The following is a 288,358-nucleotide window of genomic DNA, read 5'->3' as shown; positions in this document are numbered from 1 at the left end:
ACAAAAGGAAACCTGTCATCCTGTTAAAACTATCAAGCGCTGAAGAATGAAGCTGGGACCAGAACGTGGGGAATGTGCTTTTAATACACTTCTGGCTTCCCCCAAACAAGCAGAGGTTGATTCACAGGAGCTCTTCCCAGCTTACAAACACAACCTTCTGCTGTATTATTTCAGAAATTGCCCTGAAATTGTTTCCTATACTTTTTTTTTTTTTTGAAAGCAAAGCATTATCTAAAGCTATCCCAAGCATTTCATTCTACAGCATGGGAAATGTTTTTAATCTTAAGGAGAGCAATTGCGTCCATAGCCAGGTAGTAATTTAAGTATTAAAATGGGTTTATTTGGCTGATCTTTTTTTTTTTTTTCCCAGAAGATAATCTACATGTTATTAAGGGCATGTAATCCTAATGTCCATTGGCTTTGCAGCTCCCACAAAAACAATCATAAGACGTTGTGACCACTTTTTACCAACTGGGATTGTCTCCATTTATTTCTTCATAAGCCTGGGCACCTTCTTACCATGTCCCCATAACCTAGTCAGGCAGCCTCATCTTCCCTACTGTCCTCTCTTCCTTCTACCTTACTCGTCCTGGTCTGCATAAAGCCACTTGAAAAAGCCCTGTCAAAGCACATCAGACATATGCCACTGTTCATGCCGCCAAGGCAGTCTCTGACTGTCTCCTAAACATACAAGGCTTACTAGGCAAGAGTACCCAAGGTCATGTGCAAAGCTATGGGAAGTCATCTCTTCCCAATCTGATGGCACTGCCAGTAAGTCTCACAAGGTGTCTTTTGAACACTTCCCTGTGAACTCCTAGCCTTTACTTCATGCACAGAAGAATATCATGTTTCTCATGAAAATTAGTTTCCAAACAAAATCTGCCAGAATTGAAGGGGAGTAGCTGTTACAATATGTCCTCCATATTCTACCTTTCTCAGCTAAAACCCCTCCATCCTTCACCAATTACAGAACTTCCCATGGATGTCTCAACAGATTCAAATAGACACTGGTTTGGGGAAGGAGAAGATGAGGGATGGGAGGAGGAGGGGGATGTTTATATAGATAGTATCTTGGTCTCAGCTCAGTCAGACTAAAAGCCCTGGAAGTAAGATTAACACGTATTATTTTTTACCTACACTCAAGGGTGAAAGATTCCATTGTTGGGCTCATTCATCACACAAGACACTCGCCCTGTAGCTGCAACAACATAGAGTGGAATTTGGAGCTGTTGACCAGAAATTAGGACATTTTCATTCCAGTCCTTTCTAGCCTTGAGTCCATGGACACACATGAAGGAACACACTCTGTCTTGTCCAAAACTCTGTTCTCACAGCCTAACAACTGTTCCACCAACGTGTTTGCCTCAAATTCCTTTGAGGTACCCCCACTCCCATTGTCCATTTAGGTGAAATGATAGCAGCTATCTTATCGGCCAAATGGGGATGTAAAATGAAGATATACCACATGTGAACATGTGCATTCGGTGTCTGCCTTCTCCTTGTGAGTCAAAACACGATCTTAACGAAGTCTGATAAGTCACAGATCAGGCTACCGTAAGGCTGCATCCAGGAAAAGAAACAGGGCGCAGCTTTTGCAGTCCTTCCTTGAAAGTACTCAGACAACCTCCTTCAGGGGCTCCTTCCCGGTCAGCATGTGTGAGCACCTCCTCCTCACAAACTCCTTTTACTCAAGCACTACCATTCGAGAGGATTTTTTTTTTTAAAAATGTGTTTATTGTTTTGTGTTAGCTCAAGTAGCTTCTATCATTTTTCACTAGAAAATGCTAGTGCCGCATTGACCAAAAAGGCCACGCATGCCCAGTGATGCAACTACAAGTCCGAGGACTGTCTACTCACTTGGATTCTCAAAAGGCTGCAGAGAGCCGTGTACCTGCCACCCTTCACTGGCCACGTATCAAGAGCAAGACCCAAACTTTCCTTGTGTCAGCCACAAGAATCTCACGGTTAACCTGGAGTCTCCGTGTAACTTCTAGTCCGTCCTGACAAATTCTGGCTCGTAATAAAATCCCATTTTTTAAAAGATTTTGTGGATTTATTTTTTGAGAGAGAGCAAGAGTGAGAAACAGCATGAGCAGGAGGCAGCTGCACAGAGAGAGGGAGAAACAGATTCCTGGCCGAGCAGGGAGCTTGACATGGGGCTCGATCCCAGGACCCTGGGATCATGACCTGAGTCGAAGCCCAACAAACTGAGCCACCTGGGCCCCCATAAAAACACATGTTTGGGGGTGCCGGGATGGCTCAGTGGGTTAAAACCTCTGCCTTCAGCTCAGGTCATGGGATCAAGCCCCACATCGGGCTTTCTGCTCAGCAGGGAGACTGCTTCCCTCTCTCTCTGCCTGCCTCTCTGCCTACTTGTGATTGCTGCCTATCAAATAAATAAATAAAATCTTAAAAACAAACAAACAAAAACCCATGTTTGTTGGGATTTTAAGACAGTTTTTAACTATTGCCTGAGTTAAGAACATGCTGCCAAACAGCAACCACAGTAAAGACCTCACACACAAGATGTCGGAAGCCCAGACTCCAGCCCCACCTGGACGGCCACCTTGTTGTGTGGCTTGGTCATCTCTTTATATTGTACAGGCTTTGCTCTTTTTTTTTCTTTTTTAAATAAATGAAGAGACAGGACTCAATTAGCCTTAAAGGTCTAGCAGTCTATAAGTGAATCTCTGGTTGCTTGTCTAGGAACCTACTCACTATAATTTTCTATAACTATGCATTCTTCAAAAAGTAAAAAAATATATCTCACTGGCAGTTATTTGGAATGTAACCTATTTGTAAGTGTAGGAGTATGTTAAAGTCTGCCTCTTATTTGCTGTCAGGTTACTTATAAATCCTATATAGAAGCAATTCTACCTTAAAAAAAAAAGAAGCAGATCTACCTTATGAAGCAAGTTGCATGTATGCATGTGTATGTGAGTGTGTGTGTCAGTCATGCAATAAACACTTCTACAATTTATACAATTCAAGTGCACAAAAAATTTAACTCAACAGAATCCAAGCTAAGATGCCTTATCAGTGAGGGAGCAAAGTAAGTGATCATCGCATTCAGAGTGATAAAAGAGAAGGTGATCTAGAAAGAAATGTAAATGAAAAATAATAAAACTACGCTCTTGTTGAGGAAAACTGAACCAAAACTTTAGGGAATGTCCCAGATGATGAGAAACTTATCCTTTTCAATCCGTAACGTTCCAGTTCTGGCTTTGGATTCCTTTGCCATATAGCTTTCAGAGGGCTTTAGCAAAATTGTATTACAATGAGGGACCATGCACGGATGTTTCTGGAAGGGGTGTGGGAGAGCTGAGGCTCTTCATTTTGATATGAACTATGTTTTCATCTATGGTTCTGGAGTTGAACCAGAGTTTCTGCTCTGGTTCTTCCCCCATATCTGCCCTGGCTCTGGCACTAAGTTTCAATGGCAACAACTAACATCTCGAGATTTTCCAATCTGTGTCTTGCTTGTCACCTAACATTTCACTTGAGTCGCTTTCAAATCCTCTCTTCAGAACAAACCTATACTTATCCCATGATTGGGCACCAACATAATCAAGTCATGTTTGTGCATTCATTCTTACTGCCTAGACCCACATTTAGAAAAATTAATACATTTTACTTTTGATTAGTGGATAAAGAATCCACATTTGTGCAGGTTAATTTTGTCTTCAATGCTGATCACTTTTCCTTGGTTGAGTTACCTGCATTATAACTCAAATATATATACATTATATGTATTGTGTGTGTATATAATGTATATATTATTACATACAGAAAGTAGAGTCAAACGTGTGTCAGAGTTAAAATGAATAATAAAAATATATTAGCTCTTTTGAGTTTACACTATCTACAAATACACATGTATATTTCCTTTCTGATACTAATTTGTATTTTGGAAGAATGTGTGTAAAACAAGGAAAATCAGTATAAATGGAATAATAGTTTGAAAATCATTTATGAGTTATCCTTTCTACCTTCCATGACCTTGTGCATTGGCCAGCACAAAGCATCCATATTGCAAAGCGATATTAGAATTTATGACAACAGTCAAGGAGAAAGAATGAGCTGATAGTCCCATCTGACATTCACAAGATTTTACAACCGGACAAGAGACCTGAGGGAGGCATTGTTGAGGGGAAAGGCTTTTTCAATCCCCTTTTTTCCTCCCTTATCCTATCTGCCACAAAGAAGGGAAACCGGTGCTCTGTGTGTTTTTCTTTACTCATAAGAGTTTTTCTTTCTATGTGAGAGGTAAAGGTCATAACTTGACCCTTTAAGGTAAGAGGAGGATATGAGTTAGGGGACATGCAAGAAAAGCCTGCTGCTTCTGGTCCCAGGAAGTGTAGAAAGAGCAAAGCAGGAAGACGAATGAGTCAGGGAGAGGCCCAGAGTGGATAAGGTAAGAGTTAGGCACAGACTCACCAGTGAGGCAGACTCCTCTGCCTCTGTTTCCCCTTTGGGTGTCTGGGAAGAGCCTTCTTGACAACCATCTGCAATCGATGTGCAGCTGAGTCCAGGCTTTCCTCTGCCAAGACGTCCTTGATTCCATTATGGGAGAGACAGAAAGTTGTGGCAACTGAGGGTATAGCTGGTGAGCTTTGCAGCCAGGGCAGGGGTCACCACAGTGAGACAATGTCCTATGGCCACCACTGCAAGGTCACCTGGCCTGTGGCCAAATCTGTGATGCTAAGGAGAGGAAAGCTGGGGGCACCACTGGGGAAAGCTCACCAGACACAGACTTCAACACCAGGAACCAACAGGACTCCAGCACCCAGACTCACCCCTCACAGAAGTCAGAGGCCAGCAGCACCCAGGGGCCCCCAGTGTCTCCTCTCTGCTTTATGGCCAATTGTGCTTTAGACACCATCTTGAAAAGAAGGAGCTGGGAGAGGGATGGAAGACTGAAAAATCAAAGATACCGCACATTAACAGAGGTGACTATTAAATTACTATTTGGTTATTCATATTTGTGGACTGAAATGTCCCTTTTTTCCATTGACCACTGTGGGAACTCCTAAAGGAAACAAGATCACTGTAAATAAAGCAAGTTATGTTTTCTTTACCGATCCAAGCTGTCATGTGAGTTAAAATTTTCCATGCACTACGCAAATTAAAAGGAAGGAACCCTAAAGTATATTTAAAGAAAAGTGTCTATTTGACTCAAAGTTGAAGAATAACTATGCTATAAAAGCAATATTAAAAAAATCATTAAGTTTGTTTTTGTAATCACTCTGTTGCTCCCACCCAGTTAGGGGTATTAAATGCAATTGTCTGCATTTTTTTTTTAAGATTTTATTTATTTATTTGAGAGAGAGAGAGGGAGGCTCCATGCTGAGCAGAGAGCCTGACACAGGGCTCAATCCCAGGACCATGAGATCACAACCTGAGCCAAAGGCAGACACTTAACTGACTGGGCCATCCAGTTCCCCAGCAATTGTCGGCATTCAAAAAATATTTGTATGTGGCATGGGTTGTATTAATAGCAATAAGTATTAGGTGCCTTTTCTGCAAGGGGTTTACTTACCTCACCACACTGCACTGAGGTGTGGCCTCATAATTTGCTTTGCCAATAAGAGGTGAGAAGTGACTCCTCTCACTTTCATGCAGGTCCTTAAGAGTCAGATTACAGGTCACCATGATTTCTTTTCCCTTACCATTGGGTTGCACAAAATTCAGCCAAGATGGAGCCTCCATCAGCCTGAGCTCTTAAGCAGCTACAATGAGCAAAGCCCCCAGCCGACCCAAAGGAAAGTATAGCATGTGCAAAACATATACCTTTTTTAAGTCACCGAATTGTTCAAGCTGCATGTAATTACAATAAAAGCTAGCCTAGCCTCACTAATACATATAAGAAGCATGGGATTTTAGCATGCCTAATGTTTATGCTTCTGCTTTTGGAGAGTTTAAAAAGATATTACAGGACAGTAATTTAAAAGCTGTCTGTTTTATTCAAATAATTTTAAGATCTTGCCAAGATGTGCTCATATTAAGAAGATAAAAGAAACCCTACTATGAAACCTACTATGAATGACAAAAGTGTTCCTGAATAATATCAGTATTCTATGCAAAGTGGCTTTCAAAGATATTCTGTGTTAAGGGAATAAATACCATTAAGGCAATTGCACAGAAAATCTCTCTCATGAAAAAATTAATCAAGGTCATGAACTTGTTCAGATTTAGTGAAATGAGGATGGGAGGAAAAGCGCACACCGCCTTGAGAATCAAAAAGCATTGTAATGGATATCATCTTTCTTTTTAATCATTTTTATCAAGATTCTTGACTTTTTATCATGGAAATCTGTGAACATATATAGAAATAGGCAGTGTGAGCTCCAGTGTACCTGCCACCCAGTCTCAACATGGTTAACTCATGCCCAGCTTTATTTCTTTACATAAATTCACTTCAATCCACTTCAAATTATTTTAAGAAAATCCCAGACATCATGCCACATGGAGTGTAATTGTTTTTATATATGCCTCTAAATGAGAGAAATTCTTCATTTAAAAATAGGCAAAAATTGACAACTGTTGTTCCCTAATATTATCAAAAATCCAATCAGCATTCTAATTTCCATCTTATAGTTTCCATCTAAGAGTTTCCATCTTATTTTTATTTGTTCTTTGTTTGTGTTGATATTCAAACAAGATCTATACACTGATTACCATTGATCTGTATGGATCATGTCCCTTTTGCTTATAGATACTTCCTCAAATTTTTTTTCTCTTCCTGTAATTATATTATTATTGTGTAAAAGACAGAACCATGAGTCCTAGAGATTTCTCATTATCTAGGTTTTCCTGATTCTAACATGTGGTGTCATTGACCAAGGTCCTCTGACTCCTTACCTAGCATATATTGATAGATCAATGTTTAGATTAGGCTTGGTTACTTGATGCACTTCAACCCATAAATCATTGTGCTTCTGGATTCTCAAATTGTCCCATCTTTGGTCTGTGGCAATCTTTCTAAGTTGGGTCCTGAATCTCTGTGCACTGACCCTAGTAATTTTGGATGCCTCCCTTGTTCTGTTATGATAAGATATTCAAGGTTCATTATTAATTTCCTACCTTGGACCTGGGCCCTGTCATTTTCCAAGAAGCCTTAGTTTCTTTAGGACAAATTGCTTCCTGGGGGTTCTCATTGTAGCAGAGTTGGACATTTTTTCCTAAACTTTTTTTTAATGGAAGAAGTGAGAAAAACATATATTTTAAGACAGAAAATGTCATAAATTTATACTAAAATTTTAAATTCAAAATCAGCTCTACAAGATTGTCTACAGAATCTGATCCATCTTACATGTCTTCACACTCTGAAAATTCCAGTTCTTAATGTCAAAAAGCAAATTATCTCATCTGCTCCATTACACACTACACACACGTGGTCTCAGAAGAACAAGCTGACATAACCATCAAACATTTCAGATCTGGGGAGGGAGCAATATTTTTGTCCTTAGTGTATATTCCACTAAGGATGTACAGCTAAATTACTGTGTTGTAAAGGGCTTGGAATAATTACTTTCAGAATGGTTATGCCATCAACCTAATATACAGTTAAGTTCATTTGTCTCACTTTACTTCTGACTTCTAAGGGCTGCTTTTTAAAATTAATTTTCTTTTCTAATTATATAAAATATCTACATTGTTTTATAATTATAAAATCAAATCATCTACAAAGTAAGACATATTAAAAATAATTAGCTTCCATTCATGTCTCTTCCACTCCATTTTCTCCCTCCTACTTTGGGTAGTTTTTAGAATTTCAATATATGATTTATTCCTATATTAAAAATATAGGAATAAATAAATATAAATATATAAATTATAAAATATAAATGTAAATTACTATATTTTTAATATAAGAATTTAATATAAAGATAAGTATGTGGATATATGTGTGAATATATATTCCCTTCTTAGATTGTAATACACATGAATTTATTCATCTTGCTTTTTCTCATAAAAAATATATTTCAGAACTAGATCTGAAGTAGTACACAGAGATATTCCTCATTCTGTTTAAAAAAAAATACATAGTATTCCATGAGGTAAATATGCCATAGTTTATTCAATCGGACCACCATTAGGTCCAAACAAAAAAGAAAAATGCTTATATAATTTTGCCAGACAATACCAAATTCTCTCCCATAGATAATTGTACAGTTTTACAGTCCTATTGAGATTCCCTTTTTCTACATGATCTACCAACAGATTATTTTAATCTTTTGGAGTTTTGCAATCTAATAAGTGAGAAACTGTATTCCATAGCTGTTTTAATTTGCATTTTTCCCGTTGTAAACAATGCTTTCCATATGACTGAGAAACGTTCAAACCTTGTTTTCTCTATATGGAGTGTCCATCTCTGTAGCACAGTTTATTCAATATAGTTATTTGTCTCCTTTTCTCTATTTTGAGAAGTGTTTCTCTGTTAGGAATTCTAATATTTCGTGAAGGGCGCCTGGGTGGCTCAGTCTGTTAAGTGTCTCCCTTTGGCTCAGGTCATGATCTCAGGGTCCTGGGAGCTGCTGCTCCCTCTGCCCTCCCTCTGCCCCTCCTCATGCTCTGGCTCACACTCTCACTCACTTTCTCTCTCTCAAATAAATAAATAAAATCTTTAAAAAAATTAACTAATATTTTGTGAATGTGTTGCAAATATTTTTGCAGTGTCTTCATTTTCCTTGGCTCATGTTTTCCTTGCTGTTTGGTTTTGTTTTGACAAGGCGGTGATGATCACACAACAGTGATCTTTTAATGTAGTAAAATTTATCCATCTTTTCTCTTATGGTTTCTGAGTTTTGAGTCATACTTGAGATTAACTTTTCCTCACTACCAAGTTACAGAGAAATTCACCTGTATTTTTGCCTAGTACTTGCTTGATGTCATATTTTTATATGTAAGTCTCTGATATGTTTAAAATTACTCTGGAGTTCAACATAGCAAATAGATCTATTTTATAGCATAGTTTTTTTGGTAATCCTAGTGCTAGTTATTAAAAGTCCTTCTATTATATTTTTATTTAAAATACTGTATTTGTGCTGTTGCTAAATACCATTATGGAATTCAATCTGTTAATAGATTTTCCATTTTGTTCCATCATTCGGTCTGCAAAAACTAAAATCAAACTTTAATCACAGAAGCTTTATATTATCTCTCAATATTTTGCAGGGAACAGCCCAATATGTTGCTCTTCTCCCTCTGCAGGATTTTCCAACTATTCTTGCTTATTTTCTTACAAATGAAAACCACTCCCCTCCAAAATTTCTTTTCTTTTTTTTTTAAGATTTTTTTATTTATTTATTTTGACAGACAGAGATCACAAGCAGGCAGAGAGGCAGGCAGAGAGAGAGGGGGAGGCAGGCTCCCCGTTGAGCAGAGAGCCCGATGCGGGACTCGATCCCAAGACCCTGAGATCATGACCTGAGCCAAAGGCAGAGGCTCAACCTACTGAGCCATCCAGGCACCCCTCCCAAAATTTCTGATAGCATATTTATACAGAGGATATTAAACATATAAATTGTTTTTAGGAATAACCAGCATCCTCATGATACTAAATCATGTTACACAGAAACACGGTACTCCCTTCCATCTATTCAACTCCCTTGCTGTGTTTAGGGTTTTCCTCATCAAGAATTATGAATTTGTTTATTTGTTTATGACAACAAAACATAATCTTTCATTCTAGTATATTTTATGACTGGTTTGTATTTGAACATATGAATATATGAAGCTTTTGGTAACCTGTTACTTTCTACGGTTTTTTTTTTTAACTAAATAATCTTATTATGTAAAGTAGCTTCCTTTTACTCTTTGAGATTTTTTAAATATAGATAATCACATCATCTACAAGTACAGACAGTTTTATCTTTTTCTTCCCAATTCTTAGGCCTCTAATTGCTCTATTTTCATCTAATTGCATTGAGTAGTTCTAACATAATGTTAACAGAAGCCTTTTCCCCTCTCATGCTAACAAGAAAGCTTCTGGTGTTTCTCAATTAAGTAAAATGAAGGTTTGGGGGATAAAGTACACACAAACAAACATATGTGCACACACATACAGACACACACACACACACACACACACACACACCATGCATAGTATAAGTTCAGGAAGTATCCATTAGTTTTTACTTCATTTATTCTTTTTCACATGAATGGGTATTGAATCTTATCAAATACATTTTCTGTGACTACAAAGGCAATCATAGTTTTCTCCTAAACTCTATTAATATGATGGATTATAAAAATGGATTATCTAATATTGATCTATCTTTGCATTTCTGGAATAAAACCTAGATAGTCATAGTTTCTTAATTTTAATATCCTATTAGATTATATTTGCTGATAATTTATGATCTTTACATCAAAAGTAATAAGTGATATTGGTCTGTAATGTAAAAATTGCAATCTTCATCAAGTTTGGGGAACAACATAATACTTGCTGTATATAAAGAATTTGAGGGGCGCCTGGGTGGCTCAGTGGGTTAAGCCTCTGCCTTTGGCTCAGGTCATGATCCCAGGGTCCTGGGATCAAGCCCTGCATCGGGCTCTCTGCTCCACGGAGAGCCTGCTTCCTCCTCTCTCTCTGCCTGCCTCTCTGCCTACTTGTGATCTGTCAAATAAATAAATAAAATCTTTAAAAAAAAAAAAAGAATTTGAAAATATCTCATCTTCTATATACTGTTTTCAGTAAAATTGGAATTATTTTCTCTTTAACAGTTTGATAGAAATACCCTGAAAAGCTGTATGGGCCATTTTGGTTGGAGGGGCTCTTTAATTTCTTTGTTCCACTGTAATTTGTCTGTTTAGACTCTCCCTACTGAGGTCAATTTGGGGAAGTTGTGTTTTTCTTTAAAAATAGTGATCAATTTCGGGGTTCCTGGGTGGCTCAGTTGTTAAGCATCTGCCTTTGGCTCAAGTCATGATCCCAGGATCCTGGGATGGAGCCCCACATCTGGCTCCTTGTTCTATGGGAGGCCTGTTTCTCCCTCTCCCACTTCCCCTGCTTGTGTTCCCTCTCGTTCTGTCTTTCTGTCAAGTAAATAAATAAAATATTTTTAAAATATTTTTAAAATAATAATCAATTTCATTTATTTCTCATTGACTTATTTCGTTTACTGTGAAATCTGTTTTGGGCAGCGGAACTATGCATGCATGACACAGCCTGGGACCTGAAGCTCACTCTCTTGCTACAGTTGATGTGTTAGGACCATCATGAAAATGACTCTGAGCTTGCCTAGGTGAGGAAGAAGGGTCACATGGAAAGGAACCAACATGCCTCACCCAGCAGCCTATCAGTAGTCCAACATGTGAGTGACACCATCCTAGATTTTCCAAACTCCAGCTGCTACAGAACTTACTAGAGATTAGCCAGTTCAACTGAGAAAGACCATTTGTCCAATCACGGGGAGAGAAAAAACAGTGATTATTTTAAGCTGCTTACTCTGAGCTTGTTTGGTATCATTCATGATGCAACGTCAGCTTATTGATACAGAAATCAACCTCAAAAGGAATTATAAAATTCTTCTGATGGACTATTCAGATAGACTGTTCCTAAAGAGGTGATTTATGTGGAGACTTTGAAGGATAGGAGGTTAACAGGGTGGTTAAGGGTGTTAAGGATGGTTAAGGAAGGTTAAGGATGGGGTTAAGGGGGTGGGGATGAGGAGGAAGATGGAGAAGGAAGAGAACAACCAGTAGCATAGAGGTGGAATGCTAGGCACAGGATTATAAAACAGCAGGCTGAGTGGTATTTCAGGGGCAATTAGAAGCCATTAAAAAGTCTCTATGGAGGGGGAGGAGTCAAGATGGCAGAGGAGTAGCAGACTGAGATGACATCAGGTCACAAGACTTCAGTTAGATAGTTATCAAACCATTCTGAACACCTACAAATCCAATAGGAGATTGAAGAGAAGAAGAGCAGCAGTTCTAGGAACAGAAAATCGACCACTTTCTGAAAGGTAGGACCAGCAGAGAAGTGAATCCAAAGCAACGGGAAGATAGACCATGGGGGGAGGGGCCAGCTCCTGGCAAGCAGCGAAGCAACAGAACACAAAATCAGAACTTTTAGAAGTCTGCGCCACTGAGGGACATCACTTCAGAAGATAAGCAGGGTGGAGCTCTCTTGGGGACAGCGTGGTGTCAGGTCCCATGGGGTCACAGAAGGATTGGGGTTGTCTGAGTGTCACAGGGCTCACAGGTATCAGAGTGGAGAAACTGGCTACAGAGGAAGGAGCCTTCAGCTTGGGGTTACCTTAAACTGTGATCCATGGCACAGTCAGACCACTTCTTTTTGAGCAGAGACCCCACATGTGGCAGATCCGGGGAGACACCCCTCCCCACCATGAGAAGAGTGGCAGGGATCTGCTGGGTTTGGAGACTCCAAATGAGGCTGTGTGCCAGAGACAGAAACGTTCAGTCACAGGTTGGGTGAGCCCAGAGCACAGAGGGAGACCAGGGAGATGGGAGTGTTTGAGCACGTTTCTCTGATGGAGCACTGAGGAGTGGGGCCCGAGCTCTCAGCTCCTACATGGCTGGAGCCTGGGAGGCCACCATTTTTATTCCCATCCTCCAGAACTCTACGGGAAGCATTCAGGGAACAAAAGCTCCCGAGAGCGAACCAGAGCAGAATATTTAGCCCAGCCCGTGGCAAGGGCAGTGCAATTCCACCTCAGGCAAAGACACTTGAGAATCATCACAACAGGCCCCTCCCCCAGAAGATCAGTAAGAAATCCAGTCAAGACCAAGCTCACTTATCAAGGAGAATAGCAGAATTCCAGAGGAGGAGAAAGCAAAGCATGGAATTCATAGCTTTCTCCCCATGATTCTTTAGTCTTGTAAAGTTAACTAAATTTTTTTAATTTAATTTTTTTAATATAATTTTTTTTAACTTTTACTCTTTCCTCTTTTAACGTTTCTTAAGTAGTTTATCTTAACAATACTGTTCTTTAAAAAAAAACTTTTTGAACATTTATTATTATATCATAATTTATCCTTCATTGTATCTAACTTTATCTTTTGTATACATGTAGGGTTTTTTCTTCTAAAAAATTTTGGGATACAACTTCTTCTAACAGATCAAAATATACTCTAAATCTAGCACAGGGTTTGTTCTAGTCTCCAGCCTGAACAAATTCTCTCCACTTTCTTTTCCTTTCTTTTCCCAACCAACTTATCATATCAATTCCTTTTACAGAATTTTTTAAAATTTTCATCTTTACAGTCATATTGCATCCCTTCATTGTGTTTACCCTTATTTTTTTGTGTGTATACAGATATATATAGATAGAGAGAGATATATATATAGTCTTTTTCTTTCTTTAAAATTTTGGGAGGTAGTTTCTTCTAAGAGACCAAAGTACTCACAAAATCAAGTGGGTGGCTTTGTTCTATTCACCAGTCTAATATATATTTTTTTCTTTTTTCTTTTTCTGTTTTTTTTTTAATTTTCTTTTTTGAACTTCTTTTTACCCCATTTTTCCCCCCACGATTTGGGGTCTCTTCGGATTTGGTTAACACACATGTTTCCAGGGTCTTTGCCACCCTTTCAGTATTTTATTCTCTTGTTCATATATTCTTATCTGGATAAAATGACAGGGCAGAAAAACACACCATAAAAAAAAGAACAAGAGGCAGTACCAAAGGCTAGGGACCTAATCAATACAGGTCCCTATGTTACAGGTAATATGTTAGATACAATACAGGTAATATGTTAGATCTAGAGTTCAGAATGACAATTCTCAAGGTGCTAGCCAGGTTCAAAAAAGGCATGGACGATATTAGAGAAAACCTGTCTGGAGAAATAAAAGCCCTTTCTGGAGAAATAAAAGAACTAAATCTAACCAAGTTGGAATAAAAAAGGTTATTAATGAGGTGCAATCAAAAATGGAGGCTCTTACTGCTAGGATAAATGAGGCAGAAGAAAGAATTAGTGATATAGAAAAACAAATGACAGAGAACAAAGAAGCTGAGCAAAAGAGAGACAAACAACTACTGGACCACGAAGGGAGAATTCAAGAGATAAGTGATACCATAAGACAAAACAATATTAGAATATTGAGGATTCCAGAAGAAGAAGGAAGAGAGAGAGGGGCAGAAGGTATATTGGAGTGAATTATTGTAAAGAATTTCCCTAATATGGCAAATGGAACAAACATCAAAATCCAGGAGGTGCATAGAACCCCCCTCAAAATCAATAAGAATAGGTCCACACCCCATCATCTAATAGTAAAACTTATAAGTCTTAGTGACAAAGAGAAAATCCTGAAAGCAGGGGACAAAAAGTCTATAACATACAATGGTAAAGATATTAGATTGGCAGCAGACTCATCCACAGTGACCTGGCAGGCCAGAAAGAATGGGCATCATATATTCAGAGCACTAAATGAGAAAAACATGAGCCAAGAACACTATATCCAGCTAGGGTATCACTGAAAGGAGAGAAAAAAAGCTTCCAGGACAAACAAAAACTAAAAGAATTTGTAAGCACCAAACCAGTTCTACAGGAAATATTGAAAGGGGTCCTCTAAGCAAAGAGAGAGCCTAAAAGTAGTAGACAGCAAAGGAACAGAGACAATATACAATAACAGTCACGTTACAGCAATACAATGACACTAAATTTGTACCTCTCAATAGTTACCCTGAATGTAAATGGGCTAAATGCACCAATCAAAAGACACAGGGTATCAGAATGGATTAAAAAAAAAATCAATGTGCTGTCTACAAGAAACTCATTTTAGACACAAAGACACCTTTGGGTGTCTACTAAAAGCATACTAAAAAGGTATGCTGTCTACAAAACTCATTTTAGACCCAAAATAGAGATGTAAAGTGAGAGGGTGGAAAACAATTTACCATGCTAATGCACATCAGAAGAAAGCTGGGGTGGCAATCCTTATATCAGATCAATTAGATTTTAAGTCAAAGACTATAATAAGAGATGAGGAAGGACACAATATCATACTCAAAGGGTCTGTCCAACAAGAAGATCTAATAATTTTAAATATCTATGCCCATAACATGGGAGCAGCCAACTATATAAACCAATTAATAACAGAATCAAAGAAACACATTGACAATAATACTATAATAGTAGGGGACTTTAACACTGCCCTCACTGAAATGGACAGATCATCCAAGCAAAAGATCAACAAGGAAATAAAGGCCTTAAATGACACACTGGGCAAGATGTACATCAAAGATATATTCAGAACATTGCATCTCAAAGCAACAGAATACACATTCTTCTCTAGTGCACATGGAATATTCTCCAGAGTAGATCACATCCTGGGTCACAAATCAGGTCTCAACTTGTACCAAAAGACTGGGATCATTCCCTGCAGATTTTCAGACCACAACACTCTGAACTCAATCACAAAAGGAAATTTGGAAATAACCCAAATACATGGAGGCTAAAGATCATCCTACTAAGGAATGAATGAGTTAACCAGGAAATTAAAGAAGAATTGAAAAAATTCATGGATACAAATGATAATGAAAACACAACGGTTCAAAATCTGTGGGACACAATAAAGGCAGTCCTGAGAGGAAAATATATAGTGATATAAGCCTTTCTCAAGAAACAAGAAAGGTCTCAAATACACAACCTAACCCTACACCTAAAGGGGCTGGAGAAAGAACAACAAAGAAAGCCTAAACCCAACAGGAGAAGAGAAATAATATATATCAGAGCAGAAATCAATGAAATAAAACAAAAACAAACAAACAAAAAAAAACAACAAAAAAAAAGTAGAACAAATCAACAAAAGTAGGAGCTGGTTCTTTGAAAGAATTAATGAGATTGATAAACCCCTGGCCAGACATATCAAAAACAAAAGAGAAAGGACACAAATAAATATAATCATGAATGAAAGAGGAGAGATCACAACCAACACCAAAGAAATACAAGCAATTATAAGAACATATGAGCAACTATACACCAGTAAATTTGACAATCTGGAAGAAATGGATGCATTCCTAGAGATGTATACTTGATCTTAGCCAAAAGGCCGAGAAGCGATCCTAGAGATGAATAAAGTACTAAAACTGAACCAGGGGGAAATAGAAAACCTGAACAGACCCATAACCAATAAGGAGATTGAAGCAGTCATCAAAAATCTCCCAACAAACAGAGCCCAGGGCCAGACAGCTTCCCAGGGGAATTCTACCAAACATTTAAAGAAGAATTAATTCCTATTCTCCTGAAACTGGTCCAAAAAAGAAAAAAAAAAAAAATGGAAGGAAAACTTCCAAACTCATTTTATGAGGCTAACATTACCTTGATCCCAAAACCAGACAAAGACCCCATCAAAAAGGAGAATTACGGACCAACATCTTTGATGAACACAGATGTAAAACTTCTCACCAAAATACTAGCCAATAGGATCCAACAGTATATTAAAAGGATTATTTACCACGACCAAGTGGGATTTATTCCAGGGCTGCAAGGTTGCTTCAACATCCACAAATCAATCAATGTGATACAATACATTAATAAAAGAAAGAACAAGAACCATATGATACTCTCAATAGATGCTGAAAAAGCATTTGACAAAGTACATATCCTTTCTTGATCAAAACTCTTCAAAGTGTAGGGATAGAGGGTACATACCTCAATATCATCAAAGCCATCTATGAAAAACCCACAGTGAATATGGGGAAAAACTGAGAGCTTTTCCGTTAAAGTCAGGAACATGGCAGGGATGTCCATTATCACCACTGCTATTCAACACAGTATTAGAAGTCCTAGCCCCAGCAATCAGACAACAAAAAGAAATTAGAGACATCCAAATTGGCAAAGAAGAAGTCAAATTATCACTCTGCAGCTGATATGATACTTTATGTGGAAAACCCAAAAGATTCCACTCCAAATCTGCTAGAACTTGTACAGGAATTCAGTAAAGTGTCAGGATATAAAATCAATGCACAGAAATCAGTTGCATTTCTATACACCAACAACAAGACAGAAGAAAGAGAAATTAAGGAGTCAATCCCATTTACAATTGCACCCAAAACCATAAGATACCTAGGAATAAATCTAACCAAAGAGGCAAAGAATCAGTACTCAGAAAACTATAAAGTATTCATGAAAGAAATTAAGGAAGACACAAAGAAATGGAAAAATGTTCCATGCTCATGGACTGGAAGAAAAAATATTGTGAAAATGTCAATGCTATCTGAAGCAATCTACACATTTAATAAAATCCCTATCAAAATAACATCCATTTTTTTCAAAGAAATGTAACAAATAATCCTAAAATTTATATGGAACCAGAAAAGACCTCAAATAGCCAGAGGAATGTTGAAAAAGAAAGCCAAAGTTGGTGGCATCACAATTCCAGACTTCAAGCTCCATTACAAAGCTGTCATCATCAAGACAGTATGGGACTGGCACAAAAACAAACACATAGATCAATGGAACAGAATAGAGAGCCTAGAAATAGATCCTCAACTCTTTGGTCAACTAATCTTCGACAAAGCAGGAAAGAATGTCCAATGGAAAAAAGTCAGTCTCTTCAACAAATGGTGTTGGGAAAATTGGACAGCCACATGCAGAAAAATGAAATTGGACTATTTCCTTACACCACACATGAAAATAGACTCAAAATGGATGAAGGGCCTCAATGTGAGAAAGGAATCTATCAAAAACCTTGAGAACACAGGCAGCCCCCTCTTCCACCTCAGCTGCAGCAACTTCATCCTAGGAACATCGCCAAAGGCAAGGGAAGCAAGGGCAAAAATGAACTTTTGGGACTTCATGAAGATCAAAAGCTTTTGCACAGCAAAGGAAACAGTCAACAAAACCAAAAGACAACTGACAGAATGGGAGAAGATATTTGCAAATGACATATCAGATAAAAGGCTATTATCCAAAATCTATAAAGAACTTATCAAATTCAACACCCAAAGAACAAATAATCCAATCAAGAAATGGGCAGAGGACATGAACAAACATTTTTGCAAAGAAGACATCCAGATGGCCAACAGACACATGAAAAAGTGCTCTGCATCACTGGGCATCAGGGAAATACAAATCAGAACCATGATGAGATAACACCTCACACCAGTCAGAATGGCTAAAATTAACCAGTCAGGAAAGGACAGGTGTTGGCGAGGATGAGGAGAAAAGAGACCCCTCCTATTCTGTTGGTGGGAATGCAAGCTGGTGCAGACACTCTGGAAAACAGCATGGAGTTTCCTCAAAAAGTTGAAAATAGAGCTACCTTATGACCCAGCAAGTGCACTACTGGGTATTTTCCCTAAAGATACAAACGTAGTGACCGAAGGGGCACGTGTACCTGAATGTTTATAGCAGCAATGTCCACAATAGCCAAACTATGGACAGAAGCTAGATGTCCATCAACAGATGAATGAATAAAGAAAAGGTGGTATACACACACACACACACACACACACACACACACACACACACACACTGGAATATTATGCAGCCATCAAAAGAAATGAAATCTTGCCATTTGCAACAACATGGATGGAACTAGAGGATATTATGCTGAGCGAAATAAGTTGATCAGAGAAAGACAATTATCATATGATCTCCCTGATATGAAGAATTTGAGATATATAATGGGGAGTTTGGGGAGTTGGGAAGGAAAAAATGAAACAAGATGGGATCGGGAGGGATACAAACCATAAGAGACTCTTAATCTCACAAAACAAACTGAGGGTTGCTGGGGGTAGGGGCAAAGGCAGAAGGTGGTTGGGTTATGGACATTGGGGAGGGTATGTGCTATGGTGAATGATGTGAAGTATGTAAACCTGGTGATTCACAGACCTATACCCCTGGTGCTAATAATACATTATATGTTAATAAAAAATTTTAAAAAAAGTAAAAAAAGGCTCTAAGGTGGAATGTGAGGTGACCAGATTTTCAACGTTTTTGTTTTGTTTTTGTTTTTTAACCTTACAGATGATTGTAACACATAGGCTGAAGTGGAGATTAACTACATTATGAAATTATAGGAAAGATCTATAAGGAGATCTCTGAAATACACCCCTAGTTGCTTTCACCTCCTCTCTTAATCACTTCCTCAGTCATATGTGTAGCTTCTAACGTGCACCACACTGGTGGCTGGTGAGGCAAACAGAAAGGATGAATGAGTTCAGCCCAGAGGCGTGACAAATTAAAAATACATGATATTGATACTCATTAAAATTACACCATACCTTTGACTGAAAGTCAATACCGTGGTTTAAATATTGAAATTATCTCACACTTTTATAATTTTGGTTAATCACTTGACCTGTGAATACTGAATGAGAGTAGAAAAAGGGGGAGAAAAAGGTGTCACAGAAAGATAGAAAAGAATGGAGGTTCTGGCTTAGGCATTACTGTATCATGTGTAGGCTCAAGATGGCAGAATGGAGGGAAGAAAGAAAAAAAAGGTGACACCAGCATCTAGGGATGACCCAAAGGCCAACATGTGAGTGTCTAGTAGGACAGGAAGGGGTAAGTCTAGCTTGGTTCAAGCAGGCCAGGCTTCAACATCCAAGAAAGAGAGATTTTATTAGCAGCAGCTCAAGCTTACTAAGGCCAGGACATCCCTGCTGCTGTTAGGAGAGCAGCGCTCTGGGATTTGGGTATGATGGATTTCATAGCAATATCAACTCCAGTGCAACTTCCACTGGGCTTGGCATATCCATTTCCAACTTAGAATCTGACCTGAGCAGGGTTGACTCAGGAATTCAATGGGACTCTAAACCAGGTTGTAATCTGAAGGTTTAGACTATGCAGGGTGGACAAACCAAATGCCAAGAGTGCAGGAGTCAAGCAAGAAAAGTAAGTGAATAAAGCAGGAGAGATTTTTTTTTTTAAGATTTTATTTATTCATTTGACAGACAGAGATCACAAGTAGGCAGAGAGGCAGGCGGAGAGAGAGGAGGAAGCAGGCTCCCTGTTGAGCAGAGAGCCCGATGTGGGACTCGATCCCAGGACCCTGGGATCATGACCTGAGCCGAAAGCAGAGGCTTTAACCCACTGAGCCACCCAGGTTCCCAGCAGGAGAGATTTTTTAAAGGTGGAGCATTCTACAGTTGACCTGCTGGTTTTGATTTTCTGTATTTCATCTAGGTCTTGGGAGGGCATTAGAGAGTGGTGGGGACTGTGCCAAAGTTACCAAACGTGGCATCCAAGTCTCCAATAACTTTTTAAGTAAAGAATGCCAGCCCAATGTTCCTATACCTTTTAATTTTTTTCAAGATCATCCAGGAGATAACTAAATCTTTGGATTTTTATAAAAAATACTGTGACTTTTTAAAATCTTGATTGCTGTCCACACTCCAACAACAACAATAACAAGAGGAAAATTGCAGCTAATACATGTTTACACTGAATGAGGTCCTCCAGTTCCCAGTTTAGGACTTGAGATCTGTGAACATTTCATTGAATTGGCAAGAAAGGTGAAAGATCTGACAAGTGAGGTTTTCAGCTAGGAAATGAGTTCTGCTACTCCATGATGCAGACAGCAATGGTGCAGAGCTTAAAAGAAAGTTAGTGAACAGGGGGCAACTGTGTATTTATTACAACAGGGACCGACATTAGCCAGTGTTTGGAGGTCATTAGAGGTTAAAAGCAGGCCTTCCTTATAGAATGTTAAAGAAAAAAAAAAAGGTCAGATGTCTTTGACTTCAAGACTCTCTTTCACTCTGTCCTCTTTTTCTGGCTTTCTTTAGCAAATTATTCCTTTCTGGCTTTCTCTCATTCCTTCCAGTCCTCTAGTCAAATGAGTCTACTGTATTGTGTCCGCATTCCAGAATCTACTGCTTCAAGGTTCTTCAAACGAACTATTTTCCCGACCTCAAAAGTTCATCTTATGGCAAATAAGCACATAAAAAAGATGTGCAACCATTAGCATTTGGGGAAATGCAAATTAGAACCACAGCACTCATCAGTATGGCTGGGGTAAGGAATGGAGTGAGGAATGGAGTAAGGAATGGCGGCAACAGCAAACGTTGGCCTGGATGTAGAGAAACTGAATCACTTGCGTGGTTTCAGTGGGAATGTAAAGTGGCACCACCGCTCTGGAAAACAATTTGACAGTTTCTTCTAAAACTGAACACGTAATTACGATGAGACCTAGTAATTTCACTTGTGGGCATTTATCCCAGAGAAATAAAAATTTATGTTCACACAAAAACCTGCACACAAATGTTCGTAACAGCCTGATTCATGATATCCAAAAACTAGAAACAACTCAGACGTCCTACCTGACGTGAATAGTTCGACAAAGTGTGCACAAATTTTTGATAGGAATGAACTACTGACCCTATAATTCCCTCTTTTTTATTAAGATCTTTAAACCATCCAGAGTTCCCCTTTGAAAGAGCATAATAAAGAGTTTTAACTTTATTTTCCCTGAGGAGTCAGTGTTCCTAATACCACCTAATGAAAAAGCCACCACTTCCCCAATGTTTTGAGGTGTCAATTTTATCATAGATCGGATTCCAGGGGACAAATTCCTGGGTCCATTTGCATGATGCCTCTGAGGTTTTTTATAATCAGTTTTGTAGCCTATGTATACTTGTGTATATATTGATGGTTGGTCTGGTGAGTTTCCCCTTCGTTCTTTTTCACAACTATCTTGCCATTTACAGATATTTAATATCTCATGTATATTTTAGAATAAGTCTGTCAAGCTCTGCAACAAATCCTGCCAGAAGTCTTCCTGAAATGGCATTGAATTTGTGCATTACTATATTTACATCTGTATATTTACACAAACACTGCTGAGTTGTCCCACCCAAGAACAGACTATATATTTTAATCTAATCAAAGTTTGCATCTTTTAATAATGTTTTAAATTTTTCCTGTAAAGCTCTTGTTCATCACTTATAGCTAAAGTCCTAATACTTTATTATTCTTGGTTGGTTTTGTAAATAATATCTTATTTTCAATTATATTTTCTATTTTTTTTTGTAGTACACTAGGATACTGATGATTTGATACATTTCTCTTAAATACGCAAACTTGAACTTTGGTTAGCTTTTTATTATTTTGTGTTAATTCCATTGTGTTTTAATGTACATAAACATATCATCTGTCAGTTATGGTATTTTATTAAATTTGTTGTATTAGGACAGTTCCAAATCTTTCTTCTTACACAGTTTTCTTGTCCTATAGCATTACTATCACTTCCAACCATATTAATCAGTAACAGTAATACTGAGCCTCATTGCCACATCCTATTCTCTTTTTTAAAAAACATTGTATTTATTTCTTTGACAGAGAGATAGAGAAAGAGAGAGCACAAGAAGGGGGAGCAGGAGAGGGATAAGCAGACTCCCTGCTGAACAAGGAACTAGATGTGGGACTCGATCTCAGGACCCTGGGATCATGACCTGAGCTGAAGGCAGACATTTAACCAACTGAGCCACCCAAGTGCCAGCCACACCCTAATCTTAATGGAACTGCCTCTCTATAGTCTCTCCACAAAGTATGGTGCTGCTTTGGCTTTGGGCTTTGGCTTTGAACTCATTTGCCCTCTAATCCACACCTGTCTCTCCTTGTTCAGTAAGCCCTTTATTACAGACAAAAGAACCCCTACGGTTGCACATCCCCATATCCATGTCAGATCATTCCCAACTGGGTCTAGCGAAAAGCACTGACAAAGAGCTTGGATCATGGGGAAAGAGAACCAGGGTAGCTCTTCATTATTCTTGCTTCTCTCCTCACCTCCCATCCGATAGTCTTCCTGTGATTCCCATTCTTCAGGGTGACCTTAGCCTTCAGGCTGTGGTGACATCATTCCCGGGGGTCCCCCAGCCTTGGGGTACCAGTGCCATGTCCTCTTTGTGACACCCCCCAGTGTTGAGGTACTGGAGGCTTCCTGCTTGCTAGTTTCCTCACTCTCCCTGTTGAGCATCCCACCCATTATCTGTGAAACAAATTCCGTGCGTTGAATTTCCTCTGATGTGAACATAAAGTCATTTCTGTTTTTCTGGTTAGACCATCAGAGAGTTGGATAAAAGTTGGAGTCTTATTACAGTGATAAATCTCCTTCTATGGCTAGTTTCTGAAGGTGTTATTAAAATAATTAAGGGGTACTTTATTGTATGAAATATTTCTTCTGTACCATTTGAGATAATTATATATTTTTCCACTTTTTGTGTATTAATATGAAGCTTATGCTTATTTTTCTGCTATTGAATCATCAAACCATTTGGTCAGCTACTATTTCATTTAAAATGATTGGAATTCTCCTGCTACCCCTGATGATCTGAGTTATGTCTAAGCTGGCTATGATCCTTGCGCGAACTATCCTGGACTGTGTTAGCAACCCTATGTTGTTAGCCTCACAGCCAAATCCAGTCCGCTGAAAGCTTCCCCCAACACCCTCAGCCTTCCCTGCTTCCTACCACCAACCCCACCAATTAACAGAAATCCACCCAGAAACAAACTTCCCTTTTTGTTGGTCCAAATCTTATTGGGCCACCATCATGGACTCTTGTAGGGTTCATATTGTATTCAGTCCTCATAAATCATTGTGGAGTGATTTGTGTCCCCTCAAAATTCTTACCTTGAAGTCCTAACCTCCAGTACATCAGAGTGTGACTATTCAAGGTAGGGTCTTTAAAGACGTAATTAAGTCAAAACGAGGCCATTAGAATGGGTCCTAATCCAGTATAACCTGTGACCTTACAAGAGAAGGGAATTAGGATAGAGAAATGCACTGAGGGAAGACCACGTGAGGACACGGGGAGAAGACAGCCAGCTATAAGCCAAGGAGAGAGGCTTCTGAAGAAACTAACCCTACTGACAACTTGGTCTTGACTTCTGGCCTCCAGAAATGTGAGAAATCAGGATCTCACACCCAGTTTAAGCCACCCAGTTGGAGACACCCTGTTACTGTAGCCCTTGCAGACTAATACAGAAGTATGGGAAGTGTGTGTGAATGATGGGTGAACCTGGACATCGGCAGGACCCTTGCAAAACAATTTATGTGTTCACTTTCCCTTATCCACACATGTACATGAGAAGTGTCTATTGAAGAAAAGCCATGCCACATAAAAATCATTTTCAATAAGTAAATGATCACTAGCATATGCTTTTCCGGGGAACTGATAGGAAAGAAATAGGAGTAATAATAAGAAATAATAGTAACTATACTTAAAAATATTAATAATAATAGAAATTGGTTATTAAGCATATTATTACTCGACCACTGTGCTGTAAGATTTTCAAATGTTTTATTTTTAATCCCCAGAACCCAATGAAGTGATTCTCATGAGCCCCATTTAACAGATGGGGATGTAGAGGCTCACAGAGCCAATGACATATGTAGGGTAACTCAGTAAATGGCTAAAGCAAATTTTGACTGAAGGCCTAATGCCAAACTGTATTGTCTTTCCTTTTTTTTAACATTTTATTTATCTGACAGAGAGAGAGAGCATAAGCAGGGGGAGCAGCAGACACAGGGAGAGGGAGAAGCAGGCTCCCTACTGAGCAGGGAGCCCAAGGCAGGGCTCAATCCCAGCGCACTGAGATCACCACCTGTGCCAAAGGCAGACATTTAACTGACTGAGCTACCCAGGCTCCCCTGTATGCTCTTTCCAATGCAGCGTATATATGTTTTTAAAAATTATTCTATCTTTAGTCAATTTTCATCGAGAAGAATAAATGCAAACATTATTTCATTTAATACTACTGATAAAGTTGGAAATGATTTTAAAGCTTACTCTGAAAGGAAAGTAACCTATAATCAGCATGAGATAAATTATCCTTATCTTTCACAGAAATAACTATAATCAAAGCTGTTCTCATATCTCATTGACGCTGACCTCCTTTTAAATGGCTTGTGTTTCAAACTTGAGCTCAGATACAAATAGAAGGCAAAATGGAATATGAACACATCCACATTAGCCAGAGGAATTTTCAGATTACCTAGCTTAAAAATTTTATACTCCAAAAAATATAAGCTGATTTACCCACATTGAAAAGTATAAGGAAAAAAAGTATTAATTCAAAAATTTGAAAATATTAGACTGCTTTAAGTGGATGGAAGAGCTTTAAATCTCTACAGAACTTAATATAAAAAATGGTTACAAATATATTCTAGTTGGAAAAAAATGAAGTGTAGTTTAGATACACTATTGACATGTTTGGAGGACACTGTGTTTTTTCCTTGAATTCAATTCCTTGAATTATTTTCATGTGTTTTTTATTTTATCTAAGGAGATTTACTCAATTTAACAGGATACTGGGAACTGTCTTATATTAATTTTATCAAGCAGTATCTTGTTTTTAACCTTTTATATTTGCCTAATGTGAGAGATCTGTATCTCACTTTGCTGTCATGAGGAATTGTGACTGAAATCTTTATTAAAGTATTCTCCCATTTATTGTTTGCTGTGTGAGGAAAGCATTCAACTGTAGGGAAAGTAGCAGAAAGAAAGGCTGCCATAACTTCAAGCATGTGCTTCAGAAGATAGATGAAATTAAACATTCAGGAGAATGATGTTGGTATCTTATAACTACATCCGTAAAGTTCTTAACTTTGAACAAAGAAGAATTAATATTTTATTGGTTGGGTCTAGTCTGAATAAGATGTCTAATCTCTCCCCCACCCCTGTCTGCCCCTCCAAGATCACCATTGCCTAAGATTTTATTGTTTTTTTGTTTGTTTGTTTTCCAGATAAATGTCAAGACTTTAGAATCTGAAGAAGGAATTAAATCATAGCAGTTTTTAAGGAACTGTGGAGGGATTTTAAATTGAGCAAATGATCTTTTGTTTCCTTCCAGATGCAACTTATTCGAAGGAATTTCTACTGCACGGCTCTTTTGGATAATGCTGTATTTCTCCAGTAGGGTCCTATTTATGTACGTGGTGTGAATGAGATAAATTCTATTCTTACCCCCAACTGTGCAAGAGAGGAAGCTGAAGCAAATTTTCTGCCTAAAGTTTCCAATTCATGAATAGAGGAGTGTATTCTTTATCTACTGTTATATAACAAATTATCCTAAGATTTAGTATGAAGCAACAAAAATGTATTATCTAACAATTTCTGAGGGTTGGGAGTTCTAGAATGTCATAGCTCAGTGAAAGTGGCTGGAGGTCTATCATGAGCTTTCAGTCACAATATCAACTAGGACGAGAGTCACCGACATACAGGCTTGACTCGGACTGAGGGAATAACTTCCAAGATGGCTTCCCCACACTTTGTGGGCAGGGAGCCTCAGTTTCTCTCTGGTCCAATATTTTGCCATATGGGCCTCTCTAGAGGGCTGACTCTGGGTCCTCACAACATGGGAGCTAGCTCCCCCGGAATGAGTAATCCAATAGATTGACCAAGGATAGAGCCCCAGGGCTCTTTATAGCTTGGTCTCAGAAGGGACACAACTTCCCTTCTGTTGCATTCTCTTCACTAGAAGTAAGTCTCTAAGTACTCAAGGAGCAGAGTGTTGAGATGTAGCTTCCGAAGGGAGGGGACACTTTAAAGAATTTGTGGACATATTTGAAACCACTATCCAGGAAATCTTTCTTAACCTATTATTGCTGTTTTGAGGTATCCATTGCTTTGGGAAAGTGCACATAGTTTAGATACACATATGAATGGGTAAAGGGTATCAAAAGATATAAACTTCCGGTTATAAAATAAGTAAGACTTGGAGATGACATGTACAGCATGGTGACTATACTTAGCAATACATATTGTATATTTGAAAGTTGCTAAGATCTTAAAGATCTTCAAAGTTCTCATCACAAGAAGAACATTTGTAACTGTGTGTGTGGTGACAGATGTTAGCTACACTTCTTGTGGCGATCATTTCACAGTATATACAACTAGTGAATTGTTAGGCTGAAATTAGTATGATATACGTCAATTATAGCCCAATGTAGAAATCAAACAAAATAAAACCAGTCTTGTAGACAAATGATGGCCTCCCAAGTTTCTGTGTTCTAATCCTTATAACTTTAAGTATGCTCTTGTACCTGATAAAAGGGATTTTATTGATGTGATGAAGTTAGGATCCGAAATGGAAAGATTATCCTATATTAGCCACATGAGCCCAAGGTCATCGTAAGAATCTTTGTAAGAGTAGGCAAGAAGATCAAAGGCAGAAACTGAAGATATGACAATAGCAAGAGGATGTTGGAGGGACACGAGAGAAGAGTCACAAGACAGGGATGCAGGTGGCATCTACACACTGAAAAAAGCAAGGAGCCAATTCTCCTCTCAGAGACTTTAGAAGGAACCAGATCTGCCAATATTCTGACTTTAGCCCAGTGAGACTGATGTTGGAACCTGTCCAGAACTGCAAGATAATAAATGTGTGATGCTTTGTTACAAAAGTTTGTGATCGTTTGTCATAACAGCAAAAGGAAGCTGATACAATCATAGTGGGATATTATCACATACAAACCAAATTGGCAGAAATTAGTGTGATAGGACTTGTGTGGTCAAGAGTATACAGCAGTAGGAATTCTCATACACGGTGATAATACACAATGATCAGAGTGCAAAATGGTACAACTTCGGGAAACAATTTGCTATTAGCCAGTAAAGTGAAAGTATCTGTATTCTCTTCAACTGAATAACTTTCTTTTATAGGCATATGTTCTAAAGAATTTCTTGCATAAGTATGCCAGGAACACATGTGGAATGAGCTTTGCTAAAATGCCCCAAATATCTTTGCTTTGCTAAAAATGCCCCAAATATCCACTGGAAGTTGATTGGAGAGAAGTAATGGGATGGATTCATAGAGTGGGAGAGCACACAGCGAGAAAGCGGATGCTCTAGGATTATATGCATCATTCTAGAAGTATGTGCGAACAGCTGGCTATGGAAGGACACATGGGATAAGATTCCAATAGATGAAGTTCCAATAGTATCCAATAGTGAAGGATACAAAACTATGTGTTAAAGAGCAAAGGAGAGCAAGCTCTGGGGACTCTGGGTCTGGACCAAGCAGGGCAAGGAGGGACTTCAAAGACACAGACAACTAGTGTTATACTTGCCAAGCTGGGTGGTAGGTATTCCATTCTTTCTATTGTTGTTTATATTTACATTTCAGTTTTCTACACTCTGTTGCATATATGACATACTTCAAAATATAAAATGGCTGTTCTCTGATACCTTTCAATTATTCTTTATAATGTTCTCAACTTCTTACATATTTTTTTAAAGTTTTTTTTTATTTATTTAATAGAGAAAGAGAGAGAATGAGAGCATGAGCAGGCGGGAGGGAAAGAGGGAGAGGGACAAGCAGACTCCCTGCTGAGCAAGGAGCCTGACGTGGGGCTTGATCCCAGACCTGAGCCGAAGGCAGACAATTAACTGACTGAACCACCTAGGCACCCCTTACGCATTTTTATTGGGTTTGTTCCTATGTACCTTTGTTCTCTCTCTCTCTCTCTCTTTTTTTCTTTCTCTTTTTCTTTTTTTTTTTTTTGGTTGCTGTTATAAATGGTAGCTTTTTAGACTCTTTGCTTTAATTTTTTTAAATTTTTTTCTGAGTATAGTTGACATACATTACATTAGTTTCAGATGTACAGCATAGTGATTCAACATCTCTATGCTTATGCTATGCTCACCACAAGTGTATAAATAGTAGCTTTTTGACGGGTTTGTTAAAATGCAACTGACATGTATATTGTTCTTCCATCTGGGGACATTATTAAGCTCTCATACTAAACATTATTTGGGTTTTCAGGTAGATAACCATGTCACCTGCAAACAATAGCAATTTGAACCTTTCCTTTCATCTCTATAGCTGAATTATTTTTGTGTGTGTTATTATTGTTACAATGAATAAAAGTTTCAGAGCAGTGTTTAATAGACGCAGTGAGGGTGGCTGTCCTTGGCTTGTTCCTGACTTAAAAATCTCATTACCAAAAATAAAAATAAAAATAAAAATAAGTCTCATTACCAAGTAAGACACTACTCTAGGTTTTTGTGGACATTCTTCATCGTGTCTTAAAAGTTCTCTTCTCCAACTACTTTGAGAAAAGTCTGTTAACTGAATGATTTCTGAATGAGAACAGGGCTTTTTCTGAATCTGCTGAGTTGATCATATAATTTTTTTTCTTTTTTAATCACTTAGAGTAAATATATTCATACATTAGTCTGATTCGGTAATAATCTCTATAGCGTCCATAGTTATATCCCATTTTCACTCCAAATAACGCTAAGTTTTATAGACAGAGACACACAGAGATTTACATCTTGCGTCTGTGTAGATCACTGTGTGTCTCTCTCCATAGAACATAGCTACATTAGGTCTGTAAGAGAAGAATTTAAAAATGATGGGATTTATCTTCACAGACTTGTGTCCTTCACAAAGATACAGAATCAAAGATTCTATAAAACTCCATCACCTTCATTGCCTAGAAAACTACTGCTGTGGTTATAGCAATAGCACATTACATTTGAAAAATATCTGGCATATCATTAGAGACACCAACAACGTATTCAGTCCTCATCCCTCACTGGTAAGCAAGGTCTTTCCAGGACTGCATTAAGGACCTCTCAAGGTGAGGGATTAAAATTGTGCATGACATATTTTGACAAGCTAGGAGAAAGAAATTTGTCCTTTTTTTCTCTTGCTTTTACCCACTGTATAACAGCAATGAGATTCGCACTCACCCATCTGTTGGCTGCGCACTCCCCCTGCACCCTTATCAGCTATACGCTCCATTTTCTCCCAAATGCATCACAGGGAAGAACGGCTTAGGATTCCTTCCCCTGGATTTGTACTATGAGGACATTCAAAACTGAAAAAGAAGAAAACTAATAAATGTGGGGGAGGGGAACCTCTCACATTTTCATGTGAGAAAGCATAGTTCCCAAAGCTATTGGAGGATTTACTCAAACGTGTTGACAGCAGATAGGAACAGACCCAGAGCCCGAGTCTGAGCTGGGGCTCCCAGTCCAGGGCTCTGTCAAGCCTTAAATGTGACTTGAGGATTTAGCCAGACCTTAGGAGGGCCACAGATAGGCTGCTCCTGCAAAATAACCTTCATCCTTCCTGGTCGGTCAGATGTCAAACATCATTAACTATTCGGTTGAAAGCAAAATTAAGTATACTGAAAGAGACCGTTATTTACCAAGCTTTGCACTAGCAAAGTGTCACCAGTCTTGGATTGACTAAAAGGCTTTTATTAAAGTGTAAATAAAAAGTGGACAGATGGCATTGAAATTTTCCTGAGAGGTTTCAAAAGACCATATTCTTTAAAGAACTAGGACTTCCCTTGGAGCAAAGCAATAGGTTAGTAGGCTCTAGAGAGAATACATAAAATGGTCTGATGTTCATTTTTCATTCTCAGTAAAATATTGATGGAGCACCACTGTCAAAACCTATTTGGCAAACTGCATACTGTGTCTGAAATTACAGCCCTTTATGTTTCCAGACACAAAGAACATCAACTTTCAAAGTGTTCTGAAATAATAGGTATAGAAAAAAAATTATTGAATTCTGGTTTATGTGCTTAATAATAAAACCGTCAATATTGTATTTAAGGAAATTTGTGTATGTTACAAATCCAGCAAAAGTCAATGTACCTTCTGACTGTCCTTACATATATGTACCGAAAACTTATTTTTTCTTTCTATTTAATTTCAAAAAGATCATCTGTGTTACCAGTTTTACAAACCATTATTAAGTATTTAAACATTTTATTTTTAGCATCCATAAACACATGTTGTGCCAGTTTAAATCCCACAGCAATAGGAGAATAACTCAAACCTAATGTGCATTTATTTACCAAATATATAAAGAATATTCTTCTGGGCTTATAGTAGATAAAATGATTTTATATGCAGGGACAACGTTTTTTACAGCAGTAGTATAAAAACACGGGAGGGGCTCCTGGGTGGCTCAGTGGTTGGGCATCTGCCTTCAGCTCAGGTCATGGTCCCAGGGTCCTGGGATCCAGCCCCACATCGATCTCTCTGCTCGGTGGGAGGCCTGCTTCTCCCTTTCCCACTCCCCCTGCTTCTGTTCCCTCTCTAGCTGCATCTCCATCAAATGAATAAATAAAATCTTAAAAAAAAAAAAAGCAGGAGAAAGCATTTTGCCCATTTTTTAAAAATGTACACTGTTCTCTTTCTTTAGCTTAGTTTCCGCCAAACTTTAGTTTAGTTCTTAATACTTGCAGAGGAAAAAGGCAGCCAGACATAGCTTTCAGTAGGTAATTAAGGGTTCTGTTCTCTTTCAATTCCTTGTACTTTACCAATTACAGTAGAACAAAGCGTACAAAAACAGGAAGAAGAATATCCATCTAAGTTTAATAAAACACTTGAATTACTTTTACAAAATTTAATTGGATTTATTTTTTAATCAAATTTTTATTTTAGAACAGTTTTAGATTTACAGAAACATGGCAACGATACTATAGAGTTCCCGTATGCCCCACACCCAGCTTTCCCTATTAGTCACATCTTACATTAGTCTGGTACATTTGTTACAATGAACAAACCAATACGGATAAACTATTAATAACCAAAATTCTTACTTGATTCAGGTTTCCTGAGTTTTTTGCTTAATGCCCTTTTCCTAATCCAGCATCCGCTCCAGGACACCCCATTATATTTAGTGGTTTGTGTTTCCCTGGGCTCCTTTGGGCTGTGACAGTTTCTCAGACTCTGTTTTTGATGACCCTGGCAGTTCTAAGGTATACTGGTCAGGTATTTTGTAGAATGCCCCTCAGTCTGGATTGGTTGGATGTCTGTCTCATGATTTGACAGGGGTTATATATTTCGGAGTGGAAGATCACAGATTAAGTGCCATTAAAAAAAAAAAAAAACCACATTGTACCAATGATACATACCATCAACATGATTTACCACGTGATATTGAACTTGGTCATGTGGCTAAGGTAATGTTTGTCCAGTTTATCTCTGTGAAGTTACCCAAGTTGTTCCCTTTCCCATACTGTACTTTTTAGAAAAAAGTCACCAGTCATAGCCCACATTTCAGGAGTAGGGGGTTATGTTCTCCTTCCTTGAGGACAAATCGCTTGCATAAATTATTTTGAATTCTGCATCGGAGATTTGTTTATTCTCCCCCATCTCTTTATTTATTCTTTTCTTTATTTTGATATAGACTCATGGATATTTATTTTCTACTTTGGGTTATAATCCAATGTTACTTCATTTATTTTGTTGTTCAGATTGTTCCAGTTTTGACCAACTAGAAGGCTCAGGTCCCTTTGACATACCTATAGCATTATGTGCGTATGGGATCTTTTTGTTTTATCTTGCTTTTTGGCACTGTCTCACTTTCTGGCACTGTAAGATGCTCCAGAATCATCTTGTTTATTTCCTGGCTCAGTCCCCAAATAAGCCATTTCTCCCCAGAGCACCAATTCCTTTTATTCTCTAATAAAAGAGAGTTTTAGGAAACAAGATCTAGGTACTAGGTCTACTTGTTGCTACTGGGGTATCATTTTTTTAAGGCATTTTCAGTTAACAGATGAAGGAAATATATGTATGTTTACTAACCTGTATATATACAGGTCTCTAAGTAGTTCTTATATGTAGCATGTATATGTGTGTTACCATCTTTGTCTTTATTAAGCTAAACATGTGTTTATACAGATGTCTCCAATTTCTCTTACACCATGGACCATCCTTGCCTCCCCTTCTATTTACAGAAGAATCCCACTCCAACAGCGAATGAATCGTCTATCATCCACTTATTCAATCGATCAATTCAAGTATGCACGTGTAAAGCTATCAGAATTGCTACCCATATCTTCTTGGGAAACCTTTATCAACTAGAGTAGAGTGCTTATATACAGGTTCCTTTGCCTGAACCTTACAGACTATACTCACTTCTGAATTTACTTAGGTCAGCACCTGCCTCCTTTCCACACCCGACTGGCTGGGGAAGGGAAGCAGGAAATCATCATCTGGTAAACTTTGACACTTCGGTGTTTCCATTTACAAATTAGACTATGCAGCCAGAATGAAGAACTCATCATGCCAATCACAGTTCTAATATTTTATATAAAATAAAAAATCCTTTAGAACAAGAATTAGACAAAGCAGGCTCTGGAGGAAACTTTCGTTGTTGTTGTTTATTTTTCAAAGAAAAATTGAGAACGCAGCAGTTCAGAATATTGATTTTGCTTAAGCTTAACTACCCAGCTGTCACTTTGTATTGATAGGCCAGCTACATAAACAAAAGCAAAACATAGGAAAAGAGAAAAGTATCTTTGTGATGGAAGCATATCGCAAGACTCAGACTCCCCAGGACAGAGAGCCCAGCTGTGTAATTTACCTTTAAAATTGAATATAGTCTTCTATTCGAGTTACTCTTTTAACATGCTTTTGGTTTCTCGTCTTTGGATTGTGAGATAACAGCTTAAAGAGGTTTTAAGAATCAAATTTTAAGGAATCAAACTTTAAGGAAATACTGTCTTTCTAAGTTCAACTCTCGAACTCATCTAAATATTTGAGCACATCACTGATTGGAAATGAAGTTTCTTCATACTGAAAAATAAGGACAGATAGTGGTGGACTAATTCTTAATATCTCTTTAATTACTGAGTACCTGCTTCGGGCTCTGTAGCACTTATTCTAAATAGTGCTTTCTCCAAATTAATTTTCCTTTCTTCTTAGTTGTAAGACATCTAATGACCTAACAACCTCTTTTAAACAAAGATGAATAAATTAGTCATTTATGGAGCTGAATGTATTTATCATGATTTTGAAGGAGTGAATATTTTAAATATACTCACTTATATAATGTATGTATTATCTTAGTTCGAGGTAGAATACTGACCAAGGGCAACAATAAAATCTAATTTCTAAAATAAGCTATGTTTCCCCCCCCAAACATTACAAAATCAAGATAAAATTTTATAACCATATTGGACTACTTAGTAAAAGTTTAAAGCTCTTTCCTTTATTTGGAATTAAGTTTGAGGATGCTAAAATTGATGCTAAGAAAAAAAATCCTGTCTGCCTTCTTATCTCACTCATCTTCAAATTCCATCCACTTTTCTTTGTACATACAGAAGGAGCAAAAGACAATGAACCATTTTTCTACGTTTGACACCTAACAACGGGGCTGAACTTTTTCACCAAATTGATCTCTGTTGAAAGAACAAAGGCATAACAACTGCTTAAAAAGTGATCAATTTAGCCCTTGCCTACGGTGACTTTGTCAGAGAATAAGTCTCTAAATATCTCATATTCAACAACTAGTGGATGCTAGGTGCTGCTTAGGTCCTGGATTGAAAGGGATTTGAAAATGCAACATGGAGGTGTCTGGATGGCTCAGTGCATTAAGCCTCTGCCTTCAGCTCTGGTCATGATCTCAGGGTCCTGGGATCAGGTCCTCATTGGGCTCCGCACTCAGCAGGGAGTCTGCTTGCCCTTCTCCCTCTGCCCCTCCCCTACACACACACTCTCTCTCTCTCAAATCAATAAATAAAATCTTTTAAAAGAACGCAAGCATCATCAGAGAAGCATGCTGTGGGTCACAAGGAGTGCCTGTCCTCAGTGACGAAATGAGAAAGAGTGGCAGAAGTACAGAAGTATGTATATTGACCTTTCCTCATTGACTGTTCATGATGGCACTAACTCCTGTTTTAGCATCTAACTAATAAAATCAGTGTTGGTTTATCTGATAAACATTTATGATTTTTTTTTTTACTTTACATTAAACTGAACCCATTTTAGGGTTCTGACTATATCAATTTTTCCTGTTCCTGTGAACCAAAGAGCATAAAACCTATTACATAAAGCCTCAAAAGATGTCAGTCTCTTCAGTAATTCTTTCTCAAGCCACATTACCATATGATCATCTACAAAGGGAGAAACAATGTTTGTTCCGCTCTCAACTATCTGCAACGTCCGAATTCAGAATTTAAAGTCATAACTCCATTGCATCCACTCGGCTTCCCACCCCACTTGTAAACAACTTCAAAGTTATTACCATGCGTGTGTTTCATCTGCTTGAACACCATTGCATCACCAAGGAATATCCTGGCACAGCGCCCCATGGCCTCTGTCTCCTTCTGCTTTCTTTTCCTCCAGCACTCATCACTATTTCATATTCTATTGAGTACTTACGTGCCATTTTCTCTTTCTGCCACTGGAAAGTAAACTCCAAAAGGCAGGAAATTTATCTTTTTTATTCACTGCCAGAGCGCCAACACCTTGAACACTAACTAACGCTGGTAAATGCTCAATGAATGGATTCATTGATAAATAAAACACTGTCAGCAAGAACTTTTTTTAGAGCCCAAAGCCCAAGTCACAATCCCTGCACAGACCCCAGAGACCTTAATATCAAGGGAAAGAGCTAAATCCCCATCCTTGTGGACCCAGGTTGAGTGGTTTCCATTTAAATTTCATGTGCAACGAACACCCTTTTTACACACACATGCACACTATGGAATTCTAAATATATAAAACAGCATAAGAAGAAGTTACATTGGCCTGTTCCAGAGTGGAGGAAACTACAGCAAGCCTCTTCCTCCCGTAAGGTCACTGTTAAAGCACTTCTGCAAGACCGGGGCTCCACTGGCTTCACCGGCTATTGCCTGCTGAGTCTGGGCATCTGTCTGCACATTGGACACAACCTGCTGTTCACAGCAGCAACTTAGGTCATTTACACTCTCTTATTCTTGAGCCTTGACTTACAGAGCAGACAACTTGATGCAGAGGGTTAGTTTTTGCAAGGACATTGTAGACGATGCTTCACAGTATCAAGCGTCTCAGGGGCAGAACGTTGCATATCCTTCCTTTCTCAAGCTGGCCTGCTGGAGTGTTCATGCCTTGTAATAAGAATGTAATTACTTTCACTAGCAATTATATATGTTCCAAATTGATTTGTACTTGAGATAGGTATTCTTTATATTTAATAAGGCTTCAGGATGCGATTGATACAGAGCACTTGTAACAGTGATATTTAAATATTCATGAAAATATTATTGTAGTGTCTGCTCCTTTTTCAGCTAAAAATAAACCATTAATAATCCCTTTCCACCTTTTGAGAACGCATCAAAGAAGGAGTCTGCAAAGTCAGAATGTGTAGGTTTAATTGGAAGCTCAAGAAAATGACTTTGACTCTGAATGTCCAGCAATAGAAAACCTACAGGTCTAAAATGGATTAAAATTCTCATGGTTTCAGAAGTCAAAACCTGAGTAAGTAAGAGAGATAAAAGCAGTGTGTGGGATGGAGGGAATGTAAGCAAGCCCAAGAGGGAAGTAACATCTTTCCTTACCTTAATATTTTTAATTGATGTAACTTCACATGCCTTTCATGCGGGCCTGCCAGCTAATTTAAAAATAACACTTCATTTTAATCTCCAATTTTCAGTTGAAAATAATGAAGGGAGGGAAGTTAAGTGCTCGATCCAAACTGCTCGAGCCTCCAAATTCTTCCCAGCTCTCCTCTCCCACTCACGATATAGAAATAGGCAAATCTTTAAATTATATTTAAATTATATTGCTTATTCTCTATCCTTTGCTAAGGGCTTTAAAGTCTTCCACATGGACAATTACCTAAGAAGGGAGCTATGGAAAATCTACTACAGGCCCAGCTCATTGGATTCTGTCATATTCACTCTACTCCTTTGTCATGTGTGAAGCTCTCACTCAAGAGATTTCCTGTGCCTATAACTTTGCCAGCATCGTGGAACTGGCATTTTCCACACATGTATTAGTACATTCTCACCACATGGACAGAATCCAATTTAGGAACAGATTATATAGTCAATAAGCTAATGTGTTAAGGCAGTAATTTGAATCTAGAATATATTCCTTCATAGAAACAGTGTAACATATGGTAGCTGGGTTTTAAGGCAAGACTACAAAGGCTACCTAATCTGTAATAAATCAAAATTAGCATACTAATGCATGGTTTGGATGATGCCGAAGCCCATGTTCGACTTTATGTCTATAGAAAAATGCACTCTGAAACCCAAATGGGACCCACAGGAATATGTGTTTTCTGAGCAGGTGACACTGGGGGACAGGAACTACATATGGAATGTGGTGCAAATGGTACAGGCAACCGTATTTCAAATACAGTAACTTACAAATCTCTTTGCCACTTCATTAATGAAGGTGATGAGTCAATCAGACTCCAAAGGTTTAACTTAAAAAGCCAGGCTGGTTACTCCTGATAAGTAGACAAACCAGTGCAGGGATGCACCTGCCAGACTTCTGTGTTTGGGGTGCTTTGTAGGTCAAGCGATTATGTATTTTATACAGACGAAAATCCATTGTTAATGAGGCAGTCACTGCCAGTAGGCTCTGCAGGTGTTTATCAAACTAAGAACTGTGCCATGAAGGGCGCTGAATGATTCAGCTTCCAAAAAAGGACCTTTGCCTTTGCTTGCTTCTTTCTCTGGCATAACACACCCACCTTAGCGTAACTCAGGGGTTTGTGACTCACATATCAACAGGTCTGCAACTGCAACTTCCACATTGAAAATTAAAGGATAAAACTCTTCCGCCCTCTTCTCTCTTAAAATACCAGAAAGCAATCAAGATGAGGAGAGACAAAATAACGAATGTCGTCATTGATGAAATAAGTAAACAGCTGTAGAAATCTCCCTTAGCCTCATTTGACACCCTGGGAACAGCAGAAGACCCAGACCTTCCATCTCAGTGCCCAGCCTTGCACCTGCCTCTCCGGGTCACATGGGGAGAAAGAAATGCAGAAGTCCATTGCATAGAAGACCCAAGCTATATCATCCTTGGCTTCACGGAAAGTCGGAAGGATTTGCTAACTGGTCTAGTTGGCACACATCTCTTTCAGAAACGATAACAAAACAGGAGGTTGACCTCAGGCTTCTCCGTAGGAGCTAGAAGATCTAGAAGACAGTAGCATCATCTTTGACCAGGGAGGGAAACCAGGACCCAGAAAGTGCATACCGAGTTGAAGACCACCTCAGACAAATGCACGTGGACAGAATTTTATGAAACAATAGATCACTGCTCTTCCAAAATAGTAAGATGATGAGAAACTCATAGACTGGAGGACACCATAGAAGGACAAGAAGTAAACACAATGTGAGATCCTGGATCTCGGAGCAGGGGGGGAAAAAAAGTATTCATTTAAAAACAGGTGAAATTCACACAGAGTCCAAGTTCACAGTCTCATACCAAATCCAATTTTCAGGTTTTGGTGATTATGCTATAGTCATGCAAAGTGTTTACACAGAGAAATCTAATGTTACTTTTGCGATTTTCCTGTAAGTCTAAAGTGAGTTCAAAACAAAAAGTTTAAAAAGTAAGGCAGCAGATAATTGTATTTAAACATGTGAGACCTTAAAGAGTAGATAGTTCCCCTGAGTTCTTCTTAATAAACATTAGAAGTTGGATTTGAGCCAATGAGTAAATGAGGGGAAATCATGACAAAAACTCCTTAAATATAGGATTGAATTTAAGCCAGTCTGTGGCTATAAGGCAAAGTGTGAACATTTTTTAAATTACAGATTGCAAGGATGTATTAATATAAATATTACTATTAAAAGGTGGGACTAGTGTCAGAGATGAGAAGAAAGGGAAATACAATGAAGTATTTATGTGCTAAAGTAAGATTTCAAAGGATACAGAAAGCCGATCAATTAATTAGAAGTATAAGTACTTAAAAATACAGAAGTAAATGCTTGAAAAAACAAAGATAATGACTCAATCAGTCAAAATTGGGGAGCAGAAGAGGCAAAGTGGTAAGAGGTGAAAAGACATCAATCTTGTTTTTGTTTCCAGTGGACAAGGAGTAGATGCTGTCCAATAGAGAATGAAGGATCATATAAAAGCCATTAAAAACGCTATCACTAAAGGATTTGAAACCAGACTTTCTAATTTGTAATAATGAATAGAACTACAATAAGGGACATTTTTTAAATCATAACCTAATAAGGTTAGCATTGTTTTATAATAAACAGTAAAAAACTGGAAGCCATCTCAATGTCTCGCAGTAAGTGGCTAGTTAAATCAATTATGATAAATAAGAATACAATATATTTATTAACAAGAAAAAGGCAGTAGCTCTATATATTGATATGGAAAGATCTCTAAGATGTATTAAGAAAAAAAAAGAAAATTCAGTACAATTTGTGCAACAAAGGAAAAAAATGAAAGATAAAAAAATCCCTGCATGAGTGTTTGTGCTTATATCTTAGAAGGATATATAAGAAACCAATGGTAATGGTAATGGTTTTCCTCCAGGGGAAGGAGTTAATTGTAGGACCTGGATGAAAAGAGAATTCTATTCTATCTATTCACTCTAGATAACTTTCCGTGCCTTATATACATTTTGGATTATGTAAATCTATCACCTATTAAAAAGATAGAAAAGAAAAAAAGAAAGATGATAGATGGATGGATAGATAGATAGATGATGGAAAGAACTATTCACCAGAAACAGTGTTTAGAATAAAGATAAAGCACAAAGAAATGTTGATTCCCAGTGTCTCCACACTACCTACAAAATTGTGCCAGCAGTGGAAGCTTCCATAGTTGGAAAACCTTGGCTCTTAGAGAGAGAGGCATGGTTCACATGGTGGGTGAGAATGACTGCAGAAGGGCTTTTGGCCACATCCACGCTCCTATTAAGCAACTAGGAAACCGTCCCAGTAGACAGAAGGGCTGTCTTTGGTCTTCTTACATCCATTCCTAGGGCTAATGATTTCACAACCAAGAACGGGTGTAAAGAGTAACAAGGAATCAAAGACGCCATTCAGAGTTTCAACTTAAGAAAGAAGGTTGAATCCCCATGGCTCCCTTCCCAAAATAAAAGACAGGAGAGAAGTGATGGTTTTTCTAGTAGCTTTGGAGAGGTGGGGGAATGGAAGTGGAGGAGGGGTTATTACTTTTTGCAGTAGTAGGTAAAGTGCATGTGGAATAAGTTAGGTTTGTGCCTGGAGCACAGACATCCACATGTAGATGCTCATTAAATAGTTGGACTTAGTCTTTATCTCAGAAGACAGATCTGTCTGGGAGATAGTAATGCAGATATCAATGTGTGGCTTTAAATTTCAGCCTTGAGAAAGGACAAAATTGATAGCAAGATATGCAGACCGAGGAGGGAAAAGCAGATGGAAAAGGAAAAAAAATTCAATGAGAATCCCAGACGTAAGGATGGGCAGAAGAGGAAGAGCTACGAAGGAAACTAAGAAGAAGAAGCCAGAGAACTCACAGATTTCCCAGCATCCAAGGAAAAAGAACATTTCAGCTCTTTCAAGATGGAGAACTGCGTCCAGGAGATATGCAGGGCAGAAACAGGAGGATGAAGCAGAGTCCAAAGAACTTTTTCAAGACAAGAAGTTTCGTGTATTCAAATGCTAATGGGAGGGTCCAGTGGACAGGGGGAGGTTGAAGATGAGGAAGTGAGAAGACTGGTGGTGTTCCTGATGAGGGGGAGATGAGGGATTCGGAGACTAGGAGGAGGGTGAAATCTGGACAGACGAGGACCACCTCTTCTATCATAACCAAGACAAGGAAGGAAAGGTAGGGTACAGGTGCAAATGCACTGCACATTGGCAGTTGGCGGGGGGGGGGGGGGGGCGGTTCCGACCACAAATCTGATGACAGCTCTTTTCTCATTAAAGGAGAAGGTGAGTCATCTCCTCAAATTGAGGGGTGAAGTGGTGAGGCTAGGAGGTATTTTAAGAAGGCGTAGACGTGTTATTATGACAGCTTCTTGGCAGGAAAAGAGAAACTGCCAACTAGAAAAGATGGGTGGAAGAGTTAGGAATCCATAAACTTGTAGAGAAAAGAGTTGGCAGGGTCATGTGGGCTTTGTTTTGGTTGGTTTGTTTGTTTTCAGCATCGCTTAGCAGATGAGGTGTGGACGCAAGCGAAGGGAAATCAGCCGTATTGATCCTGAGTGAGTTCAGGGAGACAGAGACACAGGGGAAGGAGTTGGATGATAGGAGGAGGTGGTTGAACTAACAGACCATGAGTTAGAAACCAGACAGAAGAGACACAGAGACAGAAGGGAGAGGATGAATAGAAGTAGAAGGGCTGAAGGTCTGGAAGTCTCAGTCAAGTAGAGAAACAAGTATACAATGTACACATTATGTATTCATCTATAGATATGTTTTCAAACAGCTAATAAAACCCTCAAAGATGCTTCTGCATAATTTTAAATGCAAATCAAAACATGTTTGCTTGTCATATTGAGAAAAATGTAATAATAAGTTTGATATTGAAGAATGAAGTGTGAGGAAGATATGAGGAAATGAACATCCTCCTACACTGCCAGTAGGACTATAATCTGGCAATATCTATGAAAATTACAAGTGGTCACACTGCCTGAGCAAGCAGTTCCATGGCTAGGAAGTGAGACTAAGGGCATACTTGGACAAGTTTTTCAAAAATGTGTGTAAGGGACATTCTCTGCATTGCGTGCTTACTCATTCAGTGATTATTTACAGGGCACCTACATTGTTCAGGGGTACAATTGTCGAAATATAATTTTCAAAAATGAAAAACATAACACTCAGACAAATACTGAATGAACACATGTCACCACCTTTATTCAACTCATTAATTATTGTGGCAAACAGTAATGTAGTAAAGCTGGCTCCAAGGAAACTTTGAGAAAAGGAGAAATTATATGGTCCTTTAAAAAGAGAACATTTGGGGCACCTGGGTGGCTCAGTGAGTTAAAGCCTCTGCCTTCGCTCAGGTCATGATCCCAGGGTCCTGGGATCGAGCCCCACATCGGGGTCTCTGCTCAGCAGGGAAGCATGCTTCCCCCTCCTCTCTCTCTCTGCCTGCCTCTCTGCCTACTTGTGATCTCTGTCTCTCAGTCAAATAAACAAAAAAATCTTAAAAAAAAGAAATAAAAAATAAAAAGAGAACATTAGTGTAAGATGGTTTGGGTGTATACAAACAGGTTAAGTCCTGCAGGAAATAAACTGCGACCTTGGAAGTTATCTTTTCTACTTGACAGAAATTATTTGCTTCTTGGTGAGACACAAATCAACAAGTTAACATGTGTCTTTCTGGAGTCTAAGCCCTTAGTTAATAGTAAATAGCAATCAAGCAATATGTTCTCTTGGAAAAATAAGTAATTTGGAGGTGGGCTTGTTGGATGATACCCTAGAATGACATTAAAAGAATATGCTGAACTCTTTTGCACATATTTCCAAATGCAGATTTTTCTGAGTATGACCTTATGCTTGGGGTACAACAATGAACAAGGCAAACAAGTTCCTTGCTTTCCTGGAGGGAACCTCCCAATGCCAGGGTGGTTATGTATGATATAGTGTGTAAGTTATGATGAATTCCATGTAGACTCTAAAAATCTTTAACTGTTGTTAGCCAGAGGCCAGAGGAAAGGTGTTTGTTAGTTTGTTTGTTTCCATTAGAATGAATGACTTGGAATATTGGGCTAGAAGGAGCACTCAGAATCTAGAAGCAGCACAGCCCTTCATTTCATCCCAAGAAAAATAGGATGTCCAGAGGCTGGAGGGGAGCAGTGGAGGAACAATCCCATATAAGGGTCACCAGGAAAGCTGGATTGATAGATAGAATGAAGCAAAGTCCATCTAGATGGAAACAGAAATTTGAAAGAACACACTGAAAACACTTGGAAGGAAGGGAAAGGGAGAAGGGGAGAAATAAGATTTTCAGCCTCAGAGCAAAAAGCATAGAGCATGTGGAAATTAGGGGGCAGGGAGAGCCTGCTGGGGCCACCCAGGCTTGACACTGGTGGGAGTGACCACGGATAATGGTGCAAGATGAGGTGATCTGATTCCATTTCTCAAAAGAGTTAATCAAAGTTCAATTTCAGCTTCACAATATAAAAAGCCTGGACATTGTCAGTAACTGTCTAACAACTTCTCAAGGCAAGAAAAATGTGGAAAAACTAAAAATCAGTGACTTTTCTTAGACCTATCAGGGAACTGAAGTCATTGGGCAAACAGTCACCCTGAAATCCTGAGTCAGGTGCCTCCATGGAGATACAAAAACCAAGATCCACTTCCACGGAGCAAAAGCCACAAGAACCAGCCACTTGTAAGAACAGTGAAATGGTAATGTTGACCAACTGCTGGGGCCTGAATGTGGAGAATCACAAAGGTGAGAAAGACCTAGACGTCACAGTCTTAGAGTCACTCCCTTACTTTCACTGGGTTTTCTCTCCAGAAACCCCAGTAGGTGCTCCCAGTGAGAGTCCATAAAAGATTCCTATGACTCTGGGAGTGGGAGGGGAAGAGCCTTCTCTGTAACACCTGGCTACTCTCCAGATAAAAGGAATTTGCAAGATCTCAATCCTAAAATTTCATCCGCTGGAAGAAGAGAATTCCTTCCAACTCCAGTTCCCTTCAACCTGCCTGCCTCCCTTAAGGTGAAACATACACACACACACACACACACACACACACATACACACTCACTCAGCAAGAGTCAGGACTTCAAGAAAATAGATTGGAAATCCTGCAGTCAGGGAAGGGAATAGGGTGCAAAGGGTAAATAAAGAACCACTTGAGAAGGTCACAGGCTGGATATACAGGCCCTCAAAAAGACTGAAGTTTTATTAAGAGTTTAAAAGATGCTCTCTTTCCCCACACTTGACCACCACACCAACAGGGCCCAGTATAGTAACAGAGCAGCTACCTGGAAGAGCAACCAGACACAGGTTTTCCAAGGATGAGTACTTACGTAAGCCTGATGTGAGGAGAGGAGGCGAAAACAAGGATCCTAGAGGAATCTAATGCCTCTGGTAACTATAAGTACAGTAAATATTAACACAACCTAACATCGAATCAGATGAATATAAGTCCTCACACTAAACATCTATTTATTTCAGTTTTTCTTACCCAATAAAACATACTTGAATTTCAGCAAAAGATTACACAACATGCTAAGAGGAAGAACAAAGAGAAACACACACACACACACACATACACACACAGTCTGAAGAAACACAGCAATCATCAGAACCCAATGCAGATATGGCACAGCTGTTGGAATTCTCAGGCCAGGAATTTAAAATAACAATGACGAATATGCTAAAGTCATTAATGGAAAAAGTAGATAATACGCAAGAACAAGTGGTTAATGTAATGTACACAGAGAGATAAAAAAGCTAAGAAAATATCACACCATCGTAGAAATGAAGAATGACTTAGATAAGCTCATCAGTAGACTGGAAATGGCTGAGGAAAGAATCTGAGCACATTCAGAGAAGTTTGTTAAAAACTTCTCGAACCAACAGGTGAAGAGAAGAAAAAGGAATGAGGAGCAAAAACCAGGACAGAACATCTAAGTACTGATGGATATCAGTAAGGATAAGATAAACATAATTGGAATACCTAAGAGAGAAGACAGAGAGAATGGAATGGAAGAAATATTTGAAGTCATAATGGTTGAGAATATCTCAAAATTAATGACAGAAAACAAACCAAGATACAGATCTAAAAGCTCGGAGAACACCAGGCAGGAGAAGTACCACGAAAGACTCCACCTAACCATATCATGGTCAGAAGAATCCACCCCAGCACTCACCTGTTAAGTGGGAAGGTGGTGGGAATCAAACAATGTGGCAGCATTTCTTGTAGGCAATTCAAACTTACTGGACACCTCGATTCCTCCCTCTTTTCCCACTTCTACATCAAATTGCTCACAAAATGCTGCCAATTCTCTGAGAAATATGTCTCAGATCCAGCATCTCCTTTATCTTCCTGTTGCCACTGCCTGAGCCCAGGGCTTCATCATCTGTTGCTTGGAATTATTACAACATTTTTTTTTTTACTCTGTCACCAGTTTATTCCCTACACACAGAAGGCAGCATTATTATCCAAAAAAATCAGCTGGCTCTTTGGTACCTGCAAACGGAAACCCCAAATCCTGCTGAAAATCTGGCTACAAATCCATTTCCACTCCCCACCTGCGTGCACCCAAACTGAGTTCAGTCCCTTACCTTCCCGGACTTGACATACGCTATCGGCTCTTCTGGGATCACATTCACACCACTCTTCATCTGTCAACTCACTCATCTTCTCATATATCACTCAAATATTACCTTCTCCGTGAAGCTTTCCCATATCCCCATTGTTAAATTAGTTGCTGTATAATACTGTGCCTTACCGAATTTTTTTTTTTTTTAATTAGAGGGGTGGGGGCAGAGGGAGAGGAAGAGGAGAATCTTGGAGCCCCACATGGGGTTCAATCTCAGGACCCTGAAATCATGACCTGAGCTGAAACCAAGAGTCAGACGCTTAACTGCCTGAGCCACCCAGGCACCCTGCCTTAGTGGAACTTTATTAAACTTGTTGAAGCAGTTATATTACAATGTATTTGTTGACATGCTAATCTCTAATCCTACAATGAGGGCTCGCCAAGCCCAGAGGCATTCACACATAGTAGTCACTTAATACAGGTGTTGGCATAAAATGAAATGAAATGATGAGGTAATTTTTGGAAAGGTGTCAATGAAGGTTATTCATGATAAAGGCCGAGGGAAATTTTTCTGAATGAAAAGGAAACTGTATCTTGGCATTTGAAACTCAGCTTGGCATTTGATTTAACAATATGGAAACAAGAAGCTGTTTTTGCATTTGTCCACAAAGTGAGGTGGCCATGGCCTTCTACATTTCACAAAAGACAGGTACCTAACACACAGGCTCACATCAGGGATTTCTTCACTAAAGCGAAGTCTAGGCACTCTCTTGGTGGTGATGTTCCTTCTTCCCCATTGTCTTTGTCTGCACTACTATAACAAAATGCCACAGACAGGGTGGCTTATAAACATGAGCAATTTATTTCTCACAGTTCTGGAGACTGGGAAGTCCAAGATCAAGGCGTGAGCACACTCTTGAGGACCCTCTTCCTGGTTCATAGCTCTGACCACACCTGGTAAAAGGGGAAAGGTATCTCTGTGGGACCTATTTTATAAGAAGCTCCATCCTCATGACCTCAGCACCTTCTAAAGGCCCTACCTCCTCATACCATCACCTTTGTGGGTTAGGATTTCAACACATGAGTTTGGGGAGGATATAAACATTCAGACCATGGCCCCTATGATCTGTCTTCACTACCCAGCCTTATCATTACTGGAAAAGTTTCAGGCACCATGCCCCATATTCAAACTTTGAATAACCATGAATTATGAGAAAACTCTGTTAAAAATTATTAAAATAATATGTTTAAGAGCATTTCCATTAAAAACTTTAACTTTTTTTTTTAATGTTAGCAACTGAGATTATTCCATTTGCTAATGTTATTATCTATTTCACTTTGTTGTGGCTCAAATTCAGGACATAAACTCAATTATAGTTATTTAATATTTAGTATTTAGTATCATTATAGTCATATAGTATTTTCTGGACAGGTTCCAAGAAGATCTGAATGCTTCTAGCTGGACTTTTCTAGGTTTCTCTAAAACGCGTCCACAGTACAGCCTCTACCAGTGGGGCAGCCCAGAGCAGAGGTTGTCGGGTCAGCGTAGTAAGGAGCAGGGGTCACCTCACAGGCTGGGCCCAGGCCTTAGTCAAAGGAAGACCAAGGCCCTGGGCTCTCAACCACTCCCTTTCCTCATTCAGGAGTTCTGGACTTGGTGTTACAGATACTCCTGTGTTCCGTGGGTAGAACTATCCTTCAACATCATTGATTTTCTTTGTAATTCTATGAATTTTATTTTATGGCTTAAAAACTTCACCTTGGGAAGAGTTCCATGGCATGAAAAGCCTACAAATGCCTGTGAGGTGTTTTAACCAAAGGATCATATTTCAGGGAGATATGAATCCCCTGAAATAGAAAGGAAACATTTGTGATATATGCCTGTTTCTGAGAAAGCCCAGAGCCTTCACCAGTAACACAGGATCTAGAGAGCCAAAAGTCTGAGATGAGAGTTCTTTATTTTAGCAGGTTTTTGGGTGGCTTTTATCAGCATACCAAAATCTTGCCCCACCCTATTTTCTAAAAGCAAGCATATTTCTTTTAATTGCTTCTAGGTTTAGTGAAGAGTGACTAACAAATGATGTTCATGCTAACGGATCTTGCCTTTTATTTAAATCCATTAGTCCAGACTAGGGCTTCCATTCTCAGTGTCTCAGGTAGCCCTACCTACGTGACATCACTGGGGTCAGAAGGAGTCATTTTGGCCCAGGCATTTTACTCTTTAGCAATCTTTCCACAAATGCTAGATCATTTTGTTTTTCGGAAGTAGACCAATATAATATAGTACAGTGTAGCTTATTTTATTTTTTTTAAAGATTTTATTTAGTTATTTGACAGACAGAGATCACAAGTAGGCAGAGAGGCAGGCAGAGAGAGAGGGTGAAGCAGGCTCCCCGCTGAGCAGAGAGCCCGATGTGGGGCTTGATCCCAGGACCCTGGGATCATGACCTGAGCTGAAGGCAGAGGCTTTAACCCACTGAGCCACCCAGGTGCCCCTATAGTGTAGTTTATTACAGTGTAGTACAGTAAGCATAAGTAAGTATAAGTAAAGCTGGTCAGCCTGTAGTCTAAGAATTAGTACCCCAGTTTAGAAGGGGCAGAATCCAGGATTGGTGTGATTTCCAGCAAAGTCTCAACCTTAGCCTGATTCAACAGGGGAGCTCTGCAAGGGAGCAGGCTTTTATATTCCTCCCACCTATACCCTATGTCTTCATCATTGGTCATTGGTGGGGAGCCGCCCCTAGGCAATGAAGAAATGGGAAATGAAGACTCCCAGGCTCTTTGAACTCTCTAGCATGGGGCAAACTGGGTCCAGGAGCCCAAGAACAGTTCCATAAAGAGAGCCACAGGTGCCAACCATTAGAGGCAGAATCACACTGAAGCCAGAGATGGGTGCAAAGATAAAATCAAAGGGATTCCGGGGGACTTGGATGGAGCATTGATGGGATCTGCTACAATGATGCTGAGGGCTTTTTCCAGGCAAATCTAAAATGAAATATAGGTCTTCAAACTTAAAACATCACTATTACATTGAGTCTCCCATTGCCTAGAAACCATACATTTTCAGAACATTTTTTATATCCCTACTATGGGATATAGCTAAGACCTAATTGCCACTCACTCTGTGCAGACCCTATTACAGAGCTACTGAAGCTGCTTAATAAATCCCAAATGATAAAATAACATGTCCTGCTAACTTGATTGCTAAAAAAAATCAGTAACATACTTCGTCGGGTCACTGGTGATGACTGTGGCTTCCCTCAACAAAACGCAGGCTGGAACAGAAGCAGAGAGTCCAATGACGGCTGAAAGAATGGCCTGAATTGAATATCTCAAGTAAGATGAATTCACAGGAAATGAAGCTTCATTAGCTCAGATGCCTCCATATGGAACTACTTGTTGGGTCAAGAGCTTTCCAGAAAACCATATGAAACCCTGGGAAATGTCTGTTTTGGATGCAAGAAATCTCAAGAGATTTTATGGATTCAGATCTTTGTTATGGAAAAGGAACTTTGAGTTTAGCCTGGGAAGTTTGCTTTCTGGGAGACGTGCCAAACTCAAAGCTGACATGATTTGCAATACCCTAGTTAATCAACCTTAAAAATCAAGGCTTTATCATTTTTTAGAGATAATCACACACTGCAATTTCAAATAGTAAGACTTATTGTGAGAAAATCATGCGCTTTAGCTAGGGTATATGTTTGTTTAAAACATGACTAAATGTAAAAATCTCAGCCAAGAACTTGCCTGATACATAAATATCCAATATACTGATGTTTTCAGATACCATTTGTCCATATTTTTAAAAGATAAAGTGACTTCAGAGGCCTTTCATGACTTCAACTTGGCTTTAGTAATTATAGAATCATTTTTTAAGTAAAAGGAATTGGCTTTCACTGACAAAGTCAGAAATTCATTCATCACTTATGAGTAGTGTGAAGCTGAATTTTTATGTAAACAAATCAGAATTTTGAATCCAGGACACAGGCAGACTTATTCTAACTAGCATGATTCTGACACAGTTATTTTTTTTTTAAATAATTAGAACACGTATCTGCTTTAAAAAAACAACAACAACAACGTACAGACTATCCGAGATTGTTGCCTGAAATTGTATAGAGGGTCTCAAAAAGCAGTTTGAGAGTCTGACAGGAAGAGGATGAAATTGAACAGAGAAGCAGATCAGAAATGTCAATCCCAAAAAAGATAGTGAAGAAAGCAAAATTAAGCTTTCTCTCTCCCTCTTCAGGCCCCTTCCCTTTTGAAAGTGCTTTGAAGCTGCTCAGGATTCCACGATGGATCTCAGCCCGATACGTCCAGTAGGAGATAGGGCTTTTTTTTTTTTTTTTTTTAGTTAAGCGTAAGTTTCTGAAATGGCAGGTTCCCAAGGTGTGTTTTAGTTTCTCCTGGGGATCCTTGCAACAGTATCAGAGGGCAACCAAGTCAAAACTATTTTCATAATAATACAAAGATGTTATTTACCTTTTCACTTTTATTTTCCTTTCAGTAAGCAGTGGAGTTTTCCAGAAACTATGTAATATGTGATGTCATAACAGATAGAATGGTCGTTAAAAATAGCTAGAATAACAGCTAAATAGAGATAAAGCATATACTTTCCCAACAGGTGTTGATTATTTTAAAAAAAATAAAAAAAAACAGTTAACTTGGTTTTGGCTCAGGTCCTGATGTCAGGGTTGTGAGGCTGAGCCCCACATTGGGCTCCATGCTCAACACAGCATCTGCTTGGGACTCTCCCTCTCCCTCTGCCCTTCCCACCTAAAATAAATAAATAAATAAATAAATAAATAAATAAATAAATCTTTTTAAAAAACATCTAAAAAAAGGCTCAATCCAAAAACAAAAAAAAGGGGGGGGGCAAATAAAGCGGTAGCAGGAGGGGCAGCAGCAGGGAAGAAACAAACAAAAAAAAAATGTGGAATAATAGAAAATAAACTTGAGAAATCACCATAAAAGTAAATGGATTTAACCACTGAGGTAAAGGACAAAAATTCATTTTTTAAAAAAAATAACTACATGTTATTTATATTTAAGACAGAAACAGAGTTGGCAAACTGCACCCCATAGGCCCTGCCTAGCCCCCTACATATTTATATATGGTCTTAGGTGAAGAATGGTTTTTACAATTTGAAGTGAATTGGGGAAAAAGGAGAATATGTGACAGAAACTTCTTGTGACCTGCAAAGGCTAAGGTATTTAGTATCTGGATCTTTACAGTAAAACTTTAAGAACCTCTCCTTTAAAATATAAAATGATAAGACCCAGAGTGGAGACAGAATGGAACAGAGTCTGGTTTCCCTGCACTATTCATATATTAGCTGGATACAAGAATGCCTTGTCACATTTATTAGCCTCCCTTGTAGTTAGGTATGGCTGATAGGAAATGAACTGCAGTAACTTATACAACTTCCAGGTCAAGTCTTCACAAAGAATACATCTGTCTCTGCTCTACTTTCCCTCCTTCCTATAGAAGAAAGAAAAAGGAGTCAGGGATGAAGTAAGACATCTTTGACTATGTGGATAAAGCCATCACTTGGAGCCCAGCAGAACGATGAGATAGGAGCCTGAGTCCCTAGATAATTTATGAAAACAGAAGTATCCAATAAACCCTGTTCTGTGCACCCCCAAATCATTATAGATTAGGGAAAAAAAATGGACTTCTCTTTTACTTAAGCTGTTGTTAGGTAGAGATTTTGTTGCTATAACTTAGCCTGTAACAGAACTAATACATCAAGTAAATGTCAACCAAAAGAAACCTATGTTGCTATAATATCACACAAAATAGACCTTTGAGAAAAAAGGGAACAGAAATGTCATAACGGACAGGGCTCCTAAGTGGCTTAGTCAGTTAACCGTCTGCCTTCGAGGGACCTGGGATTGAGTCCCACATGGGGCTCCCTCTGAGTGGGGACCTGGCTTCTCTTTCTCCCTCTCCCCCTCCCACACTCCTGCTCCCGCTATCTCTCTCTCAAATAAATAAATAAAATCTTTTAAAAAAAAGTTTCATAACGGAAAGTCTCATTTTACAGGAAGATTCAATCATTCCAGAGTTTAATTCTACAATTTTATGTATCTTCACAGACCTATAAAAAATTAATAAATGTACCATTCTAGTGGAATATTTAACACCTCTCAAATCAATGGACAAAGCAGAAAATTAGCAATAAAAGATTCAGACAGAAAAGTTAATATGCTTTATCTAGTGGGTATATAGAGAACATTACATCCAGCAATTGAGTAAGTTGCATTCTTTTAAAGCACAGACAGAGCAATTCTGAAAACTCACCACATTCTAAGTCATAAGGCTAGTTTGAACAAATTTCAAAGGATGATAAGGTACAGAATGCAGTCTCTGACCACAAGGTAAATAAGTTAGAACTCAATAATAAAATCAAGCAAGAGAAAAACATATTTACAAGTTTTCTAAAATTCTGAATGACTCAGAGATCAAAGAAGAGAGGATGATGCAAATTATAAAAGATCATAAATAAGCAATAGCTAAAATACGATGCAACAAAACTTGTGGAATGTAGCAGAAGCATTTCTTAGTGACGAGTGCATAACCGTGTTAAGTTCCATTGAAAGGTAAAATCATGACTTGCATAAAGATAGAAAAGGGAGCACAGGATAAAAATTTTATCCTATTTGTTAATCGACAAGTCAATCAAGCTTATGTTACAACTGTTCAAAAGAGAATCCAAGGAATAGACACATTTATATATCAGGAATATTGAAAAGAATACACAAACAGAAGTAAAACTGTGTGTCTGTAGGCACGAATTAATCTGTGTTGCTATCAATTACTTGCAGTGTTATAAAATAGCTCAAAGACAATGACAACAGTAGAATCAAGTGACCCAGAAGGTAGACTGTTCATAATTTTCCAGGGAAGCACTTTTTTCCTCATGGTCACCCTCCTTATGACCAGAAATATTATCACAGAAGGATTATTCATGATCACAAAGTAAGGCTGGTCTCATTAGCGTTGGAGGCCCGGCAAGAGTGGTAATTTATCATATAGACCACTTTGAGATTGTTTTTCTTGTAATGAACTAAGCAGATAGCTTTTGAAATATGAGAGAGAGAGAGAGAAATAACACAGCAAAATAAACCCAAAGAATAAAAGATAACAGTGCATCAAGATAAGTGGCACAATCATGAAAAAAGCAGAGTTCCTGCCTCTGCCCCAAGATGCAGAGAGCAGAAAGGGCCTCATTCCCCCCCTTACAACATAATCAGCCATACTCACTTCAAATGCGTGTCTGTGTTTGAGCCCACTGGGGAACTGAGATGGCAAAGCAAGACCTGGTGTAAAATACAAGGAGACATGGCTTAAGCAGGGAGAGGGGCGATGGGACAGCCAGTGGGGTGTGGCGGATGTAACCAGACCCCTGTCAAATCATTAGACTACAATAGTTGAAAAATTAGTGAAAGCCAAGCACAGACAAGCTAGAAAGTGTGAACCCCCCAGGGGTTGCAGAACTCAGTCTGCCCCAGACTCTTTCTGTACAAACTCCATTGGCTGCTCATAGAAAAAGACCATTAAGAGCCCTATGAAGCACACCGACCGTGAGTGAGTGAAGGAGGAGAGGAGCAGAATTACAGAAGAGGCAAAGGACTACTGCCCTAAGGCACTTTCAAAAACTCGAGGCAGCGGGGGAGGGAAACAGAAAAAACTTAAGCCTGGAGAAGGAGCAGGATTACACAGACCTCACAACTACAACCAGCAGAGGGGAAGAAGTTCACATACCCCAAACCCAGATAAATAACACAGGCCTAAATCCGAGGAGTAATCAAAACAACAGAGACCTGTACCGCCAGCCCCAAGCGAGCAAGCTTGCTATAATCAAGTACCAACAGCAGAATAATAAAGGGCAGGTGGGAACAAGAGAAGGAGAGCATTCAAGTGATCTTCTTTGAGGCACTGTTGCAAAGGGAAGACCTAAAACCCACAATTCAGCTGACACCCACCCCCCACCCCACGCTAAACAAAAAAGTATCTCTTCGAGCATTTTGAAGCCTGTGGTATACTGACAGTTACCATAGCAACAACAAAGCTCCAACCCAGGCAATCTCAGACTCGGCCACGAAGCACACTCAAATTTTAAAAAATAGAAACTGCACAAAATATGTTCTCAGGCCATAATGGAAAGAACTCTCCAAACTTAATGATAAGAAAACAAATGACCCAAAAAAGGGGGAGAGGAGGAAAGATCTGAGCAGATACTTTGTCAGCAAAGATGTAGACAGAGAAAATAAGCAGATACAAAGGTGCTAACCATCACAAATTATTCAGAAAATGCTAATCAGAACAAAAATAAGGCACTGCTACATGACCCACGAAGATCTTAAAAAACAAAGCAAAGCCCAACTGGAAATACCAAGGGTCCCCAAGGACGTGGAGCAACTGGAACTCAGTGTAAACACTTTAGAATCAATAAGGTAAAATTAGTCTTTAGCATACCGAAAAAAACATACTCCCCTTCCGTCGAGGCAAACAGAAAAAACCCTAAAAAAATACAGGTACCTATCCTGAATACCTTCCCCTAATTCTAGTTCCAGTTTAGTAGGTTTGGGATGTACCCCTGATCCAGACACCAGTAGACTTTCAAAGATCCACCAGTGTCTCCAGAAACCACTAAGACACTCTTATTTTGAGCCCTGCCGTTGTACTTCATCTCAGTATCTCCAAATACTGTTTTAGGGGAACTCTTTCCTTACTTCTCTTTGGCCCCTCCTGTCAAAGTCCCATTAGATGAAAAGCCAGGTGGAACTCAGGCCACCTATGCTTTTAGGCTATTCTTTTCCAAACAGTGCCCTTAACTGTATGGGGTAATGTGAGAAGAAGCCATTAAGGTCTTTGGGAGGAAACCAAAACGTTTGGCCAATCCCTAACTTCATAAGATTGGCCCAAAGGTCAGCGATGGCAACATTTTGCTGGTTCTAGGAAAATACATGAACTCAGAAAGGAAAAAGGTGACTGAACTTTAGGAAGACGTTGCTGAAGCACAGATTCTAGATCCTGCGGTAATGGACCTAACATGGTCCAAACACCCTGCCATTCTTGTTTCATGTTCTCCTCACAATGATCCCCCAAAGAAAGTAGATTTACCCTTCTTTTACTTAAGAGAATGCTTTCACTCAGCAAGCTTAAGTAAACTGCTCACAGTCACGCAGCTATTAATTGGCAAACATAGGGTTTGAAGCCAGACTTTTTTCTAACACTTAAGCCCTTTGTTAATTCTGCTCTAACCACAATCAGCTAATATGATACTTCATTTAAGTTCGCAGTCGGGTGGCTGAAGTAATTTTTACTTGGTTTATTAGCTCTGAAACTGGCTTCACGTTCTTTATTTCTCCATGATGAGCCTTTATCTTTAAACCTAAAGAATGATTCCCAGCCTCACATAAAACTCTCATCCCACAAAAGAAATTTTCATAAATCCCATCTTGATTGACTCATCCTAGGGTGTTGAGGAAGACAAGAGGCTTTTCATATCTGTATAAAACTAGGCCTGTTCAGTGTTATTATGCATGAGCCTTGCCAACAATTCTTTCTCGTCAAAGTGGTGGTGTACCTTGAATTCATTTGGAATAGCGAGGCATTCTAGTCTGAGCCTCGCTGATGAATTATGTCCCCAAAGGGATTTTTTTTTTCTAAATAATGTTGAATTAGATTTAATCTGAGAACTTCTCCAGCCGGCTTATTTTCTTATAGCAAGTATTGAACTGAATCTCTCTTCTGACTCCCCTGGTTCTTTTCAGATGAGAATAGCCCATTTAATCAGTTCTACATCATTCCTGGATTTGAATAAAACCTTCAAAGCCTATGGGACTTGGCATAGTAATAAATACCTCAAGCGGAGGCAAACGAGGCAAAGGTAGGAAGAACTGTTAGCATTAAAGGAGAAGAGGGAAAGAATAGGCAGATATTCTTTGGGTTAATTGCAAATTAAGTCTGTCTGACAAGAAAGGAACTCTTCCTGGTGCATAGTTTCCCTCTCAGGATCTTCACACGAGATTACGAAACATCTCTTGATAGTAACTGCCAAAGGATGTTGCCATTGTTTTGATATATGTTGTGTGAAAATTGATGTATGGAAGTCACATTCCAGAGTAACTTTTTATTTGGATGTTTACTCATCACCCCAAACTCATCATATTCTAAACGAAGCCAACTCCCTTCCTCCTATCTTGCCTGATATACATACTATTATATAATAGGTATATGTATACAATATATTATATATACTATATTAATGGCTCAAGTCATTTTTCCTTCTTGGCTTACATATCCCTGGCAATGGCCTCACCATTCCCATACTGAACATGGAATCATCTCTAATTTTATATCTTCTTTGAGAGGAAGTATAGGGTGCAGAGGGAATGGCTTTGGATTCAGATGGGTCCAAATCTTGACTCCACCCCTTATTGGTTATGTGCCAGTGACCAAGTCATTTCAACCACTTTGAGCCTTGGTTTACTCATCTGTAATATAGGGATCATAAAGTTGGCCTTACAACATTATTGTGAAGATTAAATGAGATAAAGTACACAGAACATCCAGCATAGGACCTGATGTATGTTAAGAGTTCAAAGTACTTAAATTCTTATTGTTAAAAATGGAGAGGGGAGCCTGGGTGGCTCAGTGGGTTAAAGCCTCTCCCGTCGGCTCAGGTCATGATCCCAGGGTCCTGGGATCGAGCCCCGGGTCAGGCTCTCTGCTCAGCAGGGAGCCTGCTTCCCTTCCTCTCTCTCTGGCTGCCTCTCTGCCTACCTGTGATCTCTGTCTGTCAAATAAATAAATAACATCTTTAAAAAAAAAAATGGAGATGAAGCAGTCTTGAAAAAAATTGCCTGATTTTTTTACCCAGGCCATGGAGTTAATAAGACCGTTTGAAATTGCACCATAAGCTGCCACAAAACAATGCCACCTATTTCAAAGAAAAGATTCAGTAGAAACATTCACTAAGAAAAAACATCTTGATTTATATAGCCACCATTTTAAGACTAACCAGGCTGAGAGGAGAATTGACAACATTACCCAAAGCAGAATTCTCGCAGTAGGACGTGTGGTGGCAGCTAGCCAGTTGTGAATGGCCAACTGGTGAGCAGTGGAAGATTCCAGAAGTACAGTCCTTTCCTTGTTTCTCAAGGGAGTGCATCGTCCACTTCCATAGTATTTCCAACTTCACAAAGGTTAAGTATTGGTAACCTACTTCATGAATGATGAAAGGTTAATATTAATTGATATTCATAAATAAGTGCATTTACTTGTTTAGTAATAACACTAATTCAGGATTTTACTAAAAAGTACCATCCAAACTTAGCAAACTGTAAACTACATATTTTGCATGTTCAGAGAGTTAACATGCCTACAATTTATAAGAAAGCTTCTTTGAATTGGGCGTACAACCTCCATTTTTTTGCCGGATACTTATGTCAAAGATATTGCTTTTATATACTACCTCCCACATAGCAAGTGATAATAAGTAGTAATTATCCATGTGATTTAATTCCCCACAGCCATTCACTCACTGAGTCCTAGATATTCTTCCTCTGAAGTTTCCCCTTTCCATTTCCACCCCTACCACCTTTACCCAGGATGGGATCATCACACAACCAGAGAATTTAATACTTTCCTCTAATACTTTCCAGTCTCCCTGAACTTTCTTTTCAACCATCCTACAGCTAAATCAAACTTCTTTCAATACCACTTCAGAGTAGAATTCATCACCTCCCCCTCTCTTAAGATATGTAAATCGAAATGCATGTATGTGCTTGATTTTTAAAACCACCATCCATAATCTGCCCTTCCTGTCTAGTCATCCATAATTCCCACAGTCTGCCAATAAAAATTCTCCATTCCTTGCAAAGGAAGATCTTCACAGGTCCACAGGGGCCTTTGGGAACTCAAGAGTGATATTCTGAGTAGGGGATAGGTGGAGCTTTAATAGAAGATGGGTGGAAATTTGTGCTACACCTATCCCAATCTTGCCAGTCATCAAGATCCACACTGATGCCTCTTTCGAACTTTCTTTCCAAACCGCTCTAACCACATTAATTTCCCACTATCAAACCTGAGCACTTAAATATCATGCCACCCAATCGGACAATTATGCATTGTCTCACAAAGTTCTTCAACCACTCCATATATGCTTCCTATATATTATCCTTTCCTGTCCAGTAGAAATTTCCCCAAGGATAGAAACTATGTCTTATTCATCTCCTACATTTTAAAATAGTAATGGGTGTGTAATATACATGGTCACAAAGGGTACAATTATTACTATCAGACATATTGCTAGGCATTTTAGCCAAGTTATTTAATTTAATGCACACAACAATCCTATCTGGTGGATATTTATTATTCTCCATTATAAAGGCAAGTATTCTGAGATTTGAAAGCAAAATTGCTTGCCCTAGTTCAGAGAGCTAATAGGAAAAACACAGGTTCCAGGAATGTCTGATCCCTGAGTCTTAACTGTAGAAAGTATTCAACACAAGGTTGATTGCTGATAGCTGTCTAATACCAACTTATTCCAATGCAGCTTCAGTAACTCCTATACCACTAAATAGTGGAGTTTTCAAGTCTCAATAAATACTTGTTGGTTGATTGACTGTAGGCAAATGTCATGCAATTAACCAAATAAGCTTTCAGTATTTTAGTAGATAGTATGGCAAATAACTACATTTGCAAGACGACTGAGAATTTTTTCAGTTTATTTTCAAAAACTTAAAACTCTACTTCATACTTTCCATTTGGGGAAATAAACAAGGACTACCTAAATGAGAACAGAAGCTGTTCATTCAGATCTTGTTACAGCAAGGGAGTCAACCACTATCACTTGCATTTGGCAGAGGCTCAAGGAAGGCAGGGGAGTGGCAAAGCTTAATGATGGACAAAAGAGAAGTCTTCAGGAATGCCCTGATTAGAGATTGTTGGACTGGGGTGGCTGGAGGTGAGTTAAATATGGCAGGCTATATTATGTGATTGGCTTGGGCAGCTTGTATTTCTCTGGTTGGCTCTGAGTTGAAATGGGGATGGGAGCGGCAAAAAAAATAGAGAAGCTGGCAGGCATTGACCAAGTCTTGGCCTTTCTAGGCCAGTTGCTACAGAGGCTGTGGGTCAGAGTTCTATTGTCCTATGTGGTTTGGCCTTTTTCATTGGTATATTCATCCTCTCACACCTAACCAGAGGCCACCTTCTACCCTAATGCACATTGTACAGGTATTTGGAATGTTGTTTCTATTTTTTTTTTAAGATTATTTATTTATTTATTTGACAGACAGAGATCACAAGTAGGCAGAGAGACAGGCAGAGACAGAGAGAAGAGAATTCAGGCTCCCCGCCGAGCAGAGAGCCCGATGCGGGGCTCAATCCCAAGACCCTGAGATCACGACCCGAGCAGAAGGCAGAGGCTTTAAACCACTGAGCCACCCAGGTGCCCCTGTTGTTCCTATTTTTTGTTTGTTTGTTTGTTTTTGTTATAAAGAAATCAAGCAGTTTATTTGCAAAGACTTAAGTTTAGTGGGTTAATAAGCTGATTTTCTTGGGAAATGCAATTTTCTATAGAGGTTGCCCAATTCTTAAAAAAATAAGCTCTTCCCCCCAAAAAAGGATGAAGAAACAATTAAAAGATGACAACAGATGTCATTGCTCTACCTAAAACAGTGAAATTCTAGTAGTGAGGAAGAAGATATTTCAGGGACTGTAGATTATAAATAAGGATATTGGCCTGGTTTCCACATATACTACAATGAACCCTCTCCCATAACCATACTCAATACTGTCTTCAATCTCCGAAGGTTTTGACATGCGTAGTTACTGGATGTCTTTCCCCATTTTTACAAAGTTCTGTGTAGCTCGTTTCTGGCAATACCCAAAATAGAAAAAGCAGAAATCCTGTAAGGTAACGCTAGGCAGGGAGCAGGGGATATTTGGGAAATCTCTATACCTTCCTCTCAATTTTGCTATGAACCTAAAACTGCTCTAAAAATCATATCTTTAAAAAAAAACCCAAAAACTTATAAAGTATGATTTTTTTTTCCTGATAGGAACTCTATAAACAGCCCACTTAAATTTTTACCTACCAGTTTTGTCAAATCTGGGGCTTTAGGGACTTTAATCTCTGAAATACTTAACATTCAGAGATGCTCATTTTCCTAAATCACTTAGCCAAACTCTCCTCCTTGCTGTAAAGTAAATGTATTACAATTCTCTTTATGCTGCTGCTCACATCACATTGGAAGTCATAGCTGGGTTTATTCAAAGCTTTAGTCTGGGTCCAAGAGAACGCAATTCTCCATTATTTAGAAGTGGCATTGTCTCTTACAAGGAAATAAGGGAAAAGTCAACTCACTCCTATCAAAACCATAAACAGTTTTCTCAGGAAAAAAGCAAAATAAGACTCTCCTTAAAAATTAGGATTCTTAGAGAATTAGCATACAATGCTTCGTGCTAGTGAGTACATCAAAGGAAATAGGAGCTGACCTGGTTTTCGAGAAATTTCCATACAGTCAAGCATTACACTCCTAAGTAAGCACCAAAAACACAAGCCCAGGCCCTGACTAGAAAGAGGGAAAGACAAAAATATTGGAATGAGGCATGAAACGCATGCCTAATGGGGTTAGGGAGGGGGAGTACTAGTGATTAAGGCTCCCTGGAGGAGGCTAATCTTTGGCCAATTCTTGAAATATTTATAATAATAATATGCATTGTAGAATACTTAAAATATGTTCTATACATCATAGGTGGGCATGGTAACCCACCTGATCACTTCTACTTAGCTTGACTTCAACTTCCAAGCTATAATTTCTGCCGCTATCAAACTATGAGCCTAATTCAGTCCCTAAATGGAGTAACATAAGGAAAATTTGTTCAGAATTACGTCAGCCCAGCTGCCAGTTAGAATATCATGCCTAAGGAAATAATTTGCTATATTCTCTCCCAAATGTGCCTCCAGAACATAATTTTCCCTTCTTCCTTTCTTCTGCTGCCATAAAAAATAAAAATAAGAAAGTCCTATACTCATGGTTTCAGAAAAGCAATATTAATTGGAGCAACATTAAAGCACCCATGCTCACATACACATCTTGACTTCCACAAGAGTGTTCCCTTTTTAATCCAATCGAATGGGTAAGTGGTATGGTCCAGGTAGAATTTGAAATTCTACCTCAGTCTGTTTCTTCTGGTTATTACTATCCACAGAGTCACATGCATTTACAGTCAGTCCTTCCTAGGGAAGGAGAAATGCTTTCCCATTACAACCTCATGGCTGCCATGTCTTCCCTTGTCTTCTCCACAGTACCCTGAATTTCTTCAGGGTAGGGGCTGAATTCTTCACAGGGAAATAAGAAGGTGACAATATAAGGGGGCCAAGATTCCTGCCTTGCATATCTGCCCACCTGCCTCTTTTTCTTCTTCTTGGCAAAGTCACCCTTTAGCTTCAAAAATTTTGAACTCGGTCATCATGGAAGCCATGATGAAATCAATTCTGCATTGGCAACTGCTTCCTCTGCTTCACCTCTGAAACCAGCAATGCAGCTCTAACAAACTCCCATGTGTTTGACTGTGTCATTACTGAGCACAGTGCAGTTAGTTTGTGATCTTTAAATAGCTCTAAGTCTGACATTTCCAGTTGACAAGCATTTGGGGGGATAAGGCAAGCACCCTTGACAGCTGCATTTGAGCTGGGTTTTGATGAACTAGACTGGAATGAGTGTGCCTCCAGGGTAGGGCGTGTGGGCCCATCTGTTTAAGGCTGATTATGAATGACTGATAATGAGTGACCAGACAGCAGTCATGCCCTGATAACAAGACTGTGTGGAACAGCAAACACCACTTTTTTAAAAAATATTAGAGATAAATGCTATCTCTTTGAATGCCTGGTCTGGTAGTTAGAAGCCAGTTTACATTTTTTTTCAATTAAAGTGATTCATTTGGGGTTGCACTGGTGGCAAGAAAAGAAGGAACACTTTGGAAAGAAGAGCAAATCACCAGGGCAAAGATATTTTAAAAATAAACAAATGATTTTAGGAGCAGTAATAACTATATAACCACTTTCTGTTTAACTTCAATACCAACATACTGATGATCATGAAGTGCAGTTCAAGAATGGAGGAAGGAAAGAAGGAAGGAGGAAGGGAAGAAGGGAGGGAGAAAGGGAGGGAGGAAGGAGGGCAGGAGTTTTGGGACTTTTTCAGGTTTACCTGCCAGTTTTGTTCTTCCTAACACTATAGCTGTACTATTAAAAGTATACAAAGAAAACCTACATGAATTAACACACACTCATTATGCCCACAGCAACCCAGATTAGGAGAGAAATAGAATGAAAATTAGAAATCCAGGTTCTTTGATGACAAATTATGTTTTTGTCAGCCTTAGACACTGACAGGGAAAAATCCAAAATCAACCAGTCATTTATGGAAATGTCTTAAAACAGAGTAATGAATTTAAGCTTCCTGCACACAATTTTACTGGTTCTGTTTTTTTCCAGTGTTTCTAAAATCTGTGGCTTTGAGCCTGGCCCCATGCTGTCAGTCCACTTTAGCACATTTTGATGAAGGGAAAATGGAAAACATTGTTCTCTAAACTGCATCATAGTATTTTCTAACAGGGCCTGAATGCGTGCCGAGTATCTTGGTATTCACACTTGATTTAGAAACCACTTTGAAGCTTGGAATCAGAGTCATCAATATAATAATTTGACAGTGTTAATTCCACTTGGTAATAAAAAGTGCTTCTTTTTGGAATCTCTTAGCATTACAAAGAAACAAGGGCATTCCAATCTCTCCAACACAGGAATTCTAGCTCAAGGGCACTTGTGTTCTCATATATATTCCTGATATATATATTTGTTTAAAAATATGAATATCCATTAGCCTCTTCCCAGTCTCATCATTATAATTTCATTTATCTTTAACATTAATCTCCCATGAACACTGAAGATTAAGGAATTGTATAATTCACTTTGAGACATTCTGTGTCAACAGATTCTCAGCTCAAACCAGTTAAATATGATTTTAGTTTTCTAGAGAGGGCAGGGAGTGTGAGAAATAAATTAGTCATTAAGATATCTAAGATGCCAGGGTGAGGGCAAACGCTCCAACTGAAAAACCCCCAATAAATAAGGAATTAAATAATGACACCATCTGTGACACAATGGGGAGCAGGAAAAGTGGATGACAGCAGTGACCTACCACCCAATCCGTGATGCTGAGCTGGAAGAAGTGGGAGAATAAATGATACATTCAGGGCATAAACAACAATATTCCCACACACATTTCCAAGATGGCTCCTATAGTCCAGAAGACACCACATTTTTCTGTGGGCTTCTTAACATATAGGCATTGAGAAAATTTTTCTCACAATTGAGTTAATTAAGTAATGCAAAACATGACTCTGACTGTTGAAACAGGTGGAGGCAAATTCCCTAGAAAAATAAAATTAGTCAGCTGTAAAAACTACTGAAAGTGTTCAACAATTTCCTAAATCACTAAATATTGTCAATGAATAATAATAATAATAATAACACCATGTGAGTCAAAATTAGGACTGGTGACCCCATGTAGGTTATTGAGAAAGCCTGCTTTATTGTAAAATGCTTGCTCAAAATAAACGAAATCGGAATTTGCGGGCTCTCACCCATATCCAAGGAGGCCAAGAGGTCTGTCTGATTATTATGCTGACTAACTGCCCTTCTTAGCCAACTTTCCAGTTTCTCTTAGAGAATCCTGCCTATGTGAAAGTCCAGCTAAAATGCCACTTCCTCCAGGAAGACTTCCCTTAGCTTTCCCTATTCTGAAAGTTCCCTACTCTCTCTTTTTCCTATACATTGTCGCCCACATCAGGGCCGCCTTGTCCACACAGAACGAAGACTGACTCTTTATATTAGAATTCCCATACCATTGAGAAGTTAAAAAGAACAGGAGCTACCTGGTACATCATGCTCAAATGATGTGCCTGGCACCACATAGCTATTAACGTACATCTTTCTGAGAACATCCCTCAGGTTAGGTAGTGCTTTGATCCCCATTTTTCAAGTGTGGAATCTGAAACACAAGGGTTCAGTAAGTTACCCCAGATCACAGAATTGGCAGACAGCTAAGCTGTCTCATGTTTGTCACACACACCGGATAATTGAATGCTGTGAACATGCCTAGATTTTGTATTTGACCAACCAACCAAAATTAGCCGTGAAGAGTTAACTAAAGTCTGTGTGTCCTTAACAATTTATTATCATAGGATGTATGTGTGAGTGTGTGGGGGGGGTGCAGGAAAGCTAAACCCACTTAGCTTCATAAATTGCAAATTTGCTTCCAAAGTGCTAAGATTGAGCACTATACTAATTAAGCTCTGCTACAGTCTCCTACAGCCTGGAATAGAAATTTGGGACAGCCTCGGTGACCCCTTAGTGTACAGGGCTGACTAATCCAAAGTCCTGCTTGACTCCAGTCCTAACAGAAAAGCTCCCATTCCATGTGCCTGTGGGTATGTGCTATCAGGAAAAAAAAAAATAACATTCTTAGTTCCTTGTCTTTCCCCCCATTTTTTTTTTCTTTTTAACACATTATTTCTTTCTATTTACATACCAAAAGAGTTACATTTTTTTTTCATTCTGTATTTGCCTTCTCTCGCTGTAGGAACAAATCACCACAAACTTAAAAACCAAATTTATTATCTCGCAGTTGGTAGGTCAGAAATCCACGTGTGCTCAGCCGGTTACTCTGTTTGAGGTTTCAGAGAGATGAACTCAAGGTGTCAGGGGGCTGTATTACAGTGTGCAGGCTCTAGGGATGAATCTGAACTCAGTTCCTTGCAGCCGCAGCTCCTTGTTTTCTTGCCGGCGGTCGGGCTGTCCGCAGGGCCCTCTCTCAGTTTCCAGAGCCTCCACTGGCTACTTAGCTCACCCCTCGCTGCTCCCTTCCTCCAGCTGATGGCCCACAACCCACAAGGCGGGGAGGGGAATCTCTCTCCTGCTTGGAATCTCTCTGTCCTCCCTTTGACCTCATCACCCATCACCCTCTCCTGCCTTCCTTCTGGTCATTTAAGGCCTCATAGGATCATACTGGACCCATCACGATAATCCAGCAGGATAATCTCCCTGTTTTAAGGTTAGCTGATTCGTAACTTAATTCCATCTGCAAAGGCCCTTCACAGCAGTATCTAGATTAGCCTTGGATCAAATAACCAGAGGACAGGAATCCTGGGGGTGTCTTTAGAATCCTGCCAATCACGCATGTTGACCCTCAAAGTGTAAACATGACAGTGTTTTCTTAATCAGAAGTTAAGGATTTGGGTGCATTTTAATTTTGTTACTCCATGTTTTGTTTTCCAACTTAATAGCTTTTCTACCTATTATAAACAAATAGAATGAAACTAGAATTTAGATAGATATAATGCTAATAAGAAGACCTTTTACCAATGAGTGTATCACTTATATAACATCCCCTTATGATTTGTAAGTATACTGATGGAATTGAATGATATGAAACATATGAATGCATTAACTGCTGACTTTTTTTTTAAAAAGTATCAATAAAATCATCTATAAAATAATTTCAACACCATGATTAAATTTTGCTTTGGATTTTGTATGCAACATAATGATGCAAGTTTGCACAAATAGTAAGCTAGACAAGATAAAAATATATTTCCTAGAGATAAACAAAATAGAGTAAAATGGACAGTTGGTCAGGGTTGTATCAGATGAATGGATAGTTCAAGGATTTATGAGAATTTTATGTATTCTGATGATGAAATCAATTGTCCTCAAAATCATTTTTGACACTATGCAGCATGTAGAAGTGCTCAGTTTATGCTGTTGAAGAATGAATGAATGAGATTTGGTGGTGGTAGAAAGTTTACTAGTTTTCTCTATAAAAGGCTCAATGAAAGGATCCAAGAATTAACCTTGGCCTTCTCATCCATGGAAGAAGGTTACAATCACATGTTATCTAATATTCCTCTAGCTTCATATCCTATAATCATGGTTTATAATAATTGTTATTCCAAGTTCTGACGGTTTATTCCACTGAAGATATTTGCAAATGTTCAAACATAGAAAAAAATGTAGATAGAGTTTTTCCTCAGGAAAATTTAGAAAACAATTAAAATAGGATTTTATCAAGTGCTTAGAGATGCAATTTGTTTTCAGTAACAGTTATCTGTCCAAAATCTATGAATTCTCAAGGTATTAGTCAATGGACCTAATTGGAGAGACAGAAGCAATATGATGAGGAAGAAAGGATATGGCATTTTCTCCTCCTTCCTTCCTTCCTTTCTTTCTTGGCAGTAGATTGAAGGCAGGACTTTACACAAAGCACTTCATTTTTCTTGACTCCACTTTCTTAATCTGTAAGAGAAACAAGGCTTGCCAAATGAGGGGATATTTCATCTAAATAATCAATCTCACTCTACTGGAGCCCGAGGCTGTTCCTAGTGACCCGAGTCTGATGGGACGTGGAGCCACAGCCCACAGCAAGTTGTTAGGAATGGCAGTAGGCATTGGCTCTTAACTTCGGAAGTGGATGGGTACATAGCCTCTACACACTGAATGGCGTTATGTGCCTCCATCATTGAAGAAAGACGCATGTCCATCTTTTACAAATCTCCAGCGATGATTCTCTTGTGGCAGACTCTCACTGTTCATGTTTCCTCTCCTCTGACATTTCCACTATTGCAACCAAAGGCCATTTCCTTTTGGTCTGTCAACAGTGGAAATTGCAAACAGCTGCTCACCAATCCCTTGGATAATAGGCTTTCTGTACACATCATGTTATCAGATCTTCAGAGTCACCTCCAGTATCTGAAGTAGTCACAAAGAAGAAGAATTTTGAAGTTGAAAGGGGCTTTAGTAAACATCCAGCCCTACTTCCACCCAAGGCAGGAGTCCCATCTGTATGTTCTGTGTTTGAGCCATATTTGGCCTCTGCACAAAAACTTCCAACAACAGGGGACTCATGACCCCCAAAGTAGCAGATTTCTTATTCAGGTGACTTGAATTGTTAGCAACATTATTCTTATACTTAAGTGGAATCAGATTGTCGTTTCCACAGAAGCTTTTATTCTGTTATCTAGAATCAAACAGAAAGAGTTCATGTATTGTATTTATGAGGTAGTTCACCTATAAAAAGAAAGCCTTCCTGTTTCCCCAAATGGTTTATTCCAGTTTAAACCTGACTGTTTCCTCATGTGAAATGGTTTACATTCATCTTACTATCCTTTTTATTAGTTTCTGCACATTCTTTATTTTGTGAATGCTCCTCTTTTAAAAAGTTATTCGAATAACAAAATTGGCTACAGGTCAGTAAAAATAAATGATCTACAGTCATAGGCAAAAATGTGGCAGAAACTCACAAGCAGAATATTCCAGAAAATAGGGAGACAAAAGAATACAGTATATTTCCATTCATATAAATTCAAAGTCTGACAAGTTTGCATATATAGATAATATAACTATAAAGAAAAGCCAGCTAATTATATTTATGAAAGTCATGATAATCCTTCTCTCTAGAGAAAGAATGAAGGTGAGATCAGAGACATGTGGCTAAGTTCGGGGGATGTTTTGGAGAGTCATTAGTGTTTCATCCCTTGACCTGAGTGGTGATTTCGTGATATTCACTGTATAATTTCATCAGTTTGAATAGGTATCTATTTTTATGAATGTATATTTTCCAATTGTACCCATTTAGCATTGTACTCTTAAAAATTTGCATACATACACTTTGACTCCATAATTCAGTTTCCAGAAAATTATTGTAAGCAAATAACTAAGGATATACACAAACTTTTTAGCTCAAGGCATGTTTAATGCAACAAAGTTTGCAATAAAAGGGAAAAAAAAAAGCCCAGAATAAGTTAAACATTCTAAGTTAGATTGAGTTATTTGTGATGTAGGTATGTCTGGATACAAAAGTATACCCACGATTTTTTCCTGAATAAAAACATACAAGAAACTGAAAATCTGTATAATCACCTTTTTGAAAAAGTCTGAAAAGGATTTCAATGAAATATTAAAAAGCACTTCTCAGAGGCTTACTAAGGTTCATTTTTATTTTCCTTCCTCTTTTTCATTTCTGCTTTCAGATTAGTCTATAATGATACGTGCCTTGTATGCTTTTGAAATAGAAGTATTATTAAAAATAAAATATAATGGACCTGGTGGGCTTGATAACTCTAAATGACACATGGATCATGCCCACTTGCATCCTACAAAATCTGTTTTTCAGTGCAGTGAAATTTTGCACATACTTTGTAGGAGTGACAATAGGATACTGTGAAAAAAGAAATGGGGAATAGTCAAGTTTAATACAAAATCAATGGAATTCAACCCATATCTTTTTAAATTTGGGTTTTTTTTTTTTTAAATCAAAGTTATTCAATGGCAGAAAGTCACAAAGCCTGTCAATGCCTTGTTCGGGGGGGAAAAAAAGCAACATATCATGCCCCACCCTTTCTCTAATTCTTGCCTCCCCATTTCAATTGTTTTCCCTTATCCTTTCAGTATATCTGTCTCTATTTTTTTTTAATATTTTATTTACTTATTTAACAGCGAGATCACAAGGAGGCAGAGAGGCAGGCAGAGAGAGGGGGAAGTAGGCTCCCCGCTGAGCAGAGAGTCCAATGTGGGGCTTGATCCCAGGACCCTGAGATTATGATCTGAGCTGAATGCAGAGTTAGTTTAACCCATTGAGCCACCCAGGTGTGCCCCTATGTGTCTCTATTTTAAACAACATAGTTACATTGCTTCATTCTGTAGCTTTAAGCATAATCTACTTCCCACAACAGAAGGTAAAGATTTATCTCTTTTTCAATATACCATGCATGTGCGTATTCCTGTCTTCACAACCTCCCAGTATCACAATTGTGATTATACATATTTAGCGTTTACATCATCATGACAGGAATGCAATATTCATAGCTAAGTCATGTGCCATCCATTGCTGAAAACCTTTCCACTTTCCCTGGAGGTAATAATTATTCTTCTTTGTTTATTTGCTTGGGTTGCAATGTGCTTATCTTCCCCAGTTGTATAAACCCCAAACCCATCCCCCCTTGTAACCTCCTTTCAGTTCAGCCAACATATCATCTATTTTTCAGGTTAACAAATTTTTTAAAGAAAAACTCCCCAGAGTTTCTGACTCTCTAATCAGACCTGGGTACCCGCTCAGGACCCCTTTTATCTTCCTGGTTAACCCTTTCCCTCTCTCTTTTGTTGACCTTCTGTTTCCTGGATCCCATGACTTCCTGCTTGGTGTGCTGGTGTACTCCTATATGTATGTGTGTGTGTCTGTGTGTCTGTGTGTATATATATATACACACACACACACACACACACACATATATATACACATTTTATATATATATAATATATACTTATATAATATATATGTGTATATATATTATATTATATATATTATATAATATATATATATGCATGGAAAGTAATTTCTTTATTTCTAATTTCTAATATATATATATATGCATGGAAAGTAATTTCTTTATTTCTAATTTCATATATATATATATATATATATATGCATGGAAAGTAATTTCTTTGAGACTTTGAATGCCCCAAAATGTCTTTATTCTACCTTCTCACTTAATTGATGATTTCTGTAAATTCTAAGCTGGAATCATTTTCCCCCAGAATTTTACAAGCATTGCTCTACTGTCTTCTACTTTCCAATGTTGCTATTGATAAGTCTGAACTCAATTAGACTTTTGGCTTTCAAATATAGGCTTATAATATTTTCTCTGAAAAATCTTGGGATCATCTCTCTGTGAAAGTTCATCTATTTCATTCTGTCTGGATACTTTGTGAAAAACAGAGTCAGTCAGTTCTGAACCTTGTCTTGAATTCCTTCTTAATTCACCTCTGTTTTCATGTTTTTTTCTGAGTCTTCTATGATTCAGATGTTGAAATTTCTGACGTCTTGATTTTCTTACCTTTTCTTTCCATTTTCCACACTTTGTCTTTTGTTCTGCTTTCTAAGAGTATTTCATAAAATAATTCGTCTCTACTGGGGGGCTGAGGCTGTTTCCACTGACTGGACTCACAGAAAATTATAGCTCCCAATCACTCCATTGGGGTTTCCCTTTCTACTATTACACTTTTAATTTTAAGAGCACTTATTTTAATCTGTGAATGGTCTTTTCTTTTGTGGCATTCTATTCTTATCTCATCAATGGAATAGCTTCCCTTATCTCTCTAATAATAGTTTTCATTTTTCATGTTTTAAGTAATCTTCTTTCTGTGTTGTCTCTGTTTCTTCCAAATTGCTTTTTTTCCTCTCTCTCTCTCTCTCTCTCTCTCTCTCATCTTGTACTGGTCTCTTTCATATTCTGCAATTCTTGGTTGGGCACCAGAAAGCTGCTTGGGAGCTCTACAAAAGAGAATAGCGCTTGTCAATTATGGGTGTCACCGAAGGGTCATCTGGCTAAGCCCATTAGTTGGAGAACCTCCAATGTTCATATCTTTAGGTCTTTTCCCCAGGGTTATTTGGCTGACAGAATAGTTTTCTAATGTCTGCTTGGAGTGAAGAAGCCAGCGTACTAGGTCAAGCTGGGAGAAGAGGACTAGAAGTGGTCATAAGGAAGTCTCAGTATTGAATACAAATACACTTTCCTATAATCCCCCACTTTCAGTGAAGAACACCAGCTTTCAGCTCCACCAAAAGTCCTCCAGTTCAGCCAGAGATCCACTACTTCACCCACCCCCTACAGAGATGTACCTCCAGTCTTCTACCAGAGTGAGAAGGGAATCTGGGAGCTTCCAGCTTCTTAAACATGATTTCATGAAGTCTTCCAGGCTCCAAGCCCACTTAGTGGCCATCTTCCAAGGGGACTTGGTGCTGCCAGTCCTTCTCTTTGAGTAGTTTGGTGTAAATCAGATGCTTCTCAGCTTTACTGGAGCCAGCTGAGATTCAACTTTCTTAAATGTGCTAAATCAGTAATCATCCATTCATCTGCTTTCTAGCTTTCTAGTTATCTTCTCTTACAGTCTCTTTGCTCTTGCGGATATATATACACACGCATACATACATACACACATATATGCACATATATACATATACATATATATAAATTTATTATATTAATTATTTATATACATTATATAAAATTTATTTTATAAATAGAAATATTTTTAGTAATCCAATTTGTTAGGGATTTGCCAGGATGCACAGATAAACATGTGCATCTTAATGGGAAACTACCCATATATTTTGTCCCATGAACTTCTCTTATGACAAGTTTTTCCAAATTTTATATGTTTCAAGATATTTCTTGATGGAAAAAAAAGGAAGCATATATACTTTTACATTTTAATCTTGTGCTTTTTTGCCCATATTTCACCCTTTTCAGGTAATTTGGAAACTCAACCATGTGATAGGAATGACAGTAATAATAAAGAGAGCTACTATTTTATGTATGCCTGACTTTATACTAGATCAAAGTAATAGGTAGCCCTCATAGCTTTGTGTTATCTGCACATCTGATAACCACATTCTTCATCTTCCTTTAAGTCATGGGTTGGCAAGCTATGACCCATGATCCAAACCTGGCCTGCTGCCTGATTTTGTAAATAGTTTTATTGGAACATAGCCAAGCTCATTTGTCCACAACGTGCTACAGTGACAGAGGTGAATAGTTGCAGCAGAGACCATATGACTTGCAAAGCCTAAAATACTTACTTTTTGGTCCTTTATAGATGAAGCTGGCCAACCCATGCTTTACGTTATTGATAGAACCTATTAAATATGACAAGGCTAAATCTAATCCCACCGGTGAGTCACCAAACCTTTCCCATGACTGACATTGATTTATTAACCAGTACAATTAGACAACCAGCAATAAACGTGCTTAACTCGTCTTTTGGATTGTACAGATCAAGTACATAAAAGATAAAAACTTAAAAAATTAATGCTGACTTTACATTGAATGAATTGTCTTATAAGAAGTCCTCCGTCAGTGTGGGTTTGAGCAGTGATAACATTCAAACTCAAAAGAATCACCATAGATGATATTCATGTACAGGATTCCTAAATCCTGTGCTTGAGATTCTGGGGAAGCATGGAATTCTAAAGGATTCTAAGAATTCACAAAATCGGTTCCAAAAAATATTAGACCTGTCGAAGGGAGAAAAGGGTTAAGGCTACTTCGAGCTAGTGAAATGTCGTTTACTACATTCTCCCTGTTGGAGATTTACAATATATTAGCACACGAAAGATCCAGAAGCTTCCTGCAAAAGTAAAATATGAACATATTTTTTATGCAAATATGACCCATTGGAAATGATCTCTTCCAATCCTAAAACTGTGATTTCATCCTATATGCATTCATATCATTGGAAACATCGTAAAATGCTTTACTGACATCATTGGTACTAACCAAAATGAGTAACAGTATTTTTTGTGGTTTTCAGAAACTCTAACAAATTTGTGGTTCTCTGTCTGCTATAATAGACATGGAAGCTAGTTTAAAAGAAGCTGACAGTTAATCAAGACAGAATCCGAGTACTGGGATAAATGGTGTTTATCACCCATTGCTTCCCTCTCCTTTATTCTGAAGCCACCAGAAAGCAATGGGGGGAAGGTAAACGCAATAACTGTTGAGCTAAAGACAAATAGGGTCATTTGCCACTGCTGGAAGTAACTGGAATGCTCAGCATTCCCCAACCAACTAGCAAGACGGCCCCTCAGCAGATATATTCTGGAGTTTGTCCAATCTTGGGTAGTATTGGCCACTGCTTTTATGCTCTGTTGGTAGAGATCTGTTGAGGACCACTGAGATAATGTGCTTCTGTCTGTCATTGCTCTGTCCATTGAAATCCCCTCTATCATGCCAGCATTTCAATACTCTTTATCCTCCCTATCAGAGATGATTCTAGTCATTAATAAAAGTAATTTATTTGAGCACTATCTTAGGCCTCAACTTACACAGTAATGACAAAATAGAAACCTAGTATTTTTGCTCACTACACACCAGGTACACATTCAGCAAAACCCATCCTTATAAGTTATTTCTTTTCACACAAAGCATAAAATGGAAAGGGTCCCAAAGGAATGAGAGGTTTTTCTCTACTTCCATGAACCTACAATGATTGACTTCCTGATACATTATCTCATTCAAGAATCAAATTGCATTATCATTCCTGCTTTACAAATAAATAGAACAAAGCTCAGAATGATTAAATAACTTGCCAAAGGAAGGTCTCAGAAGAGAGCCCCAAGATTCACACTTAGATCTTCTATCTACAAATTCCAAGCTCTTTCTAACAAACCATGCTGCCTGTCTAAGCACTCTTTGTTGTTCTCATTCTTCAACTCCATTAGCCTAGTAATTCTATTTAAAAAACAAAAACTAAAACTAAAATGATATGTGGTTCACATCATATTTCTGTAGGACCAGCATGGATCTCAGATTCAATGTAATCCCAATAAAAATCCCAGCAGATCTTACTACAGAAATTGACAAGCTCATTTTAAAATATTTGTGGAAGTACAAAGAAGTTGGAAACAGCTAAACAAATCTGAAAAAGAACAAAGTTGTAGGACATACACGCTCTGATTTTAAGAGTTACTATAAAATTATAGTAATTAAGACAGGGTTCTTTTAGTGTATAGATAGGCATAGAGATTAATAGGGAAATGTTAAGAGTACAGGAGTAGATCTATACTTCTATGGGCAATCGATTTTGAACAAGTACCAAGGTAATTCGCTGGGGAAAAGATAGTGTTTTTAAGAAATGATGCTGGAATGATTGTGTATCTGTGCGGAAAAATAAAAATAAAATAAAAATGATTTTTTTTAAAGATTTTATTTATTTGACAGACAGAGATCACAAGCAGGCAGAGAAGCAGGCAGAGAGAGGAGGAAGCAGACTTCCCACTGAGCAAAGAGCCCAATGCAGGGCTGGATCCCAGGACCCTGGGATCATGATCTGAGCTGAAGGCAGAGGCTTTAACCCACTGAACCACCCAGGTGCCCCAAAAATAAAATAAAAATGAATTTGATCCTTACCTCACACCAAATAAACTTTAATTTGAAATGAATTATAGACTAAAACTTAGAGATGAACTTTTAAACTTCCAGAAGAAAAACATAGTAAGATATATTCATGAAGTTGGGGTAAAAAAAAAAAAATTCTTGGCTAGAACACACACAAAAAAGGGTAAGTCATTAAATTTAAAAATTGATTAAGTCGGGCTTTATCAAAATAAAAAACATCTGCTTTTTGAAAGATACTGTTAAGAAAATGAAAAAGCAAGCCACAAACTAGAACGGAGCCACAATATGTAACTCTCACCAGAGGACTTGTATCCAGAAGGTATAAGGAACTCTGATAATTCAATAATAAGAAAACAAAAAACTTAATAAATAATGATTTGAATAGTTTCATCACACACACAAATATATATAATATATAAATATATCTATATATAAGTATATATATTATACATATATATAAAATGGGGTGCCAATAAGCCCTTGAAAAAAAATGCTATCGTTCGTCATCAGGGCGATCCAAACTTAGAGTCACAAGGAAATGCCAGTATGCACCCACTACAATGGCTGAAATTAAAAAGATTGACTCTACTAAGTGTTGACAAAATGTGAAACCACTGGGACTGCTATACATACTTTTAGGATTACAAAAAACGGTACAGACCCTTTGGAGAAGAGTTTGGCAGCTCCTTAAAAAAAAAAAAATGTAACATACCCTCACCATGACGTAACAATTCCCAAGTACTTACCCAAAGAAATGAAAATGTGTGTGCTCACGAAGATTTGTCCTGGAATGTTCAGCACCTGATTCAGAAGAGCCAAAACTGTCCAGTAATAGCTGAGTGGATAAACAGATTATGGTATATTTATATAATGGAATGCTATCTGGCAATGACAGCAAATGAACTCGTGTAACAACATGGTTGAGGCTAAAATAAGATCTGAGCAAAAGCAATCGGACACCCAAAGGGTGAATGCTGTGTAATCTCATTTTATGAAATTCTTAGAACAGAGAAAACAGTGTCTGATAACAGAAAGCAGATCAGTGCATGCCCCAGATTGCAGTACAGGTGGAGGGACTGACTTTATACAGGCAAAAGGAAACCTTTGGGGGCAATGTTCTGTCTCTTAATACTGACGGCAATTACATGCTTATATATGTGTCAAAACTCATCCCACTGCATATTTAAAATGAGTGTGCTTTGTACACCTGAAATTAATAGAACTCTGTGTGTTAACTATACTGGAATTTTTTAACATTAATTAATTCATCAGATGGGTGTGCTTTATTGTTTGTAAATTATACTTCAATAAAGTTGATTTATTTGAGGCATATGTACTGAAACAGAAAAAAACAAAACAAAACAGGAGCACAGATGACAACATGGTAATGCCTAGATGGTAGAACTGTGGTTGATTTTTCACTTCCTTTATCTTGCTCCTCCGTGTCATCTAGCATTTCCATTATTACATATAATGTTAGTGATAAAAAAGGATAGAAGTAAAAATAATACCCCTTCATTAAAAAAGAAAAAAAGCCATGTCTGTGTTTTTCTCATCCCCTGCAGTAATTTTCTTATCTCATCATGAGATTGTAGACAAGCTTATTCATCCCTTAAGCAGCTCCTGAAACCCAGGCCCCCAGTTGTGTCTAGTGAATGGAACGGAAATGCTGGATTCACTTGGGTCATCACCAGTACCAAAACTCCCTGGTCTGCTGCCTCTTGAGAATCATCCAGAATGTCCTCCACCCAATCCTCTTTTTCTGGGCCTTACCTGCTGACCTCCATCTAGTTTTATAGTCCTACAGGGTGTGTCAAAGAAAATCCAGAGATGGACAGTGGTTAAAGAGGTAAAAGCAGATTCAGCCAAGAACTATTGTAATAGGGGAAAAGAAATCTCAGTATAGAACTACACTCAACTCCAGATACAGCAAGGAAAAGTGGGCCTTTATAGCCAAGAAGCCGTGTGAAAAGTACTAAGAAGAAACAGGAGAGTGGTGGAGGGGGAGGAGGGTTCTGGCTAAACTAACTTGGCAGGATTCTTGCAAAAGGCAGGCAGAGGAACCAGATAATCCTAGGGGATGGTGGGGGGGGGGGGCGGTGGTGTGTGGAGGTGAGGAATTTGATCAGATATGAAGGGTGATCAGGTACTAAGGGCAGGGGATTCTCACTAAACTGACCTAGCAGGATTCTTCTGTTCTTGAGGTCAAGGCCCAAGGACAGGAGCCCAGTCGAAATAGGGCTTAAAGGAGACTGATGAAAGTTGGGTCTTTGTCAGGTGCCTTTTCTCTTCCCATTTCAAATCGCCTGCCCTGTGTAGGCAGGTTCTCCGTCCCTGTAAGACCAGGCAGGTAACAATCCCTGGAAGGGGTCATGGGCTGCTAAGATAAGTCCTTCGCCCAGAGCTGGGCCGTTGCCCTTACCAGGACCCTATATGTGTCCCTTGCTAGTGAGAGAGCTTCTCCTTCTTCACAAGGTACTGTTCCTTGGAAGAGCCTCAGTTTGGGGGTGGGGGGCAGCTTTGTGCAATTTTGTGCTGTTTTCCCTCCTGTTCCATCCATTCATCCTTTGAAATCTTTCTTTTTCGGCTAGCTTCTGCCACTGTCTTTTGATCCGAGGAGGCATTCCTTCCCCTGCCTAGAAAGTCAAGAGGATATAGAAGCATTACTTAATCCTTGTCACTTCCTCATTCCTCTGGCATTGTGAGCCTTTGGTGTGTGCCTCCTCCGACAAAGATAAAGAAAATATCTAGTCTATCCTGTAGAGCACAGAAGGCTCCTCTGGGCAATGGTGACAGGCCTGATAAATTGAGTTGGGGACCACATGTGTATTCCCAGGCAGAGAAAGGAAACTTTTTATACCCGAGGAAGCCAGCCAGATAGCAGGCAGCAAGCTGGCGAAGGTTCCCTCTGTGTCTTACCATCTTGCTTTACCGTGCCTCCTCTAAAGCTATGTTTCATGAGAGGCTTTTACCCATCATGTCAACGGATCATAAGGAATCGCCAAGAAGGTGCACTTTCAGAGAATGTAGTCAAGAGACTTGCACCCCTGCCTGGCTGTGCTTCTGCTCTCGGGAGGGGGTAGGGGGCACCACTGAGGAGACTAAGTCCTGGTGGCACTGAGCTCCGGGTACAGGCAGGACTGGCATCGGTGACAACTTCCAGGCCGTGGAAAGTCTGTCCCAGATGCCTGAGAAGTCTCCCAGACAAGGAAGTATAGTAATCTCTGTAGGACTCATAGAGTTTCATATAGATCAGTTGCTAAATGATATTCAATCACTCTAGTTCTTATAGAAAAAGATAAACCTGAATTTAATTCTCATGGGAAAATGTGTGGTATCTAAAAGGTTTCAGGCCTCGCAAAGGTACCGTCATATTTGATATTTGAGAAAAACATCTGTAATTGACGAAGCAGGCTCTTTGAATGGTGAGGAAACACACCCTCTCGTCCTGGGCTCGGTTTTCTCCATGAATGAGTGTTCAAGGCCGAACAGATGGTTAATGGCAGGGATACAGCATAAGTGAAGTACTATGTCAAGTTCAAATCTGACGGTTTGAAAAATACAAGCTTCCCCTCTTTCCCTGAATCTTTCTTATTACATTTAAAGAGAGGATTTTGCAACCTGCCTGGTCTATTATCAGTAGAACATGCAAGACAATGAGCATTCAACTTTAATAGTTGCTCACTAGAACCCTGCAAGTCTATGTGAGCTCTTCCTTTTCCAGCTCTAAGCTCTTTTGTCTGCATGGAGAAAAGGCACAGGCACCTTCGTTAAGTGTGATCAATGAAATGACCCTGTACAAGTTCTTAATTGGGTATAAGATTGAAGAGTATATTAATCCATATGGAAGTTGCCATTTTTGCCTGTGATATATGGTGTTAGTAATCAAATACAATGTTTTGGAGTCATAATCTTTAGTTACATGAGAACTGGCAATTCATTTATTCTAAGAAGGAGAGAAATGGAGAAGCATACATTTTAAAATTCAAAAAAATTTTTTGAAATGCATGTCTGCTGACAAAAAGTTTTCTCCATATTCCAGTAAGGAAGACTCACGATAAAGTTGGTTCTCCAGATAGATGGGAATGTCATTACATGAAAGTAAAATCAAAATCAAGATATATGTATAATTTACCAACTTTCCTATTTTGGTCTGAATCTATTTATTTGGGAGAGAGGGTAAAATACAGTAAGGTGTTCTTCAGCAGTCTTCTCTAAGAAATAAAAACAAAATTGGGGTTTTGAAATATTATGGTTCATGTATTTCTGAAAATATCGAAGAATATTTGCATTTGTTCATTAAAATAATGAGATAAATAGGTTTGATATGTTGACAACTTAAACGTGTAATTTTCATTTTCATCAAATTTGTGTCTTCATTCTGAGTGTATAATAAGTTGCTATTTTGGGATTGATTGGCACTCATTATTAGGAAGGGGAAGGTAGAATAGGGTTAAGGACTCTTAGTACTATGACAGTCTGTTATCCTTACCCAGAAAAAAAGTTATCATCATTGGTCTAAGCCTTAAATAATACTACTTTGCCTTAAATAATACAACTATTTTTTTTCTGGAAGGATCTGTCCAGCTCCAGGATTCTTTAATTTTACAAACCAATTAAATTATACTACTGGTGGAACAGAACAGTTACTCTGAATGTTCTGTGTTATTCTCTGCAGCTCATACTCTTCTGCCTATTGGGATTTTAAAGATAGTGCTACAGTGAGCATGACTGTGATCTCTACCAAATGTCTGAACAACTGAGAAGTAAGATAATGGAATAAGGCAGTTGAAGAATAGGGCATGACTGAAGAATGTGACTCAGACAAAAGGATTCCATACTAGTGACCCTAAAAATTCATCCAGGGCAGCTTGAGACAAAGAACAATGTGGGACCAGGATAGGGTTGCTCCTCACCTCTCCCCTACATTTCTCTCTCCCACAGAGCCTTCCCTAGAGGGATAGTCAAGGAGAATGCTTATTGCTTATAGGCAACAAATCCCAAATGAAAGTGGCTAGGCTAACATGCTCAGATTCTTCTTCCCAAATCACCACATGGGTCATTCCATATCTCTAGGAGTGGAATGGTTAAGACACATAGAGATACACTAATGTTTTTCATCTGGAAGGGCACATCAGAATGGAATAATCTTTTAATCTTCTTGTTCTGTATAAAGGATTAGGGATCTGTGACTCTAGCAATTTTATTGTCCAATCCAAGAAAAACAGGTAGGTTTTATCCTACATGATACATGCAAAGCTGTATGACAGACAGTCTTCCTGGATCACTGGCTGGCCAGGACAGTGAAGACATATGTATCCTCTATGGTAAAGAATGTCACAACGAATTAGTATCATCTGCTGGAGACAGGCATGGGAAGGTGAGTGACTGAGTATGTGCAACCCATTTCCCAGTCCTAAACCCTGGGGCCTATGAATGGAGCTCTTTGAAATCAGTAATCATCCAAGGAAATGAGGAGAATCTGCATTATTTGGGTTAAAAAAAAAATCCTACTCTTGTGATTGTTCCCAAAATAGCATTTTATTATATTGTTCCACAACACTAAAACACTGGCAGGCATCCCTATCACCTCTGAGATAAAGGTGAAGTTCTCTACTTCTACACCAGTATTTTCTCCCATATTCCTCTCATGACTCTACTCAGTCAGTCAACAAGGACTCTGTCTCTACTACCATGAAAATAGATTAACCAACCTGGCAGAAACTTCCAGCTCTTACCTGTAATGCATGTTTAGGAATTAAGTAATTGTGTGCTACGGTCTGAACATTTATGTGCCCTCAAAATTTATATGCTGGTATTAGGAGGTGGGGCCTTTGAAATGTGATTAGATCATGAAGGCGAAGTCCTCATGAATGGGATTCTTGTTTTCGTAAAAGAGACCCCCCCCCCACACACACACACAGAGATCCCTTGTCACTTCCACTGTGTAAGGACACAGCAAGGAGGTCCACAATGAACCAGGAAAAGGGCTCTCACCAGAATGCAACCATGCCGGTGTTTTGATCTTGGACTTCCAGACTCCAGAACTGTGAGAAACAAACTTCTATTATTTATAAGCCACCCAGCCTATGGTGTTTTTGTTACAGCAGCAAGGAGGGGCTAAGACAATGTGAATCCTTTGAAATTGCTTGAATGCATGTGCAGTTTTCTTGGGAGAGGATTCACGGCTTTTATTAGACTTTTCAAAAGATCTGGGCCCCAAAAGATAAACACTCCACTCTTTACAGTCCCTGGCACAGATCATGGACAGAGAGCAGCAGCTTTTCTAAAATATCCTCTTTGTCACAAATCCTTTCACTGGACCACCTTCCCCTTTAGAAACATGTCAAAGGTGTCATGTCACAGGAAGAGCAGGGAGGTATTTTGCATCTTCCAATAGCTTGGCCGTGTCCCTTCACCTTGCTTGGCCACAGTCCTTGCTTCACTATCACCACCTATCATTGGTCGAATGATAGATCCAACTCTGCTCACGTTCCTACAAACACCACCAATTCCAGAGCCTGGCTGTTGGAAATATCCAGTGGACCTGTTCACTGAGAATGTCTTAATTCTGCTTTTTTCTCAATCAACCCAGTTGAGCACTTTTCCCAGTAGGGAACGGGTGAATTAAGATGTTACTGTATTTCCCCCAGAACTGTTCAAGTGTTGGGCATGGAGTAGATACAGAGGAGAATTCTGGTTCAAGTAGAGTTCACTCCAAGTTCATAGTACCTTCAGGTAGGTCTGAAATGCCTGCTCTGCAGGTATTCGCCACTGCTCCTAGATGCCATTTTTAACAAAGGGCAGAAAGGAAACCACTGTTTACGCAGGTTCTCCACTACTTTGGAACTGCAAAAAATTCCTAGACTGACCTTCTACTGGGCTCTTTTTCCAAATATTTTTTCAAAACTTGGTTTGTAAAAGCAATCACTAAGTTCTCAGAGAGAGCTTAAATCTGTCTTCTTCTCTTCCTAAGTTTCTAAGGTTTCTTATTTTCTACTGAGATAGGAGTGTTGCTGGAAGAACTCTTACTATAATTTTTTTTCACCTTTGTATACAATTCAAACTTGAAAATGGAAGAGGTTGTTTGTGGAAAGTTAAAAAAAAAGAGAGGAAGACAAAACAAAAACCCAATTTCTTAGGTCTCCAGTTTGTGAAGTCCAGACCTTGACAACTTTCTTTGATCTATCATTTTAAAAAGTACTTAATTGCGGAAAAAATAATGAAAAAATACTTCATTTCATTTGAATATAAGAGGAATGTTGGTAAAAGTGAGAGGGTATATAAACTTGAAAGTTGATTCAAACTATTCTCCCAGGTTCTCTCTTTCCTCTTACCTTCTTACTGACTTGAGAGGTTTATTTATTTTCTTTTTTTTAAGATTATTTATTTATTTGATATAGATCACAAGTAGGCAAAGAGGCAGGCAGAGAAAGGAAGGGAAACAGTCTCCCCGCTGAGCAGAGAGCCCCAATGCGGGGCTCGATTCCAGGACTCCAGGATCATGACCCGAGCCCGAGGCACAGGCCTTAACCCACTGAGCCACCCAGGAGCCCCTTATCTATTTTCATCAAGAACCAATATAAGGGGCATATGCCAAAATGTTCATTCATGGTTTTCCTCTCTTTTTGTCTTTCTTGTATCTTTTCCTCCTTTTTGCCCTTTGTTTCTATTTTGATCATCTCCACCCATGTCCAAATTATTTAGTTCCTAAATTATTTAGTCATTATGATTTTTCCTTAGTGCCTAGGAACCTTCCAAGTATTCTAGAGGTGCTCACTAAGCATTCTCCAGTGTCAGCCAAGAGAGAAGGACAATGGCTTCTTCTCTCTTCCACCTCATGGACAGGGAAAGAATTGCTCCCATCCACTCTTCAGAAGAACAAGGCTGCTTCTATGCTCATTCTAAAAAAGGTGCAAGGAACTTTCTCTAGTTAAAGGTGGGAGAGACAAACTCAGTATTGTCACTCAAAAGAATGTAGCTTCCATGGAGGTTTCTCTTCACTCAGAACCACCCTCCCACCACACACACACCCCCTGGACAAAACCCCATCGCCACCTGGACTGATGATTTAGGACTTGGAAGTTACTGAGGAGGAGTATCATCTACAATGCATCCTCAGGAATGCACCTCATAATAACTTCTTCACCCCAAGGAAGCTAGTCAGGCGCAGTTGAAGTTGGAATGTTTTCAAGTCAGAATTCCCTTACTCTAGGTGAAGTCTCCAAAATTACACTGAATTAACTTCATGAATTTTCACCTACAGATGTGGCAGATTCCCTTGTCTCAAACCATGCTATTTAAAAAGGTAATTCGGATTTCTTAATTAGGTAGAGTAGATAATAAATTAATTTGCTTAATTACAAACGTTATATCAGTTTGCTTAGTTATGCTAAAAAATGTTATTCACTAGAAATATCAGTAGGTTAGAGAAATGCCTCTCTTCTGTTTTCATTTCAGTGGTTTCGTAGAAAAGAAAAATCAATTGAGAGATCTTGAGTTACACTCAAGCAACAGAGAAAAAAACATTTTCAGGGGTTTTCTTAGTAGAAATGTTGAGGTACTGGTTCTTAGCTTAGAAGAATCCATTTGTGAAAATATTTTTAAGGGTCTATAAACATCATTAAATTTAGAAGAATAGTCTTGGGTGAAATCAAGGTAACAGATTGCAATATCCAGCTTCATTTATATGATTGTTACTGTGCTGATCTTCAAATCAATATTTCTACAAAATGAGAAAAGAAGTTTCCCTGAGTTATAATATGTTCTTGGGACTTACTCTCTATTTTCTTCTCCAGATGCCATTTCCAAACCCACGTAAAGTAGATAATGACAAAGTCAGTTAGTCATGAGACTTTCTATTACCATGCATGCTGTTTCAGTTTACAGTTTTAAATTCATCTTCCAAAGTTACTTTGTACTAGTCCTGAATCTGATACATTTAAAAATGATGCAACTTTTAAAATGGAACCCAACGATTCAGCCTGACTAATATCTCACCAAATAATTTTTTTTAAGATTTTATTTATCTTTTTGACAGAGATCACAAGCAGGCAGAGAGGCAGACAGAGAGAGAGAGAGAGAGAGAGGAGGAAGCAGGCTCCCTGCTGAGCAGAGAACCTGATGCAGGGCTCGATCCCAGGACCCTGAGATCATGACCTGAGCCGAAGGCAGAGGCTTAACCCACTGAGCCACCCAGGCGCCCCACCAAATAATATTTTTTAACCTAAAGAGAAATTTCCATAGTCTGGTGAAATTCTGGGATTGAAATATAAGGACATGTCCTGAGTCTGATTTTCTAATGAGAATACTACAAACACGCTCTGCAGATCTCCACTTGAAGCTTACAAACCTTTCCCAGGAAACTTTAGGTAGTTCAATGTAATTCTGGGGCTTCCATGGTTCCCTGACCTATAGCTCAAGTTCAGCTTAAGGAATGCTCTATTTTAGAACTGTTTCTAGGAAACAGGAAAATAATGAATAACCTCCAAGTGGGCTAATTGAGCACTAATATGGTCCTCACCATATTCAGAACTCAGACACAGTTGCAGAGAGTTTTCTAAATAGATAATTATGAATCCACCACCATGAAGATCTGATATGCTAGGATAAATCAAAGAAGAACAGTAGATAAAAGCCTGCATCTGTGCATATATAGTCTTCTCATTTACAAACTGAATCAGAAGGTAACTTGGTTTTGTGGGTCATTATTGTTCGACGTCCATTCTTTAAGCACACTCAACGGTTCCTTCGTACTTTGATAAAGTTACTGTACTCAGTGGCAAGATTGTGTAGGCACACTGGGATGCTTTGTAAATCCAAAGACGTTTCTCTGGTTAATAGGCAATAAGGGTAGCACACTCATAAAGCTTGTTCTGCTCAATATCAACATTGACGTCATGGTATTGAAAGACTTTATTCTTTACAACCATAGACCTGGAGAACTTAGTGTTTACAATCATATCAGGGACAAGAGCAGAATAAATAAACCATATACTGAGCTAAATCAGAATGTTGAGCATGGTAACACAGCCCCAATTGAGTCTGGGAGCAATGAAATTCTTTTTCTTCTGTGATAGAGCCAGCCATTCCCACTTCTATTACAACTAGTCAAAACCCTATTCTATGTACGTATCCACTGATCAACTGCTGAGGCTGTCTCCACATACAGGTCTTTCTTGCCCAGGAAGTGTAATAAATCAGCTTTGTCTTATAGTCACTTTCATATCCTTATTAACGCTTGTTCTGTGAAATGTATTTGTCTGGTCAGACTTGGATGTGTTTCTATTTGCCACGCAGACAAAACACTTGGAACACGAAAACATCTTAATAGTAGTTTGCTCTTAAGCCAGTCTCTTAGACCTGTCTGAACCATTTCTCAAATATAAATAAAGGTTCATATTCAAGGATTATTGTTAGGACTAAATAGATTTTTTAAAAAGCAAAAACATGTTGTAAATTAAATAATGTTCACTTACTTGTGGAGCATAAGGAGTAACATGGAGGACATGGGGAGATGGAGAGGAGAAGTCAGTTGGGGGAAATTGGAGGGAGAGACAAACCATGAGAGACTGTGGACTCTGAGAAACAAACTGAGGGTTAGGGAGGGGAGGGGGTGGGGGGTTGGGTGAGCCTGGTGGTGGGTATTATGGAGGGCACGTATTTCATGGAGCAGTGCATGTGGTGCATAAACAATGAATCCTGGAACACTGAAAAGAAATAAAATAAAATAAGATGAAAAAAGGAATGTTTACAAATGTTATTATTATAATTGTATATAGATGCATTTATTATATCCTTCCTTAGATCCCATCACAAAGAGAAAGAAAAAGTAATACAGAAGGAAAGGACTTTGTAAAAATACTTAGGGATTTAAAATCCTCCCATATCACTTTTGAAGTGGATACTGTTTTTTCAAGACCCTGAAATTCATTAACTTGGAAAAAGGATATACAAAAAAAAAAAAAAAAAGTAACCTTTGAAAACTACCAATTTAAAAGCATTATTCATGGGGCGCCTGGGTGGCTCAGTGGGTTAAAGCCTCTGCCTTTGGCTCAGGTCATGATCCCAGGGTCCTGGGATCCAGCCCCACATCGGGCTTTCTGCTCAGCAGGAAGCCTACTTCCTCCTCTCTTTCTCTGTCTGCCTCTCTGCCTACTTGTGATCTCTGTCAAATAAATAAATAAAATCTTTAAAAAAATTTTTAAAAAGCATTATTCACTATATTAAGTGTATATTAAAATATATAATAATTAAAATATATATATAATAATTAAATATATAATAATTAAAAACATTATTCACCTGCCCACATGATACTAGATGTTGGAGTGAATATATAAATATGCATACAAGACAGCTCCTAATATCAAATAATATACAAATGATTTAAGCAGATAAAACCAATGCATACAAAATAGAGGATAGTGTAATACTAAATGCCATGATCCATGATCCAGACTGTGATCCAGACATGTGAGTTTTAATAAACTATTATAAGTAAAAAAAAAAGAAAAAAAAATTAGCATTCCTTGGCCCTCTTTTAAAACAGGAGAATCTCAGTAAGAAAGAAAGGAAGAAATCCATCAGGCTAAAAGAAATAAGTCATGAATCAGGCTGAAGGTATTATCAGTTACATACCATAGGAAATTACACCGTGGTTTATTTTATAATTATTTTTGTCATTAAAAAATTATTGATGTACAGGTGCCTGGGTGGCTCAGTCAGTTAAGCATCTGCCTTCCACTCAGGTCTTGACTCCAGTCAGGCTCCCTGCTCAGTGAGGAGTATGCCTGTCCCTCTCCCTTTGCCCCTCCCCTGTGCTCTTGGTTTCTCTCATTCTCTCTCTCTCTAATAAACAAAATCGAAAAAAAATCATCGCTATAGTTCACGAAGTACTCTTTGAGAAATAAAATCTAAATGATTTGTTGAACAAAAGAAGGAATTAAACAGCAAAAAAATACTGAGAACTAACAGCATTACATCACTACCTCCCAGGGGGCAGCTTTCTGTAGTCACCTTAAAAATCGTGCTAAAAGTACATTCCTTGTCCTAGAACCTAGAACTATTGAATCAGAATCACTGGGGAGTGGGGGAATAGTTTGCATCTATCTGAAGATTTAGCAAGCACCCCAGAGATTCTGATGCAGTTAATCTAGGGAAAGCCCATAGAGAAACACACCTTAAGAAGTAAAATCATTTGTAGAGGACATGGCCTCTTATCACTTAAAATGTTCTTTGTTTACAAGTTAGAAAAAATGTTTTATTAATAGTTATAATTAGAAATATTTTCCAACTTTTGGAGTATATATATATATATGTATATCTTTCTTAAACACATGCATAACATTTACAAATGTTCACAACATTCAGTATAGTATAGACTACAGCATGGGTCTATAATAAAATGAAAAGTAAACTTTAAAAATTTTAAAATATGTTGGGAAAATTTAAATTATATTTTTAAATAGTTAATTTATTAAAGGCTATATCTTAAGGGAAAGTAGAATGTACCCAGAATGAATGAAAATACTATATATCAAAAATTGCAAGACATAACTTAAGCAGTACTTAAAGATAAATTTATAGCCATAGATTCTTACCTTAGAAGAAGAGGAAGTTGAAATTTAATGAACCAAATGTCAAAACTAAAACAGAGAAAAACATGAATTATTGGTCCCCCAAAAATGAAAGTCAGATAATAAAAATAAAACCAGAAAGTAAAGAACACAGCAACTGCATCATAATGAAGATCAAGAAAGCCAAAAATTGTTTTTTTGAAAAGACTACATAAAATAGACAAAAATCTCTGCTGAAACTGATCAAGACAAAAAGAGATAGTCTGTACACAGACACAAATATGGTTAACAGTGAAGGTGGGATACAATACAGATAAATCATAGATTAAAAAGGACACAATAATGTGGATGACTTTTTACCTATTATGTTTTAAAACTTGGCTAAAATACATTGTAGAAAGGATCATTAAACAAAATTAGTTAAAGAAGAAATACACAACCTAAACAGCTCTATAATATTTAACAAAATTGAATCAGTATTTAACAATCTTCACCCAAAGAAAATATAGAATTTGGTTGTTTTGTGAAGTATTTCCATTTTTTACAAAATCATCTAAATAAGAGGAAAAAAAGGGAACACTCTGAATCTCATTTCATAAGACTAAAATTATCTTGATGCCAAAAGTATATAAGAAAAGCAAATAAAAATTAAATTATAAACCAATTCACTCATGTGCATAGACTCAGGAATATCTTCTAGCTCAATCAATCCAGGCAATATATGTGAAAGTACAATCAATCGTATCAAAATGCTATCTTTCAGGAATTCAAGGTTAGTTTAACATTAGAACATTTATTTAAATAATTGAGCACACATGTTAGTAGATTAAGAAAGCAAAAACATAATATTTTCAATAGAATCAGAAAAAATTATTTGATAAAACTCAAAACTTATTTATAATAAAAATCTAAACTCAGCAAATTAGAAATAGGAGATAATATGCACTAGCAATTGACAACAAATACTATACTAACGATCAAACAGTAGCAAGCAGGAATGCAACAGTGGTGTCTTATACCATCATTTCCAATAAACATTTTTGGGAGACCCTAAAATTCAGGTCTTCATACATTGCACAAGAGACTTCCAAATGTCACCACTGCCATAGTTCCAAACATCAAGTGTCACCTGGTGCAGAGCTAACACTTCACACATACCTGTCTTCTGTTGGAGATGCTTTTTGTACCACAGCCGCCCAAATAGTAACTCAAGTTTATAAGCATTTAATGGCAAGCACCAGTTCAAAAAGATCTCTGTGCATCGAAGATGAACCAAGTCTTTACAGAATCAAGGACACCTGAGGCATGACATGATTCCTTTTTTTGTTTTTCCCAGAATTTTTATTTATTTATTTTTGCAAGACACACACACACACACACACACACACACAGAGAGAGAGAGAGAGAGAGAGTGCACACAAGTTGGGGAGTGATAGAGGGAGAATGGATCCCACATGACCTGAGCCAAAGGCAAATGTTTAACCGACTGAGCCACCCAGACACCCATGACATGATTCTTCAACAGAAGTTAAGGGCGACCCACAGTCACTGATCAAGGGAGAGGATCCTTAAATCCCCACAATTATAAAATCTGTGAGGTCCAAATGATCCCAACTGAGGAAATCCTTTATTCGTTGTGCTTATCTAAGAAACTTCATCAATAGCTTCTGGCATCTCTTCATTTCTGATTTCTGAATCCTGTTGTTCTGCAATAAATTATCAGAAATATGGTGGATTAAAAAAAACAGGAATGTATTCCTTCATAGTCCTAGAGTCGAGAAGTCCAAAATTGTTTTCACTGGGCCAAAATCAAGATGTCAGCAAAGACTTGCTCCCTGCAGAGGCTCTAGGGAAGTGCTCTTCCTTGCCTCCTCCTGCTTCTAGAGGCTGCTGTCATCCCTTGCTTGTGCCGCATCACTCCCATCTTTGCCTCATGGTCACATTGCTTTCCATCGTCTGGGAATGTCATCTGCCCCCACCTGTCTCTTAGAAAGACACTTGAGACTGAATTTCGGGCCCACCTGGATAGTCTAGGTTAATCTCCCCCATGTCGAGATCTCTAACTTAATCATATGTGCAAAATTCTTTTCTTATATAAGGTAATATTTGCACATTCCAGGAATTAGGACCTGATATCTCTGAGTGGCCATTATTTAGCTCATGACACAAAGTGACCCAACCTTATGGGGAACAGCTGGAGGCCCTGACCAGTAGCAGTCTTTATATACCCTGGCAGGGCTCCACTCAACTTTATTCCTACGATGGCTATCCTCAAACAGGTGGCAATATTGGGTTCTGCCTTTGCAGGCCAAGAAGTGATAATGCCTACAGCTGCCATCATAGTAACGGGTAGCCACAAGCTTGCAGTTGCTACTGGAATATATATAAGATACTTATTTTAATTTGACAGCACATCAGTATGCTCAAAATTAAGGGACACTTGCCCACTGGCTAACACAGACCTTGATATATAACAAAAAGCCACTAAGTAGGTGTTTAAGCTGAGCCAAAAATACCGTAAAGATATTTGTCAAGGAGATTAGATTTGGAGAAAATGTTCCTTTATTACAGTAAAAGCTGTAGAAAGCGTACCAGAATATTTGTGCTTTAGCAAGGGTTTTTTGGTTGCAAGGGACAGAAATCTACTCAAAAAAAAAAAAAAGGACTGGGGGTGGGGTTACTGTAAGAATGTGCACAGTGTACACAGTTGTACCCAAAGCCGTTCCTCTTTATCCCTTTCTCAGACCCCATTCATTTGCCTTTGTTTCTTTACATACACCATGCGTTTCTCCAGATAGACCCACTTACTCAGTTTGAGTGGAACCCATGATGGCCACCCCCCTCAGCTTGCCTCTCGATACCTTTTGGCAATTTCTTTCTGAGTGTCTTACTTCAAAAGGCAAAACACCTGATCTCTCCAGCTTTTGTGGAACTAGAGCTACACTCAGAGGTTATGGATTGGCTGACCTTGAAGTCCTTGTCAATTCCCACCCAAGGGCAGAGTGGGCAAAGGATTAAGGCGGGGTCATGTGCTCAAAAACATACCACCTGGGGTAGAAGGGGCTATATGAGGACACATCTCCCCACCCTAAACTTTGGGCAGGCACCCTAAACTATATCAGCCGCAATCTCCTGTTGAAAATCTAGATCATTAAAATTCAAATGACTCCTCATGAAACCAGCATAAATGTAAAGGTTAAAAATCTTTAAAAGCAAAATATACCATCTGGTTGTTATATTATAGGCATTTACTGGGGAATGGATTTTTTAAATATAAGTATGCTCAAAATCTAATGTCACATTCACAGTATTTCACTATTCCCTCTTCATCTCTACTGCTTCTAAATCTTCAGTAAATTTACTAAAAGTTCTCTTACCTATAGCCTTACCTTCCAATTTCTCTTTATTTCCCCTCTGTTGTCACTTAGACCTTTGGGACTAAAAGGATAGCTGAGCTCTGTGGGACTCAGATCCCAAAGAAGGGACACTCTTTATCCCTTACCTATCTGTTTCTAAGATGCCAAGCTTTCTGCTCTGTGGGAAAACTATTCTTAAATCCTGAAGACGTGAACAAAAAGAGAAACCAGCATAGAGTTAAAAATCCCAAATCAGACCAGCACCGAAGAGATTGTTTCGCTAGTTCCTGAAAAATGTGATGTCAGTTGTGGTGAAGATCTACTTAGAGATGCCCGGCTTCATATATTGAGTCCCACTATGAATTGAGAACGGTGCAAAGCACTGGGTTAGGACAGGACATCCCTGGGCTTGAAGAACTCCCCCTAGCAATTGAAAGCGACATGGACCAAGTGATCACAATCTAACATTCAGGCAGAAGAAGAGGTTTGTACGTAGTGACAGCTAGAAGGATCTGGAAACATAGTCTCGGGTATTCAGGAAAGGTTCCACCACGCTAGTATCATGTTTCATACATGAAGCAGATGGGAGAATTCCCCAGGCAGACAAAAGAGAAGGAGGAAACAGTGGTACGAAGATAAACATGTGCAGAAGGATCTGTCTGTATCAAAACACTGAAGCCTAGTGGTGTCGAACACAGTGGCTAGAATTTTCAGAATGTGTGACAAGAGAAGGGTAGGAAGTGAGACAGGAAGCATAAACTGAAGCCACGTGGTGAAGGATCTGGATCGACCACAAAAAAATATGGATGTATCCGTAGGTCACTGGAAGACACAGAAGGAGCTGAGATAGAAGAAAGAGATGATCAGATTTGGGAAAGGGCGAGAGAAGGTTAAAATGGGGAAGACTCTGCTGGTGGGAACTCATTTGGGACACCTTCATAACAATCCAAGTGGGGACTCAGGGGGGCCTGAAACAAGGTTCAGAAATGGTAGGAAGGGGGACATTTCAAAGGTAGGGTCCATTGCAGTGCTCACACTGAGTGTGAAGAGAACCCGGACGCCTTCCATCAGGCTTTAACCCAAGATTTCTGGCGTGATTCAAACGTGAGGACAATGCTATCAACTGAACTACTTATGAGAGAAAGAACAGAGTTGGAATAGGTTTGGAAAATTTGGGTTGAGAAAGGGGCTGGGTGGGGATGGGGACGGAAATGTACCAAAGGTGAACTTCGAAGGACTGGCTAACATTTAAATAAGGCAAAACAACTCCATGACTACACGAAACGCTACAGATTTGTACATTTGAAATGGGTGACTTTTATGGTATTTAAATTACCTCTCAGTAAAGCTGTTAAAAAACCAAAAGTCAGGCCAGGGAGAAAGGATTCACAAAAACGACTGAGAATTTCAAGGAGTAGAAGGTAAATATTCTTCAGACTTCTCCTTGCTTTTCTTATTCTGTTACTTTTTTGTTCTCACTTCACCATTCCTTATTCAGCTTCCAACCTCAAGCTGCCTGTTTCATAATCCCCACCAGAAAGGGCCTACCATTCCTTTTAATGGACCCAAATTCTGATGACTCCAAGTCAGTAGTAAATTCACACATGCTGGTAGTAAATTCACATATTCACATTTCTCATAAAGGGCACTTGTGACCGGAGAGAGACTGTAATTTTTATTTGATGGAGCACGTGCAGAATGTCAGAAGAATTTAACGCACAATAATAAAGCAAAATGTTTTATTTGCTACATTTTTGTAAATGATTTTGAACATCCCTATCAGGGGACCTTAAAAGTGAAACTTTTAGCCAGATAAACCATAACCGTACATAAATACTACAATATTGGTTGAGAAAAAATTCTTTATATTGGATAAATTCATAATCCTGAATGTTTTTATATCAATAATAAAGTATTTGTATGCTTACTAATATATGAAGGACTAATGTGTGATCCTGAAATCATGTGATTTATTTAAATATGCCAGAAGGTGACAACCACAGGTGTTCTACCAAGAAAGAATGAGATTACTACCAAAATAGAACTGCGAGTTAAAATAGGGGGTGAGGTGCGCAAGAAGAGCCCCATTCAGAGATCCTGTTAAAATGGACATCATGTTGTGGTTATGCCGCCTCTTCTGCTCCAAACTTTCCCAAACCTTCCCATCTCATCTGGAATAAAAGCCAATCGCCTCCCACCGAGCTTCCTGGACTTCCCCCACCCCTTCCTTTCCTGACCTGGTCTCCCATTCTCTGCCCCCATGTCACATGCTCCTCGGCCTCTGGCCTTCGGTGGATCTTGAACCTGCTGCTCCTTTGGCAAGGCTCTGACTCTTGCTCTGCCCTCTGGCCAGAAAGCTCTTGAGCTAGACAGCCACCTTGAGCTAGATAGCTCTCACCTCCTTCTGATCTTCCTGGCCTTGGTCCTGGACCTCCCTATCCTCCACCTTTGCTCTATATTTCCCCATAGCACCTGTCCCTAAAATGACCATGTTCCTTTTATTTGGTTTTCCTGTCCCCTTTTCCACACTTAACAATGGCTCCACGTAAACAGACAGAAACCTTTGTCTACTTTGTTTGCTCACGTGTCATCAGCACCCGTAAGAATACCAGGCACATAATAAGCTGTCTGTAAATATTTTTGAATGAATGAAAGAATCTATTCCTTGAATTTTGGGCAATACATATTTATCCTGTAAGTATTCTAGAAATCAATACACTCTCCACAACTAAAGAAGATTTTTCTCGTTAACATAATTAAGAAGTACCAGGTATTTCCAAAGAGGATTTCACCTCTTTGAAGTGCTGAGAATCCAGTATGAATCTTAAGGACTTAAAATGATACGCATCCTCTAAAGGAAATAAGCATATGCAAACATGTGTTTAGCCCATCCTGTGGTTCACTGCTGGTCACATCTGCTTATGTATCAAGTATCTATAAGAAGCCAACTCGTACAGTGAGTAAGGCTGAAATTCTATGTATATTTCTGTATCAAAATAATTTTTAGAAAAATAATCTTCATGAAGTTTCTTGAATTCTTTTGCGTGTGTGTGTGCTTTCTTTAAATATATTTTTAGGTTTATTCCTGTGTGTTGTACTTTTTGTATTGATTGATTGTTAACTCTGGGTGCAGAGAATATTTGTCTTTTTTTTTCTTGGTATCACTTTTCCAAGTTTTATCCAATAGATTAAAGAAAGCCCATGATACATGTTGCTGAATGGTTGAAAGCACATAAAGGCGAGACTAAGGAAGTACCATACGCGAACACTGTTGGCATGGTCCCCAGACTATCAATTTGATTTTCTTACATTCATTTTGTCCAGAGCTTCATAGAGCTCTGCCCTGATTAAGTAAATAAGGAAAAAATAATTGGAAATCTTTGGCATTGATACTGTTTGAAAAAATAACTCCCATGAGAGATCAGAAAACACACACACGTACATTTTAATGAGATCTTCTATTTCAGAGTCTAAGGAACATCTGGTTCATTTGGTGACATATATCATAATGTTAAGAACATAGAGTGGCTAAAGCCCAAGAGAATAAAGTGCGGTGGAAAATATATTCAGCGTTATTGGAAATGCGTTTTATTGCAAAACAGTAAAGATTTATGACTGAGTCAGGAGGGTTAGCAGTACAGTTTTCTCATTTCTCTTTAATAAATAAATTATGTTAATAATAGCTTTAAAAAACATCAGCAAGGTACACTATAATTTTTAAGTTACATAATAAACAGTGACGAGAAAAATGTTTCTCCAATTAAAATTTCTATTTAAAATTCCCTACTAAATTTATCTATAATTATTTTTAGAGGTCTGTGAGGATTTCCAGCTTGCTGACCTGAATTTAATTACTGCTTAATGTGTTTCATGCACACGTGTTCAAAATTTTAAAATGTTTTCTATAGATTATTAATCAATATTTTATATTCTGCCAGTCTGGTTGAAAAGCATATGAAAATAAGGAGAACCAACAAGGAATAAAAGTTTGCTGTGCATTATTTAGTGTCCTGAATTTAACAGAGTATAAATATTATTCATTTAAAAATTCATTCTTTGAGGACAATTTCCCTGAGCATAAATAAAAGAGATGCGTAACGTTATAAAGACAAAGCTCACCAGCCAACCTCAAGGTAATTAACTACATGTCCATTATGGAAAACAGATTTTTCTGACAGAAGGTAATGGAAGAAATATTTGAGGATTTATAACAACTATTCTGACGTCAAATTTTATAATATTATTTCCTTCTTCATGAGTTTGAAGAACACGGGTGGAATTCTCATGAAATTCTCAGAGCCCTGGTGTTAGTATGGTGTCAGCAAGCAGGTTTTCCAGAGCCAAGTCGCGCTGTGCCTTTCACCCAGGTGAGTTCCATAAACACCATCTGTAAGACCCTTTGCCATTAAATAAGTCCATTTGCTTGTTTAGGGGAGGTATATACCGCAAGACATTTACAGAAATATGGTATAAATCACATGCAATGCTCCTCCAACAATTCTACATTTAGATAAGAATATTCTCTTACAGCAGGTTTCAAATTACAAAGCCTAGAACTTCTAGAAAAAAAAAAAATGTTAAGCCCCCTAAGATAAACACCCCAGGAATAAATTACCGCTTCCATGACTTTTCTCCCAACTTTTCAGCCCCTGTCTGACTATAACTTGCTTCCCCAGCTAACTCCATCATGGTCGTTAACTAAGAAAAACCATCCGAGAAGTAAATATGGAGGGAACCCTCCGAGGCCAGTTTGAGGATGTTTCCATAGGCTCTCTGTTGCCTAAATGTGTGCTCTTACTTCCAGAGTCTCTTCAAATATTATTCTTGCTCTACATGCTGCTTTCTGAACTTTTGGAAGTAGGGCCAACTTTACAGAGTTAGTAGCCCAAGTACATAATGTCGTCCCTTGAGGGATATTGGGCTGGCTCTTTCTCCAGAAAACTTTCTCTTTTATTCCCTTAAGACAACTAACATTTCACCATCAAAGAAAACTTCACACCTTTGGGTTTCCATACCAGAGAAACACCAATGGAAAGCTAAATGTTTCCAGACTTAGAAGTCTGATGGAAACAAGGAATAACTTATATGTTAAAAGACCAACTTGCCAGACTCCCCTTTTAACAAGGAAAGGTCCAAATACCACTTGGTTCACTTTTTCTCGAATTTCTATTAATATCTTGAGACAATAGTAAAAATAAAAATTAAAATTAAAACTTGCATCTGCATTGTAAACTAAGAACGACAGAACATGATATACCAAGAGTCTAGGGCAAATTTTTACTATCTAATCTACTGCATTTATAGGGCTCAATGGAGAAAAAGAATCATGGGTCACCCTACACTCAAGCCAGTACAGTGTGGTTGGGAAGAAGGAATTAGGAAAACATTTTGATTTCTGCTACACGTTCATTTCAACTTCCATCCTTATCACCCACCAGAGACTGAAACTGCCAATAGAAAATGCAGCCTGCATCCCAAAGACAAAAACAAACAAACAAACAAACAAAAACACGTGCGCACACATACACACAAAAGAAAACAAAACCTTAAGGAAAAAAAAAATTACAGGCAAGAAGAGAGAAAAGTCTTCAAAGAAATGCATACTAAGAGATCTTTTCTTTTATGCACTTACCCTGGACCAAATGAGCTACTTTTTAAGCAATGAGAATGCAGGTAAAAGAGAATAATGCAAATCCCACCTCTTGCCTCAGTCTAAAAGAATGACACTGAATAAGTATAGTGTCATTCAAGAATCTTCTGTGGAAAATGACAGAAACCTAAATCACCTTGTGCTAAAGAGGGAAGTTTATTGGCTCGGATATCTTCAAGGGGTGGGAGGTGGGGAAGGGGCAGGGGTGAAGCTGGCCTTGGAGAAAGCCGGATACTGCACCCAAGTGGAGTATCTCCCTCCTTCCCCTCGTCCCTCTTATCTTCTCTTCCTTCATCTTTCACTCACCTTCCCTCCTTCTCTTCCTGTATCCTTGGCTCCAGACCTTCGTGTCTCTGTCTCTTCCTTCATCTTTCCTTTCTCCCTGTCAGCTGTATTCTAAGTGCTACACTCTCCACATAGTAAAGGGACAGGTTCCCAGCAGCCTTGTACTCATATCCTAATGGCTCTAACAGCAGAAAGAAAAGGAGTCTTCTCTGCCAGCTCCATTTTAATCTTGAAGGACTCTGAGAGACTTGGCTTGGGTTACATTCCCAACTCCGTGACAGGGGAGAGAGTAACATGACCAGCATGGCCTGAGTCATACGTCCGTGTCACCATGGTTGGAGTGAGAGAACAAGAAGAGCTCAAAGGAAGGGAGAAATGCTTTAGAAGAATAGGTGAAAAGATCATGTTTTACTTACTGCAATGCCTGCAAATCATCAGAGCTTTTGCTAGGTCAGTATTAACTTTCTCTCTAGGTGTGGGTATTTCTTTTTATACAACTTTATTCCGGTATCATTGAAGTACATTAAACTTCATGTATTAAAATGTAAATTTGATCAGCTTGGATATAATGTATATACTCTAGAAATCATCACCACAATCAAGATTACAAACATTTCTACCACCCATGAGTTTGGCTCATGTTTCATTGCAATTTATCCTCCTCTACTCCCTTTACCTAAGCAGCCGTAGACCTGCTTGCTGTTACTAAAGGTTAGTTAGCATGTTCTAGAATTTTGTACAAACAGAATCATGCCGTAAAGGTTCTTTTTTGCCCTGATTCTTCTTGCTCAGGATAATGTGTTTGAGAGTCACCAATATTGTGCACATGGATAGTTTGTTCCTTCTTAAGACTGAGTTGTATTCCATTGTGCAGATGTACTATAATTTGTTTATCCATTTCCCTGTTGACAAACATTAGGGTTGCTTTCAGTTTAGGTTATGACAAAGTTGGTATGGGTTTTTGTGTATAAGTCTTTGTGTAAACACATTTTTGTTTTTCTTGGGTAATTACTGAAAGTTGAATGATGACAAAGTTGTTATGGGTTTTTGTGTATAAGTCTCTGTGTAAACACATTTTTGTTTTTCTTGGGTAATTACTGAAAGTTGAATGACTGGGTCATATGATTGGTATATCTTTGACTCTTTTAAAAAACTTGCAAATTTTGTCCCCTGTAGGTTCACCATTTCACTTTCCCATCAGCAGTATGTGAGAGTTCCCATTGCCCCACATCCTCACCAACACTTAGTATGACCAGTCTTTTAAATGTTAGCCATTCTATTGACTGTGTGATAGTATTTAATTTTTTTTTTTTTGCATTCACCTCATGATTAATGATGGTGAGGCTCTTTTAATGTGTATATTGTCCAATTTTAGCCTGTACATCCAAGTGGTCTTTTTTTTTTTTTTTGAGTTGTTTCTCTTATCGTTAGTCATAAGAGATCTTGATATGCTCTTATTATAAGTTCCTTGTCATATACATATGTTATAAATATTTTCTCCCAGTCTATGAATTGCTGAGGTATAAAAAAAATAAATAAATACTTGGTGTTTGTAGGCTGTCCCCTGCACAGAGCTCCTAAAACCTTTGGAACTTCCTGAATGACTCAAGTGACTTTTTGTTTTTTTAAGTATAGTCCACAGACAATGCTACATTACTTTCAAGCGTACAGCATAGTGATTCAAGAACTCTATACATTATGCTAGGCTCACCACAAGTGTAGCTACTATCTGCCATCATATGTTATTGCAATACTATTGACTATATTCCAGGTGCTGTACCTTTCATCCGTGTGACTTATTCAGAACTATCTTTTGTTATTCATAACAAACTTCTTTCAACCACATTTGAGTATATGTTAATGCAATGACTTAAGGTAAGACCACTAGAAAGCCTCAGAATAGAACTGATCATCACCAGAAAGACCAAGTGATTAGACGATTGGAACTTTAAGCTCTACCCATCTACCTGAGGGGAAGGGGTCACCTGGAGATTGAGCTCTATATCCATGGGCTGGGAGGGTAGCCTTCCCCAACTTCACTAGGACAGAAGCTTCTGTGCTTTGGATCTTCCCAGACCTTGCTTTATGTAAGTTTTTATCTGGCTATTCATTTGTATCCTTCGTAAAAACTAGTAAACATAAGTGTCTGAGGTCTGTGAGCCGTTCTAGAAAATTGTCAAACCTTACGAAGGTATCCTACGAACCCCCAACCTATAGCTGGGTAGTGAGAAGTCTGGGAGGTCTGAGACCTGCAGCTGGCCCTTGAAGTGGGGCACGGTCCTGTAGGACTGAGTCTTTAAATTATGGAGTCTGTGCTAACTCTGAGTAGTTAATGTCAGAATTGAATTGAATTGTTGAACACCCAATTGGGTGTCTGGAAAATTGTAGAATTGGTTGTTTGTGTTGAAAAACACTCTAATTTTCAGTTTTCTTAACAGTGTCTTTCAAAAAGCATAGTTTTTGTTTTTGTTATAGTCCAATTTATCAATTCTTTCTTTTGTTTTTCATGCTTTGGGTGATCTAATAAATTTTTGTGTATTCTAAAATCTCAAAGATTTTTTCCCATATTTTCCTCTAAAGATTTTAGAATTTTAGATTCCCTATTTAGATCTACATCTGTTTTGAGTTAATTTTTGTTTATGATGTGAAGAGTTGAGGATTTCTTTTTTCTGTACAAATACATAGTTAGTTCACCACTATTTGTTTAAAAATCTTACCTTTTCTACATTTAATTTTCTTAGAACCTTTGCCTAGAATCAATTGGTTTATATGTGTGGATTTATTCACAGCACATAGGAGTAATAAGTGCCCCAGTATACCTCCTATATTCCAGACACACTGTTTACTCTGTTTCACTCATCTGTATGTTTATCTCTTTATTAACAACAAAATGTTTCAATTACTGTAAGATAAGCCTTAAAATCAAATAAGATAAGTCTTATTTGTGAGAGATCGATTACCTCTTTCAAAATTGTGTCATCTGTCACTGGGTCCATTGCATTTTAATACATATTTTTCAATTGCCTTTTGGAGTTTATGGAAAAAAGTCAACTGGAATATGGATTAGTATTGTATCAGATTGCTACATCACCTTGGGGATACTTGTATTTTCATAATATTAAGTCTTTGAATCCATGAACATTGTATATATCACTATATTTATTTAGGTAATTTTTAAATTCCTCTATGCAATGCTTTGTAGCTTACAGCTTGAGGGTCTTAAGCTTCTTTTGTTAGATTTATTCCCATGTATCTGTATCTGTCAGAGTTTTACATATATATGCATTTGTAATGGGAATTTGATAATGCAATTGTGAGAATCTTTAAGTTGTTGTTTTTGTGTTTAATGCTGGAACATAACAGATAATTCTGAATGGAAGGTAGATATAAAGTGAGGAACAGCAAAGACAAGCTAAAACCCATGAATATAAACTGAAACTTATGAGTTATCTGGAACCCATGGGGACATACTGGACCCTTATCAGTTCTTATTGCCTCCACCATGACGAATTTCACGTCCTGCAGGAGAAGCAGACACCTTGAATAATGGAGTTAAAGCACACTGGCTCATCAGTAAAAGCAGAAGGAGGATTTAAGGGTAAGTGGAAGAATTGCAGACCTAGGTGTTCCCGTACATCAAGGAGCTAAGCCAAGAGGTGAACACCAACATGAATGAGGTACAGAGGTTGTTTGCCCCAACCTCCCAAGCAGATATACAAAAGGGCCACTACTTTACTTCTGCATTCCAAATCTTGCATGAAAATATGACTACAGTTTACCTGAATAGGAAATATGCAGGAAAGAGAACACCAAGAACAGTTCATTAAAGATGAGTTTAACACTTCACAAAACCACAGCAGTTCACTCATTATCAATGTGCCACCCATACATATCTCTTCAAACCATACTCAGTGTTCAAGTAGAAATAATAGCAAAGTCACATTTCTACCAAACATGAGACAAACAATAAAAACAGTAAGACTTTCCCCCAGAATGGATGCAAAGACCTTTCTGGGTCTCGGGTTGATGTTCATTCTTCTTCCAGATGATTTACATTCTTCATTTGACATTTTGTAACATAAATAGAAATAAAATAAACTACTATTAACATATCTTATGTTAACTAGGAAACAGAAACATGAAGAAAAAATATGCTGGTTAATATAAGCATTCATATCAAGATAAAAAAAAATACTCAACTATTACCATACTTAGTTCTCTAAGTGTTTACATGGTAATAGCTGGTAATTATAACTAAATTATTCTGCTACCCATTCAAAATCCCCTTTGCCTTCAGAAAGTACATCAGCTGGTAATGGTTGTTCTCTCTTGAATGACCAAACCTTCATTCTTGAATGTTCTAGTTATTAGCAATGCTGCCTGAATTGGCTTTTTGTAGTTTCCAATGACTTTAATCTTAGGACATGAAAGTAAATACAAAGTGCCCCTAAGGGATATCCTACATTCCAAGCATGCTGTTTCCTACCCCCACTGTGGAGTAGCTACCCTATTGTTCCTTAATGGCCATGATCAATCATCCCAGCCAATATAGTAACAACTTTCTTTGCCTGGTGGTTCACTGATTAAAGCATCCCAAAGTGGCCAGGTAACAGTCTTAACTTCCAACTTAATGGAATTATTGTTGTTCCCACTGGTGGAAACATTAATCTTTTGGAATTAAGATCTCCAGATAAACAGTGTCCAAAGTTGCAGGAACAGAAAGCAAAAATTTTTCTTGTAGATCATCAGGAGTCAGTAAGATATTTCCAATCCCTCATTCCTAGATGCCTGAATCCTGGGTATGGGAGAAACAACTGACTTGTAGTGCATACTGCATCCTGGAGGAAGTTTTTCTACCTCTCCAAGGTGCTGTCACCTAACTGATGCTATAAGTGAGTCCTCAAAATGCCAGTCTACCTGCTCTTTCAGGATAGTGGGAAACATGGTAAGACCCGTTAATTTCATGAGCTGGGGCCCACTTCTGCTCTGCATCTGCTATAAAGTGAGTTCCAACAATCAGAAACAATGATATATGGAATCCTGTGATGTTGGATAAGGCATTAATAAATCCATGGATGATGGCGTTAAGAGAAGCATTGTAGTCAGGGAAGACAAATCCATATTCAGGGTAATTGTCTATTGAAGTGAGAACAAAGTGCTGCCCCTTCCATGATGCAGTTGTTTATAAAGTAATCAACATGCCACCAGGTAACTAGCTGATCACTCTGGGTAGCGGTACCATAGCTGGTACTCAGTGTTAATCTCTGTTGCAGGCTGGGCATTTAGTAGTGGCTGTAGTCAGGTCAGCTTTGGTGAGTGGAAGGCCATCTTGCTGAGCCCGTGCATAACTTCCATCTTTGCCACCATGGCCATTTCATTCATGAATCCACTGGGCAGTGACAGGGACAGTCAAGGATGAAGCTGACTGGTATCTACAGAATGGGTCATCTTCTCCACTTGATCAATAGAAATTCACTGCTGCTGACATCACTCCTTAGTAAGTATTCACATGGAACACAAATGAATTCACATTCTTCACCCATTCTGTCAGATCAACCTACTTTCCCCTTCCCCTGGTGACTGGAGCTTGCCTGACCCTGAGAGTGAGAACCTCCTTAAATTGTGTGTGCTATGCACCTCAATTGTCTCACTCACCCTAGTCCTGACCCAGATTCATATCTCCTCCAAATTACTTAAAATACCAAGAATATTCTATTTTAGAACTTCTAGTGCCTATCTATCTATTTTAGAAATTGAGGAAAACAGGAAAGATGCCAGAAGGCAAGAAGAATAACTATTGACCAGTTCTGCCCAGAAGTTTCAGAAACCATTGGTTCATGCATCCCTTTCCATGAAATCAATAGCAGACTAGACTGGGAAGTTTAGACTTTATGTTGAAGACAGTAGGGAGTCATTGAAGAGATGACATCACTAGATTTGTAGTATTCATAGAAGTATCACTGATTGCAGTGTGGACCATGGAACAACCAAAGGGGAAGGGACTGAAAACAGGGAGGACACATTCTCTTCCTGAATGAGCTTAGAGAAGTGATTGCCATTCTACCTCAATAAAACTTAAAAGAAAAAAAAAAAGAGTTGTCAGTTTTCCTGAAGCTAGTTTAGAGGAAGGTTGGGGAACGAGGATATTGGAATAGAAGTCAAAGAGAAGTTTGAAGGATGAGATAACACTTGCACAGTCTTAGAAAAATATGTAGATAACTAATAGATGAGAAAAAGGGGAAGGTTTATTCTAGGTAAAAGTGACCTGATGATAGAGGGTCTGGTTTAAGAATTAGCAGAGCAGAGAAAAAAAAAAAAAAAATTAGAAGAGTATGTGCAATGGCTGAAACCAAATCTTGGGGAACATCTACCCCTAGGGAAGAAACAAATATTTTCACCAAACCATGAGAACTCACTTCTATGTCAGAGTACTAACTGTTCTAATTCCTAGTTGTGGTCTTCAGGAAATTAATTCACCCAGCCTCTCGCAGGCCCATGTAATAATCAGGCACAATACAATGAAGTTTGTTTAGAGAATTATGCAAAATCCAATTCCAATCCCTCGCATATTAGGTGCTTAAAAATGGCAGTTATTATTATTACAATAATTAAAAATGGTAACTTGAAGAATCGTGCAGTTATGTAATTTTGTGAATCCCTCTCCAAAATGGATAATTACCAAATGTTACCCTCAAGTAGAATCTTGAATGACCCTCTCTTTGGGTTTCTCTCAATTGGGGCCTGCTCAAAATATTACCAATAATTTCAATGATTCCTAGAATATAAGTTTATTAAATTGACAAATAACGTCAAGCTTGAAGAAAAAGTTTATTTGATAGCAAATTAGAATTCAAAAAGGAAGCAAAAATGGTAGAAGCTTAAATCATTAGGGACAGTTAGCAGAGTTTAAAAATAATGATAATAAATCTACATGAACTTTCTTCCTGTTCTTCAAACACACTGGCTTAACTCTTGCACTGCGACCTTTGCACTAGTTTCTACCTTGTCAGGAACAATTCACTTGCTTGGCTGGTTCCACTGGGTCATCCAGATGGTCATCAAAGATCATCTTTGATTCAGATGGTCATTCAAAGATCATCTTTTCAGAGTGGCTTCCTTGAGCACCCCATCTTTTATAGCACTATCCTTCCATCTAGCAGCAGGTTATCGTATCACTTTCCATCATTGCCTTCATTACATTTATCAAAGCCTAACAGATTTTCATTTCATGAAGCTCACTTAGAGTATGGCAGGTGTTTCCTTTGCCCAATGACTATTTCTCTGATAAGATTCTTTTATGACATTCACAAACCCAAGGCCCCACTTGAGATTCTGCCTAGACTGGGTGTGCTCTGCTGGTCCCATACTCAGTTTCCTTCCTTCTTTTCAGGAAGTAGCCATCTCCAAGCAAGAAAAGCAGTTTTTGGTGAAAGTGGGGAGAACAAATAAGGAGGCCATTGTCTCCATTGTCCATTCTCTGAATGGGGCAAAATCTTGTTTTCTCTTCCGGCTGGCAGGAAGTGAGGGAGAAATAGCTGGAGTCCAACCTTTATTCTTCTCAGTTGCTTTGTTCCACTTCATCTGACCAAATAGCTTCAGGCTAACAACTGTAATTCTTAATTCAACTCCACCAATCCTCTTTGATACCTTCAGGAAAATTTTTTCAGAAAATAGTCTAATTGTTACAATAGGTTGAATGACAATTTCGGTCTTTTCATTCTATTTTCAGTATCTTTATTTCTCTTTTAGAAAAAAGTTAATGGGAGTCACATAGGAGCTGCTATTCAGACTACTTTTTAACTATTTCAGTGTCCTCACAAATACCCCTAGGATTTCTTTTAAATGTATTGTTGGCTACTTCAGAGTAGGTTGTTATTGTTTTAAACACACAAAAATGACTGTATACTTAGACCTCTCAAGCTTCACCCTGAAGATTTGGTTTATTGTCCCAAACTGGTGGGATTTCTTTGAAATCTGTTTCATATTTTTCCTTTAATTATATGCAACTTTGTACTGTTTGAGACGTAATAGGTTATGTTCATGTTTAGAAATTTTGTAGTGTTAATGTAACTCCTTTCTTTGTACATTTTAATACAAATTTAATTGAAATATAACTGGCATTCTAGCATATATTTACATATATTTAATTAAAATGTAACCCATAAAGATTTACATGCTTATATATATTTAATTAAAGTATAATTGAATATACAAATCTTGAGTGGAAGCTTGCTGGATTAGCACAAAGTGAACCTCTGTGTAGCTACCACTTATTAAGGAAACATCAAATAACTACACCTCTTAAGCCTTCCATGCTCCTTCCCAATTACTAATACCACCCTGTGTCCCACCCCCCAAATTCCTCCTATCCTGATTTCTAATAGTTGGCCCTTCTATTAAATGTAAGTGGAACCATATAGCACACATTCTTTTGTATCTGACTTCTGTTATTTAATAATGTGTTTGAGTTTCACCCTTGTGGTTGCACTGATCAGTAGCTTATATATTTTTGTGCTATAGAGTATTTCATTGTATATTATGATTATACCACAATTATCTATCTGTTGTACTACTGAGAGTATTGGGGTTTGCTCGTATTTGCTCTTATAAATACTGCTGCTGTGAGCATTCTTGTGCATATCTTCTGGTTCATGTATCTATGCATTTCTCTGGGGGCATATATCGAGAAGTAAAATTGCTGGGTCCAAGAGTATGAGTATGGTTAGCCTTGGGAGACACTGACAAAGTGCTTGCACAGACTTACGCTCCTACCACCATGAATCAGAGTTCCAGTTATTACATACCGTGTCAGGGATTTTGGATTTTAATTTTACTCATTCTTGTAGGTATGTAGTGGTAACTTATTGTGTTTTTAATTTGTATCCCTTGATTATTAATGAGGCTGAACACATCTTTTAAATACACTTATTGGCCATTTGGATAGCCTTGCTCGGGAATCCTTACCTAAGTCTTTTGTCCATTTTCCTTTGTTGTCTGTGAGTTCTTTGCATATTTTGTATATAAGCCTTTTGTCAGTCATATGCATTGCAAATGTCTTGTCCTACTTGGTTTACCTTTTGATGAACAGAACTTCTTAATTTTGATGCAGTTCATTTTATTAAACTTTTATGTTTTAATTACTGTAGCTTTATAACAGATCTTGGTACTTAGTATTAAGATTCCTCTAATTTTGTTCTTTCTCCAGATAGCTTTGAATAAAATTTGTTTAATGTTATTTGTTTTCTTTGTGCATGTTTTAATCCAATAGGTTATAAGTTATTAAATGGCAGGATCATCATTTTTTCACTGGGAAAATGATCTATGCATTGTGAAATTCTCACATCTATGTGATAAAATCTCTCTTCTTCTGTTCTTTTCTATTAACTAAATCAAAATCTCTGCTGACCCCAAAACAGAACCAACAATATTTCTATCATACTTTGGCCTATAATCAATCAATCAGGAAACTAAGAAAGTTTTAATTCACTTAGTAGTTTTAACAATAGAAAATCATCTGACTCTCTACTTTTAATACATGGTCTTGATTACCCAGAACTAATTGTTTTCTTTCTTTTTTTTTTTTTTAAAGATTTTATTTTATTTATTTGACAGGCAGAGATCACAAGTAGGCAGAGAGGTGGGCAGAGAGAGAGAGAGAGGAAGGGAAGCAGGCTCCCTGCTGAGCAGAGAGCCTGATGCGGGGCTCGATCTAAGGACCCCGGGATCATGACCTGAGCCAAAGGCAGAGGCTTTAACCCACTGAGCCACCCAGGCGCCCCAGAACTAATTGTTTTCTAATTTAATCTTCTAGGGCTATAAAACACAAAAAATTTTTCAAATAGTTTGCTTCTTAAATCTACAAAGTTCTTTCTGATTGCAAAATAAAATATTTTCCTTATCTAATTGATGTCACTTTTTTCATGCCTAGTCATTTATAAAAATTCAGAACAACTGACCAGTCTGCTGTCTGCCACACTCCTCAGACTCTCAGAAACTTTAAGAATTGTCTCTTTTCCCTGTCCTCCTATGACCTATTTCCAATTCCCCCCCAAAATTGTTTGCTATCTTTAAAACGTGATAATAAAAACTAGCCAAAATGGAGAGTGAAAAAAGGGTTATTTCTCAGAGTTTGAAATGAACCTTTTTCCAAATATACCATTCCAGTACAGTATTGAGTTTTGTGAAACAAAAGGTTCCAAATCTATCTCATTTTTGGCTTATGAACTGAGGATTGAGGTGGGCTTTCATTAATGAAATAACGGTTTGCCAAGGTGTTTTCATCACTAGTGTTTAAGCAGAGGCCATCTGCCCATGATGAAGTAGGCACTTTGGGTATGAGATTGAACTAGACATCCTCTCAGATCAAAGGCTAAGATTATTTGACCCTCGGGACTTTACCTTTTAGTAATTCCTTAGCTTGTATTATATTGCATTTTCTGTTGTCACTATTTATCACAAAGGGTTATCATTTTTCCTTATTCTAGATCATCCTACCTCTAATACACAATCCATTTTCAAGTCCCACTGGCTGTACTTCAGAAATACAACTCAAATTCATTAAACGTTCCTCCTTCTTAATTACTACCACCTTGGTGCAAGCTACCTCCTCCATCTGCTTCCCTAGACCACTGTGAAATTTCCAAGCTGGTCTTAACGATCCTTAACTATCCTGCCCCACCACCCTGCAAATTTGTGACATCTCAGTTAGATCGGTGTTGCAGGAACAGAAGGCAGATTACACAGCTTTCAGGAAGCACGCAGAATAAAATGTAAATTTCTTACCACAGCCTTACTTTTCCAAACTCACTCTAACTTTTCCTTGATCACTGAAGTCCAGTTGTACAGGTCTTCCTCTACTTAAGCGATAGAGTAAGTCCCAATTAACTCATTGTAAGTTGAAAATACAGTAAGTTAAAAATACATGTAATGTACCTAACTTATGAAATATCATAGCTCAGCCTCACCTACCTTAAATGTACTTTGAGCACTTATATTAGCCTACAGTTAGGCAAAATGATCTAACACTAAGTCTGTTTTGTAATAAAGTGTTGACTCACTCATGTAATGTATTGAATACTGTACTGAAAGTGGAAAACAGAATGGTTGTCTGGGGACAGAATGGTTGCCAGAGTGTTGGTTGCTGGCCCTCGTGCCTAGAAGCTGTGGCTCTCTGCCGCTGCCCCCCATCGTGACAGAGGAACCTACCACGTATCACTAGGCCAGGAAAAGATCCAAATTCAAAATGCAAAGTATGGTCTTTCCTGAAAATACATATTGCTTTCACAGTATTGTAATGTAGAAAAATCGTTTAAGTTGAGCCATTGAAGTCCAGACTTTCTGTACTTGTCTTCCTTTATCTCAAATACACCTAACTGATTTCTCCTTCAGGGCATTTGCCACAGCCATTCCCTCTGCTTGGAATACATTTTGCCCTCATCTTTGCATGGCTGGTTCCTCAAATGCCATCTTCCCAACTAAACCTTCTGCACCACATGATCTAACTCAACCCCACCCCTCCTCAGTCACTGGCTTTCTATAAACAAGCACCCTCATCATCACCTAGATCTTTTTTTTTTTTTTTTTTTTTTAAATTTTATTTATTTATTTGGTGCAGAGAGAGACAGAGACCACAAGTAGTCAGAGAGACAGGCAGAGAGAGGGGGGAAGCAGGCTCCCCGCCGAGCAGAGAGCCCGATGTGGGGCTCGATCCCAGGACCCCGAGATCATGACCTGAGCCGAAGGCAGAGGCTTTAACCCACTGAGCCACTCAGGCGCCCCCATCACCTAGATCTTATGCAATCTTTATTATGTGACTGATTTTACTCTCCCACTGTGAGAATATGGTACAAGAACCTGGTCTGCTTGTTTCTGCTGCATCATCTTAGAGAAACTTTGTCATGTATGTTGCTTAAATGAATAAGTGGATTAACAAACTACTGAATTAGTGAGTAAACGTTTTTGATGAAATGTCCATTCTTTCTGCATCTTCCTCTACTGTCATCATCCTAATTCTGACTTGTTATTGTAAAAACCTTCAACGTAATTTACACTTGTAGTTTGTTGAGTACATAACTGCAAAGGTCCCATCTTGCGCTGTGAATTCTAAGAATCTATTTAGACACACTCATACAAACATTATCTTCAGCATATAAATATTTTAGGTTCAAAAAAGTTTAGATTCCTTAATTTTGGATTAGTTAAATTGTTATAAATGATTTGCCTGTCATTTGGTGAACCATCAACAGTATACTTTTGCTGCCATCCAAGTAATCTTTTCAAATACCTGGGATTTCTCTTCTATAAAATATTATTCTTGGATTCTCGTTTATGAGTTTAGAAGCTTTTCTTATCACTGCAGAGGAAAGAAATCCAAGTAAAAGGACCAGAAGCCAGAACTCTGCAGGCATATTTGTGTCTGGAGTTATTCTACTTCTTGTACATTATGTGGTTTACCTCAACATGTGGAAAAATACAGTAAGTTCTTCATTGCCCAGGGTGCAGTTATAGTCTTGTGTAACTTAGATGCTTTATTCTTTTTACAAATATCTCATGATAAACACACACTATGCTAAAATCCTTTCTGAATAATTACTATATGCTTAAAGAAATGGAACTTTTATCTATAAGAACTCTTTTAAACAAGCATGTTTCTGCCTGCCCCCTTACCTCTATTAATAAATTTCAACCCCACAAATGTGGAAAAATGCCTTTGAGTTTATTAAGGTCATTTATTCCTGGGAGTATACAGAGTAAATCAGACCTGCCTATCAGGAAAGACAAAAAGGAAGAAATCTGAGTTATGGCTATACCAGATACACTTATAACAGGAAATGTACTTCTTCTCTATTCCAGATAGTATTTCTCACTATTATGGGGGAAGGATTAAATTAAGTGTACAGTGTATTCAGTCTATGCCTCACTTATTACTTTTTTTGTTATGAAACATTTTTTAAAAAGTTCTAAGAAGTCATCAAAAAATTTAGTTTAGTTTCTGACACTTTCAATGACCTCATCAATTTCACTAATAAGAAAAAGAATTCTTTTTGTATTTAGTCTTCATGATTAAGAATATCTTAAAGATCAATTGCTTTATTTTCTTTGGGATCTTGAGAATTCATGAGGGCTTACTACTATTTTGCTATATCTGTAATATTAGACATACTAATCTGAATGGAAAATTAAGATTATTTTAAAAACAACTAAAACCTTTCCTTACTCCAAAATCTCAAAATTGTTTTTTATGTACAATTTTAAAACATTTCTTTTATATACTAAATTGTTGAATATTACATCAAATAATTATGACTCATATTACTCTATATTTCTCTTTATACATTAAAAAATCTTATTTTAACATTTAACCATGCCCATCAACAGAGGTTAAAAGTACTCAACAAGAATATTTTATATTAAAGTTAGTGCTACAATAGCCAAACTATGGAAAGAACCTAGATGTCCATCAACAAATGAATGGATAGAGAAGATGTGGTATATATATATATATATATATATATACGATGGGATACTATGCAGCCATCAAATGATGTAGAAGGAACTAGAGGGTATTATGCTGAGCGAAATAAGTCACTCAGAGAAAGACAGCTATCATATGATCTCTGTGATATGAGGAATTTGAGAGGCAGGGTGGGGGTTTATGGGGGGTAGGAAAGGAAAAAATTAACAAGATGGGATCGGGAGGGAGACAAACCATAAGAGACTTAATCTCAGGAAACAAACTGAGGATTGCTGGAAGGAGAAGAGGATGGGAGGGATGGGGCGGCTGGGGTATGGACATTGAGGAGGGTATGTGCTATGGTGAGTGTTATGCAATGTGTAAGCCTGATGATTCACGGACCTGTACCCCTGGGACAAATAATACATTATATGTTAATAACAAATAAATAAATAAATAAAGTTAATGCTGAATGACCAGTGACTTTCTTATGACCACCTATAATCTTTGGAAACATTGTTTAGAAGCAATGATCTAACTGGCTGGTGTGTCATTTCCTGATGGTTCTTATTCTCGTCATTTCTGAAGTTAACTTCCTGTTTTAAATCTTTGTCCAGCATAGACTCCAAGAGCACTTATCAGTTATTTATTTTATTTACAATTGTAATTTCTCTAACAGAAAAACCCTATGCTCCTCTTTCTAACCCTCCCATTTTATAAAGTCATATTAAAATTTCATTTCCTCGAGAGAAATTTTATAATCACCCCTCCCATCTGACTTCTCCATACAGCATCTGTTTGGTACTTATTTGAAATTGATCTTGCATTATATTTATTTGACATTGTTTATCTGTTAAGTTTTTTTCATGGGTCTATTCTATTACTTAAGGAAATAAAAAATTACCCATGGATTGAAATGACATCTTATAATTTTTTTTAAAGATTTTTTTTTTTTTTAATTTGTCAGAGAGAGAGCACAAGCAGGCAGAGAGGCAGGCAGAGGCAGAGAGAGAAGCAGGCTCCCCACTGAGCAAGGAGCCCGATGCGGGACTCGATCCCAGGACTCTGGGATCATGGCCTGAGCTGAAGGCAGCGGCTCAACCCACTGAGCCACCCAGGCATCCCGACATCTTATAATTTTCTGATAACTTTGACTCCTTCCAGCCCTTCCACATCCATCATATGCACAATTTGAGTAGCTCATTGGAAAACCTCTCATTATGACCAAACTCAATTATAGATCGGTGCATCTCTATAAATTATGTAATCATTTTACTCTAGTGTTGCAGTTAGGGCAGAATATTGCAACCTACATGAACCAATCTATTCCTCATGCAATAGTTTTTTAAAACGCTCTCTTAAATATAATAAGCTACATTTAAATAGCTTTATCCATTAAAAGATTCACTCGTTAGGAACAGCAAAGCTTTCTCATTGCAATTATTAATATGTGTACATATATAGAGATAAGCAGATAACTAGAAGCTTATGAAAAGCACAATTATTTACTCATGTCACATAACAGTCTGCAAAATGATTTCTAGTACATTTAGAGTTACAGCGTTTGATCTATTGCACCAGAGAGAAAATCAGTGTCTGTGCAGGGAAAGACAGAAAAAATCTCAAAATAAAAATTTCTAGCACCAGAATTTATGTATGCCTTCCCCCAGGGATGGCCACACCTGTGGCGTGGCCTGTGGAGTTGGGCACTGGAGGTCACTGGCTTTTTTGACAGCCCTGCAGAAACCAGAGTGTAGAGAGGATATTAAATAATTTTAAACTTCAGGGCCAGTCCTTAGTTAAATAGTCTTGAAACTTCTACAGATGTCTAATGAATCTGTTATAACTCATCTTATCAAAATGTACAATGGTCCTTACCAATCATTCTATTTATTTGAGAATAAAAATAAGATATACCCATAAAAAGTAAATTATGTATTTAAGATACATGTGAGTAAAATAGAAGTGAAGGAGAAAGCACAAAATGTAATATGACTAGCATCAAAAATTAAGTACTTTCACAGTCTAAACTGTCTGCAAATATACCATAAGCATTAAAAATTTATACTGCTTATATGAGTCTTATGGCTCAAAATAAAAGAAGATTTTGTAATGACATTTCAGTCTCCAGAAGAAGTCATCCTTCAGGAAAGCTAAAATTATTTTATGCTAAATTAGTAGCATAAAAGATTTCATAATAGTATATGATCTTTCATGTGAATTATATATTCTGGGTTATTTCTCAGTATCTCTTAAACATTATTCAACCACATGAAACATTGAAAATTGAAATTTGTTACCTATCATATAAAAATATATATATACTTTTTAACTTAAATCTTTTTTAGAAGGTGAGGCACAGGAAAACAGACATAGTATCTATTTCATCCACAATTTAGCTAAATGCAAGTTAAGGAGTAGGTTGTTTATATTTATGTAAGATAACCTTCTGTGTTTATAAAGCTATACGGAAAATGCAACATGTCAGGGGGGCTATACACTGGTGGGAAATCTGTGTGTATAGGAACACATTCCCTTTAATTAGCCCATTTTAACTAACGAGGAATATAAATTACTAACTGTGTATATAGCCACCTAGATGGAGCTACAGATAGCCCACACCATGCGGGAAAACATCTCTCAGCAGGATTTTATGAGCAATAACTATTCAGTGCTTGTAAATACATATTTACAATATTGACAGTAAATAAATAAATCAGTATTTCCTCTGCCTATTCTTATTGTATTTGGGCTTGCCTCTTCATTCTGGAATAACTAAAATTATGATTTAAGAGAATATTATTGGAAAAAAAAGTTTTTCCTCCAGTGAGGATGGATCCTTTGCCAAATATTAGTTGACCAGATATGCGTGGGTTGATTTCTGGGCTGTTACTTCCGCTCCATGGGTCAATGAATCTTTTTTTAATGCTGGTACTATACTGTTTGGATTGCTATAGCTTTATAATATAGTTCCAAAATCAGAAAGGGTGATGTCTTCAGCTCCATTCTTCTTTCTCAGGATTTCTTTGATTGTTCGGGGTGTTTTGTAGTTCCAAATAAATTTTAGGTTACTCACAAGAGAAAAGACAGTTTCTTCAATAAGTTTTGCAGGGAAAATTGGATATTCACATGCAAAAAAAAAAAAAAAAGAAAAGAAAAGAAAAAGATAGAAAGAAAGAAACTAGACCCTATCTTAAACCACTTATAAAATTAACTCAGAAAAAGTTAAAGACTTAAATATAAGACCCGAAACTATAAAATTCCTAGAACAAAACATAAGGAAAACTCTTTGACATTAGACTTGACAATGTTATTTATTTATTTATTTATGTTTGGCTAGGACACCTGAAGCACAAGCAACAAAACCAAAAATAAATTAGTGGGACTACCTCAAACTAAAAAGCTTCTGTGCAACAAAAGAAAGGGTCAACAGAATAAAAAGGCAACCTGTGGAATGGGAGAAAATATTTGCAAACCATTTATCTGATAAGGGGTTACCATCCAGAATACATAAAGAATTCATACAGCTCAACAACAACAACAGAACATACACACAAATAATTCAATTTAAAAATGGGCAAAGGACCTGAATAGACATTTTTCCTAAGAAGATATTCAAATGGCCAAAAATACCTGAGAAGATGCTCAATGACATCACTAATTATCAGGGAAATACAAATCAAAACCTAAACAAGGTATCACCTCACATCTACTAGAATGGTTATCATCAAAAAGGAAGGAAATATGTGTTGGAGAGACTGTAGAGAAGAGGAAACCCTCGTGCACTGTTGGTAGGAATGTGAGTTGGTATCGCCACTGTGGAAAAGAGTATGGAGTTTCCTAAAGAAATTGCAAATAGGGGGCACCTGGGTGGCTCAGTGGGTTAAAGCCTCTACCTTTGGCTCAGGTCATGATCTCAGGGTCCTGGGATCGAGCCCCACATTGGGCTCTCTGCTCAGCGGGGAGCCTGCCTCCTCCCCTCTCTGCCTGTCTCTCTGCCTACTTGTGATCTCTGTCAGTCAAACAAATAAATAAAATCTTTAAAAAAAAAAAAAGAAATTGCAAATAGAACTACTCATCAAGCAATTCCACTTCTGGGTATTTATCCAAAGTAAATAAGGAGACTAACTCAAAATGGTATGTGCACCCCCACGTTCATTCCAGCATTATTTACAATAGCCAAGACATGGAAACAGCTGAAGTATCCATCAGCGAATGAATGGACAGAGGAAATGCGGCGTATATACACAATGGAATATTATTCAGCCAAAAAAAGGGAAGGAAACTCTGCCATTTACAACAACACAGATGAACTTTGAGTGCATTATATTAAGAGAAAGAAGAATACCGTGTGCTGTCACTTCTATGTGGAATCTAAAATCTCAGACTCCTATCAACAGAGAACAGACGGATGGTTGCCGGGGGTTGGGGAGGAGGTGTGGGTGGTCACAAGGCACAAACTTCTAGTTATAATATAAATCTGTTCTGGGATGTAATGTACAGCCTGGTGACTATAGTTAACAATATTGTACTGTATATTTGAGAATTACTAAGAGAGGATCTTAAAAGCTCTCATCCCAAGGAAAAACATTTGCACCTATGCAAGGTGATGGATGTTAACTGAACTTAGTGTGGGAATCATTTCAAAGTACACACAAACATCAAGTCATTGTGCTGTACATTTTAAATTTATACAATGTTAAGTTTCAGCTTTATCTGCATAAGATGGCGGGGGAGGGAGAACTCTTAGCGAGGCCTTGTGCTACTGGGGGAAGAAAGCAAAGTCAGCTGTCAGCCACGCCCAAAGAACCCCTCTGCTTCCAGCTTTCCAGGATTCCAAAACCCCATTCTACTGTGACTCCCCTACCACCTTCACCGCTCTGCCTGGGTGATTCACATCTTGTTTGGAACCAAAACAGTCATCACAACTCTATTTTCTCAAATATAATATTTTCCTTTAGAGAAAAAAATAACACCTTAGGTACAGGAAATTAACAAGAACATTCTGCTCTTCATTTCTTAAACATGCGGCTTTATGAAGCTTTTCAAGCCCAAGGATGAGGTGGATCCTCCCGTAATTCCCCTTCCGCACTGCCAGGTGGGACAGGTGCCCCGAGCAGCGTGCAGAACTGGGGCTTCTCCAGGCTGCCAGAGCTTCCTGTGTTCCGCTCGGTCTTGCAAGAAAGGCTGCAGTATAGAACTTTAGGCCAGTTCTGAGGGATGGCAAGTTGATGGATATGAAGTGACATAATAATTACGCCACTATCAGAGCACAGATTTACCTCAGTGAGTATCTGATGAAATTTTGTCAAGTGCTCTGGTTTTGCTAAGGAGTGTGAGAAATTTCACAAGGGCGGTTAGCTGCATCCCCCTTTCATATGGCTTACAGTTGTAATGAGGTTAATGAGGAGACACCCGAATACCATCAATTGAGCAGGACAATTTATTAATGCATAGTGAGGTCCGAGTTCTGAGAAATAAGCAATCTAATCAAATGAAACATAGGAAGACCTTCTAAGAACAGCACAATTAAGATATTTTCTAACAGTTTGGGAACCCAGCCAATCCAAAATTCAGAAGGTTATTCTGGTTGAAGATTAGAAGAATATTATGCTAGTATTTAAATTTTCTATTTACTGTTTTGCATAAAACTCCCAACTCACAGCTAAATAGAAAAGTAGGGGCTGTCACAGGAAGACGTGAATATTGATAAATGCCATAATTATGTATCAAGATTTTTGTAGCCTGTATTGATTGTGTATCCATACTTCTGTTCTATCAATAACACCAAAATGGAAGCATAGACTGATTTGTTTTTTCCCAAAATATTTCAATGTACTACGACTTAGTCTTCTTTATATTCTCTGGCAGAGTTTGGACAAAGAATTTGGATTGGCTGGAATAAAAAGGGGAGTAGAGACATTCTCTTTGTCACCCCATTCTGTCTTTTTCTAACCTTTCTCCTTCTGTTCCTCTATCTCATCCCCCCTCTATGACAAACTAGCTGGCAAATTGCAATTGCGGATGTCCTAGAAGGATATCTACTTTGAAGTCTTGACTGCTGGTGGTGGGACTAGCAGAAAATTTATAGTATGTGTAATTCGTGAGTAAATAAAATGAGTTAGTCATTGAAGTACTGCGCAAAAGATTGATTTTTACCAATTCGGGGAATGGAAGAATAATGTAGAAGAGGTAATAAAGAATATATCTGACTGGTTTGTGTGATTACACAATGAACCAGGAAAGCTATTGTACTAAGCACAGGTAAGATGTGAATGACTAGATGCATGAGTGAAAACATTGAAAACGAGAGATTTGGTGACAGAATAAGCGAGGGAGGAATGAGTGGGTGAATGAGCTAAAATTCACATCCATACCAAATGCACTCTGACGTTTTGTTCGAAGTTTCTGATAATTTACAGGTGATTTCTGCAGATGTCAGAAATACATTGTTCATCCTTCAGATTAATACAGGTGCCTGAAAAATAGAATGCCTACACGAAATTCTGAGCATATTTTTACCAAACATTTAGAAGCTGTAACATACACTTGAAAAAGAGTTCAGGGGGAGAAATGCACATTGAACCCTTAGACTCATGTCTGTATACCTACTTTAAGCCTGTTTTAAATAGAGCAAAATGGTTATTATGTATCAGTACCATCTGTGGCTCAGAGACCTAATATTCCCTCACTTGTCCTTTTCTCCTTGTTCTCTCCTGCTTATTACGTATTTTGCTCGTTTGCATCTCCACCATATAAAGGTAGAAAGGAGGAGAAAAGTTCAAATTAGTTCATTTTTCTGGCTACTAACGGTCTGGTTTAATATTTGATTAGGACGAGGTTTGAATGAAATCAGCGATTTCAGTTATTCATGCCACTTTTGATTTTTGATTCCAGGGAAAATGAGAATTAGTGAGCTGTGCACAAAATGAATTATATTTCTGTTAAAGAAGTAGCTTAATGTTCTAAATTCACCTTGCCACAAATAGTTTAAAAATGCTCCATATGTTTGGTACATTATTCCATACCATGAGAATACAGAAGGTGTATGTACATATTTTTTTAAAGATTTATTTATTTATTTATTTAAAAGGGAGACAGAGGAGGGGCAGTGGGAGAGGGAGAAAAAATCCCAGGCAGACTCCACGCTGAGCATGGAGGCCCAAAGTGGTGCTTGGTCCCATAACCCTGAGATCATGACCTGAGCCAAAACTAAGAGTTGGATGCTCAACCAACAGAACCACCCAGCTGACCCAGAAGATGTATATATTTTCCTAGTATTCCATATACCATGCAAGCAAATTCTGGCAGCTTAATCCTTCCGAAAGTTTTGAAAATCCAGAAGCAAATAAACCTTCTGAACCAAATAATAACAAGAGTTCACATATTTACTTTTTTAAAAAGATTTTATTTATTTATTTGACAGAGAGAGACATAGTGAGAGAGGGAAAAAAGCAGGGGGAGTGGGAGAGGGAGAAGCAGGCTTCCCGCCGAGCAGGGAGCGTCATGGGGACCTCAATCCCAGGACCCTGGGATCATGACCTGAGCCGAAGGCAGCCGCCTAAAACCTGAGCCACCCAGGCGCCCCTATGTATTTATTTTGTAAAAGCAGACACAACCTCTCAGGGCTGAGGCACAGATCAGCTTTAGAGCTGGAAAGGACCTCAGCAGTTTCCAGCTCCTCTGGGTAATTAACTTGTTGTACACAATATTTGGCAATCTAGAGTTTCTCAGGAAATTTTCTATTGTGTTTGGTGTCAAGAACAGACTAGGAAAATCAGTACATTCGGTTAAACTGAACAGGCAGCATCCATGCGCCCTTCATGGTCTCAACACCACGGGGTGGGGGCTGGAGGAACATTCGGTCATCAGCTCCAGCTCCCGGGTGCCAACGATAACAGCTTCTCCTTCATCTGTGTTCTCTGTAGTGGAGTTTCTGGCTCCCACTAAAATCTAGGCTGACTCCCTTTTCTTGTTTGTCCTTCAGCTTCTTGAGAACTGTTGTAAGTAGTTCCCCATATTCAAGTCCCTGTTTCCTGCCTGGATTCTGACTGATGAGAGGGGGTGTTTGTGCAGGGGGAGAGGGCAATAAGGATAACTTTAGCTATTAACGGGTGACAGGTGAGCATCAGGGCTGTAGGAGATAGCTGGATGGAGTCAGGTACAGCATTTGGGTTTGTTGGTTTGTTTGCTTTTAATCTCCGACCCACTGTAGTCTGTTATTTGCATACAGACTATAAAATACAATGCAATATAATGTTCCAGCCATGACAAATGGCTATAAAAGTTTCTAAAGGGCAGCTTCCACTTTTTAACCTCATCTCTTCTCAAAACAGCAATCAATTCAGAGCTACTGCTGGTCTACAGAAAGCGTGCTGAGTAGCACTGTCCAGTAGAGAGCTAGGACAAAGAAAAAACAAAAACAAGAACAAAACGAAACCCTCTCTGAAGATTAGAAAATGAGATGGAAGTTAGAGATCAAAATTCTGGAGTCCCTGGTAAATTAGCGGTAGTTGGGGACATGGAACTGGCAGACAACTCAGAGGAAGAATGATTAGGCAGAAATAGAAACAGGCTAGGGCAGAACATTAATGAGCACTGCAATGTGGTAGATAGTCTCAGAGAAACAAGAAGCAAAGATGGGAAAGAGGTGGAAAGAGAAGCATGAGCCCCACAGCATGCCACTTGGGTCCACTGAGGCATTAGAGAGGCATTTTGTCCAGTGTGCTCTACTGATTAAGGCAGGCTGCGATTCACGTTTGCCTACTCCAAAAATCAAACGTTGAAATCCTAACCTCCCCAGGTGATGCCATCAGAAGGCATGGCCTTTGGAGGTGATTAGGTCATGGAACTGGAGTCCTCATAAATGGGATTAGTGGCCTCATCAAAGAGACTCCAGAGAGTCCTGCTCCCTTCCCTTTCTGCCACATGAGGACACAGTGAGAGGGCCATCTATGAACCAGGGAAGTTGGCTCCCACCAGACACTGAATCCCTTGGTATTTTGGTCTCTGACTTCCCAACCTACAGAACTACGAGAAATGAACTTCTATTACTTGTAAGCCACACAGTCTATGGTATTTTTGTTATTACAGTTCAAGTGAGCCAAGACACGGGAACATAAACGTATTACATGTTTTAGAAAGAACTCCATCAAAACAGTGGGAGCAGTTTACTCGAAAAATTCAATCACAGAGAACTCAGGCTTTCTTTGTTGGTGATAGAGACAACAGGTGAAGCATCAGTGCCAACAGAACTTTCCTCCATGATGATGGAAATGGTTTTTGTCTGTGCTGCCCAATGGGGTAGCCATTAGTGACCCGCGGCTATTGGACACTTGAAAATTGCCTAGTGTGATTGAGAAACTAAAGTCTTCATCCAATTCAATTTTAATTCATTTAAATTTAAATAACCACATGTGGCCAGGCACTATCTTATTAACTAGATGATTTGTAGGACTCAGAAACAAATTTGGTTTAGAGTAAAAATTATATAGGCTTTGAGGTCACATGGACCAGTTTAAATCCTTCAGTTATTAACTCTGTGACCTTGGCTATGTCACTGACCTTCCCTGGGCCTGGGCTTCTTGTTCATAAAATGGGGCTTCTAACATTCATGCTTAGAGCCATTGCTACAATTCAAAATGAGGCATGTAGATTGCGTAGCACAGACCAAATATTCAATAAATGATATCTGTTAGTAGTATTAAATGATGCAGGTCAGTATTCGTGAACATAATTCAATTGTTTTGATTTCTCTGATCACGAGCATGCACATGTAATAAACTGTGAAATACGCAATAAGAGAGAACCCTGGGGGCGGTTGCGTCTGGTGGAGTAGCTTCTTCCGGGTGAAAACGGATGAACAATGTTTTCTAGTTAGCGATTCTCTTATCTCTGCCTTGCTGAGAGCTGTCCTTTTTCAGTGCGATTGCTTCTGGCAAATCCACCCTGCTCCTCCCAAAGAGCATTCTTCACTGCTTTTTCTATAACCTCATTAGAAGTATAGGCTGTTTAGGAAAAAAGACAAATGGAGCTTGTTCAATCAATAACTTTAATTTTACATACAATTCTAAGTCAATGGAGTCTGATCAGATGGTCTGTCAGGTTTTCTTCTGTGGAATGAAGAGCACACGTTCAGAGACATTTACTTAACCGTGGCTCATCCTTACAATCTCTGGGGAGAACTTCTTAAAAATATATACATGCCTATCCCTCCTCCCCCTAACTGGAGACTTGGCGCTCTTAGGAGTTCTCCAGGTGATTCTGTTTCACGGTTTGAAAATTACTGATGTACACCATTTCTCTCGGGGGTACTCTGGACAGATGGGAGCCCAGGTTAAATGAGAGATATCTGTACCACTCTAGGGTAAGGACATGGCACAGACATTACATGGGTCCAGACCAAGGATGTGGCAAACCTCTGAATACTGGACTGAAATTTTCCCATGGTGAATCAGAGCCAATCATTCGAACAAGTGTCACTCAGAGCTGGGCCTGGATTCCAAAACTAACCTCTCTTTACTTCTCCTCCTAAGCTCCCCTGTCATGTTTCTGGAGATGGTCTACTTGTACATTTTGCGGGGCTCAAAACTGTTTCTGATATACTATCATTCAGCTCATGGGCTTTTGTGCATGAAATTTCACTAGTTGTTGACATGACCAGGTACATACCCATCTGAAGAAAAACTAAGGAAACTCTTCCCCCCCCCCTTTTTTTTTTAAGATTTATTTATCTTAGAGAGCTCAGAGTGTGAGAGGGGGAGGAGCAGAGGCAGAGGAAGAGAGAATCCTTAAGCCACTCCCCACTGAGCGTGGAGCAGATCCCAGGCCTCTGAGATCAAGACATGAGCTGAAATCAAGAGTTGGCCCTTAACTGACTGAGCCACCCAGCCCCGCCCCCCTTACCCTTTAGAAACCGCTCTTGCAATCAGAGGTTCAGAGCAACATCTTCGTGTCTGTCTGACCCACTCCCTTGCCACCCAAAAGTGACCTGTGATTTATGGTGAAGCAACATACCAATTAACGTATGGATGCTTGTTAGGGTACTAGCCAAATATTGTTACATACTTTGGGAGACAATTTCCGTGGAACAAAAGAATTCCAAGCATAGGCCAAGGGCCCACTTCTCCTGAACAATATGCAACACAGAAAAATTCCAGCACAACAAACCAATTTCAACAGTCCCTGAAAGTCTGTAGCAGGCCCTAAAATTTTCAGTCCAGAAAGGAGGAAAGTATTGGGAATTATGAAGGCACGTTTTATTGGAATAATTGGCAAGACAAAAAAATTTACTAGGATGTGATGGTTTAGACATATTATTGTTTTCTTTCTGGTTTTCTAACCACATCTTTTGTTAATTTTTGGTTTTAAGGGGGGCAACATGAAAATATTAAACCTACACTGGGCAATAGTAATACCTTAAATGAGAACCTTAGTCCTAAAAAAGTTAAGGCTTCCTTATTTTATTATGAAGAAGCAATTTAGGTGATAGAGAAACTAGGACTCATTGATTACATCCCTGATTTTCAGAGGCTGGATCACATGGGAATCTTTTATGGCTTGATAAGTGAATATTTTGGAAAGAAATCTAACTCCCAATAAGCTAGAAAGACAATTGATTGGTGCATTTCCTTAGAAATTGGGGTTTTGATTGTTTTCAGAGGTGGCTGCCTGGAGGGGCTCATTAATGTCATCAGGACTCTTCCCGTCTGTTACTCAATTGGCTTTCTTCTCACGTGGCCTTCCTCTCCAATAGGTGATGTGCAGCTGCTTCAGGCTTACAGGTCACAGTCTCAGAAGCTGCCATATTAGCTCAGAAAAAGGACCCCCACCCTCCAGGATTTGATCATGGGTGTCTTCCCTCCTCCTTTTGCGCCTGGGGTGTGAAATGCTCTCATTGGCAAGCCTGGGTCAAGGGCCCCTTCGATGACAGGAAGGGTCTGTCATATAAGGTGTGAGGGAGCAATTCTTAAAAAGAAGAAGTTGAGACAAAGAAGTTATTTTTTTTTTAATAGCTTACTTTGGGGTGAGAAGAATTACTTCTGATTTGCTATGCTAGTGATGAAAAATAACTTCATTCTCCCATTAACACAACTTTTGGGTTTAATGAAGACCACAACATAGTGTGTGACTATCACAAAGAATGCATTTGTATGCCGAAGGAAAGTTCCATTCAAAACCCAGTATCATGTCACTTTCTTAAAATGGTTCTCTTGTAAATAGCCAAAAATTTATTGTGGAAGTCTGAGTTTTATTTATTTGATAATCTCTGAACTGGAATGAAACAAGTCACACAATTCAAATACAGATGATCTTTCTGAGGAAATGGGATGAATGCAATTTCATTTCAAATTTACAAAAAGTATAAAGAAATCTCTGCTAAATATTTTAGAGAAATAATTATGTTGCGAATTTGTATCTCATTCAATCGTTTTGATAAATACGGACTTCATCCACTAGAGTTCCCAATAGTAAAAACTAAAGTAGAATGTGCTTAGTATTCCTAAAACAACAAAACCCTCAAAAAACCAAGTAATTAAGAAAATCTGAAGAAAAACATTAGCAACTACACATTATGACATGAATCCTGATGTACCCTGAAACATTTAGTTAATTGGGAAACATCAGCTGGCCCCATACTCTCTCTAGGGGCTGTACATCGTACTTGAGTTTTTTCCTATATTCTTTACTGTTTTTTCCAAACATTTTTTGGAGTCTTAAAGTGCTTGCAGTAATTAAGTTTACAAATGCTAGACAGGCTCCACTGACTATGCAGAAGCGAGTCCATAGCAAATGTCACGCACTAAGATCATCGGGATGGGTTGACTAACCAGGTGAGGTTATCACATTCACAAAACAGACTCCAGATCCCCAGTGCGCTGTGGTCTGATCTGGGGCTTCCTGGAAGTTGAGATCATGCGGATTCTTCCCACCGGGGTGGGAGCGGCGGTGGGTATGTGGAAGGGGTTTGAAGGTGGGAGAGGGGGCGGGCGTGTGGGAGGGGTTTGGAGGTGAGAGCGTGGGGTGGGCCTTTGGGTGGGGCTTGGAGGTGGGAACGGGAGTGGGAGTGGGGGAGGGGATAGAGCGGAGGGACGCGGCCAGGCTGGAAGTGGGGGTGCAGGAGGGGGCGGGAACAGGGAGGGTTGGGGAGGGGGCGGGACGGAGGCGGGGCGGGGCGCTCTATAGGGGCGTGCACACTCCACAGGGACACGCGCTCTGGGGCACAGCAACTCGCTCCAAGTTCCCTCCCTCGCGCTCCGCGAAGCCCGCCTGAGCCCTCCCACTCGGTGCAGACCGAACCATCGCGGCCGCAGCCAGCCGGGCCCTCCACCGCCTTGAGTCCCCAGCCCCCTTGGCTAACGGGGTCAGCTCTCTATCCGTGGCCCCGCCGAGGCGGCGCGAGGACTAGGCGCCCCCTGCGGCCCGCGCTCGGCCCTCCGGCGGCGCCGGCGGCCCGGACCCCCTTCCTGGCGGGCCCGACCTTCCTCCCTGCAGTCCCCGGAGCTTGGAGCCTGTCTGGGGCCGCACCGCCCGGGGCCAGGGAGCGCGGCCGAGGTAAGTCTGGGCCGGGAGCCGGGCCGGGGCGGGGGTCGGGCGGGTGGCCGCGCGGCACCCCGACTGCGGACAATGCCCGAGCCGCGCGCGCCTGGAGCGGAGCCGGATCCGCCTCTAAGCCTCCGCGCCCGGCCTGGGTGTCCATCCAGCAGGGCCGGGGAGCCGCACTGGCCCGGACGGACCCCCCGGCTCGCTGGGTGGGCCGCGAGAGGAGGCGCTCGTTGCGCGTCCGGGCTGGGCCGGGAGGCCGGGCAGGGGCGCTGCGGAGCCGGGCGGGCTTGCGGGGCGCGAGCGGCGGGCTGCGAAAGCGCGCCTGCCGCTTGCTGCTGAAGCAGTGGGTAGGCGAAGGCTGTGGGGACGGCTCCTTGCGCCGTTCCCAGTCTCGGGGGCTAAATACCTAGGGGGTATCAGTATGTCCTAATCGCCGTCTGGGAATTCTTGCAAGAGATGCAGATTCAGAGGCTCTGAAAGTTTGTTTTTGGTTACCCGCTCCAGCTGCACTCATGGTCTCGATCGTCTCCACTTTCTTTGAAAGCACACGGATTTGAAGTAGAATGAAATTATCCTTGGCTCATTCGTGCCCCCGTCACCCAGCGGAGCTCATAACTTGGCAGCAAAGCTCGTGCAGGCTGTGGGAAGCCGCCAGTGCCTGCTGCCCAGCCTAGTGCCCTGTGATGTTGTTGGAGGAGGAGCTGCGTGGTGGAAATGGCAGTGACAGTTCTCCCTCCGCGCAGGCTGGTGGGGAGGGTAGCAGAGATAACTTTGCTGTGTGCTTCAGTTACTCGAGAAAGTGGAAAGAAAACACCTGGTGCCGGCTTTTTAACCCTTTCAAGTTGTTATTCAGATTCACTGAGCCGCAAAAAAAATGAACAGGCTGTCTTTGTTGCCTAAGATACGGGCAAACTCTGCGTGTTTCCTCACGGTCATATCCTATGCAAAATCTGGCACACATCTGTGACAACATTGCGTGGCTGGCATTGTAAGGACTACAAACTGGATTGTTTTTGAGAAGGGGAGTGTGATAGTAGAATACGCATCTTTGCAGTATAAATAATGACTTTCATTGTCCTCATATCCCCTGCTGGTATTGAAGTCCCATATATAGCCTCTTCTCCCCATTTTACACGTGGAGTCAGTCATTCCATGGAAAATACCTGTACTAACCTGTGCCTGTTTTGTGACATCACAGCCCCTGGTCATTCAGATGAGCTAATGATTAAGCATAGTTATTTTATGTAAGGGCGAGGTCATGATAAGCCAGACTTCTTTGTCCATAACATCCCATTGATTTATCCCATGGTATTTATGTTGCGGCTATAGATCTTATAACAGTAGAGTCACTAATTGAATAGGGAGGTGACCATGCTTTGTCAGCCTGGTAATCTGTAAAGTGCTTGGAGCAGCGCCTGGAACACAGTGCTAGGTAAGTGTCACCTAGTTTTATTTTTAATTTTTATTATTAGACCATGTGTTTTTCTGTTTGGAAAACAGTTGTTTGTTTTTCAGATCCCAGCACTTTTAAGTCATGGTCTATTTTAAGTCTCTAGTTTAATTTTAGATCAGAATTGAGGTTGGGTTGTTGTTTTGCTTATGACTGACAATCCATTCTGTGTGTCATTCTTAGGCACAGTATACAGCAGATCTGTAAAGGCAGGAACACAGTCCTGAGCTGTCACATCCAGGTACTTTTCATAATAAGGAGACTTAATTATCCTTAAGGGCCTAAATGTCTAAGGAGGAGCCTAGATATGAGGGGAAACGTGGGGTCTGGACCCCATTCTGAACACCCTCATTCTCCAGGTTGACAATAATACTTCCAGTTACTACTTGAAATTCTACCGTGATGGCACAACAGTGGGATAACTCCCACTTTGTCAAAAGGTAATAAAATATAAACATGCGCATTGTATATACATCAACCAGATCTTATCATTCTTATTTGTGCTTTCAAATCTTTCGAGCAGCCTAGTTAGCTTACATAAGAAAAATGAAAACTACGTACTTGCCATGTGTCCATAACCAAATGATTGTGTTTGCCACCTATTTTAAAAGATTGTCAGGGGGTTACTTTCATTTTGGTGTCCTCCCCCACGCCCTTTTAACTTCGAAATGATATCTCTCTCATTCCTCAACAGTTTACTTAGCTAATCAAAGACATGGCTAACTCCTGGGGCCCTGCAGTACCAAAGCTGCTGTAGGCACAGTCTGACAGTAGGTGGTGCTGTGGGTAATGCTGGTGGGCAAGGTGCATTTGTGTTCAGGTAGAATTGGAGGGGTTAATTAGTAATCCTATTGCTTGCCCTCTCCCCCCAAATATGTTCTCACCACACAGGTATCATCTAACAATCTTTTTAGGAATAAACTTTTTAAAAAGTCTCTCCTTTGTATTTCCACCTTTTTTGGACTATTTACTCAGCCAGATTTTTCTTCCTGAAAACCATAGTATTCCAGGTGTTAAGACAAACAATGCTTTGTAAAAAATCTTATTTAATCAACTGTATTCTTTACTCTTATTTTTCAGTGATGGGTTAAGGTTGACCATTCTGAGCCTAGAGGCTCTCCAACTAACCTGGACTTTTTTTTCAGTACTTAACTTGCAAGAGAGAGAAAAAAATGATAAGAAACTCAGTTGCATCATGACTTTAAGAAAACAGCTTCTCGTTTACTCTGATTTTTGCCATTTTTCTGAGTCCCAGTATGATGCAATGAGCATCGATATTCAGGATGAAGACTGAAGCTCTGCAAAGCCGTGACTCATCCAAGAAAAATATATTCATTCTATTTAGTAGAGCACGGAGGGTAGGGAGTGAATACGAAGGCTCAGAACCAGGGCTCTCTGGACTTTAATCCGAGTTAGCTCTGTGGGCTGGCCCGGGGGCTGACCCGGTCCCGGGCAGTTGACAGTGGATTCTCTTTATTCCAACACAGGATAGTTGTTGTTATCTTCTTTCTTCGGGTGACATGAAGTGACTGGCTGAGTCACATTGCTACTAAGTAGCAAAGCTGCGGTTTTAACCCCAGGACAGTGTGCCTGTGGAACCCATGGATCTTTCCACCACACCATGTGGAATAATTGTTTTGCACAGTCAGAAGGTGCTCACTGCCTTCTTTTGGGGTTTGATACTGACAAGTCTCTTCGTCATAACTCAGTGACGTGCTTTGAATTTCCTGAGTAGCGTTGGGAGTCCAAAACAGGAGAGAGAAAGCTCATTTTGATGTTCAGAGGTAACCCCCTGAGATTTCTCAATACTTACTAAAGATTGCTTATTTCAGAAGGACTCAGGAGAAGGCTGGCAGGTTTAACTTCTTTGAGCTATGTAAAGGCCAGTGCAAATGGTTTAGATGATGAAGTCGTGCTGGGTCCGTTTTTGGCTTTCCTGCTCAGGTGATCTGGGGAGAGTCCTAGCCTCCCCTATACCTACTGACTTTCCTTCCCTTGGGTTAAAGGAGCTTTATTCATTTCCATCACTTACCTACATCAAATAATTAAATACATTACAATGTTTAATGAAACACCAGATCAAACGCCTTTTGATGTATTCATTTTTTTTCTTTTTTTAAATTTTACACTTTAGCCAGAACTTGGTTTAAATTTTAGTGGTCATTTTTGTATTGGAAGCATTCTGGAAATACAAAATAGTAGTCTTGGGGAATTGTTCAGAAAACACAAATTTTACCCAAAATGTTTACCCAAGAAACTAAAGGTAGCATTGATTCTGAAGTTTGAAAGGATAAGTTAACAGGATCATTCACATGCAAGGTTTTGGAGAAAGCCGTAAGAAGTACCGTTTCTCATTGCTTGTGGTTGTCATCACCCACACAATGAACTACAGATAATGAAGGTATGGGCAAGGCTTCAAAATGTTTGCAGAATATATTTTCCTCCTGTTTTTAAGCCTGGGTTTGTTTTTTAGATGATCTCTTGTGGTACAAGGTTAATGACCTTAAATCATGCATATTCCCATTATGACACGTTAGGTTTCCTCCTTGTGAAAGGGGACTGCATGTCATGTTTATGTTTTTAACATTTCGAGTCTCATAAGGAGAGTCACATAAGAACACAGCATTCAAGGACATAAGGCTGTTTTTTTGTTGTTGTTGTTTTTGAAACTTTAGTAGTTAGTAGATTTACTTCCTCTTTCCAGTATGTTTGGTGGGTGACAAAAATAGTGAACATGTGGATGATTAAACAATTTTAAACTGGAGCTAGCACAAAAGCTGGGATTTTAAAATGGTAAAACTTCAGAGGGAAGTTCAAAGGTGAATAGTAAGCAAAAGGAAACAATATGTCATCTGGCAGACAAGTTTCTAGAATTATAAGAATTCCGTGGTATGTTTTATACATCTGAGCAAGATCAATGGGTTTTGAAATTGTCCAGCTCCAGATAAAGCTTTTAAAGATACATTTAGAAGCATATGGGAAATTTTTTAATGGTTTTGTTGTAAGGCAGAGCATTTGCTCCTCAAAAGCTCCGCTGGAAGTTTGTTTTTTTTCTTTTTTTTTTTGGTCTTTTTCAGAAGGAATCACAGATATGCTTCAAAATAATCATTGCCAGCAATTTTTTTTTTTTTTGTATCATTGTCTGGAACTTAATGAAAAGAAAGTAACTATGAGAAAGAGTATTGTTTGGTAATTTCTTCTATTATGATTATTATGTTAAATGGATATTTTTAGAGGATTCACTGTGCGCCTAGGTACTAGGAATAAGAAGTGCCCAAGAAAGACTAGGTTCTTGCCCCCTTGAGGTTTTATGGTATCAAGTGGAGGAAAAAGATACTAAAATAAATAAATGAAAAGCTAGTTTTTTTTTTAAGATTTATTTATTTATTTTAAAGAGGGAGAGCCCTCGTGGGCATGTGGGTACACTCAAGGTGCGGGGCAGAGGGAGAGAGAGAATTCTCAATGCATACTCCCTCCTGAGCACAGAGCCGGACATGGGGCCAATCCCATGGTCTGAGATCATAACCATAAGCCGAAATCAAGAGACAGATACTTAACCAACTGAGCCACCCAGGTGCCCCATGAAAAGCTAGTTTGAAGCAGTAGTAAGTACAGTCAGGAATGAGGGTGGCATTCCCAGCTGGGTTGGGTGGTCTGGGAGGGCTCCATGGAGGTTGTTTGAGCTGAGACTTATGTGGGGGCAGGTGAGAGGCAATCTCTGCAAGGTCTCTCAGTAGAGAGGACAGCCAGCTTATGCAAAGATCCTGAGGCAGACAGAACCTGCCTTTGTGAAGAAAGGAGATAGCATCAGAGGAACCAGGTCAGTAAGGCCTTGCAGACCTCAGGGGGTGGGGGGAAGGAAGGAATTTCTGTTTATTCTAAAGCAGTGGGAGCTGCTGAGGGTGTGACACAGGAGGGCCAGGCTCTAGTGTGGAATCTGGCAGCTCACATGGCCTGCTTACGGAGAATGGATTGCCAGAAAAAGAGTGGAAGTGGGGAGACAAAAAGCTGTCATGGTGACCAGCCAGGTGGATTGGAAGGAAAGAAAGGAAGTGGGAGGGGGGAACCCGAGGTTTGCACAATTTTGAATTTCTCCTAACCAAACCCATTATTGCTCTTAGATGCATCTTTATTGTACTAACACCGAAAAAGAAAACATACTGCCAGTTAAGCTTTGACATACGAATCCTGATTTCAGATATTAAAATGGGAAAATAGATGTGTCTTAGAATTGGTGAAATATGGTATATTCTGGAGCTCGAGCTGGTTTGTATTTTATTTCTGTTTATTTATCAGTGATTCAAGTTGAATCCTTTTTTTTGGAAAGACCTGTGGGTCATATGTAATGGATTCCCCTCCCTCAGGATTAGAGGCTGGTGTAGACAGTTGCATCCAGTGTCCGTAATCTCTCTGATACTTTCAAAAATGTGTAGAGAAGGCCTTCACAGACGTTCGTTCTGTTGCCCCCACATGCACTACAGACCCGATGGTGTCAGAGATCGAGGAAACTGTGACGGTCCGTATTTGTCAGGTTCAGGGTGAGTCACGGACCCTGTGTGCCCAGGGTCAGAATGGGGAATTACTAACTCTATTTCTGTGATACCAGGAGCAGGGCAGAGTGAGGCCAGGGCGAGGGCTCAGTCAGGGCCATGAGGATTCCAGGCCAAACACTTAGTTGAAGGCCAGCCCATTACTGAGACACTGAGTTCTCTAGGTGAGTCTGTCTGGGTGCAAAGACTGGTTCTGTGTGAACGTGAATGAGGTATGGAGGCTTCTGGAACCTCAGTTTCCTGATCTGTAAAACGGGGATAACCTACTTCGTGTTGTACCTGTTTCGTAGGGTTGCTGGGAAGGTTCAGTAAGACGGTGCTTGCAAAACGAGGGGGCACTTCACCGAGGCTAGTTGCTGTTATGTGTTACTGTGTTGCAGTAACTTCCTTTATGTCCTCATCATACAGGTCACAGGCTGAAAGTCCTTTTTCAGAGACTCACCCTGACCCCGGGAGCTAAGGTTGCCCCTTCTCCAGCCATCCTCTTTCCTGTCATCGTGCTTTATTTTCTTCAGAGCCCCGTGTCGAACTAGAACAGTATAATTTGTCTCCATGAAGAAAGTGCCTTCTCCAGGTTGAGAGGGACTCTGTCGAGGCGGCTGCCGAATCCACATTGCTTAGAGCCACACCAGGCCCCTTTCAGGGCCTCTTAAGTACTTACCCAGTGGGGTCCGAGGGTGACCTGCTGGTTAGGAGGTCTTTGCCTCCCTGGGACCTTGAAGGCACAGCAAAAAGGCCAGAACTCAAGCAGAACTCTGCCCTCACCTTGGCGTTTGTGCTGTGGGCTGACTGGCTTTCCAGTGGGGTACCTGAAGTCCAGCGGGCAGGCTCAGACAGTCCTTGGTCACATATTTTGGGGACAGAGAGTCAGAGGAGAGCCAGAGTTTGTATTCAAAAACAAGGATTTCTTGGGGGTAGGACATGCTCGTTGGTTCACCCTGGCCTTTCAGAGAGTGTCACTAGCTTCAGCCTCAAGCCAGATGTCACCCAAGGCCTCCCTGGTCCATGAGATGGCACCTCCCAGGCACCTCCTCCTTGTGTCGTTGTCATCGTCCTCCTTTTTTTTTTTTTCCCCAAAGTGTTTTAAAAGATTGTATTTATTTGTCAGAGAGAGCGAGAGCGAGCCCAAGCAGGGGGAGCGGCAGACAGAGGGAGAAGCAGGCTCCCCACGGAGCAAGGAGCCCCATGTGGGCTCGATCCCAAGACCCTGGGATCATGACCTGAGCCAAAGGCAGACGCTTAACTGACTGAGCCACCCAGAGGTCCCTCAGGCAACGAGTCCTTCTATCAAAACCACAAAAGGAAACAAGGTAGAGAAATATACCCACTGTAAAAAGCAACCAGTGCTTGTCAGACTGCCCTGGACGTTCCAGAACCCCGCCCTGAAACTGGGGCCATAGCCCGCCGTCTGATAGACCTGCGCAGTCAGCAGTCTGGACTGAGGGCTCTTGCCCCTGCATCTGAGCCAGATCGTGTTACTTACGAGGCCACATCTCACTATAATGACTCTGCTCAGGGCATTTGGATGCATTTGTATTTCGCAAAGGGACATCATACCCATTTTAGAAATAAGAATATTTATATATTCCTTTCCAGACTTTTAAGCTGTCACAGTGCTCCTCACTATTCGACTGTGGTCTTTGAGTAAAGTTAAGTGAATAAAATGTAAGGACTTCTTTTCTTTCCTTTTTTTTAAATTTTTTTTCTTTCTTTCTTTCTTTTCTTTTCTTTCTTTTTTTTTTTTTTTTGTAAGGACCCACTTTCATATCGTTGTGCAGACACACTCCGCAATCATAGGTGTATGCTTGTGTCTGTTCACCTACACGTGCAAACTATCCGTCGTCTTTCTTTCTCTGGCTACTGTAGGGCCATTGCTTCCATAGGTGGTCAGAAACAGACAGAAACTGAACTCAGAAGTGTTGAGAAATACCAGTGAATCCTGACAACACTTCTGTGCCTTGATTCCATGTTTAAAACAAGGTGAAATTGTACTTAATTGTACTATTGTATTCTTGATTATGAGTTGGGGAGTTAAAAAATTATTTTAATCTATCCCTGGCCTGTGCTCATTCAAATGATCATTAATTGGAATGTTGTGATTTTTAAGAATCTGATGTTGTTCTTCCCAAGACATTTTGTTCTTGTCTAGTGACCATGAGAGAAGAGGAGAAATCTTTGTGTTGGTTCTGAATGTGACTGGTCAGGGATGTTCTTTGTAGCTTTTGAGGACTTTGTTCTAACCTACAGCACAAATCGGGTGTATAACCATGTAAACCTTTATATAATGTTTTGACCAAAGTGGCACCCATCTTTGAGGGGTTAGACTGGCTATCTAGCAACTCAGTTATTTCAGTTAATGAAGATTTTTTTTCTAGTTCCTGTTAGTGAATTTGTATTTGTAGCTCTTATATGGGAAGAGGATTACAATCATATAAACTTATATTTTGTGGAAAGTTGAAATAAGGTTCTATCTGTATTGTTTGGAAATTGGTTTAAAGTGAATTTTCCACAGAAGTGATGGGAGTCCCATGCATATCATGCAGCTGTGTGTGTGTGTGTGTGTGTGTGTGTGTGTGTGTAGAGGTCCAGTTTTCAATATGAACTTCACAGCAACCGCATTTCCCAGTCAGAAGTGGCTCTGCCGTTTCCCCACTGTCACATACTCCAGCTCCTATGGCCTATTTTGCTTATCTGATTTCTCCTTCAGGTATTTTTTTTCCTCTCAGAATTCACCAGCACAGGACCAGACTGCTTTAGTTGTTAATCCCCAGTGCTATTTCCACATGCCTTTTCCGGAGTGATTTCAGTGTGAGGGATTCAGCTGTTGAAGAGCTCTGTCTGCCATTCGGACCTTTCCCCAAAAGGTGTTTAGATACTGTGAGTTAATGATAAAGAGACTGCATCGCCAGGACCTTTTAATTCAGGATACTAAGACATATTCAAACATTGTGTGTCTGAAATACTTAAATATTCCTCATTTTAATTTGGAGTTTTTTGTTTTGACCAGCTAGAATTTGTGAGTCTAGATACCTCATGTTGGTCAGGGTCCTCCAGAGAAACAGAACCAATAGACTTCTTTCCCTGTCTCTATCTCCATCTCCTTTTGAAGGAGGTTTGTTGTAGGGTAGTGGCTCATGAAGTTATGGAGGCTGGGAAGTCCCACATCTGTCATCTGCAGGCTGGAGACACAGGGGAGTCCATGGTGTAAGTTCCAGAGTAAAGGGAGGGAAAGGCGGGTATCTCAGTTGATGGGAGATAAGATCCTCCCTTCTACCTTTTTGTTGTATTCAGGCTTTTGACAAACTAGATGAGGCCCACCCACATTGTGGGGGAGGGCGATCTGCTATACTCAGTCTAACCACTCAAGTGAGTCTCATCCGGAAACATCCCTACAGGTACATACTCATTCAGCGAAGTATCTGGGCACCTTGTGTCCCAGTCCAGTTGACGCACAGACTTCTGTAGTCCTCATGCCATGTCACTGCCTAGAGTAGAATGGAGGTGACCTCAGGGGTGCTTCTGACCTCATTCATCCTCTGAAGTGTCCTGTTGCCCTTGTTGGAATTGTCGGGGTATCTTGTGAATGCGGTCACGTGCATCTCACTGATGCCTTCTTTGACATGGAGGATTCAGCATCAATGAAGCCAAGATTCATCCCTTTATTTTCAGAGAAAAATAAAGCTATGTCACTTTTTCTTTTTTTCTGTCACTTTTCAGTCCCCCTTACCCCCTCTTGGAATAGAAATATAAAAGGAATATGTCAGCAGGTACATTTTTCCCTCGCATTTTGATAAGTAGAGAAGGAAAACTCCTATAAGAAGCATCCTACCAGTAAGAGGATAAATTCCTCAAATCTTAAAATAGCAAACATACTGGCAAGCAAGACAACTTTTGTCTCTGCTTGTAGATTTTTAGTCAATTCATTGATGCTTTGTGGTCTAATGAAATGACACTGTAGGAATCACAAAAAGCGTTTGGAAAGGGGTGAATTCCTGCCTCTGTAGCTGAGCTCACACTGACATGGGGAATGAGCCCCATAAAGGGGAGAGGCTTTCAGATTGATGGCTCTTTCCAGCATCTTGATATTGAGGTCAGGACCCCTGTCCCCTTTGACGTCCCCTCTGTATTTCCCTCTCTCTCTGACTCTGAAATATCTCTTCTGCCTGCCCCTCATTTCCTTCCATCTTAGTTCAGTTCTGGGCCATCTTGTCCTTTCTGTCTGATAGCCCTGCACTGAACCTTCTTCCCTTTCCTACCTCCACTGTACTGTCTCCACAACTAGCTGAGGCATCCATCTGTCCCATTGCTCACCTGCTCCAAGCCCAGACCACGTGCTCAAAACCAAGTCCCATTAACGTGCCATTCCAGTTCTTCCCAGTGTGGCTTCCGTGCCCCTCTGGGCCCTTCCCTTGGGCGTCTCCCTGCGTTGCACGGGCTCTTCATTCTGTCCGGAGCGCCGTTCACCTGTGCTCTGCCTCATGCGATTGCGGTCACCCTAAAACACATCTGTCATGCCTCTTCTCTAATTATTTTCCTTGACCATATATAGTCTGAATAAAAAAAGAGCAGAAGAGGGGGCGCCTGAGTGGCTTAGTCATTTGAGCATCCAACTCTTGATTTCAGCTTGGGTCTTGATCCTGGGGTCCTGGGGTGGAGCCCTGTGCTCAGCATGGAGGCTGCTTCTCCCTCTCCCCCTGCTTCTCCTTGCACGTCCGTGCGTCCTCTCTCTCTCTCTCTCTCTCTCTCTTTCTCGCAAATAGATAAATTAAATCTTAAAAAAAAAAAAAAGAGTAGAAGAAACAATCATGTCTTTTATGATGTTGAAGTTACTTGAATGTGAGGGCATAAAAGTTTATCTCTGCCTTATGACTACTGTAGGACTTGATAGAGGGCCTAAGTCATACTTAAACCAGCAGCTTCTTGTGCATATCTGTCTCCATCTTAAGCCAGTCTGCTACGTCAGTAGTTTGCATCTCAAGATTGAGGTGAATGATCTCTCAGATGCTGAAGGGGTTCGCGGCTGGGATCAGGGCACCACTATTGATGATATCCTGAGAGATCATGGAGAAGACGAGAGGTGCCTGAATCAAGTCAATTGTCCTGATTTTTCAGAAAGTTACGAGATCCTAGACCTGTACCAGTATGGGGGCCTCTGGCCACACATGGCTATCAAGCATGGGCTACATGGCTAGCGTGAACTGAGATATCCTATAGGCATAAAGTACCAGATTTTGCAGATTAAGCTTGAAAACAGAATGTAAAATAACTCATTAATATTTGGGGGATATTTTGGATTGATGGATGGGGTTGAATAAAATATATTGTCAAAAATGATTTCATCTTTTTCTTTTTAATTTTTGTTTACCCACAAGAGGATTGGAAATAACATGTAGTTCACCTTTGCAGCTTGCATTGTATTTCCATGGAAGGATGCTGTTCGAGACTCTACGATTCAGTTATTTCACTCCCTATCCTTGGCAGCAGCAGCATTCTAAAACATAGTGTTAAGCAGATGGTTGTGTACTTGTAGAAAGGGAAGTAGTAATAACTAAAAGCAAGCATAGTTTCACTAAGAACAAATCATGCCAAGCTAACCTCACTTTTTGTTTTTTGGGTTTTTTTTTTATTTTAATCAGGTCACTAGCCCAAAAGATCAGAATGCTTCTCTAGATTTCTGTCTGTATTTCTGTAAAACACTCGAAACATCTCCTCTGATATGCTCAAAAACAATTTAGAGTACATAGGGTAGTGGTCCATTCTGTGGCTGTGTCTGTAGCTGGTTGAACTCAGTTCTTAGAAGATCTTGTATAGGGGGCCTGGGTGGCTCAGTGGGTTAAAGCCTCTGCCTTCAGCTCAGGTCATGATCCCAGCGTCCTGGGATCAAGGGTCCTGGGATCGAGCCCTGCATTGGGCTCTCTGCTTGGCAGGGAGCCTGCTTCCTCCTCTCTCTCTGCCTGCCTCTCTGCCTACTTGTGATCTCTGTCTGTCAAATAAATAAATAAAATCTTAAAAAAAAAAAAAAAGAAGAAGATCTTGTATCAGTTGTTGTGTCAGGAACAGACTATGGATGCTCTCAGGCTTTCCGTAGAGCTTATTCCATTTTAGTCACATAAGGGAACATAAACTAAGGTCGTTTGTGAAGAAGTCAAGTTTGACCAGGCTTCGGGGGTCTGGAAGAAGGTATACCACATCAGCCATGTTCTGCCAAACGATCTGGAGTTCATTCATGGCACACATGTATTTAGTTCATATGCTCAGGCACTACATCAGGTGCTAAGAATCAAGATTAATAATACATTGTCCCTAACTTCAAAATTTCATCTTGTGGGAAATAAAACCCCCAGTAAAACCACAGACTGTGTGGTAACACATCGGTGTGTTGGCTGCCCAGCAATGCTGAGAATATCACTTCTGCTCTGCTGCCACAAAGAATGGCTTAGTATTAATTGGTCTGAAACTAAAATCATTTTCTTTAATGGTTCGTATCTAACAACTTAATACATAGCAAATTAATTTATGGAGGGTTTTTCCTAATTGGTTTTATTTATGTTATTCCAGCTTTATTGACATGTAATTGACAAATAAAACTAATTTATGTTTAAGACATAAAGTGATAGACATACAGTGTGATATCTTGGTGTATGTATCCATTGTGAACTAGTGACCACAGTTAAACTAATTAACACGTCCACTACTTTACGAAGTTACCGTGTGTGTGTGTGTGTGTGTGTGTGTGTGTGTGTATGGTGAGAACATTGAAGATCTATGCCCTTAGCAAATTTCAAGAGGGTATTATTAACTATACTCATCATGTTGTAAATGAGGTCTCTAGACCTTATTCATCTTATAACTGAAAGTTTGTTCTCTCTTCTTTTTTTAAAGTTTGTTTTCTCTCTCTTTCTATTTTTTTTAAGATTTATTTATTTATTTGACAGAGATCACAAGTAGGCAGAGAAGCAGGCAGAGGGAGAAGGGGAAGCAGGCTCCCTGCTGAGCAGAGAGCCTGATGCGGAGCTCGATCCCAGGACCCTGGGATCATGACCTGAGCCGAAGGCAGAGGCTTTAACCCACTGAGCCACCCAGGTGCCCCCTCTTTCTATTTTTTTTTTTTAAGTTTGTTATCTTTGACCAACAGCTCCCCATTTCTCCCACCCCCTCCTCCCTGGCAACCACCATTCTACTCTCTGCTTCTGTGAGTTTGAATTATTTAGATTCTGCATGCAAGTATGTGAGATCATTTTTCTGTTGCTATGGTAGAAAGCTTGGTAATATCTACTTTGAAACATTTCCAGAACAAAAACACTTTGACAGTATACTTTGGGGGGTATATTGGACCCATGTACTAGAGTGGGTCCTTCAAACTCATTTCTCAGAACATTCTGGCTTTGCCCACTAGGTACGTATACAGCTGCATTCATACAGAAGTGGATAATTCTGCATTCTGGAAAGGCTTTTGGAACTTCTGTTGAGAATTATGAATCTACTGAGCTCTTATCAATCTAAGAGGCTTATGTATTGTGGATGATTCTTTCAAGATTTTATGTAGCCCATCCACTGCTTTGATTTTTTCAGCTTTGGTCTTCCAAGTAGGTGACTCTTGGTAACACTTACGTGGCAAGGAGTTGTCTTGGACCCTTCTAGAATCATCTTCCTGACTGAGTAGCCCTCTCACCCATCACACTCTCTGCTTTGGTTGAAGAAGATTCCAGAGGCAGCCACATGACACCTCCTCCTGTATTTTGGTGGAGAGGTCAGTAAGTACCTCTTGCATTGTTACCATCCAGTGTCTCTACACTTTACACACTTAAAAATTTGTCAGAAACATGCAAGGCAAATAATTTGATTATAAATAATAAACTTGAAGCAAAATCGAAGCTCAGATTTAGCAACTTAGTAGAAAATTATGATCAATTTCTTCTCTATCTTGACCTGTTTCTGTGTTTAATTTTCTCTAGGTCTGTTTTTCTCTGATTTTATTTTATTTTTTTTTCTTCAAAGCATCTCACATCTTTTTGTGAAAGAAGCAGGATTTATAGTAAAACTAGAGGCTTTCTTAATGTAATTTTTGGTCTGTAAGTGGGTTGTATAAAACTCTTTATATTAAGAAGGTATGAGTTGTATATTTGACCTTGTTGAAACTTTCATACTAAATATTTAAATCAGTGGCAGCCAGCTTTTTAATTATTTATTTTTTGTAGATGAAAAGAATATTTAGTGGTCACTTTTTTTCACATCCCAAATCACAAGTTCTATGGAGACCTGTGGCAGAAAAATCTTCCAACTTAATGATTTCTTGTCTAGAAAATCTCAGAGGGGGATCTGGTGATGTTTCTGGGCCCCAAACAGTGCATTCTCTGGGAGGAGTTGGTGGACCATGGGAGGCAGGCATACCTTTGGGTTCCTGTGCCTCGGTGCGGGGGAGGGGGGGGACCTGCCAGAGGTCACTCAAGGATACCCCATTTCTTTCTCAGAACAACACTGCAGTGTTGGTATTGCTGTGGTCCTACCTTACTAACAGGGACATTTGTGCCTGGAGGTGAGATGGAATCTTCCGGTCACTGGGGAGTGGAAGAGCTGGTATAGCGCACGGACTCAGTGAGCCACAGCTGCATGCAGTGTTAGCTGTGGGCAGGAGGCGTTCCCACTGCCCTCCCCAGCCTGGCCATCCCTGGTGGTGCGTCTCATTTCCCTGAAATGGCAAGATGGAGTGAACATTCCCACATTTGCCTTCTCTGGCTGGTGCCTTCCTCCCCGGAGCTGCTCCCAGAAGTCCTGCGTTTCACTGTCCCCTGGCACGTCCCTTCTGCCAACACTACTTCCCCCCTGCAGGCCTGAGGGGGATCATTGCTGGGTTTTCCGATCTGATGGGTTTTTCTAGAGCATCTCCCCATCCTAAAGGACTGTTTTGGAATTAGATAGTGTACTTTCTCTGGAACTGAGACTGGCCGACCTTTACTCAACAAAGATTTCTCTTAGTACTGCAAATGAAGGCAAATACTTGATGTTCCAGAATCTTCACCTATATGTATCAAAGATGGACTGTAACAGCAAGAAATGCCAAGGCCAGTGTAAGAGTGTGAGGGGAGAGGGTTTGGGTTGTGCCCAGTGGCCGTCCTCAGTCACACACTAGAGGCTTATGTGGAGATGCACTATTATCCTGTCCAAGACAGCTGCCGCAGCCTGGCATATGCCCACACTCAGTAAATAGTACTTGACGATACAGGAAAGGTCTTTGCGGGTAGGAAGGATTAGAGGATTGTATGCTGTGCAGATTATCCAGCCAAGACCCATGAGGGAAAGTGATATGAAGGTAACTTAATGAAGGTCAGAGGTGGCCCAGACCAGATTGAGCCACCATGTAAAATGGATCCTCTGTTGTTTGGACTGGCAAGGGTGGGGATCCGGAGGGGGCTGGACAGTCAGCTTCCTGTCCCCTATGCTGAGACTCAGATTGTTTTTATCCTGACACATACCAGCTTCACCATGACCCACATGGTTGTCGCCATTTCTAGCATGATCTTTCTGACTTCTGATTTTGGGTTCATTTCATCTTGCCTTAGAAGCTGAGTTGGCTCCACGGTAGATTTAACGGAATCTATTCAGGGCGCTCTCTCAAGGGCACAGTGTTGGAAAATAAGGTCACATCTCTCTTTTAACACCGAAATAAACTGATAAATGCTTGCAAGCAGAGGAGGAGAAGAACAAGGTGGCTGGCCTTCAGTTTGGGGGCATTCGTTACTGTGCTGGAAATGAGACTGGGGCACGTGGCTCCCAGGAAAGGGGATTTTCTGGGCATCCACATCCTGGCCTCCACATGTGCAGAGTTGTGCTTTTGCCTTCCTCTCTCTGGCTTGGCAAACGCCCAAGCAAAACGGGAACTCTTGGGGCTGACTTGGCAAAACAGATGTCAGTTCTTCCTCGAAAGGCCTTTAAGAATGCCTACTGCAGTGGTCCACACTGTCAGTTGATAAGAACCTCTGGGATTCTGCAGTTCCCCAGGGACCCTTCCCCGAGTAGGAATTTGGGGGCACCGTAGAGGTCAGCTTGTGACCGTGCTGCACAGCTGGCTTTGGGAGTCCTGGATCTGGGTCAGTGGTTCGCAGTTGCCAGCACACCAGAGTCACCTGGAGGGTTAAACGCAAATTGCCGGTCTGTTCCCAGAGTTTCTGATTAATTAGTCCAGGGAGGACCTGGGAAATTGAATTTCGAACAGGTTCCTTGTTGATGTGGAACTGCTATCTTGGTGAAGTCCTCATTTTAGGGGTGCACGGTGCTACATTGAGAGCTCCCAGGCACAGTAAAGTTGGCAAGAGCCTGTGCAGGAGGGAAGGAGACAGAGGTTATTTGAAGGTGAATGTCCTGTAAGAAAATGCTTGGCAGGCCCGAAAGGGTTACAGACGTTCTCCCAGACAAGATCTGCCTTCTGTCATAAGCTTTAACTTCTCATCAAGAATATGAAACAAACAAAGAATCTGAAACAAAATCCATAATTCTTAATAGAACACTTCTGCTTAATAAGCCACATATACGTCTGCTTTTCCCTAGCCATTTTGCATTCGTTTTTATAGTCTGTGTGGATATTCATGTTTAAAGTATCAATGAGTTATGATTTGCTTTTGGGGGTACCATTTACTAAATATTTTTAGACATTAGGAAGCAAGACTATGATGAAGTTAATTTATTTTAAAATTAAAAAAATTTAATGGAAATCTGTTTTTGGAGCATGTTCAGCCTTCATAAAATATTTTTAAATGCCATTCTAAGATGTTTTTGTTAACATCAAAACTTTGGGCCATGAAAATATATTTATTTCCTCAGGTTTAAAAAATGTTTTGGTGAAATGATATCATTTTTTCTTAGGAGTTTTTGGTCTTTTAGCTGATGAGTTTGATGTTCTTTGAGACAGCTAGGTTCTTTTTTGTTTGTTTGTTTTAGAGTACATAAAATGTACACTCTTGGAACAATTTTATTTGACAAAAATTAATGTAGATATTATTAAATGGATTAAATATGGAGGAATAAATATAGCAAAGGTGATTTCTAAATTTAGTCTTAAGTCCTTAAGTAAAAATGCCTTCAGTGAACTGAAACAAGGTTTTAAAAAGTTATAAGGGTTTTAAAGAAACATCTAATGAAATGTGTGTTCTATAATTAAAATAAGTCCTATTTGGAAACAAACTTAACTCAAAGAATATTGAGCTATTTCTTACTATATCGTTCAACTCATTCTATTTTTATGGTTTAATTATATAGTTGACCCATTTAATCTGAATACCTCACCAAACGGAAACTAGGGTATCTTTTAAACAATTTTAGAATCTGAGAAATCTGATGTCTCTTTGGTGAGGGTGGCCAGAGGGAACTAGAGCATGTATTCTCTGTGGCTCTTTGATTTTTTTTTTTTTATCTATGAAATAGATACCTTTAGATAAATGATTATACTGAGCAAAAAGGAAGCTAGGAGTTCAAGTAATATCTGTATTATCTCTTGTTACATAAGAAGTGACCCCAAAACTTAGTGGCTCAAAAAATGTTAAGTATCTCATCCTGACGCTTCTGTGGGGATTCGGGGTGTCTTCTGGAGGCCACAGTCAAGGTGTGGCTGGCGCTGCAGTCACCTGGAGGCTGGGTGGGGCCTGGACCCGATGCATCCATGCATCGGAGGGGGCTCAGTGAGGAGGCTGGTAAGTTGAGGATGGCTGTTGGTTAGGGCGTGGAGCTCAGTTCCTTCCCACCTGGGGCCTTTCTGACTGTTGTTTGAACTGTTTACGTTATAGGTCCAATTTTTGGCCAGGGAAGCACAAGAGAATGGTTTTTCACAACGCCCAAGACTGGCCCCCGACCCAACTCTACATATTCACCACATTTTTCCTGAGGTACAGCTTTGCACCAGAGTTCTCCAGGCAGACACCTGCGATGTTCTTTGCCTCAGGGAGCCCAGAAGAGATGGTGGAGTGATCGGAATGTGCTAACCTAAGAGGGAGGGGAGGGAACAATAGCCCAGGGGAGTTTTCCTGAGGCGGGTCAGATCTTAGCTTCATCACATCTGTCTACCCAAGACAAGGTAGGTGTTAGTCAGGTTTGCTTTAGACTTGAACTTTGTGCAGTGTGGGGTGGGAAATCGGAGGAGAGGGAATTCAGTCTCTTTTGTATGGGTTTGAGGGGCATGAGCACAAAGCAATGGTTTGTCTCTAAATGAAATTACAGTGGACATTACAGCAGTATTTTCTGCTAAGATTAGCACAGTTTCTCAAAAATAAATTGTGAAGGAAGATATCATCAAGTTAAGTATCTTGGATTGTATTGATTTTCGTATTTGATTTTTAATAATTGATTTTATTGATATTTGGTATTTGGTTTGATTTAATATTTCATTTGAGTTAGTAGCGGAAAGGTGCTAATGAGGTATTTAATACTTGTACTGGGGCCAAAAACTGAGAAATATGTGACTTTAAGAGCCTATACCAGTATTAATGTCCTGTGGTTTCTTAAGATTTAAAGGAAACCAATGGAATTCCTAAAAATTATTCAAAAATGTACCTTGGTGTTCAAAATTCCTCTGTATTTTATAATGTACTGTTCTAAGCACTTCATATGTTTTGGAACATCTTATTCTCAAACCCCAAAAAGCTTAGGCTTCTGTTTCCATTTCACAGGGCTATAGAGTGTGAAGTTTATTTAAAAAAGAACGTAATAGGGGCACCCGGGTGGCTCATTCGCTGAGAGTCTGCCTTTGGTTCAGGGCATGATCTTGGGGTCCTGAAATCGAGCCCCACATCGCCCTCCCTGCTAAGCGAGGAGTCTGCTTCTTTCTCTACCTCCGCCTCCGCCCCGCCCTGCTCTCTCTCTCTCTCAAATAAATAAAGTCTCCAAAAAAACAAAAGAAAAACCAGAAAGAAAGAAAAGAACATATACACTAGTTAATTATTATGTTTTTAAATGTTCAAATAAATGTACTAAAATGTCTTTATCCTTATCAGTTTGTCTACTTGTTCTCCCAGTTATTGAGCACAGGATGCTTAAAGTGTTCAACTATGATTGTGGATTTGTGTCTTTCTCTCTTTAGTTTTGTAAATTTTTGCTTCATTTAGTTTGAGGTTCTATAATTATGTGCATACACTCTTAACACTCTTAATGTCTTTGTGCTGAATTGACTCTTTGATAATTATATAATACTCCTTCTTATCTCTAGGGATACTCTTTGTCTTGAAGTCTATTTTATCTGATAGTAATGTAGCCATACCTGTTGTTTATCATTGGTGTATACATACACACACATACACACTATTGTATGTATGTGTGTGCGTAGTGTGTGTGTGTTTGTGTGTATGTGTATGTAAATATGTTTATAAATCCTGTTATTTTTAAACTATCTGGCCTTTATACTTAAAGTGTGTCTTTTATAAGTGGCATATAGTTAGTTGTTACTTTTTAATCAATCTTGAATATTATCTCTCTCTCTTCTTTTTTTATTGTGTTATGTTAGTACCATATAGTACATCATTAGTTTTTGATGTAGTTTTCCATGATTCATTGTTTGCATATAACAACCAGTGCTCCATGCAATCCCTCTTAATTGAGGGTTTTGTCTGTTTACATTTAATGTCATTATTGATAGGGCCAATTTTAAGTCTGCCCTCTCATTATTTGCATTCTGTTCATTTGATGTGTTTGTCCTTTCTTTTGTCTCATTTTGGATTATTCAAGTATTCTTTAGTAAGCGAAGGTTTGGTTTTATTTTTACTGGCTGTTTTAGGGATTCATCTATGCCGAATTCATATTACAACTTCCAATTTAATCTAAGAATCTTACAACTGTACATTTCCACTTACCCTCCTCTCATCTGTTGTGCTGTTGCTATATATTTTACTTCTACATAAGTTATAAACTGCATAATACGGGAGTATGTTTGCTTTACAGCCAATTATCGTTGTTTCCTTTTTAATTTAAAAAAAACTTTAGGGGCGCCTGGGTGGCTCAGTGGGTTAAAGCCTCTGCCTTCGGCTCAGGTCATGGTCTCAGGCTCCTGGGATCGAGCCCCGCATCGGGCTCTCTGCTCAGCGGGGAGCCTGCTTCCTCCTCTCTCTCTGCCTGCTTCTCTGCCTACTTGTGATCTCTCTCTGTCAAATAAATAAATAAAATCTTAAAAAAAAAAAAAAAAAAAACTTTAAAATATTTATCCGCACCTTTTCCAGGTCTTTGCTCTTCATTCCTTCTTGTAAATCTGCGTTTGTTATTTCCCTTCAACCTGAAGAACTTCCTCTGTCATTTACTGTGATGTGGATCTGCTAGGGACAAATGCTCTAAGCTTTCGTTTAGCTGAAAACGTCTTTAAGTTGCCTTCATTTTTGAGGGGTAATTTTGCCAAGCATAGGATTCTAGATTGACAGTTTTCTCTTTTTTCCTTTTAGCACTTCAGGTAGGTTGTTCCATTCTGGCTTCTATTGCTCTTTATGAGGTGTTGGCCATTATTATTATTATCTTTGTTCTACTGTATGTAATGTCTTTTTTACCTTTTTGCTCTTTTTTAAAAATTTATAAAATTTTTTATATTGTTATGTTACTCACCATATGGTACATCATTAGTTTTTGATGTAGTATTCCATGATTCATTGTTTGTGTATAACCTCCAGTTTCCCTTGCAATACGTGCCTTCCTTCTTGCTTTTTAATTTTTGTGTCTTCTTATGGTGAGTTTTCAGAAATTAGACTATGATATGCCTAAGTGTGGATTTGTTTGCATTTTTCTGCTTGGGATTCATTGAGCATCTTGGGTTAGTGGTTTGATATTTTGCAAATTTGGTACATTTCATTCACATTTCTTGAAATATTTTAAATCCCATTGTTCTCTCTCCTCTAATTATTCATATTCTGAAGTGCTTGATATTATTTCTCTTGTCACTGCTACTTAGTTCATTTTTCTCCTGTTCATTTTCTGTGTTTAATTTGGAAAATGTAAGCTCACTGACTTATCTTTTGCAATGCCCATCCAGTAAATTTTTTTTCAGATTTTCACTTTTTTAATAAAGTTGTGCATTTTAATTTCAGTATTTTTAACATACCATGTTATATTAGTTTCGGGTGTAGAGTATGGTGATTCAGCAATTCTAGACCTTCTTCAGTGCTCATCATGATAAGTGCTCTTTAATCTTTCTCACCAATTTCACCTGTCCATCCTCCCCTCTGGTAACGATCAGTTTGTTCTCAAGAGTCTGTTTTTTCAGTTTGTCTCTCTCTCTTTTTTTCCTTTGCTGGTTTGTTTTGTTTCTTAAATTCCACATACCAGTCAAATCACATGGTATTTGTCTTTCTCTGACTGGCTTATTTCACTTAGCATTATACTCTCTAGCCCCATTTATGTTGTTGCAAATGACAAGATTTCATTCAATTTTTATAGCTGAATAATATTCTTGGGTGTGTACTACACCTTCTTTATCCATTCATGTATGGATGGACACTTAAGCTGTTTCCATATCTTGGTTATTGTAGATAATACTGCTGTAAACATAGGGGTGCATATATCCCTTTGAATTAGTGTTTTTATGTTTTTTGGATAAATACCCAGTAGTATGATTACTGGGTGGAAGGTATTTCTATTTTTAATTTTTGAAAAACCTCTGTACTGTTTTCCAAAGTGACTGCACCAGTTTGTATTCCTACCAATAATACATAAGGGTTCCTTTTTCTCCACATCTTTGCCAACTCTTGTTGTTTCTTGTGTTTCTAGTTTTAGCCATTCTGACAGGTGTGAGGTGATACCTCATTGTACTTTTGATTTGCGTTTTTCTGATGTTGAGTTATATTGAACATCTTTTCCTGTGTCTGTTGGATGTCTTTTTTGGAGAAGTGTCTGTTCATGTCTTCTGCCCACTTTTAATAAAATTATTTGAGGTGGGTTGTATTGGGTTTTGTTTTTTTTTGTTTGTTTGTTTTTGGTTTTTTTTTGGTGTTGAGTCGTATAACTTCTTTATATATTTTGGATACTGGGTGCCTGGGCAGCTCAGTCAATTAAGTATCTGCCTTTGCCTTAGGTCATGATCCCAGGTCCTGGGATCGAGTCCTACATTGGACTCCCTGCTCAGTGGGGAGTCTACTTCTTCCTCTGCCTCCGTCTCTGTCTATCATGAATAAATAAATAAAATATTTAAAATAAATAAATAAATATTTTGGATACTAACGCTTTTCAAATATGTCATTTGCAAATTCATTCAGCAGGTTGCCTTTTTAGTTTTGTTGATTGTTTTCTTCACTGTGCAGAAGCTTTTCATTTAGATGCAGTCCCAAAGCCCATCTTTGCTTTTATTTACCTTACCTCAGGAGATACCCTATCCAATAAACTTTTTACTCAAATACTGTATTTTTAATCCTGGATTTTTATTTAGTTCTATTTTAGAATTTCTATTCTGTACTAATATATCTCAAATCTGCTCCCAGTATATGCTTATTTTTCTATATATTCCTTAAGATATTTATTGTAGTTGTTTTAAAGTTGTTAACTACTAGTTTCATGAATGGAGTCATCCATGTTTCTTTTCTTATTCACTAGGTTAATTCTTAATTATGGATCACATTTTTCTGTTTCTTTATATATTTTGTAATTTTAAAAATTGTATCCCAGATGGTGTAAATAAAACAGCAAAAACTGAAGTATAATTATTTTGTTTCAAATCTCAGAGTGTGCAAGCTCTTCATTCTTCATGGAGATTAGAGTGAGGAGCTGGAAATTCAGATCCCTTAGAATTCAGCTAAAACCTGGGTTGCACTTTGAATCAGATTGAGTTCACCTGATCTCCTTTTTTTTTTCTTTTCTTATCTCTCTCAGTATTTCAACTGGGAGAGGGTTGGACTACCATTTTAGATATTTTGATTCCCCTTCACATTCAGAGCTTAAGGTACCATGAGAATATGCGAGCTATGTGACTTCTCTTAGCTTTCTAACCTCTTCACTGTTGCTCTGTTGGTTTTTGGAGAGGCAGGTACGGAGGTAGATGGGAAGACTTACTAGTAATTTGCTGTTGCATTTGTTGTTCTTCCAGATTCCTGTTTGTCTGTCCTACCAGTTCACACTGTCCTGGAAGGCTGGTCTCTCCGTGTTCCTGCCAGGTCAGGTCTGTCTGTGGGATCTTCATCCTGCTCTACAGGCTAGCCAGGCCCAGCCTTCAGATATGCCGCCTACACTGGCTTTCGTGAAGGACTTGTTTCTTGTTGAAATTAGGTCTTATTACTCTTTGCTAGACTGACCCACAGAAAAGTATGTTTTTATTTTGTCCGGGTGAAATTCCTTGCGACCACAAGATCAAAGGCCTTTCTACATGCTCTGTATCCTAATTGGAGATGGAAGTCTCATATGCATTTTTTAAAGCAAATGCCACACAGTTTGAAGTCCCTCAGTGAATTTTCTGGATTATGGTCGGGTTTGATCAATGGAGAACACTGGCAGGTGATCAGTGCAAGTTGAATGTGTTGAGTGAGATGCTTCTCCTTTTTCCTATTTCCGAGATTAAAATCGGATACCTATACAATTTTAATGAGCCACCCCTAGTTAGAGATACCCAACAATAAAATATCTGAAAGAGCATAAGAATAAAATCAAACCTTGTTCTCTGGCACTTGCCCTGAGACAGACTTCTTTTCAGTTATGAAATTGGCCAATCAAATACAAGTCAGAAAACAGGAGAAGTTAAAGATACATAAAGTGGACCCATAGCTGTCTTAGTCTTTTTAGACTGCCATAACAAACTACCATTGACTAGGTAGCTTAAGCAATAAACGTTCATTTCTTACAGTTCTGGAGACTGGGAAGTCTAAGATCAAGGTTCAGGCAGATTCTTTGTATCATGAAGGCCCGTTTCCTGGTTCATGGACAACTGTCTAGTCTTGTGTCCTTATAGGGCAGAAGGGGTGAGGAAGCTCTCTTGTGTCTCTCTTACTAGGGCACTAATCCTACTTACGACGCCTCTGTCCTTATGACCTAACCACCTCCCAGAGGTACTGCTTCCTAATACCATCACAAGAGGTCCATTGCAATAACATTACTACCACTGACGGTTGAAACATGATGGATTATTTACTGTATTTCAGGATTCAACCCAGTGGTATTGAATGTGTTGTCATTTAATTCAGAACAATTCTGAGTAGAACTGAGATTTAAACTGGTAAGTGTTTGACTACAAAACAAACACCTCTAACTACTAAGCTATAAATACCCCCTGTTTAAACACTTTTTTTTTATGATCAGCCCATTATTTAATAGGTGTTCTATCGTCCTATCAATTCATTTTTGATCAACCAGTAACATTTTACCCAATACCTAGTTTTTGTGAACAATAATGTGAAATGGTTATAAAAGAATTCCAAGACTATGTTTTTTGAAGTATATAATTTATTTGGGGGAAATAAGGCTTACATATAATAGCCACACAGCCAAAAAGTGCTACAAAAGATCATGTAATAAATGCTGTATTTTGGAGCAAGTTGTATTTTTTATCATGCAGTTTGGTATTACCATCAAGATAGGTAAACTGTGGGATGCCTGGGTGGCTCAGTAGGTTAAGTGTCTGCCTCCTGCTGAAGTCATGATCCCAGGCTCCTCAACAGGGAGCCTGCTTTCCCTCCGCCTGCCGCTCGCCGCTCTTCCTGAGTGTGTGTGCTCGCTCGTTCTCTCTCTCTGACAAATAAATAAATAAAATCTTAAAAAATATGTATATAAGACTGATGAATCACAGACCTGTACCCCTGAAACAAATAATATATGTTAATTAATTGACTTTAAATTTAGAACAATTGAAAACAAAACCAAAAAGATGAATTATGTAATTTTGAAGTAGTTTACTACTATTTAAAAAAAGAGATAAGAAAATTGTCTTAAATGTAACAGAGCCATTAATTTGATGTTTACTAATGGTGTCACTTTTTCCTGGCCGGGAATATATTTATTAACATTCATTTCCCTGAAGCCCTAAAGAGTAGGTATAGCAGACATGAAAAATGAAAAGTTCAGTCCTCAGTGAAACTGTACCCTAACTGATTTTACAGTCACGCCAGGTGGGCTGGCTCCCATGCCCTACTCGCTCACTTGCTGGAAGCAGCGTTGGGAAGGGAGCCACGAGCAGTATCCTGTGGTCTGTGGATGCTCATCTTCCTGGATCCTGCTGGTACCGTCCAACTCTTGCTTTAATAAACACAGTGATTTCTGTCAGGACTGTCCATTGACAAGGGCTTCACTGCTGAGATGTGTCTGGCTCTACATTTCTGTTCTGATGGCTAAAGCTTTCCTGTGATACGTGAGGTCAGGAGTGCCCAGTAGAGAGGCGCCTGGGTGGCTCCGTCAGTTAGGTGTCTGCCTTCAGCTCTGGTCATGATCCTGGAGTCCTGGGATCAAGCCCCTGCTTAGACAGGAGTCCACTTCTCCCTCTGCACTTCACCCTGATTGTGCTTGCTCTCTCTCTCCCTATCTCAAATAAATAAAATCTTTAAAAAAGAAAAAGAAAAAAATAAGTGACCAGTAGACATGGGCTACAACATGGATGAACCTGGAGGTCTTATGCTAAGTGAAATGAGCCAGTCTCTAAAGTACAAACGCTGTATAATTCCACTTACACGAGGTAGTTGAAGAAGTCCAATTCATGGAGACAGAATTAGCAGTTGCTAAATATTGGGTGCAAGGTCACTGGGGGCGGGTGTGGGGTGGGGGGCAGAGTACAGAATTTATTTATTTATATTTAATGGGTACAGAATTCCAGTTTTTCGAGGTGAAAAGATTTCTGGAGATGGATGGTTGTGATGCTTGGACAAGAATAGGAATGTGTTGATGCCAGCGAACTATACACTGGAGAATGGTTAAGATGGTAAATTTTATTTTATTTTATTTTTTAATTTATTTGACAGAGAGAGAGAGAGATCATAAGTAGGCAGAGAAAGAGAGGGGGAAGCAGGCTCCCCGCTGAACAGAGAGCCCAATGCAGGGCTCGATCCGAGAACCCTGAGATCATGACCTGAGCCGAAGGCAGAGGCTTAACCCACTGAGCCACCCAGGCACCCCACGACGGTAAATTTTATATCAAGTGTATTATACCACTGATTAAGAAACCTAATAATATAAAACCTGATGTCTCAGTAAAAGCATGTATTTAAACGTTAAAAAAAGAAATGCCCAGTAGATTGCATTGCATTTTATTAAGATTATGCTTAGTTTTTATAGGACAGCAGAAAACGCCAGCGTTGATGTTGGCATTGTTCTCTCCTTGCTTATTAATGAGACGAATAGTTTTTTTAAGAGAAAGCTAAAAGTAGAAGATTCTTTGGCCTGATATCATTGCCACCTGCTCTGGGAAGTACTTGAAAGGGACTTCAGTGATAGTTCTCACCTAGACAAAGGGCCCCAGACCTCGGCGTTGTTGAACAGAGATCCGTCTCTTGAGGACCAAATAAAAAACAACAGTGTGGGAAAGCTGCTGTGCCTGCATGTTTGATGAGCATAACGAGTATGTGTGTGTTTTACAAACAGTGTAATTGATTCTTAGAGTCCCTGCGGTCCAGCGTTGAATATATCATGGAGACTCATTTTTTAAAGCAAAAAAAAAAAAAAAAGGTGAAGAGAGACAAACATCTCATCAACACCCTCTTTTTTGGAATTTGGACATTCCTGGTAGAATGAGAAATTGCCAGTTTATGATCATAGCGGAAAACAGAATTTTGTTGACATAATTTCTTGGCATGGTAGGGTTATTTAAGTACTATTAGATAATTTTTATTTTTTGAGGAACATAGTGATTGATTTAATTACTCATTGATTTAATTTACTCATCCAAAAAGCATAACTTAAAAAAGTGGAATTATCATATGATCCGGCAATTGCACTTCTGGGTATACACTCAAAAGAATTGAAAGCAGGGTTTTGAAGAGGTATTTGTATACCCATGTTCATAGCAGTATGATATACAGTAACTGAAACATACAAGCAACTGACGAGTCCATCGGTAGAGGAGTAAGTTAGCAGAATGTGGTCTGTCCATAGAATGCAATGGTGTTCAGCCTTCCAAACAAAGGAAATTCTGACACAGTCTACAACATGAATGAACCTTGAAGATAGACTAAGTGAAATGAGCCAGCGCAAAAGGACAGATACCACATGATTCCACTTACATGAAATACTTAGAGTAGTCAAAATCATGGAGACAGAAAGTCGTTGTCTGGGGGCGGGGGGAGTGGGAATGGGATTTGCTGTTCAATGGGTACAGAGTTTCTGTTCTATGAGATAAAGAGGGTTCTGGAAATGGATGGTGGTGATGGTTGCACAACATTAGGAATGCATTTAATCCCCCTGAACTGTACACTTAAAAATAGTTTAAGATGGTAAGTTTTGTGTTGGGTATTTTACCACAACAAGAAAATTTTAAATATAACAATTTAAAGATCAGTTTCCAGAAAAGATAAATGCTTTTTGCCTTAGGCTAGGAAGTTCCTTACTGCTGCATTTTTTTCTTGGAAGAAATATTTTCCATAATGTAGGTTAATAAGGGATTTTGCACATAAAAATTTGAGTAACTACAAAATACACATTTTCTGCAAATACTTTCTGCTGGACAAAGAAGTACAGTGACTTCGGAAGTTATATTTTGGATTTAGGAAATCTCTGGTGTTGTACAAGTTCAAAAGAAAATTTAAGTTTTATTTATTGAAGTAATCCCTTATACCCAGTGTGGGGCTTGAATTTATGACCCCAAGATCAAGAATCACATGCTCTTCCTGCCTGCACCAGCTGGGCACTCCACAAGTTTGAAAAAAAAAATTTTAAGATTATTTATTTGAGAAAGAGAGGGAGAAAGAGAGCATGAGCAAGGTGAGGGGCAGAAGGAGAAGGGGATAGAGAATCCATACGCAGACTCCCTGCTGAGCCTGGAACCCCACATAGGGGGCTTGGTCCCAGGACCCCAAGATCCTGACCTGAGCCAAAATCAAGAGTCCGAGGCTCAACTGGCTGAGCCACCCAGGTGCCCCACAAGTTTGAAAGTTTCCAAAGAAGGAAGCTCCTCTGTTTCTTTTCTTTCCAGGGTAGCATATCAGTCCTGTGGAATATATCAGAATTACTCCTGCTTTATATTCACGTTGGTGCATCTAAATACTGTCCCACCCACCTGTTGCGGGCATGTCAGCTGGGAGCTACTTACCATAAACTGTTTGCTTTGGAGTTTTATTAATCTTTTCTAAATGAGATATTATTTCAGGTACTGACTCACAATCATTAAAACCCTGGAAAAATGACAATATTAGTAATTGGATTATAAACCAGTCAATACGTGCTGGGTTTATAAACATATTTGTATAATAAGCTCTGTGTTGAGTGTTAAAAGTGAATATTTGAAATGACACTCTTTCTACAAAATGTGTTGTTTGGAACAGGTGCATTTATCCTTAAGATAAATTTGTGACATGGACACTGTAGTAAGCCGTTTACAGGTTTTTCCATTGGGACATTTTTCAGAAATTTATTATCTTGGATAGAACATTTCTTTGACCAAATATGGTTTGCTAAGTGTTATTGTTCATGGAGAATAAATGAACAAAAGTGATGGGCTACATTTGAGTGAATTTAATGAAACTTTTGAGTGTGCTTTTTTTTTTTTTTTTGTAAAGCCTAGAGAAATATAGGGATCTGTTTAAATTCAGTCTAAATACATTAATTATTGGAATACATAAAAAGCCTCTTTTGAGGGAGTCTTCACGGTATGTGAGGAGGTTCAGGTGAGCTGATTATGGTCTTTTTGATTTGAACCTCAAGAGAGTCTCTAGTTGTATAATCCTGTCTTTTCGAAAAGAAAGAGTAATTTTCTAGGTTTAGAAATCAACGGTTCATAATCAAGTGACTCCTGTGTACCTGGCATTTTTGCACATTTTGTTGAAATACCTTATCCCAGAGCAGGTAGTATTTCCATTCCTTCATGGAAAAGCAGGCAGGACAAAGTTCAGGGGGCGTTTGCCACATCCTCATTCCTTCACTACCTCCCTTATAACACATTGGCACGTAATCCTCGCCGATCCTTTGAGGTAAGGACACAATTATCTGCATTTTATGGACCAGGGAATCTGGGCTTTAAGAGGTTAAGTTAGTTACTCAAGGTCCCATAGTGAAGGTGGGAAAGCAAGATTTGAACCCAAATGACTTCACAATAGCCAAGAGTGTCCATGAGGTAATTATTTTAGTTCTGTTGCTCTATCCCAGGGAAGGCTGCCTGGAATCATTAGAGGGTTGCCCACCTCTGTCTTCTGTAGCCCCAGGATGACACCATTTGCCTGGGCTCACTCTGTACCCACTACAAAATCCCAGTTGATATGCTGCTGATGGGTATAAGGACATAAAGAAGTAGGGTATCTTGGAACCCCTGGCTCATCAAAAGTATCTATGAAGTATCATGACCTGGGCTAAGTCCCAGGGATTAAGAGGACCAGGCAGGGGTTTAAGGTTCAGCAGGGAGATAGAGCCGTAACTAATCTTTGGATCTGGGGTGAATGTTTTCATGGAGACCAAAGGCGCCATGGGCACAGAGAGGAGGAAGTGGTAAAGTGTGGAGGGCTCCTTCTCAGAGGAGAGATTGTATGAATTGTGTGGAGGCCAGGTGGGCTGAAGCCTGCAGACACACATCAGGAGGGGTGGGCTATTTCAGACAGTGAATGGCAGGCACAGCACGGAGGCAAGAAGGAGTGCAGCCCCATGAGCGTGTTCTGCAGCGATTCGGGACGGCTGGACCCAGCATATAAGGGAGATTGGCAGGAGAGGTGAATTTGATAGGGTGCCCTGTCTGCCAGCATGAGGGCTGTTTGGCTTTGATCCTGTCTGTGATACAGAGCCACTGGAAGAACAGAAGGATCGTAGGCATGGGGGTGGGTAGGCGGGCACGATCCTCAATGGTTATGAGAAGGATCCATGCAGAAGGTTGGAAATCTGGGCGTTCGTTGGGATACAGGTTGTGGGATGACAGGTAGCACATTATGATGAAGTACTGGAAACAGAATAGGGCTAAACTGTCAGCTCAGTGAACTTATGCTGCCAGGTCTCCCTACCTCATGAGGCAGTCTCTTCAAATTTGAGATTGGGCAGGGCTGGAAGGCTCCTTCGTAAGCCATATTTGCCCCTCTAACTTCTGCCCCTCAGAATGATGTCTCTTCCTTCCACCTTCCACACCCCCTTCCCTAGGTGATTGCAATATTGCTGGGTCTTTTTCCCATCGGCCTGTGCCTCAGTTTGTCAAGATCTGACAGTATGTAACGCTCTTACCAGAGCCTGGATTGTGTAGGAGGTACAGGGCAATTCCAGGCTTGTGCATGCTCTTGGGGACTTCAGCACTGGGTGGATGGCAACAGGTAGAAGATTGAGGCACCTAAGCTGGGCTTTGGATTGGGACTTGTAATGAGTACATCCAGAGTGTAATGTCGTGTTATCCGCACCCCTACGCGGCTGGCCCATTTGAAGCACAGTAGTACTTGTGTGTATGTGTATGGAATTTGATAATTCTGTTAGCTCAGCATGTGATTTCACTAGTATTTATGCCATAGGTAAAGAGTTGTGTGATAAACTCAGGCTTATAGGTCTTTTCCAGATTAATTAGTTTAGAACTCCTATCGTGGAGTGCATTACTTACATTTTTTGGTTGATAAATTTTGAAAGGGCAAAGAAAGGGCTCTTTTTTAATCTTGGTGTCTTTTCTCATCTAGTTACCAACAACATGACAGCCCCTCAGAGAATATTTGTTGAATGAATGCCATTTTTTCCTCTATATTTGACACTAATACTATGAAATTGTTCTACCTCTATACATTTAGAATCATGATTCTATTACATAATATTTTAGCCATTTTTAACCTCTGAGTCAGCTGTAACTTTGAAAAGCCTATCTTAAGTATTTATTTACATCGTAGGTAAGCATGTCCTGTAGATCAGGTCAAAGCTCTGTGGATGCTTAAGAGGTGTTTCCCAAATAACATATCAAAGAGTTTTAAAGAATAATTTTGGAGTTGATTTATAAGCTGACCCATATTTCTTCACGTTTCCATACTTGCTGGTTTTTTTCTATGCATTTCTTGGTAATTCTTCAGTCTCCTATATATTACCCTACATGGATCACCAACAGTTTTTGTTTTGTTTTTTTTTTTTAAGATTTTATTTATTTGACAGACAGAGATCACAAGTAGGCAGAGAGACAGGCAGAGAGAGAGGAGGAAGCAGGCTCCCCCCTGAGCAGAGAGCCCAATGCAGGGCTTGATCCCAGGACGCTGGGATCATGACCTGAGCCGAAGGCAGAGGCTTTAACCCACTGAGCCACCCAGGGGCCCCATATTTTATTTGTTTATTTGACAGAGAGAGAGACGGTGAGAGAGAGCACACAAGCAAGGGGGAGGGATAGAGACAAAAACAGACTCCCCGATCCCAGGACCCTGGGATCATGACTGAGCCGAAGGCAGAGGCTTAACCCACTGAGCCACCCAGGCACCTCTGGATCACCAACAGTTTTAGGAAGACTTATCTTTCTCAATGAGGTTTATTTTATTTTATTATTTGTTTAAAGATTTTAAAAGATTTTATTTATTCATTTGAGAGAGAAACCATGAGTGGTGGGGGTGGGTAGGGCAGTGGGAGAGGGTGAAGCAGACTCCCCAGTGAGCAGGGAGCTGGACTCGGAGCTCCTTCAGAGGACCCCAGTGTCATGACCTGAGCTGAAGACAAATATTTGCCCGGCTGAGCCACCCAGGCACCCCAAGGAGGTTTGTTTTAGACTACATTTTATTAGCCCACTTTCTGGAAATCTATTATAAAGCCAAAATATATTGGAATTGTAGAAAAATGGAATAATTTAGTTTCCCTATAAGCAGTAAATTTGACTGTTGGTTTTTTCTTTCTCTTTTTTGGTGGTCTCCTGCCTGGTACTTACCCACCACTGATTATTAAATATTTGAAGATGTGGAGTGCCATCTGCTGAAGGATATTCAGGTCTTATTGATGAGGTTACTGATTTCCAGGTTACATGATGGTGGCCCAGAGTTTCGTTTTTAATCAGTTTTGTTGAAGTATACTGAATATATAATTGAATTCACTGATGTTAAGGGTATAATTCAGTGAATTTTCAACAATATGCACAGACATGTAGCATAACTACAATCATGATATAGAACATTTCCGTCCCCACAACACGTTCTGTCATCCTTGTTGCAGTCAGCCCTGTCTCCCCTTGTAACAATTGATCTGTTTTCTACTGCTATAGTTTTGCCTTCTCAAAAAGTTCATATACCTGGAATTAGACATTTATTCCTTTGTATTTGGCTTTTTAGTGTAACGTTTCTGAGATTTACTTATATTGTCGTATGCATCAGTAGTTCTTTACTGAGTAGTGTTCCTTTGTGTGCTATACTGTAATTTATTTGTTCATTAGTTGATGGATATTTGAGTTCTTTCAGGTTTTGGGCTATTATGAGTAAGGCTACTATGAACATTCTTGTACAGGTCTTGGGAATTTGTGACTTTAAGTTTCTCTTGGGTAAATACCTCAGTGTGAAATTGCTGGGTCATATGGTGTGTGTTTAACTTTTTAAGAAACTGCCCAGTTGGACAGAAGAAAGAGAATTAAGGAGTCGGTCCCATTTACAATTGTACCAAAACCATAAGATACCCAGGAATAAACCTGGGAATAAACCTTTGCCTCTAACCAAAGAGGCAAAGGATCTGTACTCAGAAGACTATAGAACACTCTTGCAAGAAATTGAGGAAGACACAAAGAAGTGGGAGAATGTTCCATGCTCATGGATTGAAAGAACAAATATTGTTAAAATGTCTGTGCTACCTAGAGCAATCTTAATTCAGTGCAATCTCTATCAAAATACCATCAACTTTTTTCACAGAGCTGAAACAAATAATCCTAGAATCTGTATGGAATCAGAAAAGACCCCAAATAGCCAAAAGAATGTTGCAAAAGAAAAACAAAGCTGGTGGCATCACAATCCCAGACTTCAGGCTCTGTTACAAAGCTGTGAACATTAAGACAGCATAGTACTGGCACGAAAACAGACACATAGATCGGTGAAACAGAATAGAGATCCCAAAAATGGACCCTCAACGCTATGGTCAACTAACCTTGACAAAGCAGGAGATGGAAAAAAAGATAGTCTCTTCAACAAATGGTGTTGGGAAAATTGGACAGCCACATGCAGAATGAAACTCTACCATTTCCTTACACCACACACAGAAATAGACTCAAAATGGATGAAAGACCTCAATGTGAGACAGGAATCCATCAAAATCCTAGGAGAACACAGGCAGCCACCTCTTTGACCTCAGCTGCAACAACTTCTTGCTAGACACATCTCCAAAGGCAAGGGAAACAAAAGCAAAACTGAACTATTGGGACTTCATCAAGATGAAAATCTTCTGCATAGCAAAGGAAGTAGTCAACAAAACTAAAAGATAATTGACAGAAAGGAAGAAGATGTTTGCAAATGTCTTATTAAATAAAAGACAAGTATCCAAAATCCATCAAGAACTTATCAGACTCAACACCCAAAAACCAAATAACCTAATCAAGAAATGGGTAGAAACTTGAATCGACATTTCTCCAAAGAAGACATACAAATGGCCAACAGACACATGAAAAAGTGCTCAACATCACTCAGCATCAGGGAAATACAAATCAAAGCCACAGTGAGACATCACCTCACACCAGTCAGAATGGCTAAAATTAACAAGTCAGGAAACAACAGATGTTGGGGAGGATGTGGATAAAGGGGAACCCTCCTGTGCTGTTGTTGGGAATGCAAGCTGGTACAGCCACTCTGGAAAACAGTATGAAGGTTCTCAAAAAGTTGAAAATAGAGCTTCTCTGTGACCCAGCAATTGCACTACTAGGTATCTGTGCCAAAGATACCAGTGTAGTGATTTGAAGGGGCACCTGCACCCCTATGTTTGTAACAGCGATGTCCGTAATAGCCAAACTATGGAAAGAGCCCAGATGTCCATCAATAGATGAATGGGTAAAAAAGATGTGGTGTGTATCTATCTATCTATCTATCTATCTAGATAATATCTATCTAGATAATATTCCATCATGTGTCTAGCTATGTATCTAGATAGCTAGATACATGATGGAATATTATGCAGCCATCAAAAAGTGAAACCTTGCCATTTACAACAATGTGGATGGAACTAGAGGTTATTAAGTTAAGCGAAAGAAGTCAGTCAGAGAAAGACAATTATATGCTCTCACTCATGCAGAATTTAAGAAAAAAAGAATCATAGGGGAAGAGAGGAAAAAATAAAACAAGACAAAATCAGAGAAGGAGACAAACCATCAGAGACTCTTAATCATAGGAAATTAACTGAGGGTTACTGGAGGGGGAAGAGGATGGAGTTTCGGAGGATGGAGTAACTGGATGATGGACATTAAGGAGGGCATGTGATGCAGTGAGCATGAGGTATTATATAAGACTGATGAATCACTGACCTCTGCCTCTGAAACTAATAATACATTATATGTTAATTAATTGAATTTAAGTTAAAAAAAAAAAAAGAAACTCGCCATTTATCTTTCAAAGTGCCTGTGACTTTTTAGATTTTCTGCCAACATTGTATAAGGTTTTTAATTGCTTTATATCCTTACAAACACTTGATATTTTTGCTCTTTTAAATTTAGTCATTCTTGTGAGTTTTTAGTGGTGTATCATTAAGGTTTTACTTTGCATTTTCCTACTGACTAATTATATTGAATATCTCTTCCTGTGCTTACTTGTCATTTGTTTATTTTCTTTTTACAAGTGTTTAAATCTTGTCGCCCCCCCCACCCCCCACCCCACCCCCCACCCCCCCACCCCCCCCCCACGCCGGTGGTTTGTTTTTTGTTTGTTTGTTTTTTGTTTTTTTTTGGAGGGGGGGTCTGGCACTGAGGTTTAGTACCATGAATGAGTGATTATGAAGAAATATAAGGGAGGTATTTTGTTGCTGACTTATTTTCAAGAAAGGAATCCCATTCAAAGGATATTTTGTTTCCTGCACCATTTTTTTTGCTGTTTTGGGCATGACTAGAGGGAGTCTTCTGTTATCTGTTGGTTTATTTTACTTTATCTTGCCCTGCTTCCCTACCTATACTGTTGACTTTTGAACAGTACAGGAGTGAGGGGGCTGATCCCTTACCAGGCAGTAGAAAATCCCCGTGTAACTTTTAACTCCCCCAAAACTTTACTAATGGCCTGCTATTGACCAGAAGCCTCACCTATAACATGAACAGTCAATTCACATATATTGTGTATGTTATATGTACTATATATTATGTGTACTACATATTATATAAGCTGGAGAAAACAAAAATGTTATTAAGAAAATCATAAGGAAGAGAAAATACATTTACAGTACTGTACTGTTTTATTAAAAAAAATAAAAAACAGGTATAAATGGACCCTCACAGTTGAAAGCCATGTTGGTCAAGGGCCAACTGTTCTGTTGACAAAATCTGTCAACTCGTATTCTCTGAGAAAACCTGAGTGATCCTATTAACTAGCTCTCTAAGCAAACGTTCACACATACATTAATCAGGTGCAAACCTTGACTCAGTCAGATGCCACTGTGAAAGCCTTAATTATCTCCCTCATCAGCCTCCAGAGAGCGAGGACATCGTCGCATGCTTTTGGGTTTCCTTTGCACCTGGCACTATGCAGTGTGAATAATTGAGGAGTCAACAAATAACTGTTGATGATAATAAGTTGCTGATCTAGGTAAATTAAGTGCTCTTGAGTGATTCCAGAATTTTAGAGAATAAGAGTTTTGTCTGAACTGGTGGATCTAATGGGGAAATATCTTGAAATTTTTACTTTACAAACTGCTTATATAAGCTTTTACTGTAGAATACCTACATTTTGCTTGCTAGCTTTCTATAAAATCTTCTTGAAAATGTGTTGTCGCAAAGCTATGATTATGATTTGACTGTGAATAAGAGAGGGAAAGTCTATTTTTAGAGTAGACGTATCTAGGTTAGACAACCTAGGAGTATCCTAAATTTTATTTCTGATTTCTCATGGGCATGAATGGCTTAATCTGTTTTTTCCAGTGGAGCAAAAGGCAGAGTATGTTTTTGATAATTTTGAGTAGTGTGTCATATTAACATAAAGTGAAGTTGACTTACCGAGTGGTGTTCACGCTGTGTAGAGTGAGAGATTTGTAGAAAACAGATGAAATTATAAGCTCTGAAGAGTTTATTTATGGAAAGTAAAAACCAGTTATGATCTAACAGAGCACTTGATTGGCATCTCTGAAATCTGAGGTCCGGGGCGTGCTGAGCTGTGTGACTTTGGAAAAGTCAGCTCACCACTCTGGACTTTCATTTCCTTAGATGTGGAAGGAGTGGATTTACAGCAGCTGACCACGCAATCCTAGCTTGAAACTATGTGCTATGAATTATTTCTGAGGATGGCTTTAATGTCACATGGCGACTTTGAGGAAAAATCCAATCCTGAAATTCATTTAGGGTATTATTCTTCAACCCGATCATAATGATGTGACTTTGACATTTCTCAGTCATTAGAAGAAGAGCTGACTTCTATGTTGTTTTTCTCTTCAAAAGTGTGAGAAGGAAAAGGCAAAAATAATGATAAAGATGAAAAGGATTTTTTTAAAGGAATTTTTGATACAGTTTAGGGCAAAGCAAAAAATACTCATTGGAAAAATTGTTAAATATAAAACTTTTTACTTTGTTATTATGAGTCACCATCAATCTCAAATACCTCTGGGCCCAATTTAAGTAAAAATTTCTCTAATGCTTTCTTAAATATATATGATTTTATTCGTTTGAATTCTGGAATCATCTATTTCTGCAGGCGGATAAAGCCTTAAATTGCAGGTAGTAAGTAATCAAAAAGAGCTGTAGAACTTGGGAGTGCATATTTCTATTTTAATCTGGTGCTAATTGTTACTTTATATTCTTGCTGAACATTGTTAGGTACAGGGACAGGGGAAAGAAGATTGTTTTGAAAGTTTTAAATGTGTGGGAAGTATCGGTCTTCATTGTTATTTAAGTAGACATTTTCAGGCTTTCTTTTTCTTTTTCTTTTATTTTAAAGCTCTGCAAAATCTGGGTCAAGATTTGCAGCCTTACTAATAAACTTCCGACATGCCGTTCATTACACATTACTCCACAAAGAAGATAATGAGGGTTGGGACATTGGCATTGACCTTAGTGAAGTGGTTCTAAGCCATTGTCTGTCGAAGTTGCAAGTGCCTCCTTAAAAATTTTACTGTGGATTACTCCTACATCCATGGAAAATATACAGTAAATCTCAATTAAAAAAAAAAAAAAAAGAAAAGATACCTTTTGCAGTCGGAGCATTTTCCTTCCCTGTCTCCAGCTCCCACTTTCAAGTAAACAAAGACGTAGTTATTTGGATTGATGGTACACAAGGAAAGCAGATGCTGGAGAAGATGTTTAGATTTTCTACCATGGTATTTTCTTGGTGCGTTGCCAGATATTCAGATAACAATTCTTTCAGGATGAATCCAAATACAATGAAAGCGTTTATGTGTCAGAAGACCTGTGGCCTGGACTTTCCTCAAAAAGCCTCAGTTTCTCTCTCCATTTTACAAACGGAATCACGTTATTTCTGAGCCTGAGTACATGCCTGGTCAATGTTAATTGTTTCCTTCCTAAACACGAAACATTGTGTGCTCACAATTTGGGACGGTGCTGCCTCTGAGGTCTGTCCTGCCTCCAAGAGAGAGAAGCCTCAGGATAACTGGACATGTGTGTGTGCTCATGCATAACTGCATTTGGAAAATGAGACAAGCTGAAGTGCCTGTTTTGTAATATTTTATTTGCTTAGAAACATTAAGAAAGTTTCTGAAGTACGTGTGTTTCCCTCCGCAGCAATGCCATTGTCGGTGAGGGGCTACCTTGTGTCCTGCGTGGTTTTCTGACCTAGGACTGACAAGGCACGTGGGGGGTTGTGTGTTTGGAGGGGTGCAGAGCCACTGGGGCTGGAGGCTCCAGAAAAATGGCAGTACACAGCCTCCTTGGGATTGTTTTCCAATAAATGCACAAGCAAAGCCCACCCCGTGGTTGATTTCTGTTTTCTCCTAGAATCAACTTAAAGTTGGCTAGAATGGCTATATTTGAAAGAGGCTTTGGGCTCGATTTTTTTCCCCCCGGTATGTGAAGAAATATACTGTCTCTCATTCAAGGCAAATCGGTCTCTCTCTCTCTCTTTCTTTTTTTAAAGGTTTTTTATTTATTTGACAGAAAGAGAGATCACAAGTAGGCAGAGAGGCAGGCAGAGGGAGAGGGGGAAGCAGGCTCCCTGCCAAGCAGAGAGCCCAATGCAGGGCTCCATCCCAGGACCCTGAGATCATGACCTGAGCTGAAGGCTGAGGCTTAACCCACTGAGCCTCCCAGGTGCCCCAATATCAGTCTCTTTTTAATGATCCTTTAAAAATGGATTAATTTTATTCTCTGGAATAATTTTTAATCTGTGTCTTTTCCCTTTAGAAATCCCCAGTTGGACAACAAGAGCACCTACCCTGTTCTTTCTGCATCTTGAATTGAATGTTACAGAGACTCTTGGAGGTCTGAAAGGGAAATAAAAGGTAATTCCATGTGAAAACATCTATTATTAGATTTATGTGTAACCCTGATGATCATAAAGTACAACCTTTTATTTGTTGAACAAAATTTCGATGTCCATCCTTTCCATTCCAACTTCCCTTTCCTTCCTCCCTCTGTTCCTTCCTTTCTCTGTTCCTTTCTCTTCCTTCCTTCTTCCCTCTTTCCTCCCTCCCTTCCCCACCCCTTCCCTGCCCCCTTTCTTTCTGAGTATTCATCCATTCATCTTTGTGAAGTCTGTTCCGTGCTGCTGGCTCTCTTGGGCACATGTGCTCCATCCTTGTCTCTCTGGCCCTGGCAGGAATGAGAGGAATTGGCAGAAAGTTCTGTGAACGTGCTGCCCACCGGACCACACTGTCTGCTGGTCTGGCTGAGAGGCTGACCTCAGCTCCTGCCCCTGGCTCTCACTGACCCCATTGGTCCTGAAATGTATGGGCTCTCCCCGGCCCTCTTTGAAGTTGCCTGGGTATTTACTTGCGGTGGCTTTTTTGTGAATTCTGTGGATATTTCACCTCCCCAGTTTGAACTGTTGGAATCAGCACTCACTCACCGGGATAGGTAAAGCCGCAGCAGCGTACTATCTCCTGACTAGTGAATTCACAAATATTCTCAGAAGGCGGGAGATTTACTATATTTTGTGCAATCATTCACATAATACATAGGTTGCACAAAAGTGAGATGTCACAGATCTATAACATAGAATATGACTGTCTACACAAAAGATGCTCCCCAGAGATAATACTGCTTAAATCGAGGCACAAACATGTTCTTTTTGTCTCCTTGCATAGACTCCTATTGTTAATAAAGGCCTTCAGTCTGTCCTAGGTGCCCAAATCCAGCTGGCAAAAATATCAGGGGCAAAGGTGGTTTCATAATTTCTGCTGAACAGAACACCTGATTTCTGTCTCCTTCTTGGTCTTTCTAACTGAAATGGCAATTTCTGTGAGGTGGGGTTGACCAGCGCTCCCGTGTGCTGGGTTCATGTTGGTGTTCTGTAGTCAAGCTGTCACTTGGGCCACACTGCATTAAGAGTGTATTAGTCCGGGCGCCTGGGTTGCTCAGTTGGTTAAGCATCTGCCTTCCGCTTGGGTCATGATCTCAGGGTCCTGGGATTGAGCCCCATGTCAGGCTCTCTGCTCAGCAGCGAGTCTGCTTCTCCCTCTCTTTCTGGGATCTCTCTTGGTTTCGCTCTCTCTCAAATAAATAAATAAAATCTCTAAAAAGAAATGCATTAGTCATTGCAGTATTCCCTGGGGAACCTCACTCAGGTCAAGGTGAGCACCCTCATCTTAGATCCTTGGGTGGCAATGGGGAACTTCTCTCTCAGTGGAAAACATCTTTAGTAGCAAATATACTCCAGCATGATGCTTGGGACATTTATCTCATTTCTTCACAGTGCCTCTGTCTTTAGGTTGGGGGTTGTAAGTGAGTCAGCTCATTGCCAACACAGGTGTCTTCCTCCCAGTGGGACTGCTTCTTACCTTCTTACCATGGTTTCCCAGCTTCCTCCTGGAATAAGACTTACTGGCCTCCCTTCCAAGACTCAGCTCCCTACCTACCTTCTCCTTTAGGCTTCGTTAATCTCCTCACACACTGTTAGAATTGACCCCACCTTCTCCCTCCTTGAGGCCCCCTACCATATCTGAGCACACTTGGCCATGATCCCAACAGCCCGTATTTCATGTTGTTTGTTTCCCTGTACAGTTAGCTGTTGAGGTGGGCCCCTGGCTTAGTAACTGAGAGCCTAGTGTGGTTGGGCACTTAGTAGGCCATAGTAGGTAAGACGTTGGTGACCATTGAATGGACATGGGGCATTTGTTCAGAGGAAGGCTTCTTATTCTGTGATGCCTTGTGCTCCGGTCAGTTAAAAGCCCTGGACTTTGGGTCACGTGTTCCTGGGACCATTGAGCTGTGCCAGCTTTGAGGTCGGATTTCAGTTTCCTTGTTGTGAGTTTCTTCAGGGAAATTTGAGGGGTGGGACCCAGCCAGATTTAAGAGTTGGCTTGTGGATTAGGGGGTTCAGCTCTGACCGCACCAGCCCTGGCCCCTTTCCTATCTGCTCTCATAGCCCTTCACTTAGGCGGGATGGAGGGCAGCCATGGAGAGCCGAAATCCTTGGGGTCAGTGAATAAAACTGTGGCTTTGGTGTTCTGAGGATCTGGGCCCTGCTATGTAAAGTATGTGATACTGGGAAAGCTGTTTGCTCTGTGCCCCGGTGTCTTCATCTGTCAAGTCAGGATAATAGTAGTGCCATTTCATAGGATTATTTTGAGCATTTAATGAGTGAGCTGCAACATAGAAGGGTGCATGTGGGATGCTTAGTAGCTTTTGTTACAATCCCCTTCTGCAGAGCAGAGATAATCACATTCACTTCTCGTGGTTCCTAGAAGCATGAAAAGAGGTGGTCCTGTACTGTTGACCTTTAAACAACATGGGTTTGAACTGTGTAGGTTCACTCATACGCAAATTTTTTTCCATAAACATATGTACAGTATTGTAAATGTATTTTCTCTTCCTTATTGTTTTCTTAACATGTTCTTTTCTCTAACTTGCTTTATTTTAAGAATATAGTATGTGATATGTGTAACATATGAAATACGGTGAGTCGATCATTTATGTTCTCAGGAAGGCTTCCAGCCTGTAGCAGCCTATCAGTAGGTAAGTTTTGGGGGAGACAGAAGTTATATGTGGATTTTTGACTGCATGGGGGTTGGTGCCCCTAACCCACATGTTGTCGACTGTAAAATACATTATGCCAGGCACATAGTGCACTCAGCAAATGATAGCCCTCAGGGGCAATGAATGGTAAACTAACAAGAGCATTGTCAGCAAATGTATGCAGCATGGGACAGATATGGTGACCCTGAGTGCGGGCTAATATCTAACAGTGGTATGCAAGAATGGCTATGAAGTCAGGGGGCGCCTGGGTGGCTCAGTTAGTTAAGCGTCTGCCTTTGGCTCAGGTCATGATCACAGAGTCCCAGAATCAAGCCCTCATTGGGCTCCCTGCTCAGCCAGGAGTAGACTTTTCTCTCTGCCCCCTCCCTACTCTCATGCTCACATTCTCTCTCTCTCAAATAAATAAATAAAATCTTTAAAAAATATGGCTACAAAGTCAGTTTGTCTACCAGACCGTATTTATTGAAAGCATTTTTTAAAATCCCATCATTAACTTATTAAATTGTTGCCCACACATTGGACACAAAAGTTAACTCAGAAAGGCTTTGTTTATGATTAACTGTTAGAGTGAATACATAGTTACATATTCTTCTCATTTTTTTATTCTTATTAGTGTCTGTGTTTTAAATAACCTTCTCTTGGATTTTTATGAAATTGTAAAACTACTATAAGAATAAAGATACTAGATCTTGAATAACTTTAGAATCCCTTCTACCTACACATGTCTTTGATCACAATATATATGTGTAAATATTTTGGTCTTTCTCATTAGATACTGCCTTTCTTTCATCATTCTTAAGTATTAAGTATTTTGAAGTATTATCACCCATGTTCTGTGGTTGTTCCAAAACTATAAAAGGGGAAGCAAACTGAACCCTAATAACATTTGATACTACTATACCTAAATTAAGTGAAGCTTACAGGAGTAACTTTGACATGCTTCTTTCCTATACTTTGAGCCAAACACATTTGAGTCTTCAGTATATTAGAGAATTTCTTACCATGTCTTTAAAGATTTTATTCATTTATTTGTGAGAGAGAGAGAGAGCCCGACTTGGGAGGCAGGGGCAGAGGGGGAGGGAGAAGCAGACTTCCCACTGAGCAAGAAGCCCAATACGGGGCTCAATCCCAGGACTCCAGGATCAAGAACTGAGCCAAAGGCAGACACCCAATCGAGTGAGCCACCCAGGCGCCCCTCTTGCCCCCCCCCCTTTTTTTTTTTAACATATTTGCTTTTGGTACACTTGAAACAAATGACATTCCATGGCTTGAGAATGTCTTTTAAAGAAAAGAGTATGTCATTCAAGTGACTATGAGTCACCTTAGGATGTGAATGTGTTTGAGCCCTTCTAGTGATAGAAGCCTGTCTTGTTATCCTTGCACCTGTGCGTGGCAGAGAGCACGCTCAGTGAAGATGGGAACTGAATTAAAAACACAGCAAGGCAATTGGAGAACTGAAAATGCCCTTGTTAGAATACCAAGAATATGATGACTTTTCAAATTTGCCTTTAGTATTACTGTAATTCAGTTTGAACTAAAATAAAGACCTTTCAATGGTAGTGACTTTTTGCAGGTATTTGGAAGCCGCGAAACTAGTTCTTCGGTCTGTCTTAAGTTTACGATGCTGATAGCCTGGGGTCTGTCTTGTCTTTCCTTCTGCCCTTCCTTCCTACTACCTCTTTGTCTTCATGCCCTCTCTCCTTCTCTGTCTGCTTTCCTCCCCCTCTGCACCCCCGCCTCCTGCCTATTTCTGAGATGGACCAGGCCCTGTCTGTCCTTGGGTATCATCTTCAGAAGTCCTGAGAATTCCAACTAATAGCAGCAACGGGCTTTGATCAATGATGCTGCAACCCCTGCCCTTTCTGATATGACTTGTATTCTGGTAGACCCCCGTCCCACTGGAGGGAGTGACATCCTCTCTCTTAGACTCCATGGCTGTACATCTCTGATGTGGAGTTAAAATCGCCCCGCCCTCTCTCTTTTATTTATTTAAGAGAGAGAACAAATGGGAAGTGGGGATGGGGCAGAGGGAGAGGGAGAAGCAGGCTCCCTGCTGAGCAGGGAGCTGGATGCCGGGCTTGATCCCAGAACCCTGGGATCCTGACCTGAGCCGAGGTGACTGAGCCACCCAGTGGCTGAGCCTTAAGTCCACCTCTTAGAGTAGTTTTGTCACTGTCCTCTGCTGCATCTTTCCTCAGCTAATTTGGGAAGAAAACATTCTGCTTCTATTAACATCACTCTTTTCTGGCAGAGAACAGTATTATGGTTGTGTTTCACAGGAAAGACCCAGGCTCAGCCAGAAGTGTGAAGTTCTGTTTGAAATCAGACTTATTCTCGTATCTGCCAATATTTATTCCTCATGATAGAAATCTAGCACTGTGACTCCTGAACTGGCTTAGCATTCTTCCCAGCAATAGACATTAATCTTTTTTCATAATGCTCTTTAAAATTTTTGTATTTGCATATAAACTGACACAATCATTATGATTTTTTTTTGGAGATTTGCACAATTTAAAACATTTGACTTTGTTACATGGTTGCACAGAAATTATGGTTTGTCCAGAGACTGAACAAGTAAAAAGAGTGCAGCTACTTCTCAAAATGTGTAGCATGACAAGTCAGAGCTTCTGGAAACCAGGGAGTAGTTTAGTTGCTGTACTGAATGGAATGTTGGTGAGCCCCTCCCCTCCAGACCCCTGCCCCCTCCACCCTAAGGTAAGCTTTGGTTCAAACTCTCAAGGAGACTTCTTTGCTTTTGGTATAGATCTGACCTGAGTACCATCACAGAACAAACCATTTAAGCAGGCATATATTTGTATATATGTAATATACAATTCTTAAAATCTTAGGAATATTTTAATTTTTCTTTTCCAAGTACTGAGCGTCCTGTTTTTTTGTTTTTGTTTTTAATTTTTAGTTTTTGAGTTTCTAGAATGTAAACTCAGATTTTCCTAGACTGAGTTTTTCTGATTAATGTCTAATCAACCAACCTACCTTCCTCCCTTCCTTCCTTCTATTATTATTTAGTTGAAGAAGAAAAACATCTGATGGTGTGTTTTAGTTTTTCAGGGGTTGTTGATAGACCTTTCATATATGAGTGGCATTAAGTACATGTTGTTGCTGTTGTTGTTATTATTATTATTATTTTTTTTTTTTTTTTGCCTACTTGGTTTTCTAATCCTAGGCTCTGATTAACCTAGAAAACCTGTTACCTACCGTACATAAATTCTAACTTTTACTACATATGATTCTTCTAAAAAGCACTTTGTGCTTTTTCAGGTTTCATACCTAAATGTGTAATTTGGCTTTCCTTCTCTGAAGGGAAATGTGTCTTTTGTATTGATTTAAAATGTTACCAGTTTAGGTTGCACACTTAAATCATACAGATGAGAGGCTCTGTTTTAACAAGAAGTACTGGGTATAATCTTTAAAGTTTTTCTAGTAGCATCCCTTTTCAATGAGTACCCTTCTTTGCTATGTTTTCTGACTTGCTTCCTAAGTTAATTAGAATCGGAGAGCCAACATTTCTTCCCTCTCATTGTTCAGGGACCCCTCTCCACCCACCCTGATTAGCATTTCATCCCAGAAGCTCCTCTCCCTTTGTCAGCGGGACAGAGAGGCATCACCAAAACATGACAAAGCAGGGACTGTCTTGGTTTGAAATGCAGGCTGTAGGAACCAAATGAATTCTAGATTGTTCGGACCTAAGAACTCACCGGATTCTTGTTTCTCAATCTTCAAAAGGTACTATTCGGAGGATCTTTGTGCCTATTGAAAAAAATGAGCTGTCCTCCTCCCTCTGAATGATAGCTAGCACAAGTATAAATGTGCATTAGCCTCTTTTCACTTAAATTTTAAATCTCAGATATTACTCATTCTGAATTAGGTGGCAAAGCTCCATCGTGCCTCCCCTTCAGCCCTGGGAACATTTTTGATGACTCTTCTCTGTACCAGGAGCTGTGTTGTATTTGCATTTGAAATCATGACATGCTTAAGTTAGTGATGTGGATTTCACTTCAGTTCCTTGGTTTTATGGAGGAGAAAATTGAGACTATGTTCTCATTGCCGACACTTAAAATATTTATAGGAATTCAGCAAAGATATCATTTTCTATTGTTATTCTCCCTGTATTTTTATGTAATTAAAATATTTTTGGAAAGTAACTAGTACATTAAATCTTATTGAAAGTAATTAAGCATCGGTACCCACCCTAGGAAGGGATAGATTTCCTTTATCTGGGACCTGTAAGAGCTGATCTGGCACTGGGATTTCCTAAACAGTCACATATTTCTATGTCTTCATCTAATAGTTCACATAACAGACATGTCTTTGGGTGTCCACAGTACCAGCCATATGGAAAGATTGGGCTTCTGCCTTTGAAAACAACACTCTTAATTTGCCAGATCGATTTCATCTAATCCTGGACTTCTGTAAGTTTAGCATTCTCCTGGGCCACAGAAATGGTTTTGGTAGAAATTTTCTGAAGGAGCTGAAGAAATCCCATCACGGGTATGTTAGTTTATGCAACTGCATTTCCCACTTTTCCTTCTGAGGTCATTCTGCATGGTGTTGCCTACTGTGCCTGGGATTAGGGTACAGTTATCCTGGCTGGCTGGAAATCCCAGGGCCTCCTCACTGGCCCTGCTTCAGGAAGGTAAACTGAGCCCTGAGTCATCCTCATGCTAAGAGAGCTGGGAGAATGTCCTTGTGAGAGCCTCCCATGAGTGGGTCCTGTGAAAATTGCTAAGAGCTTAGATTATGCTCCGTGTGATTCAGAGACTGAACTCATTTCCCTCAGAATGCACGTAATGTGTTTAATACCTAATAGATCCCATGCTGGGGGGGCAGAGGGCTGACGGCAGCCCCAAAGCACCCTGGGTTTTGTGTTCTAAAGAAGGCTTTTGTCACCAGCTCCAATTTCTTTTGCTCCCCTTGGAACTCCTTGCCATCCATGTAGAAAATCTTATCAATGGGGGATCGCACTGAGATCACACAGTCTTGAAATTTTTATTCCCTGGTACTCTTTTCACACAATTTTAAAATAGTAATTTGGTAAATTGTTTCTGTTGCGTCGGCTGCGTTCGGAGCCAGGCCCGTCTGTTGGACCCTGGGAAGGGCGACTGGAATTTCAGAGCTGAATCCTGCTCTGCTGTCTCGCAGTGGTTTGAGTTGCCTAGAGAGGTCACTTCCTTCTCTGAAGGTCACCTGTGTTTTGACACACTGTACCTGCCTCAGCTCTCTCTTATTTCTTCTTTTCTTCCTGCAGGACATTTACTTTTTCCTGCTTTTGATTTGGGCACAAATTGTTCTGTCCCCAAAGCCAATTCATCTGCGTTCTGTGACAGTTTATTTTTTGAACATAAAAGCAAGAGCAGTTTGTTTTTCTCTAAGCATTTCATTTTTACCAATATCTGAGATAACGCTCACCAAGAGAAGATATAAGCACACTCAGAGACACAGGTGCTCCTGGATGGTCTCTCCTGAGATCAGGACGAGCATTTTTTAAACTCTATTTTCAGCGAGGCTTAAAATGTCCACTCCTGATGTTTCTCCTTTCTCTGTTGCCCTTACTTCAGCAGCCCAGATGGCATATGATGGTTTATTGGTAAAATAAATTTTAGTGACAAATGCACGGGTTTTTTTGTTTTAAGCGGGAGGTTAGAAATGGGGAAATGGTAATTGCTAGCGTACATCACAGTAACTTAACCACGTGAATAAGCAGTAAGTGGAAATGTTCACTCCAGCGAGAATTAGGACCACACTAATGTAAACCATGGTCACGTTTCCGCCTCTTCTCCTATTCTACCCTTTTACCAAAACTGGAAACATTCCACCATGACTGGATATTTTTTTGATGGTCCCTGTCACTTAATTCGTGGTGATATTTCAGCCAGCACATCAGCACACATTCTTTTATGATACATGTCTCTCCACTCCCTCGTTTGGATTGGTGGGTATTCCTACTTAGGGAAGCCGCAACCAGAAGAAATCACAGCAGGTGCACTGCACACTGGGCAGTGTCATTGCCAGATAGGGAAGGTGAAGGCATTGCCCTGGGTGGTGCAGTGTGCTCACCATAGTGGTCACCAGCTGTCACAGACATGTGGCTTTGAGGTTCTGAGGTATTCTGGCTGGTGGAGGAAGAACTTGGGGTCAACAGCACTTCCTGGTGTGAACCATCTGGTAGGTGCGGATGCTCCCCAAACTGGCGTGTGTCTCACCACGTTCTCCATTTTAGCTACAGGACTTGGTAATCCTGCAGTGATCTGATCGCCAGATGGTTGGCAGACGGCTAACTTTTGCTTGAGTCTGGAAGCAGCACTGAGAATCAAAGATATTTCCTTGTCCCTGAGTCTGTCATACAGGGAGTAAATGGGGATCTGGCTTCAGTTCTTTAGTAGGACTTAACCTCAGATAGACCGTATAAAGTCTCCAAGCCTTAACCTCCTCGTGTTTACCATGCAGAGAAGTAGATTCTGATTTCTCTGCTTCACAAGACATACAGTTTTTTATTTGACCATGATAATCCGGTGGTAAATTAGAAAAAGTGATGTTACTGGACTGAAAATCATGTTATTCCTTTTTCTTAGACACCATGTTCCATACTTGATCCGGGATGTTACACTAATTGCGTTTATGATGAAGACATTTTAAAATCACAGATGTTAATTGATGTAAAAATAGAACGTCTGCATTTTTATTAAGCTGTTGAGGAACAGGGTTTGGGTGCTTCTTCCTGATTTTCTAGCCAGAAGCACCAGCGATGAGAATTGTGGGTAAGACGTCAATGTCCTGCAGAGACGATATGGTGTGACCTATTTGGGTTTTGGCTGCTTTGTACACAGACTGTTTCACACAGCATGTCTGTTTCTAGTGCGTTCACCCGTCTGGTTTACCTGGATTTTCTGCTGTGTGTAGTCCCAGTGAGCTCTCCCCATCTCCTCTCGTAAGCGAGGGTAACTAGTTCGGTGATGCTAACACAGCAGCCTGTAGGGAAGGGTTTAAGATGTGCTCTGGACAGCTGTGTCACCGGGGTAATGTGTGTACCTCCCCCCCAACCATGTGCTAAAGTTTATGGGATGAGACTGCCATTTCCACTCCACTAGGTGAAGAGGTGGGTGAGGAAGTCGTTTCCTGGGTGTCATGCTGTTTTCCACTCTCTAAGAGCTGCCATCTGCGTCAGAACCAGTTACCAGATCTCCCTGGATCCTTGTAGAAGAATTGAAATAGAGAAGAAGCATCTGTTCATTAGCATGCCGTGCCTTCCTGTGATGTCTAGCTGCCCCCCCTCACACTGTGGAAATGGGCCTGACTCCTTTCGGTCCCTGAGACTTTGAGTGACACTTTGATCTTCAGAATACATCCCTCTCCCTCAGGGCTCCGGGAGCGGACACTGTTTGCAACGGAGACAAATGACATGATTTTCCAGGGTAGAAGTGTAACACCTCAGGGACTGTCTGATATTTAAAGACCATTCATGAAAGCAGTGGACAGCTCGCCAGGGCAGGACATTTGTTGGACGATTGTTCCCTTCTAGGGTTGGGAGCCTTCTTGGTGGCTGATTGTGTAAACTGAAGTTGTTTGTCCACTGGGTGTGTGTCTCCCCACAAGGAGAGGGGGGCTGGTAAATGTCAGCCCAGGCACTGGCGACACGTGGCTTCAGGAGGCCCCGTGCCTCAGCCCTGGTGGCCTGTGGAGGACTACTCATGTCCGTGATCAAAGCACTCAGGTGCCTGGCGGTTTGCTTCTCAGATGTGAGAATGACTTCAAGTCATGGGTTTTACCTTCGTCAGAAAGTTGGGATGTCAAGCAATTTGGTCTCATGAAAACTCTGTCCTGTGAATCAAGAGTTTTAATTTCCATTCTGGAGGAAATCACTGACTAATTCTTAAACCCATGACAGGTTACCTAATCTCTCCCTGCTTTGATTTTCTTACCCAATGACAGTGATTTCCAAATTTGAACACTTAAACAGTGTTTACTGTGGTCTGGCACTGGTCTCAATACTTCACATGCATTACCTCATTTAATCCTCGTAAGGGCTCTGGGTTATGTTCTGTTATCCCCATTTTATAAATGGAGACACTGAGACATAGAGAGGTGAAAGACTTCATCCCAGGTTACACAGCTAACAGTAGTGAAATAGTAATGGAAATTGTAGGGAAATGTAATCATACTGACTCTAGAATTCCATTCTCTTAAACAACATGCTGGATTGTCCCTTTCTGAAACATTAGTATAACAGCCCCTGATTCCTGTGTAAGTGGTTTAATTGTGTGAGTATACATTGATTCTTTCCTGGGAGGTATTTGAACCAATGAATATGACAAACATTTGGTACTTATATAAATTTTGGGGGGCTTGCGTTAAGCACTGTGCTACTTGGAAATGAGTTTCTGGAGCAGCCTGGATTCACCTTAGACATTTGGGTGCTCAAGGCACCACATACACTTGTACAAATGAATCATGGATGGCCCTAGGGTGCCACTCAACACAGACCACCCTGGTCATGATATCTCTCAGATGGCATCATCAGCCGCCTGTACTGCTGTATCCCCAACCCTGTATAAGCTGGCCTTATTTAGAAAACATCCATGCACATATAGAAAAACATATTGCACCTATGATAATAGTTCATGCTTTATAAGCTCACCCTCGTGTATCAAAGCTACCTTTGAATGAAGTGAAAAAAATAATCATTTTACATAGCAAACCTCTATATGCTGGCATGCCCGTATGAAAGCAGCAGCTGCCAGGTGAATAAAGAGGCTGGTAGGATTGCAACAGAAGAATGAAAATAAGTCCCTGTACTAATTTCTCATTTGGATGGACATGAGTTGGCCAGACTGTGGGTATTAGAATTACAAACTAATCAGCTTAGTAATTTTGCAAATTATAGACCTCACCCAACAGAGTCACAGAATAAAAGCCAGTTTGAAATATTTCAGCTGTCACTTAGCTTCAAGCCAACACAACTCACTCACACATCAGATTGTAGAGACTCACGGCTATCCTTCAACAAAGCCCCACTTCTATTTCAAATCAGGTAGCATTTGGAAATCCTCATGAGATAAGGACAAAATACTGTGTGGGTGAATTGAAACAAAGCCCTCAAACCACTGTATCTCTTAAAGACGTTGAGTAGTAAAGAGGTTATAGAACACTTACACTATTTAGTTTTAGGAAATCCTGAGTTAATGGGGTAAAATAAAGCTCTCTTTTTAAGCAGCTTTAATTAGTTAGAAGTTGAAGCTTAATAGTCTGTTAAAAAGTTATTTTAAAAATTAGTGAAGTGGGGACGCCTAGATAGCTCAGTTGGTTAAGCCCCTGCCTTCAGCTCAGATCATGATCCCAGGGTCCTGGGATGGAGTCCCGCATCGGGCTCCTTGCTCAGCATGGAGCCTGCTTCTCTCTCTGCCTCTGCCTGCCACTCTGCCTGCTTGTGCTCTCGCTCTCTCTCTCTCTCTGACAAATAAATAAATAAATAAAATCTTAAAAAAATTCGTGAAAATTAGTGGAGTGAATTAATTGTAATCAGACAGTAAGTCAGTGTGGTGTTACGTCTGTGTAATTAGAATAGTTAACGACCATGTTTATTACATGGGGAGGCATAGCCCTGAGTCCGCCATGTTGTGTGGTTCAGAGCACACTAGAATTGCGTTCTCTAGCCACTCAAAGCAGTTCTGGATACATCTGCGGTAATCAGGTCTACACAGCTGTATCCCGTCTCAGAAAGTATGATCACACTCTCCCTTGCTCCTGTGTGGCTCAGCCATGAGGGTCTTGACTAGTCGAGATGCATGGTAAACTGCATGAGGTCAGGAAGTTTCGTTTGTTGACTGCTCTATCCCCAGGGCCTAGAGCAGTGCCTGACACCCAACGGGTGCTCTACTAATAGACAGCAAATGAATAAATTGAACTGTTTCCTCATCTAGGATTGCTGCATTCTCCAAAATTATTTGTATGCTTTGTGGTAATTCTGAAGACTGCCCACTTCTTAGATAGAGAAACTGAGGGACAGAGAGGTTGTCAGAGCCCAGACATTAACTGTCATATGTATAGTGAAGCCTTGTACTTCCATGCATGCGGTTTTCTCTGTTATACTGTGTATACCAAGAGTCTTCATTAAGCACGTAGTCACCCATTAACAAACCCAAATAATCAGAATGTCTCAGTACCACTTACATAATTTCTTCCCTACCCTTTCAACTTGAGGAACCCACTAGAGCAGAGATTTGAAGAAGGAAATTCGTGTGCACTTCTTACCACAGATGAATACATGAACTTGTATTCACATGTCTTAATCTTTAACTTGCATCACCTACCCTAATTCACTTTTGTAAGAACATGACTTATGTCAAGTCAAGCAAGCACTGGTTGTGCCACTCAAACGACTACATCTCCTGTCTTACACTAGACTGCGGCATTCTGCCAAATGATGGCTGTGGGGTCACGATTTATTGTAGTGATCAGTGTCCAATTGAATATGCGGTGCTTGATGGCTTGACAAATGCTGGAGGGAATTTGCTTTACTTACATAGGTTCTGCAGGTCTTATGGCTTAAACTGAGAAGCCTGTTGTGTATCTGTGACAGATTTCAAGAGCTGGTGTTGTTAAACAACCGTGATGTTCACACGCTTTCAAATCAAAAGAAAGTTCATTGGAAGAGTTTCAGATTTGGGTGATGGTAGAGAGCATTTTCAAACAATACTGAAATATGGTATTCCTGGAGTGAACCTAAATGGGTGGAAAAGGGAAACTCAGTAATTTCTTTCCTTTGAAAACTGTAAAGATTGTACAAGAATGAGATACCCTCCATCTTTTGGAAGCGGTGACATGAGCCTTCTGAAGGATTTCAAATGGTGACGTAATTCCCATTCCTTATTTTAGCAGTCCTGGCCTGTCTTGAGAAAAGGTAAATAGTTAACCTGAGCTATGGCATCCATGGTCTGCATTTAGTAGGATGCTTGTCGTGAGGTTTGAGGGCTAGGCTGTATATTCTTAAACTGTAGCTGTATCTGGGGTGTACTGGGAGCCGCCATGTTTGTTTTTTTCTCCTGTGTCCTCAGCATTGTCCCTGGAAGCCACTGGGCCTGGGCTTTGGTTCTAGTCACTGAGGCTCTGCAGCTGACCAGGGGCGCCAGAGGCCTCCTGAGACTGGAATTAATCATGTTCTCTTTTCCCTTCTCTCTCTCTTCTTTTTAAACTGATGCTAATCAAGCAATGATTCTTTGCAAATCTTTGAAGAAGTAATTTCCTATCAAACAGTAATAGAGGAATTCTGTCTTTGTACAGTTTATACTTGTTTTGGTAAATGGCTGCTCTCTTGTAATACTTGAGAGGCTATTTCATGCCAGTAATGAATATTGAGATTTTAGTGTTTTTAAAAACAGCTTCTTCACGTAGGAGGTTGGTGTGCTTGGTCACCAATTTGAGAATTTTGGGGAAAAAATGTTAATGTCAGAGTCGGACTTAATTTAAACTTTAGCTTCTTTCCTTTAACTCTCTTTCAACTTCCCCAGAACAGTTATTAGCATAAAAGCTTAATGGAGTCACACTCCCTGGGGTATATATGTGCTGCTGAAATTCAGTGTTTGGTTCTAAATACTTGCTTAATAATCCCTAAACCCAGCCTGAAATGCTAGTGTGCTTAAGCATAGTCCATTATTACAAAGCCAGGCATATTTTGAGGATAAAAATAGAAGCATTGACTGTTCCTTTGGTGCAGGTTTGGTGGAGAATATTTTGGTGCTGCTGAATATTTTTCACTTTTTTTTTTTTTTAAAGATTTTATTTATTTATTTGACAGAGATCACAAGTAGGCAGAGAGGCAGGCAGAGAGAGGAGAGGAAGCAGGCTCCCCGCGGAGCAGAGAGCCCGATGTGGGGCTCGATCCCAGGACCCTGGGATCACGACCTGAGCTGAAGGCAGAGGCTCAACCCACTGAGCCACCCAGGGGCCCCAATATTTTTCACTTTTAAAAGAATGTTACATTGACCTCACCATTGTTCTCACCTTGCTGAACCCTGACTCCGTCATCTCCACCGTGGAGTCTGTCCATCTCCCTTCCCTACCTTGCACCTCACAATATGTCTGGGTGTTCTGCTGTCCTGCTCATGCTCACCCTGGGACTTCCTTTCCCTTCTGCCTTCCCTCAGCACTGCCTCTTTTTTGGTACGTTCTGGAGGTTCTCCATCCTGAGTTACAGATCTGGGACATTTACATTCCATTTTCCCCTGACCGCAGGACCTTGTGACTTGCTGCTGTTTTCTCTTGTCTTGCTAGGTCAGAGGCTCTCATCCCCTCCACTTCCTGCCCTCTTGTCCATCCACTTCTTGTGACTGAAATGTGCGCTCACACCAGGGCTCTGGCTCAGCCATTAGGTTGTTTTGCACCCTTAACATCATACCTACACCTGCTTCCAACTATTCACACATTGATTATCTCAGCCTTTTTTTTTTTTTAAGATTTTATTTATTTTTACTTGAGAGAGAGAGATGAGAGAGCACATCCAGAGGGAGAAGCAGGCTCCCTGCTGAGCAGGGAGCCCGATATAGGGCTCAATCCCAGGACCCCAGTATCATGACTGGAGCCAAAGGCAGATGCTTAACCAATTGAGCCACCCAGGCACCCCAATTATCTCAACCTTTATGTCACTTGCTGGAGTCACTTAATTGACAATCTACTCCATAATTAAATGTACTAGTTCACAAATCTCCAGATTTTCCTGCTAAAACCATTCTCCTAGCTTTTCTGCTAGAGTACCACTGAGGTTGTTACTAAGGAACCGTCTTTGGAAAAACTGGAGAATCACCTGGGCTCCTCAGCAGTCACTCATTAAGTATTTTGGTTCTTGGACTTTTCATATTTGCTCTTTAATTTTTGTCTTTCCTGAGTTCCAAGTCAAGCGCCCGTCTTCTTTCACCATCTAACATTGCTGAAGCTGTCTCTAGTTGGTTACTCTGTCCCTCGGGCATTCCCTTTCTGGTTTACTTTGTGTGTTGCCTGTAGGGGCATCTTGATAAAATAGTCTTCGTGTCACCTTCATTCTTAAAAACCTTTTGCTAACAGCCTTAGACTGTGGGGGTAAAAGGTACAAATAAGGTAGGGTGGGTGCCCACCTTTTGTCATGGGCAAGCTCTGATTTACCTTTTTAGCCATTTCTGTTCTCCAACTTGGAATCCTCCTCAGCTCTGTTGATCTATGGGAGAGCTTGAATGCTTTTTGCAAATGCTGCTCATTTCCTCACTCTCACCCTGGGGTAGAGTCCCTGCCTCCTTTCTTCGCCTAGCTAAATAATGGTAATACAGGCTGGAGTCAGCAAAACCAAAGGGGCATCTCGTGCCTCCTTTAAAGACAAAACTCTCACTTGAATTTACAGCCCTTATTGTTTTATGATCTCACAGTTAGTTTTGAATTATTGGTGGGGTGTTTTTTTTTTTTTTTCGGTTGTTTTATTTTTAACTGTGGTTAAAAAAAAACACAGAGCTTAAAATTTACCACCTTAATATCTAAGTGTACGGTTCTTGGTGGTGGTGTGTTACTGTTTTATATTATCACTTTCAAATTTTCTGTGTGTGGATTAGCTGCATCTCTACAGCTGATATATAAACTGAAGCCTTGGGTTAGGTATTGTTTGCTTCATTTCCTTCAGTTGTGCATTCATTATGTGCCTATTGTTTCCAAACACTATGTTTTGCGTCCTTGACTCTGTCTAGCGCGCACAGCAGATGTGAAACATCTGACAACTGAGTTTAAGACATTTCTTTTAGGAATAATTTTTAGTGGTGGAATTTGAAAACAGCTTATGTGAAGAGTCATAGCTCATTCTTTGAAAAATAAATGCCAAATTAAACAAGCATTATCCTGGGGGTAATTTCTCATGTAAGGAGGATCTTTATAATAGGGATGAGGATTTTTATTTCCTCTCAACAAGACTGGTATGATAGATATTTGGTGTGTGTGTGTTCTTAAACTGTAATGTTCAGTATTTTCTATTATAATCACTGTGTCTCTCCAATTTCATGGTTATTGTCATTTTACATTGCTGGGTCAAGAATGAAAGGTTCTGTGTGTTTAAGTCCCAAACTTCCATATACTCTGCTCTGTTTCTGGGAAGTCAGCTTGGTTTTAATATAACTTTTTTATTTGGAGAATTTTAGAAGTTAGTGAACTAATTGGTGCACCCTTCCCATGGATGGGCACCATTTTGTGGTACTCAGGCTACTGTTTTAGACATGTGCAAACTTGACTGTGACAGATTAAGAACTGTCACTTTTCATATGTAAGCAGATGACAGTGGATACAAGTATTTCATGAAAAGCTAGTTTTCTTTAACTAAAAAAAAAAATGCAGTTGGTCACAATTCTTAAGCATAGAACAAATGCCAGAACTGCCATTAATTAGGTTAGATGTTTCTGTATAACTCTTCACAGTCTTGGATGGATGGATGGATAGATGGAAATATATACTTTTTTTTTTTTTTTCAAAATTCTGGTTTTATTTTACTCTAACATTTTTTCTTTAGTTTCATTCCATCTTATTTCTTTTTTAAAGTGAACTATAGTTGACACAATGTTACTTTAGTTTACTGTGTACAGCATAGTGATTCTACAGCTCTACACATTATGCTGTGCTCATCACAAGTGTAGCTACCATCTGTCACCATACAGCGCTATTCCAGTACCAATGATTATATTGCCTATGCTGTGCCTGTATCCCCATGACTTTATTCATTCCATAACTGGAAGCCTGCAGCTCCCACTCCCATCACCCATTTCGCCCATCCAGAAAATAGTATGGAGGCTCCTCAAAAATTTAAAAATAAATACACATATGATCTAGTAATTCAGGAATTCAACAACTGAGTATTTACCCAAATAAAACAAAAACACTAATTCAAAAAGATATTTGCACCCCTATGTTGGTTGCAGCATTATTTATAATAGCCTAGATATGGTAGCAACCTAAGTAGCCATCTATAAATGAAGGGATATAGAAGTGGCACACACACACAGGCATATTCCTCAGCCATCAAAAAGAATGAGATCTTCCCATTTCTGTCAACGTGGCTGGGCCTAGAGAATATTATGCTAAGTGAAATAGGTAAAAGAAATACAAATACCGTATGATTTCATTCATTTGTGGAACCTAAAAAACACAAGTGAATAAACAAACAAATTAAGTATACACTTTCTTAATTGATCACTCACCACCATCGCACCAAACATGTGAGTCTCAGAATATACTCTATCTTATACATCACATATACCAGTAATAATACTGTATTGATTGAAATTGTTTTAATTCTTCTTCTTTTTTTTTTTTTTCTTTTTTTTCCTTTTGGAGAGAGTGTGCACATTAGCAGGGGGTGAGGAGGGGCAGAGGGAGAGGGAGAGAGAATCTTAAGCAGGCGCCACCTGCAGTGAGGAGCTCCAGGCAGGGCTTGATCTCACAATCCTGAGATCATGATCTGAGCTGAAATCAAGAGCCAGGCACTAAACCAACTGAGCCACCCAGGTGCCTTTGTTTTAATTCTAATAGACTTGTTTTGCTCTCTTCTAATAGCCTGAGGGTTACTGAAAAGCAGGGGCTGCCTTGTTTATCAGTAGTGCCTAGCAGAGAGCCTAGCATGAAATAGAAATGGAACAAATGTCTATAAATTGAAATAACAGCAGGATTGCTTATAAAAGCAAAATGAAATGCTGAATATTTATATTTTAACGATAAATATCTACTCTTAAGCAATGGGCAAACATCCTCTGATATTTACTTTTTCTTATAATATGTGGATGGCATGTGTATCTTAGAATTCCCTGGAATTAGTCAATAAGCACTTACAAAGGATATAGTAGATAATCAATTATTACACTTTTCCTAATATATATCATACAAACCTAAATAAGTTGTAATGTTGATGTTGCTCTTACTGATGTTAGCATTAGTAAACTATTGCAGAAGGGCTGATTCCAATTTTAACATTTCTTTTTTTTTTTTTTTTCAAGATTTTATTTATTTATTTGTGAGAGGGAGCGAGAGAGTGAAAGAGTGAGCACAGGCAGGCGGAATGGCAGGCAGAAGCAGAGGGAGAAGCAGGCTTCCCTGCCAAGCAAGGAGCCCGATGTGGGACTCGATTCCAAGATGCCGGGATCATGACCTGAGCCGAAGGCAGCCGCCCAACCAACTGAGCCACCCAGGCGTCCCTATTTTAACATTTCTGAGAAGTATTGCTTATATGTGATGATCTTTAGAATAGTCACTGTCTTTAAAAAAAAAAAAATAGTCACTGTCATTAAAGATGTGTATGTCCTGGGGCACCTGGGTAGCTCAGTCTGTTAAGCATCTGTCTTTGGCTCAGGTCATGATCCCAGAGTCCTTGGGTCAAGCCCCATGTCAGGCTCCCTGCTCAGAGGAAAGCCTGCTTCTCCCTCTTTTGCTCTGCCTGCTTGTGCTCTCTCTCTCTCTCTCTCTCAAATAAGTAAATAAAATCTTTTAAAAAAATGTGTATGTCCTGCTTGTCCTCAGATTTCATGGTTTTATAGGAGTTGTGGAGATTTCCTTCAATGCTGCTTCTACTTTTCTTTTTTTTTCACTTGTTGGTTACACATTTATGCCCATGAGGACAGTTGATAATCCTGAGCGTTGATGGGAGGAGGTACTTTTAGGATAATGTTATTTTTATGTCAACAGAGTCTGGCTTAAAAGAAAGCATATTAGTTTTCTGTTGCTGTGTAGCAAATTTCCACAAGCAGCCATTTCTTAGTTCACAAGTCATGGCTCACAAGTTATGGCTCACCTGGATTCTCCATTCACAATCTCACACTCAGGGTATTGGCTGGACTGTATTCTTGGTTGAGATTTTGGGGAAAAATCAGTTTCTAAGCTCATTCAGTTTTTTGGCAGGATTGAGATCCCCATGTCCTGGCCCTCAGCCAAGGGCTGCCATTAGTTCCTAGAAGTTTCTAGAAGCCTCTGGCATTTTCTTGCCCAGGTCCAACAGAACCTCTCATCAGATCTTCGTCACTTCCCATCTCTTTAGTCTCTCTTCTGTGCCCAGCCAGAGAAGACTCTCTGCTTTTAAAGAATTCATGAGATCAGGTGAGGTCCATCAAGATAATTTCCCTATCCTAAGGTTAAGGCGCACCATATAACATCCCTGAGTGCAGGAGTAAAATCCATTATATTGACTGTCCTGGGATTATGCAGGATGTGCACGGGGTTGGGAATTCCTGGGGGCTGTGTTAGAATTCTCCCTCCACAGAAAGTTCAGTTAAGATACTTGGGAAATGCCAAGTGTACCTTCACACTTTTACTTTGAGAAGCTGAAAACTATGTTTTATAGGCTTTCTTTTTCTCAACCCTACTATAGTTCTATAGGAAAGAGCAGTCGTCTGTCTTCATATTAAGAGATGTCTTTATAGTCAGTAAGGTTTACGGTTTACTGTTTGTGGTTTTCATCATTGATCTGTATTCTTTCAGCCAATCACTCCAGGGCCAGTGGGGGCCAAATGAGGACTGGAGTCAAGTGTGCAGAATCTTACAATTAACATGGAAACCAAAATGACCCAGGTGAAGTAAGGGCTTAATCCAGGAGAAGAACTTGACAAGCGAGGCCACAGGGAAGGCTATGAACTTGACAAGCTAGACCATAGGGAGCCGCCCTCAGTTCATGACCAGAGGAATGACTTGCCAGAGTCACTGTGTTTGGCAGATGAACCTGGAAACTGTATTATGGTTAGAGGGAGAAGTCAGAAGCAGGAACCAGCCAGGAATTCAGAAGCGAATGTTTATCAGTGGCAAGGGAGATCAAGAAATTTATTACGTTCCTTGAGTTACATTAATAGAAATGCTGCTAGTAAAATAAACGAGAGTGGGGAGAGCTTAAACAAGATAAAAGAGAGAATCAGGCTGCTTTGTACGATCTCTGATCAATTGGGTAGAATTTGGTTAATTTTAATAGAGACCATGGATAAGTGTTTTTCAGGCTGCATGTCAGGTGAATGATCGATTTGTTATTAACATGCTGATGCAGTTGGGCTGATGAGTATTGCTTTAAGTGCCTATACATTTTGCTTCTTGTCCAAACAACTTCACTAACCAGAGGCCCTTGGGGTAAAATGGGTACCCAGTACCCAATGTGTAACTGACATGGAGTTGTATTTCACATTGATAGCATTTGGCTTTGCTTGTTGCCCTATCCCTTGCAAAAAAATGCAACATTCCCTTTAAATGAGATGGATAATTTACTACCATAGTGATAGGCTGTTTGTTGTTTTGGGATACCACACTTCTCTCCTTGTTTAAATCACATACTCCTGGTTTTCTCAGGGTCAGTATTCAAAGGGAGTTTGGCTTTTACTTCCTATTCCTTCCCTTCATTTTTCGACTGAAGAATTTTTAAGATACAAACAAACAGACATAAAAGCCATCTCTGAGCCTGGGAACCAGACAGGGAACATATCTGTTTTCACATAAGCAAAAAAATGCTGCTGCTTTTGCAACTATTCACTGTGGAGTTCTCGCCACATCGTTGGCTGATACAACTATAAATAAACTCAAACTTCAGAGCTTTGTACCTCTGAGAAGGAGAGCATTTAGCTTCATCTTTTGTGACTAAAAGTCGCGATGCAACCACAGTACGAAGAGGACATGGTAATTTGCAGGGTAGCGGCGGAACCGGAGATGTGGACATGCTGACGGTTTTAAAGCAAAGCTACAGAGGAAATCATTTATTCATTCCATACATATGTATTTGAGCCTCTTCTACAGCTGGGGATATAGTAGGAAACAAATCAGACAGTGAGTTCTGCCCTTGAGAGGCTTCTGTTTGTGTGAGATGGAGCAGAAATGCATAAGAAAAATACATAAAATATTTGATATTTCAAGTGGTAGAAAGTAGCATTCAGGAAACTCAGGGATGGGGATAGATGTGTGTGTTGTAGGATGAGACAGTAGCATTTTAGAGGGTATGCTAGGCTCTAGGACAATCCTTGTATTGGGTGGTGAGGCCAACAGAGCATGCTGTGGCTTTTCCATAATGTCATATAAGATGGCATCTCAGCAGACTGGGGTAGAGATTCTCCTGCTGGCGGTGAGGACGTGAGCCGTGAGAAGGCCCCATGGCGGGAGTGGGAGATGCCTGACTAGTGAATGAGGGTGGGCCCCACCCACAGCCAGCAGCAAAACCGGGACCTCGGTCCTGCATCCCCACAGCCTGAATTTGGCCAACAGCCACAGGAACTCAAAGGAGAACCCCAGGCTCCTAAAGGAAAGCTGCCCAGGGGATACCTTGATGGCAGCCTTTTGAGACCTGGAGCCAAAGACTGAGGTAAACCACACCCGGGCCTTGACAGACACTGGGAGATGTTAACTGGGTGCTGTTTTAAGCCACAGAATTTGTGGTAATTTATGACACAGCAACAGAGAACTGATACAGATAGGGGGCCAAGGAAGGCCTGACTAGGAGGGGTTGCTTGAGTCAAGCCTGTACCTCGGAGAGTGTGAGCCAGTCATGTAGGTTTCTGTGGGAAAGGACTCCAGGCAGAGGGAGCCACCAGGAGAGCATCATTGATGGGGTGGAGGGGGCATGGGGGGGAGGTATGCTATCAGAAGTGAGATCAGAGAGTGTTTGGAGCCAGAGTGGAAAGGGCCGTTGGGCTGTTAGGGTTTCGGCTGCTGCCCTGAAGGCAATGGGAAGTCATTAGAAGGGTAAGGACCAAGGAGTGACAGAGTCCGACCTTCATTTTAACAAAGTTTCCTTGGCTTCTGGGCTGAGGCGGCACGAGACTGGTAAGACACTTGCAGTAACTCAGAGCACAGGTTTGGCAACTTGGGCCAAGGTTCACCTGTATGGGGGTGATGAGGAAAGGTCAGGTTCTGAGAATATCTTGAAACTGAGTGTATGGGATTTAATGACATCTTGGATGCATAGTTTGATAGAGAAAGGAGCATTAAGAATGACTCCAGGGTTTCTGGCCAAGACACCTGGAAGGAAGTTGCTGCCATTCATTGAGAAGAGCAGGATGGGAATAGGGTCAGGAGGGGGATCAGGAGCTCAGCTTTGGGCCCCTTAAGTGTGAGCTGCTGATGATAGGCACAAGGGGACACCGGATTGCTTCTGGGTGTACCAGTCTGGCATTCTGGAGAGAAGATGGACTGAACATACACATGGGGAACTAGTTAGCACATGTATGGGACCTAAGGCCGTGAGGACCCCAAGAGAGTCAGTGTAGGTAGGCAAGAAAAAGATTGAAGGCTGAAGCATTGGTGCTCCAGTAACTTATTTCCAATTGATTTATCTCCATGATAAATGTGTTTTCTATTTCTCCAGAACTTCAACTCACTCTTAACACTTTTTTTCTGTTTGCTTTCAACATATGGTATTATCTGTTGGACCCTGGTGGGTAGGGAAGTACAGCTGGATATGAAACCCTATTGTCACCTCATGCTGGGAAGGATCTAGCACTAACTAGGAGCAGATCTCTTCTTCCTGAGGGTAAATAGATGTGTAAGCTTAGACCTCCTTCCAACCCCAGCTGAATAAGAGCAAGCAGAGCATTTGTGTATCTTATCGGAGACCTCAGTTTCATTACCAAAGAATGGATAAGCAATCAGTGTGGCTTTTCAAGATGGCATTTTCAGAAGACCCATGACTTGCTGGTATAGTTTGCTTTTTTTTTTTTTAAGACGGAGAAATCGAGCAAGCATGAATGGAGCGGGGCAGAGGGAGGAGGAAAGAGACTCTTAAGCAGGGTTCATGCTCAGTGTGAAGCCTGATGCAGGTCTCGATCTCATGACCTTGATGTCACAACCTGAGCCAGAACCAAGAGTTGGACACTTAACAGACTGAGTCACCCAGGCTCTGCCAATTTGCCATACGTCTTCAGTTAGACACAACTAAACTGAGAAATAGACAAAAATAGGAGGGTACCCGCTGGGACTTCAGCAGATAGGAAAAGATTGAGACTCCAAAGAGCAGGTAAGTTGAGAGGACGGAAGAGAATAGTCTCTGGACCCCTGTGTAATCTGCATTTATCGAGAGCCCCAGCGCTGGTGTATGGAGCTCACGCCTCTTTGGAGTTATTGGGAGTGGGGAGAGCCGTGTACCTCACAAGCAGAAGATCTCTCTATCTGTGGATACATCTGCTTTTATATAAGTAATCCCTTTAGTTCATAAATTTCTTTTTCAGGCTCATTAACATATTTATTCCTAAACCTTCCAAATTAACAATTACTCTGTAGCATTTTCTCTTCTTGTTTTGTTTTCCCAGTTCTCCATATTATCAGATGGGCTATTTAATCTAGTATCGAATTGCTACATTGTCAAAGTAGTACCTTTTTAAAAAAAAAAGGGTCACACAGGCGGTGATGGAAAATCTTTGGGAACGGAGACAGTTATTCATGCCCTCTCTTGCTCCAGAAAGGGCTCGAGCGGCAAACCTTCAGAGTTTGGGTTTCAACTGGCTGACCTTCTGGAATGAGGACACCAGGCTGGCCTTGTCACCCGGGACAGTAGCAGTGGGGTCAGAGGGCAAGCCTGTTTGAATGTGTGCACCCTGATTTATGGTGCTATAAGTCCAGAGTACCTGTCCTTTCTGCCCACCCTGAGCATTGCTATGCTCAGATCTGACTGCATGGCTGAGGATCTTTTTTCGTCTCCAACTTCATCCCCCTTCTCCCACCCCCGCAAGCACCTCCCCCCCCCATTTCTGGTTACATTCCCTTTTGGCATTTAAATAGTTAACCATTCCTCATCTAAAGATTACATCTGAATTAATTTTCCTTAACCTGTGAACACAGATTCTTTTGTGTCATTGGAGAATACATCATGCTTTTCCCTACTCCCTTAGAGTTTTGTGTGCTTCCAAAGCACAGCATTTTTCAGTGCCCTTTTCAAGTTGAGTGAATCAGTTGAGCTCTTAAGTTAACAGCAGTGACTTTTTTTTTTTTCTTTTTTTAAGGTGTTTTGGGCCTGGGGAGATATCCAGTCCCGGTCCAATGAAGCCTTCCCTTGTAAGAACACTTTCTGTAGCCATCTTGAGTCACACGTAGGACATGCTCTGTTTCCAGCTGTGATCAGCGTTAACACCTGCTTGCTAATGTGCTGTGTGCAAGAAAGGATAAATACCCTCAAGTCTTCTGCTGCTTGATAAAAATTAGCAACTTCCAGAAAGTCGAGAAACATTTGCCACATCCAACATTATACACTTGGATACAAAGGATTGCTTATTTGTGTATCTGTTTTGCTCTGAAGCATCAGTTTCCAATTTAAAAGACCAGATTCCACACGGCTTTTAGGCCAGTCTGGGTCAGAGGTTGACAAATGATGGCCCGTGGACCACATCCAGCCCACTGTCAGGTTTTGTAAATAAAGTTTTATTGGAACACAGCCACGATCAACCGTTTATGTGTTGACTATGGCTGTTCCATGCTGTGGGCGCAGAGTTGAGAAGTTATGACAAAGACTATGTGACTTGCATAGCCTAAAATACTCACTATCTAACCTTTCACAAAGTCCGCCAACGGTGGTCTAAAATATCTAACATTTTTTAAACTAAAAATTTTCAGCCATAACATAATTTTGGAATCATTGATGTCCCCAGCTTTTTAAAGTTGTCCAGAAGAGCCCATAGAGAAAAGAGCCAGTGGTTTAAAATAAATAAAAATTCAATGTTGTTGTTTTTCTACTACCACTTCCATTTTCACAGTTTATCAAGATGTGTTTAACTTAAGCAGAATGTGTGGAAATGTAAAATAAAAAGCATTTCAGGTCACACTAAAAGAGAACATTGGCATTTCTCTGTAACCTGCGTATTAGGTTGCATTCTCACAGGGCCCGATCATATTTAGAATTAAAATCCTCGTGTAGGCATAATTCACACATCGCCCAAGGTCTCCCTTATCTCCCAGTTTGACATGTTTATAGCCTAAAATGAAGGCTGCATTTGCTTTGACCTAAATCAAATGAGAGCTTAGTTTGCATAGTTTTCCGTGTGTGTGTGTGCGCGCGTGCGTGTATGTCTGTGAAGATTCCGATACTTTTCTGATGGGTTAATTACATTTTCACACTAACGCGTAGTTTCTTTGAACTGCTGTTCTATTTTCCATAGGCTTTTGTGGTTAATGTGTGTTCCAGTATGATAAGGATAGATCCCCTCCCTCCCCGTGCCCTTTCCATCCCCATCACCGGTGTAATTGCAGGGTATTGTCATAGAAGCCGGACGCAGAGAACCTTCTCTCCGTGGCTGTCTTGTGCTTCAAGGGCTGAGGCGGGACACCGGGCTCGCAGTGAAGAAGTCTGTTGTTTTCGGTGGGAACGGTCCGCCTTTCTTAGCCATCCAGGCCTGGTAAATGAGGGCAACGGAGGGGTTGTGTTACATGTGGCAAAATCTAATTACTGCTTGATTTATAGCCACATCACACTGTAGCCGAGGGGTGAGTTCACTGCCATGAAGCACACTTGGCTGGTTACGGGCTGCCTGAGAGTTCTGCTCGCTCCTGCTGGCCGCTGGAGCAGGTGGCTGCTCTCGTTGCTGAAGTCTCGGGCCCCTGGGGGGAGATCAGGCCAAGGCCCTTCGGGTACCTGATGCTGGCATGGGCGAGGTCATGCTGGGCTTGCTGGACACATACACACACACACACGCGGCACACTGAGACAGCTACACGCAGCGTTTTTGGCAAGGCTGCTCTTCCCCATTTCCTGGATATTGGGAAATGAAACTAGTTTATGTTCCTAAGGAATCTAATTGGAGGCTCTGCCCCCTTCATTGTTCTAATTTCTTGTGCCATTGTGAATCAAGCTCGAGGGTCCAAATCCTCCAAGACGACAGTTTCCAGTCCTGAGATCCCCTTGGTGGACCCATCCCACTCCCTTCCCAGTCTCCTTTAGAAGCCGCCTTGAAGGCTCAGAGGCTCAGAAGCAGAAGTGTGGCCTCATGGTGTCAAAGGTGCATGGCAGGGTCTGCTGCCCTCGCGCCCCTCCTTCGACCAGTTCTCACTGGCAGCCTTGAGTTACAGACCTCTCTCCGTTTCTGACCTATGAAGTGGTAGCAGTAGTTAGTATCTGCTTCATAGAACTGTGCCAAGGGTGAAGTGAGGAACAGGTGTTTCCTCATGGGGCCAGGCACAGAGAAAGTTTCCAGTGGACGTTGGCTGTTCCTGGGCCAGAACTGAATGGAAGACTCACCCCCGTCTTGTGTTCTCCTGTTCCTGCCCCTCACCCTCACAGGTGGGCCGACCATAGTGGTTCCATCTCATTTGCTTTGTGCCTGGGGACAGGCAGTTTATCACTGATACCTCTTGGAATTGTCTGCATGTGGCTTGGCTGGGTTTTTTTGTTTGTTTGTTTTTTAAATTTTCTACAGATGGTACACTCCTTATTAGCTTCAGGAAGCCAACTCCCACCTTTCCTTCTCTCCTCTCCCCTCTCAAAGTTGTGAACTAGTGATCCATACAGCTGTTTTTATTTAAGAAGAAACTGAGGCATAAAGAAATTCAGTAATTTTACCTAAATCCACATAACTCCTAAGGAACAGAATAGATATTCAAAGCCAAAACTGTCTTAAAGCCTCCTAGGACCTCGAGATGCTTAACTGTAGGTTTGTTTATGTAACATACAAGTCAGAAAAAAAAGGCAAAGGGATATAGAATATTCCTGTGAAATACGTTTTAATTTCTTCCAGAAAACTGCTTTATTACCAATGTGAGACAAATAAAAGAAAAAATGGTCAGGTAAAAAGCAGAAGAGTTAACAATAACTTACAAGAGAGGTGTTTTAAATCGGTGCTAACAGTGGTTAACTGTTGAAAATAAGCATTCCCAGGGCCTATAAATAGAAAAAAAAATTCTCAAGTCCTAATAGAGTCATCTAAATCTAAACATAAAGGTGCAACATGACATTCAAATGAGTAAAATTATAACTGACATGAATTCATGGGGGACTGAGTCATCTTTCTTCTTTATATATGCATGGCATACTACGTATAAATAAGAGGTTGGAAAGTTTAGAAGAATTTAAAATAAAAATAGTTTTTAATTAAGATGTCAAATCAGCGATAAGACCTTTAAAAACTTTGTAGTGAGACTGTATTGGAAATAGCGTTCCTTTAATACAGTATGGGATATTTTTTGAGGTAATACTTACAGATGTTAAGTGTACACTTTGATAAGAAGATCTAAGAAACATATACTCTCATAGAACCACCCTGATCAAAATGTAGACCATTTCCATCACCCCAGCAAATTCTGTCTTGCCGTATGGCAGCCAATTTCCCCTTTCTAGCACCATAAATTAGTTTTACCTGTTTTTAAATGTATATAAATGGAATCACAGTAAATACCCTTTGCTCTGCTTTCTTTAGTTCGATATCATGTCTTCCAGATTCGTCCATGTTGTTGTCTCAGTAGCTGGTTCCTTTTAATGCTGAGTAGTATCCCATTCTGTGGGTGTAGTGCGGTTGCCTTTTCTCTGGTCTTCTGTTAATGGATATTTGGCTTGTTTCCAGTTGGGCATTTGGAATAAAATTGCTGGGAACAACACTGCACAAATCTTTTTGTGGACGTATGTTTTTCTGTATCTTGGCTTATACCCCTGAGTGGAATTTCTGGGTCAGGGGCCAAATGTGTGATTGACTTCAGGCTTTCCCACCAGCAGTGTGTGAAAGCTCTAGTTATTCCACATCTTTGTGGACAATTCATATTGCCTTTATTTTTAGTGACTTGAGTGGCTATGAACTAGTGTCCTCCTGGGTTTGAATTCATATCTCCCTCATAACTAATGCTGAATACCTCCTCAGGTGCTTACCCATGTCTTGTGTATCTTCTTTTGCAAAGTGTCTATTGAAGTCTTTTCCCCTTTTAAAAAGTTGGATTGTTGGTCTTTCTGTAATTAATGTGTAGCCCTTTATTTTTTCTGTCTAAAAGTTCTTTTTCAGATATATGTATTAGATCTATCTTCTCCCATTTCATGTTTGTCTTTTTTTTTTTTTGGACAGCATCACTTGATGGGCAGAGGTTTTTAATTTTTTTAAGAAACAGTTTGCCAATTGTTTCTTTAACAGTGGGTTTTGTGTGTGTGTGTGTGTGACTCTGGGATATCTTAACCTACTTCAAGGTTGCAACAATATGCTGATCTGTTTTTTTTCTAGAGGCTTTACACTTTTAGATTTTAACTTGAAGGTCTGTGATCTGTCTTGGGTTGATCATTTTGGTGTGAGGTAGGGGTCAACGTTTACTGTTTTTCTAAATGAATATCCAGCTATTCCATCATCATTTATTGAAAATATTTTTTATTCTCCATTGAGCTGTCTGAGTTCCTTTGTCCAGAATCAGTTGTGTATTTATGGATATATTTCTAGGCTCTTCTGGTTCACTGATCTAGTAGTTTGTTCTTATTAATGCCATAATATTGGAATTTCATTGTCTTTATGCAATAGCTTACGGTCTTTCTTTAGGACTCCGTCTTATCAGTGGAAATGCAGATGACCCAGCATACAGGTTCCTCACAGTGGGACACGTTTCCACAAAATGTGAAACATCACTAATATTTGACATGGAATTTTGAAGGTGGAATGTGTTTTGCAGTTGGATGACTTCGGTTTATTCAGATATGAAAAATCCGGTGTAATACATTCCATTTCACTGCAATTTAGGTCAGAGAATAATGCTGGAAAGAAATATGTATAAAGGCCTGAGTGAACACAGACTACAGAACAGCAGAAAACTAGTATATAAAAAAGGAAGATAGGTTAATTGAAATTCCAATTAATTTCACACAACTGAGTCCAGCCAGAGTTTGAAATGACAGTGCTTTAGTATTGCTCCTTCTTGGTTGTCATTGGAGTATTTTTTTTCCCTATAAAATACCTCCTTTCCAAAAGGTACACATCTTTGGACATCTTTTGGGAGGACAGAAATGAAGTTGTTTGTCCAGAAGAAAAAAAATAATAGAGGAAATTCTGCTCAAGTTCCATTGCTGAAAATGAGGAAATTAAGAAGAGTAGTAATTACAAATCAAAAAAGATCTTCCGTCTCTGTGCTTCCTCTTCTGTTCCTGTCCTAGGCTGGGGTTTGAGGCAGGAGGCTCTGGCCCATCTATGCAGGGCCCTGACTCTTGCCTGAAACATTTTAAAAAGTTAGAGTATTAAAAAAAAAAAAAATATATATATATATATATATATATATATATAGATTTTGAGCTGTTGGACCACCTATCACTACTGATGAAGTATCAAGACCTTTAGGAATTTCTAATTACTTCATCCAAAAATGCAGGATCTACTCTTTGTGGATAAGCTGTGCTCATTGTAGACAAAATGAAATTAACTAATTTCCTCCTGTACCCCCAACTCACCCTCAAGGTAACAGAACACGGGGTACTATCTTCTTAAATCCTGGCATTGACTCATATCACATATTCAAATTGGATATGTTCTTAAACGACATTAAGAACACATGCAGGGACGCTTGGATGGCTCAGTTGGTTAAGCAGCTGCCTTCAGCTCAGTTCATGATCCCAGTCCTTGCTCAGCAGGGAGCCTGCTTCTCTCTCTGCCTCTGCCTACCACTCTGCCTGCTTGTGTTCTCCTCCTCACTCTCTCTCTCTGACAAATAAGTAAATAAATAAATAAATAAAATCTTAAAAAAAAAAAAAAGAACACATGCAAATATTATGCCTACCTTTTGGAGGAAGATGATTAAAACTGCAAATGCTCTTTTAGTCTATAACATGTGCCAAATACCATGAAGATATGGGGTGAGCAGTTTCTCTTGCTGCCCTCTGGGCTCCTATAATGCCTTTCCACTAATCTGTTAGGTACTTTATGCCATTTATTCCTATTACAGAACATTTCTCTGATGTTAATTTAAAAGCCTTCTATGTAATTTGGTACACAAACCACTGTGTAGGCTTGACTCGGAATTCATGATAAAAAAACACCCATCATGTGCTATTCCATTTCGGAAGAATTTAAACTCTCCTCTTCATTAGAAGACCTGCCTGCAGTAGAATTAAAATACCTTCTCCCTGAATGGGAGCACTGATTTGGCAAAGATCATGAGCAGTCAGTTCAAGAGGAATGTAATCGAATACTTGAAATTTAAATTAGCTTGTAATCTGACTTTGAAAATAAAGCAGAAGAGAAGCCCAAGAAAGTTTCCTTAAGGTGAATTAATGTCCTTCAAGTCACTTCCAGTTTCAAAGTTAATAACATACATACGATAAAAGTAATATGCAATGAGGCTTATCTTTTCCTGTGCTTGTTCTCCCTGAGACACTGACACCGTGATGAGAAAATGCTCCCTATGGAGAGAGCACCCACATCTGCAGAAATGGTTTTCAGATATCACCAGGGATTTACAAAATGTCTCGGTAATGTTTGGAGGAGTAACTTTTCTCTTTATTGCCGCTGTAAAGCGTAAAGTGATAACCCAAGAAAGAACCTTCAATAAGTAACACGGATTTTGTTTATTTTGAAACTAGTCAAGTGTTCCTATTTTCAGAGGATTCTTTTCTCTTCAAATCACTTCTTCCTCATTCTTGAAGGACGCATTGTTTTTCCCCTAAAAATCACTGAGCGGTAAACACTCCAGGAGAACACTAGCTAAATGAAAAGGGTCCCATAATTATCGTCGCTGTCTTTAATAGGATTCTGTAAGAAAAATTTGTTCTTGCTATAAAAGAAACCGTGGAAAAGAATGTCTACATATGGAACTAGGAGCAGGAGAAAATAGGAAATCCAGATACAGAAACTAGGCACCAGGTATGAAAAACTTAACATTCAAAAAAGGAACTGGGAGGGGGAGTGATTATTTTCAGTAGGGGGAAAAAAAAAGTCTTGGCTTTACAGATAATTACACGTTTCAGTATAGATGGAGTTGAGCTTAGGTTGCTTCAAGGCAAATTTCTGTTAAACAATTCCCACTTGCACATTAATTTCTATTGTGACACTTAAAAAATTGGTTCCTGGGTATAATAAAATTGCCTTTAAGATATAGACAGGTAAATGGAAATATCTTTCCAACAAAACCATTGAACCATTATCTATTAATGATCCTGAGCTAAGGTTCACAAGATTTTTTAAACTATGAAAAGTAAAAACAGTCAGTAGAGGCAGACACACTGAAAGGTGGTTGTTTTGCTTTATCTTACTTTAAACTCAATTCCTACACTAGTAGTAACAATCCATAAAGCTTCAGAAACCTGCCAAGGTCTCAGTCAGTCTTGAAGCATGCTAATGTTCCTAACTTTATATCCAAAGAAATGATTTTCCGTTTCCTTCATCACTTAAACTTATTGGCTTCTTTCCAGACATTTGAACCGAGTCATGCCTTCCAAGTGTGTAAGAATGCTTTTAGATAAAAGGAGACAATTACCCAAATAACTAAGGCAAGGACTGTCTGAACTGCGCTTAGCAATGCGAACTTACCCCGTGCCAGGAGAGGCTTGCCCTAATGTCTAATCAGCAGATTGACTGACAATCCAGGCTGAACTCTTGGTTCCCATTCTGATGGTCTGGCTTAGGGCTGGGAAGATTAGCTCATCAAAATTGTGTTTGCTGAGGCTGCTCCTTACTAGCTGGTTACTTAACCTGCTGGTTAGCAAAGTTAAGTTGCACCACGAAGACCAGCTGTAGGCTCGATCTGTCAACCAGGACACCAGGCAGCAAGAATCTCCAAGCCTGAGACATTAGAGGGGCTGTACGCATTCAAAAATTGCCACCCACAGGTTTTCCTTTTCCTTGGGAGGGAGTAGGAAGAAACACAAGGTTTTAATAAACAATTTATGTTCAGTGTTAGTAATAGCACAGTAGAAGAATTTAAAACTTCAGACAAGTCAACCACCCAGAGATTCACTATTCACGTTGTGGGATTTGTTCCCACACTTTTTCTCTATATATTCAGACATCTATGTATACATACACAGGGAGGTAATTTTAACAAAATAGAATCATAATATATGTTGACTTAAGACGCTCACTTAATATTTTAGCTTATATTCTCATTTAATAAATACTCTTCTAAAATACCACTTTTGAATAACTGCATTAATTTTAATTATAATTTTAATTATACACCATAAGTTAGGTAATCAATTGGCTGTTGTTGAATACAATTTTCTTTCTTTCTCTTTTTGCTCTATAAGGGATACTGTGATATGACAAATACCATAACTATATATTTTTTGCAAATATCCTCAGTTATTTCTAATTTATTTTTTTGCACATGACTAGAATGATTTTCCCATAGCAAATGGGCATGGATAAAGGTATACACATTTGTAAAATTTTCAAAATGTTTTTTCCCGCATCGCCCCAGGGGGGGAAAAAAAATCCATGCTTATTTAAATTCCAGAATTTCTAGGTGAACTTCTTAACAGTATAACATTTCCCATCTGGGTTGTCCCCAGGGCATGATGATTATATATTTATATTACATACTTCTTTTGCTAAAAGAAGGGTCTGTTTTTCTAATACCATTAGTATCACTTGGCCTGGATGTTTAATTTTTCAGTCAGCCAAGTATGATTAAATAATGTTTACAAAAATGCTAGATACTCTCTAAATGCTTTCTGTATGTATTAACTCATTTAATCCACATAATATCATCATCCTCATGTTATAGATGAGAAAATTCAAGCATGAAGAAGTTAAGTAATTTACCCATGGTTACCAGTTGGAAAGTAGCTAGACTGAGATAAAATACAACATGATACAAGGTGAGAAGTACATGACGTTCTAGGAACATAATTACTCCCAAAGAGTATCATTCAGGAGGCTAAAACTTCTAAAGTTTTGATATGAGCCCTTTGAAGACACCTATCCTTTGGCTCCTACTGACATTAAAAGTTTCAGAAAAGGGGCATCTGGGTGGCTCAGTGGGTTAAGCCTCTGCCTTTGGCTCATGTCATGATCTCAGGGTCCTGGGATCCAGCCCTGCATCCAACTCTCTGCTCAGCAGGGAGTCCGCTTCCTCCTCTTTCTCTGTCTGCTGCTCTGCCTACTTGTGATCTCACTCTCTGTCAAATAAATAAATAAAATCCTTAAAAAAAAGAAGAAGAATGGGACGCCTGGGTGGCTCAGTTGGTTAAGCAGCTGCCTTCGGCTCAGGTCATGATCCCAGGGTCTTGGGATCAAGTCCCACATCGGGCTCCTTGCTCAGCGGGGAGCCTGCTTCTCCCTCTGCCTCTGCTTGCCTCTCTGTCTGCCTGTGTTCACTCTCTCTGACAAATGAATAAATAAAAATCTTTAAAAAAAAAAAAAAAGAAGAAGAAGTTTCAGAAAGACCCCAGTTGAATTTCATAACAATTCTGTTTTGTAGTTAAATATTTATTTGGATGAAAGTAATCGTCAAAGTTAGTAATGTTAAAACATGATTATGAGCATTCGTACCATGCATAGTTGAAGTTCTTCCATGAAGCTTTTGCTTAAAATAGCAGCACACATTACTCATGCAAGATGATATGCCTTGATTTTGGACAATAATTGTAGAGATACACTGAAACACTGATGCTGATGCTATACAGAACTATTTATAATTATAGGAAATGTCATTTAACCGAAATCTGAAATGTTTAGGTATTCCACTTGAGGAGACAGAGCTACAATTTAGGATGTTAGTCCATTTAATTTAAAGGTTTGTAGGAATTATCCATGGTCAGTAGAGAAAGAGTCCAATCCTGAGCCCTTTTGGTAGAACAGAGATAATTGATAAGGTAAACACTTTCACATCCTAGAAGTTGCCTATCAATGTCCATAAAATATGGTATGATTTGAGAACAGAAGGGAAGGTAATAAGCTCAGGACTATTACTGAAAGCTAATTCAGAGCTTATTATGTAATTTTATATAAGATTTATATATTACATATATGTTATATATGCTATATTTATATTATTTATCATTATATATAATACATGGCATATGTTAAATTATTTAATAAAATTTAATTATTACACCCATGGGGTAACTAATTTTTTGAGTATAAGAATAAATGTGGTTTTAGTGTGAAACAGAGCAAAATAGGAACAGATTGAGTCTGGAGTCCCTGAGCAAGCCAGTCTCTGGGGCTCCCCTTTCTGAATTATGCACCCCACCCCCTCCAGGGAGCAAAACTCCCAGGTGCTTACTGCCTCCCTTGTCTGTAAATTCTGCCAAGGGAGAGGCTATATTTTCAACCCAGGGTCACATAATAGGGAGTCGATATATATTTCTGGAACTAATGAAGCAATGTCACCTTAATATTTTATTTTATTTTTACCTTAGTATTTTAGATTCTCAAATAACCTCCTCTTCCTGTCTTAAACTTCCATTTCTTAGAAGCTGCCAGTCAGAATGTCAAAAATTAATCTTAATTGGTTATTTAAAATCATTCCTGTTAAGGTATAAATCACTGATGTCTTAATTAGTGATTTTTGTTGTTGTTGTTAAAGAAAGTTTCTTAGTGATATTAATTTTTAATTTCCAGAATGCCCATTCATTAAAGGCTGTCTGCTGTCCGGTACCATTTGGACATGTGGGTTCTGATCCCAACATGTCCGCAGCCATGTGTGAAATGTCCTTGTGCATCCTACCTCATCAGCTGAATAAACTTAAACCCATGTTTGACTTGTAGATGTATGTAAATATAAATGAAAGGAGGATAGGAGGTTTGATTTCTGAAGAATATCAAAGTTCGTTATTTATGCAATGCTGAAAGTTGTATGCAATGGAGACTTTCAAAATTCCCTATCATTGATTATTAGACTTTATAATTAGGAAACAATCATTTGGGTAAAACTGGGCTGCTCTAGAAAACAGGTGAATCGAAAAGATACTTTCCTAAGAATATTGTGTTTGTGAGTTAGGACTGTAAGATGTGAAATAAAACGATCTTAATGAAGAATTTTTTTAATCTGATGTTCATTAGGCATGTAAGTGTGCTTTTTGCATCAAAATTTCAAAACTTTCTTATCTTACCCTAATCATTTAGTTTCTCAGTTTTGGGAGGAAAAGTCCCTTTTGCATGACCATATCCCAGCTCTCTTCTTAACCCTGTTGACCTGCACAGGAACTCCCCTCTGGATTCTTAATCTGAGCCATGTTATGCTGGACGTTGAGGTTGCCATTCTTTCCAAGGTTCGAGAGCTCACCTCCAGGGCAGGGGTCTTGTGTATTTCTGCAAAATTAGCATAAGTTGGAGTTGGAGTCCAGTTTTTCATTTTCCCATAGAAGGGCAAGGGACTGGCTGATTAGTGTTAGGACTGGTGGAGGTGTGGGGGCTGGGCAGACCTACAAGGTCTGCTAAGGTTGTGGGCACTTGGTACTTTTGTGCCCAGAGGTCAGGATGCTAAATGTTGGAGAAGGATACAGAGGGTATGGGACATAGCAGATGTAAATTTTGTCTGTTTCAACTTTTTTGATGGTTAGTCCCATACCTAAGAAATTCTTTGTTCTCTCTCTCTCTTTTTAAGATCTTATTTATTTATTTGACAGAGAGTCAGTGAGAGAGGGAACAAGAGCCAGGGGGAGAGGGAGAGGGAGAAGCAGGCTCCCTGCTGAGCCGGGAGCCCAGTGTGGGGCTCAATCTGAGGACCCTGGGATCATGACCTGATCCGAAGGGCGGATGTTTAACGATTCAACCACCTACGCGCCCACTTTGTTCTCTTCTTTTCCCAAGTGACTTCCGCCTCTAGGCCTAAGAGGCCAGTTTCATTCCTGGTTAAATAGGAATGATGGGGCTAATCCCAGTGCAAGACTGACCTATGATTAAGCCATTTCAAAGTCCAAAGTGGTCCATTGGGTGGGCTGGGGTAGCAAACTGTTAAACAAGGCTGAGAGCATGTAGGTTCTCATAGGTTTATTATAGGGGGAACAGCAGGAGCATGGCCCAAGGAAGTGGGGGGAGGGAAAGAGACCCTGGGGAATGGTCTGTCCAAGCGCTATGCTCAAGAACCACTGACTTGTGCTATCCAGAAACGCACGTGTGGGTCCTACGAAGGCCCTCTAGGTGGGTGCTTGGGCCATGCGGGATCTTCAGTTTTCAGATAGAGGCCGTGTGTTTGAGGGTCTCAGACACGCCTTACTGTGCTACCAACTGCGGACCATTCATAGCAAGCCTCCACGGCAGTCTCTCCTGAGCTAGCCGCCCCTCAACTTCCTAACTCCTTAGCTATCTCAACTGTTCCCTACCCTTCCGTCTCTCTTCGCCAATACTGTAAAATATGTATCATTAGAAGGATAAAAGAAAAAAGTGGTGGCACAGGCAAGGCTTTGAGAAGACACCACAAGATGCACCATTGGATTGTAAACCGAGTTCCACCGAGAAGACTCACGCAGTCTGCTCATGGCGTGGCAAGATGACCGTCTACACACAATCATCTTTATCAACGGGTGGCTTCCCAGGTGTCCCTGAGAACGGACTCCCACAGTGGTGGTCTGCGCTGATGTACAAAGGAGCCTCTGAGGCCCTGTTGACGCAGTAGGGTGGCTTCGTGGTAAACAGGGCAGCATGCTAAGCATCTGAATGAAGAGGGGCCTGAGGGCTGCCGGTGGTCTCTGGAGCAGCTGGGGTAATTTCCAGCAGCTCCATTCCGTCTTTCTCAGCCTGCCCACGTTACACCTGCATCAAGCACCTTGTATGCTGTATTCTAGGAAGGAAGGGAGGAAGGAAAGAAGGAAGGAGGGGAGGGAGGGAAGGAGGGAGGGCAAAAAGGAAGGAGAGGGGAAGGGAGAAAAGGGAAAGGAAGGGAAGGGAAGAAAAAAAGGAACAGCCAGTGTCTGGGGCTTAGGAACAGAGAAGGAAGGAGCACCATACTTCCTAACTACTCACATGCTTTTCCACCAGTTGTCCTACCCATTGTAGTCAGAGGAGACTTTCACAGCTTGGACACGCTTTTCTTTTCCTTGGAGTTGGTACTAAGTGGTATGCTAAAGCCCCTCACATGGTCTGGGGGGAGCTGATTATTAACATCTTTGCCCAGTGACTTTATGTTAGTTGGTGGCTTGACATCCCAGAGTGGAAATGCTGCTGGTCAGGGCCACATCATCCCAGGCTGGCTGTTCTGACACATGCTAACCCATAGTTTATATGGGTTAGGATCCATGGTGTGTCCTGGACCATGGCTCGTTTGCTGGTCTTTGCTCCCTCCGCTGGCAGAGCTGGGGGAGTAGAGCTGGACTGGGGCTCCCAGTCAGCCGAGTGAGAGAATCATCAGCCATGGAGGTCCAGCTTTTGAGCAGATACTGTTCCTTATAACAGAAACAGCCCTCCTGGATCCCTTTCAGCAAGTTGGACTATGACCAACAACCAAAACTGAGACACGACTGATCAGTCTAAAGTTATCTAGGAGCCATAGGTTAAACAGCATCATTTTTAGTGTATGAACCCTAGTTTCTGTTCCAAGGAAAGGACACTTAACAAAGCTCTACATGGAAATTCCTTTTTTTCTTTTTTAAAAAACCTTATTTATTCGTTTGAGAGAACATGAGTTGGGTGAGAGGCAGAGGGAGAAGCAGACTCCCTGCTGACGTGGGGCTCCATCCTGGGACTCTGGGATCATAACATGAGCCGAAGACAGACGCTTAACAGACTGAGCCACCCAGGTGCCCCCCTAGATGGAAATTCTCGAAACATAGGCTTTTCTCTCCTCACTCTCCAACGTTGGAGACTCAGAACAGAACTTGAGGAAATTATTCAGGTGGGTAAATGGTGTGTGAGGTGAGTGACTAATCTTCCTTGCCCTGTGTGCAAATGTGAGATGTACATGTGTTTGTTCTTTGTACAAGGAAGGGTAAGTGAAGGTTTTGCCTTGCAAGATAGTGGGAACCTCTTACTCTTTAGAAAGAATTTAAAAGGAATCGGCAGAGTTTCAGAGGGCTTGCCCCAAACTCTCTTCCTCCTTTGGTGTTTGCTGTTTGCCCCCATGTCTCCATGCCCTTCATTTGTCCTCAGGCCCCATCAGCAGCTCCAGGACCTTCACACACTCTTGGTCCTCACCCGCCCTCCCTTCAGAAACCTTCAGCCACAGACCAGTCAGTCCATCCCCACTTCACAGCAGTTTACCCCGTGGTGCTTACTCATTTGTTAATGAATCACTTAATGTTTCTCTCTCTCATTAGCGTGGAAGCTCTGTTAGGAATCCGAATACTCTGGCTCTCAAGGTCCCGGGTGTCTTTGCACATAGTAGGTGCCAGAAGCTATTCACTGAGGGAATGAATGATTTTTCAGAATCAAGGACGCGTTGACAAAAGTTCAAAGACAAAATTCCTTATTCCTGAGGTCAAAAAAACATAGGCTCTCCCAGCAGAGTGGCAGTCAGAAAGATTACCAATTAACTGCTACTTAGTTTCAAACAAATATTGGTTCCAAACGTGTTGAAAGATAAGACCGAAGAAAGGACAGCCGCTCCCGCCTCTTAGAAAGGGTCTGCTTAATGCTTATACAAAACAGGGATGAGAGAAATTCATCAAACAGCTTTTTAAAGTGCCGTTTTTGAGCTAGCAGTCTGTTAAATGAAGGGGAAGGCAGAGCTGTTCGATGTTTCCTAGATAAATGCCTGGAAGTGTTACTAGTCTGTATCCTGGCAGCCTCCGGGGAGCTGTGCCTTAGGCCAAATCACTGAAGCCAATTCCTCTTGGAGTTTTAGCTCCTGATGATACTGATTGCACTTTGATAGTTCCATGGTTGACGCTTCCAGGTAGCACGCCGAGCATTCGTTTTCTTTAGCAGACTCGTCTCCGTCGTATTCTCCCAGAGTTTGTGTCTCCGTGTAAGTTTCCCCACACTTGGCTCTTGAGTTTATGGACCATGAGTTGCTGTGCTCTCCCTTGGAAGTTTATGGGCCATGCCGTCCCTTTCTCTAGCTCACTTGCCAGGCAGGTGTGGGACAACAAAGACTGGAGGATGAAAAATGATCCATAGGCAGGATTCCTTTTCCGTGGCTCCTGATTAATCCCTGGGGATATCTGGTTCCTTGGAGCAAATCATAATGCCTTTTGAGAATGTCAGCCTTCTCTGAAGGTTTTCAAAGGAAAATCAGAGCAAAACAAAACTGCAGAAATGAGAAGTTTGCATCATACTACTGGATTACAACTTGACTGGTAAAACATACCCATTTCTGGGAATTACTGAAGGAAAGTTTAACATGTGAACAGATTTGGTTAATATCACCGCAGGATGGTTAATTTTGTAAAACATACTGAGAAGAAAGGAAGGACTTTAAAGGAGAACAAATCCATAAACAGGCTGCCGAGACAAAAAGCTGCATTAGACTAGCTGGCTTCTCTCCTCTCCCCTTCTCACATAAACGTGTTGCTTTAAATTGAATCAAACTTCTCATTATCTGCTTTCCCAATTTATATTCCATAGAAAACACTTTTAAAATGTATATCACATAATCTATATTGCAAATCATTAATGAAATGCAATTATATGCCCGTAATTTCCTGAAAATTACCTTCTAAGATTGGTTCTTATAGAGTCAAGTGAAATTGTAGCAATTACATAGACAAAAAGGAGGTGTAATAATTTTTGTTTCTAGAGTGAGTACCAATAATGATTCTCTGTGATGAATCAAGTCTGCCATTAGCTTGTCACTGTTAATTCTAAATGGTGTTTCTGACAAAACTCGGCAATGGGGAAGTATTTAGATACTTTTTTTAGAGTAGTGTGATGCTGGAAGAGAAGGTAGAAAATGTGATGTAGCAAAAAGCTTGCTGCTATTAATAATAGCTTGATTAGAACTCACTGTGTGCCAGGCCCCGTGCTAAGTGCTAATAGCTCATTGAAATAACCCTGCAAGGTGTCTCCCATTATGGCCTCGGGGATACAAGAGAAATCCAGTCCCTTGCCCAGTCACAAAGGGAGTTAATAGCTGATCCAGAACTTAAACCCAGTCAGTATGATGGTTAGGTCCATGCCTTTTATCTGTGCATCAGACCACCTCTCACAGGATTTGGCTTCTAGAACTAATTTTGCCATTAAATTGTGAGGTGGGCAAATTTATTCAATTTTTGCTTTTATAATAACTTCTTTTTAATATATTTTTATTAATAACTTCTGATATCCCTTTTCCATCTCTTGTAGCTCTTAATTATTATTCAGAACTGTAGTCAAGATTATGACTTTTGACACCTTGATTAGCCCTTTTCCACTGTGGATGGCAATGTGCATGGTATTTCCAAGTATACTGAGAGATTAATTAGCACTTTAGGACAAATGAGTGGCAAATTGCTAACCAGGGTAAATAAAGTAAGGCTTGGATTTTATAGCACTCAGATTTTAATATCCTCCTTGTATCGATTTTATTATTTCTCAGTGCTGGGATCTGTTAAGTTTGAGAAAGCCGGTAGTTCTGTGGATTGATTTAGCCACTCTTTGTTTCTCTGCATTGGAGAAAAAAACAAGAATGCACTTTTAAAAATCACTTATACTTTATAAGGTGATGCATTAATCTTCAAAATGACAGGAAATCAAGATGATTTTGTCTGTGGGGTTTAATTTATTAAAATTTAATTTGCTCATATGCTTTGCTCCAAGAGCTCTGTGCTAGCAAACTAGCTATAATTAGATTAGCAGCCTGCTAAGCGCTGGTGACAGCCTGCGCCTCAGAGAGCATGTGCTGGATTCTGCATGAGCCTCTCCTCATTGGCTGCTAGCATCACTGCTCGCCAGTTTGATAGGTTTCCACAGGACTCTTTATGCTGCATTGGAGACATAGATACAGAGATACTCTTCTGTGCTCTTGCAACGGTGGAGGTGCTCAGCTGGTAACGGTAAAGGAGGAGGAGGGCACCGGGGAGAAGGTGTCTGTCTTTGTTGTAGTGTATTGGAGCCACCAGCTGCCGGCTGCCGGGGATCAGGGAAGAAGTTTCAGTTCACGGTAATTACTTGGAGGCTTTCTCTCGCAGGAAAAACAGGGCCATGCATGAAACGAAGCGCGTTCCTCATGTCATCTGTTTAATTTGATCTTGCTTTTGTTAATATCATGCGTACTCCAGCGTTCCCGGACTGTGGTATGTTCTCCTGGAGAAGCCTCGGCCAGTAAACAGCTACCCTGTTCATGAAGGAATATTGTTTTTACCTGGATTCAAGTGTGTTATGTAGTGGGGATTGATGCTTATTGGTTCTCTTCTGTTTGGGAAAGTCCGATGTTGCATCAGTGTGAGTGTCTTTGGAGGTGCATGTCAGTAGCCGGTTGACTTTGTTTGCATGGAGTCCAGACTCCCATGAATAATGAGCGATCAAGGAGAGTTCAGTGAGACACACTTTAATTAGGACGGGGCAGCGATTCGCCTGGTGTCGACGCAGGGTCTTAGCAGAAGTAATGTGCTATTGTTTCTTCAAAGACGTGTGCAGCCTTCATTTTGGATGGTTTTCTTTGTTTCACCTTTTGTAGTTTTCATTAAGCCTTCTGAATATGGAGAATATTAGCATATCCCATTTTGCCAAAAAATATATTTAGGTGTGTAGTCCGCCGTGCCAAAGGGAGAATTTTTCACTCTGGGCTTTGTTTAACAGGAACATTGCTTTCGGAGTTGAAATGAAATCACAGAAAGGTGGGGTTCTTACCACTTTGCCTCAGGTTTGACAACATTTAAAAATTCCTGGGTTGTTTTCCAGATCAAATCATAGATGATCCTAAATTCCATCGTAAAGATGCTCTATTTTGGAGGAAAAATATCTACGTGGCCAAGCCTGGGCTGAAGGAAACCCAAACAAACACAGTGGGACTCCTTGTTTCTCAGGGTACCTTCGCCATAGAGTGGTTTTACACCAGGAGAGCCCCTTGGTATCCCTTAGTCCTCAAACTTAAAAATTGGTGTCCTTACCATATCAGGCTGTGGAGACCACAGAAACTTGTGTATTGACTCACCGGTCACACGGCTGGCTAGCTGCCACCATGCGTCTCTGCTATCCGTGGAGAGCCCTGCTGAGAGCTGAAGGCTGACAGGAATTCTTTCCCTGCTCCCAAAAAGCCAAACATTGCCATTGAACTATTTTGTTAAAATAACTGCTTTGATTTAAGGCTCTCTTCTGGTTGAAGGGGTTCCACATATTCTTTGGCAGAGGAAAACTTGAGCTTACTTAACTGGGCTTCTCTCCCCCATCCCCCCACCCCAACTCCACGTTCCCCTCCTAGGCTATCCCGAGGTGTAATAAATTGTCGAATGTCCTGTTTCTCTCAGATGACAGTGTGAAGGAAAAAAAAAATAAAGGCTATCATGAAAGGTGGTCATTGATGGTGACAGGGCATCATCTGTAATGACAAAGTTTGATAGTTGTTCAGTGTAACGCGGGGTCTCTAGGACGAGAGGCAGGATGCAGCGGTTCCGTGTTAAGTCACCCCATGTGATAGGTTGGATGTGAGAAGGGTCACTTACTTCCTGCCTGGACTCCCCTGACATTAGCCACGCCTGCTTCAGACCTGAGAAGGTTGCTTTGCAGTGGCCGATCACAGTTGGCTCCAGTGCTCCTTGCTCTCCTTCCCACACCCCGACCCCACGCTCCCCTTTCAGCCCTTGGTTCGTCCAGACATGGAAAACAGCCTGCTCCTGACAGTCAGGCTTGGACGCTCGTTTGGGGAAGAATAATCGGGTGCATTTCCATGACTCTCTTTCTCCCTCTTCTCTTCATCTCCTGAAATACTTCCTAAATTACCTTGGTCTTACAGAATTTCCAAGAAGTAGGCTGCCTTAAGAGTAAATGATTGCTGTCCTCCTCCGTAAACATCATAAACCTCCTTTTGTGAGCTCAGCTCCATTAGGCTGTGTGTCCTAGGAAGCTGTGGGAAATAGTTCTAAGTGACAGACTCTCATGGGCTGGATCTTAAAAGACTTAAAAGACTTTGTGTGTCTAGAAGGAACTCCTTAAAAATGTGATGTAAATGTAAATGTGCGTGGATATTGTGTCATGTACTAGGATATCCCAAAGGGCCTTTTAACATAACACTAAAAGGGCATTTTTCAGATAACATTAAATAAAACGTTATTTAGCTTTTGGCAAAGTTAACAGAATCTGTACTTTTATCCTCAGATGAATTACAGCTCTCTCTCTCTCTCTCTCTCTCTTTTTTTTTAACTACATTCAGGGAAATCTTTATGTATTTCTGAGATAAAACTGTAAAAATAAATTTCTTAGACACTTGAAAATTTTGTTCTTTCCCCTCCTTGTAATTCCGTGGCTCTTTCCTGAAAAGAGAATGACATTCCTGACCAATCAAACACAGGTCCGTTAGCATGAACTAGAATAGAAAATGGATAATCTTCTGAATTAAAACACGGAGTGATACTTTCTAACTTTTTCTCATAGGGGCTCATAATCACAGCAGGAAAAATGGTAATCAGTTTAAAAACAAAGTCATTCCGTGTATATAACGTGCCACAAAGCAGCTGGGCTGAGCACAGTCTGGAAGGAATTGTAGGAAAGAAGGAGCAGTGTGTACTGCGGGCTCTTGGATGTAAGGGTTGCAGTGTAACACCTGTGGGTGGCTTTCTGGCTGGATACCCGGGCATCTGTGATACCGAAGGAACTGAAGGACATCTGTCATTACCCGTTGATTACCATCTCAGGATTGACCCTCCAAAATCTGCCTGGGTTGGAAAACTATTTGAAGAGACATCGGGCCTCTCCTCTAAGTGTATTTCTTTCTTTTTTTTTTTTCTTCGCGTTATTTCATTCTGTAGTTATGTTCACTTAACGTGCTAGGATCTGTGCTAAGCGTGAGTGAGAGAAAGATAGACACACGGCCCTCTGTCTGTAAGAAGTGGTCCTATGGAAGACGACAGAGAGTAGAATGAATACATAACAATACGGGGTACAAGGAGAACGAAGGCATTAGCTTGGCGATACCAAGGAGGTGTGACCAGTTCTTTAGAAAGAGTGGGGAGAGAAGGCTTTGGGCAAAGAGAGATAGTAGCACCCGGCCCCCAGTCCAGAACTCTCCAACTGCCACTCAACCCATACCACATCCACTACTCCTAATACCTAGCAAGGGTTGGTGTGGGCCGCAGATCTGTTCCATATCTCACACTGACTTTCAGTTTCACTATGTGGTCTTATTTGTTACCTATAATTAATGTAATAAATATAAACTCATTTTTTTTCCTCCTGCTAACACACCTTTTCAGAATACACAGTGGGCTGTTACATGGAAGTATTTTTGTTTTAATAGATTTACATAGCATGGGATTTAAAAAAGATTCTTTAATGTCACCAGTAATTTAAATGTATTCAGTAGTTTCAGAGTTCATCTTAAAGAAGTCACCAAATACTTTCCTTACTGTTGGACTCCCCAATCATTTAGTGATTATTTTTGGAACTGTTGGCATTGCCAGGAATGATCATTTGCCATTGGATGCCTATTGATGCTTTTATTTAAGTCGTTCATTTTGTACATGCTCATTAAAGACAAGCTTGCAGAATTGGGGCTTGGAGTATAACACTGGCATTGAACCTTACTATGAGTAAGGCCTTCTTCTTTCTGTATACATTTAATTGAATTTAGATATATTTTAAATCTTGCTAAATTTGGTGGGAAAGTCCACTTCAAGGATTGTGTGTTTGTGTTAGATCTTGCCACCAGTAAAACGTCTCTATGAAAACACGTTCTCCATTTCCATTATTCAGAGCCTGGCATCACAGAACCCTCCGAAATCTGCTGTGTTTTGCCCTAGTCAGGCTTCCCTACCGCTTTTTTCATAAGTGGGGATATAGCCTTTACTTCTCTCTGTCTTCACCCCCTCTCACTGTGTTAGAGGTATTCTCCTTCTGAGCCCACCGCCCAAGCTAGCAGCTCGCTGACCTGCTGGCCTCTGGGAGACAGCTCCTTTCAGTTTTTCTCCTGCCTGGAAATATTTCTTCCCAGTCTCCTCCTTTCCGGCCCTCCTTTTAAGTAGCCGTTCTCCAGAGTTCTGTGCTTCATCAGCTTCCCTGTCACATGCCCTCCACTGGCCGGTCCATCCACTGCCACAGACTTAGCCAGTACTCCTGTGTCCCCATGTGTCCCCTGCTCCCATCCTGCCAGCCTCCTGAGCTCTTTGTGCCTCATGGTCCTCCCTGCCCCCTCTGCCTGGAATGTGCATCTCCCAGTAGAGCTGTGGCTTGGTCCCTCCCCACCTTCAGATGTCTCCAATCGCCGTGGCGGCAGGAGCATTCTGAGATAGCCCTTGTTGTATTTAGCCTTCCCTGTCTGGAACGTAAACTCTGAGGCCAGAGATTCCTCCCTCAACCCCAGGGCCTAGAACAGAACTCAGTCCGTAGGAAGTGGTTCTGTCAGTACTTAAGAATGAATGAATGAATAAACGCATGCATGCATGCATGCATAAATGACTACTGGCATGGGAGTGTGACAGCAGGGGAAGGGTGCTCCTGTGGCTGTCAGGAGTTCTATCCCAGCCACCTGAGTGGTCTGTGGCAAGTGCCTGACTTGAGTGGGCCTGTTTCCTGTTCCGAAATGGGGCTTGCACACCAGATGGGCCCCAAGGCCCTTTGAAGAGCTAACACCTTATCTCACCTTGAGGTAGACTTGGGCTTGGGATGTGCAGAGCAGCCATTCTGGAAATGAGATGATGTCCTGTAAGCCTTTATTTATGTGACTTCTCTCAACCTGACGTTTATATCCTTCTGTATAAGTGCTGTCTCTGATCAGATGTCTCCTTAAAAAAAAAAAAAAGTTGAAGTGAGCAAAACCCTTAGCTTCTACATGAAACATGTAAGAACCAGCACGTTTTGGTGTACTTACATGTTTATCTATTTTTTATTTATTCACCATTTTTTAAAAGAATTTTCTACTGCTATGTATACTTAGCAGCCTGCCTCTTTTTGTCAAGTAAAAAACCAATCGCCATTTTTTCCTGTGTTTTCAGATATTACATGCCACGGAGACTAGCTGGAGGTAGAACAGTCTCCCTGTGACACCTGCCTCCCGTCCATAAAATACTCATCCCTCTCTCAAGTAAGTACGTCGCTTTATTTTGACCCATTCTAAGCAGAAGGTATTGATTCTCTCTGAAAACCTGTGCCATTATTACATTAAGACAAAGAGGCTGAGAGGCTGAGGTTTCAGATATTTTGCTGTCTGGCAAAAAAAAAAAAAAAAAAAAAAAAGTCCCTGTCTTCGAGGTCTCTGCCAGGACTAAAATAACAGTCAGCATGATTTACTTGTGCTTTTGCAAGGGTTTCCGTGATAGGTCTTTTACATATTTGCTTTAATAATTATGGTTTTTTCAAAGACCATGTCATATTTACCATTCATACTGATCAGATATTTGGATTTGAAGACAATATTAAAAAATGAACATCTTTGCACTTTAATGAGAAGTACACTGTCTGTGGTTGGGGAATTAAATGGTGTTTCCTGACATGTCAAATGGTATAGGGCCAGCAAAGAGCACCCTGGGAGTTTGGGGAGAGAGAGTTTTGCAGGATGGCCCCCCAAAGGAGGTCATGTCAAGAGGGCAGAACCTAAATGCCAGCCAAGGGACAGACTGAGAGTAGGGGGCACGTGTTGCCAGAGAGCCAAGCAGCCTTGGGAATGTGTCTGCTCTGTGGAAGGTCCTGCTGGGGACTTTACCCCACATCCATAACACCCCAGGACTCCTTCCTGTTTCCAGAGCTGATGGAGAACACAGAGACATCCTAGAACCAGACCCATCGTCCCGTGAAAGAGCCAAGGAAGTGGATGAACGGTGGTCAAGGTCCAGATAGTTCCTCCTTTTTCCATAGAGGTTGGGAGTTCAGTATCACCAAATGAGGACATTGGGGGATGTTTAGGAAGTTGGAGACAGCTCTCCAAGTGACTGATGTCTACACTGACTATGGAGTGGTAAAGAGCAACTCTCATGAGAGCACGGTCTTAACCTCAGCACCATATTCCCGAGTGACCACATGCTTTGATTTGATTAATAGCCTTCCTCGAGCCTCTTTTCCAGCATCCCTATGTCATGGGCCATTGCCTATAGAGTATGTAATGCGCTATATAATTTATTATTACTGCGTAATGCGTGACCTTGTTGGACAGATGTTACCACTCTCCAGGAACCTCAGAATCCAATTTAGATTGACAGGTAAGAACCAGACTAGAACAGGTAGATTCCTGCAGTCCGTGGACAGAGGGGCATTACAGAATAAGCCAGCAATGACCCTCAGTGATACACCCTGAAATCCTTCACTCATCACCGTTAAGACCTTATCTTCTGATCCCAGATTTCCAAAGTTCTGAAATGAAAGCCCTGGGCTCCTGTTGACTGGAGGGAGCTCCTCATCTCCCATCCCCAGGTCTGCGATTGCAGAGCTGCCCCTGAGCACAGGCTGATTTAATGGAGAATGCCTCCAGCATTCTGTGTGCTCCACTCTGCCTCATTCTAGGAGTCCACCCATCCCCATCTGCCCACAAGTGAGGAGTTTTCTGTGACATGTGCTAAAAGCAGGAGAAGTCCCCCAGCAAATGGGCCTGTTGGTCTCCCTTATGATTCCCAGCACCCCTGCTCTCCCACACACAGCCATGTGTGATGGTCACACTCACCGGTGTTCACCCAGCTGGCTCCTGCTGGCAGGTGAATTGGCCACCCTGATGGGCAAAAAAGGGCAGAGGGGTTGGGGCGACATGAGTATAACCTTAGCTCCACTGTTCACCAGCCTGCGAATGGACTTTACTTTCTGAGCCTCAGTTTCCCACATACCAACTGAGAATACCAACAAGCTAGTAGAGATATGCAGAAGGCTGGGGGCATAGCTATAGAGTGCCCGGTAAGGCATAGGCACGGGAGAGATAGAGGACCCTTCTTCCCCCCTCCCAGAAAAATTCTGGAGAAAACAGTCGGTTACCTTCACAGGCATAACCGTCTGGAGTTTGTCAATATTTGTCAGTATTCTTATTTAGCTAGGTCCTGCACTGGGGAGATTAGAACGGACTCAGCCACGTGACTCAGTAGTGCAATGTCACCTGGGCTGGAGACACTAATTCTTGGCCTTGTATCTCGTTCACAAATAAAGTCAGGTCACTGTGTGCAAGTTGATTTCAGTTGTGTGTCAGTTTTCCTGTAAATAAGATGGAAGCATTTATTTAAAAAGTGACATGAAGATCGCTGTGAAAAGCATAGGTTTTTTTTTTAATTTTTTAATTTTTTTATTAACATGTAATGTATTATTAGCCCCAGGGGTACAGGTCTGTGAATCGCCAGATTTACGCACTTCACAGCACTCACCATAGCACATACCTTCCCCAATGTCCATAACCCAACCACTCTCTCCCTACCCACCTCCCCCCAGCAACCCTCAGTTTGTTTTGTGAGATTAAGAGTCTCTTATGGTTTGTCTCCCTCCTGGTCCTATCTTGTTTCATTTATTCAAAAGCATAGTTTTTGTCTTACTATCCAAATGTTTTCAACTGTTTTTGGCGATTTTTGCATTTAAAGTTCATTAAAGCTTGCTTCTTTTCTGAGCTCTTACCTTAGGTAGATAAGCAGCCTTAAGAAGGCATATGTACTAATCTTGTCATTAATGTTTTTCACTACTTCTCAATACCTACATTTAAGATTACTTTGTTTTTAGAGTACAGGGTGTGTCTTTTAAAACCACGGTTCCTTGTTTAAGGAAACTGAGAAAAGAAAGGCGTAAGGTGGACTTGTAATGCTCTTTTGGTTAAACTTTTGAGTTTTTTCAACCTGGAATATGAAACCTCCTATATGTTGTATATGTGAGTCATTTTTTTAAGATTTTGTTTATTTGAGAGAGAGAGAGCGCGCGCATATAAGCAGGGGTGGGGAGCAGCAGGCAGAGGGAGAGGGAGAAGCAGACTCCCCACTGAGCGGGGGGCCCAGACTCTGGGATCATGACCTGAGCCAAAGGCAGACGCTTAACAGATTAAGCCACCCAGAGACCCAGTGAGTCATTTTTTAATAAGAATATACAAACACTGATTTCTGTGCATTATCCATGTGACTGCAATTTCAGGGAATAAGTTACAATGTTCGCCTTTGTTTTTAATTTCTTGTTATCTGAGTCAAACTTAAGTCACTGATAAAGTCAGTTTCTCCTGGAAGGTTTCCTTTTTCTGGGACAGATCTTTTTAGTCTTTTATAGTGTAAGTGCTAGGTACTTAAGAAATTGCCCGGAGCAGAAACAACCTTTGCATGCCCTTTTCTGTGGGTTAAATGGTCCTGACCAAAAAATATGAGCTAGTTTTCCCCAAACAGCTTTTTTTCCATTTCTGTGTTTCTCAGAGCTGGTCCTCCATAACGAAAGATTTGTTCCTTGTCCATGACTCATCTACCTTTCAGGCCCAGCATCTCTGACTTTTGCCTTTTCCCAGATCAGCTCTTTGCCAAGCAAATATGACTCAGAGCTCAGGTTCACGGGTACAGTCAGGTGTGGCTCCTCAGAAGCCAGCTCAGCTGACCTTGAGCAAGGTCTCCCCAGGAGCCAGAGAAGCCCAACCACTGTAATGAGAGCCACCTCGCAGCCCAATGGAGCCAGGTTTCCACCTCGCTCGCTGCTTTTTAAAAAAGAAGAGGAAGAAGAGGGGCATTCTCTGGCAAAAATAGCTGGGATTTTTACTGGTTTTATTCTCCTTCTTCACAAAAATCATCCAGGCTTCTTTAGGGATAGACGTAAGGATATTCTCCTCTCTAAAACAAAACACTCCTCTCCTCAGAAAGTATCGTTCTGTTTTTGAAGATGTAACACATGTTTATCGTGAAGTTCAAGATGCCATTACGGATTGCAATGTAAAGTGTTAAATTGCCAATTAAGTTATTTGGCATATTTAAAAATGCTATTTTCTAATCAAATGAAAGAAATTCTGTAAGTTACTGTGTGTGTATCTAGTTTTTCATTGTTAATTATTAATGGCTCTTACAGTATAGATCAGTTCATTGTCAGTGTAGTCACCGCTTTTCTACAAAGAGCAGTGGAAGAGTTAAGCCCATAGTCTGTGGAAAGCTTGCCTTGGGAGCTCTGTGCTACAGGCATCATATGCCTCATCTGTAGTCCGCACGCTTGCCCTGCAGAGAAGGCACTAGAATTTTCATTGTGTGGATGAGGATACAAGAATTGAAGAGTTCTATCTGATAACAAAAGGCAACCATGTGACAAGATGCACTGGGTATAAAACCCAAGTTTAGGGGCGCCTGGGTGGCTCAGTGGGTTAAGCCTCTGCCTTCAGCTCAGGTCATGATCTCAGGGTCCTGGGATCGAGCCCCGCATCGGGCTCTCTGCTCAGCAGGGAGCCTGCTTCCTCCTCTCTGTCTCTGCCTGCCTCTCTGCATACTTGTGATCTTTGTCAAATAAATAAATACAAAATCTTTAAAAAAAAAAAAAAAAAACCACCCAAGTCTACCCCCAGGTCTTCTTTCAGCCCTTTACCGGACTTTTCATACCAGTTGATTTCTTTATCGTGATGGGGTCATGAATGGAATGGGAAGGATAATTGAGGGTGACTGGACAATGGGAAAGTCACAAGAAAACATGGATGTCTGGTGGACTATCAGAGCAATTTCTTGGAAACTGTGGGCAATATTCAATTAATTAGAGAAGGGATGAGGCCCAAAAAGTCAAATAATGAGAGAAAAGAACCGTAAGAGCACACCCATTAGAGAGAGAAAGATACCTACAGAGTGATTGCAACTGTGATGGGTGAAAAGCTAGACTCTCAAGACCTTACTCTTTCTTCTCCAGCGTATTGAGTGTCTGCTCCATCATTAGGTGTAAATTGAGAAAGCAGTTGTGCATCCTGACTACTCAGAAAAGTTTAGAGAGGTGGAGGCCCATCAGGACTGAGTGACTAGTGAAAACTGGAGTATCATCTCCATACTGGTCTCTCTCCTCCATAGCCTGCTGCTGTGGTCTGAATGTGTCCTCCACCCATTCATATGTTGAAATCCTAATGCCCATTGTGATGGTGTTAGTTCATGGGGCCTTTGGGAGGTACTTAGGTCATTAGGGGGGAGCCCACGTGATGGGATAGTACCTTGGTTAGAGAGGCTCCAGGGAGATCCCTTGCCCTTTCTACCATGTAAGGACACCGCAAGAAGCCTGCAACCCAGAAGAGGGCCTTTACCAGAACCAGTCATGCTGGCACCTTGATCTTGGACTTCCAGCCTCCAAGAACTGTGAGAAAGAAATGTTTATTATCTATAAACCACCCAGTCTGTGGCTTTTTGGTATAGCAGCCCTAAGAGACTGAGGCACCTGAGATGAAGTTGGTCCCTGCACGTGGCCTTTGGGTAGTAGTTCTTGCACATACCTACTCTTTAGCTTCACAAAGCCCTGGTCTGGCATTACCTTGAAATTTACCTCTTGCTCTTGCTTGAGTCTCGTGGGTCTCTCTAAAGGGCAAAAGTAGAGCTCAGCTCAGCCTCATCCCCAGACAGAGAGATCCAGTTTCTGCCGCAACGGTCAGCAGGAGGAGCTTCCTCTGGAAGGAAGCCCCACTGAGGGACGGCTGGCTCTTACCATGCATACCCAGGCAGGCCTCAAGCCCTGCTCGCTTTTCCTCAGGGCTTGTACGTTGGCATCACCGTCTCTTCAACACCAGACAGCTCGAGGCTGACTTAGCCTTATTACAGCAGTCAGCCAGCCTCTGGTCTCTGCTCTCAGTCCATTTAGCAAGCAGAAAATTCTTTTAGAAACACTCTGTTCATCTTGTTACCTCCTTGCTCCCAAACCGTGTTTTCTCCCAGTTACCTATCGATCAGATTTAAAGTCCAGAGCCCTTCAGTTGAAGCCCCCTCTCAGCTGACCTCCCCACTCTCATCCAGAGTCAGCCTCCTTCACCCTTCTCCCGTTCCTGACACACCTGGCTCATCAGAGTGTGTGCGCTACTTCTTGCCCCGCCCTCCCTACCCGTCGCTCATTCTCAGAGTCCATGAGTTCCTTTGAGGCCCATTTCAAAAGTTACCTTTTCCTTTATTTAAAAAAATAAAAATAAAAAAAAACTTTTTTGAGCAAAATCCAAGAATCTGTACCATTCATTCATTTATTCAACAAATTCATTCAAGCCATTTCTTCACAATTTAGTATATATCCATGTACCTTTATAGGTAGTCTTAAAATTATCCTTTGCTTTAAGCATTTATATGATTCTCAAATTATATGATAAGTTTATTTAAAAATTGCATCTTACTGTAAAGGACACAAACTCCCAGCAGTGATGTAGGAGCATCCCTCTGGTGCCTGCCCTCAGGGAGCATGGGCTGGGCTGAAATCTTAAAAAAGACTTACAGATGTTCTGCAGTTGTCCGAACAGTTCTAGGGACTGATTAACTTCCTGAAGAAGCGTGAAGTTCTTTACCAGGGTGGCACGCCCTTGGTGAAAGTAATGATTTCATTCAACAGCCCCGATTGAAAAGCTATTGCCAGTTCTTAAGGTCTCCAGAGTAGAGTGACATCTAAGTAGACTTAAAGAAAACACAGTCGGGAGAAAAACACAGTTTGTCCTCTGGAAGGACCCCTGGAAGGAAAACAGACCCACCGACAGCAAGAAACACGAGTAGAAACTCGATCGGAATCCCACCCGTATATGAGGCCCAGTTCGGGTTTCCTCTGCTTGTGAAGACCTCACTTTCTCCTAAATCTTCATTTGTTCAGAATTGTCACTGCCCGTACTCCTAGTCCCTTATGATGGTGCGTGCGTATCCTGGGCTCTCTGCAGTCCTTGAGTCCATACGGCATACTTACCATTGTCTGGTTTCGGTCACAGTTAAGTTCCCTCTGCCTCTCACTAGCACATTATATGGGATTCGGGGGTAGGAATAACGTGTGTACTCTCTGTCTTTAGAATCCAGCATAGAATCTAGCAAACTATAGAGGATTTGTAGACTTTATAGAGTCTTTATTTATACTTTATTTGTAGAGCAGTTTGTAGACTTTTAACAGGACTGAAGGGCTTTCTCTACACCTAAAGAGGAAAGTCATGGTAGGTTTCTCATCTGCCTTTTTACAAACTCTGATGGCAGCCTTTGCAGGTACAAGACACAGCAGCACCAGGGGTCAACAGGACTGGTGGTATCATTTCTCTGAAAGAGAAAGACACCGTCTACTCATGGAAAAAGGAAGGAGGAAGTGAAGTCAGAAAAAGTGAAGGGGGAAAAAAAAGGAAAATTTAAGTTATTTGTGGTGGGTTATAGTTGAACATTTTAGTATAGAATTAGAAGAACTTGAACTCCAACTTTAAACTAGTCCAAATGGGGAGTAATTAAGGCATAAATAGCTTTATCGAAAAGCTCTTTAGGTCTGGACTCCTCAAATGCTTTTAAATATGATTCTGTTCACAAAATTTAGTTGAGATACAAGTCTGTTCTTTAGCGCAAATTCAGCATTCCCTAGGGACTCACGATTCAACATTCAGAAACTCAGTTTTTTGTATTTGGCTCCAAGTTCAGTCATTGCCTTAATTTGCAACTGGAGGGAGGTCCCACCCCAAAAGGTGCACATCAGCACTGATGAAAAATAAGGAATGAGCACAGCCATGCCCACTGTTCACACTCACCCCAGCTTCGCGTTCTGTGTGTTAATCCATTCATTTCTTCCATTAAAAAAATACATGTTTGTAGGCAGAACAGAAGCTCTGGTTCCATACAAGAGGAGAATGGTTAATTCATGGGTAGGTCAGATCCATGATGTATGAAAGACTCCAGTACTACATGTTTGGTCTCTTCTCATAGATCGTAGTAATCTATGAATGCCAACCAAGAGTGTATTCCCTGTGTCCTCGGAAGCTTCCAGGTGTGTTTCTGGGAGGTGTGCTTCGGAGTAAGACCTCGATGGCTGACATTCTTCTCATAGAGTGGGGGCGTCAAAGGAGAGAGTACAACGTATCGATGGGATACACTCCCCACCGAAGAGATGAACACACAGTTTTCAAGCATCATTTTAATGGCAGTTGGCCTTAAATAGTGTCAGTTTCAGGTTTTAAGTGGTTTGATAAGAGTCTCATGCTTGCCTTCCATCCAGTTGGCAGTGGACTTGGAATCTCATTTTAACATGACTTTTCACGGAAAAGCTTAACACCTTTCATACCCTGCTGCTCTCCATCTCCCAGGTAGAGGGGGCTGCAGAACTGTTCTCTTCACCTGTTAATATGGATTACATTCCAAAGAGGTTCCACTGAGATGCCAATGGGGTTTTTATACGTCATTGCGGGAATCATGGTAAATATCCCCACCCAGTAGTGTGCGATCCTAAGTGTAGCGCAAGGTGCTAGCTCCCATCCTGCATTCCCCAGACGCCCTTCTGCACTCCGTCTTGCAGGAGTTGTCAGCGTGGTCATCCCTGGCCAGACAGATTTAGGATTGATACGTGACTGTTTTCCCCAGTCCCACTGCCTTTTCGTGCTTCTGCCTTAGGCTCTGTCTCCCTGCTCCACACCTGGAAGCAGACAGCAAAAATAAGGGGGGAAGGCAGGGCTTCATTTCCTTTTATCCTCCAAGAGTTTCATTTGTAGTTCATTTCATGCTGTACTTTTAAGAAAGAAAGAAAAAAAAAAGACCCACTTTTTTTTTTCTTTCATACCGTTTAATCATCTAGGAGATCTTAGAAAGCTGATACCCTTATAGATTTAAGATTTTGACTATTGGCTTGTTTCGAACCAGAAAGATGCAGGCGTTTGTTGAACTGGGCCTAAGAAGGTTTTACTTGACAAGTTTTTAGAGAACATAATAAATTATCTCAGAATATACCTGGTATGTTTGTGCATAAGGCCTTTGAAGACCGTGTTCGTCTTCTCCCCCACCGATGTGCATCTCTCCACTTTGAATCTGCCCCCGGGACTTGGTCCCTGTTATGTAACATGCTGCATTCTGCTTTCGTGTAGCTGATTATTCCTTCCTGCAGTCCTTGAAACTGCCTGGTTGCAGATGAGACATTGCCCACCACCCTTTTGTTCATCAGCTGTGTGCTGGGCTCACATCTTCATAACTGACGCTCCAGCCGTTCTGAGCTAGTCTCCAAGAGTGCCAGACCAAAGCAAATGGCCGCATTTGGAGCCTTTGGAAGCATCTCTCTAATTCTTAACATACTTTGGTCACTAAGCAGTCTATTAAGATATGCTAAAGTGCAATTAGGAAGAGTCCTATGAATATGTTACTTTAAGTCCTTCTCTAAGAAACAGAGGGTTAAGGGGCGCCTGGGTGGCTCAGTCGGTTAAGCATCTGTCTTCGGCTCAGGTCATGATCCCAGGGTCCTGGGACTGAGCCCTGCGTAGGGCTTCCTGTTCAGTGAAGAGACTGCTTCTCCCTCTGCCTCTGCTGCTCTACCCTGCTTGTACACTCTCTCTCTCTCCGTCTTTGTCAAACAAATAAAATCTTTAAAAAAAAAAAAGTGAAGAAATTCCTTGAAGACATTTTATGCCATATCTGCATCACTTGGGGGTTTCTCATTGTCCTTTATTTGTCACGACATCATGCATTAATTTATATTTCAAACCACTTATGATTATTAGACTTCTGCATCCAATTGATCTCATATTTTCAAGACTACAGGAACCTGGTTTTGAAGTGCTGTCTGAAACGTTCTTATATTTTAAAGTAAGAAGTAGCCACCTCATTTGGCACTTAGTGTCATACATAAGTAAGACCACTGTGCACTATCTTAGAATATTTTGTAGTGAATGTTACCTCTATTTTAAACTTGTGCCTTATTGCTGTGATGTGTAAAAATACTTTACAAACTGCCTTCTTTGATTTCCAGTCTCCACACTGTTCAGTAATGGCTGGCGATACTCTTAGAGTATGTGTTCATATTGGTATGTTTCCCAGTGAAGACAGTGCAGTGTTTTGGGGGGTTTTGGGTTTTGTTTTTTTTTTCAAGATATTATTTATTTATTTGACAGGGAGGAAAAGAGAGCATAAGCAAGGGGAGCAGGAGAGGGAGAAGCAGGTTTCACACTGAGCAGGGAGCCCGATGCAGGACTCGATCCCAGGACCCTGGGATTGTGACCTGAACCGAAGGTAGATGCTTAACTGACTGAGCCACCCAGGCGCTTTGAAGATGCTGCAGTGTTGATGGACCGGAAACTCCATAGCATACATAGTAACTTACATGTTGTGGCACAAGCAGAAGGTGGTGAAGCTCTCTTTGACTTGGGATTTCCTGGGCCCTTTGCAGGGGCCTGTCAGGGTGGGAAAGCATTTATGTGCATCAATCCCCTCCCTTAATTTTTGTAACACATAGTTGTTGGCAGAGAACAGGTAATCAGGGGGCAAGTTACAAGCCCATGTTTGTCTGCCTGCCAGTGCAGCCTTCTCATACACCTTACCAAAGGGCGTCAGTCATAGCTTATGCGCCAGATGTTCCTCAGACTTTGGAACTCTTCCTATTTAGAAACCATGTTCTTTTGGCAGATGAGGTTTACGAAAGGATTCTCTGAACCAGAAAACTTGCAGTAGATGCCAACAAGAGTTCCACTTCAGGCTGTTTACTCAGTAGCAGCTTCAGAGATACCCATGTTCTCCATCATTTCTGTCTTCATCGGGGGCGGCAGGGGTGGGGGTGCAGTGGCTGGGGACTTGGATGGGTCACCTGGCCATCTGGGACTCAGGTCACTGGGCTTTGCTGCCAGCTCTCTGACTTGAAGCTGGAAATTTGCTCCCCGCCCCAACAGACCTACAGACTTTATAAATTCATCAGCCTTGGGGTGGGGTGGGGGGGACACTGTCACCTAAGGCAACAGAAGCACAGGAGAAAAGTGACATCTCAGAATAGCGTGGCTCATCTCTGGGAAAGCCAGCATATATACCTCTCTGTCTCCCTCTATATTCACAACTCTGAAAAAAGACCTCTGCCAAGGGGACCTCATTTCCTTATCAGTAGAATGAATGAATTGCATTTCTTCACTGGTTTTCAGTATAGTTCCCTGGAGTACAGAGGTTTCCAGGCTGATGGGGCATCGAGACTGGAGGCTCTGCTTCTGCCCAAACCACTGTGTGTCCATGTGTTTTATACATGGATGTTCCACATAACCTTTACTTTAGAGACAATTTCTGTCGCTAAAAAAATGCTCTGAAGACTAATGAATGTCAAGGTTCTTATTACATCCTAAGCTCTACCCTTCGGGGCCCAGTACCAACTTAAAAATCAATGAAATTAATATCAACATGGGTAAGTTGTCAATGGGAAAATAGGAGTTGGCTTACCAAATTAATTTGCAGCTTTCCAAAGATGTTTCTGTTGGGTAAGGCCAAAAGAGTTCCCCAGAAGTAAGACTCCCTAATACCTAGCTAGCTCAATACCAGATACACACTTCAAGCCCTACTCCTACCTTCTCTAAAGTTTTGCTGTTCTCCTTGCCTGCTCAGGTCTACCTGCATACTTCGAAGGGCACGGGTGATTTAAAGTGTGAGGTTGCTCCCTGCTCACCACAATTTGCTGACTCCCATCACTTACAAGGTCAAGTTGAGGCCCATTCACTTCAGATACAAGATTCCCCACGATAGTCTGTTTACCTCTTCTTCTCTGTCTGTGCCCCTCACCCACCCCATAACAATTTCCCTGTAGGATTGTGAAAGGACCCACAGCCTCTATGAATACCAGGTTCTCAATGCCCTTGATCTTGGGTTTAGACTGTTCCTGGCCTGACACTCAGTTTCAGGAGTCTGCTTACATGCATTCCTTCCAGAATGGCTTCATTACCCTAGGCTCCGTGATTTACCTCTCCGTGCTCCCCTGAGGTGGTCTCATGGCCTCTCCTACACTTTCACTTCTGCACTGAGATCCATCCTTTCAATTCCATTGGTTTCTCTTTTCCTCTTCAATCTGATCTCCTGGGCACCTGGGTGGCTCAGTCCGTTAAGCGTCTGCCTTCGGCTCAGGTCATGATCCCCGGGGTCCTGGGATGGAGTCCACCATTGGGCTGCCTGCTCAGTGGGGAGCCTGCTTCTCCCTCTCCATCTGTTGCTTCCCCGGCTTGTGCTTTCTCACTGTCTTTGTCAAATAAATAAATAAATAAAATCCTTAAAAAAAAATCTGATCTTCTCAATGACAGAACACAGATACCAGTCATTTTTGTATCCTTCATGGTTTTGTATCCCTCATGGTTAGAATAGCACCTGGCTCATGGGAGGGGCCCAGTAAATGTTTGCTAAGGTGAAGTTAGACGAAAAATAAATTTTATTACAGTATGTGTTTTATGCAATGCACAGAAATGCACACAAAAATTTACTTATTTTGTACTTGTGATAGTATGCAAGGATTATAAATAATTTCATAATTTTAAAGGATAATCACATCCTTTGGTTTTTCCATTAAATCTCATTTTACTATGTGCATACATATATTCAGTAAGTTTGTATACAAATGGTGAATTACCCCATTTAACCAGTCACTCCATAGCTGTCTTCACTGTTTTACTGACTTGAAGAATTTCCAGGTCCATCATGGCCCAAATGTTTTCAAGTCACATATCTAGTTTAGAACTCCTAAAATAAAATGACATTTCGGGACGGAATTCTCCATATTTTGTAGTTAAATTCTGAATTCAATGAAATGTTTCTTGTTCCTTCCATAATCCCTTGTCTGTTGTCTGTATCCTCTTCCTTCGTGGAGGAGATTCGAGTAGAGGGATTGTATATGCTGCTTTGATAGGATGCCATGAACACTTAGTTTAATAAACCACATTATATTTTCCCCATTTTCCAAACTTCAGGAAGGTTTCTGATCATCACTTGATTGGATGCACTAGAATTTGTGTGAAAGTTCGAAGAACACTGAGCACTGCTTTCGAGTTACACCTTCTGCTTGGTGCAGCCCGATCCTGAGTGTAGGGCTGGACGGGGGTGGGGGGGGGGGGGCAAGAGTTACGACCACCTTCCAAGGGGAAGTGATATTTTATCTGAAAACCATCAAGGACAAATTTTTCTGCTTTTCATGCTCCTTTTTTGATCAGAGGGTTTACAAGATGAAACCCATGCACCTCAACTTGCTGCCTTGTAAATTTGATCCCCTGTAAATCTGCGACATTTTTCCTTGTTACAACAGTTTTATATTCCTATGTACATAAATACCGCCTTTGACAGGATCAGAGCGTGCACCATGAATATTCCTTTAGCAGTGGTGAAAACTCTGCAATAAAGCGTTGAAGTTTTAGGATGACAATCAAACGGTCCAACAAAGGGCAGGGAGAAGCTAAAATAAAACCTTCACAGATGAGTGGTTTTATTTCACATCAACTCTGTGGTCTTAATACTGTCTATCATTTGCTGCCTTTGTGCATCACCCACGTGAATCGGTGAACTTTAGTGTATGGGGCTCATAAAGCATTTTGTCCTTTGAAGGTCATTCGTGGCTAAGCTATAATCTCTGCAGTTCTGAGAACATTCCAGATCTCTGTCAACCACATCATTTTCACCGGGGATCTGTTTCAATGTTTACTGCTTCTATTTTGACTGCTGCTTCCCTCAGTGTAGTGCTTAAAACGTGGTGCCTTAAATTCACAGTAATTCAGTTGCATGATTTGATCTATTTGTGGGTGCCTTAGTTTTATGAGTTTTGCTTTCCACAAAAAAATATAATAGAATCTGAGCCCAAAGCCATTACCTTCTACTGCCCGAAATACATTTCTTTCCCTGGTCATTTTTATTTATTTATTTTTTTCTGATTAGCATGGTTTTACCTTGCAGTTATTCTGTTTGGTGTGATAAATGGATTATGAGCAAAATAAAGATGAAAATAATTATGACAGTTTGAAAACACATTCACCGGGCGGGAGGAAACCATAAATATCCTAACGTTGTAATGATTTGATACAGAGAATTTGAGAAATAGGTATAATATTTGTGCACTGATAAGTTTTACGTCTAAGCTAGTTATTTGTGGTAAAAGTTCGTGTAGTCCTTATTTATTTTTAGATCAGGTAATCATATTTTCAAAGAAAGCATTTCATAGAAGTAAAATGGCACCAAAACTAATTTTTATTTTAAAAACATACTTTTGCCATGATGGCATCTTCTAGAAAATTTTATTACTTAGACATCTGAAGTATGATCTTTGCACTTCTCCCCAAATGTGTCATACATTAGCAAGATTCGGGAGCAGATCTTCAATGAATTGGTTTTATTCAAAATGAAGGCTAAGGTGTCTGTATATACTCTTTTGGAGAGTTCCTTTGAGAAGCTCAGTGTTTTATCTCATCATTAATAAGGGTTGCCCTGAAGTCTTCCCCGCGAGGCCTCGTGAAGGACACTGCCTCATTTTTAATAGTAGTAATCCACAGTAATAATATATAGCCCAGGACATTTCTGGGATACTTGTGCACTTTGCCCCCTTTTAAGCATTTGCCTGGAGTTTTCTCACTTCATCCTCCCAACATCCCCATGGTACAGATGAGGAAACTAAATCACACAAGTTCTATCCTTGGGGTCAGCTGTGCCTTGCAGGTATGGTCCAGCTGTGCCTTGCAGGTGTGGCCCAGCTGTGCCTTACAGGTGTGGCCCAGCTGTGCCTTGGAGGTATGGTCCAGCTGTGCCTTACAGGTGTGGCCCGGCTGTGCCTTACAGATGTGGTCCAGATGTGGCCCAGGTATGTCCCAGGTGTGGCCTTGCCTTCACCAGTCTAGTGAATCATTGACCATACAATCTCTGTAATGGGCCAGAAGTTAAAACCACCCCAGAAGTCGAGCATTATAAGACAAAAGAGAAGGGCATTTTTATGCTCATCCCTTCAACCCAAGTTCTATTTGAAACCTAATGGAGATGCCCCAATTTAGGGATTAGTGGCTGCTCATTTCTGGGTTATGGAGCATCTTCTGTGCTTCTTGTTTCCAGTTGGGGCATAAGCCTCTGTCTTTATGGAAACCATGCTCTGCCTGATCCTTCTGATGATCCCGTGGTCATTTGTCCCAACTCCATTGTCCAGCTGTGTTCACGAAGCCACCTGCTCTGCTTGATGTACATGAAGGGTGTTATACGTGTCTAGCTTTGGGGCTCAGCCCCTCCTCCATCAGAATTCCACATCAGACTTTTATAACCAGGTGAGCTGTAACCCACAGCATGAATTAAAGTGAAATCTGTGGGTGACTTTGTCACCACCATGCCTCCCTCAGAGCACATTCCCAATGGTCATTGACACCTTGAAGAGTTGAGAAAAACATGCTCAGGTAACTTACCAACATTAATGCCATGTGCATTCTTTTTTTTTCTTTTTTTTAAGATTCTATTTATTTATTTGACGGAGAGTCAGAGGTCACAAGTAGGCAGAGAGGCAGGCAGAGAGAGAGGGGGAAGCAGGCTCCTTGCTGAGCAGAGAGCCCGATGCGGGCCTCGATTCAGGGACCCTGAGATCATGCCCTGAGCCGAAGGCAGAGGCTTAACCTGCTGAGCCACCCAGGTGCCCGCCATGTGCATTCTAATAAAAAAAAATATACTAGCAAAAATCATAGTTGACGGTGATCCTAAAAACCTGAAATGCAGATCTCCCTTCTCCTCCTGTGGTCGCTGGGTTATAGGGGATGTGTGAACTGATCTGTCCTTGGCAGAGTGGCCTGTTACCATGGAAATGTGCTTACTAGTTTCTAAACCCTTCTGGCTAGTTGCAGGAACATTAACTCTATACTAGTACTAAAAAAAAATCATTCTAAAATTCATATATCTGGCATTTGAATATATATAATTATTTAAAGAAGAGCATTCATTTCTAATTACAGATAGACTCTGCTCGTCTGAAGAGTAGTACATTTGCTATTAGTATTTTTTTAATAAAGATTCTATTTGTTTATTTGAGAGAAAGAGAGAACACGAGCAGGTAGAGGGAGAGAGGGAGAAGCAGGCTCCCCACTGAGCAAGGAGCCCGATATGGGACTCGATCCCAGGACCCTGGGGTCATGACCTGAGCCGAAGGCAGCTGCTTAACGGACTGAGCCACCCAGGCGCCCTGCATTTGCTATTATTAATAATGGTACTTCACGTAAACGTAGTAACCACTGCTAGTAGACTGAGGTTCAATTGCCACTGAACCTTTTCTCCCCCATCATAGTTTTGGCGGTGGAGTCATTTGGGAGAACATAATTTTATTTAGTCATACTTTGCTGTTCATGTACTATTTTTGTCTTTTAAACCTCAACTTCCTTATGGAGACATGCTGTATTTACCAAGCCTACTGTCCCTGCACAGACAGGATGAGTAACTGTTCACTTTTCCCCACTTAACAGTAGATTTTGGGTTCAGCGCCTATATTCCTGCTAATTTCTTAGTCTAAAAGTGGGGATAGCTTCTAAAGAAATATACAGAAATCTCAAAGTTATATAGTAATTAATCGTGATATGTTAAATATTTATGTGTGGTTTTTGAAAAAGGATAAATAGGTTTAAAAAATTGAACATGAGTCATTTTCAGTATTTAAATCTATTTTGCAGACTCTGAGGAAAGTAAGTTTGTTTATTCATTCTGGTTGTTAAGTTCTTGCTTGTAATTCAGGTCCGATCCTCTGGTCTCCCTGGGCATATTTAGTGTTCCCGTGTAACACATTAATTTGCATACATTTCTATACACGTTGTTAAGATGTTTAAATGGGGGGCGCCTGGGTGACTCAGTGGGTTAAGCCTCTGCCTTCGGCTCAGGTCATGATCTCAGGGTCCTGGGATCGAGCCCCACATCGGGCTCTCTGCTCAGCTGGGAGCCTGCTTCCCTCTCTCTCTCTGCCTGCTTCTCTGCCTACTTATGATATCTGTCTGTCAAATAAATAAATAAAATCTTAAAAAAAATTGTTTAAATGGATATAAATGTGAATACTGTACATAGGCACACACATGCCTATTTATCCAACCATACTGTTGTTCACTTTCAGAGATCTCGTCTACTTCTTATGTGTTTCTTATGGTGTTTCTTACTGCATGTTTTGTTTTCTCCCAGGTAGCTTATGGCCTTACACATAGGTGTACCTAATGAAGGCTGTGTTTTATGTGCATCACTTTTCATTTTTGAAAATTTTCATTGATTTCTATCCATGTCTTCATTTTTCTTTCCTAGTACCCAATTGCCAAATATTCAGAAACATCACCCTTTTTTTCTGCTGTCCCAGTCACAGTTTGTGAATTTGTCTGTGCTTTTGCTTCTCTGGAGTGCTCTGTCAATACTGTCCACCAAACTTGGGATGCCTGGGTGGCTCAGTGTGTGCAGCGTCTGCCTTCGGCTCAGGTCCTGACCCCAGGGTTCTGGGATCGAGTCCCACATCGGGCTCCTTGCTCATCAGGGAGCCTGCTTCTCCCTCTGCCTGCTGTTCCCCCTGCTTGTGCTCTCTCTCTCTCTGACAAGTAAGTAAATAAAATCTTAGGAAAAAAAAATACTGTCCGCTAAACTTTTCCCGGCCCTAATCCCTGATCTTTGTCCCTTTCTTTTCTCTTGTATCGTCAATTCGAGAAAATCTTTTGGAAGTCAGGGATTAGAAATTCTGTGCTTCTTGTTCTCTATAATATCCAGCACATAGACATTTACAAGCTATAAATATGGAAATGCCACTCCCTAGGTTTCATTTGTTGCTTCCCCCTATACTTTGAAAAAAATAAACATTAATACAATTTTGGGCATATGAAGTTATTCCCATAAGATGCATTCTGGAGGTGGATGGCGTCCTTCAAAGAGCAGCATGCAAGGGGGTGATATTTTGGCCCCATTCTCAATTGAATACATTTCACAGATGGTCTGAGCTTGCTACCGCTGCCGTAACAAAGTTCCGTAGCCTGAGTGGCTTCAACAACAGGAAGGTTTTGCCTCTCCGTCCTGGAAACAGGGAAGTCTGAATCAGGGTGTACAGGCTTCATTCCTTGCTCCCTGCCTCTCACCGACGTTCTGGCGGCAGTCTTTGGTATTTGTTGGCTTGTAGAAGCATCACCCCAATCTCTATCTATGTTTCCACACAGTGTTCTCCCTGTGTCCAGATCTCTCCTTGTCAAAGGGACACCAGTCACTGCATTAGGGCCCACCCTCCTCCAGTATCACCTCCTCTTAACTAATAACATCGGCAAACTTCAAAGCAAGGTCACATCTTTTTGTTACCGAGGAGTAGGTGGGACTTCGACATTTAAGTTTTAGAGGGACGGAATTCAACCCATAACTCCTATCATTACAGTAAAACTCGCTTTATAGCCCAAGTTTGCTTGGTAATTTACAACCGGTAGACCTTGTGTTGGGATCGCAGTACAAACCAAACCCAGATGGTGCGGGTGCAGATGAAGTCTTGCGCATTTATGCTGTGGCCAGCTCCACCAGGCACTCCGATGGTCGTGTACTTAGAGCATCCAGTTACGCCTAATCATCCAAGCTTCAGCTGGTTTGAAGGGTAAATTCATCGTGTCTAAATGTTTGCCAGTTGTCACTTCCAAAACAATGAAATCTTTAAACATCTTTGTCACCTTTTCGTCAAATGATAATTTCATTTAACCCAAAAATAACCATGGCCAGATGAATATTTAGTCAGAATAAACCACGGTATTTTATTGATTAGAGTTGTATTGATTTCCAGTCAAGATAAACTGACTTCCTCTAAAATCTAATTATTTTTCCTGCTTGTGATTTAATTATGGTGGATTTAAGACACTGGTCAGTAGGAGTGCCAGGGTATAAGGGCAGATGGCATCTATTGGCTCACCATCATTTGTCATTCTTGGTACCCATTTCCTTGAAGCTACAGGTCTGTGACCTCCAGCCATGAGGTGGGAGAAACTGTCCATTGGGAGTCCCCTGGCACAGGCGTCAAGCCCAAAGGGAGACACTGAAGCAGTCGCTGGATGGAGCTAGCTATCCCTTTCACCAGTTCGTATTTATTCTATTTAAATGATGCTTAGGTCCTACATCTAAAATGTCAAAGGAAACAAAATCTTAAGTATTAATGCTACTTCTGGTTATTTTTTGGGTCATCACTTCTTACGCTTCCTTTCATTCAACAATGTTAACTTCTTCACCAACACTTTCCAAGAATGTGTTTACATGAGAGCAGAGCCAGGATGTTAAGAGACCCAGATTGCAAAAAACTTTGCCACTCGTCGGTGGCATTCGGAGTGAGTCACCCTGCCTTAGTTACGGAAAGAAAAGTACTGATTGACAGAACTTGGAGAAGACGACACGGAGGAACAAATGGATATTCCCCCAAATCACTTTACTTCCATTTCAAAGCCCCAAATTAGGAGATTATCTATTCACCGTGTACCAATTTCTTATTGTATAATTTGATTTTCATTCTAGGGGGGCTTTCCGTTGTTTATATAATTTGATCTCCGATAAAAGACATCATTCTCATGTCTAACTCTTGGTTCAGATTATATCTAAGTCAGCTGTTCAAGAATATTTTTTTAGACTTAACAAGCTACTTTAAACCAGAATCCATGGTTTCTAGTTATGGCAAGGAATTTATTTGGGCAAGTACTACTATAAAGTTAATTACACACGTTGCATAAATGAGATGATTTCCGCCAAGACTGTATTTCACGATGTATTTCAGCCCCCAAGGAGGGCAGGTCCCCATCTTAGCTGCACATGAGCCCACTGCCTTCTCGTACCTACGACTCCTCGTACCTCAGCCGTGCCATTACCCAGGACAGACATTGGTCATTCTGGCTGGAAACTTCAAAACCATTAAAGAGATTCAAGAAAAGAGTGACATGATTGGACTTGTGCTTTAGAGAAGTCTGTCATCATGTTCCCATGTGCAATATTATATAGTGCAGCGCTTATTACAAAAAGACCTATTGAACAAAGCAGCTCTTCAAAGCAATAAAAGGGTTGAATATGTACATAAGGGTCTTAAACCTTAATTTTAAAAATTTCTTATTTTGTTGAAGGCAAGTTTCAGTTCTCAAAATTAATTAAACTTTGTAAGCGGACGCAGAGAGAGGTTTATGCAGCTGACCTAGTTAATGCGATATGTAGAGTGGGACATGTATTTCTAGAAGTAAATACCCGTGACCCATATCAGTCTTGATAAAAAACCACACAGGTGCAGTAGCCCTGTGTTCCCATCATTTCCACTACTTTGACTCTTTCCAGGAGACATAAGGTACAAAAGTGAGTCATAATAGTTTTATTTTCCCAGCACATTCTGTCTCCTTGCTTGGCACTTACCAGCCTTTCCTTGAAGCTCCGATAGTGCTCTGTTCATAATTCTCACGGACTGTGTATCACACTCCAATGTAGCTGTCTGGTTGCATTGGCCAACTGGAGCACACTTTGTTGGGACTGAAACCCTGTCATTCTGTGACTCGCTGCTTGTCACCCAGCGCCAGTCTTCTTCCTCAGCCTACTCAGTACATTATTTGTAAAATGAACGGATAAGGGATGAAGACAGCTGTTTTGACTCTGCAGCTTGCTCCTTAACCTTTGCCTCCCGGCAGACTTTGATTCCATGCTTTAATTTTTCCCAAGACTAGTCTCTTGAGGTTCACCTGTCAACTCGAGAAACACAATGGATTGGCTAAGATATTTCTTGGAAGTGTGATACGGAATCATGTGGATTAGATTGGGACATTATAGTCCCACCTGTTTTTCTCCAAGAATGGCAGCAAAACCTTGATCTCATGAGCATGCGGTAGATATTAAGGAAGTCTAATATAGAAGATTGCAGAACATGGGAGAGCAGGCTGGGTCCTCAGACAGAGTAGAAAAATCCTCCGTTGCAACTACAAATAAAAAGGAAATGTAAACGTATCTTTTTATATACAGCCATTTTCTTCCTCACTATCTGCACCTGGGAGAGGGAAGACCACAGGGCAGACAGAGTGAGACTAGATTAAAAGACTATAGAATTTTTTATAATGTAAAATTGATTCTAATTGTTAAAAGTCAACCTGTAGTAACTTGCTTGCACCCGTCTATGCTTTAATGCAGTATTTAATTGCTTTTGCAATAATTACTCCCCACAGTTTTTCTACTGATTATTTTTACGTTATTGTTACATATTTTCAAAAATTTACAATTGATTGCCTTTTTCACTGTTCTTTAAATATTTGAAATTATGTTTTTATATGCCAAAACAGCCGATCAAAATAAAAAGCACGCTGTATGAAGTTAACATTCCAAAAAGTTTCTCAGATGACATGGCTTGGTGATTTCTTAAAGGATAGAAGAGCATTTTATTAATGGAAAAAAACCGAAGTCTATCTTCTCCTGGGAATACAGGTTGCATTTTAACTGAGTAACTGTCAGTCAGCCACTTCATATTATTGACATTTATTAGGCAGTGGATTTCTACGCTAGCAGTCTCTTCTTGCCTTCCCTGAGAGAGGAGAGTTTCCTCAGATGGGTAACCATCAAATTTCCAACCCGACAGCTGTGCCCAGCAGTGGAACTAGGTGCTCTGGGACACTGGTGTCTTTTGTATGGGGGAGGGCATAGTTTCAAAGACGTTTGCCATTCTCCTAAAATTGTTTTTGGGCTCCATGTTGCCTAAGGTTAAAGAACAAGTTCAGGAGCTAGAACCACCTGGATTTCATTATAGCTCTGCCACCTAATAGGGGGGTGATCTTGACAAGTTAGTTAACTTCTAGAAGCCTCTGTTTCCTTAGTTGTATGCCTGAAATGAGAACTTGGATATAGAGTACTTCAGATACAGTGTTACTTTGTTATTATTTTGATGGTCCCATTTTATTTTTTTTTTCAAAAAATTTTTTATTAACATATATTATTTGCCCCAGGGGTACAGGTCTATGAATCATCAGTCTTACACATTTCACAGCACTCACAATAGCACATACCCTCCCCAGTGTCCATAACCCAGCCGCCCTATCCCTACGCGCCCTCAACCCCTGGCAACCTTGAGTTTGTTTTGTGAGATTAAGAGTTTCTTATGGTTTGTCTCCCTCCCGATCCCATCTTGTTTCATTTTTTCCCTCCCTACTCACCATGGCCCCCAGCCCTGCCTCTCACATTCCTCATCTTGGAGAGATCATATGATAATTGTCTTTCTCTGATTGACTTATGGGGTCATGGTGGGTAGGGAGGAAAAAAATGAAACAAGATGGGACCAGGGAGGGATGGGCCAGTTTTCATTGCATTAAAAAGGATGGTTGAATTATTTTTCAAAATGTTTCATTTTTTCCGATTTTCAGGTGTCATTTCAACTCTGAATGTGTGTGCAAAGCTGGGGAATTTGGTTGTTGCACCTGTGTAAACAAATAGGAAATAGTTATAGGCTGAGGAGTTAGGACAAAAATGTCTAGTGGTTTTATATTCTCCCCAATCATTTCTCTTTCCTTTACCTGGTTCCAGTCTGCATGAATTTCAGTCACACAGTTTAGTTAATAAAACCCAACACCACGGTTCCGATTTCAGTTACCATAGTACATTACTGTCACTGCATTAAGTGGAGACGTCATAGTCAGCTCTTCAATCCACAGATCACTACATAAGTAGTAGGTTCTCATCATGATGAATGAGCAGTCATGTCACCTCTTTCAGAGGCCGTCAGTGATGGGTCACTGCCCCTCTCATGTCCAGTTCACCCAGAGCCTGATGTGTAGCTCATCTCCCCCTTGCCTCCCGGTAGTAACTCGCAACATTTTGTAAAAATGGATACTCGAAAAGGGAATTGGCCAACCAAGATGGAAGTGCCACACAGCCATGAGATTGGAATCGAAGGTAAACAGGAAATGGCTCTCTGGGGAACGTCGACCTTGTGTCATTCAAGAGACTCCAGAGATGCCCTAGGAGCTGAGTGAGGGATGTTTATCGCATGGGTGAGAAAGCCGTTGTGCCCAGAAGGATGAGGGTGTTCCACGGAAGTGACGCCATCAAAGACTTCACGTTGCAGGGTTTTCCGGCATCCTCATGGCACCGAAAGCGTAAAGGATTAAATGTTGGAAGAGGAATGTGACAGTTCACCAAAATATAGAAAAAAATGCTTGCCTCCTTCCTGTAGGGTGAGATGGAGAAGGCAAGTAACGATCATTTGACCTACTCTTGCTCAGTTCTCATAAGAAATTAAAAATTCTCGATGTGTTTATGTTGTCGATTATAGTGTTTTAAATTAGAGTGTTCTTTTCACTACACATTTATAACCGACAATAAGAGAGCTTTAAGGTTTTGACAAAAAAATTTAAAGGCCACAGAACCTTCATCATTTTTGCCATGGGTTAGTAAGTACCTATTGCATGGTTTCAGCTTACGTGGTTCTTTTCCTAGGCATCACCTTGCAAAGCAGGGCCCATCTGTAGTCAATAAGAGTCAAAACAAATCCTGTTGCCATTTGGATTTTCTATTACTGAAAAATCAGTTCACACATCCTCTTTAATACTGTCATTATTTTCCTTTTAAAAGAAAAATGCTTCCTTCTCCTCTTATTTATTGCCTTTTAAAGACAGTTCATCTAGTAACAGATGCCTTATTGATCATAGAACTTCCCTGACTTTCAGATATTAGCTATTTTTAATTTTCAAAAAGTCCGGAAATTAAATATTTAAAGACTCCTGTTTTTGCAGTGCTTTTAGTGAAATATTTTTGCCCTGTGAAAGTTAATGGATCCTTTGTTTTCTTCATAAAAGAAGGCCCTGCTGGTATGTTTCATAGGCCCACAGCCTGATCACTGCATTGGATGTAGCAAGGTTTAGCGACAGTTCTTTAGTGAGTACTAGAGTCACCATTCATATCTGCAGCCTCTTGAGGGGTGAGAAATGTAATCTTGTTTGCTAGCTTAAGTCAACAAGCTGAGGGGATTCACTGTGTATCTTGTCCTATGCGTGCATACTGTTTTGATTTGAAGAGCTCTAAAATAATTAAAACCGTCTTGTATTCTTCAACCTCATAATAATTACTTACCATTTAAAACCTCCGAATCGGTTGGTTTTGAAAGACGTTAGTATAATGAATAATAATCAGGGCCCATGGGTTATCTCGAACGTCTTGTGCTCTGGTGTGTCTAATAGAAGGGAACCTTGATTATAATTTTGGAGACCGTCCCCAGTGCCACCAGCATGCCGGTGTCGCCCTGCCAGTCCCCACGGGGCCTCATGCTGACAGCATACTTGGTCACATACAGTAATGAAAAGCCTTATACGGGGAATGTTTGTGCTTTCAGTGATCGGTTTAATCAGGTTCAGGGAGTGAAGCTGATTTTAACAGAGCGCAGAGTAACTCTGATAGTGGAAAGATAGGACTTTCTGTACTGTTTTTCCTGTTCTTACTGAAGTAACCTCCTTAGCAGGCATGTAGCAAGGAAAGCGACTGCTTTTGTTCTTTTCGGAATCTGACCCCATTATAGACGTGAATCACCATATAGTTTTTCATGTGATTTATTTTATCCTATTCATCAGCTCTATAAAGGGAAAATGTTTTGCTCCAAAACATTGTTTCCTGAACCTGGGCTAGAGATTCCCATGAGGAACGATGAGGAGGTGACAGACATAGTGAAGAAGGGGGACAGGGGGAGTCAGAAATGGTGATTTTGAAGATCTTTGCTAGTTCTCAGAGTCTAGTTATTTTATTTTATTTTTTTACTTCCATCCAGAAAAAAGGGCAATTTCAGGAATAGGAAAATGAGGAGCACACAGGCCTAAGGCAGCACGGGTGCAGGGGAGACCTTCAGAGTCATTGTAGGCCCACAGAAGTCTGCCCCAGGGTCCTGCAGGACAGGCCTTCACTTCAGACTTGGTCTAAAATGTGACGGGAACCCTCTCCTTTTGCTTGAATCCCGTGGGAGGCTTTCCAGCACCTGTTAGGAAAACAGGTGACTTGTAATTCAGTACTTGGCCTCCCGGCCAGAGGTGTCTCTTCTTCAGGGGAGCTGGGCGTCATGGCCCAGGCTTCCTGACGGTAGCCTGCCGCTCCTGATGGCCGGGAGGACAGCCCCCTGCACCACAGCCCTGCACGCTCCAGCTCCCCTTCCTCCCCCTCCTCAGGCAGCCTCGAATCCGCACCCTCCCTGGTTTGGCTTCTGGAGGCTCACTACCTAGCTGGGACCATTCCTCCTGCAGAAGCCCCTCCCTTCTCCCACTCTGTCACTCTGTGAACCCCAGAGAGTGTTAAAGAAGCCTGTCCCGCCTTTCTCAAGAGTTTCATTACTTCTTCACCTTCGGTCCTTCTTCTTCCAGAAGGAATTTGTTCTTGACCTGCATGATAGTCCTGTTTTGGGGGTGCCTGTTATGCACCAAGGCACTGACATGCGAGGCGTCGAGCCACCCGACGGCCACCTTCAGCCGTCTTACAGACTCTAATGGATGAAGGAGCAGCTGCCTTGCTCAGGAAGTCGCCTTTAAATAGCAGAATTTGGATTTGAACGCTTGTCCTCTTGTGCAGCACATCACACATGCGCCGGCTTCGTGTTTATCTTCCCTGCTTGACTTCGTAGTCTTCCGTCTTACCTGCTTGTCACTTCTACCGCCACCCTAAACAACCAGCACCGTGCTTGGCCTTGGCCCTTGTTCCATAAATAAATTTTACTGGAGGACCAAATGAGTGAATTGATGAAAGTTTGAACAAACTCCCAAGAAGCTACAGAGTAAGATTAAAGAGTAAAATCCAATTTTAGAGGCACCTGGGTCATTCAGTGGTTAAGCGTCTGCCGTCAGCTCCGGTCCTGGCATGGAGCCCCACGTCGGGCTCCCTGCTTAGCGGGGACCCTGCTTCTCCCTCTCCCTCTGGCTGCCTCTCTCTCACTCTCCCTTTCTCTTTCTCAAATAAAATCTTTTTTAAAAAAATTTAAAAAACAGGGGCGTCTGGGTGGCTCAGTCCTTAAGCATGCCTTCAGCTCAAGTCGTGATCCCAGGGTCCTGGGACCGAGCCCTGCATCGGGCTCCCTGCTCAGTGGGGAGCCTGTTTCTCCCTCTCCTACACCCCCTGCTTGTGTTCCCTCTCTCACTGTTTCTCTCTGTCAAATAAATTAATAAAATCGTTTTAAAAATTTTTTTAAATAAATAAAAGCAAAATCCAGTTTTATAAAATTAACATAATATTGGCAGGACTATTTTTCTGCTGTACCTGTTTGGCCATGGTGCGAGTCTAGGGCTAAACTTACTTCCTGGCCTCGAGCAAAGCCACAGTAGCTGTTTCTAGTAAGCGTACTGGAAAGTGACAATTGCATTCTCCACAGTACTAATCCTGCGTGGACCCCTTTTCTGGTTACTGGCCAGGTGGCACGTACAGGCAATTTAGGGAGGCAAGCTGGTGTAGAATCCCTTATATTCCAGCCCATATGTGTCCTCCACTGCCAACAGTGGAAGGACAGGCAGGGAAACAAGGTCAACAATCCTGGACAGTGGCGAGGTGCCCGGGTTGCCGATGTGGAATCCAGAGGGGCCGGCAGGCATGCCGCCACCATCAGAAAAGCAGAAGGGTGTAGAATTGCCAGAGTGGCCATTTGAGCTGGTGTAGTCCCACCTGCTGTGATCAGTGACCCTTCAACTAAACAACACCCTGCTGCCCTCGAGTCATTCATCTGCCCTTCTTTGCAATCAGTGTATTACGGACGTGAGTCACGCCTGGAGAGAACAGTCTATGGACTTACTCAGTTTACTTACTCAAAGGCTGTAGTGAGAGGCTTGGAGACAGGGCCAAACAGAAAATCTGGAACATTGTGCGTCCTTGTTTATTCCGACGATTCTTTCCCTTCCATCGCGATCAACTACATCACACCAGGGACAGAAGTCCATGAAAAACAGCTGTGGAGTTCATTGGACAAAAGTCATCTGTGAGGGGCGCCTGGGTGGCTCAGTCAGTTAAGCGTCTGCTTTCAGCTCAGGTCATGATCCCCGGGTGCTGGGATCAAGTACCACATCGGGTTCCCTGCTCAGTGGGGAGCCTGCTTCTCCCTCTCCCTATGCCTCTGCCTGCCTCTTCCCCTGCTTATGTGCTCTCTCTTTCTCTCTGTCTCTCTGACAAATAAATAAATCTAAAAAAGAAAAGAAAAGATAAAGGAAAAAAAAACTATCTGTGATGCGGGGCTAGCAGGTATTAAACTTGCTATACATCATATCCATTGTTCACATTTGGGCTGCCTAGAATGATCTATTCAAGACACCCTGCAAGGCAGGTGATTATATTGTCATACCCACTTGTTTACAGGAGGAAATGGACTCACTAATCTATTTGTCCTAACCAGAAAGTACTACAAACTGCTATGATTAGAAAAAGGAAAAAGAAATCTATGTTAGTTCATTTTTTACATGATTATGCATTTTAATTAGTAGAGAAAAAAGAAAGGAACTGGTTAAGATGATTAAAACTTAAATGTTTCTTTGGAGAACCAGTGACTCATGAAATGCCTCAAAAAGTGGTCATGGTTGGGGGCGCCTGGGTGGCTCAGTGGGTTAAAGCCTCTGCCTTCGGCTCAAGTCATGATCTCGGGGTCCTGGGATTGAGCCCCGCATCGGGCTCTCTGCTCAGCAGGGAGCCTGCTTCCTCCTCTCTCTCTCTGCCTGCTTCTCTGCCTGCTTGTGATATCTGTCTGTCAAATAAATAAATAAATAAATAAATAAGTGGTCATGGTTGGAAACGTTACCCTGATTATATGGAATGAAAAGTTAATTCTGTTTTAAGTAAAGGTAATGGTATTTTGAGTATATTTCACCTGGTAGCATTATCTTTCTTGTCATTTTTTTCTTTTCCCTAAATCAGAGCCCCTAACTAAAGATTCTTTTTCTCTTAGAAAAAAATTACTTCAAAATTTGACCATGTTATTGGCCAAATATTACACTTTCTTTTTTATTTCAAATGCAGACCAACAGGGGTTAGAAAAATCAGATTAAAGCACAGATTTTGAGGGGCCTTTTTTCAGTTTTTTGAGAACATTTCCACAGAAAGTCAATTACATATTAGGCATTTGAAGGTGTCACTTGAACAATATGTAAAATTGTCCCAAACACTCTGAATGACACAGAGGGGGAAAACACTGATGGTGATTATTCCTCAAATAAACTCTTTAAAACTCCTCAAATAAACTCTTACTCTTTAAATAGCTATAAAAAATGCCACAGGAAATCAGATTCCAGATTATGGCAGGCCAAATATAAAATCTTTAAAGTGTTATTTTAGAAAATCACTTTCCAGAAGATAGTGTGATTTCTTAATTGTATAAAACATATTTGATTGAATACTGTTACTTGATTATAACAGTTCATATATTTTATGTTTTAAAAAATATTGGACTTCTGAATAATGTGAATTAATTAATCTTTATAAAAATAATGTTAGTTTTTGTATTTATTTACAATTCTGTGAATCTCTTTTGGCCAACATAAAGCAACGTTCTAAATACACATGTTCATTTTGTACCAGACCCAACCCCCATCCACCCGTAAGTTTAAAAATAAGGCTGTGCTCAGTAAAGGGCTGTCTCAGTATCACAGACAAAAATATGCCCCTCACCCCTTCGCTGTCCATTCAGTGCCTTACTGGCTTATATTTAATGCAGATTTTTTAAAAATTTAATTATCTGTGTTTTGAACTCAGTAGGTTTAGAGGCAGGAATTGTGAAGGGGTTAGGAAACTTCTGGACACACGAATAATCTAATGATAAGACCATTAGAACTAACAACCTGGTTCCATGAGGAACACCAGAAACCTAAGAGAGCAGACCTCTCCAGGCAGTGTTTCTGGGTAGTTACGTAATAACCAGGAATGATCAATAAACAGATAAGGCAGGTATGTAAGGTACTTTTAAAGGAGTCCATCACAAATGCTCATTTAAACAAACTGTTTGGATCCTTACATTGACGTGTGGTGAGTTAGTACAAAGACATAGCTCGTGATTTCTCGGTCTCCCCAACTGTGAGCAGGCCCCTCATTCGCCCACAGTGGGAAGGAGTGAGGGATTAAGGCCGCAGGCTCTCCACCGAGCACACAGTTATGCTGGACAGTGTGCTAGGCACTTTCCATGTCTCATTTAACTGAAATAAGGAAACAAATTCACCCTCGGATATCCAGATACCTCATAGTTCAGATCAGTGACATGTAAAGCAAAGACCTTTGGTAAAAAGCAAATCTCTCTTGAGTTGTTTCTAGGACTGTTTAAAATCGTAACTAGGTTTCAGTTTAAAATCAGTATCTTCTTACTGACAGTTTACAGAGTAATTTCTACAAATAAGTTCTAATTTGTTTTTGCTTGAAACATCGTGAATATATCCTTGTGAAAAGCTAGACTTCCAAAGTCTGAGAAGCCTAATCTGTACCTTGAGCGTTTGTTTGTTGAGCTAGTTAACAACCCCCACAACGCTCCTCCTGCAGTGAAAGTCTCCTGGTTGTGACTCCCCTCTGCTGTGGGGTGTGCTGCTAAGGGCTAGGCCTGGTCCCTGGGTCCCCCCAGTGAGTTTGTGGCCCTACCTCGTAGTTATGCAGCCCTGACCTGATCCAGCCTTGTTCTAGATGAGTGCTGATTGCCATGAAACCTGGAAACCATTTCTGGCTATGTCTTCCCAAGAGCATTCCCATAGGAAATATCGGGCTTTATGGTTTTAAGGGATCTTCCAGTTTCCTACAGAAGAAGGAAACAAATCTCTGACGGGAGGTGAGTCATTAATAAAGGGGGGTCTCCTGGGTATAGGTCTTTAATGGCATTTCATAGGTGTCCATGCACGCAGTTGCTTTGGATTCATGTCTTGGCTCAAACTCAGTAAGCATCGATGATAAATGGCAGAGGAGAGTGTAAGTGACTTCTTCATCATTTTTTTAAAAGGCTCATGCGTGCTCACAGCCCCTTGTCCCTTTAGTTTGGTATTCTGTGTTTTAAAGTAACTCACATCCTGGCCTACCATTAATGTCATCTGCAAACTTAATAAGTTTGCTCTCGCCTGCCCTCTGGGTCTTTAATGAGCATGCCATGTCCCTTAAGAAGAGAAAGACTCACTAATAACTCAAAGGCTAATATTTGTAGAGGGAGACACTACTCTCCCAGATTATCGCTATGATATGAGATGGAATCAGAAGTCCTCAAAGGGTCCGTCTGTGACTTGTCCACTGTCCATGACAAGAGGCTCTATCAGTCTGAGAGAATTATTCCTAGAATCAGGATTGCTGTTTCTCAGGTCAAACAAATTTGTATTTCATAATTATTTATTCATTATTATAAGCATAATTATTTGTTACTGTATTTCATAATTATTAAAAATTCATGCCACAGTAATCAATGAAATATTTCCATGGATTCTCAGAACTTTCTTTGAAAGCTGTAATTATGAATAATACTAATCGGTATTCTCTCCACCTGTGTTCATTCTCAGGCCCTTTGGCCTCCACTGCCACAGCCAGCCTCACACTGACCTCAGTGACTTGACATTTTTTTTTTTTTAGATTTTCTTTATTTGTTTGAGAGAGAGAGAATGAGAGAGAGAGAGAGCACGAGAAGTGGAAGGTGAGAGGGAGAAGCAGACTCCCGGTTGAGAAGGGAGCCTGATGATGGGACTCGATCCTGGGACTCCAGGATCATGACATGAGTTGAAGGCAGTCACTTAACCAGGTGAGCCACTCAGCTGCCCATGACTTGACATTCTTGATCATGAGACTCCCAAGTTCATCTCTTTTGAACCCCAGGCACAGGACACCAGGCTCTTCCTTCTGGACTCAAACACCGAAGAGGGATTCCCCTTTTTAGTTACCTGGATGAGTTGGCAAAGAGGCAGGTGGGGGGGACCAGTGTGGTGCTTTAAGTGCCTTTTCTGGTACCGATGTGAAAGATAAACCCACTAGGTGAGTAACCAGTGTTTAGTAAGGGCTACTTATCAATGTGAGCCAGACACTGTTATAAATCTTTCACGTGGGGGTGCCTGGATGGCTCAGACGTTTAAGCATCTGCCTTCAGCTCAGGTCTTGATCTCTAGGTCCTGGGATCGAGCCCCATGTCGGGCTCTCAGCTCAGTGGGGAATCTGCTTCTCCTCCTTCCCCTCCTGTGCACGCTCGCGCTCTCTCTCTCTCTCTCTGTCAAATGGATAAATAAAATCTTTTTAAATAAATGAAAATGTTTTGTCTGTGTTAATAGAGAGTTAATCCTGCCATATTCTAGGAGATGGGTAATATTTTATCTCTTTTGACAGAGGAGGAGTTTGAGACACAGAGAAATCAAGTATCTTGCCAAAGGATATTTAGCGAGTTAGGCAGAGGCAGTATCTCAACCCACCAGGTCCCTCTCCAGACTTGACGTGTGCTGTCCTCTGAATAAGGGCAGCAGGAGCGATTGTCTTCACTGGCGTCAGACCTCTAGGGGAGCTGAGTGCTCTCGGATTACCTGTTCCTCTCTTGCAGACTTTGTTGTTGTTTTAATTTGTAGTTGGATCACTGTAAGTTCTAGGAAAATCCGTTTTCCTCAGAATCTGTGACTCATCTTGACTAACACCATATTTTAAAACTATTCCACCGTTCACCTACCTGTGCCCACCCCAATGCCCCACCCCATTCAGTTTCCTGCAGACTGCTTCCTGGGCTTGTTTTCCATTTTCTTTAGAACTGCAAAAAGGAATTTCCCTCATATGTCTTTTGTGTAGCTATAGAGTGCTATTAATAAAGTACCTTTACCAAAGAGTAAATTACACACACACATACACACACACGCACATGCACACACTAACCAGGACTGTGCTAAGATCATGTCAGAGTATGTAGGAGCTTCTTGGGATTTTTTCCCTTGTTTCTGACCCTTAGCTTCCAGATGTCAATACTGTGCACAGGTGGCTAGTGATAGCCACCTGTGTTGAGTTATACTCATTACCCTGAGTATAACTTAGAGTGGGGGGGAAAGTTTTTTTTTTAATTCCTGGTAAAAAGTTCTGTTAGTAGAAGCAGAATAGCATAGTGACTATGAACTAGAACTTGGGAGTGTGAAATCCCTGGATTGGAATCCCAGTTTAGCCTCTTGGGGGTGCTTAAAACTCTGGCAAGTTCATTGACTTATTCAGCAGGTATTTGCAGACTCCTATGTGCCAGGTACTATTCTGGGCTCTGGAGATGCAGAGGGCAAAACAGACCAAGACTGCTCCAGTGCAAATTAATACTAGCATGGAGACAGACAGTAAGTAAATAAATGTAAGATCATCCTCTGGGCTCCACCTTCAATATATTTCCAGAAAATGACTGTTCTCATGACCACACTGCTGTTACTGAGGTCCAGACCCCTGGGATCATTGAAGTGGTCTCTTCACTGATCCCTGCTTCCATTCTGGGCCCTACAACCTATTCCAAAGAGCCCCAGCTAGCTCATGGGTCCAGATCCTCACTTCTGGGCTGAGCACAACAGTGGCCCCCATGCCCCCGTGGAGGTAGTCGCAGTATTTATAAATCCCACAGCATGGCAAGGTCATGCCTCTTAGGTGGTCCACCTCCTTCCACCCCTGCCCCCCCAACACGTGTGCCTCCAGGCCTCTGCACTGGTCTTTCCACACCATGTCTGTGATCACCTCACCTACTTCCGAACTCTGCTCAGAGGCCCCTTCTTCAGTGAGGCTGTCCTCGTCTGACATAGAGAACATTGCCTGAATGTGGAAGAAGCTACCATATCTGTTGAACGTGCAGAAATACGCCAACCCCAAAATTCAGACCAGATATATTCTTTGAGACTTTTAATAGTTCGGTAACCCATCAGTAGGATAAAAACCTGTTCTGAAGGTCTTGGGAGCCCTCTTCCTTACACGCACTGACATTTGGATGTATCATGACAGTCAACCCAGAGATGATGAATGAATGAATATTTAGCCTATTAGGAGATAAGGAGAAGACAGGTAAATTAGTTTATTTGTTCCTGTCCAAAATTTCTTCCATTTCAGGTTTGTAATTCTGGGTTCTGGAGGCTGGGGTTTTAAGACACTGTAGAGTGTCCGGAATGGTTTGTTAACCATTTCAAGCTTCTCCTTCGTGTGATGCACACAGCATTTGGGGGCTGCCTCTGGGAGTGTAAGCGTAGCAGCTCCCTCAAGACCTAAAGAAAACTGAGTGAGGAGGCCAGAAAGCACATGTCTGAGGACCCCATGGGATGGCTTAAAGCAAAGAGTCTCTTTAGTGGCAGGTTTATTTCACAGCATTTTTTTGTGCTAGTCCTATCCAGAATCCCTTAAGAAAAAAAAAAAAAATCGATAGCAGGTAAACCAATTAGGGAACCTAAGTGAAGTGGTTTCTGTGAGTCTAATAAAGCAGAAGGCAAGCTGAGCTACATGAGAAGAGCTGATAGGATTCCGGGCAGTACTTTCTTGGTGGCAGCTGGACACAGATACGGGAACAAAGAGGAGTTTGTTCGAGTTTCCTCCCCAGTGGGACGATCCCTGAACCAACATTCAGGAAAAGAGCCAGAGAAAACTTAGAAAGGGGGAAAGCTGCAGAGGCCAGAGCCATAGAATGATTGCCAAAGTGGGGATGGCAGATATCTGGGGTTGGGGGGAGGCACTTAGCCTCTCAGCACTGCCATTTCTTTGTTGGCCCAATGTGATCCTCAGAGGCATGTGGTGTGGAGCCAGATTGCCTTGTTTGCATTCTGGCCCCCATGTCTTCCTGGCTGGGGCCAGGCGGGCACATCCTTGAGCAAACTATTGGACATGGTAACACGTTAGGGCCTCAGGTTCTTCAGTTGTAAAGTAAAGGATAGGCAGAGCCCCTCCTAACTGCCATAGGAGGGCATCTGTTCATATTCATTGAGCACCTTGAACAGTCCTGGTGCACGTAAGCACCATCTTGGAGTCCTCTCTGTAGTCATTACTACTATTTATGAGGCACCTCATGAATATGTATACCAATAAACATAGTGTGTAACCGAAAGGCATTTTTTGCAATTTCCTTATTTAATCGGCATTAGACTTACGAGGCACTTACGTCGCCTGTTTCTTTAGAAGACAAAAAGAGATTAAATATGGGACAGCGTTTTAAAACTTTATATCAGGGGCCGCCTGGGTGGCTAAGTCGGTTAAGCATCTGACTCTTGATTTTGACTCAGGTCATGATCTCGGGGTCGTCGGATCAAGCCTGGCATAGGGCTCCGCACTGAGCATGCAGTAAGCTCGGTATTTGCTCCTGCCCACACTCTTCCTACCCATTCTCTCTCTGTCTCTCTCAAATAAATAAATGAAAGATTTAAAAATAATTAAAAATAAAAATCTAAATCAAAAAGTATATCTATCTCTATAAACACTTATGCAATCCCGTGAAATCTCTTGACCTCCAAAAAGTATCCGAAAGATTCTTGAGTGAGATCCTTAGATATGGAAAAGATATATCCTATGTGAACAAATGTCATTAACCTTAAATAAAAAGAAAAAAATGTTTACCCAGTTACCATCAATCTCCATATTGATAATAATGCCATTTCCATAATCCCAAGAGACTTAATTTGATACATTCCTTTTCTCTTTCCTCCTCTCTCTGACCTTGTTCCATGACATCATTTTTCATAAATTTGATGAATGAGCACGTACTGTCCCAGAAATGCCGATCTCTGCTTCTTCAGTCAAGAAGCAAGCATCATTCACATCTCAAGAGCCAGAAAGCTCTGGTGTCTTACTGACCATGAAAAGGGAAACGAGCCACACATTCCAGGGCATTCGGATTTCAAACGCTTCCTATTCCAAAACCGGTCATGTATTATTGCAGGACGTGGTGGAGACCAAATGTCAGGTCGGAGTGCTGTGTCAGATCAGTGGTGGGGAAGTTTAGCTAAGTGGCTAGTGGAAAGCTTCTTACCACTGGTGACATCTAAGCAGAGGGTTCTCGGGGAGGGGAGGGGATGGGCATGGTAGGATGCTTCCTTAGAGACAGAGCTAAGAAGGATGCCTTTACTCAGCACCCTCAGATTTTCAGCTGCAAAACAACAGGATCTGTAGCTGCCTCTGTTGTGAACACCTTCCATGCCACTTAGGTTAAAAATTCCAAAAATTCCTCTCTGAACCTTACAAGTATTGTTAGCAAAGTACCTCTTTTTTACAGGTACAACTTCAGGTGTTAGTTTGGCGGGGACTGCAGAAAACTTTTTACCTTTCCTACTCTAAAACACGTAGTAATAGTAATAATGATACAGCTACAAAACCACTCAACCATCTTTGTGCTTCCAGCCTTATAATCTCATTTTTAGATTCTCATTTTAACATTGCCTGCAGACATTATTCCTATATATTACTTTAAACATTCAGAATTAGTATTATTCATGATTCCTCTGAACAAGGAAGATAACAGTATCCCTCTGGTAGCCAAATAAACTCTGGTAAGTGCCCATCCCCATGCCCACTATCTCAGGATGACTGAACTGAAATTCAGGATGGAACAAGTAAAAATCAGGTAGCATCTCTGAAGAAAGTTTGTATGCGTGCTCTCTTTTGTCTTAGTTTTCTCTTCATCTGGGTTGGGGAAATGGTGGTTTTTAAATTTCTCTTTGGGATAGAAGATCTAATACTCCAGATAACCAGCTTCTCATTGGCAAGGTTTTGAGAAATATATATTTTGAGAAATACATATTTTACTTTTCTTGAGGGTCCTTGTAGTCTTTCTGCAGCGATCGCCTTAACATGCATTCAACAACTCTGATGGCTTTAATTCCTCCTGCTGACCTGTTTTCTCAGACGTTCTCTTGACTGCACCTCTTCCCAGGCTGCCCTGTGCAAGGAGAGTGGCTGATGGCTGTGACCAGTTTGCCCTTTGGTGCTCGCGGTGCCTGGCAGGGTTCTAAGTGCTTTGTACGTGTTATGTCCTTAACCATGACCATCTGGTAGGATAGGTGATATGTGTCATTCCTTCACTGTCAGGAAAGCCATAATCTGCATCAGGGACGTGCCTCCAGTAAGCAGGAGAGCCCAGAGTGAAGCCAGCTTCTGTCTGAAGTCCAAGTTCATACTTTCAGTCACTATTCCTACGGTCACTGAACAAGTGAGCAAAACATCCTGTCTCCCGGCCCTGTGACTCCAAGGGCACCTTCCGCAAGGGCATATGATTTCTGATTGAACGAGGGCTGAGGAAATGCACGTGGCCTGAGCATATTTAAAGAAGATAGACAAAATGCATTTGCTCATAAATATTTATCATTTTGTACACCCTGTACGTGCGGCATTGCTTTCTTATTGAGATTGCTTTGGGAAATCACTTTCTCTGGGCGTTTCCCTTCTGGTCTCCCCGATCTAGCTATTCTTGTGTAGAATGCCCTAACAACTGCTTAATAGTGAAGAGTGATGTGGGATGTAGGAATGAGAGAACAACCCCACTGATAACTATTATCTAACCAGGAGACATTCCGGGCAGTGGACCTCAGGAAGTACCTCTTGTATTTCAACAGGTGAACTTCTTTTCTCTGTAGTTTATTTTTGTATCAGAATACTGGCCTATAGACTTCTGGATCCCATCCCAGCGCTGCAGCGGCATTGCTGTAGATAAAGATAATCCACATCGAATGAGCTGCTCGGGAACTCAAGGGGTGGGAATACCTCGCCCAGACTGTTGAGGTTTGGATTTATCTGCCCCAAAGCCATGTTATAAACAATCTCGCGTTTTTAAGAAGATGCCTCTGGGATCCATGAATTTCCCACGGTGAGGAAACAAGAATGGATGTAACCGAGCCATGAGACTGGGAGAAGAGGAGGATAGTGACTGAAAATCCCGGAGGGGTGTCTGGACTCAGAATCCGCTGTGAACTTTATTCAACAGACACACCCCTCGCCTGTCCTGACAGCATCCACGAGGGGTGGAGTTCAAGGGTTAGTGATTCAGAGTGTCCCCCCACTGAGAAGCACTAGGTTAGGGGATGCTCAGAGGGAAGCTGCCTTGGAGGCCTATGAGAAACACGCTTCTCTCCTCCCTTACCCTTTGCTCCTTCAATCCCCTAAACCTTTGCTCCTTCAAACCGGAAGATCAGTGATCTCCTTTGACCATGTGCGTGCACGGCCGCTTCAGTCATCTCACGGATATTATAACAGTGCAACAAAACCTTCCGTTTATTGTGACGTGGGTCTGAAAAGTCCAGTAGGGTTCTGCCAACTAAGGAGAGATGGTTTGGATTTCAGTCAGTGCCAGGGTCCCGGACTCCACACATCCATCTGAGAATGCTCCATATTGAAAATCTTAAATGTAAAAAATTTAATCTGGGCTATATGCGGATGTGATGCAGTAATGATTTAAACTCGTTTTTCATTGTTTCTTTTTTTCGTGAATTGCCCTGGAAATGTGACAGACACCAGACAACTATATTAAGGTTGGAGTCCTCATATTTGTAAGTTAATTTGATTATAAACAGTGTAATATAGCTACCCATCCCACGTAGTTCATGTACTAGAAGCCTACCTCCTTTCTTTTAGAAAACTGTCCTGTTTCATAGAGTTACTTGTGGCCTCCTTTTGCCTTAACGCCTTCTTTCCTGATATACCTAGAGTCCATTTTTTCCCAAATGTTCCAGCATTTCTGCCATATGCCTTTGAATAATATTTCACAGATACTCAAACACACCTCCTTCCTGTGGCTCTTTATCCCCCAGGGCCATTTCCAGGCCAGTTACTCTCTAAGCTACCCGACAGCTGCTGTGGCCGTGACTTCTCAACACAATGCTAGAGCCTCCCTTGGCCCTTGGCGGAGGGGGCGGCGGGGGGAGGGGGTTGGGGGCAGTAAGGGTTGGGAGATCTTTCCTTTTCTTGGATTCCTGTGTCTTTCCTTTCTAGCTTTATTCTCCCATCTGACAAAGCACATCCGCTATGAGTTCCGTAAATAAAGTTTGCCTGGGAGGTGTACTTTTGAATCCCTGCATGCCTAAAACGTGTCTTTATTCTCTCTGTGCTTGAAGAAGGATGGCCTGGGCATACGACTGTAGGTTAAACGAGCATTTTCCCTCAATTTTGAAGACATGGCACCACTGTTTACTGGAATGCTCTTAAGAAGTACGGTGCCATTCTGGTTCCTATATGTGTTCTGTTTTTCTTGTGAAGTTTTTTTAAAAAGATCTTCTATTTATCCTGAGTTCTGAGATTTCACAGTGATATGACTTACTGTGGATTATTTGGTTCTTTATTCTTTTCTTCATTCTTTGTTCTTTGAACCGCTCTTCCTGGCTCCAGATGCCTTGTGTCCCTCCATGACTAATTTTTTTTAAATTTTTTTAAGAATTATTTCTTAAATAGTTTCTCCCTGCTTTAACCTCTATTCTCTTTGCCTAAAATGTTTACTACTAGATTTAGTAATATTACTAGACCTGGATAGAGCATCTCATTTTTATCACTTTTTTTCATAGCTGTTTCCTAACTTTGTTGTTTGTTTGGGGTTTTTTTTTGCTCTACCTTCTGGGAGAGTTGCTTGATTTTCCTTCAAATCCTCCTATGGAATCTTTACTTCAGTTAAATATTTAATTTCCAACTCTTATTTTTGCCTTTTTTTTTAAGGAGCGTTTGGTTTTTATTTTAGGGCTGCAATAGCTTTACTTATTTCTCTAGACAACTTCCTAGGCCTTTTGAAGTTTTCTTCAAATGTCCTTTGAATACCTTGTTTTCCTCCAGGTTCCTTTTTTCTGTTTGATTATTCAGGTCTCTGGCTTTCATGTTGGAGGCTTGGCTGCCCATTACCACTTAAAAGGGAGTTACCGAGAATCTGATCAGGATCTCAGGGTGAGACGATAAGACCTGTGGATGGCAGGATGTACTGTATTGAATCCCGTCCTAATCCAGCTTTCTCCAGATTGGAACCCCTAAACTTCCCGAGGCACGCCTTTCCCTCTGCCCCAGTGCACACGCGCGCACGCGCACACACACACACACACACACCCTGGTTGATGAGTTTCTTCCAAGGGAAAAAACAGTCCTTCCCAGAAAGCATCCTGTATCTGGCTGCTGGCATGGACAGCTTGGCAGAAGTGAGACAAACGCCCCACCACTTGTCACCTTTGCTGTCACCAGTCCTGTGGGGGCTCACCGAGGTGCAGTGGGGTCTTGCCTCCATTCCCCGTCATGGTGGGGGGGGCTCAGGGACCCCCCAGTATTGTGTTTGGAGTTTCACAGGCTCCGTATTTTCAGCCTGCTCTCTAGCCACACACACCACACCACCCCCCCCGCCAGGCCTGTCGTGCGCCAGGGTCTTGCCTCTTTGGGGATGTTGCCAGGAAAATTCACTTGCTTGTCACTGGGATCTTCCAGCACACTTAGATGCCATTTCCACTGTCCTGTTAGGTTAGCTACTACTCATCCCTCTGCTTTGGGTCTCTCTTGCTCTTTTTACCATTTTTATTACTTTATACTCATTTTATTTATTTATTTTTAAGATTTTATATATTGATTTGACAGAGATCACAAGTAGGCAGAGAGGCAGGCAGAGAGAGAGGGGGAAGCAGGCTCGCCGCTGAGCAGAGAGCCCGATGTGGGGCTCGATCCCAGGACCCTGAGATCATGACCTGAGCTGAAGGCAGAGGCTTTAACCCACTGAGCCACCCAGGTGCCCCTTTATACTCATTTTAACAAGATGTGGGGAATGAAAGGAGGCAAAAGAAGTCAGGCTGCCATTTTGAACCAAAAGTAACATTTGGGATTTCTTCTCCACTTTCTTTATATGTGTTTCACATTATTCAAATTATAGCAGTTGCTAGCTATATTCTCCATATGATGCTTCCATCTTTAGAAACCATTGTGCAGAAAATGCTAAATTCTGTAACATATCAACATGACAGGGTAAAGATTTTATACACTGATGCTAATTATAAATTATTTAATTAACATGACTTGTGCTTTTTAAAGATCAGTTGAGAGAGAACTTGTCAGCTGCGCCAGACTTGTTTCCATAGCTGTCCTGATTGTAGACTCTGCCACACCATTTCTTGCTATACAGACTTGCTTTGGAAGACAGAATAAAAGCAGATTTCTAAGTTAATTAATAGTGTTTGTGACAGAAATTCAATTTTGTTCTATTTTTATAGAAAATGTGTTCTTCTGATTCTTGAGGAGGTTATGATATCCATGTAGGAAAAAGGTCTTTTTAATTTTATATGCTCTGATAATCTGCCTTACTTTATCTCTCTTTTATTTTTTTTCACATCTTATTCTGGAGAGAGGATCCCTGGTTATTTAAGGAGAGTGTCGATATACAGAAGATAATAATGGAAATATTCAGCTCTAAAAGGGAAGACAGGGTGCCCAAGGAACATCTTCTTGGCCACTAGGTCTAATAAATAGGCTTGATTAGAGCCTAATCTGCAGATTAGAGGCCATCCTTATACTGGCAGAACCTTTAGTACTAGGTGAATTAGGATACTCAGTCTTCCTGAAATAAAGTGAATTGGACCAGATAGGTCTCTTAAGTCCCTTCTGATGATAAAATCTACTGTGAAATCCTCAGTTTTCTTGATAGCAAAGCATAATGGACCATTGCTCAGAAAAGTTCTAATGGATTCCTTCTTGGGTTGCATTTTTACCAAAAAAGTTGCATTCCCAAAGCCAAACAGATCTCATAGACTAGCTAGATGTAGAAATTGGGATTCCATATTATGCTGCACACCTAACTTTGTTCATGATCTTTGCTTGCGCTCTTTCAGTCCCAGAAATAATAGCCGGCACACTAGTGAAGCGTGTAAAGGTAGGCGAAGGCGAGAAGGGGAAGACACCCTCAGCTGGCCTGGTACGTTTTGAGATATGCCAGAGGGTAGGACAATTGCCTTTTTTTTTTGCATGACCAATTCTAGAACAGCTTTCTATACTTAAACAGAAACTTAAATTTGCAAAGCACGTGTTTTTAAAGCTTTGCCTCTGACTTTAACACACATCTCTGTTAGAATGGTCATTTAAAATAGAGAATGAATGAGGAACACTTAGGAAATGTCAAATATGAAATGACTGAATCCTGTTCTTCTAAGTCAGTTACATAGGAACTGGGGAATTTAAAAAGAAAAAAAATGATTCATTCCTTTTAAGTTTGGTAGACCAAGAAGTCAGTTCTGCCCCAAATCCTTTTTCTTTGATGCTAATTTTTTTTCTTTTTAATTTGTTGTTAAAATAAGTTTAAAGCACTTCAATCTGGAGTAAGAAATCTCTGAAAATCTAGCATTGTTCCATATGAATTAGATGGAATTTTTCCTTGAAAATAGTTTTGAGAAACAATCTCAAAGAATACTATGAATGCATTATTTTATTTTATTTTATTTTACTTCTAAACTCATACACTTCCAACTTGGTATCTTCCCAAGCATGAGTAAGTTCATATGTTAATGCCTTATTGTTTTCAGTACTATTTTAATAACATATTCCAATGCCAGAATCTGAACTGTAAAAAGGAAGAGGTACTTTTTTTTTCCAAAACAAAGTTTCATTTTAGAATCTCATAACAGCTTAGAAAACACAGTCCCATCTTTATGCTTTTGAGGCCAAAGTTTGAGTCTTAGGTTGTTTTTTCAGTATTTAAAATATGGGAGATGTTAAAGCTTATTTCTTCATAGAAAATGTCTCCTAATCTGATAAACATGTTCATTTCTGTTATAGTTTAACCTGTTATTTTTTTAATCTGTGTTCTTTTTAAAATAGTAACTGTTCATTTATTTGGGGAACAGAGTGGGTGTTCCCCCCACATCCTGAGCAGGCTTTTTTTTCCCACCTTTTATTCTGAAATTATTGATTAATAGGAATTTGCAAAGATAACAGAAATGCCCTCCCAGCACCCTTCCCTCCTCCCATGGTTGTGTCATGTAATTATAGTGCAGTATCAAAGCCAGGAAATGGACATCATGACAATGTGTGTGTGTAATGACATACATATTTTACTTTATCATGTGTGTAGTTTCACGTAACCGCCACAGTCAGGATACTGTTCTGTATCACAAAGGTCTCCCTTTCCATACTCCCTTACACACACACACGCACACGCACACATGCACGCACCCCTCCCTAACCCCTGACAACCATGTATGTGTTCTCCATCTCTGCAGTTACGTAACTGAGAATGTCATATAAATGGAATCATTTAGTATATGACTTTTGGATATTGGCTTTTTTCGCTCAATGTAATACCTTTGAGATCCATCCAACTTGTTGCATGGATCAGTAGTTCTTTGTGATTTCTGACTAGCATTCCATGTTATGGATATGCTGAAGTTTAATTAACCATTCACCCATTAAGGGGCATTTTTCAAGTTTTTGACTATTACAAATTAAGCTACTGTGAACAAGTGTGGGTAAGTCTTATGTGGATTTGGTTTTCATTTCCCTGGAATAAATGCCCAGGAGTACAATTCCTGGATTTTATGTAAGTTTACACTTAGCTTAAAAAAAAAAAAAAAAAAAAAAAAAAACTTGGTGCTATCACCAAGATCATGCTGGTAAGTCTGCAGAGAAACTGGATCACCATATGCAATGAGTGGGAATACTACGTGGTAGAGACGTTCTGGAAAACAGTTGACAGTTGTTGTTTTTTTTTTTTAAGCTAAGTGTAAACTTATATAGAATCCAATGTGCGTGTGTAGAGAGAACTCTGTCATCTTAGTGGTCAGGGATGTGGAACATCTTTTTCACATGTTTGTCTGCCCCTCATATGCCCTCTTTGTTGAAATGCTTCTTCATATCTTTTGCACATTTTCCAGTTGAACTGTCTGGTTTTTTTTAAAGTTGAGTTTCGAGTTATTTATATGTTCTAGATAGGAGTCCTTTGTCAGATACATATTTTGCAAGTATTTTGAGCCTGCAGCTTGTCTTTTAATCCTTGTAACCGAGTCTTTCACAAAGCAGAAATTTTTTAATTTTGGTAAGTCCAATTTATCCCTTTTTTTCCTTTTTTGGATCATACTTTTGTTGTCCTAAGAACCTTTCACCAAACCCTAGAATCCCAAAGATTTTCACCTCTATTATGTCCTTAAAATTCTCTAGCTTTATGTCTTCCAAGTAAATCTATGATCCTTTCTGAATTTCTGCATAAGATAGGAAGTTTGGGTCCAGATCGTATTTTGGCCTATAGATATCTGGTTGCTTCAGCACCATTTGTTGAAAAGACCGTCCTTCCTTCAATGAGTCACTGTGGAATCTTTGTCAAAATCAGCTGACCGTACTTGTGTGTGAGGGATACTTGCACTATATTTGGGTTCTCGTTCCGTTTCATTGATCTGTATGTCTGTCCCTCTGCAGTATCACACAGTCTATATTACTGTTGTTATTTGATAAATCCTAAAAATAAGGAGAGTGATTCCTCTCACTACATTTTTTTTCAAAATTGTTTTACCTCCTATAGTTCCTTTGTCTTTCTATGTAAGTTTTAAAAGAATCTTGTGTGTGTTTGCACGTAACTGATACAAGGTTTTGCTTGGTATTCTTCCCGTCTTGCACAAGGTTGCATTTAAACTACTTTGCTTCTACCTGCTTCTTCTTTGTTGTCTATATTGTCGGACATGATTGTCTACTCTGAAAATATCAAAAATTAAAATTAAAAAATCTAAAAAACAGATTCAGCAAGGTTACAGGGTATAAGATCAACATACAGAAGTTAATTACATTTCTGTATACTAAAAATGAATGCAATAATGAGTGCATAGGAAATTAAAAATCCACTATTATCTAAAATGGCTAAAAAGCCAAAATACTTAAGGGTAAAGCTAACAAAGTACATATAGGCCTTATATTCTGAAAACTGTAAAACTCTGACAAAGAAATCTGGGATGATATAAATAAAAGGAGAGACATATCATCTTAGTAAACTGAAAAATTCAGTTTAGTAAAGATGTGAATTATCCCCAAATTTCTAAGCAGAATTAATGCCTCTCAAAATCCCAGAAAGATTTTTTATAAATACAGTTTCCATTTTCATGTGCTTTTTTTTAACAAGGACATCTAGAATTTCCACATTTTAAAAATGATGGCTTGACCAGGGAAATGATTTTCCAACACTACCAAGTACTTTTTTAATACTTCAAATTAAAGGGACGCCTGGGTGGCTCAGTCGGCTATCCATCCGGCTCTTGGTTTGGCTCAGTCATGATCTCAGGGTGGTGGGGTTGAGCCCCTTGTTGGGCTCCACGCTCAGCAGGGAGTCTACTTGAGATTTTCTCTCCCTCTCCCCTCACTCACATGCCTGCATGCACCCTTTCTCTCTCTCTCAAATAAATAAATCTTTAAAAAAAAAATACTTTCAGTCAATAATAACACTTTTCCTGTAAAACTTGAAGGCAGTAGCTTCTGTGTGCCATGCCTCGTGCTGCCATCCTGAGTGCCTGCCATATCCTTCATGTCCACTCTGGGAGGAAGGTGCTCTTGTCATGTCTATGACAGAAAAGCAGAAGCACACGAAGGGAATTTACTCACCCAAAGTCACAGGACCAGACCATACAGAAGCAGGATTGAAACATAACACCAACTTGAGTCCAGAGTCTGCCCTGCATTCAGAGGTCTTGCTGTCTTCCTCAGTATGGTAAGGGACTCAGACCAACATCTTTCTCAGATAACCCTACTTCTTAAAAATCACCATAATCCTTATGTCTTTTTGCTACCTGGTTTCCTACAAGGCTGTTTTGTTTGTTTGTTTGTTTATTTTAAGAGAGAGAGAGGGGATGTGAGCCAGGAGAGTGGGGCAGAGGGAGAGAGAGAATCTGAAGCAGGCTCCATGCTCAGCACAGAGCCCGACTCTGGGCTCGATCTCCCAACCCTGAGATCACGACCTGAGCCCAAATCAAGAGTCAGATGTTTAACCGACTGAGCCACCCAGGAGGCATTACCCCCATGCAAGGCTATATTTTTTAATATTCCCAGTATACCATAACATTCCAGTTCTAGCTAGAGAGTTGGACCCAAGGATTATATTAAATTATCCAGCTACAAGGCAAATTTAATAGATGCTTTCTAGAATAATTTTTCCGGGGGGAGGGAGGGGGTTTAGCTAAAGAGCTTTCCCATCTGTCAGAGAAGGATGACCAAGAAAGTGTTGTCTTTTGCCCTGCAAGTGGAAATGGATTTTGGAATGACACTTTACTTTTCATAGGTGTCAGGGGAAGTAGGTTACTTTATAGTATTTATCAGAATATTTGAAAAAGCTGACATTGAAAAATGAGAAGTTGAATATTGAGTAGTTCTTTTGTCCAAAAACTGGAAATGGATTACTGAGATACTTTCTTCTGAGACAATAGCTTTTTGTATATACTTTCTTTTCTCCTCTTTCACCCTAAGATAAATTTCAATTTAATGGTCAGTTGTAGCTTCACAAAAGGAGTCATTTTGTCTTTACATATATATTTTGGCTTCATTTATTGAAATATTTTTCCAGACATACTTGTATCCACAAGAAAGCTCTAACCTCTTTGTGCTCCAGAAACAACAATTGGAGAAATCGAGAGAGCCTCAGTAGTAAAATAGGTGAGCATTTAAAAGCCTCCATCTGTCTTTAAAGCTATTAAACAAGAGAGAAACATCCAGTGCTCTCCCTCTAGAAATCCATAAAGAAAAAAGAATATCACAGAAGAGTTAAATTCCCTCCGAGCTCATGGAGGGGGAAGTTCCATGAATCAACATATTCATTTTGGAGATGGAGGCATCGCATCTGTGGTTCCTGGTGATATCTCTCAGTTCAGAGCCAGTGGCCTCTCATTGCAGGCGTGCAAAGTCCTGACTGCAGGATTTAACGACTCCCATTTCTAAATCGCAGTTGTGGATAAACATCTTCTAAAGAATCTGGAATGACATGATCTCAAAAGTGATCTGATACTCTGCATGCAGACGTAACACCGTGGGCCTGTGCACCAGTGTCAACCTCCCCGCTCTCGAGCACATCGGAGGCTACCTCTGACCTCCTGGTGTCATCAGCGCCTTTCTTGCCCCTGTAATCATTCCTGAACCGAAGACGTGGCTCCTCCATGTGATTTCCACGGTCAGCCCATAAACTCACAAGGCATCTTCAGAGCCTGTACGCTGTTTGAAGGATTCTACACAGTCTGTATATGGAAACACACCGTGTAAAAGGTACTAGAATTTCTGGGTCATAAAGAATGTGCGACACCAACTACGGTACAGATCCAGAACCGCTAGAACAGTATGGGAAGAAATGTGGTCCACTGACGAGGCCCTGCTGGGTCTCCGTGGCCATGGTTGACAAGATGTCCAGCTCCCTCTTCCTTCCTCTCTTTCATCCAGGCCTCTTCATTCATACCTTCTTCTTCTTCACTGTTTCTTGGGAGACTTAAACTGAATATCAGAAATATTCTTGCCACTTTCTTGGGGCACCTGGGTGGCTCTGTTGGTTAACATCTGACCTTTGATTTTAGCTCAGGTCATGATCCCGGTTGTGAGGTCCAGCCTCCAGTCAGGCTGTGCAGTCAGTGAGGAGTCTGCTTGAGAGAGTTCTCTCTCTCCCTCTCAAAAGGGGAAAAAAATTATATATATATATTAATATATATATATATAATATTAATTATATATATAATTGAATAGACTATATTTAAAAAATAATATACATATATATTTTTTTAAATATAGTCTATTCAATTATTCTTTCAGTGCTTAATGACTTAAGACGGTTTATCTTCAAATGTTTCTGCTGACTTCGTGTTCTGTCTTTATGTTTTCTTGGCCCTCATGTTCCTGTCTTCTTGTTCTGAACATAGATTAAATCTACGCAATGAGAAATATTTCAGAGAAACAGACTCGTTGAAAAAGCACTTGCCATTCACCGGCCACACCCTCCTTCCCACTGCATGAATCCCCTCTAAAATTTCTTGAGACAGATGGTAAGCCTGTGTCTTGCACAAATCCTTTCTGGGAGGAAAAGCTCATTCTTTACAAAGGACTTAGTTCTAGTGCAGGATACTTTTAACTGTTCAAAAATTCTTCCTTCAGTCAGTCTGCAGATCGCCTCTGCAGTCTTTGTTCTTCCTCGGATAGTAGTGTTTCTCCAGGTCCTTAAAAAGAATGGTGGCTAAGGCGGATTGCCCCCTGTGCTAACGTAGATCCTACCGCTGTCTGCATGGCACAGGTCAGGAACAAGGAGGCCAGGGAGATGCTGTGGTAAAGGGTGGAGCCAGGGTAGGAACCCCTGAGCCTGGAGGATGCAGCCCCATGAGCCCCTCTTTCCTCCTTGTTTACTTAGCCCATCTGGTCCTCTGTAATCGGTGTCTCTCAGACGCCTTTCCCCATCTCACCACGGGAATGGTTAAGAGTTAGACTCTGACTTTTCCGTCTTTAGCTCTGCCCCCCTGCTGTTCTTCCTTAGAACCCAGCCATCATATCTCACCACCTTTTCTCTAAGTTGTGCAGTCTGTGCCCTGGAATGTTGTGACTGCCACACTCGCCTCAGTATGTCCAGCACCTACAAAGGTGGCTGGTGCAGGGTTGGCGTTCAGTCGGTATTTGTCTAGTGATTGACTTCCTGCCATTGTTATTATATATGCGGTGAATTCTGAGCTGTTTCTCTGAGGGTCTCTGATTTCCCATTGGTAACCTTCAAGTCTGTGGAAGTGATGTGTTCTTCCTCTGTCTTGTAGGAGATAAAATTGTAATTGATCAGAGGATCTGCTTTTGGCCGAAGAAACAGCAAAGGGAGAGTTGTCGCTTCTTGTCACTTGCAGGTTTGCCTCTGTGGTAATCTGTTATCTGTGCCAGAAGGTAGCTGCTGACTCACCGGAGTCAAGGAACATTCCTGCAGCCACAACACCGGTGTTCCATTTTGCAGCATCTGCCCCATGCCCACCCATGGTCTCTGAGCGGGGCGGGGGGTGGGGGGGGTCCATAACCTCCACCTGGACCCACAGCATCACTCCCCGCTGCCATTCCTTTAGAGCCATCATCATTCAGAAAGGTCTCCTCCAGGGTCACAGGCCAGTTACAAGACGTCCCAGACAACCTCTGCCTCCTCTAAGCCATTATTCAGCACCTGTGTTAATGTTTGTAGTTCTGGGTTTTGTGCCCCTGTTCTCAGCACGTTTGTGTGAAGTCTCTCTCCTGCCTCATGCTCGTGTTTCTCTTTCTGCTGTATCATTTCTGTCAGCATACACATGTGCTGTCATTTCTACCATCTTAAAGATGTAAAAAAACCCCAAAAACCTCTCTTGATCCCACTTCCCCTCTAGCCATCACCTCTTCTCCAAGCTCCTGGAATAAGCCGCCAACACTCAGTCTCATCTTTCTTCCCTTCTCTCCCTAGCACTTTCCCGAGCTCTTTCTGCTGAAGTCGGCAGGTAGTTTCCACCTTGCTACTTCCTTGTTCTCTTTTTCTTGTTAGCAGCTGTACTCATCAGACTATGTATTTTCTTTATTCCTCTTACTTACCAGCAGGTATGTGAGCGCCATAAATGCGGTTCATTTTCTTCATTGCCTGGTCTATAGTAGATGCTCAGTAAACATTTTCTGAATGAACCATGAGGCTGCTGGTGCTTCCTACCTTCTAGACCTTCTGTGTACATGAGCTTGCTTAAACATGCCCGTTTAGGGGGCTGCTCCCTTGAGGGCAGGGAGGTTGTAGGACGTTGTCTTTGTCATAGCAAGTGGGTCTCCATGGTCTGAAGGACTCATGCCTTCTACAGGCAAGCCCAGAGGTGGGCTCAAGCTTCGTCAAGACAGAGTCTGATGACTAGCTTGTTATTTTTCCTGCGTTAAGAAGACATTCTGATTTCCTTAGGAAGATAATGGCATAATTATTTTCCACCAAGGAGGGTGAAGTGAAATTTTGAGATCCCCTCAGAGAACCTTCCCAGACCGAGTTTTTATTGTCACAGCCACAGACTGGATTTATTGGGCCTATTTTTCATATTTTATGAAGGCCATCTTGCCGAGTTTTCAGAACATCCTTCCTCCTCTCATTCCCCCTCACTGTTTCATCCCTCTGGCACAACCTAGCACGGCTCTCTGCGGTTTCTCCCGACAGCGGGGGACACAGTTTCTGCCACCGCAGCAGGAAGGAGGTTTTGTTATGAAACCAGCCTGAGGCCTGGCATCAGATGGCTTGGAGGTGGTGAGGAGGGCACCTGCTGTGTTCTTTCCTCCCTTCCTTTCTGGCTCACATCCAGACCAGCCCCTCGTCCCTCCTTCCAGGGATGGATGTTTCCATGACTGTTAGAGCAGTGCAAGGGCACAGGGTGAGAATATAGCCAGACCTGAGGTTGACAACAAGCTGGCCAGCTTCAGGCAAGTCCCTCACACGTTCTGAGCCTCAGTTTCCCCATCTGCTAAGTGGAACAAATGATACCTGTTAGGCAAGGCTGATAAATATAAGGTATCCATCCCACCTAGCCTGAGGTCTGGCAGAGGAAAGGTAGCGCCCCACCTCCACAAATGGTTACTGCTCTATTTCTCTTCTTAGACTTAGTGATTGTGCCTACAATCAAAAGCTTGAGAGATCATGAAACACTAAACCTCAACAACCACGTTTTGGCACGAGCAAAATAATTCTTGTTAAAAAATAATGGAAAACGCCATTTCTCGCCAAACAAACAAAAAATGCTAGAGACTGGGGGGGAAGAAAAACGATTTCGAAAAATCTACTCCCTTTTATCACTTTGAATGAGTCATTTTTCTTTAGTAAACAGGAGTGAGAAGCTTAAAATTAATCAAGATAGAGGCAGATAGCATCATTTTAAAGTGAAAGCATGAAGGGAAGTAGTAAAAAAAAAAAAAAAAAGTGCCTTGTATGTGAGTGGATCATGAAGGCGGAGCGTTCAGAGCTTATGAAAGACACGTTTTGTCCATCCTGCAGTGTCTGTAGTTTTTGCAAGTTTTTATCAGATTACTTTTACTATGGATTTGCGATTACTGTAATCCTTAGAGAGCCTCTTAAGTGCACAGCTGTGTGTTTGTTTTCTTTGTTTGGGCAGCAGGAGCAGGGAGATGGGGAAGGAAGCAAAGCCTTTGGGATAGTTTTAGCTTTTTGTTATTTATACTGAGGCGGAGACCCATCCTGAATTGAACACATGTCAGACAGGGTCCCTGCAAGAGATACCATCAGGGAGTGTGGCCCGGAAGAGGGGGTCCTGGCGGCAGTTGAGGATGGACAGGCGGGAGAGGGCTGTGCCTCCCCGCCCCGAGATGTATCTTTGTCACCAGGATCTCCCCTTTCCATCCTAAGGGCAGCTTGCCTCCAGACACCTCCAAACTGCCTAACAGAGCCATCAGTTTGGCCTCCTGCCTGCTGCTCCAGTTCCAGCAAGCTCAGATGAAGAGCTGGAACGGGCCTGTGCAAGTTGAATGAACTTATTAGTCATTCCTGAGCTCCTTGTCACCTGGACCCAAAAATAATACTTCAAGTGCAAATTGTGGTGAAGCCTTACCTTGTGCCATTCTTGGTTGGAAAATGATTGGTCTAAGATGGGTAAGTGCTAGAGATGAAACTGTGTGCTGCGAAACTAGACGTCGATCTACTGAGGTATCGTACTTTGAAAATGATTATTTGTCCCACAATTCCATCTAACCCTTAAAAATGAAAAAACTACGATTATTGCTTCTGAGTACGCTTGAGGCAGAGAACTAGTTGTTCTAACAACGGCTGTATACGAACTAGTCAAGAAACAGTAATTCTAAGTGTTCCTTGGCAAATGAGATCCACAGTATTTGTTTGAAGTGAACCTACTGGTTGTGCTTTAAAATTCTACCTTGTATTAATTTCCCTTTGCGCCACATTGGCGTTCTAAGCGCAGTTCAGTGCTGATGTGTTCGTTAAGTTGTGAATGAACAGTTTCTGTGCATTGGTGGGCTGTTGCCCCAGAGTCTCCAATCAGAAGGAGGCACTTTGAGTGTAGTTTCAAATGTGTAAAGTTTCTTCCCAGTTTCACTTTCGGAGCTTTTCATCTGACATCTTCATTGAGTCTTTACGATATAAAATGATGCACTAGATCTTCTGCTGGGTGCTTAGTATTTTATTTCAGCCTACTATGTGCATGGCTGGTGGCTTTTCTAGAAATAGCAATCAAAAGCATGTGATTCCTACTTTCCGATGCTCTGGGTGGTAAGATAGTATGAAATCTCCGTCTTATGTTGCTTGTTGTTCTTTCTAATTTATTTCTCGTTATTTCCATCCAAGTTCAGGTAACTTTGATAGCTCTGCAGTCAGCGGTATCCAGAAAGAAAATGAAATTAACGGAACCCAATTTATAACCATTCCACCTTCTCTACTTCTGCATTTAAGCTGTTAGCAAATAGCATGGTTATTTGATTTCACAAAAAGTTAGGAAGGTAAACCGTAAGTAGTAAATAGCCATTTGCTAAACAGTAAATAACCAAGGGTAGAGTTTAGAACTAAAATATAATTAGCGTGGGTTCCTTAGCCATATTACTCAAATATAAAATGCGTAAAATGCATCACCCATATTTTTTTAAGAGCACTGGAGTGACGGTGTGACTCAGTGATGTGGGCCCAGGTGTACTGATACAGGCCTGGGTGTGGAACCCACAACTCTCCAGTAGCTGAGTACCTTAGCTCTCACTCTCTGGACATCAGTCTCTTCATCTGAAACATGGGGAGAATAACGCTTCCTTTAGGGCCATTGGCAGGATTGAATTTTAAAACCTTGGGCACCTGGGTGGCTCAGTGTGTTGAGTATCTGCCTTTGGCTCAGGTCATGATCTCAGGGTTCTGGGGTCAAGCCCTGCACTGGGCTTCCTGCTCAGTGAGGGGCCTGCTTCTCCCTCTCCCTCTGTGCCTCCCTTCTGCTTGAGGTCATTCGTGCTCCCCTTCAAATAAATAATTTTTAAAAAATAAAAACCTATAAGATGCATTAGTGCAGTCGTGAGGACATCATATGTGCTTACCAAGAAATGGTCATGATTAACAGGTTAATTATTAAACATAATACCTAGGAATTTACCTAATACATATACAGTGATCTTGATCCACTGTCCCCCCCCCAAAAAAAAAGCTGCTTTGCTTTTTCTCCCTTCAAGTTGAAAAATGTCTCACAAATTTATTTTAACACGTTGTGAAGTGTATTTCAGAGTAAATATCCTTTTACCCCAAGGCTGATCCCTAGAAATTAAAAATACTTGCAGAAATGAAGGATCGCTCTGTACTGTCACCCTTAATCTTTGTTGTCGTATGTATGTGCTGTGGTTGCCGTAGAGTACAAGTTTACACAGCTAAAGGGAAAAGTAGTATGCAAAATGCATTTACTGAGAATGGATGTCGGTGGAGAATGGGGCGCAGGGACCCAGATCACACAGCCCCGGATTCTGGTCAGTTCTCTCAGAGGCGAGGCACAAGTACTTACCCTCTACTCTTACACAGGGGCTCAAACAGCGTTTCGGGAGTAATCACGGGGATGGATACGGTGGCACTCTTAGCAGTAGTTCCATGAACAACACACGTAGCTCTCAGAGTTCATAATCTGTGACATCATTGAGCCCCTGCAAGATCGTTAGGTTCCTGGTCTCTAACTAGGGGAACCCGCTAACACCGAGACCGACGCGAACTAGCAAGGCTTCTAAAGCCTGTGATTTGAGTGCCCTAGTCTGTAAAAAAGGACAGTGGTCCCTTGAATTCAACATTCATTTAGAATTTGGCCTTGGCCTCCCACATTCTCGCAGCTGAACGTAAAGCCACATAAAATTCTCACTAGAGAGAATAAAAGCGATCCTAAAGTGGGATCATTTTATGTTTGTTTGGAGAAGACAGGCAGTCCTATTGGATTTTCATTAGGAATTCTAGTAGCCCTGCTTTTTAATTACTTGTAGTTATTTTCATTAAGCAAGCAATTATATTGGCCAGTGATTTTGGGCACTGGCTACACACACAGCCTTGATATCTGTAATCTCCGGTGAAATCAGGCAGAGCTTCCCCACATTGGAACAAGTTGGTGGCCCTCTTATAGCAACGTTTCTTTTACCTTTGGCCAAAAAAGAATGTTGAACCAGAAATGTGATTTTTTTCCCTCTGATCAGCTGTTTCCTTTAAATTGTCTTAAGTAGGAGAAAGACATTTTCAAAGAAACCCATAACATTTTTAAATAATGGATTGACTTCAAACTGAAAATGAAGCATGTGACTATGTTTTCTAAATGACCTTGAGAATGACATTAAAGAATCCATCATAGATTGAGATTTGACCTACTATTTTTCTCCTACCAATTTTAGGTTTGATTTCATTTTTAATAATGGCTTTATTATTTACTCTAGCCTGGTTCACTCACATAACTGTTTGCTTTGAAATTTGAAACCACATATTTTCTCTGTAACTCAAATAAAAATGGGGTCACGCAAATGACCTTTCAGACAGAAACTGCATAGTCCTTCCACTTTGACAGAAATAGCGCGCGCGTGCACACACACACACACACTCGCTGGAGAGTAATGGAATCATTTTAAGACAAAAGATCATTCGGTTACCGTAAAGCTTGAAATCTAATGATGGTGATTATCAGTGCCAAGTTGTGGACACTGGGGACGAAATTTAATAACCGCTCACATTTACTGAGCAAACTTGGTGCCGAGTTCCACGCTGAGCACTTTTCAGTGTATTCCCTCACAGAATTCCCACATCAGCTCTAGGAAGCGTAGGAATCATTATCCATAGATGAGGAAATTGAGGTACACTGAGCTTGAGTAATTTCCGGGGTCGCAGACCCCGCTGTGGAGTAAGCGCAGTAGACCTTGACCTGGAACCTGGGCTCTGAACTGATGAGGGGCAGCGAGTCCAAGGGCAGAGAGAAAACCTGAAGGATATTACGTGGAGCCCTTTTGTCTTTTGCCCTGGATTCTATTAGGGTTAAACAGGAAGTGTGTGTACTCTTTTTCCCTGTGCCCTGAGAACTCACCTAGCCAAGTTCTCCTTTCCATCCCTGCGATGAAATCTCAGATGGGACCCATAGCCTCTTCAGTTAGTCTTAAATAATTGAAAGTTCGCAGATCAGTTTCAGGATAAAAGAGCCCAGGCCAGCATTTGTCACTACCCAAACTCCAACCTCTCATCTGGTTTAAATGAGCTTCTGCCTCTTCCAACACAGGCCTGTGTTGGCTTGGAAGGGGAGGAGGAGGAATTACTGTGGAGGAGGAGACTTTATAGTAAACATTGTGGGTTTTCCTCTCCTTCCTTGCTCCGGTTTCTTTCCCACTCATGATTAGGTATCACCTCTGACCTCTCCTTGTAGGTCCTGTGAGGGTGTGCGAATGTGCAGAGCATGCAGAGTGCTACAGGGAAGAGGACAGGGTTCCTCTCCCTGGCCCTGGGCATGGGGGATTTCATAGCTGGCTCTCCTTGGGAGTTTTTGCGTTGCATGGGGGCAGCCACACCCCCTCCAGCCTCTCAGGGGGCGCTCACAGCCTTTCCCTTGGTGCAAGGTGGCTGGCTTCTGTTGGGGGTGAATCTTTGGGGAATTCCTTTTACCATAACCCCAGACCACCTTTTCCCAAGTACGTACGTGGACCTAGGAAGGTCCCATCCCTGTACACAAAGAAACACAGCTTCCTCTCATCTGTCTGAGATCAGGGTAGACAGACATAGCCTCCTACATCACAGTCCTGAGCAGAAAGCTGAGACTCCTGTGGCAAAGTTGTCTCCCATTCTGGTGTTTGTTTGCCGACTTGACATGAAGCAACACTGTGGGTAACAAATTGCACCCCTCCACGCTTCCCTCTGGACTTGCTCGGCTCACAGCGCCACCTGGAGGATATCTCCATAACACAGGGCCTCCTAGGTTGTCAGAATCTTCTCACATTTATCAAAACGCAGGCACGTTTCCTGCTGCTCCACCAGTGTGCCCCAGCACATTATATGAGAGCTAGTGAGATAGACATCACTTCTTGATCCATATCTGGGTAGTTGTTTTAAGTGAAGAGTTGGCCTCTCCCACATATGTGCCCTCATTCCAACATCTGTTTCTATCCTACCCTTGTGTAGAATGCACATTTCAGGAGGAACAGGACTTAAAGGAGGTGCTGAGAAAGTGTGGAAGTGGTTTACCTAACATGTGGAAAATTGAAACAAAGTAATGGAAACCTAGGGCGGAGATTGTTACTAAATAACATATGAAGACCTCCTCTAGCCAACTGAAAAAATAAGCTGAAAAATGATGAGGATACTGGAATCAGAAGTTGAAATGTTATTAGGAAAAGCCCCTAGGGGCACCTGGGAGGCTCAGTCGTCATGATCTCAGGGTCCTGGGATCGAGTCCTGCATCGGGTTCCGTGCTCAGCGGGGAGCCTGCTTCTCCCTCTCCAGCTCCCCCTGCTTGTGCGCGCTCGCTTTCTCTCTCTCTCTCTGTCAAATAAGTAAATAAAATATTTTTTTAAAAAGTCAGAGGAAAAGCCCCTGGCTTCCAAGAGTATTCAAAGTGATAGTGTGAATGGCCAGATTATATCACTTACAGCTTGGAGCTGATGCTGATGGTCACACTGAGGTCAAAAAAGAGAAGATTCAGCCATCAGAATTATAGATGAGCAGGATTCACCAGACGATAAGAAAGAACAAGGCACGTCATTCAGTAATTGAAAAAGTACAGGTCCTGAAAGGGCAGTGGTTTTGACTTAATGCTTCCAGATGGTTGGCCCTCTGATTTCTTAGTTTCTGTTCAGTCACTAGTGTGCAAATTGAGTCCATTTTTGGAAACATACTTTTGCAACATCCCCATTTACTTTTCCACTTTCAATACGCTCCTCTACTTTTGCGTTGTATTTTTTACAATTATTTTAGCAGCGTGAAAGACCAATACAAAGGAGTCTGCACTCGGAAGGGAAGATGTTGAAAACATGGCATATTCACTAAAATTGATAAATCAGTGTCTTCCAAGGGAATGGCATTGCTTCCTTTAGCCCCCAGAACTAAGCATTATTTTTGAATGCATTTTGCTTCTAAATATAATCTTTTTGTGATAACCACGGTATTGTTAACTATGTGCGATATGTATTGAGGTGACAAATTTTGTGACACCCTGCTAGTTCAGAAATCACCAGCGTTGGAGGCCAGGACCGATGTGTGCATGCACAGTGCTGGTTTGTAGGGGCCGCTAGAGTTGGGTTTGGCTCAGGCCTGGCATGCGGAAGAGCAAGCAATGGAAGAGAGAGAGTGTACTTACCCATAAACCACTTCTCAGTAGTCATACCAGAAGCCCAGAGTCATCCTCAGTATGCCCCCTCAGCCTCCACACCTGGTCCGTCTGCAAATTCAGCCCAGTGCACCTCGTCAGCATCTCTTGAAATTGTCCATGCTTCTCTCCATCCCCACTACTGAATCTTCTCAAATCCCGTAAAGAAGTGGGTACTATTATTATCCCCATTTTGGAGATGGAAAAGTTGAGGCCCAAGGCTACTCAGCTTTATGGGGCTGAGCCAGGATCCAGACTCAAAGGCAGCTGCTCTGAGCCCTGCCACCCTCTCCCACACCCAGACAGTTCTGACTGGCTCCTGTCGAAGCCCCTCTGACTCCCCTCTCCAGCTACCCATTCTCTGCCAGCAGAGGATCTCTTAAAAATACAGATCTGACCATGTCACTGATGCTTCATTCCCCTTCTGTTTGCTCCCCATACTCTGCCTAAAACCTGGAGTCCATCTGCCCTTGCCACCCATGGTGGGTCTCTGACCACTGTCCCCTTAGCACACTGGACCAGCCACTGGCTGTCTTTGATGTTTCTGAACATCAGTAGACAGCCACTTTGAGAATAGATGGACACGCCTTTATTCCAGATCCTCACTGCCCTTCATATGACTGACTACTGAGAAGTGGTTTGTGGAGAAGTCTTTTGGGACAGTCCTGCCACATTTGTCACCAGCATTATTCAATTCATATTCGTCATATGCATTTTGAGTCTTTTTTTCCCCCTAAATTATCATGACTCCCTGTTTATTTACACCTGACACCTAATTGCTCCATCAACAGGTACTAACTGATTGAACACAGCCCGTCATTCAGTGAGCACTCCTACCTTGTGAGTGCATTTCTCTTATATTTGTTAAGAATTCAAAGGTAACATTGTCCTATGAAACTGTGTGTTTTTACTTCACTGACAAGGATGCTTGTCTGTCCTTAAATGGGAATATCCAAGAACAGCTGTGAGAGTGACCCTCTCCCGCCAGCAAGTTGGAATTTGATGCCTTAAAGTCAGTAGCACAAATACTATTACAAAAAAGTCAGAAAGCGACATGGCACAATTGTATATGTATTGTCAGTGTTCTGTGATCAGACATATGAGGAAATTAGAAAGATCGGTTCTTCAAGAGCCCTTATTAACCTCAAAGGTAAACTGCTTCTTTTCTTATTTGCCTCCAAGAATGTTTGAACCAAGATGTTTTCAAGCTCACCGAATTCAACACATTCAGTTTTCATAGATAAGGTCACCACGCTGAGCAGTTTGGTGATTGGAAATTGAATCAAACTCCCCCTTGACAGCAACATTACCACGTTTTCCGTGCCGGAAGGCACCTGGGAAAGGGCCAGTCTTCACATATTTAAGAAACTTCTGTAGGTGGATCTGGGACTGTGTTCAATCCCAGGGTCCTTGCTCTAACTGCAGTGCTTTCTTCCTACTTAAAATTTAAAGACCAATTAAGCATTAACTATCTCTTTCTTTTTACTTACCAGAAGCACTTGGCCCCCAGTGTTTCACAAATTGAATTTTAAAGATTTTATTTATTCATTTGACACAGAGAGAGAGAGAGAGAGAGAGAGAGATCACAAGTAGGCAGGCGGAGGGGGGGAGGGGGAAGCAGGCTCCCTGCTGAGCAGAGAGCCTTATGTGGGGCTTGATCCCAGGACCCTGGAATCATGACCTGAGCCGAAGGCAGAGGCCTTAACCCACTGAGCCACCCAGGCGCCCCCACAAATTGAATTTTAAAATCAGGAGAGTTTCTGCAGAGATCTGGATTTGCTGCTTCAACAGTGAAGAGCAGTCCCCATAGCAGCCCTTAGCCGGTGCCCCCCCCCACACACAGGCCACAGTTGCTCGTGATCAGCCCCACCTCAGAGGCACTGAGGTGCGTGGTACCCGGATTCCAGGACCTTTGCCTTTAAGCATTTTTCACATAAAGTGTGTAGAGGCATTTCAGTTCCAACCTGTTGCTTGCTAGTACAGCGGCGGGCTTCCTTCCCTTTGCCCTGGCCAGTCAAAGACTGGACCAGCTTCCTGGGCATCACCTGGGATCTTTGAGAAATGCAGAAACTCGGGCCCTACCCCAAATCTACTTTAGGATTCTCCGTTTCAAGGACATCCCCAGGGAGCCACTGCACCTTCAAGTTTTAGAAACACTGCTACAGTGAGTGGGAGTCACCATTTGTTTCTGAGCCCTCTGTCCCTGGCTGGTATCCCACTGCCACACAGATAACGTGGCCAGATCGCAGTGGAGTTCATGCGTGCTCTGCTTCAGCTGACCATTTTGTACCTCAGCTCTGCCAAGCTTTATTCTCTAGTTCATTCTAGACTTTCATGAAATGTTCCAATGAATATTCAGCGAGGTCGAATATAGCCAAATAGTTTGCAAGTGGATGTTTCTCTCTCCCTCCGGTTTACGTTCCCTCTTCTTAGCCAGAAGTCAGCGCTCAAGCAGGACTGTGTGATGACTGTGGTGCATGCAGTACTGTGCAGCTGAGGTCTAATTTTGCTTTCCTGGAACAAGATAAGGCAACAGCAGTCTCTCCTGGCCGCCCCTGAGGGGTCTGCCCAGGTGCTGGGGACCAATGGCAGGGCTGCGTCAGCAGAGGGTCGTGTGCCGCAGTGCTCCCTGTGCACAGTTCATGGTTGTCACAAAATGACGTTGAGATGTAGCCCTGAGTTTCCAGGTGTGTCATCTACCATTTGACCCATCTTTTCACCAAATGTACTTGGTCCTCATCGAGACCATATACCCTACAGAATTCTGGGAATGTACAGCTCTGTCCCGGCCCACACTGTTGAAGCATTGAAAAGTACAAGAACAGAAGTTAGGGATTATATGATTAGATAAGTATTAGAAGAAGGAGCAGCCTAAGCCACCTTCATTATGTTTGAAGTAGGCATAGTTTGTTGTCTACAACAGATCCTCCAACACCCGACCTGTTCCTACAGCATTGTCTTCTGCTTTCGATTCTTCCAGGAAGATGTTTTTCTTGTCCTCTCTGAAGAGTTCAAATTAAAGCTTTTTAAACTCTGAACCTGGTCCTGTGTAAATATCAGTGTGTTGAAAATTATTAGGGCAATTGGGCATGACAGAGGAAAGAAGGCGGGGGGCAGAACAAAAAGGAAATGAAGTGGAAAGTGGTTACAATCAGTGCCTTTCTTACATAATCCTTCCACACTGGTTTTGTTCTAGAAACTGCTCCCCAAGGTTAGATGACTTGGAGCAGACAGGCTTGCCTGCAGGAGCCCTCCTGAGGGCGTCTGCCTCCGTTTACCCATTTTCTCGCCTTCTTTTCCAGGAAGAAATCAGTGTGAAAGCAGGCCAGTGAGCTTCCTGAGGCATGAGCCCTGGTAAACAGACTGGTGTCCGTCAGTCTTGTGCGTTGAGAGTAACGATTCTTATTTAGTGTTCCAAAGGTCTCAGAGCCGGCCGTGACAGGGCATGCTGGAGAGCCTGGGTCAGTGACAGCATAGATATTTGGGCTTCTGGTCCTCGTATGATGGAATTACAAGGGAAGACAGTCATGCAGGAGCATGGGCTTTAAGGCCAGTTCACAAAAGATGATCAGGACAACTCTTCATTCAGAGAATATTTTTCTAAGAACAGTAAATGCAGGAACCATGGTCCAATCATAGGCCAATAGTCCCAGGTGCCATTTTGAAATTGGAGATGGTTCATTCATTCTTAGCTTCTCAGAACCCCATGATTTAGAGGGAGAGAGGATCTTGGGAATCCCATTCAAGCACCTCATATCCCAGATGAAGAGAGGAGGCCCCAAGAGAAGAGGTACAAGCTCTGTCACCTACCCCCCACCGGGCCACCTTCCCACTTGCCTTGCAGAAAGTTTGCTTTAACACAAAGCTGATGGGCACAAATCTGTCATGTCCTTTACTCTGCCCCCAAATGTACTGCCACTGTCCCAACTGCGGACACATTTGGAAGCCCCAGATGTGAAGCTGGAGCTGGAGATGTTATGCTCACTCACTTACTGGGGAGAAATGTGGCCTGGGTGGGGCAACCCTCTCTCAAGCGCTCTGGAAAGATCCGGTGGGGTTGCCTCTGAGCCCAGGTTCTGCTACCTGTTCTGCCTCTGAGCTCCACAGGGAAAGGGGTTCCAGTTCACCTTCCATCAGGTGGACTCTAGGGTGGTAGATGAAGAAACACAAAAGGCTCCACAGAGAAATTGCCGCTCCCCTCTGGCATTTCATTCAGAATTTGTTCAAAGAAGCAATCTCACTTAATCTTCATGAAAGGGGGGAGGAGGTGGCTCTTTCAACTAAATTGAAGTATCATAACAGAACTGCACAATTAAAGGAAGTCATTATGTAGGAATTGCCTTGGGGCTTCTCAAGTCTCGAGTCGGAAAATATTTTTATTAGAACAAATCCTTTTGCAGATTACCAAAATTGTCTCTTTACAAAACATGGCGGTGAGTGTATTTGGAGATTAAGTTTTTGAAAAGATGGTAAGGGAGAACAATCAGTCTTCCCTTCCCCCACCTCCACGCTTGTTCTTAATAGACACTTCATTTTCTTACCATGAGAGCAGATGATTTTATAGTAATACCACTCTATTTATTTTGTAAATTAGTTATTTTATGTTAGTTGAATACATGATCCTTAATATTCCTAATTATAGCCAAAGACTCCGAAAAAGTCTGTACCCAGTACTTTGGGATGCTGATGCATTCAAAAATGTTCTCTGCCAGCAGTAACAGGCAGAGAGCAGAGTTGTTCTTAGAAAAATGCTACATATATTGTGTACTAAGTAGAAAGACGGCCTGTAGATTTCTGTTGGGAGTACTGATAAATGTTTCCTTATAGTGGTTTTGGTTGAGGGAGAGGGTGGTCAAATTGTTCAGAAAGCCATGAATAATAAGTACATGAATAATTAACTATTATACTAGTTTTCTCTAATGTAACATATTTAGGTGTGACTGACCTCTTTAAGATTGTGTTCTGAGTTCCCTAGGGGATTGGGGGACCTACACACCACAGAGACACTTTTGTTTTCTGCTTGTTAAGTGTGAAAAATCATGGAGCACTTATAATCAAATTATCTAGTTACAAGGTTAATCTAGAGGTTTTTCTAGTTTTCTTGTTTAATTAAAAAATAAACTTGTAGTTAACAGGAAGTCATACATTTGTCTCCGTTTTCAGGAGAAAGTGTTTTCAAATATATTAGTTGGCAAAAGTAAGATAACCGAAACACGCTTTTTAATTTCTTTTTCATCTTTGCTGCCAATTCCTTTTCTTGCCAATATTTTCAGTTTTTGAAGAATTAAAGAAGTGCTTGTTTCAGATGTTATCGAGAGATTGGGTAGTAAGAAATCAGAAGTTTTGCTTCGTTGAGAAAGAGACGTATTCTAGTTCACCGCTGCCAGAGACTAAAGCAGATGCCGAATTCGTAGGAACCCAGGGGCGTTCAGTGAACTGGGAACGCGGCTCTGCCAAACCCGCATTTCCACATTCAGCCAGGATTTCCTGGGTTTGATACAAGGAATGCCAGCCGGGCGTGATTAGGGGGCGGATCTCACCAACGGGGAGGCGGCCACAAGAGCCCACGCGTGGGAAAGCTCGGCCCCTCTCTGTCCCCCAGCACCCGCGTCCGACTGCGGGCGCCAGGGCGCGGGCTGGGACGCCGGGCGCGGGCGGTCCGCGCTCCGGGACCCTGGGATCGCCGCCCAGAAGCGGCCCAGGGCCGGGAGGCCGGCGGAGGCGGGGGCGCCGCGGGGTTTCTCTGTTGCTACAGCCGTGATGTCACTCGCCCATCCTAACCCGCGGTTGGTTGTTGTGTGTTTCAGCTCTGCCTGCAGTTGAGCACAAAGACCTGGAGGAGACTCCCACATCCTTCGGGGAGAAGAAAGGAGGCAGCTAAGCAGATTAAAGGAACTTGTGGCTTGTGGCCTTTCGGAAAGGGGGAAAGTGAATCAGAGGCCGGGTGGCAGTTAATGAGCTGTGAGATGAGGCGCCGCTGCTGCCGCTGCTGCTGCTGCTGACACCCAGATTCCAGGCTCCGTCCGCTGCCCTTTGTGCTTCGTGTACATGTGTCTATTCAGCGTATCCAGAGGCGCCCAGACCAGAATCCAACACGGCTGCCGGGGAGAGACCACCCACCATGCCCACGGAGACCCTACAGACAGGTAGCATGGTGAAGCCGGTCAGCCCCGCGGGCACCTTCACCTCGGCGGTCCCCCTGCGCATCCTCAACAAAGGGCCCGACTACTTTCGCAGGCAGGCCGAGCCCAACCCCAAAAGACTCAGCGCGGTGGAGAGGCTGGAAGCGGACAAGGCCAAGTATGTCAAGAGTCAGGAGGTCATCAACGCCAAGCAGGAGCCCGTGAAGCCGGCCGTGCTGGCCAAGCCCCCGGTGTGCCCGGCCGCCAAGCGCGCCCTGGGCAGCCCCACGCTCCGGGTGTTCGGCAGCCACGCCAAGACCGAGAGCGGCGTGCAGAGGGAGAACCTGAAGCTCGAGATCCTGAAAAACATCATCAACAGCTCCGAAGGCTCCAGCTCGGGCTCGGGGCACAAGCACAGCTCCCGGAACTGGCCGCCCCACCGGCCAGACTCCACCGACCTGCACCGGCACTCCTTCGCCGAGTCCCTGAAGGTGTACCCCACGCAGGGCCGCGGCAGCCCGCAGGAAGGCGGCTCCCACGTGGGCAGGAGGCTGCTGGAGCAGTCGGCCGAGTCCTTCCTCCACGTCTCCCACAGCTCCTCGGACATCCGCAAAGTGACCAGTGTGAAGCCCCTCAAAGCGATCCCCTGCAGTAGCTCCGCCCCTCCCCTGCCTCCCAAACCCAAGGTCGCGGCCATGGCCACCGTGAAGTCCCCCGAAGCCGAACCGGTGGAACCGGCCTGCGGCGTCAGCCGAAGACCCTCGCTCCAGCGGTCTAAGTCGGACTTGAGTGACAGGTATTTCCGCGTGGACGCGGACGTGGAGAGGTTCTTCAACTACTGCGGACTGGACCCCGAAGAGCTGGAAAACCTTGGAATGGAAAACTTTGCAAGGGCTAATTCTGACATCATATCCCTCAACTTCCGCAGCGCAAGCATGATCAGCTCAGACTGCGAACAGTCTCAGGACAGTAACAGTGACCTTAGAAATGATGACAGTGCCAATGACCGGGTGCCATATGGCATTTCTGCCATCGAAAGAAATGCTAGGATCATCAAGTGGTTATATAGCATCAAACAAGCTAGAGAGTCACAGAAGGTCTCCCACGTGTAAGACCAAGTGCGTGCAGAGGAGGGAGGGGTGGGTCTCTGTCTGTGCATCCGCAGTCGTGAAGGTTGTGAGGTCTCCTTGAAGTGTTGTGAGCTTCTCCACTCTCTTTGTGTTGCTCGTTGTGCAATGTTTCCAAGTTGCATGCCTGTCAACATGGGGACTGACCTGGCTTCCACGTCAACCATCGCTGCAGAGCCTGGCTGAACACAACGTCATCTGCCAAGAGTTTCAGGCCAGAATCCAGTTAGGGCTTCAATCTTAAGCAAAACTGTTTACACGAAAAATGGTATACAACTTCTTCAATATTTATGTGGTTCTTGTGTTTTTATATCCCGCGCTCTTGTGTCTTAATTAAAGGTTTTATCAACTGGCTTTTAAGTTGAGAGTAGAATCTTTTTGAAATAAAAAGCCAATTTGCCTACGTGTGAGCCCGAAACAGTGGGGAAATCCATGGGATCTGCTACCAAACAGATACAATGACTGACCTAAGCTAGAGAACCAGGCTGGGTTTTCTGAGGAAGAAAGCGGTGAGCCTGATGTTAATCATTTGCATATTGGAATTCTCCTGCCACTTACTAAAGTAGTGGTTAGGGCAACAGTGCTACGTTTTGTGTCCGATTAAGTGTGTAAATGTTGGTGCTTCTGTGTAATACCCCAAGGAAAGACAATCAGAAACAATGAAGGTGATTAAATCTAGGAGTTTGGGGGTGGGGGTTTTTGTTGATGTTCTTCTGATTTGGGTTGATTCCGAAATTTCTACTATTAATCTTATGACTGGAATGACCATCCTAAAGCCGATACTAAATGTCTTAAAAAAAAAAAAAAAAGAAAACTTGTTTGTTTTTTTGATCAAGAACTAATATTCTGTGCTGACTCTCTTGTCTCTCTCCTTCCCTCCCTGTGCTGTTGATTTATTTGGGAGAGGGGAGTGGGGTTTGTGCAGGTGTGAGCTATCTGAAGACATGAACACAAATGGAAATACCAGCCATATCGGTATAGAGCCTCCCATTCAAAAGCAAATACCTTTCGTAACCGAACCATTATCTGAGCAGTGCGATTGTGTTGTCTTGCATATGTTATTCTCCCAGGCTGTGGACCTTTGTTACAGCTCTAGGAAACTGTAGAAACATGATGCCATGTAGCTTTTCCACCCCTTGGTCTCTAGTGCTGCATAATCGACTCGTTCCCGTTTTCCCCAGTAACCTGTCTTGCAGGTGGATCGTTAGCTGTGGACCAGCTGACAGTTGTGGTGTGTGGTGGCGGAGAGGTAAAAACGTGTAGCGGTCTGCTTCCTTGCTCCGTACTCATGCTCTGAAGTTCTCAGCGGCACTACCTTAGACTTCATCAGCTAATGGGAAACTTTTTATGGTGTAAATGCTGTAAGACTTTGTACATACTTCAGTTGTTATGAAATCTTTAAGAAAAAAAGAAAAAGTTACGCTAATAAATAGCTCTGGTGCAGGCACTAATGGTGGTGGTTTCTCTTTGTCCTTGGCTTTGCTCCTGCCACGAAAAGTTTAACTTTGGACTGTGAGCCAGAAGCAGGTTTTTAGTAGCTTCGAAGGAACATGTTTTCATTAAGTTACTTTTGCCATATCACAGTTATTCTGAACAGCGATAGCAGTGTGCTTTTGCTAAAAGAGTTTTGTCAAGCTTCCTAAAATATGCCACCTCTTCTTTACTTAGTTCACACTTGCGTTATTTTTACCTTTTTTTAAACATCAGAATTTTTCACATCTTCCGCAAGACCTTCGGTTGTAAATATTTATGAGTTCTTACAGCAGGAGACCTACCTTTGAATGTTATTTGTACAAGTCCAGAGTCATTAGCATTAAACGTGTTCGTACATTTGTCCACTTGTTCGTTCATTCCTCTTTCAACAGGTCGTTTGGTGAGTGGCCCCCTTTTGGGGCCTCGCGGTTGGCACAGGACCACTGTGGTCAACAACACAGCCTTTGCCTCAAGGAATGTAGTTGCCTCCTTTAAGAGAAACAGCATTCCTCTTAGTGGACAGATCTTATCTCCTCTTGTTAGGACGCTGAGTATTCAAGTATCTATTGGATCAAGTTATCTGAAGGTTAACATTGCTTCAAAAAGTTCCATATACTGTGTAAATGTAAAAGAAAGCATTGTTTAAGAAGCAGTTTTCAGAAGCAGACATGATAAGATTCCCAACTACTACTATTTGCAACTTTTTCCTTCTGGAAATCAAATGTGGTTGCTTTACTCTCTCTCTGCTGGCTTGGAATTCTTTTGGTTCTCTGATTAATTATCTGTTCCACTAGAACATTACTTTCCAGAAGAAACTTCTGGAGATGTAGCTTTCAGTGGTGATGACACAGTGCATTCAAGATTATAAAATGAAAATAGGTTTCTTTCATTTAGTTCAAAAAATATATATATATATATGCACACACATATATAAATATTCTCCCCTCACCATTAGGGCAGAAATGTGGCCATTTGAAATATTCATGGCTTAGCATTTATATGCGTCTCTTTCTAGGGCTATTGAAATACCAAAAATAGATGTCATTTTTCTAAGGACACCAGTTTTCTGGGAGCCGAGCACTTCTTAGCTAATTTAATATCACTGTCTGCTGTTTTATTTTTTTTAAAGATTTTATTTATTTATTTGGCAGAGTCACAGCGAGAGAGGGAACACAAGCAGAGGGAGTGGGAGAGGGACAAGCAGGCTCCCTGCCAAGCAAGGAGCCCAATGCGGGGCTCAATTCTAGGACCCTGGGATCATGACCTGAATCGAAGGCAGCCGTTTAACGACTGAGCCACCCAGGCACCCCCACTGTCTGCTGTTTTAGTCATGGATTCTGCTGAAGATTTCAACATTTCAAAATCACATTTAATCTGTGTCCCACCAAAATTCAGTCTAATCCTCTGTGGCCTTATTTGTGCATTGGACAAATGTGAGCCTTTTGATTCCCTTTATGGAAGTGGGAATTTATTATTTTTTCATTCGTGAAATTAGAGTTTCTATAAAGGACTGTTTGAAAGGCTTAATATTAAATCCTAAGAGTGAGACATTTCCTAATTGTGAAGTCCTTTTTACAAAGTGCTGATTCTGTGCGTGCCTGAAAATTATCTCGTGTGTGTGTGTGTGTGTGTGTGTGATGATCATGATGATGTTGGTAGGAATACAGAGTTGTCATGTAGTTCAGCATACTTTTCCCCCGACACAATGCGGAGTGAAGCGTGATTTCACAAGATGGCTCTAAATACTGGTTGTTTCTGAAAACCGCCAAATTTTAAGACAGTCCTCCCAATATCCACCCTCTCTGCCATTGTCTTAATTCAGGCTTTCATCTTCATACCTGAATGATTGTTCCTGTAACCTGCTAACTGGAGTCCCCTCGGCCCCCAGCAACTCTCCCTTCCCATCCCATTTCATGCCAAAGACTCTGATCATATCACTCCTCTATGTAAAGACATCCTCCACCTTGAATACATTGCTGAAAGGATAAATCTTAATTTCTTATCAGAGAATGTTGGGCATTTACCTTTCAGACCCCATTTTCTGTGTCCCCACACCCCCAGGCTCCAAGCAGAAGTTTTCATTGGGAGCTTTTTGCCACTATGTTAGTGATCTGCTGCTGCAAAACAAATTTCCCAAAGCTCAGCAACTTAAAACAATAAATATATATTATCTCCCTTTCTGCGGCTCAGGAGTCAGCCACTCCTGGACTGCTGTAGTTAGATCGTTCTGGCACAAGGTAATGTCATTAGGCTCCAGACAAAATGTCAGTTGGGGCCGCATCCTCTGAAGGCTTGACTCTTGCTGGAGAATCTGAAATTCCAAGACGAATCACGTGATGGTGGTGAGAGTCCTTACAACATGGCATCTGGCTTCCTCTAAAGGGAGTTGGCCCAAGAGAGAAAGCAATGAGGAAGCCACAGAGCCTTGTGTGATCCAATAGCTGAAGTCACGTACCTCCACTGTGTTCAAATCATCAAAAACATGTCACTACATACAGCCCACACTCATGGAGAGGAGACTTAGACCTCATCTTTTAAAGGAAAGAATAAGAATTTATGGATGGGTTTTAAAATCACCACTACTGCTGAGTTTCAGTAGTTTTTCTTTCTGTGAGGAATGCTTTTTCCTTCCCCCGGGCCTCGCACACTCCCGCTCTTTCAAGACCCAACACAAGGATCAACTAGTGAGATTTTTGCATTTCTGTGTTGCCTTTTCCCATTACCTAGTAATTTGTGTCCTGCCCATGGGCCCAGCCTTTGCTAGTTTAAACAGTGCTTGTGTGTAAATGGTTGAAAGGTGTACCTTCCTCAAAACAATTTATTTAAAAAAAAACTGTCCTAATAATCCATAAATCTCCAGTGATTATAATGTGAACTGTGACCTCAGGGTCACAGCACAGCAGCCCAGAGCATCTGGTAGATGCTTCATAAGTGTCAACTGGATTTTTTTTTAACCTATCACTTTTAAGTCCTGTGGTAGTTACTCAGTAAGTGTTTATCAAACCAACCCGGAGGGGGGATAGTTACCGTTCCATTTTACAGATGAAGAACCTCAGTTCCGTGGAGGTGAAGCCCCTTAACCAAGATCCCATAGGAAGTAAGAGGCAGGATGGGGCTTGAACTCAACATTGCCAACTCCAGTTCTGCACCCCCCGCACCCCCCCCCCCCGCCGCCACAGCCCAGCTCAAGACAGAGAAAGACACACTAAAGTGTCTTGTAGTTTAAAGTGCTCTTAAATTCATCTTATTAATTTCATCCACGGCCTGTGTGTACAAACCTATCTCAAACACTCAGAATTTCAACAATTTCACTCTTACCAAAACGGTCACCAATAAAATTTAGAAAAAGACTTCAGCTTTCCATGATGAGTAACCTAGAGGCTGCTTAGTCCGGAGACAAGGCTGTCGTTAGAAGAGCGTTCTTTCAGTTTTGAGTGCACTGTGATTTTGAGGTACATCCTGTCTTTTTTGGCCAAGGACTTTCAGAAGGGTAAACAGATAAATGTCTGCCCATAATTCAACAGTCAGGAAGCACATTTTAGCAATTTAGTGAATCAGCATCACTCCCTTCTGCTGTCCTTGAGGAGGGACATGGTGTGTTTTGCCCAGAAGATGCACTCAGGAAGGAATAACAAGGTTAAGGATGTTCCAGAGGGACTGGATAGATTCTTAACTCAGAAAGGATGCTGAATCTCACCACAATTTTGAAAATCTGAAACCTGCCTTGTCCACTTAGCTCTGTGAGGTGACCAAGAGTTCCACTGGCGTCCACATGGCTTCCTAGAGCTGTCCCGTGACGGCCCACAGGCTTGGTGGCGGCGTTGTTCGCTCTGCACAAGGCACCATCGTGGAGGATTTCTTATATATTCAGCTCACATCCTCTTGTCTTGGCAGAAACCCAGCAGAAGGAAAAGCCAGAGGGAGAGAGGCCTCAACAGCCTTTAGGAACCTCCTCTTCCAATAACTGACTAAAACGTTGCCTCCATTCCATCAGTGGTAAAACAGAAGGAACGTCATGTGGTATGTGTGTTCCCTTGGCCTCAGGGCTGCTGCGGCCCTGAGAGCTGTTTTTGGAACATTAGAATGTGATGTGGGATTAACAAAAATTCAGAGAAGACTGGGTTTCATGTTGTCATGGTAAGCAGGATGGCAGGCAAGGCTTGATGGGGACCAAATACTTCCCTGACTGGCATTTTATGTACCAGCCGTGAGAGAGTTCTAGTTGGGGAAAGAAATGAAGTCTGCAAAAAGATTCTTTTCTGAATAGAAGGAATCTCCAGAAACGTGACAGGTTGTCAGAAGCTGACAGGATCGAATGTGACCAAGCTCACACAACACACAAAATTGATGATGATAACAATGATACAGTCATTCGCTAATTGGGCATTTTATTCATTCCACATTCATGAAACAATCCGTAAACAAACTAACAAGTGTGTCTTAGATGTGATGCTAAGCCCTTCATCACATCATCTCATTTTATTCTCACAGGAACTTCAGAAGTGAGTTAGAATCCATTTTGTCGATGAGAGATCTGAGGATTAGACAACTTCTCAAAGGCACACATCCAGTAAGTGGCAGGAGTGAACACGCAAACCCATGTTCGTAAACACGTGCTAAGACTCATTCCTTAATGAATTTTTAGCATCTAAGAAGGTGGAAGCCATTTTTACTCCTTTGTGGTAGGTAAGGGGTATTACTGTAAGGAAGGTAAGGTGTATTCCCCAGAAGCCGAGAACACAGCTGCAGATACTGGATTGCCGTTCTTCCCCACAGTGAGGGACTCAAGCCTGCTTCTCATATTTGATCACATCAGGACTGAAGCTGAGACATTAGCAATCAATTCTCCCTCTCTGTCGTATCTTACAGAGGAGGAAACAGGTGCAGAGAAATGAAGCGGGGGAGGGGATTCAGGTCTGTAGAGCAGGTGACTTGGCCCATGGAGCAGGAACAGAGACATGGGTGCCCCAACACCCTCGCTAAGAACCAGCACCAGGGAACGGGGAGCTCTCCACCGCGAACAAGTCCATCACGTGATGCAGTTAACAGATATGACTCCTGTGCAGTGTTCCTTGTCCTCAAAAAGTAGCAGATGTTTAAAAAAACTTTAATTAGATTTTCTATTAATATGCATTAACTATTTTTCAATTTAACCATGGCAGATATAAAAATACTTAACAGAGATGAAGGAATTTCTCTAATATTGGAAATACTTAGTACTATGCTCACGTTATTTTAGTAACTCCAGTGTCCACCAGATGCCCCATATTCCTCGAGAGCTTAGGGGCCATTTTTATAGGCTTCCTTCTTTGCCTCCTGTATTCTCTGGTGCAGACATTGCCACTGGTTGTGATATCCGTTTGCTTCTCCTTCCAGCTCACAAGAGGATGTGTGTTCACACCTCAAAGCGTTAGGTGTGGCCAGTGAAAGGATGTGACCGTGTTAGAGTAGGGTGGAGCCGGTCCCGGGTTCCCCATGTTCTCTTCCTTCACACATGGCAGCCAGCAAAATTCCCGAAGGTGGAGTTGTCGTTAGGGTCCTGAATGAGGACAATGGGGAACAGAGCCCTCCACGCCTAACACAGAATGGATATGTAAACCACAGGGATGAAACTTGTCCTTGTAAGCCACTGTGATTTGGGACACTATTTTGTCCTGCAGCACAACCTGGCCCCTCCAGACTATTGCTTCAGTTGAAAACTAACCAACAAAACTTAGAAAGCTGCAAGGATTCCAGCAAGAGGCAGGATCAAAGGGCCAGCTCTACTGCATTGTTTCCCAAAATGTGTTCCTGAAACACTATATTTGAATTCCTTGAGATTCTCAACACAAAGCAAATTTCTGAGCTCCCTTCTAGACAATCCTGAGTCAGAAGCATAAGGAGTGGGCCCAGGAATCTGCCATTTTTAACCAGTACCCTGCAAATGGTTCTTACGCAGGTTAAAATTCCAGACTTCCTAAGTTCACAGTTAATCAACTTTCAAGGTCACTAACTGGAAAACAGGGAGAATGCTATAGTTGTCAGATATGGAAAATGCTTTTGATACATTTTTGGAATCATAAATACAAGCGCTAGTCCTTGGGATCTTACTTTCGGAAGTGAAAAACACAGGAGAGACCACATGCCAGCTCTGATAAACACACCAGGCAGAGCGGCATCGCTTTGTGACCTCCCTTCACATCCTTCGCCCAAGGCACACTGGCCTCTGGGACCTTCCCCTGGACCACTGCCATAGCCTCTGAGTGGGTCCTCCACTCTGCTCTCCCCTCAATTCGCTCCTATCAAGCAACCCAAAGTGACCTTTGCAAAACCAATAGCGCATCGTATCATTCTGCTGCTTTAAACCTTTCTGTGGTTTTCCACGGTGGTGATGACAAAATTAAAAAATGCCTCACTTCAGGCTGTAAGACCCCACGGCGTCTCCTCATAGCCCTGGCCCCCAACACTGAGTCTCCCCATTCTCTCTGCTCCCACTCATGTTTGTGAACAGCACAAGCTCCTCTCATCCCCAGCCCCAGGGTCCAGGATCGTGCCGCCCTCCTTCACAGACCTTTTTCCTCTCGAAGGTCTGTCCTCACCTTGCGGACTGCCCCTCCCAGATTTCACTGGCGTTGCCATATCCCCTTCCTGCCCCTCTATGTAAAGACGATTCCTAGTGTTAATTAATCTCTATCCCTTGCTAATTTCCTTCCTGGCACTTAGGGCAATCTGAAATCCTCCTGTTCATTAAGTTATTGTCTATCGTGGGCACACTTTTACCCCCCTTACCTGGTTCAGTGCCTGGCATGGGGGGAGGGGCTGAATAATATATATCTTCAGAACAAATGAATGAATCCAAACCTAATTCCACCTCATAGCTTCGCAATCCCCTCATCACCTTGTCCTTCTACCCCTCCTGTCTTTAACCGAGACACTGTCATTCTACAAGTGAGAACTGGGGTTGGCATCTAAGTTTCTTGTCCTAGTCTTTGTTTTTGGAAAATGGAGAAAACAGCACACTGAAGGTCATGGGAGTCCACAATATGAACCTTTCTGCATAAAAGGATTTTATAAGCAAGAATTTGTCACTCATTGTACAATGACCTTAAAAAGAAGTGGAAGTCTCCTACTCACTCCATACCATACATAGCCAAAAGGAGTGAGGACCTCTCCTTGGGATGGGCTGGGGGGGAGGGAGGTGACGATCTAAGAGTACATGATCTCTATCCTGACTTTGTCTCAAAGGTCAACGAATAACATACCCCATTTCCTTGCCGAAATCCCAGTTTGCCTTTTATATGAAAATACATACTCAAGGTAGCTCTACTGGGTATAAGCCATTGAAACCCTCCTGGCAGACTGTCTCAAGGCAAATGGGGTTCAGAAACACCTTCCATTTTAGCCTTTCTGTGCACAATGACTTCTCTCAACCATGGGCTCCCCATCCCCTTCTTTGAGAATTCTGCTAACTGGGGAATTAAAAAAAAAAAAAAAAGGCAAGCTATGCTTGAATGCAATTGCTCTCTCAATGGAACAAAACTGTGGTGGCTGATCATTGAGAACATATGGAAGATCGACGGGGAAAAGGGAAACGGGGAGGGAGAGCGCTTCATGGCTCTGCTTCCTACCACGTTGGGGGGATCGTGTTTCGCCTTCATAAGTGTAAATAAGTTTGAGCTTTCGAGGATTTCTAGGCATGCTTAATCTGTTCTGATCTCCCCTCCCCACCCCAAGTTTTTGTTTTCGTTCTTTCATAATAGATGGAGAACAGCAGTCAGGGGAGTTATTTCTGTGCCTCTCGGCCGCTGACAGCCGGGCTCTCCAAATGTTTCAGGCAGACACATCATTTCCCCACCGACTTCTCGACCATTTTAAGGACTTGAACTACTGAGCATTTTATTTCGGAAGTAAACGCGGACACATTTCTTTAGGAACTTCACGGGCATGTGGTTCACTTCGCCAAAGGCTCTTCCTATTTGCTCACAACGCATAGACAGCTGCGCGTGGTGCCAGGAACATGGGGCTAAGGTCTGTGGCTGCGAGACGATGACTCCGTGTGGTCTGAACAAAGGCTTGCTGTGTTCCGTCCATTTTTCGAATTCCCCAGAGCATCTCCGTGTGTAAGCGTCGGATAGAAAAACAACCCACTCCTCCCAGACTCCTTGCTCTGAGTTTATGGATCTGCTCCCATGTGCTGAGAATTCTCTGGTTTAAAGAATCTGCGAGTTGAGCTTGGGATAGCATTTCGGGTTCCGAGGTTTGGTTTTCAGCCTTTAATTCACCACCTGATGCCTTTTAAATCCGGTTTAATGGTCGAAATGGATTTTTGTGCTTTCTGCTCTTAAATGATTATGTGTTTGTATGCACACACAAGTCGGATTTCTTAAAGAATTTATTCCAGACAAGTGTGCAGAGGGTCAAATTACCCTACCGTTATTTTTTAAATTAAAATCCTGGTGAGTTGGGGGAGGGGGACTGCAGGGGAATCTGACCCGATAGGTAGGCTGGCAGGTAGGAAGGCCAAATTTCAAACTGGAAAGAAAATGTAAAGCATCTTCCCTTCTTCAACATATATGGACTCTTGATCCTCTTCTCCTGGTGATTTAGTTGCTTCTCCACACATTCATGTTAAGGGGAACAGAAGACATTGGAGAGCAAACATCTTGCCTTGTGAGAAGACAAAACTACAGCTAAGAAGGCGACGTACTTGTGTTTGCCTCTCCTCTTTCTGTTCATACGGGTGCCAGGAGGAGGGACCCTCCCCTGAAGGCGGGGACTCCCCACTGCAGCATCGCCACTGCCTTGTTAAATGTCTGGTATGTGTGGGACGTAGGTGCCTCAAGTTTGCTGAATGAATACAGGGTAAGAGGAAACCCAAGACTCCAAGAGATCCCTTTAGGAGTCCTAATCTGAAGGGAGAGACCAGAAAGGCTCAGCAGCATGCTGTCCCTTCACAGGTCTGCAACTACATGTTCTCTTTGTCCGCCCCCTCCTGCCTCCTCCATCTCATTTCCCTTCCGAGAGTGGCTGCCCCATGGCAGGCTCTGCTGGAAGCCTAGGGGTGAGGCAGTGACCCCACCGGCAGAACATCACTGCCCCTTCCCACCCCACCCCCCAAGGAGCTCTGGTCTCCTTGTGGGACACAGTAGATAAGCTAAACAAGCAGATATACAGAATATGAGACAGTGATACAAGCTTAGGGGAAAAAAAAATAAAACAGGGCTAAGTGCTGGGACTCCTGGGGGGCACAGTCGGTCAAGCGTCTGACTCTTAGTTTCAGCTCAGGTCATGATCTCAGGGTCCTGGGATCGAACCCCGAGTCAGGCCCCATGCTCAGCATGGAGTCTGCTTGAGATTCTTTCTCTCTTTCTCTGCCCCTCCTGTTCTTGCTCATGCTCTCTAAAATAAGTAAGTAAGTAAATAAATAAATAAATAGATAAATTCTTTAAAACAAAAACAGGGTTGAGTAATAAGCAGTGGTCTTACTTGGGTTATCACTTGAGAAACAACTGAAGCGAATGAGGGAGGAACCCTGTAGATATTAGGAAAAGCGATTCAGGGAGGACCAAGAGGGCTGATGAGAAACAAAGAGCCTGTTAGCTACTTAGTAATGAGTGTCTAAGAGAGAAAAATGTTGTAGGGGAACCTCTAGGTTAAAACAAAACCTCAGCTATTCTCTGGAATCTTCGTGGGTACATTTCCATTCTGAGAGGCAGTTTTAGTGCATAGTGGTTCCTAAACTGTATTTGAGTCTGGAACCACTTTGAGAGGAACTCGGTTCCCTCAAGATCGCAGAAACAAGCTGATGGCCAGACGGGGGTGGGCAGTCTCATAACCCACCCTCATCACCAGCTGTGTCCCCAGTGCATCTACAGTCAGACATCCAGGGCGGGGCTATGGAGAGCTGCTGTGTCAGACGACAGACAGCATGCGGAAAGATTATGTTCTCCTGACCCAGAGTATTTGTTTGCTTAGTCCGAATTTAATTACCACCAATTGCCGCCGCTTGCTAGTCTTATTTCTGTTTTCTTTAATTAATAACATTTCTGTAATAGAAAGTAAATCATACCAAATAATACATGATTTCAAAGAAACACCATTTTTATATTTTTGTAATAAAGTAAGACATGTATATACACACACACACACACATATAACTCTATGTAGATATATTATATATGCATATATAACATATATATACTATGTATACATCTATAATACACATTCATATTCTATGTATGCATATATAATATATATATAGTATCTGTACAAGCTGGTCAGCCTACTTGAGCTCAGATTTCAGTTTCAGTGGTGAGTTGGAGAATGTGTTACCCCCCAGCCCCAGCTGGAGAGCCAAGACCATAGAAACCAACAGAAGAGTGCAGACCAGCAAATACTCACCGGGTGAAGGTTCCTAGAGACAGAAACACTAGTCACCTTGACTGGAGCCAAGCAGAGGCATCTCTGGGAACTTGAAACTTCAGTGCCCTTGGCCCAGCCAGGGGCAGCTTCTCACACTCTCCTATCTGCTCTGGAAAGTGCCAGACCCTCCCCACCTCCCCACTCTGCTTTGGTAACTGAGGATTCAACTCCCAGTGCCTTCTCTTCTGGCCAGAAACCTTCAGCAACTCACTCAGACTTGCTGAGCCTTCCCTTCCTGGTTTGTAAAATGAAGACACTGTTACCTCCTCCTCAAGAGGAAAGAGTTATTCTTTGGAGAGGGAAAAATTTGTGTACGCAGTAGCACACGGTGGGGTCTGGTGTCTCCCCTCATTCTCCCAGTTCTTTTTCACTTCATGAATTTCTGAATGTATTGTCACTTCATAGGGAGCTCCAACTTTGGAAAACAATTAGCCATGGGAAACCTCTCTTTCATTCATTTACATAAGAATCACCACTACAGTCAGGCTAGTCCAGGGTTTTGTGGAACACAAAGAGAAGTCTGACAGGTTAGTAGTGGAGAGGACACAACTCCCCGGAGCATCATTGTTCTCCCCCTCCACAGTTTCTAGCAAAACTCATGTGGACCCCAAATCAAACTACCTCCTTTCTAAGCCTTGCGGTCCTGCCACACCACGTACCTGATCTTCTCGCCTCCCTTCCGCATATGCGTATGACCATTATTCATCATAGAGAACATTTGGCAATAAATCACATATGGCTCTGTGGCGTGTCTTCCAGTGTTGTTTTAATTGTTGTTTAAACATGTTGTTTAAATCTCACATTAGTCTATTTAACTTTTCCCACTGAGAAAGCAATAGGAAAACCCACCCATCTAAATGTTCACACTGTGGTTTCATTTGGGAAAACCCACTTTGCATACACACTGCCCAGAATTAACTCCCACTTGAATTTATTTTGTAAAACTTTCTGGGTTTGGTTTATCTATAAAATCAACTGTAGTTCTAAAAATCGTTTTTGTTCAAATGGGAAGTTGAGACGTGTAGACATGTGCAGTTAATTAAAACCCTAGGTGGACAATCCCCGCTCTGAATTGAACATTGCTATTCCTTTCATTGTGAATGCCTGAGTCCAATATCCTTCAGAGCAATTGGGTTTTCCATGGTGCTGCATTGTTACTGTAATAGGAACTTTAGTGAACTTGGGGTAGAAGAGAGGGAGAGAAGCCAGAGAGAGAGAAGTTTTCCTAAGTGCTGTATACTGTTGTGAACTTGACCTTTGGAGATAAGCTTTTTTGGTAGAACTTATGATGTATTACAACCTTCCATGGGCTGGGAACTACACTACACGCTGTACCTAGTGGATGAGTTGTTCTATCTCCTTGCAGTAATTCAGGGCTCAGTTGTGCAGAACTGTATGATAGCACTGAACTTGAAATTGAAACAGGCAGTTTGCTGGAAAAGTTACCAAGAATGGGGACTGAGTGAAAACAACCTTATTTGCTGGGCTTGTTGAGATGATTGAGTTGTATAGCTCCCTCTCACCACTGGCCCAGAAAGGCTAAGGAGCTACAAGACCATCATACGGGATTAAATGATATTCTAGATGCTCCTGGAAAGTGAAGTCTTTGAAAGACTTACAAGTGTGGAGCTGAAAGGCTTTTCTGTGTGAAAGCTTTCTACAGATGTCTGTGAGTGTGTGGGTATTCATACTTCTATTAGAGAAGTTGTACTCTATAATTTCAGGATTTGAAAATGTGAATAGAGGGGACAGGATTTTGCAACGTGGGTTTTGTTGGATGATTCTTAATCTATCTGAGCCAGTATTTTAAGCACACTGATCTCATCGCCACCCTGAGACCTTGCAGATAAAGTAGACGTTGCTGCAGACAGTGCTCAAGGCTGGAACACGAACGCATGCCAGCTGCAAAGACAGCCCCACGGGCACCGTCCCCTCTCCTGTCCCCAGTCAGTCACAGACCAGCAAAAACAATGGCCCTGTCTCTCCACCGAGCACCCGGGTGCTCAGCAGAGCTCGTTAAAACTCCACCAACACTGACCTCTGTGTGAGGTGGCATTTCTTTTAAATGACTGCAGTTTGTCAATCTGCAAAAGGAGATCTTATACCCTGGGGATGCAGAGCTGAGGATGCAACACGGGTGCTCCCCCCGGAATGAAGGGCAAAGTCTGTTCATCTGTTCAGAGCATGAGATGTTCGAAGTAGGGAACAGCATCATCCACCCAAGAAAATAACTAAGGGACAGAAATAAGGGAGCAGGGGGCAAGCCAAGGACACTTCTAGTACTAAATGTCTAACCAGTTCAAGTAAGACTCCTCACCTAGATTTTGGTGGCGGTGGTTTGATTTGTGAGCGCTCAGCGTAGGTTACCTCTAACGACTCTTCTCCTGCCAAAGGAATACCTAAAAATTCTGTCAAGCGCTCATGTCTCTGATTTGGTCTGATGGCCCCAGTGGGTCAGCCCTGAGTGGATGCACAGAACAGCGCAGCCCACCCGCAGAGACCGCCAGGCTGCCGGGCACGGAGTCCCGAAGCTCTGGTAGAAAGGAGGTATGGAGAAGGGGCCGGCACACTGCTGTCCTGTTCTCACTCATGGTTTCGGTGTCATCGACTAGGAGGGAATTCTACGGGGTCGACAGTAGATAACCTACATTGATCTCAGATATTCCTCTGGGCGCCACTGTCGTCGGGAGGTCATGCCTGTGGGCATTGCTGGTTTGACCTTCACTCTGCAAACAGTACCACTCCTTCCCTGAAGACACCCGTGCCACCCCTCCCCACAGCCACCACTTCCCGTCATGCAGCCAGCTATCAGTAGAGGGTTGGCCTGTGATCCAGGAAGAGCCAGTTATAGAGTGTCCCAAGTCTCAGGCCACGGTGACAATCAGAACTCCTCCCAGTGAATTGGGTAGAACAAGCCAGTAAGGGGTGACCCTGGAGCCACTGGGGAGTGATGCTAAACCAAGATAGGAGCCACTCGTCAGCCATGCACATCTGATGGTAAGTTCTGTAGCCAAAAAAAAAAAAAAATCCACAAACCCTCCCCCCCCGCCCTGCCACTTTTCTGCGTTAGTTTCAGTTGGGTTTTCTGTCATTTTCAACACAAAGAGTCCTGACGAATGCCCTATGTATGGTGTCTATGAGAGAGTCTGTTAGTTTAAAGACAGGGAATAATTGCACAGGGTTAGTTTGAGCTGGTTTCCAGGACTCATGCTCTCCTTGGAGACTGTGCCCACTCGAAGTCTTCAAGAGAGCACTGGAGTGGAACCAGAGGGAGCCCATCAATGGATTGTTAGGAATGGTATCTGCCAGGGACACCTAGGTGGCTCAGTTGGTTAAGTGTCTGCCTTAGGCTTATGATCCTGGGGTCCTGGGATCAAGTCCCATGTTGGGCTCCCTGCTCAGTGAGGAGCCTACTTCTCCTTCTCCCTCTGCCTCTGCCTCTCCCCACTGCTTGTGCTCTCTCTCACTGTCTCAAAAAAAAAAAGGTCTGGAACAAAAAGTACCATTCAACCGCCACCCAAGTCAGGGACTCCCTCCACCAGGGTGCAAACGGCCCTCTGAAATAATGGATATAAATTTGTATGTTCCTATTTTGCAATTAATATGTCATAGTTATAGAAAAACTAATAAGATAACAAGAAAAGAAGGGATTTTTCTCCATCATTCTCACTATACACATGGGTAAAGATGTCGCTAATTCTTGACTACCACTCCACTGCACTGGAAACACACAGACCGGGCTGCTACTATTATAATTCCAAGACCTAGCACTATGATTGCCTCCTAATAAGCATGATAAGCTATTAGAATAGTGAATGGTGGAATGCGTGAAGGAAATGTGCAGCATAATGCAGCTTTTCCAACCCTTCCCAGCTCCCATGAAAAGCTCATATTTGCAAAGCACTCTGGGATCAATGAGTCTCCTTACAGCTGGAGACGAAGTTCTGCTTAGGAGCCCTACTCCAAGTGTGTAACTCCTACTACAGTTTGGGGAAACTCAGAAGGAGTTCTGCACAGCCTGGTGTCAGACTTACATTCAGTCTTGGCTCAGAGACTTGCTAGGCTTTCGAGCTTCAATAAATGCCAGGTGTGATGATCACATAGGCTGGGTGCTTGTCCAAGAGGTACAACCCTGATTCTTCCTTCCTCTTTTTTTTTTTTTTTTTTTAAAGGGGGAAGCAAGCTCCCGCCGAGCGGAAAGCCTGATGCGGAACTCGATCTCAGGACCCTGAGATCATGACCTGAGCCGAAGACAGAGGATTAACCCACTGAGCCACCCAGGCGCCCCCTGATTCTTCCTTCTACCGGAGAATCAAAGCTCAGCTACCCAGCGCCTCTCTTCAGCCCTTGTCTGGGGAGAAGGCATGTCCTCCTCGGTGCGTGAACTTGAACCTGGACCCACACACCTGAAGTGTGATATGTTTCACATTGGTTAGATTATCTTGATATTTAAAGATTGGATACATTTGGGGAAACAACACAAGGAGAATAATATTATTTTATAATTATTTGGGGATAAGATGCAATCATAGAGTAGACTAGGCATTGATCATTCTTATGTAGTTAAAAAAAAAAATTATCGTGCATCGTACAGCCACTCCAAAAACAGAGCTCCAGAGTATTTTAAGAAATGGCACCTCTGTGAGCATGTGTGTATCCTCTCCCACAATAACTGCTCCACAGGAAAGCCTCATTTAGATGTATGAGCTCTAGCCAACTTATTGAAAAGCATATGTCCTTATGGTAATACCATACAACTCCAATCACTTCGGAAATACCTGTCACCTCAGTTTGGAAATGTGTAATGTATTGTTCGTGTAGGGTCAGGTGCCTTTCACGGTCACATGGATTTATTGTGGAAGGGAGCGTTAGTGGTACACAGCCAATAAATATGGGCTTTGTCTTGCCCCTGACCCACACAGAACCTAGTGACCCTGCTTAGCCTCGCTCAGTCCCAGGCTCTTCATGAAGGGATTACAAGGACAGGTTTTCAGGCTTTTGTGAAAAAGCCCAGCTATAACCATTAGCACTGAGGGGCAAAGTGACTCTTTAAGTTTTATAATTGCCAGTCTTCAAAAATCAGTACCTGAACCTAAGTTCAAGCTTGGATCTTAAAACTCTTTTTTGATAATAAAGCAGAGGTCAAAAACCATGTTAGTTTTCTTTCTGTATGATGTAAAATTGTATCAGAAAACTATATTATGTGGGGGCATATACTGAAATAAAATATATTATGTGGGGGCACCTGGGTGGCTCGGTTCGTTAAGTGGCCCACTCTTAATTTCAGCTCAGGTCATGATCTCAGGGTCCTGGGATGGAGCCCAGCATCGGGCTCTCTGCTCAGCAGAGAGTCTGCTTGAGGATTCTCTCTCCCTCTGCCCTCTCCCCTCCTCCCTCTAAAACAAATAAATAAATCTTTTATATATATATATATTATAAAATGTATAATGTATAAAATGTGTTTATATATATATATATATACACACACACACACATATATATGTATGTATGTAAGTATATATAATGCAATGCTTTATATATGTGGCACCCTATATTAGGCCATACTATATTATATTAATTGTTGGTATGTTGTGCCATATTAATAATAATCACCAAAATATACTCTGTCTATAAATGAAAAAGAAGTAAGATAATAATGAGAACCAGCCATTAGTACACACATCTTGTTAGTTATGTGCAGGCACTGAACACTCTTCAAATGTAATCACACTTTCTTCTAGCAGCATCCTTGAGAGAGAAGCACAGGAGTCCCTTCTGCATGGCCACCCAGGTAAGATTTTGACTGAACGTCCTTAGTCTAGAACATTATCTCAGGGCCTGTTTTTTTGGAGTAAAATCTGGGATGTTGAGGTCTAACCCAATACTTTTAGGAAGAGCTTTCTTTTTTCTCTCTCCTATACACAAGTGCATCTTTCTGACTGGGCCTGTGTGAAGCAAGAGGCTGGAGGTCAAGCAATGTCTCCCTTGAGACTAGCTGACCAATGGTTGTTCCCTCATGGCAAGGGGAATTCAAACATACTGGCTTTCAGTTCTGTCAGAGTACCAGCAGAGGGGGGTGGCTGGGAGGAGTGCTGGGGTCCCAGCCCCTGCCCATGAGGGTCCCTCGCCTGACTTCACTTTTCTTCCTCTAATGCCCTCACCATCAAATGCCATCTCCTTCTCTGTTTCTTTTTCAACACCACTTATGGAGATTAAATAGCCTTCCCTGACACGCTGGTGTACGATCCCATAGCCCTTTTTGCAGATTTTGCCTACTTTTAGTTATTTGCTCTTGTGTTGATTGTCATATGTTTGGTATTACACAGTAAGGACCATGGAGAGAGGGACAGTGATGTCTTGTTTGATGTAGCCCCAGTGCTTAACCACAGTTCCCAGGTCATGAGTATTTATTAATGGAGTTTTTAAAAGCTTATGTAAATCCCTTGAT

General features: G+C 41.0%; 1 protein-coding gene across 4 annotated transcripts; it reads left to right on the top strand.

Annotated features, from left to right (window-relative positions):
- Positions 1-121,372: 121,372 nt before the first annotated feature.
- FAM110B (family with sequence similarity 110 member B) lies at positions 121,373-271,430 on the top strand. Of its 4 annotated transcripts, none has more exons than XM_080803059.1 (5): positions 121,405-121,750; positions 159,630-159,694; positions 160,248-160,345; positions 206,878-206,966; positions 268,595-271,430. In XM_080803059.1, exon 5 carries the CDS (start codon positions 268,909-268,911, stop codon positions 270,019-270,021), a length of 1,113 nt encoding a protein of 370 aa, XP_080659185.1. In that variant the 5' UTR covers positions 121,405-121,750; positions 159,630-159,694; positions 160,248-160,345; positions 206,878-206,966; positions 268,595-268,908; the 3' UTR covers positions 270,022-271,430. The 4 variants fall into 4 exon arrangements, with proteins under 4 accessions (XP_080659184.1, XP_080659185.1, XP_080659186.1 ...); XM_080803060.1 differs by lacking the exon at positions 159,630-159,694 and adding an exon at positions 144,777-144,848 and having other exon boundaries at positions 121,478-121,750; XM_080803058.1 differs by lacking the exon at positions 159,630-159,694 and having other exon boundaries at positions 121,373-121,750.
- Positions 271,431-288,358: the final 16,928 nt, after the last annotated feature.

The sequence above is a fragment of the Martes martes genome (genome assembly GCF_963455335.1).
Source record: "Martes martes genome assembly, chromosome: 4".
Lineage (NCBI taxonomy): Eukaryota > Metazoa > Chordata > Mammalia > Carnivora > Mustelidae > Martes > Martes martes.
Note: the sequence above shows the minus strand (reverse complement) of the source record. Positions and strands in the feature narration are given on the sequence as shown.

Excerpts from the sequence above, each read along its gene's own strand:
- FAM110B (XM_080803058.1), top strand. The coding sequence starts at position 268,909 with ATGCCCACGGAGACCCTACAGACAGGTAGCATGGTGAAGCCGGTCAGC.